Consider the following 241,209-nt stretch of genomic DNA (forward strand, 5'->3'; position numbering starts at 1 on the left):
ACATCTTCTCAAGGTTAGATTGAGATGTGTTTTTGGCTGGAGTCCCTTAGAAGGGATGCCCTGCCCTCTTGTGGCATCAGGAGTTATGTGGTGTTGATTTACAGTGAACCTGTGAGAGCCAGACCTCGATGGGACTACCTTGTTTTTCTGGATCTTGCAAGTTTCCCACTCTGGACAGGTTGCAGTCTTAGCACTTTTCTGTTGCTCATTTTAGTGGAAAATATTTTAGTTTTCCTTCTCTGACAGGTTTTCTCCTTATACTGGTTCCAGCTTTCACAGGTTTTACTGTTTCTTATTCCTGGTGATGTTGACTGTGATCACTGAGTTGGGGGTGTCTGCCAGCTTTGTCCACAATAAAGTCACTATTCTTCCCTTTGAAGTTAATAAGTCTCTTGTGGGGGTACTGTGAGATTATGCAGATACTCTTTCTCACCATTCCTTAAACATCCATCCATAATTCATGGCTGCCACAGTTACTGCTGTGGTGTTTGCCTCCTGGGGGTTTTCTGTTTCCATCATTTCTTGTACATTTTTATCAGTCTAGGCTAATAGATATTTATTTTATTCGCTGGCTTTTAACTCATTACTATCATTTGTTGCTCAAATTGTTCTAGATTTTGCCATTGGGGGCACCTTCAAGTTGGATCCTGCATCCTTCTGATGCACCCCCATCATTTCTGAGAACTTCCTTACTTTCTGGCACTAGAAGACGTTCCAGGTTTATCTTGTACACTCTCCAAAGAGGTTTGCTTTCTTTTACTGGAGAATGGTATTTAAAAACCAAGATCTGGGTGCTAGGTGGGTGAACAGCTGTCCCATTTTGCCCAGGACTAAGGTGTTCCCCAGAGCATGGGGCTGTCAAGTGCCAAAACCAGAACATTTGCTCACCGAGTGTTAGGTGTATTCCTGGCTACTGCGTGGTTGCTTCTGGGCCCTATCAGCAGACAGAGGTAGGAGATACATGTATGTATACTCACATTTGCTCACACACACTTCAGTATTTCTAAATCCGCTGATGGATGAATGGATGGACAGAGAGATAAAATGGATGGACAGAGAGATAGATAATAAAAACTAGTCTTAGTTTATATATATAAAAAAATTTATATATCTACCTAGTATTTATGAAATCTATTATCTCTCTATATACATCTATCTAAGGGAGCCCTGGTGGTACAGTGGTTAAAGCAGTTGGCTGATAACCGAAAGGTCGGCGAATCGAACCCAGTAGTCAATCCATGGAAGAAAAATGTGGCAGTCTGATTCTATAAAGATTACAGCCTTGGAAACCCTATGGGGCAGTTCTTCTCTGTCCTATAGGGTCGCTGTGAGTTGGAATCAACTTTTTGCCAACGGGTTTGACTTTTTATTGTTGTCATTTATCTATCTGTTGTTGCTGTTAGGTGCCATCAAGTTGGTTCCGACTCATAGTGACCTTATGTACAACAGAACAAAACACTGCCCGCGCCTGCACCATCCTCACAATCATTGTTATGCTTAAGCCTATTGTTGCACCCACTGTGTCAATCCATCTCATTGAGGGTCTTCCTCTTTTTCACTGACCCTCTACTTTACCAATCATGATGTCCTTCTCCAGGGACTGATCCTTCCTGATAACATGTCCAAATTATGTGAGACATAGTCTCTCCATCCTTGCTTCTAAGGAGCATTCTGGTTGTACTTCTTCCAAGACAGGTTTGTTCGTTCTTTTGGCAGTCCATAGTATATTCAGTATTCTTTGCCTGCACCACAATTCAAATGCATTAGTTTTTCTTCTGTCTTCCTTATTCGTCATCCACCTTTCACATGGATATGAGGCAATTGCAAACACCATGGCATGGGTCAGGTGCACCTTAGTCTTCAAGGTGACATCTTTGCTTTTCAACACTTTAAAGAAGTCTTCTTCAGCAGATTTCTCCAGTGCAATGCGTCCCTTGATTTCTTGACTGCTCTTTCCATGGGTGTTGATTGTGGATGCAAGTAAAATGAAATCCTTGACAACTTCAATCTTTTCCCTGTTTATCTTGATGTTGAGTATTGGTCCAGCTGTATTTTTGTTTTCTTTATGTTGTGGTGTAATCCATACTGAAGGCTGTGGTCTTTGATCTTCATTAGTAAGTTCTCACTTTCAGCAAGCAAGGTTATGTCTTCTGCATAACCAGGTTGTTAATGGGTCTTCCTCCATCTCTTATGCCACGCTCTTCTTCATATAGCCCAGCTTCTTGGATCATCTGCTCAGCATACAGATTGATTAACCCAGTCCCAGTGCGGTGAAAGGGTACAACCCTGACACACACCTTTCCTGACTTTAAACCATGCAGTATCCCTTTGTTCCATTGGAACAACTGCCTCTTGATCTATGTACAGTTTCCACATGAGCCCAATTAAGTGTTCTGGAATTCCCATTTTTCACAATGTTATCCTTAATTTGTTACGATCCACACGGTCAAATGCCTTTGCATAGTCAGTAAAACACAGATAAACATCTTTCTGGTATTCTCTGCTTTCAGCCAGAATGCATCTGACATCAGCAGTGATACCCTGGTTCCATATCCTCTTCTGAATCCAGCTTGAATTTCTAATCCTGAGTTCATACGGATACCTGTAATTCCAGTCTCCCCTTTTCTTATTTGTAACTCTTTGTTCAACAGTGAGAAACCTGACTCTTGTTATCAACAATACACGTATTTGCTGGGTCCAAGTATATACATAAAGTCATCTCAGAATTGCTAACCCATCCCCTTTGAAAAACAAACTTACTAACTACAGTACAGTAACTGTGTGAAGTTCTTGAGGAGAGCTTTATAATACTGACAATGCAGTGCAGTCAGAGTGCTGTTTCCCCAAGTTTTCTTAGGTTAGTGCTCTTCTTCCCCATCCCCTCGGGGTGGCTGTGTTCTTCCGAATACAGTGTGCACGTTTGTTACTGTTTGTGCTTCATTTTGTGCTCCTGCACACTCTACGGGAGTCAATTATTTATTTTGGGCGGTATGTGAAACACTACTATGGCTCCAACAGTCAGACCTGTGCAAAAAAGGGGTACTTGGGAGGTCACACTCCCCTCATCCCTGCCCCGTCCCCATTTTCCACCCTGGTCCCACACCCCGTGTAGGTAGTCTCATTACCATCTGGCTTATCCTCTCTGTTTCCTTTGCACAAATGAGCAGAAACGTGTTTTCCTGTATCCCCTTTTTCTTCCATGAAGGGAAGCAAACAATAGGTAACTCTATCAGTTTGGGGTGGTATTTTTAATAGCAAAAGACTGGAAACGGTTTAAATGTTCATCAGTTGAGGACTAGTTAGAAACTCAGTGGTATACAGTAGTTATGAGTTCTCTAAGACTTTCTCCTCAGTTCACCTGGGAAGGATCCAACTCCTAGAGACTGATACAATGTCCTTCCCTGGCTGGATCTCCCTGGGTCTTCAATCTGCATGGGACAACCCACTTCACCACTCCCCACACACACCTGCCTACACACTGGCTCCGTGATCTGTAATCCATACTCACATTCACACAATTAACACAATTACTACCTCACAACCACACCTACCTGATATACCTACTGACCCCTGGATCCCTACACATGACAGACAATGCACACATACCTGTTCTCCCCCTCCAACCCACTTATTCATTCAGTGGCACATAGGTGCTAGGCACTGTGCTAGGTACCTGGGCGTATGTGGCCAACAGCTCACAAACGTTTCACACGCACAGACTTTACATGTGCATTTCTCCATGCTCCTTATACACTCACACATTTCACACAGTTTACACGCACATTTCTGCATGCTCCTTACACATAAGTTTCACATACACACCTTACACACATTTCGCATGCTCCTTACACACACATTTCACACACACATACCTCTGTTTCACTCAGATTTCACACACACATTTCCATGTGTTCCTTACACATCTTCCTTGACAGTAAATACACATACCCTTAAGGACACTACTCATTCCCCTCATGTTGTCTGGCTATATTTAGAGTAGTCTTTGCATCTGCTTTCTCCATTTTGTGTTTCTATTTCCCTGTTATCTTAATGGCAGACTTAATGCAAAGGTGGTAGGGCACAAGGCTCGTGAAACAGCACAATTTTGAGGCAGGTTCTGACATATTAAATACTTATATCTTCAAAACATGCCTCCTCTGCTGGTGGTCTCACCCAAAGAAAAGCTCTGTATTTCTCCCAATCCTGGAGAGACAGCATTTGCAGATATGGGTAGGTGAGGTGACCTGGTATGGGAATGGGTGAGAAGGGAGGGGCCTTGGGCTGCTCAAAGACTGGCCCGTAGACCCTCCTAATCAGAAGGAGAGCAAGGGAGAGGGAAGAAGCAAACTGCGTTGCCCTACACATCCTAAGCTCGGCCCCTCCTGAGTTAGGAACAGAGGATGTGGCATCTTTTTGACATGGCTCCGTCATGGTAGAGTGAGTTCTTAGGTCTCAGATTCCTCTTTTTGGTTCTTTCTAACCTCCCTTCTCCTCCCTGGCACCCAGTTCCTTCCCTTTCAAAATGTGCTCTCAGGAAAGGGTGTGAAACTCCTCAGGAGGATCCCAGAGCTAAAGCTTGAACATGAAAGGAGTTCTGCTCTGGAGGGGACATGGAGACAGCAAAGTGTAGTGGAAGGGGCACAAACCCACACAGTCAAGGGGTATGTTCAAGTTTCTTTAAAGACAACTACAGCTAGGAGGCCCAAACCCACACCGTGTGCCTGAGGTAATCACTTTCTGGAGAAGCCAAGGGGAGAGGCCATCCTCACAACTCAGGGCAGACCTTTCTGGCCTCCTCCACCAGAATCTTTGGGTATCATGTAGGTAGCTATGTGGTTGATAGCATTAGCCAAATGGTCTAACTGTACCTGAACTGGGAATAGAAATTTCAAGTAACCCCTATTAAAAGAGCCAGGGACAATGACAAATTCAGGCACTGGGGAGAGAGTATTTCTTAAAGTTTCAGATCATACAACATTAGGCCTCGATTTCACAGCCAACTGGGGGAAGTAGTCATCTTTGAGCACCTGGGAGGCTACATGCAGAAGGGACGGTGCTGAAGAAGGTGCGGAAGCATCCAAAACAAAGAGTGGACAATTTATAAATTTTCAGTCTATCCCTAAAAAGCTTAAAAAATCAGCACATTCTACTAGATGAAAAGAAGATAGAGATTAAATTGGTTGGAGACAGCCAGAAAGTACAAGGTGTTAAAGAGAGATTGGAACTTTATTGAGACTTTCTCCCTGATGAAATCAGAATTAAAAGAACACTAGAAGGTTCAGTTTGGAGAGAAACAGCAACTGTTCAGGCACAAATACAAATACTCCTCTTGGGGGGATCTCTGGATCCTAGATTTCCCCCAGACCCCACCACTCCCAAAGAGGCAGAATTCTGCTGGAAATCCACCTTCACAGAGCTGGGCAAAACCAGGCACTTAGTACATGTGCTGACTGAATGACAGGCCTGTGGGCAGTTAGTGAAGAGGTGAGTCAAGGAGTGAGGAGAAGAGAAAAAGAATTCAAAGAGAAAAGGAATATGAAAAGAAAAATAGATGGAGGAAGAAAAGTGTAAAGGGGAAAAGAAACAAAAGAGCACACTGATAATGTAGCCCCCCAAAAATATAAACATTGTATGAATTCATTAGCCTCATTCCACCCACTTTCCCCAAAGCAAGGGTGACATCAACAGCTGTGACAATGCCCATACACTGCTGCCATTTTTTACTTCCCTTACTGCACTGACAAACACAGATATGTACTAAGGAACATTAAGAAGAGAGGTGGGAGGGCAGACCCCCACAAAGGTGAATGAAGGAGAGAGAAGGCAAGGGTTTTAGGTGGTTTTTTAGAAGAAAAGTCCAAGTTCAAGTTCATCAGTCCAAGTTCAAAAGTCCAAGATTCCAGTTCATCAGCCCCTGGTCACCAGGCTCCGTACCTGTCCCTTACATCAATCCCTTTTCTTTTCTGGTTGACGCTTTAAAAACAGTATGCCAGAAGCTTTGGAGCCTCTGGTTTTCTTGAAGGTTGCAGGCCCTCTGCAAAGCCAAAAGCAGCAGCCGCTGGGCAGCATGCACCAGAGCACTAACAGTTCTGGGAAAAAGGAGCTCCCAAACTGCAGTCTCTGCATGGTCCTAATCTGATAGACAGTTGGCTCACACTGCCTGCTTCTCAGATTGCCTTGGCTTCATTTTCACTCTCCCTCTGGTCCAGAACTTCCTGACCTAGGCCCGTGGTTGAGTCCCCAGGACAGCTGACTCCCTATGCTGAGAGGAGCCCCTCCAGGCAGCTTTAGCCAAGTGCCCTGGGCTTTTACAAACCACTCACCCATCCACATTTCCTCAAAAGGCTGCTGATTCTGTCCAGGCTCTCCCCAACCTGCCCTCCACAGTGGCAGTGCATATCAGCCAGGCAGAAGTCTCCCACAAGAAGTTCCTTCTATGTGCCCTCTCATCTGTGGTATCTCCCAAATCCCTCTCAGACAACATTCACACATATTCACACTCACTGATTTTTGAAGGCCTTGCTTTCCCAGGGCACAGGATGTGGACATCAGCATCTAGTTCAGGTGGGAAACTGAATGTTAAGCCTCATTAACAATGGCACAGAGTAGCTGGACCTGCTTCCGACTCATAAAAACTAAATTCTCCGTGTTTGGTGCATCAGGGAATGGAGAAGAAAAGGAAAAAAGGACATGGTGGTGAAAACTGGGAAGGAAGGATTCTTTCGCCAAGTGTTCCCACAAAAGTAAGTGTGGAAACAATCTCTGAAATTTAGGAGAGGCTGGCTGCCCAGAGAAGTCCCTAATGAAAAGGAGCAAGACCTCTGTTTTCCTCTCTGAAACCCAACGCCTTTGGGATCTGAATTTTCCAAGACATGCAACAGACAAAGACACTGCAAACCAAGTAACCCTCTGAGCCCTTCTAATACTCTCACTTAAGTCACTTCCAGGAAGTAAGTTACCTGAATACACTGAACACTCACATTCCTCTTGGAGCTGCTAACAGGTCCAGCTCCCAGCTGGCTAAGAAGTCTCCATCAGAGAACTGGCTGTGAAGGAGGCAGCTCTTATCCTAACCTGGGAACTCTCCTGCTTATAGGGGTCTGGAAGCCTAAGGCACTGCCTTACCCCTTCAGGAAACAGGGAAGAGATCCTGGAGATAGGCTGAAAACCTAGGTAGAGTTAGACCTAAGAGACTGCCCCCTGTTGAAAGTCAGCCCAAACTTTGGAGGCAGCAGAGGTCTGGGGAGCAAACAGGAGACTGCATGTGGAAGGAAACCAAAATGGACCTGAGGACTCTCTGTAACTCAGGTCTTCACTCTCCTAGCTCGTAAAGAAAAAGGAATTTCAGCCGCTTTTAGCTTATTTCACCCTTATTAATTCAGTACATAGTAGAATGTCACTGCATTCTGTCCCTCCAAGAGAAGGCCTGGAAAAGCAGCTGTAGCCTGACTTATCTCAGTCAGGCCTCCTAGCTGAAGCAACAAAACGAGCACACCATAATTCACAGTTTCCACTCTCCTCCCCTGACCCATGGACTCAATTAACTCCCAAATCTCCAATGCCTAATTCTCACCAGTGTGGCTCAAAGGGTTAATAAACCAGGATTTCTCAGACAGGACACAAGCTCGTTCACCAATAGGAACTTGAGAATGGCTACACAACAATCTAGTGTTTCCTATAGCGATTCTTTGGGGTTTCCCCACACCCTGTCTTGTCACAGTTGAAAGCACCTGGATTCTTCCCTAGCCCAAGGCTACCCAGGAGGCTGGGAAGCTCATGGGTAATGGCCCGCTCAATCTTCTCCAGAAAGCAACCTCCCATGTAGGAGCACTGCTGGGAGAGTAGTTTGAAACTAGAAATGGGGTTGATGCCAAAGAAGTCCTTGTAGGCCTCACGGTTGGGAAGGTCAAATTTGCTGACATTGGTCTTTGCCAGGATGGTCTTGAAGATGTAGAATTTATCAGGATCTTCTACAATGTCCTTAAAGACCAGTTCTCCATCACTGAAGAAGGTCATTTTGTCCTTGTAAGTCTGAAGATAGCGGTCAACCAAGAGGGCATGGATGCGGACTCGAATAGCATGCTGGCGGATGAAGGCAATCTTATTCTCCAACCTGTTCTCAATCACCTGGTTCAGGTCTTCCAGAAGGGAGATCTCTTCCTGTAGAAACAGTTCCCAGTGGGTGTCGGGCTTATAGTCTTGTGGCCAGAACGAGCTAACATAAACCCTTGGGGGCTCTGTGACATTGATGAGAGGGGCCAAGCTCCAAAAGAGAGCACCATAAACCCGCATAAGCATTTGAGTGGCCAGGTTGTCAGCCTTGTTCAGGATGATCCTTATCTGGGATTCACGTCCCTTCAGCTGGCGGAAGAGCATCTCCAGCTCCAGACCCACGTCCAGCTTGGTTGGGTCAAAGACGACAAAGATAAGGTCGGCTCTGTCGATGAACCACTGGCACACATCATTGAAGGGGTAACCTTTAGGAAGCAGGAATGAGAAATCAAACTGAGTAGGCATTCCTTAAAATCCCTTGCACCTCCTTTCAGCACTGAACCATTCCAAGGGCTGAAACAGGTAAAAACACTAGGGATTTTCTGGTTTTCTAAAAACTTTTAAAGAATTAATTGTGTATCTCCTGTTCCTTGCCAACCTTCAACCGAGAACAGCTTGATCCTTGTCAAGCTACGTGGAATCCAAGTCTCCCGGGAAGTGAAATGTTTTTGTCTAAATGGAGATTTTCCTACTTCTAAAATGACCTGGGGCAGTGGCAAAGCTGCTGAAGGAAAGAAGTCAGGGAATTGGAAAAAAGAGAGAGAGAGGATGCTATTGGTGTAACTGTACACCCGCCACTTTTTATGCCTCTGGACCTCATAGGCAGTACTTTATTCTGGTCGTAATGCATTTAGTGTTAAGGTCGGTCCCTTTTTTTTATTTTTATTTTTATTGTGCTTTAAGTGAAAGTTCACAAATCAAGTCAGTCTCTCACACAAAAACCCATATACACCTTGCTGCCACACACTCCCAATTACTCTCCCCCTCATGAGACAGTCTGCTCTCTCCCTCCACTCTCTTTTCCTGTCCATTTCGCCAGCTTCTAACCCCCTCCACCCTCTCATCTCCCCTCCAGGCAGGAGATGCCAACATAGCCTCAAGTGTCCACCTGATCCGAGAAGCTCACTCCTCACCAGCATCCCTCTCCAAACCATTGTCCAGTCCAATCCATGTCTGAAGACTTGGCTTCGGGAATGGTTCCTGTCCTGGGCCAACAGAAGGTCTGGGGGCCATGACCACCGGGGTCCTTCTAGTCTCAGTCAGACCCTTAAGTCTGGTCTTTTTATGAGAATTTGGGGTCTGCATCCCACTGCTCTCCTGCTGCCTCAGGGGTTCTCTGTTGTGTTCCCTGTCAGGGCAGTCATCTGTTGTAGCCAGGCACCATCTAGTTCTTCTGGTCTCAGGATGATGTAGTCTCTGGTTCATGTGGCCCTTTCTGTCTCTTGGGCTCATAATCGCCTTGTGTCCTTGGTGTTCTTCATTCTCCTTTGACCCAGATGGGTTGAGACCAATTGATGCATCTTAGATGGCCGCTTGCTAGCGTTTAAGACCCCAGACACCACTCTTCAAAGTGGGATGCAGAATTTTTCTTAATAGATTTTATTATGCCAATTGACTTAGATGTCCCCTAAAACCATGGTCCCCAGACCCCTGCCCCTTCTACGCTGGCCTTCGAAGCATTTAGTTTATTCAGGAAACTTCTTTGCTTTTGGTTTAGTCCAATTGTGCTGACCTCCCCTGTATTGTGTGCTGTCTTTCCCTTCACCTAAAATAGTTCTTATCTACTATCTAATTAGTGAATGCTCCCTCCCCCCTCCCTCCCCGCCTCGTAACCATAAAAGAATGTTTTCTTCTCAGTTTAAACTATTTCTCAGGTTCTTATAATAGTGGTCTTATACAATATTTGTCCTTTTGCAACTGACTCATTTCACTCAGCATAATGCCTTCCAGGTTCCTCCATGTTATGAAATGTTTCACAAATTCCTCACTGTTCTTTATCATTGCGTAGTATTCCATTGTGTGAATATACCATAATTTATTTATCCATTCATCCATTGATGGGCACCTTGGTTGCTTCCATCTTTTTGCTATTGTAAACAGTGCTGCAGTGAACATGGGTGTGCATATATCTGTTCGTGTAAAGGCTCTTATTTCTCTAGGATATATTCCGAGGAGTGGGATTGCTGGACCGTATGGTAGTTCTATTTCTAGCTTTTTAAGGAAGCGCCAAATCGATTTCCAAAGTGGCTGTACCATTTTACATTCCCACCAGCAGTGTAGAAGTGTTCCAATCTCTCCACAGCCTCTCCAACATTTATTATTTTGTGTTTTTTGGATCAATGCCAGCCTTGTTGGAGTGAGATGAAATCTCATCGTAGTTTTGATCTGCATTTCTCTAATGGCTAATGGTCGTGAACATCTCCTCATGTATCTGTTAGCTACCTGAATGTCTTCTTTAGTGAAGTGTCTATTCATATCTTTTGCCCATTTTTTAATTGGGTTATTTGTCTTTTTGCAGTTGAGTTTTTGCAGTATTATGTAGATTTTAGAGATTCAGGCACTGATCAGAAATGTCATAGCTAAAAACTTTTTCCCAGTCTGTAGGTAGTGTTTTTACTGTTTTGGTGAAGTCTTTGGATGAGCATAGGTGTTTGATTTTTAGGAGCTCCGTTATCTAGTTTTTCTTCTACATTCTTTATAATGTTTTGTATACTGTTTATGCCATGTATTAGGGCTGCTAATGCTGTCCCTATTTTTTCTTCCATGATCTTTATAGTTTTAGATTTTATATTTGGTCCTTGATCCATTTTGAGTTCATTTTTGTGCATGGTGTGAGGTATGGGTCTTGTTTCATTTTTTTGCAGATGGATATCCAGTTATGCCAGCACCATTTGTTAAAAAGACTATCTTTTCCCCATTTAACTGTTTTGGGGCCTTTGTCAAATATCAACTGCTCATATGTGGATGGATTTATGCCTGGATTCTCAATTCTGTTCCATTGGTCCATATATCTGTTGTTGTATCAGTACCAGGCTGTTTTGACTACTGTGGCGGTATAATAGGTTTTAAAATCAGGTAAAGTAAGGCCTCCCACTTTGTTCTTCTTTTTCAGTAATGCCTTATGTATCCGGGGCCTCTTTCCCTTCCATATGAAGTTGGTGATTTGTTTCTCCATCTCATTAAAGAATGTCGGTGGGATTTGGATCGGAATTGCGTTAAATGTATAGATCGCTTTTGGTAGAATAGACATTTTTAGAATGTTAAGTCTTCCTGTCCACAAGCAAGGTATGTTTTTCCACTTATGTAAGTCTCTTTTGGTTTTTTGTAGAAGTGTACTGTAGTTTTCTTTGTATAAGTCTTTTACAGCTCTGGTAAGGTTTATTCCTAAGTATTTTATCTTCTTGGGGGCTACTGTAAATGGCATTGACTTGGTGATTTCCTCTTCAATGTTCTTTTTGTTGGTGTTGAGGAATCCAACTGATTTTTGTATGTTTATCTTGTATCCCAATACTCTGCTGAACTCTTCTATTAGTTTCAGTAGTTTTCTGGAGGATTCCTTAGGGTTTTCTGTGTATAAGATCATGTCATCTGCAAATAGATATACTTTTATTTCTTCCTTGCCAGTCTGGATGCCCTTTATTTATCTAGCTTAATTGCTCTGGCTAGGAAGGTGGGTCCCTTTTGAAGTGCATGAAGCTCAGCAGACCTGAGTTGGAGCCTCATTGTTTAGGTTGCACGTTCTATTAGGTAGATGATGCTTCCTGGATGTGTTTTGTACACTTCTGCCTTTTTTTCCTTTATGTCTTGAGATAAGGCTTCCAAGCATGATTATTGCTTTCCTGTGTGATAGTTAGGGAGCTCTGAGGGATTTGTTTTGGTTTTTCTGTGTCATATTTGGAAAACCAGAGTTTCCCCATGTAACCTAATGGAAAGATGCCTGTAATAAATTCCCTACTTAGCTCTTATTGATATGTTGTCATACTACAGATCGGTGCCGCTCACCTCATTGGTGGCTTGTATTACCTGATCATATTTCTCAAAATTCATAACTCGCATCAAAAATCTGAATTGGTGACTATAAAACAAAATAATACTTGTGAAGAGTGTGCTCTTATATATGAGACTAAATGGGCAGCTCCTGTCCAGAGGTGAGATGAGAAGGCAGAAAGGGACAGGAGTTGGTTGAATGGACACGGGAAATCTGGGGTGGAAAGGGGAGTGTGTGGTCACATTCTAGGGACAGCAGCTAGGGTTACATAACAATACGTGTATAAACTTTTATATGAGAAACTAACTTGAGCTGTAAACTTTCACCTAAAGCACAATAGAAAAGAAAATTAAAATTAAAAAAATCTGAATTGGCTGGGGACATCTAAGTCAATTGGCATAATAAAATCTATTAAAACATTCTGCATCCCACTTCGGAGAGTGGCTGCTGGGGTCTTAAATGCTGGCAAGTGGCCATCTAAGATGCATCAATTGGTCTCAACCCACCTGGAGCAAGGAAGAATGAAGAACACCAAAGACACAAGGTAATTATGAGCCTAAGAGAGAGAAAGGACCACATAAACCAGAGACTACGTCAGCCTGAGACCAGAAGAACTAGATGGTGCCCGGCCACAACCAATGACTGCCCTGACAGGGAACTCAACAGAAAAACCCTGAGGGAGCAGGAGAACAGTGGGGTGCAGACCCCAAATTCTCATGAAAAGACCAGACAATGGTCAGATTGTGACCAGAGGGACCCCAGAGGCCATGGTCCCCAGACCTTCTGTTAGCCCAAGACAGGAACCATTCCCAAAGCTAACTCTTCAGGCAGGGATTGGACTGGAATATGGGATGGAAAATGATACTAGTGAAGAATGAGCTTCTTGGATCAAGTGGACACACGAGAGTATGTTGGCATCTCCTGTCTGGAGGCGGGTAAGAGGGCAGAGGGGGCCAGAAGCTACCCGAATGCACAGGAGGAGAGAGAGTGGAGGGAAGAACTGTGCCATCTCATTGGAGGGAGGGCAATTAGGAGTGTATAGCTAGGTGTATGTAAATTTTTGTATGAGAGACTGACCTGGTTTGTAAACTTTCACTTAAAGCACATTAAAAATTAATTTTTAAAAAAAGGAGGGATTTAAGGGAAAAAAAATTAGGACTTAACATCAAGACCTAGATTGGAACTCAGGTTTTAGCACTGGCTAGCTGTATATTAAAAGTTTCTAAGCATTAGCTTTTTAGCTACAAAATGACAGTAATACCTAAATTGCTATAAAGACAGCTATGTTGCTATAAATGTGGGAAAACATATAACTGCACAGTGCCTGTTGCCTAGTAGGTGCTCAGAATATTTTAATTCTTTTAGTCCCTTGTTGCCTTAGTTTTCTTATTTTCAAAATGAGACTAGGACTACCTACCTTGAAAAGTTTTTTATGATGATCAATCAGTAATGCATAAAATTATCCAGAGTTAATTTACTATTATAATTATTAGTGATAATATTATTACTAATAATAAAACAAGGTCTGGTAATAACCAAAATGGGAGTTAAAACCATAAACTGAGATCCACCATCTGGTCCTGTGTTCCTCCAAGTGCCCCATCAGTACTCATCTGTGCATATAGCCCTGTGTTATGGTAATACCTAAGTGACCTAACATACCATGTCATAGCCTAGAACCCTCACCTGAAGGCAAGCAGGGCTTTGGAAAACATGATAAAGATTTATGTTGAAGGAGGCCTGGTGAAGCAGGGACTAGGGATAGGAGGAGTCCCAGACCTAAATTAGCTAGAGGTTAAGTACGCTTGTATTGGGATAAATCCAGGCCCTTGATCACTCGGGACACAATAAGCCTCCCAAAGACAATTTGGCCCCAGCTTGGACCTTTAGGAGCTATTTCCTGGGAAAACCAGCCCTCCTCTTAGGAAAATACCGATTATCTCCAAATGAAGCCAGTCCTTGGAGAGGTAGGAAGACAACGTCCTCCAAAACCTAAGTGGCACCACAGTGACAAGAAGGAGGTGAGAGCAAAGGATGTACCTCCTGGTCTTGGAGACCACAGTTTCTCTCCCCTTCCTAACTGCCACCCTGTCGAAAATAGACTTCTAAGGCAAAGCTCATGCTATTCAGAAATGAGCGTTGAATTACCTCTTTCTTGCTGCTTGCGGTTCTCAATGATGCCTGGTGTATCCACAAAAGTGACCCGCTCCAGAAGTTTGTGAGGGACCTCGATGCCTATCAGCTTCTCCAGAAAATTCTGACCAAACTTCTCAAGGGGTGAGAAGGACCGGGCGCTGTCAGCAGCCATGACAATGCCCTCAATGGTTTTCAGCTTGGGCCCATGCATGAGGACCGTGAACTCGGAGGTAGTGGGCTCAGCACCTGCACACAAGGAGATAAGCATCAGTTGGGAATACAACACACGGGGAAACAGACCCAGGGGTCCCAGAGTATGTGGATAAGCAAGGTGTTTCAAGGATTGTTTTGCCACAGGAATAGGATTTTGTGTTTGCTAAGGTGCTCGTTTCTTACACGCATTTTCGTTATTCTATTGAAGACTCATTTAAATATTTTAGGTTTTCACAGTACTTTTACATACGACATTTGAATTCCAATAATCACACATGAAAACTTCTCTATTACCTGTATAGAGCTGGTAGCGAGTGTTTTCCAATGCAAGGAGGTAGTTTATCATGGTTGATTTACCGACACTCCATGGTCCAAGGAAGAGCACCATGGGCTTGGAAGTGATTTCCCCATCTGTGGGCAACAGGAATTAGAAATGTAAGTGAACCAACAAGGTTTCTTACTACAGGAGTGGCACTTTTGTTCATAGTGCTCTGTCTGCCCAGACAGTCCACCTGAGCTGTGGAGCAGTCAGTGGTACTTTTCTTGCTTCATAGGTGGATCACCCAGTTAAACAACAGCAGAAGACGTGACTTTGGCCTTGTTCAGACCCTTGGCCTCTCTGCACCAGAAGGAGGAGGAGAGTGAATTCAACAGTCACTGTCTGAGAGCTCACTATGGGTGAAGTGTCCTGGTTTGGATCTAAAGGAGACTAGTTAAAAGGGGAGGGCAGAGCTTCTACATGGAGAAAAATGAAAATTCTGTTCTTTCGATTGATAACAGATAAAGAGGGATGTAAAAGAAGCTGACAGAACCTTGAACAATCGGGACGGCAGGCCCTGCCTATTCCTTGGCCTCTGTAGCTCCCCACCACCCCCTTAGCTGTGGCCACCGAAACTTCCCATGAAATTTCTAAAAATTTCAAACCCACTGCCATCAAGTCAATTCCAAGTCATAGCGACCCTACAGGATTGAGTAGGACTGCTCTATAGAATATCCAAACATGTAAATCTTTATGGAAGCAGGCTGTCACATCTTTCTTCCATGGAGCAGATGCTGGGCTCAGACTGCCCCTTGGAAACCCTATGGGACAGTTCTACTCTGTCGTGTAGGGATGCTATGAGCTGAATCCACTGGACAGCAATGGATGTGGTTTTTTTTGTTTTGTGTTTTTTTTGGGGGGGGGGTTCTGACTACTCAAACCAAAAAAACCAAACCAAGCCCATTGCCATCGATTCAACTCCAACTCATAGTGACCCTGTAGCACGGAGTAGAACTGCCCCATAGGGTTTCCAAGGCTGTAATCTTTACAGAAGCAGACTGCCACATCTTTTTTCCATGGAGTAGATGGTGGGTTCAAACCGCTGACCTTTTGATTAGCAGCCGAGTGCTTAACCACTGTACCACCAGGACTCCTTCTGTCTACCCATTCTGTTTCCAACAGGTGATGATTATGAAGGAGCTTTGATAGAAAATATGACCTCTGCAACAATAAGCTCTTTCTGTGAATGGAACTTGGTTTCTTAGGTAATTCGCATGTCACTTAGCTTCTGAATTGCTCCTTCACCTGCATTTCTCCAGATTGCTGGGACTTTGTCACTCACAGGTTCTTTGTGGTTTTGTCTTTGTCCTTTTCTTGAATACGTAGAATCTCAACAATACTAGCATGCTTAAAATAGTCAACATTAGATAGATTGTAATTAAGAGCTTCAACAGAAAGTATGACTATATAAGGAGCCATGAAGGTACAACAGTTAAATACTCATCTGTTAACCAAAAGGTCAGTGGTTTGAAACTACCAACAGCTCTGTGGGAGAAAGACTTGACAATCTACTTCCATAAAGATTTCAGCCTTGAAAATCCTTTGGGGAAGCTCTATTCTGTCCTACACGTCACTATGAGTCGGAGTTTGGTTTTTTGGGTTTGTGCTTAGTGTCCTTCCAAAGGCCATGTTGGAGAGAATACCCTGCCTGGGCCACTCCAGTTGGGGTCAATAAGAAGAAAGAACAGAGTTCTCCAGGGCGTGGGTGCAAGAGCCTCTTTGACATGGAGCATGGCCACTCTCATGGCTGATTTTCAGCCTCTATTCCCACAGCCTTTCACTGAACTAGCCCACAGGCCCAGCCCTGCAGAGTTCAGCACTGACGTTCTTTAGGCGTCTTTGTCTCTTGAGCCTGGCAGACAGTCCTAAAAACAGTAGGCATGCAATATTTTTCATTTATGTTAACATTTTTATGTTTGAAAATCAGAAATGTAAAGAGATTTACAGTATAAGTCTCCCATCCCTGGCCCAGGCTGTCACACCCCCACTAAGAGGTAATTGCTACAAATTTCTTATGCATTCTTTCAGATATTCTAATGCATATAAGCAATATTGTTGCTAGTTGCCATCAAGTTGATTCAGACTCATGGTGACCCCTGTGTACAAAGTAGAACTGTCCCATAGGGTTTTCAAGGCTATGACCTTTCAAAGGCAGATCACCAGCCCTGTCTTCTAAGGCACCTCTGGGTGGGTTCAAACCACCAACCTTTTGGCTAGTAGTCAAGCACTTAACCATGTGCACCACCCAGTAGCCTATGAGCAATGTCAGTATGTATCATAGTCCCCATCTTATTTATAAAGTATACCTTGCTTTTTGATGTATGGTTTTCTTTCTCTAAAGTGAAAGGTCAGCAAATCAAACCCACCAGCCACTCTGTGGGAGAAAGATGTGGCAATCTGCTTCTATAAAGATTTATGGTCTTAGAAACCCTACTCTGTTCTACAGGGTCTCTATGAGTTGGAATCAAATATACTTGACAGCAGTGGGTTTGGTTTGGTTTTGGTATCCCGTTTCTGGCAAATCTAAAGGCACCTCTTCTGCTTCATCATGGATGTATAGGCATTGGTGTGAGGTTACAAAGTCTCTCAGCTGTTTTCCTTTGTCTTCCACACCATCCTTCTTTCCCAGCTCTAAGACCAAGTGGTTTGGCCCTCCATGAACACTGCAGTCTTAACAGCAGCAGAGGCAAGGGGGCTCCAGGCTGCTCAGGGAATGGTGCTCCCAAGGGAGCATGTAGTTTCCTGGTGCCGCTCTCACTATCTGGACTTGGCTTTTCTCGGTCTCTCAAGTCTCTTGGCAGTGCCTTTGGGCAGCTCCTCTATAACCCTGTCCCCCAGTATCTCATCTGTGGCCTGCTCTATATGCCAGTAATGCCCCCCACTGTAGAGGACTAAAATAGCCACCTGTTGCCATCTAATCGAGTCCGACTCATAGTGACCCTACAGGACAGAGTAGAACTGCCCCAGAGTTTCCAAGAAGCGCCTGGCAGATTTGAACTGCCGACCTTTAGGTTAGCAGCTGTAACACTTAACCACTACGCCGCCAAGGTTTCCAGCTAAAACAGCAGCACCCCGGAAAAGCCTTCCTTGTGGCCTGTTTCTGAGAGCTGGAAGCCCAGAGTTTCCCTCAGCCTCTTGGGCCTGTTTAAGAGACTCTTTATGGAATCTCTGTGGCTATAACAGGATTTTCCTGCCTACCCCTCAGCCTGCCTGTCCCTTCCTGACTGTGCATCTCGCTGTATTCACAGGTGGAAGGGAGGGGCTGGGCATGTGATCACTTCTAGGTAACACATGTGTGCCTACCATTTATAAGACATCATCTTGGTCTCCTAGGACTTAGCTTTATCTTAAACCCAAAGCCCATTCCCATCGAGTTGATTCTGACTCATAGTGACCATACAGGACAGAGTACAACTGCCCCATAGGATTTCCAAAACTGTAATTTTTATGGGAGCAGACTGCCACATCTTTCTCCTGTGGAGCAGCTGGTGAGTTCGAACAGCCAGCCTTTCAGTTAGCTTTAACCACTGTGCCATCAAGGGGTCCTTGAAACAGGGTACTCCCTCAGAGAAGTGGAAAGTTATAGCCCCTAATCCCGCCTGTGTGATCCTGGGCACCCCAGCAGTTCTCCAGGCATCAGGTTCCTCTTCAGTAAAGTAGGAATAATATATACCTTCTAATACTCTAAGGAGTCCTGGTAGCGCAACAGTTAAGCGCTTGGCTGCTAACTGAAAGTTTGGTGTTTTGAAACCACCCAGCGGTTCTGTGGGAGAAAGACCTGGTGATCTGCTCCTGTAAAGATTACAGCCTAGGAAACCCTATGGGGCAGTTCTACTCCGTCACGTGAGGTCACTTTGAGTCAGAATTGATTTGATGACACCCAACGACACCAGTACACATACAGTTTGAATAACATGATCCCATTTTTTAAAAAACAGATATACTTTTATATGCTTATGTATGCCAAGGAAATGTCTGGAAGTATTCAAAAGAAACTATGACAGTGGGGTGTCTTTGTGGATGGAATTAGAGAAGGTAGAGATCAAGAAAGAGGTTTTTATTTTTCAATTTATACTATTCTGTATGGTTGGATTTTTTTTTTCTTGAATATCTAATGCTTTATTATTTTGAAAACCAATTTTTTAAAAAGCCCAGACCCAAGGGAAGCAGAATGAGAGAGAAGGAGGAGGGAGGAATCTAGGCCAATCAGAGGAGTTAAGACATGATGCTGTAAGTGAACAGGGAGCCCTTGTGGGCCTTGAGCTTAATGCATACGGAAATCAGTATCTGAAGTGCTGGTGCATAACTGCTGATATAGGAAATACTACCTATGATTTGTAAATTATGGCGCTCTCTCCATACTGTGAAGAAAGGCCTAGCAGTCTGTTTCTGAAAATCAGCCAATGAAACCCTATGGATCACAGCGGTCCGATCTGCAACAGATCATGGGGATGGCACAGGCACAGGCAGCGTTTTGTTCCATTACGCACAGGGTTGTCATGAGTTGGGGCCAACTTGAATTCAGCTACAAACAACTCCCAGTGAAAGAGATGGTTCACATTCCTGAGTATCTGTTCCTCCTGACTCGTCAGAGGAGCTTAGCTCCATACCTCCTCACAGGCACATGGTGTGGAGTACGTAAACCATGAGGGTGGATGGAGAGACCTTGGCTTCTCAACCTGTTCCTTCAGGTACACCCTCCATCTCTGGGCCCACAAGGCTGTACCTGTGATCTCATGCTGCCGAAGCTCATTGTACTTGTAAGACTGCTCCAGGGGCTTGATGGACGAATGGTAGATCTTTCGAAGCCGCTGCAGCACCACTGGGAGCAGAGTGAAGGGAGAGCATAAGGCAGAACAGACCGCACTCAGCCTTGTGTGTGGGGTCAGCCTGGTAGAAAGGGGCCTTTTGCCACCCAGTGATTATGTGATATATCCTCTCTTTTCCCACCTTACTCATGCTTGCCTTAGGCCTGGAAGGCTGGGAGGCATGACACCCAGTAGGCCGTGTACAGCGACCCTGCACCCTCACCATTACTGCACTCTCAGGTGCTCCTGGGAGGAGTCAGACACCCCAAGTGTCCTTCTGCAAAAAGCACAGCTCTGGGAAGAAGCTGAGGCCCCACTCTGGGACTCCCAGGACAAGACTGGACACCTACAGGGGTGAGGCTGCAGAACAGAGAGGAAGGAACGTGGAGCCAAGGGTCAGGCTAGCTAGACTTCCTTCGCTCAGCACCTTCCAGGTGTGTGTCAGGAGCACATTGTTGACCAGCTCTGAGTTTTTGGGAGCTCATCAATGAGAGGAGAAAACAAGCCCCACTGCAATCCTACGAGGAGGAAGTGAAACACCAGACATGAAAGGACTTTATAAACTACAAAAACCAAACATGATGAAGGGCTTTCTAAATGGCAAAAAAAAAAAAAAAAAAAAAAACACAAATGTGATGAGCAGCCCTCTCCTGCTGCGACAGACAGGCTGCAGTGGTCCCCATGGTGGTAGCACACAGCTCTTTCCTCCTCTCTGCCAGGCCAGAGCCCCCAGCTCCACTGCTCTCCTCTTGTGGTTCCCTCCGCCTCTGAGCTCAGCCCACCCTGCTCTGGCCTTCTCTGGCCATGTGGCTGCTCCAGCCCCAGCCCCATCACCCTCCTCTGTTACCCGAGTAGTCATCAGTTGGCTTGTCCTCATTCAGCATCAGGGTTTTCTCAATGTGGGAGCGGTCCCGCATTGGGACTTCTTCACTCACATCCTCCATCTCTTCTGGGGAGAGAAGCACAGAGGAAGGTCAGGTCAAAGCCACCTAAGGGCCAGCTAGACTCTGAGGCCCTGCAAAGAGGGTGAGGGAGGCCTGGAGCAGGTACTCAATGAAGCCCTGACAAGTGCGATTGAACTGAGTTCTGTAGGACAGCATTTGAAAATCCAAACTCCATGCTCCATGATCCGTTTTACTTATTTGACAAATACGTATTGAATACCTACTGCATGACAAACACCAAGCATCTTTCTGGAAATACAATGGTGCACAGAACAGCTCCCACCCTTGTCATATTTGCAAGAAGCTATGAGGTTACTGAACATTTTGATCAAAGACTACAGAAGAATGCTGATCAAAAGGGGGAAAATGCAGATCAGAATTTCAAATTCTCATTGGAATCCAGACTTTCTAGAGCCACTGAGGCTAGATGAACCCCTGAAACTACTGCCCTGAGATAATCTTTAAACCTTAAACCAAAAATATCCCCTGAAGTCTTCTTTATACCAAACGGTAGTTTAGCTAAAGCAGTAAAGAATGTCTGCCTTGAGCATTACGCTCTTTTAAAGAACTATCTGTATGGGATCAAATTGACAACATCAACTCAAAAGACTAGATAGGAAACGTAGGGAGCAATGAGTTTATGTCAGTGGGGGAGGAACAATTTGGGAAAGGAGGGTGAGAATGGTTGCACCACTTGGAGAATGTTGTACCTGTAAAGTGTACATGTAGAAACTGTTGAATTCATGTATGTTCTGCTGTGTATATTCTCAACAACAAAAAATAAAATAAGTTTTAAAAGGAAGCTATGAGGCACTTAAGAGCGGTGTCTACCCAGCCTTAGCAAGGAGAGCCAGAGAAAACTTCCGTGAGGAAACCAAGCATGAGCTGAGGTCTGCCGAGTAAGAGTTACTTAGATGAAGGAGGCAGGGTCCAGGGACAGCAGAAATGGCTGTGAAAGCCCCTGGGCAGGAGGGGTTAGCAAGAAACAGGAAGGATGCCTGGTGCTGGGCCACAGTGAGGGGGTGAGTGGTGGGAGCCAGAGAGTTCAATGGGAGGGGTCTTGGTGCAGCGGAAGCCAGGGAGGAGCGCTAAGCACACAGCTGACATAACTAAGTTAGCATTGTATCGGGACCCCATTGGGTGGTGGGTGGAGGTTGGGCAGGCAGGGGCTGTCGTGGGGGGGTCTTGTCTAAGTCAACTGTTGCATCTGACCAGCAGATGCCATGACAGTCAGCAGTCTCCTGAGAGGGGACGCTCCCATCCTTGCGCCTCTGACATCACAACTGTTTCCACCCAGGCTGATTGCACTATAGACTTGAGGTGACTGGGGAGTGACAGGCTTAGGACTGCCAGACACAGGGACATTGGTTCCACTAGGGACGGGAAGCAGATAATTAGTGCTCCTCAGGCAGCATGTCAGAGCTTGATTCTTTACCAGGACCAAACCCAAGCCCCCACCCCCAGAACAGGGAGGACAGAGAAGGGGAGGAGTGTAGGCTGCAGGTGCCCCTCCCTGTATGGAGTGTGCAAGTACCCAACAAGCGGTGGTGGTGTGTGTTGTTGAGTCGATTCCGACCCATAGCAACCCCATGTGACAGAGTAGAGGGTTTCCAAGGCTGTTATCTTTACGGAAACAGAATGCCACATCTTTCTCCTGCAGAGCCACTGGTGGGTTCAAACCACTGATCTTTCAGTTAGCAGCTGAGCACTTAACCATTGAGCAACCAGGGCTCCTTCTCAACACGTAAATTAAATTCCTGCAAGGAAGCCTGTCGGGAAGGCATCTTGGAAAGTGGAGGATGGACTCTAATCCCCCTAGTATGAAAGCCCACTTTTTGGTTCAAGTCACCGTACTTGGTTGGTGGATGAGGCTCTGAGGAACCCTGACCCTCCCTGGAACCTGGTCAGTCTCTGGAATGCACCCAGTAGCTCTGGCCTTGACCTTTTCACTCCTCTAGCCCTGAGAGGTGGCTGCCCCTGCACCAGGTGGGCACCGGCAGTCACAGTCAGCCAGTCCTCCCAGCATAATCCTGACCTCTAGGTCCCACTGTGCCAGCCCACCAGTGTGATCACCCGGGGGTCCTCGCCCCATGCCCACGAACTCCCTGCACCTCCCTCTAACAGCCTGCCATAGGGCCTCAAACCCCACTGCTATTCCCCCTTGTCCTTGAGGTTAAGGCACTGATCCATGTTAGAGTGCATCTAGGAGACCTCAGGGTGGACTCCCGAGGGCTCAACTCAGGAGTGACCAGGTGCTGTGGCCCTCCATGGCACAGCCTGGCACTCAGTCCCTCCAAACTGAAGGAAGTGGCTAGCGAGCACCCCAAAGGGACCTCCCTGGGCCAGGTCCCCTGGACAGGGCCTTCACCTAAACACCCACTCTGTCCCTGGCTGTCCCTCTGCCCACGAGACTTCCTGAAAGACTGCTAGGGCTGCTTCTAAGGAACTCCTACCCTTGAGGATCAAGTGTGGGGGTCCCCTACCCTGCTGCCCCTCTTCAGGGTCCTCTGCCTCAGCGTTCTGTGCCTTCATGCCCTTCGGCCTTGTACTCAATTCCTCCGTGCTGGGCTGGGCTCCCTCCTCCCCATGGCTTGAGCTTTCTGCTGCTTCCTGGGACTCCCCGGCTTCTTCCAAGCCAGCAGATCCTGCTTCTTCTGAACTAGCCCCACTGCCACTGTTCTCTTCAGATTCTTCTTTGGATGGTATTCCGTCCTCGTCTCCATCGTCACTGTGGTCACCCTCTTCTTCAGAGGAGGCCTCATCAGGGCCCTGCACAAGCACCTCCTCTGGCGGGCCCACTGGGGGACAGTCCTCCTTGGTCTGCCCTGCCTCAGAGCCCTGTGCTCTCCCAGACTCTGCGCCAGCCTCCTGGCTGGGGCTGGGCTTCCCTTGGTCCTCTGGCTCCTCCTGGTCCTCAGGCCCTGCCCTGGCTTCTGGGTCAGCATCAGCCTTGGACTGCTCTTCCACTGACTCAACCTCTGGGACTCCGCCTAGCACTTCTGGCTCCTCGCCTAGCACTTCTGGCTCCTGATCAGGCTCTGAGCTGCCCTTGCCTCCTTTCTCTGAACTGTGGACTTCCTCGACCTCTCCACTATGAAAGACCCCCGAAGCTTCAGGCTCCACTGTCCCTGCTGCTGCTTTCTGTCCAAGATCATCTTCTAGAGCCGCCTCAGCTTCCTCAGGGACCTCACCACTCCCAACCTGGCCTTCTGCCTCCCCGCTGACTGCTCTCTCCATGGGGAGCCCATTCCCAGCCTCCTCCTCTCCTGGACCCTCTCCTGGACCGAGCTCTGGCTGCTTCTCTTCCAAGGGCCCCTCTTTCCCTTCTGGAGGAAGGGCACTTGCTCCTAGTGGGCCCTCTTCTTCCTCCCCAAGTCCAGCATCATCCCCAGGCAGAGCAGACTCTAAGGCTGAGGCACTGGAAAGGCTGGCTTCTGGGTCAGCACCCGGGCCTGCCGCCATAGGAGAGGCCCCCGGGGAGTTCTTCTCTGGGCTGTCCGCCTCACTGCCATCCGGGAAATGGAGGAGCAGGGTCTTCTCTGGAGGGACCGCATCTGCATAAAGCACCCTCTCCTTCTCCTCTAGACTTGCATCTCCAGCAGAGAACTGATTCTCCAACAAATTGGCAACATCTTCTGTGCCACCCGAGGCAGAGACTTGCAGTTCTGAATGATTAGAACATTATCGGTCAGTTTCACAGGGTTGGCACTCGTGTTGCTTCTCAAAAGCATCTAAATAAATCTAGCTCCCATCTTCTGGAACCATGGTGTAGACCTGCTGAGCAGTGTTACACCCATCCCCTGGGTCTTCTTAACTACCCTCTCTGACAAGCAGTGTTGTTCTCCCCTCATGTGGAAACCACAGATCAGGGAGGGAAAGAACCACCTGCCCACTGTCCATCCCAAGGTGAGTTAGCAACTGGACTGAACCGAGGGCCTGCTCTCCTGCCCTTGACCTTAGACTCTTCTGCTAGCTCCTGGTGACTGCACACAGATGGAAGCTTGGGCGAGTCCTTCAAGCCCTTCCTCAACCGCGCTAATGGGCACATGCAGCCTGGCCTACCAGGAGATATTTCCAAGACATAACAAATGCATGTGCATTTCACCCTCGTCAGTTCCTAGAGTCATTAAGTAGCGAGCTTTTTATACCACTATCAGCAAAGGAGTGAAAACAGGTGTTTGCAGGCGAGATAATCTTAGGTTACATGGCAGAGTATTTAGGGGATTACTTGTGGCTCTCAACCTTATTAAGTCACACATCCAGCCCTGTCCCCTTAAGGACAGGCATTTACTGGCCTCTCTACCTCAGATCACAGTGGATATGGCCCAAAGACGAGAAAGATCCAAAAAGGGCAGGGCCTGGGCTTCCCAGCGGCCTTAGCCAACCCCTCCTGAGGGGATTCCCTTCTAAGGGCTGACAGCTTTACCCAGAGAGCTGAGGGAACAGAAAGAACACAGCAGGAGGAGTAGAGTGGGGCTAGGTCTGTACGGGAGACAACTGCCAGAGGCAAGCTTCATTGACATGGAAAAGGGGGTAGGGAGGGCTCACCCAGGCTAGGATCTGTTTAAGGAGGAGGCCCACCATGGGAGGACAATGCAGGCTTGTCAGATGCAGGGACCACAGGAGTCCCACCTTGAAGTACCTGAGACAGCCACCCAGCTCTCCCTGTTGGCCCCGTTCACCCTGACTGGCAGGGTATCTGCCTGCTTTCCAAGGAAGCAGCATCCCACCTCCACATTCGGTACACACCCCCTCACCACCACCAATCTCTCTCAGGCCACAGGCTGGTACTCCCATCTCAGCCTCCACCAAAAAAAAGCCATTTTTTGGTCCTTATGCCTTGGGGTAATCACCACCCTGTTCCCTGAAATCTGGGGCAGCATCTAGGGATCAGGAATGAATGTTTTCTCATTGGTCCCTACAGAGCCAACCAGCTGTCGAGTTCATGATGACGGGAAGTTTGGGGGCCCTTTTCCTATAAGAGTGGCCCTGATGTAGCACCATTCACAATGACCAACTCAAGTGTCCATCAACAGACGAATGGGTAAACACAATGTGGTACATCCACACAGTGGGATGTTACTCAGCCGTGAAAAGGAATGGAGTTCTGATACACACTACAACATAGATGAACCTTGAAACATTAAGATGAGCAAAATAAGGCGAACCCCAAAGGCTATATATTGTATGATTACATTTATATGAAATGTTCAGAATAGGTAAATCCACAGAGACAAAGCAGATTAGTGACTGCCAGGGGCTGGAGGAAAAGGAAGAGTGAGGAGTAACTGGTTAATGGGTGGAAGGTTTCCTTTGGATTGATAGAAATGTCTTGGAACTAGACAGAGGTGATAGTTGCACAATATCGCAAATGTACTAAATGCCACTGAACTGTACACTTTAAAACGGTCAATGGTTAATTTTGTTCGGTGAATTTTACCTCAATAAAGAGAATATAAAAGTGTAACTCCCCATATTGATACAACACTTTTCCCACGCACATTCACAGTCGTGACCACATTTGAACCTCCTTTATTATTACTGGCAGCCAGATTTTAGAGATGAATAAGCTAAGTTCCAAAGAAGGTCTATGCCTTGCCCAAGATACTTGGCCACTAGATGGCTAGCGGGTAACTGGAACCCAGAACTACCAACTCCTTGTCCAGCCTTTCCATGTCATGATGTACTTGTGTTTAGAGGAGCACAGGGGAACCCCTCACTGCATGCCCATTCATTCCTGGCTCATGCTTCAAACGGTTCCTGGCTCCTGGATTGCAGGAACAGTCTTAATCCTCTGTGTTCCCAGGGCCTGGGATCCTACCTGGCCCACAGGAAGTGCTTAGAAAAGGTCCATGGTTAGGTATGGGTACCTTAGCAAAGGGGGCTGGGTGTTACTCATTAAAATTTTCTCCCATGACCATCTAAATATTTATAAGTCCTGGTTCCTTTACCTGTATCCCTATCCCCTCACCCTCTGGAGAATAAATCTATGGCAAGGACTTGGTTTAATTCTGGGACACTGGGAGTCACCTGAGCAGCAAGGTAAACACAATTCATATCACATAAGATATACACTGTATATGTATACATATATTCAGTATTTACATGTGCTAGACAATGTTAGGAAACCCTGGTGGTATAGTGGTTAAGTGCTACGGCTGCTAACCAAAGGGTCAGCGGTTCGAATCCGCCAGGCGCTCCTTGGAAACTCTATGGGGCAGTTGTACTCTGTCCTATAGGGTCGCTATGACAACTGACTCGACGGCACTGGGTTTGGGTTTAGACGATGTTAAGTATACATAAAACATTATGTTAATCTTACTTGCTTCAGTGAAGCAAGTGTTACTTTTATCCCCACTGTACAAATGAGAAGACTGGGATCAGAGACATAGAGTGACGTACCCAACGTCACATAGCTAATTAAGTGTCTGAGGCTATAGGGACTCCACGGCTGCAAAGAAGGTATTCTGACTCTAGCACTGGTTCGACACCCTAGCTCCTCAAAGTGGGTCCGCATTCCCTGGGGGTTTGTTAGAAATGCAGAGTTTCAGGCCCCAGCCCAGGCCTACTGAATCAGAATCTGCGTCGGAACAAGGTGCCCAGGTACTTCATGCGCACATCAGAGTGCAAAAAGTGCTGTCTACACCACTTCCCTGGTTCTGAGCCAGTGGTTCTCCACTGGCCGCGTGTCAGTCCCACCCCTCCCTCCTCAGAGACTTATTTATTTAATGCGGAGTGCAGGTTCAGCACCAGGATTACAAACCTTCCCAGGTAATTAGACTGGGCAACCAAAGTTGAGGCCACTACTAAATCAAATAATCCTGCCCCCCCCCCCACTACTCATGCACCCACTGAGAGGCTCCTGGGTTGGGAGGGGTCTCCCAGTGCCTGGCATTTACCCTCAAGCCTCCTCCACTGTGTGATCCAGCCCTTTCCACAAGCCCACGCTGCCTCCACTGTTGGTGATGATGATGGTGATACTGAGCCGAAAAGACCCTGGGTCTGACCTCCTGTGGCATTTCTGGTACTCTCGGAAGGCACTCTGTCCCATGGGGTGAGGGCTGCAGAGTCCCAAGAGAGATGAGGACCCCAGGCACTTGTTTTCCATACCCTTCACACTGTTATGTCTTCACTCCTGGGCCCTGGGTAGAGGAATTCAAGTGTGTGCACTCCCACCAGTACACGTGTGTACACATTTACATCTGCACCTTCCTTGGTTTATTAGGTAATGCTGAGCGGCCCCTGACCTCAACAATTTGGAGTGAAAAAGACCAAGGATGATGGCTTCCTGCCCTGTGACCTTCCTTCCCAGATTAAAAATAACCGTAACAGAATCTCTCAATGAAACAATTGGGCCCACTGGCCCCCCAAACACAATCCTCAGGAAGCAGCTGTGCCATGGGGCCGACTTCTCTAGGCAGCAAAGTCAGAAGCTTTAGGAGCCTCTCACTATGCTCAGTTCAGTTCTGTTTAATCAGAGCCAGGTCTTTCCCTCCCTCCCTCCCTCCCTCATCTCCCTAGCATAAGGTGCCATTCTCTGGCTGAAGCCCCCCATGGGTCCCTGGAGGTGAAGGTGGGGGGGTGCAGAGGACCAAGGACACCCTGATGGATGGGTCCCTGACAGGACAAGTCTTGGTCTATCCCAGAACACATGGTACTGCACTGTATGAGCCACTGCCAAGGCAGGTGACCTGGTCCACAAGCTCGGCTTTCTAAGTCAGGGGCTGTGAATAGCAGCCCCCAGCTCGGCAGGATCATGGGAGGGCTGGTGTGCCCACTCATCCTAGGCAGAGCTGGCATAAACCAGTTCCTCTTTCTCCCAACACCACCCTTTGCCATCAGCCTTTATTTGGGGGACAACCTTTCAGTGCTCCCTCCAGGCTCCTGGAATCAGCAGGAGCCCCGACTCAGTTCTTCCTCTCTTCACTGCAAACAAGAATACTCCAACCTTTCTTTCAGCTCCTACCTCATTCCAAAGCACTTCCACATGGACTCGGAGCACGTGAGTTCCCAAGGGCCTTGGTGCATGCAATTGGAGAGATGGCAGCTCTAGCCAGGGAGATCTAAGAGACCTATCCAAGGTCACACACTGAATGGGGATCACACACCAAATGGGGGCCACAGAGCCCGAGCCCACAGCCCTTAGTCTAGAGCTCTTTCCACTGTCCCAGTGGTTTGCAGACTGCGGCCCATGAATGAGGCCCTAAGTTTCCATGGTGATGACTAAGGAGTAAGGGGAAGACAAAGCAGTTGGGGTTTGTAGGCCCTTCAGCTTCCTGCCAGCAGCTTTCCTCTGATCTGCTCAGTCTGTTTCCCTACTTAGTGGGGAGAGGTGCTTGGAAACCATCGCTCCTGTCTCCCCAACCTCTTCCCTAGAAATCTTCCTCAACATCCCAGGAAGGCCCCCTGACAACATCTTTTAACTTTGCTAATCAGGATGTGCCATCACTGAGCTAGATGGCATCTTGGCTCTGTACAGGACTTGAAGCTGTTCAAAGAATTTTCATGCCCATGTTCTTGATCCTCCCAGCAGTCCTCTGAGGCAGGAATAGCAAGGATTGTTAAGCTCACCTGAAATGAGGAAACAGACACAGGAAAATTAAGCTGTTCACTCTCACTGAACAAGTCATGCATCCCAGATGTGGGCTAGAACTCTGGCTGAGAATCACAGGAAGGGCCCCAGTCACGTGGAGATGCTACCGTGACCTGCAGGGCTTTTCGAGCACAGATGCCTGGGCTCGGGTGGTCAGTATGTACTGTGCGTTCCACCACGTGACTCTGATGTCACCACCACGTGAGAAATACTACACTACACCACCATCAGCACAGCATCAGGGACTTCTGTCTTGAAGCTGAAACTGGAGATCACAAGACATTTTGTTGCATTTAACTGTTTGGAGCCCAGCTCTAGGCACTGAATTTATACAGTGTTGTCATAGAATGGAATGGAAACTCAGTTCCAGCCTAGTCAAGTCTCCTCGGCATTCATTCTAAACAAGGATTGGCTAAGGTTATTCCTCCACATCACTTCTCATCCCTTTGAGGGGAAACTATCAAATCCAAAGTCACACATAAGTAAAATATTTTTGACTGTTACTCAGACACAATTATACAAAGGAGGCATCAGTAATAAAGTCCGAAGAGTTCAGGGATGCCGGGCGTGGGCTCCCAACAAGTCCCAAGTCTTTCATCACCTGTTCTGCCGCCCAAACACTTCGAGGTCTCATAAGGCTACAACCCAAGGCATCTGGGAGCACCTCACAGAGTTTTTGTAGCAGAAGCAGGCAGACTGACCTCTAGATTTTACCTCTGGACATTCCTGAGTGGGCCAGTGTGGGTCAGTGGCCTCCTGGCATTACAGTTTCCTTGGTTTTATTCTACACAGTAAATGTCCACCACTCTGGGCCCCTTGTTCACTTACTTCTTGGATGATGTTTTTGGACAAATTTGCAGCCAATGAGGACCTTAGAAAAGAAATGCTGGCCAGGGGCAAGGGCTGGCCGCATCCCCCTAGACCCCTGAGACCCTTTTTCTCACCATTCAGTTGGCCTTCACCTCTCCCTCCCCGCCCCCCACTCCCACAAGGGCAACCAGGATGCCGTGAAAGAGGTCAGGTCACCATTCTTGGAAGACTGCTTTGGCCACCTGGCTGAGCTCCTAAAATCAGGGCTAATCCCACCAGAACAGCTTGTCCCTGGCTGGACTCTAGCCCCAAAATGATTCATGCAAAGGCTAGGATACAATGACAAAGACACTGATCAGAGAAGATCACAGGGTTTGGGGGTCAAAAGGGACCTCCTTTAAGACCAACTAGCTTGATTTCACTGATGAGGCTCCTAAGTGGCTTTCCCAAGGTCGCAAGCCTAGTTAGGCTAGTTGTCAGTGGGCTGGTACAAGAGTTAAGCTCTTTGATTGACTCCCTACCTCACCCCCCCACTCAGGGGCTGGGGGCTCAGCCCACTCCCAGGCCCAAGAAAGAAAATCTCCCCCGGATCTGTGGGGAGGAGCTGCTGATGGTTTAACTCTTGGGCACCAGGCAAAGAGAGAGCCAAACGAAGAGATAAACAAGTCTGACTTCCCCTAGGTCCCAATCAAATAAACACCTTGGGTTAAGGTCATGGCCATCTCAGGCTTGGCAGGTGACATGAGCAATGGGACCAGACCCAACTTACCCCCCAGGCAGGGAAGCTGGAGAAAGTCTACTTGGTTCTTGAGCTTAGGAAGCATATCTGATGGTTTCCCCAGCCTGTACTGGGACAGCAGCTCTGGGCTGTCCCCTGCCATGCTTCCTGAGCCATGGAGGACCCCAGCCCCCCAGTAACCCAGAGCCAGACTGGTCTCTCTGGATCCATGAGGAGATGCCTGGGCTGGAAGTGGGGGAAGCTGGGTTCTGCTAGCTATTGTCTTCCTAACCAGCAACATGACCTTGGGCCAATCCTTAGTTTCCCTTGAACCTCAGCTTATTCATCCATAGAGGAGATAATCATACCTGTTTTGCCAACCCCCTCAAATGTTTGAAACATTAGGTGATGTTTAGAAGCCTTCTACCAATGTCAGGTATAATAATAATAATTTCCTCGAAGAGCAAAGACTCCAGGCCAAATCCCAAATTCACTGACTGGGCCAAAACAGAACCAGCTTTGGACAAGAGCCGAGCTGACTCATCTTTCAATCTGCTCCTCTGGTTCTGGGGGGTCAGTCATGCACCAAGACAGCCTTTCTGCTGAGGGCTCCTTCTCTCTGTTTCCCAGGCAGAAGCAGCTCAGGCTAGGGGCTGCTGACGCCCTGGAGCAGCCCTGGAATCAGGAATGGACCTAAGCCGTCAACACTCATGGGGGCCAAGAACATGTCCTGCCGAGCCCAAAGTCAACTCCTGCGGAGGCTGACTCCCAGCCCAGCCAGCCCCCACTCAATCAGAAACTTCCGAGGCAAAGCACAGCTCCCTGTCTCCCCACTACCTCCCAGATCTCTTCCATCCATCCATGCATCCTGAACCCATGCTTCACCCAAACACAAACACCGAAGGGAACTCTAAACAGACCCATTCACAAGGGGCTGTCTGCCTGAGACTGTGTCAAAGGTCCCATCCAAAAGCAGAAAACAATTAAGGGCTCTTCAGAACACTTTGTAATGGCAGCACAATCAGAGAGAGGCCATCAATGGTACCAGCGTGGCCTCAGCGTTCTTATAAGCACAGCTGCCAAAACAATAAGCCCTTCAGGAACAGCTCAGGTTCTCTGAACCGCAAAGAGCAAAGAGTCTGTCTGGCTCCTGCTTGAGTTGCGCCTTGTTTATCCTGCTCGGCTGAAATCAGAGCTAGTATTTTAGTGCTTTTGAGGAGCTTTGCACACATGGCCACACATAGTCCTTCTCCTCCATCAGCCCATCAGTCTGCAGTTTCCCTGCAGAGGCAGGGAAAAGAAGCCCTGAAACCCGGGATATGGGCAGCTTAAGGCACCAAGCTGCTCCCTCTGCAAACTTGCTCAGGTGTCCTTGGCAGCTCCTGGCTCCCAAGAAAACCAGAGAAGTGTCCATTCCCAAGTCAGCTCAAGGTAGATTCTCCTATGTTAAGGAGAAGGTCAGGCCAAGTTCAAAGGCTGGGGTAGCAAAAGTACACCAACTCTCTACCCTGTGTGCCCTGGCCCATGGACCCTTCCAGTAAAACCACTGTTCAGACAGCAAAAGTTCAGATTCTTCCACCTTCTTTCCCAGAGGGCTTCACCAACTTCAAAACGAGTGGGCTCCACTTCTGGGTCCTTATATTCATGGTCCCAAACTTTATCTTACTATTCATCCTTGTGATTATCTTTGCATTAGGGACTTCTAGAACTGGAAGAAAACTTAGACATTAAGTAGCCCAATTCTTTCATTTCACAGGTGAGGAAACTGAGGTCCAGAGAGGGAAAGGACTTGCTGAAAGTCACCTAGTGAGTGAGGGGCAAAACCAAGACTAACGGCAAGGTTTCCTGACTCCTAGTCTGTGGTCTTCAACCAGGGATTCCCAAACAGATACGATTTCCTTTTCTCCTGTTTATGCTCATGTTCTGCCCTATCCCTGGGCCCTGGTGTTCTAAGATCATGCATCTGCTTCACTATTTGTTCCCAGTGAGAACCATCTGGGGGCTATGTAAGGGGCATCCAGAATAGATTTGACTTCAGGTGAATTCCCCAACCACAACTCTGTATAGAGATTTTGGGAAGGGCTCTGGGCGAGGTTTAAGCTCCCAGATGTCACCTACACCCAGGTCCAGGCCCTACTCTAGCTTTCAAGTCCATGTCCTCCTGGTGTCACGGAAGAGTGCTGGAGGGTCTCCCTGTTTTATTTACCAGGTGAGGACCACTGGTTTCACACACGCATGAGCTGCATGGGGTCATGTCTTAGCTGTCCAAGTTCAGGAAGGCAGAGGCCACAAAAAGACTGGGCCAGAAGGGCCTTCCAGAGTCTGGGTCACTACAGAAAGGGAAGAAGAACCTCCCTTGACATCCCACCTTGCTGTTCCATGAACAGGACAAACTCTCAAAGCCTCCAGAGCAAATCAGTCCACTACCCTTGGAACACCACAGGTGAAGACATCTAGAGCATGAGGTCACCCTATGGTGGACCATTCTAGAAATCTCCAGGCTCCCTGAAAGCAGACTTCCTAGAGCTTCCGGTTTATAGCCCCCAGTGGCCTAAGAGCCCAAACCTCGGATACTTGGAATCAAGCTTCCTGGGAGAGCGGTGGACTCAGTCCCCATTTCCGGCCAGGCTGAGCCTCCCATCTGGCTCCCTTTGGGGACATCCGCACTCTTGGGAGAAATCATTCTAGGTGGTTAAACGCAAGCACAGCCTCCTTCTCAGGATAACCGGGCAGTGGATAGACTGTCAACAGTTCACTTCTCCACATCTAGCCTCGTCCCCTCAAACATTGAAACCACATAAGGCTCTCCCACCCAGGAGCCACTGGGTTATTGCACTCTTTTCCTTTGGCAGCCTCCTCCTGGCCACGCCAAAGGCCAGGGCAGGCCATCTACCTCAGTTCCCATGGGGCTCCCGCAGAGAGGAAGGTTAAAGCCAAGGACGGGAGAGAGGGCAGGCAGAATAACTGCACATCCCACACTTGCTGTCCCCAGGCTGACCCTCAGTGGCCAGCACTGAAGGCCGTGCACAGCCACCTCCAGGTGACATCTGAAGAGTGCCAGCAGCTGGACCCACCCAAACAGTCCCCAGGGTTGGACCAGGGCCCCAATCCCTGCCCAGGTACCCGAGAGTGGCCTCCTGAAGGCTCACACAGCCCACCTGGGATCCCCTCCCCTTCTCTACAGGCCCTGTCTCACCTCGTCCCTCCAGCCCAGTCTACGCTCCCCCCCCCATGATGCTTTTGCCTCCCCCCACCTCAGACCAGCTCCTCCCACCCCAGAGCACACAGTCCACCACCATCCACACTGAGCCACATGACAAGGCATAAACCCTGCTGGTGCTGCTGTAACCTTTTGGTGGGGGGGGTGGGCATGTCCTGGTCCTGTCTTCCCTTCTAGGTTGATGGCATCACCAGGGCAAGAGCTGTGCCCGACACCCCTACATGTCCCCACAGGGCCTGAGCATGAAAGCTCCTACAGTAAAAAGCTCAGTGTGGATTTCCAACCAGTGTCCTTGAGTGCCAATCCCATGGATTCCCCCTCCCTGGCTCCACCTGGCCCTGGCTTACGCTGGCTCACACTTCACATCTCAGCTTTGAGACTTGTCCCCTAGGGGGGCCTCCCCTACCCCTTTAGCACTGAGTAAGGGGCATCTGCTCTGTGACCTGCAGCCCTATGACTCTTGTTATGGACTGAATTGCATCGCCCAAAATACATGTTATAAATCCTAATCCCTATACCAGTGGTTAAGGAGCCCTGGTGGCACAGCAGTTAAGAGCTCAGCTGCTGCATAAACAGAATACAAAGCATAACTAACAATGCACAAACACCAGAAGAGAAACTAGATAACTGGGAGCTCCTAAAAATCAAACATTTATGCTCATCAAAAGAATTCATCAGAAGAGTAAAAAGACAGCCTGCAGACTGGGAAAAAAATTTTGGCTATGACATATCTGATCAGGGTCTAATCTCTAAAATCTATAAGATAAAGCAAAACTTCAACAACAAAAAAACAAATAACCCACTTTAAAATGGGCAAAGGATATGAATAGACACTTCACCAAAGAAGACATTCAGGCGACTAACAGGTACATGAGGAAATGCTCATGATCATTAGCCATCAGAGAAATGCAAATCAAAACTACAATGATACCATCTCACCCCAACAAGGTTAGCATTAATCCAAAAAAACAGAAAAACAGTAAATGTTGGAGAGGTTGTGGAGAGACTGGAACACTTATACACTGCTGGTAGGAATGCAAAATGGTACCACCACTTTGGAAATCTATTTGGCACTTCCTTAAAAACTAGAAATAGAAGTACCATACGATCCAGCAATCCCACTCCTTGGAATATATCCTAGACAAATAAGAGTGGTCACATGAATAGATACATGCACACCCATGTTCATTGCAGCACTGTTCACAACAGCAAAAAGATGGAAACCTATGTGCCCATCAACACACAAATGGATAAATGAATTATGGTATATTCACATAATGGAATACTACGCAACGATAAAGGATAATGATGAACCAGCAAAACATCTCACAACATGGATGAATCTGGAAGGCATTATACTGAGTGAAATTTGTCAGTTGCAAAAGGACAAATATTGTATGAGACCGCTATTATAAGAACTCAAGAAAAAGTTTAAACACAGAAGAAAACATTCTTTGATGGTTACGAGAGTGGGGAGTGAGGGAGAGGGAAATTCACTAACTAAATAGTAGACAAGAATTCTCTTAGGTAAAAGGGAAGGACGATACACAACACAGGGGAAGTCTGCACAACTGGACAAAACCAAAAGCTAAGAAGTTTCCTGAACACAACCAAACACTTCGAGAGTCGGAGTAGCAGGGGCGGGAGTCTGGGGACCATGGTTTCGGGGGACTTCTAGGTCAATTGGCTTAAGAAAGTTTATTAAGAAAATGTTCTGCATCCCACTTTGGTGAGTAGCATCTGGGGTCTTAAAAGCTAGGGAACAGCCATCTAAGATGTACTAATTTGTCCCAATCCACCTGGAGCAAAGAACACCAAAGACACAAGGAAAAATATCAGCCCAAAAGACAAAATGGACCACATAAACCAGAGACTCTATCAGCCCGAGACCAGATGAACTAGATGGTGCCCAGCTACCACCAATGACCACCCTGACAGGGAACACAAAAGAAAGTCCCTGACAAAGCAGGAGAAAAGTGGGCTACAGAACTCAAATCCACGTAAAAAGACCAGACTTAATGGTCTGAGACTAGAGGAACCCCAGAAGACATGGCCCCCAGACTCTCTGTTAACCCAGAACTAAAATTATTCCCGAAGCCGACTCTTCAGACCAAGATTAGACTAGACTATAAAACATAAAATACTACTCATGAAGACTGTGCTTCTTAGTTCAAGTACATACACAAGACTAAATGAGCAGCTCCTGTCCGGAAGCGAGATGAGAAAGCAGGAAGGGATAGGAGCTGGTTGAACGGACAGGAGAAATCCGGGATGGAAAGAGGGATTGTCTGTCACATTACTGGGATAGCAAATAGGGCCACGTAAGAGTAAAAAAAAAAAAAAAAATGAGAAACTAACTTGAGCTGTAAACTTTCACCTAAAACATAATAAAAAATAAATATGAAAGAGCTCAGCTGCTAACTGAAAGGTTGCGTGTTTGAACACAAGAGCTGCTCTGTGGGAGAAGGTGTAGCAGTCTGCTTCCATGAAGATTTACAGCCTTGGAAACCCTATGGGGCAGCTCTACTCTGTCTTATACAGTCACTATGAATTGGAATTGACTGGATGGCAATGGGTTTTATACCTGTGGTTACAAACTCATTTGGGAATGGGTTTTCTTTGCTATGTTAATGAGGCAATATTAGTGTAGGGCGTGTCTTGAGTCAATCTCTTCTGAAATATAAAAGGAGATTAAGAGCGCAGAGATGGGGGAAGATAGATGCCATACCACATGAAGATCACCAAGGAACAAAGGAACAAGGACCCTCCCCAGAGTTGACAGAGAAAGCCTTCCCTTAGACCCAGCACCCTGAATACAGACTTCTAGTCTCCTAAACTGTGAGAAAATTAATTTCTGTTGAAAGCCACCCACTTGTGGTATTTCTGCTATAGCAGCACTAGGAGACTAAGACAGCCTTACTGAACCCCGAGTCCCTCCACAGTGTCTTGTCCACAGTGGGGTCTGTAGTGGCTGGCATGGGGCCAGGCAGATATTCACAAGCACTCATCTGCTGGGTGCACTGAGAGTACAGGACAATAGTGAGCCTCCTGTCCCACATCTAGGCCCCTGAGTGGTGCAAACAGCTTGTACTTGACTACTAACCGAAAGGTTGGCAGTTCAAACCCATCCAGCGGCTCCACAGGAGAAAGACCTGGTGATCTGCTTCCGTAAAGATGACAGCCAAGGGAACCCTATGGAGCTCAGTTCTACTCTGTAACACATGAGTCGTCATGGGTCGGAACTGACTCAACAGCAATGGGTTTGGTTTGGTTTTTGTCCCAAGTCAGAGCTTCTTAAGTCAGGGCTTCTCGAGGTATGGTTCACGGGCCACGTGCAGAGGATCGTATGAGGAGCTCAGGTACCAAAATCAGCCCTGGGCCCCATTCTCAGGCCTTCTGAATCAGACAGCCAGTGTGGTATGTGCACTTGCTCTGCCCACCCTCAATTCTGCCCTTGGCGTTAACCTTCTCCTCTCTGGGGGAGCCCTGTGGGAACTAAGGAGTAGATGGCCTGCCCTTCTTTGGATAGCCTTCCATGAAGCTGCCAAAGGAAAGTAGCCTCAGGAGTCCGCCTTCTCACCAGCTCCCAGGGCATGCTGACACACAATAGTATGTGAGAGCTCTGTCTGTGGGCCTTTCCTGAAGGAGTCAATGCAGCACATCTTCCCAGAGGCTGCAGAGCTGCAGCCCCTGGGAGGCTGTTCCTATCTACAGGTTCTGCCCCGGGGCCCCAACCCAGGCTAGTCCATCTTCAAGGCCATGGGCAGTCAGTGGGGGTTGATACCCACCAGTGCCAGGGCACATCAGCAGGTCTGGGAGACAGCTGCCCTCGCTGCCCTGCCAGGGGCCATGGCTAGGAGGAGAGTGCAAAGAGGAAGGAGTGACTAGCATTAGGAGGCCTTCTGTGGCACTCAGGCAGAGCTGCCAGGTGGGATATAGCAGTGGGGAGGGGTTGGAGAAAGCAGCCCTGGGGACCCCCACTCTTCCCCTCCCTGGTGAGGAGGAGGGAGAGAAGAAGGGAGGAAGTGGATGGAAAAAACAGAGTCAGGCATGTAGTGCATATCTAACTAGCAGTTACAAAAAAAAATCAATTGACCACTGGAAAAAAAGAAAGAATAAAATGTCCTTGATTCTCTTCTTTCTCCAAAACCTTAGTTAAACCTGTTAACTACCTTCAAAATATATCATCAGTATAACCACTTCTTATCCTTCCCCCACCCAGTGGACACCCTGGCACATAAGAGGGGATTGAGATCAAAGGGGAAGCAGGGTCGGACAGTGAAGGATCTTTAGCCCTGTAGGACTTTGATGTCTCCTTTGCATGAGATGAGAGGGTCTGCACAGAGAAGACATGCCATCTGGTCACTCTGGCCACTGTGTCGGCACAGCCTGGGGCTGGGCAGAGACACAGAGATAAGCAAGGACTGAGTGAGGAGGCCTCTGTCTGCTCTGTCCTGCCGCGCTGGCCGCCCTGGTCTTCCTCAAGCACACCAGGCCCCTCTAGCCTCAGTGCTCTTGTCCAGGTGGCTGCACGGCTCTCTGTCCTTCAAGTCTCCACTCAAACGGCACCACTGAACGTGGCAGCATCTCCCAACCAGCACTCTCACCCACCCCCACCCCAGGGTTATTTTTCTCCTTCAAATAAACTGTGTAAAGAGCCTTAGTGGTACAAACGGTTAAGCTCTCAGCTGTTGGCAGTTTGAACCTACTGGTGGCTCCATGGGAAAAAGACCTGGCAATCTGCTCCTGTAAAGATTATGGCCTAGGCACATGAACCAGCGACTACATCATCCTGAGACCAGAAAAACTAGATGGTGCCCGGCTACAACCGATGATTGCCCTGACAGGGAATACAACAGAGAACCCCTGAGGGAGCAGGAGAGCAGTGGGATCAGACTCAAAATTCTAAGACCAGACTGAATGGTCTGACTGAGACTAGAGGGACCCCGGTGGTCATGGCCCCCAGATCTTCTGTTGCTCCAGGACAGGAACCATTCCCGAAGCCAACTCTTCAGACATGGATCGGACCGGACAATGGGTTGGGGAGGGATGCTGGTGAGGAGTGAGCTTCTTGGATCAGGTGGACACATGAGACTATGTTGGCATCTCCTGCCTGGAGGGGAGATGAGAGGGTGGAGGGGGTTAGAAGCTGGCGAAATGGACATGAAAAGAGAGAGTGGAGGGAGAGAGGGGGCTGTCTCATTAGGGGGAGAGTAATTGGGAGTGTGTAGTAAGGTGTTTTGTGTGAGAGACTGACTTGATTTGTAAACTTTCACTTAAAGCACAATAAAAATTATTAAAATATATATATATTATGGCCTAGGGAACCCTATGGGGCAGTTCTACTCCAACACACGGGGTTGCAATAAGTTGGAATCGCCTTGAGGGCACACAACCAACAACAATCAGGCGTAACTTGCTCGGGTTACTGTCTGTCAGGGACTCCACACCCCCAGCACACAGAACTGCCTTTGGGTGGATAGGAAATGATGGCAAAACGTCAGACCTCCCCGCAACACGGTGGCAAATAGTTCCGGAACAGAGGAGAGGACCCATGTTTCAGAACCAGAGAAGTACTGATGAGCTGTGTTTCCTTGGGCCGAGTCACTGTCACTTAACCTCTCAGGCCTATTTCTCATTTGATTAAAGGGTCCTTACCAGCTCAGGAGTCTCTGGGTGGTACAAACCATTACTACACTCAGCTGCTAACTGAAAGGTTGGACGTTCAAGTCCACCCAGAGGCACCTCAGAAGAAAAGTCTGGCCATCAATCAGCCATTGAACACCCCATGGAGCACAGTTCTACTCTGACACACATGGGGTCGCCACGAGTCAGACTCGACAGCAGCTGGTGGTGATGGTAGACAGCTCCTGAGGTTGTCATAATGACTGAACTGAAGAGCCTCCCCTTGAAGACACTACATCTCACTGAGGAGAAGAGGAGCAGGCATGAGGGAAAAACCACGCCTGCTGCAGTGTCTCAGAGCCAAGGAGGGCCCAGGCCCCAGGGCTCCTCCTAGGAGCTCACAAGTGGCAAGGCCATTTTGGATTGGATACTGCAGAAGCCAAGCCATGCATGTGTGGGGAACAGTGTCCATGGTCAGGAGGGTGGGACAGAGCCAGACGGAGGAGCCTGGAACACCAGACTAACGGGTGCACACAGAATCTCTTGGACCAAGTGTCCCTGATCACCAGGTGAACATTTCTGAAAAGCTTGAGGACCCTGGGGCTGGGGAGAACTTGGAGACCTGTCTCCTCCCCCACCTCTCAACCAGGACCTAGAAAACCAAGGAGAGTACAAGAGTAACCATAACCAGCTTAAAAAGCAACCCAGAAGCCCCGGGCTCTGGGCTGCGGACCCCTAATATCAGCAATAAGGAGGCTCGGATAGCCCGCCTTTCTGGACGCCCGGAGACCCCTACTTCTGGCAAGGAGGGGATCATAAAAAAGGCAAAGATGCCGAGGTGACACCAGTCATCAATGCTTGCTGAGGCTTCCCTCAGAATTTCTCTAAGTAGCTTTTGCCAGAGGGATGGGAGGTGCCACCATATCTTGAACATTCTCCCAGGGGCACAGAGCCAGGTGGGGGGCTCATGCAGAAATGGCACTAGCCCGAGGAGACACAGCCAGCCAGTCCCCTGTGTCCTGGTTCCCAGATCACTGTTCTCTCCCTCGCACCACTGTGCAGGAACTAGACCCCTATCCTCAGGATGCCCCCTCCCACTCACTCTGCATCTGAGGCACAGGCTGTCAGCAAGCTGTTGCCCTCCCCCACCAGCAGCCACCATCCTCCAGAGCATCACCACTAGGCTGGGCCCTGCCTCCTGGAACTCCCTGCCCCTGGCCAGCAGTCCACTCATTCATTCAGTGAGCGTGCCCTAGGTGTGTCAGCAAGTTCAAGATTAGTTACTTGGGCAATAGCATGGGCTGGGGGACCAGAGAGAGTACCATCGAAACAGGTGGCACCTCTGCCCAGTAGAAGACTATCACCAAGGGGAGAGACAAGAACTGTACGTTCAGAGCCAGTAAATGCTAAACAAGCTGGGGTCACAGGCAAAGTGAGTTGAACAGTGTCCCCCTAAAATTCACATCCACCTTGTAACCTCAGAATGTTACCAGATTTGGAATAGGGCCTTTACAGATGTAATTAGTTAAGATGAGGTCATACTGGATTAGGGTGGGCCCCAAATCCAATGTCTTGTATCCTTATGAGAAAAGGAGGTGACACACAGGGAGAAAATGACCATGTGAAGACGGAGGCAGAGAATGGAGTGATATGACCATAGCCAGGGAACACTGAGGGTTGCGGACTGCCACCAGAAGCTGGAAGAGGCAAGGAAAGGTCCTTGGGACACTCCTCTAGAACCTTTAGAGGGAGTGTGGCCTTGCCGACACCTTGCCTTCGGACTTCTAGCCTCCTGAACTGTGAGACAGTACATTTCTGTTCTGTTAAGCCACCAAGTTGGTGGTCATTTGTTCAGGCAGCCCTGAGACACTAACACAGTCAGCAGTATCTAAGCCTGGCACTGTGAAATCTCCCTGACCCCATCTCAAACTGGGGTCAGGAAGGCATAAGCAATCAATGCCTTCCTGTAGCTTTCCCCAGCCCCAAGGGCCAGGTCCCTGCCCCTACCCTCCTGGGGTCCACATCTGATACCCAGCGCAAGCCCCCCCCCCCCCCCCCCCGCAAAGCTGCCTCATCTCCTGTCGGCAGCCTGCCTGCCCACCTACACAGCTTCCCCCTCCCCCACTTCCACCTATTTTTAGCCCCTGATCACATTTGCCTTACATGGTTCTCTGTTCATACTAGGAGTGCGGCCAGCCATCTCACTTCCTGGTGTGTAAGCTCTTTGAGGACAGAGAATCCCAAAGATATTAACAGTCCTGAGCAGGGGCAGAAACACTGGGTGGTACCCGGAGTTGCCCACACACAGTGATATCTGAGGAAACCGGGAGAAAATGTCAGGTCACTGTAACTCACAGCAGTGATACCGTGTCTTTTAGCCTCAAAGAGGATCTGATATCCAAAAATGTTTTCACGATCTGATAGCCATTTCCTTTTGTTAGTGACGTAACAACCTTATGCCATAAATAGCGCAAGTGTTGTTACCCCATTTCACAGTGAAGAAATAGGCACAGAGTCCTGATAGAATGAGAGCAAAAAGCAGAACAGAACTCAAATTCTTATAAAGTCCAGACCTAGTGGACTGGTTGAGACTGGAGGACTCCCTGAGACTATCACCCTGAGATACTCTTTAAACCTTGAACCAAAACTATTTCGTGAGGTCATCTTTTAGCTAAATAACAGAATGGCTCATAAAATAAACAGTATTATCTGTGAGAACTGTGCTACTTTTAAAAATCATCTATACAAGACCAAATATGTGGTCAACATTTACTCAAAAGCAAAGATGCCATAGCAAGGGGGCAGGGAAACTAGATTACTGGAAATAGAACAACCAGAATGGAAATGAAAAAGCTGACACACTGAAAAATGTAACCAATGTCACTGAACAAATGGTGTAGAAATTGTTAAATGAGAACCTAAATTTGGTGTGTAAACTTTCACTAAAAAGACAATAAAAATTCTTAATTAAAAAAAAAAAAATAGGCACAGAGATGACAGGGAACTTGGGGGCCAATGTATGACAAAACCAGCCCTGCCCTGTCCCTGAGTCTTGGTATTTAACAATGTTAATGAGTGAATTAATCCACACCCTCCCTAAACTGGCTGCTCTGCCTCCTGAGCAGGGCAGCCTCGAGGACAAGGGTCTTGATGGAGTGGCCACCAGCCTATCAATTCAGAAAGGAAAATGTGGCAGGGGAAGTGGTGGATTCTCTATGGGACTTCTGTGACTGTCACAGCTTGTTTCCAAGCTCATTATGTTGGGAACCTGAGGCCAGGATGGGCTCTGCAGGGCCAGGGTGAGTGCTAGGACCGTTCCCCAATTTGTTCCAGACCTCTCCCCAAGTCCTGGCTTCTCGACCTTCCATGTAAGTGCTAGAGAAATCAGTAATCTGTCTACTACCTGATACTTGGAATAAAGGGTAGAAGAATAAAAAAAAAAGCAAGTAACCAACAGATTGAAGAGTCTTTGGTGGATGAAGGTACAGAACCTATACAGACTGGTACATCAGATGCACATCCAAAACATGTTTTTCGAGAAAAGGCTTCTGTCAGGTCTTTACCTACTGCCATCTAGGGAAAAGTCTATGGGTGACAACTGGGCTGGCTCAGGCCCTAACAGAACGGCCACTTGGAAAAGGACCTGGGCCCAAAGTTTTGGCAGTGACCTGGTGGGGGAGGGAGGGGGCTCCCACACCCCAGGTCTCTCCCCCTGGTTTGGTTCTGGGCTGAGCTTCCAGCAGCAACCTACTTCCTGTGAGTCCAGAACTCCAGGCCAGGCTTTGCCTGCACCAGCTTGAGCCCAAAGTACAGTCCCTGCTCCTAATAGATCCAAAAATATCTGAGTGGGAGGAAGGGAGGGAGGAGGGGAAGAGACTGGCAAAAGGGGAATAGGCTGGTGTATGCTGAGGGCCTAGGGGAAGAGCTATTTGGCTCAGCATTCACATCCCTTCACAACTGGCTCCAACCCAGTGGGGGCCTGATCTCCCCAAGCTGAGCCCCCCATCCTAGCCAGAGCTGGTCTCAGCCCTCTCCCTGCCCATGCACTGCTCTGGGCCTCCCTACCTCCTTGTTCTGATCACCGTATTCAGGTGCTCTTTTGTCCCTATCCGCTTACACAAATCATGTATTTATTCATTAACACTATTAAATGCCTACAAAGAGCCAAGCATTGTGCTGAGCATTGGTGATTCCATGTTGAGTGAAGTAAACCAAGAGACGGCCCCATGCCCAGCTGAAAGCCTGCCTCCTCCATGACGCTGACCTCTAGCCCTCCTCTGACTCCAATCAGAGCACCACGCTGCGGCTGCCAGGAGTGTTAGTTATACTTTTTTCAGTGTGAGTCATCTCCTCAAATAGAAAACCAGTCCTGGGGCAGACATGGCTGCTTCTGCCTGCACAGCATGGCCTTGTGAGGGCCTCACAGAGGCTAGTAAGGGGCACAGCCTGGCCGCAGGGCTGGAAAGCTGGGCCTTCCAGAGATGGACCCCATACCTGCCTCCCCTTCCCTGCCTGTTCCAAACCCCCACTTTCTCGGCCAGCACCCAGTGTCTGATTATCCAGCCCCAGTCTTCCTCCCCCCACCCCACCCCATCCCACCCCACCCCCCATCTAAGTCCTGTAGCTTCCGAGTCTGTATGGCTACCCCTAATTGTGTGTGCACCCTGCATTCCCAACCCCAGTGCATGCTTCCCAGGAAGGCCACATGGGCCATCTCTCCAGGACTTCACACTGAGCCCATCCTCACTCCAGGGCTGGCCACACTGCCCATGCACACTCTGCTCTTAAATACAGACTTGACACAGGGTGGGGGCCAAGGACTCTCAAGATGGTGAAAGAAAAGAACCTTGAGGGTAGGGAGTGTGGCAGAGGAGGAGGGTCTACCCAAGGGGCAGAGGAGGAAAGCCTCTTCCCAACTCTTAACACCCTCGCAGTGAGCCTGGGAGCCATCCTGGCTGGGCCAAGGTCCCACCCAAAATCCCTCTGGGCCCAGTTTGGAGCTGAATGGAGCGAGATCTCAGAATAGACAGGCTGCTGGGACGGCACTGGGGGGGAGCTGCCATCCCACACCCCTGACCCCATGGTGTCCTCAGAATCAGACCTCTGGGCACCCCCACCCACCAGCACAGCCCAGGTGGCCTCACCTCCACACCAGCTAAAGAAGGGCCAGAGGTATGAGGAGAAGAGGCTACTGTAAGGGCCAGGGCCACGAGGTAGAAGGGCTGACCTCCTCATAGCTCAGCCCCCTTGGAGGCAGGAGCTGACTCCAACACCCAAGCTCCCACCTTGATTCTGGGCAGCTCAGGAATGGCTGCTTCAGGAATTCTGGAAGCAAGGATGAGGCAGGGAGAAGTGGCAGGCATGTCCCCAGGTAGAGCAGCACCTGGGACCTTGACTCAGTAAAACCAACTTCGGTGCTAGAGAGGGATGAGGCTGAAATGGATGGGACTGAACATCCCTGATCCTAGAGAAAGACGAGGGCACAGACCAACATAGACCAGGAAAGCAGTCAGTCTCCAGAAACTCGGCCAAATCTGACCCATGCCTTCTACCAAATGATGCCCCCTTACCCCTGATGAGGACACCAGGGCTGGGGGTGAGCAGAGGGGACTGGCACTTCCAGTGTGGCAGTCCTACAGCTATGCCCACCATCACCCAATTCATTCATTCACTCACTCATTCATTCGGGACCAGCTAGAAACACCCCTTCCCCCCTACCCCCGTACTGCAATCTCTTTGCACTCAGAACCAGTGGAGTATTCACAGCTGTGATTTAGGGACTTTGGGTAAGACTTGCCCACCAAAGTTACAGGAAATTTCACATTAGAAATGCATTCCTTGAGCTAAACTCTTCTGAATCCTTTAAAACAAAAAGTGATTTGGGCAAGTGAGAGTCTAAGCTGTTGCATAACTGACCCCTCCTCTGGGATGAGCTTCAGAGCCTTGCCTGACTGCATGTTTTGGTAGCGGCGAGTAGAGGACAGACCAGGGTGCCAGTGTAGGAGTAGGAACAGGTGGGAAAAGGAGCCAAGTGTGGCAGAAGCAGGAGTCTGAAGACAGGCTTCTCCTAACGCCCAAGTTTGCTGAAGTTCACTGAGAATGCAGGCTAGGGTAGGGGCAGGGTCTCTGGAGGGGCCCAAACTCCCATAGCAGACACAAGATAGAACACAACCCATCCATCACCTCTATCCTCTTGCTCATCCCCTCATCCTGAAGTGAGCCCACCAATAGGCCCAGCAGAGATGGAGGCCTCACAACCAGGAAACCCGAGACTGAGTTTCCATCTCCATTCCACAAGGAAGAACGAGAACTGAGGTTGTCATCCAGATAACTCAGGCCACGTGACTCAGCACCAATTTTCACTTAAATAACTAACCCAGATGGAGTCGAAATACAAGACTTAATAGACATCTGATAAACAAACACCTTTGGTGATGGAGCTTGGAGTCAAATTGTGCTCTCTCCTCTCTATAGCCATGGAGTTTTCAATCTTCTCATATGGACTCGAAAGCTGGACAATGAATAAAGATTAAAGAAGAATTGACGCCTTTGGATTATGGTGTTGGCAGAGAATGTTGAATACACCATGGACTGCTAGAAGAACAAACAAATCTGTCTTGGAAGAAGCACAGCCAGAAGGCTCCTTAGAAGCAAGGATGGCAAGACTTCATCTCACAAACTTTGCACATGTTATCATCAGGGACCAGTCCCTGGGAAAGGACATCATGCTTGGTAAAGTAGAGGGTCAGCAAATAAGAGGAAGACCCTCAACGAGATGAACTGACACACAGTGGCTGCAACAATGGGCTCAAACATAGCAACAATTATGAGGATGGTGCAGGACTGGCCAGTGTTTCATTCTGTTTGTACACAGGGTCACTATGAGTCGGAAGCAACTCTATGGCACCTAACAACGACCTGTCTACAGCATTCTGGCTGGGGGACCAGGAGGAGGGCTGGCTCACGAACAGTGATCAACTAAACACTCATTGTGATTAAAGCACTAATTCATTGACTTATCCTCATTGCCTCATTTCTTTCAGGCTCTGCCCAATTTCTCTCCAGCACTGGACACCAGGGCCTGGTCTTGGCCCTACCATTCAATACCATACAACTCTGGACAATTTGCCCTCCCTTTCTACCTCTCAGAGTTCTTGGGAAGGTGACACTGGTTCCTTCCTGCCCATGGTCTTCCACGCTCTCCATAAAAAATCCCCAGTGTAGACCAAAAGCCACTGGACTGGTTTAGTTCCCTGGCTGGCACCAGGACTACTGAGTCTACCTGTAATGTGTGATGTCCAACTGAGGTCTCCTCAACTCCTCTTCTCAAAGCCACAGCTTCTTCTTAGGGCCTACCACACACCTTTTCCACTCTCCTCAAGGTTTCTGATCCTTCAATCTTTCCCTCGCCATAGGATCATTCCCATCAGCCCATAAACACACTCAGTCTTCTCTGGTGTTAAAAAAAAAAAAAAGAAACTCCTTACCCTTGCAACCTTCACTCTACCCCTCCCTTACTATTACTGTCCTTTATCTCTCCCAGAAAAAAAAAAAAATTTTTTTTTTTTTCAGACGACCAACTTAATTTTTAAAAGTCTCTGTGTCTACATAGGTTGCCTCCATGTCCTCACTAAATATCCTTAAGCCCCTCATAAACTGCCTCCCACCTTTCAGTGACCTCCAGCTGTCAAAATCAACACCTCATCCTCCTCAGCATCTCTGTGATATTTAATCCTGCTGACTCTTCCTTCTCTAGAAGACCTCCTTTCCCTTTCTTCCAGGTCACTGTATCTTCTGCAATCTCTTCCCATATTCTTGAAATGTATTATCTTTTTCCTCTTCCTATCCCCAAATCCGATCGTCCCTCAAGGATCAGCCTTGAGCTCTTATTTTCCTCTCTCTGCAACAGCTTCTTCGGTGTCCTCATAGGCTCACCCTCATCTTTACCTAAATGAACCTCATTTCTAGACCCCCAGACCTGACAGCCCTCCTAAACTCCAATCCCACCTTTCTAACCATCCACACAGACCAATGGTACCCCAAATCCATACTGCCCCAAACTGAACTTTTCATATCTATCCTTCTCTCTCATGTTCCTGACGACTTCTTTTTCTGGCAAGATCATTCTTCCAGTGACCCAGACTCAACACGGAAGGGCTCCCCGCCCTGCCCTAGCTCATCAGTTAAGAAGTCAAGGCGATTCTACTCCAGCCTCTCCTCTCCACCACCACTCCCAAGCCTGAGCTCAACTCCTCTGACCTGCCTTTCCAACATGGCTATCTACTCAGTCTACCTTCTTTCTATCCCTTTGGACAAACAAAGCCAGGCTGATTTTTCTGAAGCCCTCATTGGTCACCTACTGCCTACAGAAGAAAGCCCTCCTCCTCAGCCTAGCACTAAGGCCCTTCACATTTTGGCAACAACCCAGCTTTCCAAATACACTCCTCAATACCACACTTCACTCTGCCTACCCTATCGCAAATTGAACAACTGCATCCTTTCCTGGTTTTCACCAAAGCTCCATTCACCCCCAACTCCATGGCTTTGCTCATGCCGTTCCTTCCATCTTTTCATGTCTGAATCTTATTTTTCTTTCGAGGCCCAGTTCAAATGTTCTCTCACCTACAAGACACTTCCTGATTGACTCAGTTAAAAATAATCTCCTTGCTTCCTTTGATCCCACCTGACTTTACCTGTACCTTCCTTAAGACACGTTTATGTGTCTTATTTGTGTACGTACAACCACAAGGTAGTCATGTCTCCCCTACTGGAGTGTAAATATGCCAAAGACAAAGTGCATATCTCAATTACCCTCGTACCGTATCTCAGCCCATCAGACCTGGTCAAAGAGAAGAAACAGCCGTCTTCTTCCCATGTCCTTCCCAGCCCACCACACCAGTGAGCACCAAATGGCCAACGTGATGCAGCTGGACCTCCCTAGGCAGTGACTGGGGGGAATGGAAGAAGCACTGGACTAGGAGTGAGGACATCTGAATTCTAGCTCTGGCCTTGCCATTAACTAGCAGTTTAACCTAAACTGTGATACATGGATGTAGGACAAAATCAGCCTTCCCCAAAGTGCTGTTCCACAGGCTGCAAAGCAAGGTGTCCACTTTTTGCAGGGGGCGGGGGGGAGTGGAGTGAGTAACACCTCCATTAACATATTCTGGACCAGCACTCCACAGGCTCATTTTGCTGCCTGGGGGTTTGCCCAGCAGCACCAAGCTAGGAGTCAGTAAGTGCGCTGGGAGACGGCTTACAGGATGCTGGAAAGGCTGCTGCAGTCTGCTCTGTTCCCAAGGCCCCTGAGTCCCTCTCCACTGTAGATTGTAGCAGTGAGCTGCCCTGTTGATGACACATGAGCATGGCCTCTTTCCAAAAATAACCAGAGGAGGGTGGGTGGGTGAGGAGGGGCTGGGGAAGGGCATGCTTCCTGAGGATGGCCACACACTCCATCCTCATAGAGCACCAGGTCACCCAACTTAGACTGACAACCCCAGCATGCATCCAAGCTCTGGCCACTAGGATGGTGGGGTAGGGGCCAGGGCACATTTGCAAGGGTGCATACTGGACTGGAATGAAAAGCAGTGGAAGGATGAATGAATGGGCACGAAATCCCTTGCCTGTCCCCAACTCTACTGCGAACAGACAATAGGAAGCAATGATGTCCCCATCTCAGCCTTTAGCAACAAATTCCAACAGCTTAATGTTTTCTTGGCACCTCCCACCTGCCCTGCTCTCTGGGGAGTCAGAGCGCCCAAAGCATCCTTCTTTGCTCTGCTCCCTGAGAGTAGCTACCCACTGGGTGGTCTTCACCACTGCCAGCCCCTCACAGCTGACAGGCAGAAGGTGCTCAGGAATTCTGTTAGGCCTGTCTGAGAGGGTGAGGTGAGGGAGGTGGGACCCTTCTGAAAGGACAATCCTCAGTGGGAGGAGAATAGGACTCTCCTGTTGTAACTCTCACTAACTTGCTGTCTGACCTGGAAGAAAGAAGTCTCTTCATGTCCCTGAGTTTCCATCCCTTACCTGAACAACAAGGAGACTAATTCCACCATCTCTAGGGTCCTTTCCCCTTGTTCTCAAGCAGGCCTAATCCCAAGCCAGGTCCCCAAGACAAAATAGGAGTCTTGTAGTTACAAAGGACTAGGGTGGCAGGTCTGGAGGGAAGAGAGCAGGAAAGGGTCTGGTGACTGGGGGCTGAAGCTCCATCTGAATTCTGGGTATCAGCCTGACGACTGATGGCCCCAAGGAGGGTGCTTGGCCTCCCCACAGAGAAATGAGGAGACTGTAGCGTCTATCACCCCAGTCCATAGAGACAAGGGAACAATGCAGGACAGATACAGAGGAAGCGTAGTTTTGCAAGGTCCCCACTCAGGGAAGCAGGAAGGGAGGCTTAGAGAGAAATCAGCCTGCCACCCAGCCAAGGGGAACATGAAATGGCAATTGAAGCAAAGATCCAGCAGTAGGATAAGAAGAAGCGTTCAGGAGCAGACACTACCTTTAAGTAGAGTGGCCTTTACCTGGGGTAGCCCAATTCTAAGAGGAAATCAACCACTAGGAAGAACTGTCATTATGGGGCACTCCTGTGGGTTGGGACCTCCCAGTGGCGGCAGGACGAAGCCATCTTTTGGAGCATACAATCTACAACTAGTCAGCAAATCCATCGCAGGTTAAGAATTCACAGCCAAGTTGTGAGCTGGGATGAGGAGGGAGGGGACCTTTCACGTGTGGGAACATCCTCCCTGGAAGCCAGGCCAGGGGCAGCCACACACCATAAGTCCAGGAATGAAAGAGAGGAGAGCCCCTTGGGATCTTTGTGTGAAGAGTCTGCCTGCCTCCTTTCCCCACAGCAAGATCCTGCAAGCAAAGCCAGTGAAAAATTCAAGATTTCCACTTCCCATTAGGAGGAAAGATAAAGGATGTCCCCAGAAAGACTAAAAATTCCTCGGGCTCTCTCTGTGGAAAGCTAGAGAGGCAGCAGCTGAGCCGGGCCATAGCAGAGGAGGGGACTGTGAACAGGAGAAGGTGGCAGTGGCTTGGCGCTTAGGATCCAATTACGCAGCTGTTTCCATACTTAGCCACCTGACAGCCGCTCGGACTATGCACCACTCCAGCCCTGCAGCCCCATAGAGCCCAAATTAACTCAAGGGCAGACAAGGGCAGGGCCCAGCAACATACTCAGTGGTCTGAGCCCCCCATCTTACATCTCTAAGCCCTACAGGAATGGATTCTGCTCCTGCCTTCTGCCTCGCTCTCTTTGCTGAGATGGTGCCCTTGGAGTCCCCTATTCTTAAGAAGCAGACGCTCCAAGATCTGAGAGATTGGGACTTAAGAGACTCCAGATGAAAACTCAGGGCTGGGCTGGGTGGAAACTGCCAAGTCATGAAAAAAGTGGGGAGTCCTGGGTTCCTTGGGAGACCCCGAAAACACCCCCCAAAGCATCTCCAAAGGGAACCCAGCCCCAGGAGACTTAGAAACAAGAGAGGTGGCAAACTGATATGGTGTCCCCTCCACAGCCTATAAATAACCCCCTTGCTGTAACCCGAGCCAGCTCCTGTGCTACACAAAGTGCTGAGATGTCAAAGGAAAACCCAGGCATGCAAACACCAAGCCCCCTTCCAATGAAGCCCCCAACCCTTGTTGGGGCTCTAATCCCAAATGGGAACCATTGCTCTTCCACACTCTGTGCCCAGTTTGGTCCAGCCCAACCCCCACCTCCATCCCAATCCTAGCCTGTTCCCAGAAGGCTCCCCACTCTGCCTGCCACATTCCCCTGTCCTCAATCACGCAAACCCAGGGTTCCAGCTGGTGCAAGGCCTCCACTGTCTTCCACCAGGTGGGAGGTTCAACTAAACGACCCCCCGGCTCTAGGGCTGGGTTATTCTGTCTGTCTCAGAGGCACCTCCAGGATCTACCACCACATCTCCTCTCTACCACCGACCCCTTTCCTGGCTCAGGCCCCACGTGCCTCTGCATCTTTCAGCTCACTGCCTCCCCTGCTAGCCTCCCAACTGCTCTCCAGTTCTCTCCCAGCACCTAGATCCTTCTCCGCCATCTGGGTCCAAGGGAGAAGAGAACAGTGACAGCTGCGTGAGACCAGCAAGGAATAAATGTTTGCCATTATCAGCCTCCAGGAATAGTGGGCTTCATCCTTCATCTACTGCCCAGCCTGCTCCCCCCGCAGTAAAAAGAAAACCTTAGGGGAAGCTTTGGGGTTCCAGCGTGTGGCCTGTCTGGAGGGCATACCTGCTTGTCCTGAGAGCAAGAGAGACGCCACAAAGCAGCAGAGCAGGACCAGTGCCTTCATGATGACTGCCAAGAGAGCCCAGCTGCTCCTCGCCTCTATTTATACGGCACCGGTGGTGGCAGCGGCAGGCAGCGGTTGGGGGAGAAAGGTCACACAGTCACTAGGGCAACTGGGCAGACGTGATGGGGAAGAACTGTAGACCCTGACAGGCTGCGCGAAGCCTCACTGCTGCTGCTGCTGCTAATGTTGTTGCTGTCCCAGCTGCCAGGGCCTGGATGGCAGGGCCCAGGGTTTGACTCTCTCCAGCAGGGACAGCCCTGGGCTCACAAGACATGGGTCACAGAAGGGGGGGTGACAGAGAAAAAGTGGGGCGGGCCTTGGGGTTAGGTCTAGGGGTTAGGAACTCAAATCTTCTCAGTACTTGTACCACCTTGATATAAAATTTGGGGTTAGTCAACGACCTTAACATGCCTCAGTCTGAATAAAGAAAATTGTAGGGCAAATCAAGACAGTCTATCTGATAGCTACTGACATATGTTTTAAGGAGCGCTGGTGGCACAATGTTTAAGAGCTCGGCTGCTAACCAAAAGGTCGCCAGTTTAAACCCACCAGCAGCTCTGTGGGAGAAAGATGAGGCAGTCTGCTTCTGTAAAGATGACAGCCTTGGAAACCCTATGGGGCAATTCTACCCTGTCCTATACACTCGCTATGAGTCATGATAGACTCGATGGCAATGGGTCTGGTTTTTTGGTTAGAATGTAAGTTTCGAGCCCCTCCCCAAAGGTCAGGAGAGTAAAGCCATATGGCTAGTTCAGGAAAACCTGCAACATCTGACCTTGGAGGGCAAAGCCTAGGGGCTTAACCTTCCCAGGCCCCTGGAAGAGAGAGAATGCTGATCAGAGGGAAAAAGAGGAAGCTAGTAGACGCTTCTGATGTTGTGACACAAGTCAGAGCCTGGAGGGCTAGAGATCCATTTCCAAGGTCGCAAGGGTTCCAGAATATTCAGTCACCTCTGCAAAGTGCTCTTTCATGCAATTTTCCTAAGAGCATGTGATGGTCCCTGAGAGCCAATTCTAAGAAGCCAAGGGAAAGCAGACACTGGCTTGTCTGGCTAAGGGGAGGGTGTTCCTGTCAGGGGAGAAGATAGCAGTTGGCCAATCTGATAAATGCTGACATATGTATAAAACTGTGAAACCCTCACCATAATCAAGATAATAAATTCCTCATCCCCCAAAATTTCCTTGTGTCCCTTTGTAATTCCTTCCTGCTACCCCTTCCCAGGCAACCACTGATCTGCTTTCACTATACATTCGTTTGCATTTCCTAGGTTTGGATATACATGGAATCACACAGAATGTATTCTTTTTTTATCTGCTCCCTTCAGGCAGCAAAATTATTTTGAGATTCATTACTGTTGCACTGTGTAACAAGAGTTCATTCCTTTTTATTACTGAGTAGTGTTCCATTGTATCCATTATAATGATTTATTATCCATTCACCTGTTGATGGACATTTGGGCCATTTCCCAGTTTGGGACATTACAAATAAAACTGCTATTCATTTCTCTACGGTATATACTGAGAGTGGAATGGTTGGGTCACATAGTGAGTATCTGTTTAATTTTTTTCTAAAATGACTGTGCCATTTTACATTCTCATCAACAGCATATGAGAGTTCCAGTTCCTCAAAATTCTCACCAACGTTTGGTATGGTTAATCTTTTTAATGTTAGCCATTTTAATAGGTGTATAGTGGTACCTCACTGTAGTTTTAATTTGCATTTCTCTAGTGATTAATAATGTTGAACATCCTTTCATGTGTTCATTTGCCACCCATATTATCTTCTTTGGTGATGTGTCTGTTCAACTCTTTTGCCCTCTTTTAATGGGTTGTTTGTTTTCTTTCATTGAGTTTTGAGAGTTCTTTATATATTCTGGATACAAGTCCTTTATCAGACATAATGATTTGCAAATATTTTCTCCTAGTCTGTGGCTTGTCCTTTTATTCTCTTAACAGTGACTTTTGAGAGCAAAAGTTCCTAATTTTGACAAATTCTAATTTATCAATTTTTTTTGTGCATTATCCTTTTAGTGCCATATCCAAGAACTTTTTGCTTAACCCAAGGTCACAAAAGCATTCTCCTGTTTTTTTCTAAAAGTATAATTGTTTTAGATTTTATATTTAGGTCTACAACCCATTTTGAGTGAAATCTGTGTATGTTTCAAGATATGGATCGCGGTTTTTTTTGTTTTTACATATGGATATCCAGTTGTTCGAGCATCATTTGTTAAAAAGACTACCTTTTCTATGTGGGCAGCTCCTGTCTGGAGGGGAGCTGAGAAGGCAGAAGGGAACAGACGCTGGCTGAATGAACACGGAAATAGAGAGTGGCGAGGAGTGTGCGGTCTCATCAGGGGGAGAGCAACTAGGAGTATATACCAAGGTGTATATAAACTTTTGTATGAGAGACTGACTTGATTTGTAAACTTTCACTTAAAGCACAATAAAAATTAAAAAAAAAAAAAAAAGACTATCTTTTCTCCACTGAACTGCCTTTGTACCTTTGTTGAAAATCAATTGACCACATACATGTGAATCTATTTCTGGACTTTGGATTTGGTTTTACTGATCTACGTGTCTATCCTTCTGCTAATTACCACACTGTCTTGATTATTGTAGCTTCCTAGTAAGTCTTGAAATCAGGTAGTATGAGTTCTCCAACTCTGTTCTTTTTCAAAATTGTTTTGACAACTCAAGTTCCTTTGCATTTCCATATGAATTTTAGAATCGACCTGTTGATTTATTTTTTTTTTTAAAGTTTTCTTGGAATTTACTTAAGATTACATTGACTTTACAGATCAGTATGGGGAGAACTGACAAGTTACCAATATTGAATCTTCTGATCTATGTGCATGGCTGGAGGGAGGGTCTTATTGTGAGGGGAGCAGAAGGTAGCAGTCGGCCATAACAGAGAAAAGGAACAAGAAGTAAACTAACCATCTACCATGTGCTAGGTGCCTTACCTGTAATGAGAGATGGGAATTATCATCATGATTTCACAATGAGGAAACTGAGGCTCAGAGAGAAGTAATACGCTCAATACCACACAACTAGGAATAGAGTTGTCTGAACCTGAACCCAGATCTACCTAACTCATAATCTATGACCTTTCCCATAAATCCAAGTAAACACCGTGAGAGAAACAGAGGAATTAACATGTCAGGGAAAGAGGGTTGAGGGCTGTGGGGAAGTGTGGAGAACATAGGAAGGACATAAAGGGTCAAAGAAAGCCACAAGATTCCAAACCCAGGCAGGAAGGAAGAGGGTGAACACAGCACTGCTAAAAAGGTTAACTGCATTTGATTTAGAGATCTGATTTCCTTGTTTGGGAAACAAGGGAGGTGAAAAGGAAGAGCAGACTAAATTTTAGATAAACTCTCAGGTCACAAATGCTTAAACAGACATGCTTAGCCCTATGAAATCTCCAGGCTGCTTGCAACTCACATCACCCACCACCACAGCCTTCCCAGCCCAAGAACTTCCCCTTACCCAGTTCAGCCTTTAGACAGAAGCTGCTAGAGTTCTCAGCCTCTGGATCCTCACCCTCATTTTCAGAAGCTGTCAAGCCCCAGCAACACCTGCTCCTCATTGTCTCAGACTGACATTCTGCAATGAACAGATGAACACAGAGGAAACGTTTGCAAGGGAGAACAAGAGGTGGGTATAGCACAATAACAGTGGACTTCTGCCACTCCGGTCGCACTCGCAATGCTCTGGAGCAGGGGTAGCAAACTTCTTTTTAAAGGACCGGGTGGTAAATATCTCAGGCTTTGCAGCGATATGGTCTTTGTCAAATCTCTACTCAACTCTACTGTTGTAATATGACCGTTCTACTGATCCGTGTGTCTATCCAGTAGTAAACAATTAACATGGCTGTGTTCCAGTAATACTTTATTTATAAAAGCATGCAGCAGGCCAAAAGGTTGAAACAATCCAAACGTCCATCAACAGATGAGTGGATAAATAAAATATGGTATACATATACATATATATATATAAAATGAAATATTATTCAGCCATAAAAAGAAGTTTTGATACATGCCTCGACATGAATGACCCTTGAAAACATTATGCTGAGTGAATTAAGTCAGACACAAAAGGACAAATAGTGTATGATCTCACGTGTATGAAATATCCAGAATAGGCAAAACCAGAAACCAAAGTTTATCAGTGGTTACCAGGGGCAGGCAGGACATGGTGGGGGGTATTGCTTAAGGGGTACAGAACTTTTGATAAGAGTGATAAAAAAAATTGGAAATAAATAATGGTGATGGCACAACACGGTAAATGTAACTAGCGTCACTGAATTGTACATGTAAAAATGGTTGAAATGGCAAATGTTTGGTTATATAGTAAAACCTACAAAAGCCAGAACTGTGTAAGGTGGAAACCTGTCAGAGAAGGACAACTCAAATACTTTCCACTAACAGAGAGTGACAGAAAAGTGATAGGACTACACCTGTCAAAAGCAGAAAACTTGCAAGATCTAGAAAAAACAAGGCAGTCCTGTCGCATTCTGACTCTCACAAGTTTCACTGTATATTATCTGACCACAATAAAAGTTAAAAAAAAAAAAGCCACAAGTTGGATTTGGGCTGTAGTTTGCCAATCCCCGTCTAGACTCTAAGGGCCTAGAGGAGTCATTTGGTGAATTATTTTGTAAAGTGGAAAACTCCTTAGTAAAGGATCACCCCAATCAGTGCTTTACAAATCTGGGTTTTCCTATATCCGGCTGCTTCAGGTGGGGATTAAGAGTCTGTGAGGGTGAAAAGTGGAGCAGTGTCTTGGAGGCAAAGGGTTACCCTAGGATGGAAGGTTAGCGGCAGGGGCTTCTGTGGATCTGAGTCTAAGGGTCATATACCCCAGGGGGAAGATGTGAGTGAAGAAGTTTATTAGAAGGGGAAAGAAGTGTATAAATGTATATAGGAAAGTTTTCTCCTAGAGACTGTGAAGTGGTCCCCAAAATCAGTGAGTCAACATCATGGTCACTAATGTTTATTTGGGGACCTGACACCTAAGTTTCAATTGCTAAAGTACCGCCCTGAGAAAGAAATAATGGGCTTGTTCTGTGTGGTTCCTGAGGGCAAAGCCAGGTTTGATGGGCGAGGGCTACACAGATACACGTTAGCTCAACGTAAGGAAGAATGGTCCAGTTTAAGCTACCCAGTAGTGGAACAGGTAGGCTGATAAGTAGTGAGCCCCTGTCCCTGGGTGTTCAGAATGAGACATCATGCAAATGGGTTCACGCCCTTCTCGCCCTGAGAGTCTGGATCCCAGTAGGGAAGACTCTTGGGCAGGTGTCCTCTGGCAGAAGCCCTCTCTGACTCGACCCCACATCATTTCCTCCAGAACTCAGGCTTTCACTGGTTTCTGCAAGAAGTATCTCCCTGGGCCTCTTATGGGCAGCGTCCAGCCCAGCCCACGTCCTTGTCGCAGGCTCAAGTGTGGTGTCCAGTGTCCCTGCACATGTTGGGCCCAAAGAGTGGTGAGGGATTTATCTAGCAAGTGGTATCCTTGAGAAGAGGGCACTTCCGGCAGTGGGGACAAGCCAAGGCAGGGTAAGGACACTTGGGAAGCTGGGGGCTGCAAAAGAAAGGAAGAGCTTTTGCCACCCTCTGTCCCAGCCACTTTAGCAAGAGCTTCAGGGGAGGGCTTTGGGCAGGTCTCCTCATTCTACCTTCTTTATTTCTCCCACTTCCCTTTCAGACAACTGCACCTCTTGAGCTCCTCCTACCAAGGTGCCTCCACCACACCTCAGATGGAGAAAGAGCCTGGGGCAGGGTTCAGAGCCTCAAATCCTGTAACCCTGCTAAGCTAGGCAGCCTCACTGAACCTGTCTCCTCAGTAGTCAAAAGCACTCCCACCTGCCACCTCAACTTTATGCTGAAAGCCAGGAACACACATCATAAGAACCGCATGGAGAATGAAGTCTGCCTCTCCCCTCATCTCAAGCTAACACCCTCCCTGCAACCCTCAGTACCTGCCCAGCCTCACTAACATTCCTCCTCTACAAGGGAACCGAAGATTTAGTCAACTCTCTTTGCAAGCAAAATTTTCAGAACATCCACTTCATCTCCCACAGGAGAGGGAGCAATGTGACAGATAGAAGGCTCAGCAGACTAATCTCTGATTTTTGTGCAGCACCTTCAACCTTCTCAAGTGACATTCCCATTCCTCTTTAATTTAATCCTGAGGCTGTCCACCAGGACAGGCTGCTCTCGGGGGAACCTTTGACTTAGGCCCCCTAATTCAGGAAATTCTGCAGCTGTCACAGAGCTCCTTTTCCAATACCAGGGGTATGGTGGGGAGAGAGCTGCTTTGGGGACCTCATTCCTTCCTACAGCTGCTGGATTTAGGACCAGTCCTGCCCCACAGCCCCCAGTCCTACCCCCTCCTCTCGGACAACATGCCTCCTTGTCAATCAACAGAAGAAACCTGCAACTCAGCACGGTAAGAAAAGAGAGGGCATCCCGACAGAGGAGGAAGGTGCCATGGTCTAACCCCACACACACCCCAGGACTTTTAAGGAGAAAGCGGGCAGAAGAACTCAAGAGAAAGTGAAAAAGACGACAAATGCTACAATGCCGACAGCACAGAGAGGCCACTGGATAGAGAATGGACATTCGGATGGGTTTGGGTGGGGGCAGAGTGAAGCAAGAGCCAACAAGACCCAAGGCTAAGGACATTCTGGCTGGCAGGCTCCAACAGGCTGCTTGAGGATCTGCATGTGTTTTACATACTGGTCTGGAGCCAGTTAGTCAACCACTAAGGAGGCCAAGGTCACAGACAGGCCCCCTCTTCTGCTAGACAGACCTTCAAACATCTAACAGAGCTGGGACAAATGCTCCAATGCTCGGCCAGAGACTGCCCCCAAATCTTGGCACAAGGACCATTTACTTATTATAACCTTCCCTGTTCTAGAAAAGAATTAAGATGGCTCCCAAGGATTCATAAAATATAGCAAGAAAGCATGAACTGGAAGTACAGGTAGAACAAAGGAAGGCACACAAAATGGAACCATTAAGAAGGCTAACACAAAAACAAATGACATATATAAGCCCTCACATGTGTGCAATCGACCAGCTGCCCAATCCAGTGTCCTTAAAATAAGAACAAGCCAACTGCTTGGGAGAAGTGAAATTATTTCTGCTACTGAGACTCGACAAGAATTTCTTCTGAGGATCCTCATAAAGAGGACACAGTGTAATATGATTGTTGAGAACATCCTAAGAGCGAACATAGCACATTTCACATGAGGTTTACCCCTAATAAAAAATCGAGTTCCTTAAAATAGGGCAAGGGAGCGGGGTGGGGGGCGGCGGGGGTTGGGGGGCCAGCCCCACTTGCAAAGAAACAACTACCAAAAAGGGCTGGTAACATGCTTAGGAAATATCACCCTGAAATTGACACTATCATCTTACAACTGTTGGAAGGAGGGTAGATTGGTATAATCTATTTCAAAAAAAACCAAAAAAATCAAACCCACTGCCATTGAGTCAATTCCAACTCACAGAGTAGAACCACCTCATGGGGTTTCCAAGGAGCAGCTGTTGAATTTGAACTGCCAACCTTTTGGTTAGCAGCCGAACACTTAACCACTGTGCCACCAAGGCTCCACAATCTATTTAGAGAATAGTAAATAGGAGCCCTGGTGGCACAAAGGTTAAGTGTTCGGGTGCTAACCAAAAGTTTGGTGGTTCAAACCTACACGGTGGCTCCGCGGGAAAAAGACCTGGCAATGTGCTTCTGAAAAGATTGTTGTTAGGTGCTGTTAAGTCAATTACGACTCACAGCAACCCCATGTGACAGAGCAGAACTGCCCCATAGGGTTTCCTAGGCTGTAATTCTTATGAGAGAACTCCAGGTCTTTCTCCTGCAGAGCTGCTGGGTGGGTTTGAACTGGCAACCTTTCAGTTAGCAGCAGAACCTGCTAACCTTTGTGCCACAGGGCTCCTTTCTATAAAGATTACAGCCTAGAAAATCCTAGGAAGCTCAGTTCTACTCTGTCACATGGGGTTGCTATGAGTCAAAAATCAACTTGAGGGCAAACAACATCTACTAAAATAGGTCCCTGGGTTGGGCAAATGGTTTGCATTTGGCTACTAACCTAAAGGTTGGTGATTCAAACTCACCCAGCAGCGCCATGGAAGAAAGACCTGATGATCTGCTTCTGTTAAAATTTCAGCCAAAAAAACCCGATAAGGCTCAGTTCTACTCTGTAATGCATAGGGTTGCCATGAGTCAAAACTGACTTGACAGCAACAGGTTTTGTTTTGATTTTTCATTTTTTTTTTAAAAATATATTCACAATAGCCACAAGTTGGAAACAACCTAAATGCCTATCACTAGGTGAATGGGTAAATAAACCACGGTATATTCACACAATGGAATGCTACTCAACAGTAAAAATGAATGAACTACTGATACATACAAACACAACAATTAATATCAAAGATAAGATATTGAACAAAAGAAACCAGACAAATAAGAGTATATATACCGTATGATTCCATTTATATGAAGTTCTAAAACATGCGAAACTAATTTACGGTGATTATCAGAATCGCTTATAATAAGGATGATGACGATAAGGATAATCTGACAATACTAAGTGATTGGGAGGATGGAGACCAACTGGAATTCTCATACCCTGCTACAGGAATGCAAAATGGTACAGAATACACACACAAACCCACGGCTGTTGAGTCAATTCTGGCTCACAGCAACCCTATAGGACAAAGTAAAACTGCCCCATAGAGTTTCCAAAGCTGTAATCTTTTCCTGTCACATCTGTCTCCCATGGAGCGCTGGTGGGTTCAAACAGCCAACCTTTTGGTTAGCAGCTGAGCACTTTAATCACTGTGCCACCAGGGCACACACATGTAAATATGTGCATGTGTAAGCAGTAAAATCCTGCACCGATAGCAATTAACTGGCTTCGATACTGTATTACAGTTATGCAACATGTTAACACTGGGGAGGCTGGATGAAAAAGGTGCACAGGACCACCCTGTATACTTCTTTGCAACTCTCTGAGAATCTAATCAATAATTACTGCGACTAAAAATAAATAACCCACTCAAGGGGTAATGACAAGACAGGAGGGAGCATAAGGGGGCTTCATAAGGAGCTAGTTATATGATCAGTTTGTGAAAATTCATGGAGTTAAACACCTAAGATATTTGCCCTTTTTTGAACGTATGTTACACTCTACTTCAGTAAAATGCTGTTTTTAATAGGTTTTGTTGCATGTTACATTGATCCTGTCACTCCTACACCACCTCCTCTTCACAAAAAAATAAAATGAAATCCAGACTTCTTAGCATGCTATCGAAGCTGCCTATGACCACATCCCCACATCTCTTTCTCCTTCCAGGTCAGTGTCCACACTGCCGGCAGAACACACTAGGCTCTTTCTGACCACTAGGCCTGGATCCCATTTTCCCAAATGCCCTAGACCATCGCTGTCCCATGTGGGAACCACAAGCCACACGTGGCTGCTAAGTCCTCAAAATGTGAGTCTGAACATTGTGCTGCAAGTGCAAAATACACTCCGGGTTTCCAAGATTTTGTAGGAGAAATAGAACATGAAATATTTCTTTAGCAACTTTTCATCAAAGTAGCTGGGGTGGCACAACGGTAAAACACTCAGCTGCTAACCAAAGGGTTGGCAGTTGAAACCCACCCAGTCCCTTCGGGAGTAAGACCTGGCAATCTGCTCTTGTAAAGATTACAGCCTGAACTCCATAGACAGGAAGCTGGGGGGTGGGCAGTGAGTTTATATCAATGCAGGAGAAACAATTCAGAAAAGGAGGGGGAGAATTATTACACAACAAAAAGACTGTAATCAATGTTAGTGAATCCTACATCTAGATATTGTTGAATTCGTGTTCTGCTGTGTATGTTCTTAACAATAAAAATAAAATATATTAAAAAAAAAAAAAAAACGCTGCCATCAAATCAATTTCAACTCATTGCAACCCTACGGCCTTGGAAATCCTATGGGGCAGTTCTACTCTGAGGTCGCTAAGAGTAGGAATCAAGTCAAAGGCATCTAACAAGTCAAGGTGCCCATCTACTCTGACAGGGATCACAATAGAGGGTCCCAGACAGAGAAAAATGTAGAATAAAATCCAAACTCACAAAAACAGACCAGGCTTACTGGCCTGACAGAGACTGGAGAAACTCCAAGAATACGGCCCCTGGACACCCTTTTATCTCAGTAATGAAGTCATGCCTGAGGTTCACCCTTCCGCCAAGACAGGCTCATAAAACAAAAGGAGACTAAACGGGCACACCAGCCCAGGGGCAACGACTAGAATGCAGGAGGGGACAGGAAAGCTGGTATAGGGAACTCAAGGCCCAGGAGGGAAAGTGTTGACATGTCGTGGAGTTGTTAACCAACCTCACAATATGTGTACTAATTGTTTAATGCAAAGCTAGTTTGTTCTGTAAACCTTCATTTAAAGTACAGTAATGAAAAAGGAAATAAAAAGTCAAAAGCAACTTTTTCCCACCTCAAAAAGATAATGCTTTGGATACTCTGGGTCAAAAAAAAAAAAAACCTATTAAAATTCATTTCACCCATTTCTTTTTACTATTTTTCACATGGCTTCTAGAACATTCTAAGTTACATGTGTATCTCATTTCGTACTTCGATTGGACACCATAGCCGAGCCCAGTTACCTAACCTCTGGCCAGGAGCAGGTAGCCACCAGGCCTGGGCCTTGAAGGACGCGGCAACTGACTGATCGGACGCTCCGTGAAAAGAAGCTGACGAGCGCCTCACCGTGGGAGAGGTAGTGAGCGGCGCGTTCGCGGCACGTTCGAGGCACGTTCGCGGCACGTTCGCGGCACGTTCACGACGTCTGTGTGAGGGGCGTGCGTGAGAACGCGCGGGAGCACGAGCAAGGAGCGATGAGCGTGCTGGCGTGAGCGCGCCGAGACGGCCTGAAGCGCCAAAGAGCATGCGCACTGAGGGGGGACGAGCGGGTAGAATCCGGGAAGAGGCAGGGCCACGGCTGCACCCCTGACTTCCGCCGCCTGCCGGTGAGAACGCAGACCAAGCGCGTCATCGCAGGGAGGAGGAAGGGGGTCTCCCTGGGTCCGCCCCTAAGCCCTCACCTCTGGCCTATGGAAACTGAGCAGTGCCGGGGGAGGGAGAGGGCCGGGAGGAGGCGGGGCCTCCGCTCTAGCTGGGCCGGGGGTCCTGGGCCCACAGCGCCCTCTGTTGACTCTTGTAAGAGCTGCATGGAGCACTTTTGCCGTGCCGCCTCGCACCTGGCGGAAAAAGGGTCGCCTGTGCTGGCCTTAGGAGCCCTGGTGGTGCAGTGGTTAAACCTCGACTGCTAACTGAAAGGCCTGTGGTTCAAATCCACCAACCACTCTGCAGGAGAAAGACGGGGCAGTCAGCTTTTGTAAAGATTGCAGTTTTGGAAATACTATGGAGCGTTCTACTCTGTTCTGTAGACTTGATATGTGTCACAATCAATTTGACAGCAACAAGTTTGGTTTTGGGGTTTGGTTTTCGGGCTCTGCTGGCCTTGGGAAGGGATATCCTTGCCCAGATCCTGGTTAAGCCCCTCGCCTCAAACGCACGTTTAACTTACGCAAATTAATCTAGGTATACTCAAAAAAGAATTTTACTTAATATAATTACACCTTTTTTTTTTCAATTCTAAAAAAATCAGAAAAAAGTTAAGGGCTCTTGCCTACCTTTCCACTCAGTAAGCTTATACCCAGAGCCATCATGAGGTGGGATGTCAACCCGCTATTCTTCCTCTTTGGCCTCAGTCACCTCGTACCTACAATAGTGTGACCATGCGATTCAAAAATGTCACTCGCTCGAACAGTCGTGCGTTTTCCACACACACAGACACACAAAGCAATTGCCATTGAGTCAATTCCAACTCACGGTGACCCCATGTATTACACAATAGAAATGTTTCATAGGGTTTTCTTAGCTGCCATCTTTACGGAACATCACCAGGCCTTTCTTCTGTGGCACCACTGGGTGGGTTCAAACCTCCAACCTTGATAAGCAGCAGAGTGCAGATCCTTTGCAGAGCTCAGCTAGATAAAGCAGTAGGCTTCAATATTAAAGGAAAAAAAGACTCAGCTGGCTGCATTATAAAGTGGTCTCTGGCCATGGAGACTGAAGAGATTTAAATAGACCACCCCATCCCCAATAAGACTCAGTACCCTTGTGCCATTTATTAACCCCTAGTTTCAGATAAGGAAACTGAGGCTCAGAGATCAAGTGTCTTGCCTGAAGTGAAACCGAGCCCTGACAGGGCAGACTGACTGCAGGAACTGAGCTCTTAAACACCGCACCATGAGGGCATGCTCACTTCCTTTTTATAGATGAGGAGACTTAGGTTCAAGGAGGTTACACAAGTCAAAGTGGCAAAGTCTAGGGATCAACCAGGACCTGAACACCCCGTGTTCCTCCTCTATGTGTTAAGAACCTATGGCTTGGTTGTTCCTTCTCTTCTTGCCTACCACCAAAGAGAAGTTAGGAGTCACTGCCCCCACCCAACACTACTGCCCATCTTTGCAGAATACCCAGTGATCCCAGAGAATCTAATGACCCTGATTTCTCATCCCAACATCACATGTAAACTGGAGGGTCATCACACTCACTCACATCCAGTCCCCTCTAGTGGGCTAGGCAACACGTGGCCCAATTAGGAAACCCTGGTGGTACAGTGGTTAAGAGCTACAGCTGCTAACCAAAAGGTTGGCAGTTTGAATACACCAGGCACTCCCTGGAAACTCTATGGGGCAGTTCTGTCTTATAGGGTCACTATGAGTTGGAATCGACTAGACAGCAATGGGTTTGGGTTTTTTTTTTCTTACTCTAGCCCAGAAGGACCCTGGTGCACAGTGGTTATGCACTCAGCTGCTAACTGAAAGATTGGCAGCTGAACCCACCAACCTTTCTGCCAGAGAAAGATGCAGCAGTCTGCTCCGTAAAGATTATAGCCTTGGAAACTCTATGGGGCAGTTCCACTCTGTCCTGTAGGGTCGCTATGAGCCATAACCCACTCGACAGCAATGGGTTTTTTACTCTAGCCCATGAGTCCCAGGGTGGGGCAAAGGGTTAAGCTCTCAGCTACTAGCTGAAAGGTTGGCAGTTTGAACCCACCCAGAGGCACAGAAGTTTTGACCATCTTTTTTTTTTTTTACTTCTGAAAGATCACAGCCATAGGGTTTTACCCTATGGAGCACACCTCTACTCTGACACACACAAGGTCGCCATGCGTCCAAATCGACTCCACAACAACTGGTTTTTTAACTCTGGCCCACAAAAGCCCTCCGCAGCTCTTCAGGACAGCAGGCACTCAGGAGACACAGAATCTAAAAAACAAAGTACAAACTTTATTTTGTTTCTTTACAAAGGCACAGTGGCCTCTTCATATTTTCCCCCACTTTCTTAACAAAATATAATAGCTTCTCCTTGAACACAAAGACCTCAAAATTATCAAAAAAAAAAAAAAAAAAAGGGAAAAAACCAACAACAAATAAAACAAAAAGAAAGACAAAGACATTTTGGGGTCTGAAGATGGGGAACCTGTAGGGAGGGGAAGGGGCTGGGTAGTGATGGAGAGTGGCTAACCCTAGTGGTGAGAGGGGGCAGGGGATTGGGGAGGAGGGCAGCAGCAAACCCCAAAACCGAGAAGCAACATCAACCCCGGGCCCCCAGAAAGCCCAGACCCAGCCAGACCCCCAACCCATGTAAGTGCTTAAAGGAAAAAGAAGAAAATGAAAGAGAGGAGGGAAGGGGGGATTAAAGACTGCTGGTCACAGGGCTGGCTCTAGGGAGGGAAGAAAGCTTGGGGTTTTGTTTCATTTTCCCTGTTCTTAAAAACGTATAATGAAAAAATGGTTTTTGGCTGAGAGAGGCCAGGCACCTAAGTGTCCGCATCCCCAACCTCCAGGGCCAAGGCCCAGCCCCAGTGTCCCGATGCTCCCCACGTGCTCCAGGCCTTCCGAGCCCCTGTGCCCTTTAGTTGGGTGGCTCCGTTCAAAGGTCGATTTACAGTATTGAAAAAGAGGTCATAAAAGAGACCCAAATGACATCATAATTTTGTAAAAATTTCTCACTCATTCGCCCATGTTTCTCCCTGCTGCTGCCCTGGGCCCCTCCAGCCCCCCAGAAGGGAGAGGAGGGCTGGGGGTGGTCAGGGAAGCTCCCCATCCCCCAATGGCTCTTCCCGGCTCTGGTCCATGGTGTCGCTGTCTGAGGCCTCCGAGTCGGAGGCTGTGTCGGAGGCGTGGGCCTCAGGGCAGCTGCGGGCAGGCTTCACAATGACAGCTCGCCGCTGCTCCTCCTCCTGCTCCAGCTTCTCCTGCGTGCCCTCGATGTGCTGGATCGCCTGGGTGGGGACAGACTGCCGATGAGACCCCCCAACCCGCCTGGTAATATCCGCAAATAAGCGTGGCAAGGCAGCAGGGAAGGCCAGCCAGGGTCCAGGGGAACAGACTTTAGAAAACCCTTCTGCTCAGTTGAAAACCCCTTAGGGAAAGACAACCACCTCAGTGCTGCTTTGAAGTGGTGAGCGGTTTTAACACATTTATATATTTTAAAGTCAGCTTGTTCACTTACTTAAGAGTCTTTGTTATTAATATCATCATTCAATTTGCGGCATTTATGTGCAACTAAAGTTCTGGAGGTTGGAAGGTTGTTTTTTTTCCCCCCCAGATTTTGGCTTCTTTGGTTTATTAATGAATGAATTTATTTCATGTTCTTGAGTCCTCCAAGGGGTCTAGCCCAAGGCCGAGCACAGCACTAGCTTCCGGTTTGACCCCAACGGTTAATTCTGCTTCTCCCTTCTCCGTAGGAGGCTTAACTTACACCCACTGGGGTCTGGGGAGATGGAGGTGAAAGTAAGTTCTGGACCAACTTGAGAGCCAGACACCCAAACTCTGTAAGCCAGGCTCTGAGAGCAAAGGGTCTTCTCGGATGGAGCCATAGGGGCTGCATGAACCCTGGAAACTACAGACCTGAAATAATCTTTAAACCTGAAACCAAAAATATCCCCTGAAGTCTTCTTAAAACCAAACAATAGTTTAGCTTAACTAGTAAAGAATGTCTGCCTTGAGCATTATGCTCTTTTAAGAACTATGTATACAGGATCAAATTAACAACGGCAACTCGAAAGATTAGATAGGAAACTTAGGGAGCAGTGAGTTTATGTTAATGTGGGAGGAACAACTCATAAAAGGAGGGTGAGAAGGGTTGCACAACTCAAAAAATGTAATCAGTATCACTGAATTTACACGTAGAAACTTGAACTGGTGTATGTTTTAGGGTGTATAGTCTCAACAATAACAACAAAGTATTTTTTTTAAAAACGACAATGTATCTGGCATTACAAAAAAAAAAGGGGGTCTTCTCAACAAACCCCACATGAGGTGAAGGAACAGGGTCTTCCAAGCAACCCCAACCCACAGGCCTGGCAGACCCCACCCCTAGCTCTCTCAACGAAGCAGCTGTCCACCTCACAGGTACAGGGATGGGGACTCGGGATGAGCACCCACCCAGGCTCCCAATGCTCCCATCACTCTCAAGCCCCATCTGGCTCCCCTGTGAGCTGCCCCTGCCCTAAGCCCAGGTACCTGTACAATGGTGTCCAGATTTTGCCGGGACGTGGAAACAGAGTTGATGACCGAGGAGGGGCCCATGGTGACGACGTTGATGTGGTGGGAGGGAGGGGGAGGTGGCGCTGGCACAATCACTGTGGGGTGGTGGGTGGGGGCTGGAGGGGGCAGGAGCTGCAAGACAGAGGCCTTCAGTCTCTCTCCCAGGGGTTCTCTTCTGAGTTCCCGCCCCTGCCTGCCTGTTGGTCACTGAGGCCAAGAAACAGCCCTCTGAAACCATCTTCCCCTGCCCACTGCCTTGCTGCTGCCTCCACCCGCCACTCATGGAGGCTTAGAGAAGGGCTTTCAACCATCCAAGATCATGTGGCCCCTTCGATTTGGAGTATCTGCAGGTGGTTCAACATTGATATAGTGCTAGTTCGGAGTTTAGGCTCTAGACTTCAACAGCCAGGGTTCAAATCCCTACTCCAAACTACTTACTAGCTAAAGGCCCTTGGGCTTGTTGATTTAATTGTGCCTCAATTTCCTCATTTGTGAAAGAGGAGTAATAATATCTCAGGCCTCGTGGGCTACTATGAGCATTCAATGTACATAAAACAGCTGGAAACCAGGAACTGCTGGGGAAAGGTCTAGAATATTATAATTCAAGCCTTGTGTCAGCCCAGCTGGACACTCAGAGGCCCAATGTTGAGTCTGAGCACCCCTGCGGCCAGTGGGACCCAGTGCTGCCTACAGCCGACAGGGCCCCTCACAGGTGCTGCCTCACTCACCTGGGTGCGCAGGTGCTGCTGTTCCCGCTCCAGCTTCTCCTGGTGCAGCAGCCGCACCTGCTCCTGTTGCTGCTGCAGCTGCACCTGCTGCGCAATCACCTTGAGCTTTTCCGGGTACATGTGGGCCTCTAGTGAGCGCACCTGGGGGCAGAGCAGCCCGCTCAGGGCAGGGCCCACACCCTGGTGCCTGCACCCCAATGCCAGGGCCTATCTGTAGAGCCCTCCTAACTCCCGAGCAGTCCACAGGTCCCAAACAGACCACCCCAAACTCTATCAGCCACAAAGCAGACCATTCACCCCACCAAAAGCCCTAGCACGGAGCCCACAGTCATGTCTCCTCTTCCTCCACCATGGCCCCATCACCCCATGCTCTCTCTCTACAAGGCTTTGTCCATACTATCCCCTCTGCCTGGAACAACCTCACCCTCCTCCCAATCTCGGCTCGAGTCACCTCCACAAGGAGACTCTCTGGGCCCCCTCTGGAACCAGGTCAAAGCTCCCTAAGGATACCCACACAGGGAGCCACAGTCTTAACCACAGCTGCATTTTTACACTGCTGGGTGTCATCCTGTGACAAGCGTGTCTGCACTCCTCTCCCTGAGACTGAACTCCTAGTTCAACTACTAAAGGTTGGAAACCTGTCTGCGTCCCCCTCACTGGATACCCCACTTCTAGGCCTGGCATAAAGTTGTTGTTGGGTGCCATCTAGTCAATTCTGTCTCAAGGTGAACTCATGTGTAGAACTGCCCCACAGGGTTTTCTAGGCTGTAATCTGTACTGGGGAGGAGCACAGGTGGCACAGTGGTTAAGCACTCAGTTGCTAACAGAAAGGTCACCACCCATCCTAACTCACTGGGAGAAAAATGTGGCAGTCGGCTTCTGTAAAGATTACAGCCTTGGAAACCTATGGGGCAATTCTACTCTATCCTACAGGGTCACTATGAGTTGGAATTGACTCGATGGCAAGGGGTTTGATTTTTTTGGTAATATTTATGGGAGCATATCGCCAGGTCTTTTCTCCTGCAGAGCCGCTGGGTGGGTTCGAACTGCCGCCAACCTTTCAATTCACAGCCAAGTGCTTAACCCAGTGCGCCAACACTGCTGTTTGCATTAAGCAGGTGCTCTCATAAGTAACTGTCCAAGGGAAGGCAGGAAGGGAGAAAAGGCAGGCGGAGGAGCCAGGTGGAACGCCGGCCCTGCCACACACCCATACTGCAAGCCAGCAGGGGATGCCTCCTCACCTGCTCTTCCAGCATCATGCGCACAGAGCGTTCCTTGTCCAGCTGCTGCCGCAGCTCGATCATCTCCCGTCGCAAGTCCTCAGCCTTCTCGTCCTCCCAGATGTCTGGTGAGCCAATGCCCTCATCCTTATCCTCTGCCCGCCGCCGCTTGGGGGATGAGCCGCTCAGCTCCTGTGGACCCCAAGGGCCCAGTAAGTGTGACCTGGCACCCCACCACCTCCAGGGAACTCTGGGAGCTCCATCACACCCTCCAAAGCTTTCAGAATATAGGTGGACCCAGCCCGAAGGAGCCCAACACTGCAAACCCAACAAACTGACCAAGTGCCAGAAAAGGAGGCCAACTGACTTGCTTTCTACACAGTCACCCCCTGTACTGGGTTGAATAAACCAGCTGCCATGGAGTCTATTCCAACACATGGAGACCCCATGGACGTGAAAGTAGAATTCTGCTCCATAGGGTTTGCGATGGCTGATTTTCCAGAAGTAGACTGCCAGGCCTTTCTTCCAAGGCACCTCTGGGTGAACTCAAACTGCCAACCTTTTGGTTGGCAGCTGAGCGCATTAACCATGTGCACCACCCAGGGACTCCACTTCGTTGAACGTGTCTCTCAAAAATGCACCGCTACCCGAAACCTCAAAATGTGACACAATTTGGAAACACGGGTTTTTGCAGATAAAATTAGTTAAGATGAGGTCATACTGGAATAGGCTGGACCCTAATCCAATGACTGGTATTCTTATAAGAGAAGACACAGAGAAACACACACAGGGAATAAGGCTATGTGAAGACAGAGGAAGAGGTTGGAGTAAGGCATCTACAAGCCAAGAAAGGCTGGTCCACAAAAAGCTAGAAGAGGCAAGGAAGGAATCTTCCTTAGGGCCTTGATTTCAGATTTCTAGCCTCCAGAACTGAGAGAATAAATTTCTGTTGGTTTAAGCCCCCTAGCGTGTGTTGTTTTGCCATGGGAGCCATAGGAGACTCAGACACCCCAGTTCCTTCCAGAGCCACTCCATCGCACTTAGCAGCTAGGTAAACTAAGGCCCAAGTAAGCAAATGGGTCCTTGGTGAAAGGTGGGACCTGCGGGAATATCTGAGTCCCAGGCCAGCGCATGGGCCCTGGGCACATCTGTGCTGGGGAGAGCAAAGAGCTGGGCAGGTGATAGGAGAGGCCTTCTCCGGGGCGGTACCTGGATGAAGCGCTTGAGCTGTGTGTTCTGCTGCAGGAGCCTGGTCTTTTCCTGCTCCAGCGAGAATATGTACTCGGCTGTCTGCTGGAGAATGGCCGCCTGGGGGAGGGAGGGGCCGCAAGTCAAGGACTGGGCTGGTAGCTTCTAGACCCGCCGCCTCCAGGAAGCCCTCCAGACCCTCCCTGCCTTGCCCACCTTGCTGAGCTTCTCTCCGTCTGTGTGGGGTATGAGGGTCTTGAGGGACTGGAAGCCAGCGTTGATGCTCTGCATGCGCCGGCGCTCGTTGCTGTTAGCAATCTCCCGCCGGATCCGCCGCTCCTGGTCCCTTTGGGTCTCGGGGGTCAGTGGAATGTTGGCTAGACTGCAGGAGAACAGGGGCACACTGAGGCCAGGAGCCCTCTGGGCCCTGCCCCATCAGACCTGTCTTTTTAATTCAATCCCAGCGAGCCCCAAGTGTCAGCTGCATCCCCTCTCACTGCAGAAGACACCAGGACAGCCTGATGTCTACATCGGCAGGGGACCAGAAGGGTGGTGGAGACGCAGCTCTGGAGGGCCTAAGCAGAATGACTCAGAACCCAGCCCCTCCCTGCTGCCTTCATGGGGAGAAGGCAGCCCTCCAGAACAAGGTGTCAAAGCACCCAGGAGTTTTTAACCACAGAGCCTGAGTCCCAGCCCAGCATTTGTCTAGCAGGCCTAGATAGGGCCTAGAAACCTGCATGGTTAACAAGAAACTCTGATTCTGAAGCTGGTGGGTCCCAGATGATAATCAAGACACCTGGGACACAGCTACCATTTCTGAACATTTTGATTAAAGCACCTATACAAAAATCTTGATCAAAAGGGGGTGAAATGCAGAACAGAATTTCAAATTCTCATAGAATCTAGACTTTCTGGAGCCATTGCGGCTGGATGAACCCCTGGAACTACTGCCCTGAGAAAACCTTTAAGTCTTAAACCAAAAACATTTCCTGAGGTAGTCTTAAAACCAAGTAATTGTTTAGCTTAAGTGGTAAAAAAAAAGTCTGCCTTGAGTATTGTGTTCTTTTAAAAAACTATCTATAGGAAATCAAATTGATAACAGCAACTCAAAAGATTATATTGGAAACTTAGGAGACAGTGAGTTTATATTAATGGGAGAAAATAATTCAGAAAAGGAGAGTGAGAATGGTTGCACAACTTGAAGAATGCAATCAATGTCACTGAATTGTACACAAAGTTAACAGTTGAACTGGTATATATTCTGCTGTGTACACTCTCAACAACAAAAAGTAATAGACACCTGGCACATCTCTGCACACTCCTTGCCCTGCACCTGGACCTCTGAGCTCCTTGCACTGCACTTGAGACACCTCCTCACAAAGGCTCAGGCTTTGCCCCTTCTCATCCTCTTGACTGAGTCTCAAGTCACAAGCCCTTACCCAAGGTCCCAAGCAGGCCCCAATCATCCTGGACTAAGACACCAAACCAAACCCAAAACCAAACCCAGTGCCGTCGAGTCAATTCTGACTCATAGCGACCCTATAGGACAGAGTAGAACTGCCCCCATAGAGTTTCCAAGGACCGCCTGGCAGATTTGAACTGCCAACCCTTTGGTTATCGGCCGTAGCATTTAACCACTACGCCACCAAGAAACACTCACTCCACCAAGGGGCCACCGGGGGACAGTTCTCCCCCACCCCAATCCACCCACCCCAAGAGGCAGACCCACTCTGTGCCTGAGATGCAAGGCTCCCAGCATGCTGTGGGCAATTAAAGGCCACAGGAGCCAAAGCCAGCAGGGTGAGAGAGAAAGCAGCCAGGGGAAGGGGTGAGGCTGCTGGCCAGCCAAGAGGAGCCTGCAGGTCCAATGCCACTGCTCCCAAGAGGTAGGCCTTTGTGTGTGGCCTGGAGAAGACATGCCCTTCTTCCCGGTCCTCCTGTATTCCACCTCCTCCTGGGCCTGATGGCTTCCAGATGCTGGGCTCCCAGAAGAGGCCGCCAGCCCCACCCAAAGCCACAGCCCCAGCCTCTTCCTGAGGGGCCCTCCTGGGGTGACCTGCTCCAGGCCTGGGCCAAGGGAGCCCATACCCCTCCACCTGGGGGAAAATACTCGGGGCAGCCCTGGTTCCCGTGAGGGAGTCTGGGGACAAGGAGGTACCTGGTTCAACTCTCTGGCCGTGCCAAGGCCTCTGTGCCCATCCCCCCAAGCAGAAAGGCATTTGCACTGAACCCAGGAAAGAAACACATCTGCAACAGCTGGACACAGCCAAGGCCTTCCTACCTCATCCGTCCCATCTCCCCGTGGGACCCTGGACTCATCCCTACTTCTTCCTGGGCCCTGGCCTCCTCCACCAACAGATGAGAGGGTGGCTGGCTGGGGTGGGCTCCACACCAGACAAAGCCCCACACTGATGCTGGGGGTGCAGAGACAAGTCAGTCTCCTTTCCCCATCCAAGCCCCAAAACCTGGGGCCCCAGCCCATCCCATGGCCTCTCTGCCCCAAGCTGCTGATCCAGCACTGGGGTCCTGGAATGTCAGAGCTGGAATGGAGGGTCTACCAGCCTCACTTTGTAGTGGGAAGGGAATGGTTTTAGGGTCAGAAAACATCTGGCTCCCCCACTCTGGACCAGGGCACCTCACTTCTCCCAGTTTCCCTGCCCTACCCTGAGGGTGTCACAGGTGGGGGCAAGGATGAAAGGAGAGGATGGGTCAAAGCCAAGGGTCTTTTGGGTCAAGAGGAGGTGGGAGAGATGTCCACAGGAAGCTCTCTCGGGGGGCTGAGTTCTGTGTTTAGGAGCATCCCCTTCCCCCTGAACTCACCCAGCCCCTGGGTCCCTCCCAGAGGCCACAGCTGAACAGAGTACCTCAAAAGGAGGCCCCACCATGTCTATCCTTGGACTGCTCTGAGTGCTGAAACTTCCAGAAGGCCTACCTGGAGGCCCTAGCAACAGGGTAATAAGTAAAAAAAAAAAGAATTCCTGAGCTCTTGTATGTATGTGCTAGGGACTTGTTTTGCTAGAACTTTCTTAGTGAATTGTCACAGTCTTCCTATGAGTCAAATCACCTTATGATTTCTATGTAAGGACCGGGACACAGAGGCTTGGAAAGGGAACAGTTCCAGCAGGTAGCAGAGCTGGGACTTGAACCCTGGCTCCAGAGCCCCACTCTGACCCAGATGGGTCTCAAGCTACAGGGCAGAATGGGCTCTGTACCATGCCACACAACTGGACACTCCAACAGACAGAGCTGGACACCCCAAGAGACAGGTAACCTGTTGTTCTCCTGGTGGGAAAGTCTGGGGGTAAGGAGGTGCCTGGTCCAACTTCCTGGCCATGCCCAGGATCCTGTGCCCATCCCCAGGCAGAAAGGTCTTTGCACTGAACCCAGGAGAGGAACACATCTACAACAGCTGGACACAGGCAATAGTTATGCTTTGTAGGACAAGGTGGGCACAGGTAGGTGCCGTAAATCATGTTAGCTTTTGTTACTCGCCAAATGCTTTTGTCTTTTCTTCTCATCTACATCATCTTCCCGTTGCAAGTGAGGAACCCAGGGTACTAGGGGGAAAAATGACATGCCCAAGGGCAGGCAGCTGGACCCACTGGTACCCCAGAGCTCGAGCTCCTCCCCTGCCCTACCAGCTAATGGCACCCTCCCTTGCAGGCTCACTATCAGAGCTAATTCTTGTTAGCTGCCATCAAGTCGGCCCCTGACTCATGGTGACCCCGTTCACAAAGGAACAAAATGCTGCCCAGTCCAGTGCCATTCCCACAATCAGTTGTGGATTGGACCACTGAAATCCAAAGGGTTTTCACTGGCTGATTTTCTTAATTAGGTCACAGGCCTTTTTTCCTAGTCGCTCTTAGTCCTGAAGCTCCACAGCATCATAGCAAAACACAAGCCTCCATCAAGAGACAGGTGGTGTCTGCACATGAAGTGCATTAGCCAGGAATCAAACCGGGGTCACCTGCATGGAAAATGAGAATTCTACCACCAAACCATTACTGACCCTAGCCAACTCTTAAAACCAAAACCAAGCCCACTGCCATCAGTTGATTCTGACTCATAGCAACCCTATAGGACAGAGTAGAGCTGCCTCACAGCATTTCCAGGGCTTTACAGAAGCAGACTGCTACCACATCTTTCTCCTGCAGAGTGGTTGGTGGGTTCAAACTGACGACCTTTGGGTTAGCAGCCCAACGCTTAACCACTACACCACCAGGGCTCCTTACCCAGCTCTTACTCGAAGACAAACGTGAACCACTGAGGCCGAAAGAAGTGAAGGGACTTGGCCAGGGTGCAGCTACAATGCACCCCTCCTGCGCAGCCCAGCCCCCACTGCCTCTGAGCCCGAGTCCCACAGACTCCAGCCCAAACCAGAGTTCAGGGTGCCTCCCCTCCCCAACAAGCCAGCTCATCCACCCATGAAACCTCACCCCTGGAGCTGACCCTCTTCCCTACCCAGGAGGCCCATTACCTGCAGAGACCGAAGGAGACATGGAACCCCAGGTCTGAAAACCTCAGCCCCATAGGTCCCCGAAGGAAAGTTCCTGTGCCCAGGCAAGGAGCAGGGGCCTCTGTGGACTCCTCCTCCACATCAGAAGCCCCCAGACTCACTTCTCCAATGTTCCATGATACCTCCTCCCATCCTGTCCCCTTTCCCTCCAAACCTATCAACACAGCCTCCTGGCTCCCCCAAGGAACCAACTGCTGTTAACTTAGGCAGATCTTAAATCCAAGAAACAAGCTGCATCGCAAAATCCCAGTTTCTCATGGGGAACTGGAGTCACCACCAGGATCCTTAATTATAACTTGTCTAAATAGGCTGAGGTTAACAGAATGTGGGGTAACTAGAGGTTCTGATTGGTGGAATGCAGATTAAGCAGGGCTCTGGTTGGTGGAGTGCTGGCTAACCAGAGGCTCTGACTGGTGGAGGAATGCAGATCAACAGGGGTTCTGACTGGTGGAATACTATCTAACCAAGAATTCTTACTGGTGGAATACTGACCAACCAGGTCTCCTATTGATGAACGTAAGCTAATGGGAATTTCAAGGTGATACTGCTCTTATGAAGTGGGTTTGCCTATAAATAGCCTGGAAGTTTCTTTCTGGGTTTTGCAGTTAGTCACCAACGCCCCCTCGACAGCTACATCAGATTCCCCAAGGTGAGCAGTGCAGGTGGCTTGTGTCCACTGACACAGCGTCTCTCGCTTCTCTCCCTCCCTGACTGCCTTCTAACAGTCTGACTCCTGCAGGCTGGTCAGGGGCTGCCCCTGGAATAAGACAAGGCACTGGGCAGCCACAACCAAAGAAACAACGTCTGGGTACCAGTCTTCGGTCTCAAGACCAGGGCCGCCACCCCACGACCAGAATTCCCCCCACTCCACAGTCCCCCTTGGGACACTGTTGGTGTCCCAACCAGAGGCACCGGGGGCCCCAGACCAGTAGCTCTCCCTCCTGCCCAGGCCAAGTATCCCCCATGCTTCACACACATCCCTGCCCGGCTCCAGCCTCAAATTGGCAACTGAAAACCAGTTTCTCCTTTCACACTGCTGGAGGTCACTCACATCCCCCCGAGCCACTTCTCATCCACACAGGTAAGGTGGGAAAGTGCACACTGAATTTTTCCGATACCCAACAAGGAGGACAGGAGGGAGTCTAGAGACCTCCTGCCAACGGTGCCAATGCTCTCATCCTCTTTCCAAAACACATACAGAAACAGCCCAAGGCCCTCACCCATCCCCACTGCTTCTCTCCATACACCCCACTCCAGCCGTGGACAGCCTGCTGCCTCTCCCCTTGGCCCACAACACACATGCCCATCAGCTGTTCCGTCTCCCCTCCCTGTGACTTCTCCAGCCCATGAGAGGGGACCCTGTACCAGTTCAAGTTCAAACTCCAGCGATGCCAGTTTCCAGCTGTGGAATGCCAATCCCAATCACTTAGTCTCCTGAAGCCTCAGTTTCCCCATCTGTACATGCTGTAAATATGGCCTCACTTCACAAAGTCATGGGGAAGTTTAAAAGCAATGGAGGCTCACAGGATGCCCTGTCCTTCCAGGGTTTGTACTCAGGTCTCCAGGAGATCCCGTGGATCTCCCTCAGGGGACTGACAACACTCTTTAGCACCCAAGACTGTGAACTGCTGAGGGCAAGGGGCAAGGTCTGGTTTCTGGCCGTATCCTCAGTTCCAGCACAAAAAAGGTGATTTTTTGTAAATACCAGATGAAAGACAAACACACATTTCAAAGCCTTTAACTATTTTCTAACTATGAGAGTTTCCGGGTGGTGCAAACGGTTATACAAGGCTCGAAGTTCAAGTCCACCCAGAGGCACCTTGGAAGAAAGGCCTAGCAATCTACTTCCAAACAATCATCCATAGAAATCGTATGGAGTACAGTTCTACTCTGACACATGTGGTGTCACCATGAGTCAGAATCGACTCAAAGGCAAATGGTAACTCCTTATGGGCTCTTGGTCTCTTTTCCCCCCAGAGAACAGTAGATCTTACAGGGATAGAGGCAACCATGCTCCACTTTTAGGAGGCTGACTGGCATTTTAACAGCTACCAGTGCTCTTCATTCCTGAACAACAATACTGTGGGCCAGGCACGGTGCGTGTGAGCCATTTAGCAGGCATCATGGCATTTAAGCCCCATACACCTGTGTTATGCATTCTATCCTATTATGATGCTACATCTCCCCAGTGAGAGCGCACAGCTTGTCTGCTGCCTAGCAGGGTCTGCCTCCAGAGCCCTCACTCCATTCGCTGAGCTACATCATCGCTTACTAGCAGCTCATCTTTATAGGGCTCAGTTTTAGGGAGGCCAAGAGCAGTTCAGCAACAGGTCCAAACCACAGTGTGCCATTCAGCCCTTCTGGTAAGTGAGGGAGGCAGAAGAGGGAGACGAGAACCGTGTTCATCACTGAGGGATGGAGCAAAGCCCACTACCTGAGACAACCAGAGACAGAAGAGCGAGTCCATTCCAGCCAGATGGTCCTGCCCACTCCACACACTCCATCCTAGAGAGACCTTTTCTGAAAATGAGCAAACGCATGGGCTCCAACCCCACATCCATGCACCAGATGACAACCGTCTCAAAACCAGGCACCTGTGGACCGCTCCATGGCCAACCCTGGAGGGAGGCCCTTAGAAGCAGCCAGGGGCTTGGGGCAGGGACAGGGTGAGGCTAAGGTTCTTGGAGCCCACGGAGAACTCAGCCAGGGCCCAAGCTAAGCAGCCAAGGGGCCCACTGCCCTAACCTTGCCCAGGGTCAGGGCTAGAATGTCTTTCCTAGCTCAACCCCACCTCCCCTCTGCCCAGTCCTCCTCCAAGCAACCAGTGGCTACACACCCTCTGATGAGGCAGCACAACTCCGAGAGCAAGGCTCTGGGGCTAAGGTTCAAGTCCCAGCTCCACCACTTGCTACAACTATTCCCCTTCCAAGCCGCTGTGTCCCCATCCTTACACAGGAATCATTAAGCCAAGTTAACCCATGGGAAGACTGTGGCAATTCACTGAGAAAATTCCAGCAAAGCAAGTCTTTAGCACATATAAAAGCTTAAGGGTTTTTTTTTTCACTTATCCGGTTGCTAGGCCTTCCAGGTGGGTTTTCTGGAAGGTTCGGCACTCATGGCGCCGCCTGACCAACTAATTGGCCCATCCACCCCTGGGTATAGACTCTGAACTAGACAGTAGAGTTCATTGAAGTAGGGGCCATGGGGGAAAGGGTCAATACGTGCGCAATCAACGTTACCCACCAACACCTGGTTCCTGCAGTCTCTGCTGTCCACCAGCCTGGGCTACACAGCGCAGGACTCCTCCTCCCTCAATCCCCGCCCTGCTTGTGCCTGGCGGTGAAGCACGTGGCCTCAGCCCTGGGGAGCCATTTCGTTCCTGTAGCAGTGCGGCAGGAAAGGGGCCACAAGTCCCAAACTTCTGCACGCTGGAAGACCCCTCCACACCCAGGTCGTGCTAAATATGCAGATGCCCGGGCCCTTCTCCTCGGGATTTGAGTTCTGAGTATCTGCATTTTAACAAGTGTCCCAGGTGACTAGGCTACGGGTGGCCCGCGAGTCCACCACAGTTTGGGAGACGGTGGATCTGGGACAAGCCAAAGCCCAACTTGGGGAGTGGCTCCTAGGGAGGACCGCAGGGGTGCGGGGTGTCCACCCACCCGGCTTGGCAACCGGACGCCTCCGGCTTACGGCTGGGGCTAGGAGCGTGCGATCGGAATGTTTGCAACGAAGACACACGTGCGGCGGGAAGCAGCCTGGGTGCCCCCTTCTCCAAAAACACTCCCCGCGCGCTCTCCCTTCCCGGTCCAGCCCGCCGGGGCCGAGCTTTGTGGCGGAAAAGCGTGGCCCGAGGGGAACGCCTACAACTCCCACAATCCCGCACCCGCGGGGCTCAGAGAACTACAGCTCCCGCGAGGACCGCGCGCGGAGGTCCGCCTACTCCAAGAGGGCTGCAGAGTCACGTCCAGGCCTCGCTAGTAAACAGCGCCAGGACGCAGGCGGGCGAGCGAGCGAGCGGCCGCCGATGCGCCCAGGGCCTCGGCGCCCCCCGGCCGGCCAGCTGAGGCCCCCCCCGGTCACGCCCACCCCCGCACCCCCCCCCACGCGAGCACGCCCCCGGACCCCGCTGAAGCCCGGGTCTTTGCAAACACGTACCCTCCACGGCTCCCCGCCCCCCACCCGCGCCCCGGGGCCTCTGCAAGGCTGCGTTGTAGCCGCCAGCGCCGCGGCTTCACAGGCGCCGCGTACCCTCCCCGGCCCTCGGGGAGGGGGGGCCGCTCAGAGAGCGCGAGGAAGGAAGCCGCCGAGGGAGGGGGGAGGAGGAAGAGCGGGGGGGGGGGGGAAGCCACTAGCACCCAGCATGGCCGGGACTGCTGCAGAACCACGTGGGTCTGTTTGCAATTTACAAACGCCGCGACTCGCCCGCCTGCAGTGGACAAAAGTGGCCAGGGCCGGTCCGGGCCCCCGCGTTCCGAGGGAGCAGGGTCCCGGGCGGCTTGAGCCCGGAACGCGGGGCTGCAGCAGCTCCGGCAGATAAGAAAGGCGAGCTGGGCCGGCAGCGCGGGCCATGCGTGCGCACACGCGCGCCGGCCCTGGCGGGCTGGCGGGGGGCTGCAATCGTGGGAAGAGGGTGGGGGAAGGAGTACACACCTACAGAGCCCTCCTATCACTTCTTTCTCTGTTTTCCTGAAATGTTGCAAAGAGGGCACCTTCTGAGTGGGCACCATGAAATACTCCATAGCGATCTGCCCCCCTCCTCTGCACGAGCCAGGTCCCGCGGTCCGCCGGAGAATGCAAGATGGAAATCCGAATCAAAGGGCAGCGCCAGACGGAGGTGCAGGCTCGGCCGGTCCCAGATGCTGGCGGCGGCGGCGGCGGCGGCTGCGGCGCGGGGAGGGAGGCGGGCGGGAGGGGCGGGAGGGAGGTCTCTCCGGCCTGCCTCCCCGGGCGTGTGTATGTGTGTGTGTGTTTGCAGCTGATCAGATGTCTGTTTCAAGGCGGGAAACAGCTGGTGAAAACTCAGCACTCCCCCGGCCTCCTTCCGCGGAGTAAGGAATTGCATGTAAACAAAGGACTATTTGCAGCGCCCCCCGGGCGGCGCGGGGCCGGGGCGAGAGAGGAGTAGGCTCCTAGGGGCCGGCTGCGACCCGGGTCTATCCGCCCACCCTGGACGCTGGGAGCCGGGGCCACGGACCGGCTGAGGGGACCCGGAGTGAATGGAGTGAGCTGCGGCCGAGCTACATGCGCCACTACGGGTGATGAGGTCCATCAGCTGACAGGTTGGCAAGAGTTACCAAAAAAAAAAAAAAAAAAAGCCAGCCTCCGCGAGGGAGCCCAGCCCTCGGCGGCCGGGGGTCCATGGGGGACCTGGCCGGTGCAGGCTCCGTGCGCAAGGCCACCCCGGTGGTGGGGGGGGGTGGGGAAAGCAGAGCGCGCGGCCGGCTGGGTGTGCAGCCGAGACAGGGTAGGCACTGGGTGCGTGCTTGGAGCGTTTTTTAATTTCACGATGGCAACTGCACGGAGCAAAGCTGCTCTGGCTCGTTCCCTCCGAGCCCAGGGCCCCCTGGAAACTTGCTTCACAGCAACCCCTTCCCACATGTAACTCGGGGCTGCTGGCCCGACCTCCTCCCTCCCTCCCTGACTAGCTGCCCACCGCTGACCGCCTAGCCTGAGAATCCCAGAGCCGGGGATGGGAGGGCAAAGGGGGGAGCGCTGGGCGCCTAGAAGGCTAGGGCTGCCCAGCGACACGGGACCCTGGCAGGGAGGGAAGAGTGGAGGTGGGCCAGAACTGCAGCAGCCCGGAGGTCTGATGGATGCTACCGGCTCCCCTCCACGCCCCCTCCCCCCCCCCCCAAGCCCTCCGCTGCGAAGCTGGACAGCAGGAGGCCCGCCCCTGCTGGCCCGGGCCTATTGGAAAGCTGCAGTTTCTCATTCACTGCAAAGCCAGTGGTGGACTTGTTCCTCCGCCAGGGTGCGCTCCCTAGGAGAAGTGACTGCCTGGGGAAGGGGGGCACCGTGGTGGCAAGCTTCCGTCCCCCTCCCCACCTTCCGGCCCCAGGCACATGCCAGGCTCCTGGACGCTCAGGAAGCCCACGCCTGGTTTGGAATATCCCTGCCCACCGGCTTTCCCAAGCCCATGCTCCGTTAAGGATCAGCCCAAATCACACCTCCTAATTGAAATACTCCTACTAACAACAACGATCACTGTTATCACTAGTAAATGTTATTGTTATATTGTCATTTTGAGCACCTCGTAGATGCCAGACAGCTTTGCATACGTGTTCTACAATCCTAAAAGCAACCTCTCCGGTGGAGTTTCTCTTAAGTGCAATGCCAGACCACTGAGCATCAAAGTCCCTGAAGGCTTAATTACAATTGTAGCATCCTTGAGAACCACCCCAGGTCTACCTGGAATCAGAATCTCCTGGATACTGACTCAGGAATCTTTAAGATAAGAGGACAAAAGGACATTTGCCCAAAGCAAAGATGAGAAGGCAGGAAGGGGTAGAAACACTGGTCCAGAGGAAATGCGGCACCCAGGGTGGAAATGGAAAGAGTGCCGACACCTTGTGGGGAATGCAGCCGATGTCATGGAACACTTCATGTACAAACTATCAATGGGAAACTAATTAAATTTCATCTAAAGCACAATAATTTTTTTTAAGGATTTTTTAAGAAATAGTGGTTATGACAAAATTAAAAAATGGGCAAAAGATTTGAACACTTCACTAAAGAAGACATTCAGGTAGCTAACAGATACATGAGGAAATCCTCATGATCATTAGCCATTAGAGAAATGCAGATCAAAACTACAATGAGATTTCCTTTCACTCCAACAAGGCTGCCATTAATCCAAAAAACACATGATAATAAATGTTGGAGAGGCTGTGGAAAGATTGGAACACTTAAACACTTCTGGTGGGAACGTAAAATGGTACAACCACTTTGGAAATCGATTTGGCGCTTCCTTAAAAAGCTAGAAATAGAACTACCATATGATCCAGCAATCCCACTCCTCAGAATATATCCTAGAGAAATAAGAGCCTTTACACAAACAGATATATGCACACCCATGTTGACTGCAGCACTGTTTACAATAGCAAAAAGATGGAAGCAACCAAGGTGCCCATCAACAGATGAATGGATAAATTATGGTATATTCACACAATGGAATACTACACATCGACAAAGAACAATGATGAATCCACGAAACATTTCATACCATGGAGGAATCTGGAAGGCATTATGCTGAGTGAAATGAGTCAGTTGCAAAAGGACAAATATTGTATAAGACCACTACTATAAGAACGCGAGAAATAGTTTAAACAGAGAAGAAAATATTCTTTGATGGTTACGAGAAGAGAAAGGGAGGGTGGGAGAGGAGTATTCATTAATTAGATAGTAGATAAAAATTACTTTAGGTGATGGGAAACACAACACGCAATACAGGCGAGGTCACCACAACCGGACTAAACCAAAAGCAGAGAAGTTTCCGGAATGAACTGAATGCTTCGAAGTCCAGCATAGCAGGGGCAGGGGTTTGGGGACCATGGTTTCAGGGAACATCTAAGTCAAATGGCATAATAAAATCCATTAAGAAAACATTCTGCATCCCACTTCGGAGAGTGGCATCTGGGGTCTTAAACACTAGGAAGCGGCCACCTAAGATGCATCAATTGGTGTCGACCCACCTGGATCAAAGGAGAATGAAGAACACCAAGGACACAAGGTAAACACGAGCCCAAGAGACAGAAAGGGCCACATAAACCAGAGACTACATCTGCCTGAGACCAGAAGAACTAGATGGTGCCCAGCTACAACGGATGACTACCCTGACAGGGAATGCAATAGAGAACCCCTGATGGAGCAGGAGAGCAGTGGGATGCAGACCCCAAATTCTCATAAAAAGACCAGACTTAATAGTCTGACTGAGACTAGAAGGATCCCAGTGGTCATGGCCCCCAGACCTTCTGTTAGCCCAAGACAGGAACCATTCCCAAAGCAAACTCTTCAGACAGGGATTGGACTGGACTATAAAATAGAAAATGGTACTGGTAAGGAGTGAGCTTCTTGGATCAAGTAGACACATGAGACTATGTAGGCAACTCCTGTCTGGAGGGGAGATGAGAAAGCAGAGGGAGACAGAAGCTGGCTGAATGGACACGGAAATAGAGGGTGGAGATAAGGTGTGCTGTCTCATTAGGGGGAGAGCAACTAGGAGTATATAGCAAGGTGTATATAAATTTTTGTATGAGAGACTGACTTCATTTGTAAACTTTCACTTAAAGTACAATAAAATTTTTAAAAATATATATCCTTTCAGGAAAAAAAAAAAGATTTATAGCCTTGGAAACCCTGTGGGGATGTTCTACTGTCCTATAGGGTCGCTATAGGATGGCAACAGGATTCATCCGCCAATGGACGTTTAGGCTATTTCCACCTTCTGGCTATTGTGGATAAATAATATCTTCATGCATTATTTTAAGAAAATCAAAATGAATGCAAAAAATCCACGATGAACAAAATATGCACATTTTAAACAAAGACAGTATCAGTATTACTGATTTTTCCTTTTCCCTCTGGCTGTGATATGGCTCCTCACAGCACTGTTTCTGATCCTGTGTTTACTAAAGACACTTGCTCAGACTGGCCTCACTATTTCTACCAAAGGAGCTTTCTCGCTTTGCTACTCCAAGCCCTGGGGCAGCTCAGATACACAAAGTCCAACACCCCTGGGCTCCCTCAGCCTGCCTGCTCCTGGCCCAATGCCTGAAATACCATCACTACCCCAGCCCCCCCCCCCCACCCCAACTCACTCCCATCACCTGATCCTTTCGTGCATGGATCAATATATGAAGTCCCCAAACTCCAGGACTTCCTGCATTCCCATGAGGCTCTATACATCCTTAAGTCTGACCCCTTCCCAGCTCCCGAAACCCTTCCACCATACCCTCAGGAGCCCTAGGTGGGTTCAGCAAAACCCCTCAGATCCTCATCTCTATTTCCTTCACCTCCATGCTCTAAATCAAGAGTCTGTACACTTTTTCTGCAGAGGTCCAGGTAGTAAGTGTTTTAGGCTTTGCATGCCATGTAATCTCTGTCAAAACAACTCAATTCTGCTGGTGTATCGCAAAAGCAGCCATAGATGACATGTAAATGAATGGGCATCTGTGTTCCAATAAAACTTTATGGGCATAAATTGAATTTCATATAATTTTCATGTGTCACAAAACAGCATTCTTTTTCAACCATTTAAAAATGTAAAAATTCTTAATATTAGTTTTCTATTGCTGCTGTAACAAATTACCACATATTTAATAGCTTAAAACAACACAAATTTATTATAGTTCTGGAGGTCCTAAGTCTTATGGGTCTTATTTGGCTAAAACAGCAACTGGTCGTGGTGGGGGATACACCCTCAACTCTCTTGCAACTCTTAAAAAAAAAATAGTTGCAGTGTAGTCTACTCCAACTCATGGCAATTCCATGTATGTCAGAGTAGAACTGTGCTTCACAAGGCTTTCAATAGCTAATTTTTTGGATGTAGATCACCAGGCCTTTCTTCCTAGGTGCCTCTGGGTGGACTCGAACCTCCAGCCTTTTGGTTAGCAGCCAAACACGTTCACCATTTGCACCCCAGGGACTCCCTTGCAACTCTAACCTGGTTAAATCCAACTCTGCCTGCTCTGCCCCTGCCCCCAAGAACTGAATGTGGCTGGGAAAAGAAAATCCCACAGACTCACTAATGGATCTTATTTTTAAATGCCGACCAAGGTCCTCAGGTGGGCCCTGTGGCTTCTGGTGATCTCACCACATCACCCTGTTCCATTCTGTCCCCCACTCAGAAGACTGTCTTACCCCTTCTCCTCGCTCATCAAACCTCCAATACCTCCTCACTTTTCTCACTCTCAGCTGATGACCATACTTCCTGTTCCTCTGGGGAGACAGAACTTCCACACCTTCCATAAGCTGCCATCCCCATCTGCATCAGTACCTGTAACCTGCCATCGCCCTGGATCTCTGGATGAACGTCCATGCTGTGTCCATGCATGGAGAACTCCGGTGCCAGCCCTTCTTGTCTATTCAAAGGTGTCTCTCCAGCAACTGTCCTCTCTATTGGATTTCCATCACCAGGAAACAAGCTGTCATAATTCCTATTTTAAAACAAAAAGCCTTGACCCTATATCCCCTTCCAGCTACCACTCCTCCCCCTGCTTCCCTTTATAGCAACACTCCCTGGGATGGGTGCTTGTACTCTCTTGCCTCCTCACCTATTCACTCCCTTCAGCCTGGACACCAGAGGTTAAATGTCTACAACAGCCTTCCATCCTCTACACGGCAAAATCAGAGACTCCCCAGCTCCCTCCTTCCCTCACTGCTCCCCCTCTCTAGTCCTACCCCCAAATTCCAGGTAGGAGGAATGAATGAGCATCATCAAAAGGTTTTAGTGATGAATGGATAAACAAGAAATGGTCTATCCATGCAATGGAGTATTATTCAGCCATGAAAAGGAATGAAGTTCTGATACCTGCTACAACATGGGAGAACCTTGAAACATGATGCAGATTCCTCTTTTGTGAAATGTACAGGATAGTCAAATCCATAGGGACAGAAAGGAAGTTGGTGGTTGTCTAGGGCTGGGAGGATTGGAGAGAAATGTTGAGTGACTACTAGTGGGTACAGGGTTTCTCTCTCGGGTGCAAAAATATTCTAAAATTGATTATGGTGATGGTTGCATAGCTCTGAATACACTAAAAACCATTAAACTGTATGCTTTAAACAGGTGAACTGTATCTCAATAAAGCTGTTCTCAAAAAAAAAAAAAAAGGCTTTATGGACCTTAAAGATGGACAGAAGTCCAGGGGGCCAGAAAACAAAGGATCTCCTAGAACAGGGGGTTCCAGGGTTCCTGTCTTCCATCCAAAGTGGGATCTTCCTCACTAGCCTTGAGGTCCTGGCTAGCTCTGAGGATGCCCTCAGCACAGTCCTTCTCAGGACAAACACTGCCCTTGTCCCAGGTTGGCCTCCAACCAAAAGCCAGGAGCTGCTCATTAGAGAAATACGAAATAACAAGAACGAAGATTTAAACTGCTGTCAAAAACTGTCAGCGAGGTGGCTGCCGGTTTTGATTCTGCAGATGACAGCACCTGTGTGGAGGGGAATGGACTGTTTTCATTTATAAAATTTCGTCTTACATGTCTAGAATACTGCTCTTCCATTTAGATAGGTGTGATGTATTGGTTTCCTACTGCTACATAACAAATTGCCACAAATTTAGCAGCTTAAGACAGCACCCTTTATTATCTCACAATTCAGCAGGTGAGAAGTCCAAATGGGCCTGGCATGGCTGGCTTCTATGCTCAGAGTCTCACAGGGGTCTTGCCAGGTATCGGCTGGGGCTGCAACCTCACCTGGGACTCAGGGTCCTCTTCTAAGCCCACTGATTATTAGCAGAATCCAGTTCCCTGCAGTGGTAAGGCTGAGGTCCCTGTTGTCCAGCTGGTTGTGGGCAGGGAATGCTATCAGGTTCTTACCATCTCAGCTTCTTCAGGTGGAATCCTTCTCATGTGTCAAATCTCTGACTTCTGCAACCAGCCAGCAGCAACTCTGTTTTTAGAGGGCTTGTGTCGTTTGGTCATGCCCTCATGGACAGTCTCCCTATCTTCAGGTCAACAGTGCTGTGTAACAGAACCTAATTAGGGGAGTGATAGCATAGTCGCAAGTAAAGGTTGATGGTTTGAACCCACACAGCACTTTATAGAAGAAAGGCCTGGTGATCTGCTTCTGTAAAGATTACAACCAAGAAAATCCCGTGGAACAGTTCTACTCTGTAACACATGGGGTTGTCATGAATTGGAATCAACTTGATGGCAACGCATTTTTGCCCATACTTAACAAGAGGGGATTAAGCAAGGGTGAGGGTTATTGGGGGTCATATGAGAACTCTGCTACCCCAGATGGGGAACATGAGGTTGGTATAGAGAAGGTTAAGAGACTTCTGTAAGTGAGAATCTATGTCCCCAATGCTAATTTGAGGCTTTTTCCCTCTACACAAAAATATCAGGTGCAGGGGGATGGTCTTTGGGGTCCCAGCATGCTCTGGTGCATATGGGGACCAGAATCTGTTTGTGGGGAGAGAGAGACTGGGGAGAGTGGATACCAGCTATAGGAACAGGGATGAGGCCCCATAGAAGCAGAAAGTCCCTGCCTGGGAGAGGATCCTGAATGTTCCCAGGAAGTCATAATGGAGGTCAGGCGCCCCTGTTGGGGTTTGGAGCAGAGCCCAGTATCCCCCAATGCTCTGGCCCTGTTTCCTGTCCAAGTCACAGGAGGACTTCTGGACCAACAAAGCTGGGGTTCCCCCAACCACGAGGGGGCGCCCAGCACACACGATGCATTGTGGACAAGCTAACAGCAAACACATTCCTGAAACCCACCGCAGGGCATTGGGGTGGAGGAGCTGACCATTAGTTGTCCTGTGCCACCAAGGCCCTGCAGATCCAGGAGGCACAGGGCTTGTGTGGAGACCTGAAGACCCTCACACCTGGCTGCTCACCCCCTTCATTCAGCTGGGGTCTGATTCCCTTCGGTCATAAGCAAGCCCTTCCACCTCAGCTTCTCCCTCTTGGAAACAGGCTGGTGGCAGGCCTATTTCAGACGGCTGGAGTCCATCCCAGGCCAGGGCCCTGAACCCTTACTCTGGTCCAGACCCCTATGTTTCCAGGCCCAACAGTGAGTCCACTGCCAGGGGCTTACCCTCCTCCTCCATCCACTCCCCTTGTCTGGATGCTCTTCTTTTTAACATTCAGCTCCTCTATCCCGACACTCAATGGGAAAGTTCTCAGCTCCATCTGTTAGGGACTTTTCCCCAGGGAAAGCATCTCTCCTTACAACATGTCAACAAGGAGGAAGCAGGTACATCTGCTTCAATTAGACACACAAGATTCCCTTTGTAGAAATGCAATTCGTGGCTACCCTGGCTGGGCTATTCTGCTTTAGCCCAGAAATGGCTGTCTAACTGCTTCCTCAATTATCTGTATGGCAACCAGGGCAGTTATAATAATTCCACCAGACCAACAAAGGACCGTGGGTTTAACGGCGTTGAAGACGTGTCTGAAGACCCTTAAAGAATAAGCAGGAATGACCGGACCAGAACCAAGTCACCTGATACCTAACCTGGGCTCTTTCCAGCCAAGAGTGACAGGAGGAGAGCCGAGAGCCTCCAGCCTCTGGTTAATATAAAAGGTGAATAAGTCAGCCAGGAAACCGAGGGGGAGAGGCCGTAGTGGGCAAAGGGTCAGCAGAGTTGCCAGGAAACCAGAAGGGAGAACGAATGGCAGCACAGAAGCCCAGGAGGCAGAGGGAGGTGCTGCTGCTCTCTAGGTGGTCTACACGTTACCCTGGACAGCTGGCTCTCTGACAACGACAAGGTGTGGGGGGGACATGGGGGACAGAAGGTGGGATGGCAAGTCCCACATAAGCAGTTGGACAGGGAAGGGCTCGGCAGTAGCCTGAGCAGGCTGCAGTGGGGGGAGGCAGCCAGGAAAACAGCAGCTAGGCCTCCCTAGGGAGAGGAGCAGGATTCCCCAGCTGGTGCAAATGGTTTGCCCTCAGCTACCAACCAAAAAGGTCAACAGTTTGAACCCATCCAGCTGCACCATGGAAGAAAGACCTACAATCTGCTTCTGGAAGATTACAGCCAAGAAAACCCTATGGAACAGTCCTATTCTGTAACACATGGGGTCTCCATGAGTTGGAATCAACTCAGCATTCAAGTGCTCACTGTGTTCCAGCTGCTGGGTTGGCAGCTTTACCTGCATTCCCTTATTTAATCCTCTCAAGGGTACCAAAAGTCCTATTATTACCCAATTGACTTGCCAAAGATCATCACAGCTCCCATCAAAACCCATTGCTATCGAGTCAATTCCAATTCATAGCCACTCTACAGGACAGAGTAGAATTGCCCCATAGGGTTTCCAAAGCTGTAAATCTTTACAGAAGCAGACTGGTGCCACATCTTTCTCCCATGAGTGGCTGGTGGGCTCAAACCACTGACCTTTTGGATAGCAGCCAAGCATTTTAACCACTGCGCCACCAGGGCTAACTTCAATCACAGCTAGTAGGTGCCAAAGCCTAGATTCCAACCCATTTTCAGGCTAGTATCCATTCCCTGTGCCATTGTCCTGGAGAACAGCTTCCAAACTGGCCTCAGAAGTCACAAGCTCACCTGGGCACTGTCAGCTTAACCCATGGGGCCCCACTGGGTACTGCTGGCCTGGCCAAGACCAGGTAAGGCCAGGTGTGTGAGCAGAACCCTGCTGGGCCCATGAGGGATCTGGTGGCGAAAACACAGCCAGGTTTAAAACAACAAGGTCGAGCACAAGGTGATCTATAAGCCACATCTGTGGTCTGGCTGTCAGTGCCCAGACATTCCCCAGAGGTCAGGGAAGGTTTTCCTTGAGAGCAGCTTCCAGTTTTGGCAGGCATGGAGGAAGAAGGCAAGATAAACACTCCAGAGTGGGGAGCCAGCCAGACGGAGCAAAGGGGCTGATTTCAGGATCCCTTTCTTCCCTCAAGACCCCACACTCACAGTGGCCTCCACCAGCACAGAAGGGGTTACTGTCTGTCTGGTGTAGCACCCTTAGCAGTGTGCGGTGGTGCCGGTAACTTAGAAGCTGAAACATGAGAAGCAGGACCAGAGTGGCAGGCTGCGAGAAGCTGAGCAAGCAGAGGGCAGAGAGGGTTTCCATGGCAGGAACCAGCATCCTACTGCCAGAGGAGCTGCCTGGCTCCCACCCTTGGCCACCTCCCCTCCCGCCGGCTGCCCCTCCTGGTCAGGTCATGGGCTGTGGCATTCACCCAGGTTGGTCCACGGTCATGGCCAGTGTTCAAGCCCTCTGGCCTCCAGGCACCCATCTGGGGGAGGGACAGGCAACCAGCAGGTGATGCCAAGCTCTACCGGAAGCACCGGGTAGGAAGACCAGGCAGAGAGCCTCAGCAAAGCCTGGAGAACTGGGAGTGGGGGAACAGGGCCGTCCCTCAGGGTCCCAACCTCAGAGAATTGGGCTTGACTTTCCTCACCTGGGGCCTCCCACTGCTCCAGGAATGGGGGAAAGAAACAAGCTCCCTGCCCTCCCCTGGGCCTGGGTGCTAACCTGTCTTTGCACAAGGACCCAGGGGAAACAAGATCCAGCCAAAGACAGAGGTGACGGGCACTGTAGCAGCTCACACCCTTTCCTCGTCACCCCTATACCCACCACAGGAATAGTGTCATTACTGAGATCCTCAGTTCACAGATGAGGAAACAGAGGTTCTCAGACATTCAGAAACCTGCCCGATGGCCACACTGCCAGAAAGTAGCAAGTCTTGTCTAGCAGCAGGACTCCTGCACTGACCCACCATGCCCAGTGAAAGGTGGAAGAAGCAAAGGCCAGAGGGGAAATGGGTCTAGTCTACAAGAGGACACAGGTCCAGGTGCCAAATTCAAGATGGCAAGGCATGAAAGGCAGCCCTGGGAACCCGAACGAGGCGGGTCTAGACAAACAGAAGGGGGCAGTGATCTTTGGGACTTGCCACCCTGCAACGGGATCCAGGCTGAAATAGCATCCAGAAGTAGCTGGAGAAAGCCCTTGGGCCTAGATCTGTAGGTGGTCACTCTGCAGCAGTAGAGGCCTCCTGATAACCCAGTGAGGTACGTCCCCTGCGGCCAGAGACAGAATCACCACTGGGCAGGTGACCAGCGCTCACCTTGATGGATCACAGACTGTCCCCAGGGCTTGAGATTTGCATGGCCCTTGTTTGAGAAGAGTCAGCAACCTTTACTGTGGAGAGAATACCGGGCGACACCTTAGAAGGTACCACAGAAAGCCTGATGGCTAGCAGCCAGAGAATCCCAGCTCTACCGCTGACAAGCCCTGTGACCCTAACTCCCCTCTCTATGCCTCAGTTTCCTCATCCGCAGAAGGGGGATAATGCCAGTACTTACAACACAGGGTTGCTGAGGAGTCAGTGTAGTGTTGTCCAAAGCACTTGGATTGAAAACCTACATCCACAAACAGAAAGCTGTATAACATGGCAGTATCTTTCACATTAGCCAAAATTTGGAGACAGCTGAAATTTCCATCAAGAGATGAATGGACAAACAAAATGTGGTCTCTGTACACAATGGAATACGACTCAGCCATAAAAAAAAAAGAAACGAAGTTCTGATGCATGCCACAATATGAATGAACCTTGAAAACCTTATGCTGAGCAAATAAATCAGTTGCAAAAACACAAATACTGTATGAGTTCACTTATAAGAAATAAACAAATATACATGAACAAAACAGTGGGTTTGGGTTCCTATAAATCAGAATCGACTCAACAGCAACGGGTTTTACCAGGCATGGGAATGAGGGAAAGGGGAGGTTTTGCTTAGGGACCACTGGGTTTATGTTAATGGTGGTAGAATAATTTGGAAAAGGATAATGAGAATGGTTGTGCAACTTGAAGACATGTAATCAGTCTTATGAAATTATACATGTAGAAATTGTTGAATTGGCAAAAAAAGAAAGAAAACCTATGTTCACACCAAAGCTTGTACACAAATGTTCACAGCAGCATTATCCCTATTAGTCAAAATGAAGACACAATCCAAATGCCCCAACTGATGAATGGATAAAAAAAAAGTGTGGTATATGCATACAAAGACAAAATACAAATCCATTTCCACTGAGTGGATTCTGACTCATAGCGATCCTATAGGACAGAGTAGAACTGCCCCATAGGGTTTCTAAGGCTCTAAATCTTTTTTTTTATTGTGATTTATGTAAAAGTTTATAGCTCAAGTTAGTTTCTCATACAAAAATTTATACACATATTGTTATGTGACCCTAGTTGCTATCCCTATAATGTGGCAGCACATTCCCCTTCCCACCCCAGATTTCCCATGTCCATTCAACCAGCTCCTATCCCTTTTGCCCTCTCACCTCGCCTCTGGACAGGAGCTGCCCATTTAGTCTCATGTATCTACTTGAACTAAAAAGCACACTCTTCACAAGTTATTTTGTATCTTATAGTCCAGTCTACCTCTGAAGAGTTGGCTTCAGGAATGGTTTCAGTTTTGGGTTAACAAGAGAGTCTGGAAGCCATGTCTTCTAGAGTTCCTCTAGTCTCAGACCATTAAGTCTGATCTTTTTACATGAGTTTGAGTTCGGCACCCCATTTTTCTCCTGCTCTGTCAGGGACTCTCTGTTGTGTTCCCTGTCAGGACGGTCACTGGTGGTAGCCAGGCACCATCTAGTTCTTCTGGTCTCAGGCTGATGGAATCTCTGGTTTATGTGGCCCCTTCTGTCTCTTGGGCTAATATTTTCCTTGTGTCTTTGGTGTTCCTCATTCTCCTTTGCTCCAGGTGGGTTGGGGCCAATTGATGTGTCTTAGATGGCTGCTCACAACCTTTAAGACCCCAGACAACAAGGCTATAAATCTTTACAGGAACAGACTGCCATATCTTCCTCCCATGGAGCGACTGGGGAGCTTGAACTGCCGACCTTTTGGAATGCAATTCTACTCTGCAACACAGAGTCGTCATGAGTCGGAATGGACTCTGCGGCAACGGGTTAGAGGCTGGGGAGAATGAGGAGTGACTGCTAAAGGGTACAATGTTGCCTTTTAGGGTGATGAACATGTTCTGGAAAGAGGCTGTGGTAAAGGTTGCACAACTCTGTGAATATACTAAAAACCACTAAATTGTACTCTTTAAAAGAGTGAATTTTATGGTATGTGAATTATATCTCAGTCTGAAAAAGGCACGGAGTGAGAGCTCAGAAAATGTAGCTGTCATGATATCCTTCAACTTCCAGGAGTCTGTGGTTTAACAGAGAAGACAAACACACTAAAAAACAGTGAACACCCAGAAGACAGACTAGCAGGATGGTCGGGAGGGAATCTAGGAAGACCTGCCACAGAGAGGACTCAGGCCACATTGTGGGACAGGGACCACCACCTGGCATGCTGATGGGTGTAGCCAGAGTTACTGTGAACAACAGTCCCATGTAGGCTCTGGGCATAAGTATGGGACCTTCGCATGACACCACGGGTGTGAGTGGCCAATCTGCAAAGGCCTCTGGAGGAGGTGCGGTTTGAGCCGAGATTTGGACAACTTGGGAGGTTTGGGGGAGGGATGGCCAGGCATCCCAGGAACCTGTGGCAGCTCAGAGGTGTGAGCTCCCAGGGTCGCACATTTGTTCTAATGCTCCACTCGCTCCAAGAATTCTAGGAGGTGCTTAATTTAAGTTCGCAAATAGCTGCAAAGAGCTTGAAACAGGCCTGCCCACCCTCCCGGATTTTCCAGAATTCTCCTGTGGCTTCCAAGAGGCTCTGACTCAGACACCAGGTTTCCTCTTCCTCTTCTGGGAAGTCCCAGGCCCTAGGTTACCCTTCCCCTTTTCCCCCAGGGACCTCAGGCTCCAGGGTTCCAGGAGGTAGAGATATGTGATCAACCAGCTTGACTGCGGTAGCCTCCCTCCCAATGTGAAATAATCAGACATGCTCAGGTGTAGCATGAGAGGGACAGAGCCACCTGGAGCCCCTCCTCCAGCCCCAGATGGGGCTCAGGGTACAGGGAGGTGCCTCCTAGGGGCAGGCCTGAGCCTGCACGCCAGGCAGCAAAGGCCCACAGCTAGGGCAGGGGCTACGTTCTTTGTCCTTCACTCCTTTCCTGTCCTCCCTGCCTCCATTGGCTCGCCATGTAGCCTTCTGTCTTACTTAGTGCTACTGTAACAGAACTACAAGTGGATGGCTTTAACAAACAGAAATTTATATTCTCTCAGTTTAGGAGTCTAAAGTCCAAATTCAGGGCACAGGCTCTAGGGGAAGGCTTTCTCTGTTGGCTCTGGGGGAAGCTGCTTGTCTCTTCTGAGCTTCTGCTCCTGGGCAATCTTCATGTTGACTTGGTATCTCTCTTCCCCCATCTCTGCTTCAATCTCTTTTACAGCTCAAAAGAGAGTGACTCAAGGTCAGGGCTGGTTCTTTCCGGTTCAAACCCCTGCTGAGAATTTGCATTTCTAACAAGTTTCCAGGCTATGCTAACGATGCTAGTTAGGGACCATTCTGAGAACCACGAGTAGAGCAGCAATTCTCAAAATGTATTATACATAAGAATTACCCAGGGAATTTGTAAAATTGTAGATTCTGGCTCAGTATATTTGGGGTGGAAATGCAAATTTTCAGCAGGGGTTCGAACTAGAAGGAACTGGTTGGATGCCCTGCTCAAGACAGGTCCTACACTAATTCTGCCTTATTAACATAACAAAGACAACCCATTCCCAAATGGGATTATAACCACTGACATATAGGTTAGGATTTACAACACATATTTTGGGGGGGCATAATTCAACCCAAAACACCCCCTGATCCTCTTTAAGAAGAAGTCAAATAATACAAAACTCCTTGGAGAAAAAGAAGGCTGTTGGCTGGACCCCACGGGTCCTTTCACCCCCCAGGGCAGATCCCAGAACCTAGATATAGGGAATGGAGCCCTGGTGGCAGGTGGTTGAGAGCTAAGATACAGGGAAGGGGACAAGGATCCTCTCATTCAATCCTTAACAGAATCCCAGGACGCTTCATAGAAGAAATTGAGCTTTTGAGCGCTTCAGTGATTTAACCAGAGACACAACATGCATGGAAGCCCCTGAGAGCACAGTGCCTGGCACAGACACAGTGGCTAGACCCAGAGCAGGGCAGCAGGGAGGTGGGGGTCTGCTGCTTCTGCCTCACCCTGGCATTTGATCTTTGGGGGACCACCTCTTGCCCACTCTGTCTCCATGGCTCTAAGGGTGTCAACTCTGCTCTGGAGCACTCTTGACCCAGACCCGTTCAATCAGACCCTGCTGGGATGAGTTGGGACCCAATCCAGGCAAAGGGAAGCAAGCCTGGAACTCACGCTGGAGCCCAAGGGAAAGGCATGGGGGAGAATGCAGGCCTGGCATCGTGGGGATGCACCCATGGGATGCCTGTTCGGAGGGTAAGGCAGGCACACAGGACACTGGCCCACTGGGAGTTGCCGGTGTCCCTGTGGCTTTTCAGGGACGTAAGCTGTGAAGTAGCTAAACCCAGGTGTAACTGTGGAGCTCACATTCGGTTCCTGTCCCATGCTGTTTCCACAGAGGAAGGCTCTGTGGCTGGGGACGAGGCCGGGAAGGGGCCTTGCCTCTCCCTCAGATACCACCTGACTCAGGACCCTAGAGCAGGGAGGGTGGGGATAGGAGTTGGACCCCTTCATCTCCTCCTTAAGCAGCTCCATTTGCTCCACCTGACCCTCAGATTTGGCATCTGCTCAAGGAATCTCTCCCCTCCTGGAATCCAGCCTTCCAGATGTCAGATCCCAGGCGGCAGTGTTGGTACCACATGGCTCCTCTGAGTGAATCAGCCACATTCCAAAGGTGCAAATGCAGACACCACTCCCTCAAAGCCTGGGGCTCCAGACTTCCTCTCTGGCTGGCCCCCCGCCCCCCACCTCAGTCTTCTCAGTCACACCAGGCTTTGGGCTTCCTTTCAAGAGACATTCTCCTGGAAGTGGAACACACAGAAAGAAAGGCACTGGGGCTGGCAGACACCCTATCCCTGCTCTCTCCTGCCTGCCTACACCAAACACTGACGCCAGCCTCGACCTCTGCCACCACGTAGCTGTTATGAATATATATGGGACCATTCACTCAACACATACTTATTGAGCACCTACCATGTGCTCAACGTGACAAGCCCCTGCCCTCACAGAATGCTCAGTCTAACCAAAGTCACACAAAATAAAGTCCACAGACACAAAATAATTCCAAGTTGTAGTAAGAGCTACGAAAGAAAGAAACAAGGGCAGCAGTGTATCGGCATGGAACTGCCAGAAGTTCAGGCCGGTTTCAGAAGAGGATTTGGAACCAGGGATATCATTGCTAATGTCAGATGGATCCTGGCTGAAAGCAGAGAATACCAGAAGGATGTTTACCTGTGTTTTATTGACTACGCAAAGGCATTCGACTGTGTGGATCATAACAAATTATGGATAATGTTGCAAAGAATGGGAATTCCAGAACACTTAATTGTGCTCATGAGGAACCTTCACATAGATCAAGAAGCAGTTGTTCAGACAGAACAAGGGGATACTGATGGTTTAAAGTCAGGAAAGGTACGCGTCAGGGTTGTATCCTTTCACCATATCTATTCAATCTGTATGCTGAGCAAATAATCCGAGAAGCTGGACTATATGAAGAACAGAGGGCGTCAGGATTGGAAGAAGACTCATTAACAACCTGCGTTATGCAGATGACACAACCTTGCTTGCTGAAAGTGAAGACGACTTACTAATGAAGATCAAACACCACAGCCTTCAGTATGGATTGCACCTCAACATAAAGAAAACAAAAATCCTCACAACTGGACCAATGAGCAACATCGTGATAAACAGAGAAAAGATTGAAGTTGTCAAGGATTTCATTTTACTTGGATCCACAATCAACAGCCATGGAAGCAGCGGTCAAGAAATCAAAAGACACATTGCACTGGGTAAATCTGCTGCAAAGGGCCTCTTTAAAGTGTTGAAGAGCAAAGATGTCACCTTGAAGACTAAGGTGTGCCTGACTGAAGCCATGGTACTTTCAGTCGCATCATATGGATGTGAAAGCTGGACAATGAATAAGGAAGATGGAAGAATTGATGCCTTTGAATTGTGGTGTTGGCGAAGAATACTGAATATACCACCGACTGCCAAAAGAATGAACAAATCTGTCTTAGAAGAAGTACAACCAGAATGCTCCTTAGAAGCAAGGATGGCGAGACTGCATCTTACATACTTTGGACATGTTGTCAGGAGGCATCAGTCTCTGGAGAAGGACATCATGCTTGGCAAAGTACAGGGTCAGCGGAAAAGAGCAAGACCCTCAACGAGGTGGACTGACACAGTGGCTGCAACAATGGGCTCAAGCATAACAACGATTGTGAGGATGGCACAGGACCGGGCAGTGTTTTGTTCTGTTGTGCATAGGGTCACTGAGTCGGAACCGACTCGACGGCACCTAACAACAACAACAACAAAAGGGCTGGGTTAGATGACAAAGGGGCCAGCTGAGGGGGGAAGGCTCTCTCCAGAGGTAACAGGTAAGCTAAGGCCTCAAGGATGAACTGAAATCCCCTCTCTATAGTCACCTCTCAGCAATTATTTCAAGAAAACTGCAGTGATGCCTGTAACTCAGGAGATTCTTGAGTCTTGAGTCCTCTTCCTCGTGCCTTCTGTCAGCATTAAAGCAGGGAAGGCCAGCCTTTTTTTAAACAGCTTTATTTATTTATTTATAATTCATAAACTATACAATTCACCATTTTAAAGTACACAATTCAATGGTTTTCTGTATATTCACAGTGTTGCATAACCACCACCACCACTGTCAATTTTGAACATTTTCATCTTCCCTAAAAGAAACCCCGCATCCATTATTGTGGTCACTCCCCATTTTTCTACCCCAGGGAACCACCATTTATTTTCTGTCTCTTTGGATTTACCTATCCTGGTTATTTCATATAAACGGAATCATACAATATGCAGCCTTCATGACCGGCTTCTATCACTCAGCATGTTTTTAAAGTTTATCCACATTGCAACATGTATCAGTGCTTCATTCCTTTTTATTAATATACATACATGGATACACCACATTTTGTTTACATGGTATATCCAGCTGGTAGGCATTTGAATTATTTCCACTTTTTGGCTATTATGAATGGTGCTTCTGTACAAGTTTTTGTGTGGACAGGTTTTCATCTATCTTGGGTATGTAACACCTAGCAGTAGAATTGCTGGGTCACATGATAACTCCGAGTTTAACGTTTTGAACCACCAGACAGTTTTCCAAAGCAGCTGCAGCAGTTTACATTCCCACCAGCGGTATGATCACGTTTCAATTTCTCCACATCCTCACCAACACTTGTTATTGTCTGACTTTTTTTTTTAATAGCCATCCTAGTGGGTGTGAAGCTGCAGTTTGACATGCAGTTGACTGAGAAAACCACTGATTTTTCTGCAGTGTCTGTCTCGGTAACAGTCTGAGGCCAGATGTAGGTAGAAAGAACTCTCGGGCCTTTGGGCCTCTACAGCCACTATCTGGATCCTCTTATGAGGTCCTTTTTATCTCAGCCTGTATGGGATCCAGCCCTCCTTTGGTGGGGATAACTGTGGATGATGAACTCAGGAGCTGCTAGAGCCTAGCATGACCCAGGAGGATGGACCTGCGTGACCCAAGGCAGAGGGACAACACAGATGACCTCTCCAGGCAATTTGTCTGCCAGGCTGCATCTCCATCACTCCATGCCACCCTACTCCACTCCCTGGGGGGCCCAATGCCTTTAAACCCTATGTCAAGTCCTGCTGTGACCCATTTGCTCCTCACAAGGGTCTAGCCCAAATCCAGGTCAATTCAGCAAATGCTATTCCTCAAGGCCTTCTACAAACAAGGAGCAGTGGGGAACAGAGATGGGGGAGTCCTGGGTGTGCCCCCGGCAGGGGGAGAGTGAAGAAGAGGGACCTCGAACAACTTCCTACATGAGTTCCTATACATCTTTTTGTACCTCCTTCTCCCCATCAAAAGGTAAGCTTGATGAGGACAGAGCTTCATCTGTTCATTCACTGCTATATCCCCAGGTAGAAGAGCCATAAACATTTGTTGAAAGACTGAATGGTGTTATGGATTAAATTGTGCCCTCCCCCCCGCAAAAATGCATTGGAATCCTAACCTTTATACCTATGGATGTAATCCCACTTAGAAATGGGGTTTTCTTTGTTATATTAATGAGGTCCTATCAGTGTAGGGTGTGTCAATACTGAATGATACAAACCAAACCAAAAACCACACCTGTTGCTGTAGAGTGGATTTCGACTCACAGTGACCCTATAGGACAGAACAGAACTGCCCCACAGGGTTTCCAAGGCTGTAATCTTTATAGAAGCAGACTGTCACATCTTTCTCTCATGGAGTGGCTGATGGGTTGGAACCACTGACCTCCTGCTTAGCAGCAGAGCACTTAACCACCGTGCCATCAGGGCTACTTGAGTGATATAAGGAATACCATAACACAGGCAAGCAAGCTGATCCAGGGGAAAGACAGACACTATTGGAAGATGACTAGAGGCAGACAAGTCTAAAAGCCCAGGAACTCCAAGGATTGCCTGCCACTAGAACCTGAAACTCATATTCATAGCACCCCTATAGAACAGAGTAGAACTGCCCCATAGAGTTTCCAAAGAGTGCCTGGTGGATTGAAACTGCTGACCTTTTGGTTAGCAGCTGTAGCACTTAACTATGACACTACCAGGGCTTCCATATAAGTTGGAATCGACTCAAGGGCAACAGGTTTAGTCTTTTTGGTTTTTTAGAACCTGAAATAGACAAGAAAGGACCTCTCCCTACAGCCAGTGCCCTGAATTTGGGCTTCTAGCCTTATTAACTGTGAGAAAATAAATTTCTGTTCTTTAAAACCACCCACTTGTGGTATTTTCTGTTATAGTTTCTTAGTTCACTAAGAAACTAACACAAATGGACAGAGGGTAAAGTAAGAGAACCAAGTGGGGGGTCGGGGGGGGGAGGGCAGTCAAAGAAGAAATCCAGCACAGTCGTTAGAAGCGAGGTCTGGAGTCAAACTGGACTTGGATTCCACCTTTACCACTTCAAAGCTGTGTGCTCTTGGGGGATCATATAACCTCTCGGAGCCTCAATCCCCTCATCCACAAAATGGACATAAAAATCATCCCAGAGGGTAGTTTTGAGGATTACACAAGACAATACAGGTCAAGCAACATTAAGTACCAAGAGCTTTCAGAGACAAAGTCGTGTAATGTCAATCCTCATGACAGCCTTGTGACACAGGGCTGTTACTACTATACTCAATGCCATGGACAAGGAAATCAAAACTCCAAGAGCTCCAGCAGTTTGTCAGGGTCATAAGATGGAAAGGTCAAAACCAGGATTTGAACTTAAGTCACCTGGCTCCAGGCAGAACTTGGCCCAATGCTGTGTGGGCTGCTAACACAGCCAAGGGAAAGCCTACCAGGTCTCTGAACAGGTGACAGGCTGGTCCAGAAAGAACCCGCCCCTTCTGCCAATGTCCCTGGGTAGAGGGTCTGGACCAGCTCACCATGACAGCTCCAGACAAGTGGACAGGGACTGCCGTGAGAAATGGTGCAGAGTCCTGGGGAGGGGCTAGGGGAGGCAGACGCAGAGCGACCCTGAGGCTATAAGCCTGGGGGACTAGAAAAGACACCAAGGGGGAAGAGGGCAGGGGTTCAGGAAGACGAGATGGGACTAATGGTGTTATCAGGGGAAGCAACAACATGTCAGAAGTTTCTGGCAGGGAAACCTGGCCATTCAGAAAATAAAACAACCAGTTGCTGTCGAGTTGTCTCTGACTCATGGCGAGAATTGTACTCTGCAGAGTTTTCAATGGCTGATTTTTTTTTTTAATTTTTATTGTGCTCTAAATGAAAGTTTACCAGTCTCTCACACAAAAATTTATATGCACCTTGCTATATACTCCTAATTGCTCTGTCCCTAATGAGACAGCATACTCCTTCCCTCCACCCTCTGTTTTTGTGCCCATTCAGCCAGCTTCTGACCCCCTCTGCCTTCTCATCTCCCCTCCAGACAGAAGCTGCCCACAGAGTCTCATGTGTCCACTTGATCCAAGAAGCTCACTCCTCACCAGTAACATTTTCTATCCTATTGTCCAGTCCAAACCCTGTCTGAAGAGTTGGCTTTGGGAATGGTTCTTGTCTTGGGCTAACAGAAGGTCTGGGGACCATGACCTCCGGGGTCCTTCTAGTCTCAGTCAGACTATTAAGTCTGGTCTTTTTACGAGAATTTGAGGTCTGCACCCCACTGCTCTCCTGCTCTCTCAGGGGTTGTCTGTTGTGCTCCCTGTCAGGGCACTCATCGGTTTTAGCCGGGCACCATCTAGTTCTTCTGGTCTCAGGATGATGTAGTCTCTGGTTTATGTGGCCCTTTCTGTCTCTTGGGCTCATAATTACCTTGTGTCTTTGGTGTTCTTCATTCTCCTTTGCTCCAGGTGGGTTGAGACCAAATGATGCATCTCAGATGGCCGCTTGCTAACATTTAAGACCCCAGATGTCAATGGCTGATTTTTTGAAAGTAGATCACCAAGCCTTTCTTCCAAGGAGCCTCTGGGTAGACTCAAACTTCCATCCTTTCAGTTAGCAGCAGACATGTTAATTGTTTGCACCACCCAGGGACTCCAGCTACTCAGACCAGCCACGTTAAAAACAGCCCTCATTCCTCTATCAGGGCGTGAGCTTCGTGAAGGACCTGCACAGAACACAACCAGCCAGATTGGCTGGACCACCTAGGATGACGGATGCAGCCAGATTCCCCTCAAATCAGAGCCTATTTGGAAGAGCGCCATCAGGTTATTCAAGGGGAGATATCAGCAAGCGCCTAAAAACGTAGGCCTGGTGCACACAGAAGCAGCTAGGCCAGGTATAATTGTTGGAGGGCTCTTCGCTTTTGCTTCTTCATCTGAGGAAAGGATAAAGCAAAGGAGGGCCAAGGAAAGGACTCATGGAAGACCCAGTTTTGGAGGGCCGCAGGCAGACTAGAGAGCAGTGAAGGCACTAGAGGGACTTAGGAGATAGAATCACCATGGAAAGACTAATTTGGTTGTCAGAGGAGCAGGCAAGGCGGTCATCCTGGAAGTGCTGCTGAAGGGAACAGCACTGAGCAAGGGAAGAAGCTGGCCTGGAACTCAGAAGTGAGTGACTGACTTGGGGCAGTCTACAATTTTGGGAGATTTGGCAGTGGAGGGCTGGAGACAAGGCCATCACTTGAGACTCCGTTTATTTTAAACAGGGGAGAAGCTCAGCTGATTACAGTATTCCAACAGAGACTGGAACGTGTTTAAATTCAGTCATGAAAAACAATTATACACACCAGGATCCTCTCCCCACTGGCTGCTGGAAGGCTCCAGAAGGGGTTCCTCATGGCTGCCTCGCTAGGAGGTCCAGAGGACCACCGGCATCAAGTCACATGGGGAGCTTGTTAGAAATGCAGATTCCTACACAAGCCCATAAAACAAAACAAGACTAAATGGGCAAACCACCCCAGAGGCAAGGATGAGAAGGCAGGAGGGGACAGGAAAGCTGGTAATGGGGAGCCCAAGGTTGATAAGGGGAGAGTGGGGTTGGCAACCAATGTCACAAAACAATATGTGTATTAATTGTTTAATGAGAAACTAGTTTGCTCTGTAAAGCTTCATTAAAGTACATTAAAAAAAAATTTTTTTTTTCAAAAGAAATGCAGATTCCTGGGTGCTGCCCCAGACTTACTGATTCAGCACAAACGGTTTGAGAACCCACCAGGGCTCAAGACTTATCATATAGCCAGAGAGGCAAGGATTTTGGCAGAATAAGGGGCCAGCTCCGTACACAACAAAGCACAGACAGTGAACGGCTGCCACAAGCCCAGGCCCACAGGGCTGACTTAGAGGGAACCAGCTCATCTCTTTCTGGCATTCTATCCACATTGGAGTCAAGACTCATGCGTGGTCTCAGAACTCTCTGTGGCCACCAACAGGGCCCCAGTCCCCAACCCTAAGCACCTGCTATACTCACACCCGCCTGGTCAGTGGCTGAAACTCCAGTTGCCCCCTTTAACTCCAAGGCCAGGGTGTACAGATGGGCCCCAGGCAGCCAGGTGGAGCCATTCACCATGCAGCCCCAGGAACAAAGGCACATGGACCCAGAATTCACATGGGAAGAAGCCACTGTCTGGGATGACACTGTCTACCACCCCCCACCCATACAGTACCTATGGTTCCACCTGCATCAGTCCCACCCTGAGAAGGGACTGACTGATTCATCCCAGACACAAAGGCCAGGGGACAAGGCCTGGGGACAGTGTGACTGAGAAGAAAGAACAGCAGAGTCTTCTGCTCTCTCTGGTCATCATCCCCTCCACTCTCCCTATGCTCCAGGGTGTGTGTTGCAAGGGTGGGGGGGGGGGTCTCCAGATAAGGAATACTTTTCAGCAAGCATCTGACCAAACACAGTATTTCACTTCTGCTGGGGTGGGTGCACTGCCTGAGGGATCTGGCTGAGCGCTCAACAAATGGAAGTTCCTTTTGGTCCTGTAACACCAGTTCCTCAAACTGACTGGTGGCCTGAGGGCTGTGTCTCACTCTGAACCCTCTCGGGGCCACATCTCACATCATATTCTAAAGGCCAAGCCCAGAAGCTGGAGAAGAGGGCTAATGCCATAAGACTTACCACCACCACCCCTGCTGTCATTAGGAACCCACAGGCCTTCGGCACCTTGGGACCAACAGCACAGGCAGGTCCTCACAGGATCGAAAAAACATTCTCCACTCCCACTGCAGAGAAGCAATCAGCACAGCAAACACAGCCCACACTGGCAACCTGAGGCCCTTTCCACCTCATCTGGACAGCAATCACACACTTAGCGAAGGGTGGGGTGAGTTGTGTGTGTGCACTTTCATCTCACCAGGCTCCAAGAGACGTTTGGTGATTTTGCTTGTTCTGCAGTTGCTAGTGGGGAGGCACGACCTGCTTGGCTGACTGCCTTTGTAACTGCTCCCCTGTAACACTCAGCCATACTGGCATCCCCCACCCCCTCCCTCACCATCACCAGCAGCAGCCTCTTTCCTGCTCCCACCCTCCCTCCCCAAAGCCACTAATACACGCTCCAGAGCCTGGAGGGGTGACAAGTGTTTCCCAGACAACAAAAGCATGTTCTGGGAAAACAGATATCCATGAAGGCTCCAGCTCCAGCCTAGTCCTATGCACTGACTTCAGCCTCAGCTTCAGGGCCCACGTTGCTGGGTGTGCACTATGGCTGCATGGTTTTTAGGCCAACAGTCAGCAAAAAGAGCACTGAAGGCCCAACCTTCACTTTAGACACAAGGATGTAGGTCACTGCCTGCCCTCCACCCCCTGTAACTTGGAAGAAAACTGAAGCACAGAGTAGAAGGGCCCATCTTGGTCAAGGTCACCAGCAGTGTGAAGGAGGAACCTGGGTCTTTTCGGTTGGTTGCAGGCAATGAGGTTAGTCTCCTTGGGCTCCAGTGCAGGTTTGGCCACTTCCGAGCTGTGTGACCTTGGGCAAGTTATTTGACCTTCCTGGGCCTGATTTCCTACCAGATAACAGGAGTGCTCACCTGCCCCACCTGCTGGGCTCTCCTGAGGCTTAAAGGAGGCATGCGTAAAGCACTTAGCACATTGCCTGGCACCTGCTCAGAAGCTCAGACCCATGAGCCATTGTTATCATATTGTTGTTGTTAGATGCAGTCCAGTGGATTTCAACTCCTGGCAACCCCATGTGACAGAGGAGAACTGCCTCACAGGATTTTCTTGGCTGTAAACTGAAGAAGATTGCCAGGTATTTCTCCCAAGAAGCCACTGGGTGGGTTCGAACTGTCAATCTTGAGGAGCGCTTAACCGTTGTGCCACCAAGGCTCCTTCTGCATCTTTTTTATTCTCCTCACTCCAGCCCCAACAGCCTCAACTCCCTGCTGCTCCCTACCTTTCCTTAGTTTCCCATATGGTTTGTTCCCTCACGCATTGACTCAAAAGTCACCTTATCAGGGAGAGTCCCCGCCCCCTCAAGCCACCCTCCTTGCTTTACGTTCTCGCCCCATCTGACACACTAGATACCTCTCCCCGCTCTGGAATGTAAGCTCGTGAGAGCAGGGCTTTGGCTCTATTTTCCACCCTCGTGCCCATCGCCTAAGTGAATAAATGATTCCAGTTACGTCTCTGTGGGCGCCGGCCGCGCCCGGAAGCCTGGCTGAGGAGGACTGGACCGCGGCCTCCCGGCAGCCAGGCTTAAAAAGGGGCTGGACGCCCGAGAGCGCAGCGTTCGAGGAAGCCGCGGACCCGGGGCTGGCGCGGGACCCCAGGGACTCGGGGAACTCCGGGGACGATGCCCGGAACACAAAGGAAAGCCCTACCTGAGCCGGGGCCGCGGGCGCCTCCTTCAGGGCGGCTCTGGCGCGCAGCCGCCGAGGTCACATCCGGAGCGCGCCGGCTGGAAAGAGGACCCGCGAGGCACCGGGGGCGGAGCATCCGCGGCCAGGCCACGCCTCCCGGTCGCGGGCCCGCGGGCCGGGTCCGCCTCGCACTTCCGCTCCGCCTGCTCGCCCCAGCCGGCTTATTTATATTCATGAGGCGGGTGAGGGGCGGGGCCCTGGTCTCTAGCAGCGCCCCGCCCCGGACCTGGGATCCCGCTCCGGCGGAGCCTCAGGCCCCAGAGGGGCGCCCCTGGCTTCCGCCTCGGGGAGGGAGTTTCCACTTGGTCACAACTCAAAAATGTGTCGCTCCTACTCCTCCGCCCCCTCGTCCCTGCTCTGGGCGGGGAGGTCTTCCCTCGGGAGGCAGGAGGGGCGGGGTCAGGGGAGGGAGGGCTCTTCCTTCCTGGGGCAGATCCGTAGGGGTGGGAGAGCCAGACCCCTCCCCTTCATATATGTTGGCGCTTGTAGTCATCATTGTTTAAAAGCATAATAATAGTCCTAATTTTTGGGGCCCTTATTTTGTGCCAGGCCTATGTCCTTTATATGCACTACCTCTTTTAACCCTTCCAATAGTCCACCTGAGATTAGTATAATTATCAACGTAAGTGTTGTGTGCTGTGGAGTGGATTGGACTCCTAATAACCCTATAGACACATAAGGTCGCTATGAATCGAAATTAACTCCATGGCAACAGGATCGTCGTAGGTAGAAACCTAGAAATGCCCATGATCACACAGGGCACAGTTGCAGAACCAAGGATTGAACCTAAGCCTGAAATTTCCTCTGGCCTCAGGCTTTTCCCGGAAGCTTGGCCCCGGGAGGAGGGGGGCACGTGCTTGCCCTCCCCACCACCTTTCAGCAAATGGAGGTTACTTACCTAAGGCACTTTTGGCTGGCTGGGCCTGGCTGAAGGGTAGATCTGAATGGCCAGGGTGTGAGGGAGAAGCTGCATACTGGGGGAAACGAAAGCATGAAGGCAGGACCTGCTCCATAATTTTCGGGGCCCAGTGTGAAATGAAACCACAAGGCCTTTCGTTCAACAATTAAGAATTTCAGAATGGTTACAGCAGAGCATTAAACCAAGTGTGGGGCCCTTGTTAACACAAGGCCCTGTGCTACCCCACAGGTCACATGTCCATAAAGCCAGCCCTGATGAAGGAGCCCAGGGGCTCTTCTGAAAGGAGAGCAGCCATCCATCACTAGAAGCCCTGCCTTTGACGTTAACTCCAGTCTGGCATCCAGGGCCCGGCCTGCAGACCTCCAAAAGCTGAGCATTTCAAGCCCTCCAGGACAGGTTTCCTGGGGGAGGGTGTGTCCCAAAGCTGAACCTAGCCAGCTGGGCCCTTGGGACTGTGCCTCCTCCTGGGTACTCTCAGCACTAGGCATGTGCTGGCAGGTGGCACTGGGTCATACATGCCAGGCGAAGCACAGGCCTCAGTTCTGACTTGCACCCCTCCTTTCTCGCTGGAGCAGGGCTTGAGGAGCAGCCAGGGCTGCTTCCCAGAATAAATACTCCACCCAGAGACAGCCCCAGTCCTGCAGGCACAGCAGGCCAGCGCCAACAGGGAGAGACACTCACCAGGCCACCAGTGCAAGGTTAATAAGTCAGCCTGACCTCACCGCCTCCATCATTTCTTCCTTGTGCTTGGGCCTGGCTCACAGTGGGCTACAGGCTTCATTAATAACAATAATCGCTACCATTTATTTCACTCTTCCTTCCCACTGGACCCTGGTGAAAGTTCTTTGTGAGTGCCATCCACTGAGCCTCACGCAGTCTGGGATGAGCACTCTGAGATTTGCCGTTTAACAGATGGGGAAACTGAGGCTCAGAGAGGTTCATGGCTTGGCCAAGGTCAAAGACTGGTGTTTGGGGTCAGCTACCATTCATGTTGGGGACCATTCATCCATCCTGGTTCCTATCATCTATCCTACATCTGCAATGTAGGTCTAAAGGCTCACTTCTTTATGTTGCTCTATATTATTCACTCTGAGCTCCAAGAGTAGATTAAAGGCCCTGGAAGGAGAGGAATCATTCCTATACCTGAGTTTCCTGCTGGATCTAGCATCATGCTTTAATTTAAGAGCATTTATTAAGCGGAGTTCTGCAAATGGTTAATGCACTTAGCTGCTAACTGGAAGGTTGGTGGTTCCAGTTCATCCAGGGACACCTTGAAGGAAAGCCTGGTGATCTAGTTCTGAAAAATCAGCCACTGAAAACCTTGTTGAGCACAGTTCTACTCTGACACATGTGGGGTCACCATGAGTCACCCACTCTACAGCAATGGGTAGTTTACTAAGCACCTATGTTTTGTGTGTACAGTGTGTATGAATGGGTGAGCCGTAACCCCTCAAGATACTGGCAGGTGAGGGGTCCGCACAACATTAGACCAAGGGACCTTCTTAAAGACAGGAATGGGGGACTTGCAATGCCTAGCCTAGCGCACACAGTAGGCCCTCAGTAAATATTGTTGAATAAATGAATAAGAGCTTAATGAGCATCTGTTGACTGAACAGGAACCTAGGAGACACCAAGTATTTATGGATGAAGGATTAGGGGACCAGATTTAGCACCCAACAACTTATCAGAATATTTATTGCCAGGCCCCATGGAGGACACTGGGGGGGGGGGGGGGCGGCGGGAGTTGACAAAACAGAAAATTGTCCTATCTTCTACTCCTAGGGGAGCTTACAGCCTAGTAGGGGAGGTAGTCCATAACACATGGGAAGGGAGCAGATAGTAAAGGTATGCTCATTAAGGACTCTTGTGTTGGAGGCAGGAAGCTCAGAGTGATGGCCTGGGAAGTGGGCATCCTTCCTCACTGTCTTTCTCTAAGACGGAGGGAGCCAAGCCAGGCCTAACTACTAAGGCAGGTGCTGCCTCCCAGAAAAGCACAACCTCAAGAAACTGACTAAGAGCCAGGCCTCTCCAGTGTTCCCAACCCCTCCCCTGACAGTTATCTGATGCTCCAGGGAGGTAGGTGGTTAGAGCACATGCTTTGGAATCAGACCAAAGGCTTAGATGGCAATCTGGTCCATGTTTCCTACTAGCTTGGAAGACCTTAGCCAAGTTACTTCACATTTCTGTGCCTCAGTTTCCTCCTATGTAAAATGGGAATCATAATAGGATCCATCCTCAGGTTGTTATGAATATAATGAAAGAAAAGAGTCGGGTACAGAGAAAGATCTTGACTGACTAAGAATTGGAGGTTTCTGGTCTGCCCCACCACAATCAGAGTTCTTTACTCTTGTTGCATTTACAACCATCTCTGGAGCTCTCTGATAGGCACTAAATTTAGAGGTTTACTGGCCACTAAGGGGGCACCATTTTGGTCCTGGAATTGACAGCCATAGGTAAGGCTTAAGGAGCCCTAGTGGTGCTGTGGCTAAGTGCTCAGCAGCTAACAAAAAGATGGGCAGTTTGAACCTACCAGCCACTCTGAGGGAAAAAGATGTGGCAGTCTGCTTTCATAAGGATTTACAGCCTTGGAATCCCCATGGGGCGGTTCTACTCTATCCTATAGTGTCACTATGAGTCAGAATTAACTTGACAGCAATGGGTCTGGTTTTGTTTTTTTCATAAGGCTTGGCACATAGCAGCGATTGCTAACATGCATTTAATCTTCACAGCACCCTCAGAAAGGAGATGCTATTATTCACCATCCCAGAGTGGGTATCCTGAGGGGGGCGGAAATCAGAGGCCAGCATGTGCTTCCTGGTATCCCTGGGAGTAATGTGCTTGCCCATGAAAAGTGTATGCAGAAGAACAAGTTTTGGGAAAGGCTCCGAGGGTGATGTGTCCTATGGTCAAATCCACTTCATGGCACAGGGTGCCTTTGATTTTGCTGGTCACTTGATCCAGACCCATATCCCCTGATAGACTGTAAGACCCATGAGGGCAAAGAGAACTAGGATTGTTCACCATTTATCCCTCCTCTTGCACAGGGCCTGGCATCCTGCAAGCACTCAACAAGCATTTTTACAACCACATCTGTCAGCTTGTCGTGCTGTGGGGGCTTGCCTGTTGCTGTGATGCTGGAAGCTATGCCACCAGGATTTCAAATACTAGCAGGGTCACCCATGGTGTACAGGTTTCAGCAGAGCTTCCAGACTAAGACAGACAAGGAAGAAGGAGCTGACAATCTGTTTTTTTTTTTTTTAATTGGCTAGTGAAAACCTTATGAATAGCAGTGGAACATTGTCCAGTATAGTACCAGAAGATGACCCCCTCCGGTTGGAAGGCACTCAAAATATGACTGTGGAGGAGCTGCCTCCTTAAAGTAGTTGACCTTAATCACGTGAATGGAATCAAGCTTTCAGGACCTTCATTTGCTGATGTGGCACGACTCAAAATGAGTAGAAATAGCTGCAAACAAATAATAGGAACGTGGAATTACGAAATATGAATCTAGGAAAATTGAAAGTTGTCAAAAATGAAATGGAATGCTTGAAGATCACTAATCCTAGGAATTAGTGAGCTGAAATGGACTGGTGTTGGCCATTTTGAATCAGACAATCATATGGTCTACTATGCCAGGAATGACAAATTAAAGAGGAATGGTGTCACATTAAACGTCAAAAAGAACATTTCAGTATCTATCCTGAAATGCAATGCTGTCAGTGATAGGATAATAGCCATACGCCTACACCACCAAAAACCCACACAAGGAAGACCAATTAATAACAGTATTATTCAAATTTACACACCAACCACTAATGTCAGGGTGAAGAAATTAAAGATTTTTACCAACTTCTGCAGTCTCAAATTGATGAAATATGCAGTCAAGATGCATTGATAATTACTGGTGATTGAATTCAAAAGTTGGAAACAAAGAAAAAGAATCAGTAGCTGGAAAATATGGCCTTGGTGATAGAAATGTTGCTGGAGATCACATGATAGAATTTTGCAAGACCAACAACTTCCTCATTGCAAATACCTTTTTTCAACAACATAAATAGTGACTATACATGTGGACCTTACCAGATGGAATACAAAGGAATCAAACTGACTACATCTATGGAAAGTGACTGTGGAGAAGCTCAAGGTCATCAGTCAGAATAAGGCCAGGGACCAACTGCAGAACAGACCACCAATTGCTCATATGCAAGTCGAAGTTGAAGAAAATTAAAACAAGTCCACGAGAGCCAAAGTACAACCTTGAGTATATCCCACCTGAATTTAGAGACCATCTCAAGAATAGATTTGACACATTGAACACTAATGACCAAAGACCAGACCAGCTGTGGAATGACATCAAGGACATCATACATGAAGAAAGCAAAAGACCATCAAAAAGACAAGAAAGAAAGAAAAGACCAAAATGGATGTCAGAAAGACTCTGAAACTTTCTCTTCAACATAGAGTAGCTAAAGCAAATGGAAGAAATGTAGAAATGATCAGGAAAAAGAGTTGAACAGAAGATTTAAAGGGATGGATCACAAAGATAAAGTACTATAATAAAATGTGCAAACACCTGGAGTTATAAAGACAATAGAGAAGAACACACTCGACATTTCTCAAGCTGAAAGAACTGAAGAAAAAATTAAAACCTCAAGTTGCAATATTGAAGGAAGGAGCCTATGGGTGAAATATTGAACGATGCAGGAAGCATCAAAAGAAGATGGAAGACAATTGGTCTCAACTCACCTGGAGCAAAGAAGAATGAAGAACACCAAAGACACGAGGTAATTACGAGCCCAAGAGACAGAAAGGGCCACATAAACCAGAGAGTACACCAGCCTGAGACCAGAAGTAGGTGGTGCCTGGCTACACTGATGGCTGCCCTGACAGGGAACACAACAGAGAACCCCTGAGAGAACAGGAGAGCAGTGGAAAGCAGATCTCAAATTCTCGTAAAAAGACCAGACTTAATAGTCTGACTGAGACTAGAAGGACCCCAGAGGCCATGGTCCCCAGACCTTCTGTTAGCCCAAGACAGGAACCATTCCCAAAGCCAACTCTTGAGACAGGGATAGGGCTGGATTAAGGGATAGAAAAGGATACTGGTGAAGAGTGAGCTTCCTGGACCAAGCAGACACATGAGACTATGTGGGCAGCTTCTGTCTGGAGGGGAGATGAGAAGGCAGAGGGGCTCAGAAGCTGGCCGAATGAACATGAAAATAGTGGAGGGAAGGAATGTGCTCTCACTAGGGGGAGAGCAACTAGAAGTATATAGCAAGGTGTATATAAATTTGTGTATGAGAGACTGACTTGATTTGTAAACTTTTGCTTAAAGCACAGTAAAAATTTTAAAAAAAAGAATATGGAAGAAATACACAGTCATTGTATCAAAAAAATTGGTCAATGTTCAATCATAATTAAGAACTGATGGTACTGAAAGAAGAAGTCCAAGCATTGGTGAAAAACAAGGCTCTAGGAATTGACTACACACCATTTCAGGGGACATCATCAGGGAACTGCCAAAAAGTCAAGCTGGATTCAAAACAGATCGTGGAATGAGAGATATCATTGCTGATGTCAGATGGATCGTGGTTGAAAGCAGAGAATACCAGAAAGGTGTTTACCTATGTTTTATTGACAATGCAAAGGCATTCAACTGTGTGGATCATAACAAATTATGGATAACATTTCGAAGACTGGGAATTCTGGAACACCTAATTGTGCTCATGCAGAACCTGTACATAGACCAAGAGGCTGTTGTTCAAAGGGATACTTCATGGTTTAAAGTCAGAAAAGGTGTGCATCAGGGTTGTATCCTTTCACCATACTTATGCAATCTGTATATTGAGCAAATAATCCAAGAAACTGGATTATATAAAGAAGCACAAGGCATCAGGATTAGAGGAAGACTCATCAGCCTGACATGCAGTTGACACAACCTCGCTTTCTGAAAGCGAAGAGGACTTGAAGTACTTCCTGATGAAATAAAAGACTACAGCCTCCAGTATGGATTACTTCTCAGCATAAAGAAAACAAAAATCCTCACAATAAGCAACATCGAGATAAAGGAAATAAATATTAAAGTTATCAGGATTTCACTTTACTTGGACCCACAATCAACATCTACGGAAATAGCAGTCAAGCAATCAAAGGGCATATTACACTGGACAAATCTGCTGCAAAAGACCTCTTTAAAGTGTTAAAAAGCAAAGATGTCACTTTGAGGACTTAGGTGCATCTGACCCAAGCCATGGTATTTTCATTTGCCTCATATGCACGTGAAAGCTGGACAATGAATAAGGAAGACAGGAGAATTAATGCCTTTGAATTACGGCATTGGCGAAGAATATTAAGTATACCATGGACCGCCAGAAGAATGAACACATCTGTTTTGGAACAAGTACAGCCAGAACGCTTCTTAGAAGGGAGGATGGCGATACCAGTCCCTGGAGAAGGGCATCATGCTTGGTAAAGTAGAGGGTCAGCGAAAAAGAGGAAGACCCTTACCGGGATAGATTGACAGAATGGCTTCAACAATGGGCTCAAACATAGCAACCATTGTGAGGATGTGGCAGGACCAGGCAGCGTTGTTTCGCTCTGTTGTACATGGGGCGGTTATGGGTCGGAACCGACTTGTTGCCACCTGACAACAACAACGTGTGCCTTTTTTGATAACACCTGGATTCCCTAGGGCTGGAGCCCTGCCTCCTCGCGCGATCAGACGTGGTAACGCCGCCTGCAGCAGGGAGGAACCCCAGCAGCGATTCCCGACACCGGAAGGGGGCGCTCTGCGGCCCTCCGACCTCCGCCTTTCCCAACGCCTGGCTATTCCCAGCCCGTTGAGTCGGCCTTTAACACCCCCCTCATGGAAGGCGCTAGGTCCCATCTGCCAGCTAAAATTTAACCCGACCACACTCCACATTATCCACACTAAGGAAACCAGGATGGGGTTGGGGCAGGAGGAGGCAAATCACTCCCAAATAACCCAGTTCAGGGCCTTGGCTTGGGCAAACCGGATTCCTAAATCTCTTTCATGTGTTACCAATAGGTCATGCAACAGGTCATGAGCACCTACTGTGCGCCCATTCAGTCAACATGTAACGAGCACCTATGTTATATGCCCATTCGTTGAACATGTAATGAGCACCTAATCTGTGTCCATTCACACAACAGTCACGAGCACCTAGTATGTGCCAAGCGCAGTGCCATCAGGACCGACAGGCTTCCGGCTCTGGCGGGGACGCGGCATCAAATACGCTGACGAAGGCAGGATCAGAGCCAGCCGGAGTCAGACACCTCTTACAGGGGATGCTGATTGTAAAACGCCTTGGGCTCCTCAAGGCCAACTGCGAGGCCGCGGGGTTAGCCAACTGCAGCAGGGTTGTTTTTGAATCTCCATATACAAGACTGCAGAGCAGCAAGAAGATAACTGGGCGGGGGCTCCGGACGGGCCCAAACAAAACACACTTCAGAACGTGGGTTTGTGGTTCCGCATCGAGGGGTGAAAAACAGCTTAACCGGATTCAGGGTTTCCTCACTTGCCTGTATCCACTCATTTCACGCTTACTAGCCGCGGGGACCGCGCTGGCGCTGAGGGTCCGTGCAGGATCGAGACCCCCGCGGCATTCAGGCTGGGGGATGCAGGATATCCCAACTGCTGGGGCCGAGATAGGGGCGGAACGGAAGCCTTGGATTGGTCAGGGCCAGGCCTTGTCCTTATTCCATCCTTAGGGAACCTGAGGCCGTGGGCAAGGAAGGGACCACCCCAGCGTCAGACGTCGACGGAGAGGCTGAGGAGGGCCTCGATCCTGGTTTGCACCGCCCGGAATCCGGAGCCGGGGCCTCTGCCCGCCGGGCACTGCCCGCGCGTTCCTGGAACTGGGCTGGGCGGAGAAATCAGGGCCTGCCGAGAGGCATTCCCACCGCCTTCTACGCCGCCCGGGGCCGCGGGGGGCCCGGCCAAGGTGACCCCGCCCCCTCGGCCGCGGTGACCTTCTCCATCTTCTCGGTCTGTGGGGATTTTCCTCCCGGCATGCGCGTCCGCCCCCCTATCCTGGGCTTCCCTGAGGGCGGGACAGCCCCCCCGCGCCACCCCCAGGCCACCTCTGGGCCGTGTCCTAGCGTTGCCCTCGGGCTGGGGGCGGGGCCGCGGGGAGGCAAGGAAGAGGCCGAGAATGATGCCCAGCTCCGCGCCCCCTCCCTTTGGGGCCGGTTCCCAGAGGCCTCGCCGCCATCCTCTGCGCCCCTCCCCCGGCCCCGTGCCGGCTCCCGGCTACCCCCTCCCCCGACGCTCACGCCCCGCCTGGCAGCTGGCGTCCAGGACCTGGGGCCGCGGCGGCTAGAGGGGTTTGCTAGAAGGGAGGGAGCGAGCGAGCGCCGGCGGGAGGGAGGGAGGGAGAAAGGCCGCCCCCCGCGCCCCTCCTCCTTCCCTCCTCCGGTGCCTCCGGTCCCTCCTTCGCCACCTCCCTCCTCCCCGTTCCCTCCCTCCTAAGACATCGCCGCACTGCCCGGCCGCCGCGGCCACCTTCCCTGCCGGAGCTGCAGATGTGGCGGAGCGGCCGGGCGCCGGGCTGACGTGCCAGGGGAGCCCGCGCCCCCTAAACCTCGCGACCCGGCCCCCGCCCGCCCCGGCCCCCTCCCCGGCTGTGCCCCTGTCGCCCCCGACAGCCGGAGCCCGGAGACGCCCCCGCCGCCGAGGTAAGAAGCCCCTGGGCGTCGCGCTGTGGGGATCGGAACCGGGCAGGGGGGCTCGCGGGGGCGGGCAGGGGGGCTCGCGGGGGCGGGCCGGAGGGTCGGCTGTCGCCGCCCGCGCCGCGCCCCGGGCCATTGTGAGTCCTCGCCGAGGCCCCGCGCTCGCTTGCTGCTCACTCTTCTCGCTGGCTCACGCGCTCCCTCCCTCGCCGGCTCCTCGGCCCCGGCCCTTCGGCTCTTCGCCTTTCTCCACCCTTCTTTCCTCCCTCCGCCCGGAGGCCGGGCGGGAGCTGCGGCCGGACCCGGAGCGGGCGCAAACTTCGGCGGGGAAGTTGGGGGGCCGCGGCGGGGGCGCGCTTTGGGTTGCGGGGGCGCCCAGCTCGCCGGAGGGTACCGGATCCTGGGCACGAAGTTGTCCAGAGCCGCCGCGCAGCTGCCCCTCCCCATGGTTGTCCCCACTGCGGCGCTGGGGCTGTTTGGAGGAAAAGCTTTGAAAGGTGCCTCCTCCCTAGTCCCGGAAAGTCTCTCCTCTGCTGCCCCTGGGAAGCCCCTGCGCTTCCTTGGGCCTGGGACGGGGGTGCCCATGGGGGCCGGGCCAGGGGGCGCTGCGGTCAGGACTCCTGGCCAGCACTTGTTCTTGCCTTAATGGCTGGGTGGGAGAAGGCGAGGGGCCTGTCTGGAAGAGTGAGAAGGACAGCGGTATACTGACCCACCTTGGGGAAGGTCTGGAGGTGGCCAGGGAGGGGGCTAGGCAGGTGCACCCCGAAGGAAGGCGATGCCTGCTGTGCCCTGTTTCCCCGCCGCCCCCTGGGTTGCGGCTGGAATCCAGGCTGGCACCTGGAGGCATTGGCATACTGCCCTGCCCAACCGGGTACTCATGCCACAGCAGGGCAGCCTGCCGCCTGTCCAGAAGAGCCCGCCCCGCTGGCCAGCGGGTCACCGGGCAGTGATGGTTGCAGGGAGCTGCCGGCCCTTCCCTGGGGCCTGAGAACCGGGAAGGGATGCCGGGAGGAGCCCTGGGCCCCCAGCCATCACGGCCAGGATCTTGGCTCTGGAGAGAGCCCTTGACACGGAGGGTGCAGCCAGGCCAGCGGGACTTGGCCAAGGCCTGGGCTCCCGTAGTACTTGGGCTGGGCCAGGGTCAGGGTCTGAGCCTTGGTCCCTGGAGGCTGCACCCTGGGTAGTAGGGTCCCACATGCCTTGTCCTGGCATTCTGGAGGGAGGTGGGGTTTAGGAGGCAGCTAGGGAAGACAGTCTAGGAGATGAGAGACACGCAGGGAGGGCCTTCTTCACCCCTAGGCTCAGTCTGCCCACCCCGCCCACCCCTCCTCTGGGTGCCGCGGTGCCACAGCTGTTCCAGCCCAGCCCCCACATCCTTCCCTGGTGACCTCGGAGGAGCCTTTCCCCCTCAGCCCTCCTCCTTCCCTTCTCCCTCTGGGCCCAGGCTGGGCCTCCCAGCTGCCCCAGCCCTGCTCTGAGGGAGGGGCTGCACCTGGGGGGGGGGTCCCTTCTTGGGCACCCCTACTGAGCTGCAGCCCATTTCAGATACCTCCCCAGCTTCGCCTGGTGGGTGCTTTTAGCCAGACAAGTTGGAAGTGGTGCCGGGGGTTGGGGCAGTGTTGGGGGGGTAGGGACCCCTTGGAAACAGCCCCGTTTTCCTTAGCCCCTTCCCCTCCCCCTCCTTTCCAGAGCTGCCATTAGTGCTGACCCCCTTGACCCCCCCTTGCCTGCCGGCCCTTCCCAGTCTGTGACCTTTGACCTTCGGTGTTAAATCCCTCCAGCTGGGCTCTTCGTCCTCTGAGTGACCCTGGCCCAGGCCCCCTGGGGGACCTCTTCCTGCTCCTGGCTCACTACACAGGACACCTGCCAGTCCCTCCCTCATTGATGGGGAGGGAGTGCCCCAGAAAGCCAGTGAGTCACCCTACTTCCAGGCACCACTACTTTTGGGGGCAGTGGATCTGGGGGATTTGCTGGAGCCAAACAACAGTCTGGAGGGTGAGTAGGAAAAGCCCCTGGCTTGGGAGTCTGATGTCCTGGCTTAGAATGGCTGGACCACCAACACCCAGGGGTCCTTGGGCCAAAATCCTCCTCTTTCTGGGCCTTAGCTTCCTCACCTGTAAAGCCAAAGGTGAGCTTCCTGAGGTCCAGAGTATGAGAAGACTGGGGGGCTGGAGGGATGAGCGGGGGAAGTTCAACAGAAAGCCAACTCTCAATTATCGGTGGACGGAGCCAGTAGGAATAAATGGATGCCACTGATGATCCAAAAACCTCATTTTAAACAGTTGCGGGAACGGTGTCCCCCCAAAGCTTTTGTTGGGTCTAAAAAACCCAGCTGCAAAGGGGTAGCCACAGTAATTTTGATTTCATCCTCTGCTTAGGCTTCCCCCCCTCCCCAAACCCCGCCATGGGCACGCAGTGCAGGGCCAATCGAAATCGGCCACAGGATACAAAGGTCACCAGGGCCCCTTCTCTGGATCTAGAGGGAAGCCTAGACTCTCTTCTTCCAACCGTGCTCTGGCCCCCCTCTCCACCCTCCTCCCCAGCTCGCCCTTGGCTGGGGAGGTAGGAGTGGCTTCTTGCCACCTAATCCTCTGAGGGTCTGAGCTGCTGATAGAAGGAAGAATGTGTCTTCCCCGTCAATTTTCCCATGTGCACTTCCATCCACCGCGACTCACATGGAATCCGAATTTTCCACTTGGGCGAGGGGGAGGAGGTCGGTGCTGGGCAGAGTTTGGGGCAATCCAAACTCTGGGTGAGGGAGGGGAGGAGACAGCTGCAGCTGGGGGAACCAGATGTTGGAGCAGGCTGTAGTTGAGCTCTTTGGGAGATATTTGGGGTGGGGCCTGGGCGGGCACTGGCATCCCTGCCTGTGGGGCGAGAGGGGAGGTGTGCCAAGGAGGAGACGGCAGCTCCGGCCCTTTCCTCCAGCTCCAAGGCCTCTGTATCCCAGGTGAGGCCCAGGAGGCCCCTCACTCAAGTGGGAAATTCAGATTTCAGGGGCAGGAACTCTAGGAGGGTAGAGCCCTTGAGCTGGGTGGAATGCAGGTCCTGCCTTTTCCAAGGCTGCACAGAAAAGTCTCCCTGGCCCTTCTCCTCTATTCAGGATTATTATTCCCATTTTATTTTTCACAACAGATAACTGAGGCCAGAGGGGTGACCACTGGATGGTACTGGGTGGTCCTGCCTTAACCCAGATCAGTACCTTTCTCAGAGGTGGTGAGCATTCTCGGCTGGCAGGGCAGTAGGCTGAGCAATAAAGAGCCGTCCCCTGGCTGATGATGGGGCTCTGGGGCCATTCAGAACCGTCTGGATCTCCTTTGCGGTCTGCTCTCCCCCTCACTCCTGGGGCTGTGAAAAGGCCATGTGGCTGGGTGTCCACCTCCCTGAGAACACAAGACATAGGGATCACGATACCCATCCCTGCCTTAGCCTGCTGCCAGGCCTGGCTGTGGGGACCACAAGCCTGGCAGAGCCCTTGAGAGCCATCTGCTGCAGTGGCTCCTGTGATGGCTGCCTCAGCATCACCGTGGTGAATTCTGATTCGGGTGTGGATGGAGGGGGAGGGCTCGGCATTTTCACCAGCACCTCTAGTGCTAGCTGACCAGCCAGGATCGGGGGTCACTGCTTTGATCCTGGGGACAGGGAAGGACTTTTAGGGGGCTTATGCAAGTGCCCAGCTTGGAGTAGACTCAGGTTTCTCTCCCGACTCCAACTTACTACTCTGAACCCCTGCTGTCTATCCAACTTACGACAATGGCAGTAGGTGGGATTGGGGTACTGAGGTGGGCCAGGGGATGGGGAAGTATGGGGAGTCACCTCCTAATCCCTTGAAAAAAATCAAGTCACACAGTGTCTTCCAGTGGCCCAGCCAACGATGAGGCATTCACCTCTGTCACCTGGGATCGCCATAATGACCTTGTCAGGTAGATCCATATATTCCTATTTGACAAATGAGGAAACTGAGGCTCAGGATGGAAAAGGGCAAATGGGGATCTGGGTCTGGGCTCCTGGGCCTGCTGTGGCTGGAGGGCCTGGTGGCCAGTCTCCCAGGCTGGGATGAGAAGGGAACCCAGCTGTCAACCCCACTGTGTGCACTGGTGTGCACTGGCCCCGAGACTCAATCCCTCCCTGGAACTGCTGGCCCATCCCCCACAGCCTCAGACCTCTCGCCGGGGGAGGGGAAACCTGTAGGGTGTTGAGGTCTGGTGGGCCCTGGCCCTAGCACTCCTTCCCATTCCCCTCTCGAGCCTGGGTGGCATAAAGGGCCCCTTCTCCCTGCACTCCTGGCTGAGCTCTCCCTCCTAAGCTCCCCAGGCTGGGCAGGCATGGAGGTCCTGGCTCAGGGACATCCTAGGGTACGGAGCTCTGGTTTTCCCCTGTCCCCCTCCCCCCACAAATGGGATGGAGGGTTCTGGGTGACCAAATTAGACAAGGCCTGGGGGTCAGGGAGGTGGTATGTGAGGTCCGTTGGGGGAGGGGACTTCCTCTGATCCAGATGACCCTGCTGGGGGTGGGCAGAAGGGGCTGAGAATCTTCTGGTGCCATGAGGGTGGGGGCTGGTGGCTTGGGCTTCCTCATGCTCTTCGTATCTGCTGCCTGGGAGGCTAGGTAGGATGTACCACAGGGAGGGGCCAGCGTGTGAGTTTGTGACATGTGTGCACTCACACTCCTGCTGCCTTGGCAGATGGTTGCCCTTGGAGGGGACTTAGCACTGGCCCCCTCCACCAGTCATGGCCAAGGATGGGTGAGAGACCGGCAGAGGCCTCAGGAAACTGCCAGCCAACTGAGTCAGCCCACACTGGGAGCCTCCAGGAAAACACCCTGTGTCCAGCAAGGGTCTCTACCACTTGCAAATGCACTCCAGGCTAGCATCCCCAGTTGGACCCTGGGAGTAAGGAGGCCTCTGGCGGCTCGGGGGGGGAAACAGACTCTGGGAGCATGGTCTGAGTTCACTCAGGGTCAGAGGGGGACCAGAGCCTAGGGCTGTCCAGTTCTGCCCCCTGAGATGCCAGCTGAGCCTGGGATTGCTGCCCCTCCAGCTCCATTCCTGCCCCCATCACTGCAAAGGTATGAAGTGTGGGCAGATGTGTCCAGAGGAAGCCTTCTTCCCTCCCCTCCACCACCTACCTGGGTCTGACTGGCAAGTCCCAGCCTGCCTGAGCCAGGTGCTCCCCTGGGCAACCCCCTTCCATCCAGACCCCGACCCCATCCCCACACCTTCAGGCTGAGTGCCCTCACAGCTGTGATGTCCCTCCCACCCTGTTCTCCCTGTTCTGGAGTGCATCTCCATTGCTGCTGGCTGTCTACCTGCCAGTCCTGCCCTTATCCAGGACACAACCCCCCCCCCGCCCCGCCTAGGACACCTAGTGGTTACTCTGCTTGGTCCTGTGGACCCTGGGCCCCAAGGGCCTGGAGCAGACCTGGACCTGCCTGACAGGGCCCGATCCAGTGGGCGTTTCCCTCTGGAAGGAAAAGAACATTAGGTAGGTTTGGATGCTACCCCCATTTCTGGTGGGTTTTGCTGCCCAGAGTGGAGACGAATATGGGGTAGAGTCCAGAGTTCATGCTGGTGCCCTGCTGGGCTTGGTTTGCCCCAGCTGTTTTGGGGGTCCATGCCAGGGCTGGGTAGGGACTAGCAGGAGAAGCCGAGGAACTGGGACCTTCTGGTCACCCTACAGACCAGGGCGTGGCAGGCTGCCCCTCCCTTCTCCAGGTCTGTTGCTGGGTCCCTTGCTCTGGAGTAGGAGAAAGAGGCATCTGTGTAGGGACCAGCCTAGCTCTCACCTTGACCTTGGGCAAGTCATTTTCTCTTTGGGTCTCAAGCCCCTCCATACCTCAATTCCTCATCTGGGTGGTGGGCACAACATGTGGATTCATGCATTCATTTGTTCATTGAGTACAAGCTGTTTGGGAAAAGAAAAAGGCAAGTGTCACTATGTTAGATTAGAAGAGTGGTTAGTATGTTTGGCTCCTGTTCTATCCTAGGCCAACCCTCCTTTCCTGGGTGGGGAAACTGAGGCCCAGAGGCTTGCCCCACGTAGAGTCGGGACAAGACATCCCTGTGTCCAAAGACATCCCTGCCTTCTGTAGCCCCCCATTCCTGGTAAGAGGTTCCAAATGCCAGGTGCAGGGGGAGAGGTCAAAGAGCCAGGGCATATGCCACCCTGTGTGCAGGGCCAGACATCCAAGGCGAGCTCAAGAGCTGGTGCTGTCAGTAGCATTAGTGAGGACTTGGACCAGGGGCAAGTGTGGCAGGCAGCACAGGGTCTGCTGGGCTAGGGGCCCTGCCCTCAGCAGTGTGGACTGAGGCAGAGCCTATGCCCAGTGGGGGCTCCCAGGCACCTGGAAGAACAGGTGGCTACAGCTGCAAGAGGCTGAGGCCTGGAAAGGGTGAATCAGGGAAGGTTTACTGGAGGAGGGGCAGGAAGGGAGGAACAGCTGGAGGAGGAGAATGTGGAGTGTGGAGAGTTGTGGTGCAGGATCTGGCATCTGGAAGGTGAGCATCAAGCTTGCAGAAAACAAGCACCTTGAGAAGAGAGGTGCTGAAGGGGACAGCCTGGGGGCAGGAAGCTCTGGACTGAAAAGGAAGATGCCACTCTCTTCTATGTGGAGCACTCAATAGCTACCCAGTGCCGTCCAGGTTCTGGCCCAGCCTCCCTGTTGAGTTTCTTCCCCACCCTCTCTCATCCTTTACTGAAGGGCACACAGGTTCTTTGTGGGTCAGGTGGGGCCACACCTCCAGGCCTCTGTAGACCTTGGGGTCTGGTAAACCCAGTTGCCCTCAAGTTGATTCTGACTCATGGTGACCCGTGTGTATCAGAATAGAACTGTGCTCCACAGGGTTTTCAGTGGCTGATTTTTCAGAACTAGATCCCCAGCCCTTTCTTGCGAGGTGCTTCTGGGTGGAGTCAAACCTCCAACCTTTCAGTTAGCAACCGAGCATGTTAACTGTTTGCACAGCCCAGGGTTGGAGTCTGGTAGATGAGGTGAATATCCCAGTTGGACCACTTATGAGCTCTGTGACCTTGGCAGGCATCTCAACTGCTGAGCCTCAGTTTCTCCATCTGGAAAATGGGGATGATAGTACCTAACTCATGGTTGTTGAGAGGATGGATTTTTATCGCCTCATATCCATGTGTCTAACGTGGACCTGCCCCCTAATACTCAGCAAAAACAGCCCACTTCCTAACACTGTTTCTTTGCCTGAGTTTCCCCCACTGTGGTCCAGGCCCCTCAAGGGCTAGGGTCTGTCCCATTCACCCATGGGCCCCAGAGCCATGAGGAAGGCCTGCTGTTAGAATGAATAAATGAGCGATTGGATCTGGAAGCAGGGAAGGAAAGGCCAAAGTCCAGACAGAGCCTGCCTTCCCCCTTCCCCTGCCCCCAGCTGGCAGGTGCTGTTCACACTGGGCCTGGTGCCTGTGCCCAGGTCAGTGGCATGCACCCCCAGGACATGGGAGGCTGCATTTGGTGAGCTGGCTTCATACCAACGGCCCCCTCCAATAAGCTGAGAACTCCTTTGTCCTGGGCCCTGGTGCTGGAACAAGGGGTTTCCTGCTGTGCCTGTCCTGTGTGCCATGTGCCGGTGCACAGGTGTGACATGTATGCATATGCCTGTAGGTCTGGGGGGCCATAGGTGCCTGTCCTGTGGGGCATGGGCCAATGCCTTTGCTGGCTGAGTGCCCAGACCCGCCTGCCCACCTATGAGTGGCATTGCTGCCTGGCAGGGCTCCAGCTGTCTCCACTCGGCCTTGCTGGATATGTGTCCCCATCTGGCTCCCCTGGTGCCTGCTCCTCCCAGGGATTTGGGTGGCCTGGGCCCAGCCCTTCCCTCCCCTCCCAGCTCGGGTGGGCAGGCACAGGGGCTGCTTGGCGGGCTCTCCTCTGGCTGAGGCCCAGGTGCAGGCAGTGCTCACGGCCCCACCAACCCCTCCACCCCCCCGCCCCCACAAGCTGGGCAGACAGGAAAATACCAGACATAGTTGTGCAAAGGTGGCTGCAGGCAGGCAGGCAGCAGGGGGTGGGAGCCACAACGGGGGCCAGAGCCACCAGGCCAAGGCGGGGCCTTGTGCCAGGGTGACCCTGCAGCTGGATGGGCACGCATGCATGTGTGAGTGGCTCCCTGAACCTGGGTCGCCCTGCTGACCTCAGGGAAGGAAGTAGAGTCAAGGGAACACTGAGAAGGTGGGGCTGGTGAGGGGCTGAGGAGTCAGCCCGCCTGGCTTCCGGTTTCCAGCTTCAGCTGTGCCTCCAACTATCTGGGTGACCCTGGCAGGCCCAAGTTACTGTGTGGGGGGCACCCCCAACCCGGGGCCAGAGACAGCAGACCTCAGGGCTACCTGCTGGCTCTTCTGCGCCAGGAGCCAGGCCAAGGCTCACTCTATGGGACGCTCCAAGTCCCTACACCTGCTGGTGAGCTGGGACCATAATTTTGGTGCCTGAGTTACCAATGAGGAAACCCAGGCTCAGAGAAAGCCACAGGGCCCTGCCTGAGGCCCCACAGCCAGGGGTGACCCAGGGCTGGTACCAGGTAGCCTAGCTCTGGGTACCACACTAGACACCCAGGAGCTGGTTCCTCCAGAGTTGCTTACGGGGCTTCCCGAGGTCAACACAAAGCAGAAGGGGCCAGCCCCAGGGACACTTCTACTCCTTCCAGGTGGGATCTGCTTTCCCAGGGGGTCTGGCACCCCAAGGCTGGCTGAGTGCCCATCCTGGGATGGGGAGGAGTAGGTCTGCTGAACGTGAGGTTCCTGGGGAAGGTGAACCCCCGCACTGTCCCAGGAAGTGCTGCCTGCCCTGGCCTCTCTCCTGGGACCCCAGGCCCCAGCCTCGGACAAACCCCCTCTCTGCAGCCTGCTCTTTCCAGGGCCTCTGGTGCTCTTTTTTTTTTTTTTTTTTAATGGAGCTGGGCTCTAGAAGGTGGGCTGGGTCAGCTGTGGTCACTTCACAGGATAGCAATGTGGCCTGAGGCTCTCTGAGGGCCACAAGCTTGTCTGAGGTCTCACAATGGGTAGGCAGGGTAGGGGGAGTCCCGGTCTCCCGGTTCAGAGCAAGACTAGAAGGTCTGTGGGTCCAGAGAGGAGGGCCAGCCCCCTGCTCAGCTGCCCTCACTGCTCTGGACCTGGTCAGACCTGGGAACTCAGCCGTGGTAGCACTTCATTCAGCAAGCTTTCTTAAGCACCTACTGTGTATCTGGCAGGAAACCCTGGTAGTGTAGTGGTTTAGTGCTATGGTTGCTAACCATAATGGTCAGCGGTTCATATCCACCAGGTGCGTCTTGGAAACTCTATGGGGCAGTTCTAGTCTGTCCTATAGGGTCGCTATGAGTCAGAATCGACTCATGGGCAACGGGTTTGGTTTTTCTTGGTTTGGTGTATCCGGCACTGTTCGAGGTGCTGAATACTATATACTGCTGGAAATTTAAGTCATGAGTGGATGTGCAGAATTTCACTGATGTTCCCAAAAATCCGGTAGGGGGTTCTATTACTATTGTCATCAATCCCAGTTTGGAGATGAGGATGATGAGACTCAGAGTGGGAGTTAACTTGCCCCAGGTTACATGGGCAGTAGGCAGCACAACCAGGCTTGGACCTGGAGGTCTGAGCCACCCTGGAGCCCTGCTCCACTGCCTTGTCAGGAAGCCAGGCTCTGAGAGGATGAGGCCTGCCTGGGGGCCCCCACAGGCCTTACCCCAGCCCCCTTGTCTCCGCTGCTGGGTGCTGAGGAGGGCGGAGCTTTGGCCCAAGCAGGGAGCGGCAGCCTGTTCCCAGGAATGCATGACTGCTGGGTCATTTGTTTTGGCAGCATATCTGCCCTCAGCTTTCCAAGCAGCCCCCCAGCCCAGCTGGTCCTTTCAGCGCCCACCCACTGTCTGATGCTGTCCCTCCTAGGCTCTGCACTAGCCCCCAAAAGCCCCTTTGCCTGCCCCTCCTCATGCCTATGGGCACAGGAGCCGCTTCTGGGCTCAAAATCTGGCTTTGCCACAGACAAACCATGTGACCTTGGACAAGTCCCTTAATTCCCCTAAGCCTCAGTTTTTGAAGCTGTAAAATGAGGAAAAAACAGCACCTGCCTCAGTGAAGGGGGCTTGACAGGTGTTGGTGCATTGTTTGTTGACACCCATGACTCCCAGTCTTGCCCCTGCCACCCACTTGTGCACCCTGGGGTGGTCACCTCTCCTCTGGCCTTCAGTGTCCCCATCTGTAAAACCAGTCACCAGGACACACATGGAGAGGCCAGAGCTGAGGGGTCTAGGGGAGGCCATGGATTCCTGTCCCTTTCTGCCTGATATCAGGAAGACCACATGGGCTTTTGAGAGTCGTGTCTTGGGCCCCTGCCCCCAGATCCTAGGCTGGACACAGACCACAGCTGAGCAAAGGGGCAGTTTCAGGTCTGCCCTGGGAATAAGGGGTGTCCTTCATGGTGCTCTCAGCCCCACGCTGATGCATCCCAGGTCACTCACCTCAACCAGGCTGCAGTGGGGTGGGCAGGGGTGGAGCCCCCAGCTCCCAGAGGGCCCTGTCTTATCTCTGCTTCCTCCAAGGAGACCCTAATGGCTCTCAGAATGGGTGTGCCCCCAGCCAGCTGCATCCCCACCGTACATACACGCACCCACCCCTCCAGGCTCGATGCCAGCCCAGCTGCCCTTCCCCAAACAAGAAAGGAGGAGGGGCTTTAGCCAGAAGCCAGCCGCTATGAGGGGCTTTAGCCAGAAGCCAGCTGCTATGAGTCGCAACCCACTCAACTGCAGCGTGTTTTCGGGTTTTGGGCTGCGATTAGCCGTGTGACCCCGAGCCTTGGTTCTCCCATTTGTAGGACAGGGAAAATGACATCATCTATTCACCACAAGGGTGTTAGAGGGTTCGCTGAATCCACCCCCTAAAGTGCCTGGCACGTGGGAGGTATTCGCTGGGTGATGATCAACCCCCTCCTTTTCAGAGCTAAGAGCCTGCCTCTCCGGGCCTCAGTTTCCCCGCATCCTGGACCAGCGCCCTCCAGTCGGGAGTTGGGGTGGGGAGTGGGCTGGGGCAGGGCCCGGGCCGGGGGCGGGGCGGAGTCCGCCGGGGGCGCTGCAGCCCCGGGCGCTGCAGCCTGGGACAGTCTGCCGGGGCGGCACAATAGCAGCCTTTGTCTCGGTTCTGCCAGCGAGGGGGCGGGCGTGCGGGAGCGGAGGACGGGCCCAAAGAAGACATCCCAGCCCACCCGCCGGGTGACCCCCCCGCTCGGGGGTGAGGGAGGGCCGGGCGCTGCCCCTTGTCCCCGTCGCCCTGGTGGTCCCGCGGTCGACCCCGCGCGCTTCCTCCCTCGCCGCCGCCGCTGCCACCACTTCCTCCCGCGCCCTCCGCTCTAATTAGTTCCTTTTGCAGCTAGAGAAGCTGTGCCGAGCGGGTGGTCACCTCGGTGCGGGCCCCCGCGGGTGGCACGTTGCGTTCAGCGCCTTCTGCCCGTCTCCTGGCCAGGCACTGCGGACAGATGGGGTCCTTCGTTTCGGATCTCACAGCCACCCCGCCCATTTAACCAGCGGGGAAACTGAGGCACGCAGCAAGGCTCAGAGGAGGCCAGCCCTGGGGGATGCGAACATCATTGGTTAAGAACCTTATCTGCTGCCCGGAGCCTGTAGTTCACCCGTCACCCGGGCTGGGAGGCCCATCGCACCTGAGCATGGCTTGCCTCCTCCTAAATCTGGATGCCAAGTGTCTACCCCACTGGTTGTTCTGGGCGGTATAGGAGGTGATCTGCTGGCTGATCTCCGGAGGTCTCGACGACGGCACCCTGCCCTGTCTCTGTGGCCTCCAGAAGGCTGGCCAAGGCTTTTAGGAGAGAGTGGACCTGGCTCTCACCCACCCCCCTCCACCCAGCCTGGGAACAAAGAGCGGGAACCCGGAGCCCAGAACTGGCTGCTGCCAGCAGGGGTGGGGGTGGAAGGGGACACTTTGACGTTGGCTAAGGTTAAAGCAGAAATGGGGTCACAGGAGATCTTTTCCCCCCAGGGTGGGACCAGCCTGGGATGGGTGTGCTGGGAGCTCTGTGCTTTTGGGTAGGCTCCTTCCTCCTTTCCCAGGAGGGAGAAGGTGGGGGGGCCTCCGGCTGGGCTTCCACTGGAATGAACCCTTGCCTCCGTAGGCAGAACCCAGTGGCAGGAAGTGGGGGTGGGGTCCCTGGGGATTGAGAGCTAGGGGGCTGGAGTACCTCCTGCTGCCTTGGGCCCTGTGCCTGGGCCCACCCTGGGAGACAGGCTCCTCCTGGGGCCCTCTCCAGCTCTAGGTCGAGGCAGTATCCCCGGCAGGTCTAAAGAACAAGGGCCCCTGGACTCCTCCCGGAGGGAGGCCAGTGGGTCAGTGCCAAGGGATGGCTACAGGCAGCCTCACAAGTGTCATCGGGACAGTCTGAATTCCCAGTTCCCAAACCATCCAGATATCATGGTCCCCTCGCCTGGAAGGTTGGGTCTGGGTGGGGCGGGGTGGAGGCTGTCGGGAGGCCTGTGGCCCTGGGCCAGCAGAGGGACCAGGCCACCATCCCTTCCTGGCTCCTGAATTCTTAATCAGCATAAATATTTACTTCCTTCCTCCCCTTGCAGGCTCCCAGCACAGAGGAGCTTCAGGGAGGTGGGCCGGGGCCAATGTCTAAAAATAAACAGGTGGAGGGACAGGCAGACACAGACAGACATAACTGGGGGGGAAGGGGGTGTCAGGCAGAGGGCAGCTCCCTACCCAGTCAGAGGAAGGGGGTCCAGGTCCATCCCTTACCTGCTGGCCTGGGCCTGGGGCTCCAGAAGGAGAGGGTGGGTGGCAGTCTGGTCCCAGCCCCTCCTTGCATTGCTGGAGGGTCTGGGAAGGGGGCAAATCCAAACAGATACAACAGGCTGAGTGACTCACCAGCTCCAACCTGAAGAAGCTTATAGGGGGGACAAGCAGTCATGGGCCTGGGTTCACAGCCAAGTGGATCCACCCATGCTGTGGACAGTGCAGCCTGGGAACCTGGGCAATCTCCTGTGTGCGGCCCCTGTCTGCTGGTGGGATTTTGGGGTGTGTCACCAGAGCAAAGGGCCCCAAGTGAGGGAGGGGGCCATCTTCTTGCATGCCACGTGGTGGGCCATGCTTAGCTCCAGGAGGGTCTTGGCTGAAGCTTGTCTGGGGGAAGACTTGAGCAGGGCTGGGGACCAGGACGGGAGCAGACCCACTAAAGTTGCTGTAGGGACTTAGCCAGGAGAAGAGATGTGACGGACGCAGGACTGCCCTCCGCTGTTCTCCCTGGGAGAGCCCGGGGTGGCTCGTGCGTACCTGGCAACACCAAGCAGACACATGAGTGAAATGTAAGAATCATTTTACTAACCACCAGAGCTGGTTTACCTCTGCCCCTGCCACCCTAGCCAGGCCATAGAACCCAGCTGCCTCCTGATGGTGGCCCAGGGCCCTCTGGCTGCCCATGCCTGTGGGTACCTCTCCTCCACACCTCACCTGGGAGGTGGGCCCACCTGCCTGGGCCCCATAGGATCCCCCAGGGCCAGCTGGTGAAAGCCCTTCCTGCCCTGGCTTTGCTTGGCTTACCTGGGACTACCTCTCTGCTTCAGTTCCTCAGGAACAGTCACATCTGCCTGCCTGGAACAGATGAGTGTCTACCCTACTTGATGCACAGCAGGTGCTCAGCAGTCAGTAGTTGAGGAATAATAGCAAAGCCTGGCCACCTTGGAGAACACACTTTGTTCCTCCTCCTAACTCTGGGTTATCTGGCTCAAATGGGGCATGGTTTCTCAGTCAGAAATGACTGCTGGGCTTGTCTGGCCAGTGCCTGGGAGAAGAGCTGCCTTGAACTTGCCACTTCCTAGCTTTGTGACTGAGGCAGTTTCTCTATAACTCATTTTCATGGCAAAATGGAAACCCTGAGCTCAGAAAAGACTTGTGGGAAGTGAACAAGGAGCCGCTGAGGGAGCGGTTGGCTCTGTCCGTATCACCTGCGGGCCAGGGCCTCTCAAAGGGTCTCCCTGCCTGGGGGATGGGCTCACATTGCCTCACATCCTCTCCCTGCCTGGCTCCTGTGAGCTCCAGTGGGTGCATCCAGAGGAGCCTGGGGTCACAGTGTCACAGTGCAGCTCCTGTCTTCCCTCCAGGTTCCTGCCTCAAGACCAGTCTGGGAGCCCTACTCTCCTGGCTGCCTGTGACCCCAGCCCCACATCACCATGCACTCCTTGGACGAGCCGCTCGACCTGAAGCTGAGCATCACCAAGCTCAGGGCGGCGAGAGAGAAGCGGGAGAGGACAATGGGTGTGGTCCGGCAACACACTTTGCACAGGGAGCTCGGCCTGGTGGACAGCAGCCCCACCCCAGGTTCCCCGGGCTCCCCACCCTCAGGTACTGCACCCGGGGCAGAGCAGGGGCGATGGAGACAATCTCCAAGGTGTATCCACCAAGACAGAACCACAGCCCCTCACCACTTCTGGCCTGCACACATTTTCCTATTGATCCTCCCACCGGTTTCTGATTGGAGATGATGGTATCCGGGAGGAGGGAGCTGACTTGCCAACTTCAAGCGCTCTGCAGCTTGCTCAATAGAGGTGGGATTCAAATCCAGGCCCCTGGCAGAATTTGGAGGGGTTGGTGAAGCACGTAAGGAGCCCTGGTGGCACAGTGGTTAAGTGCTCGGCTGCTAACTGAAAGGTCGTTGGTTTGAACCCATCAGCCTCTCCATGGGAAAAAGATGAGGTAGCCTGCTTTAGTAAAGATTATAGAAACCCTGTGGTGCAGTTCTACTCTGTTTTATAGGGTCACTATGAGTCGGAATTGACTGTATGGCAATGGCTTTCTAGTGGGGAGGGGATCCAGAAGAAGCAGGAACAGAAGATCCCGTGACTACAGTGTCTGGGCTGCAAGGCTGTGTGGCTAGGCATCCCGGTAGGTAGGAGGGGGCCTTAGTCCAGAGAGCATGTCCTAGGAGCTGCTTGGGGATCAGGCCCAGTGTGGTGGTCACCCCGTCTGCTCTGTCTCCCTGTGGACCCTGAAAACCAGATTTACCACATGTCAGAGCTGGAAGGCCCTTGGAAGCAGCCTGCCCAAGCCTCCCATTTTGCAGAAAGGAACACTGAGGCAGGAAGCCGACTGGGAAGGGATGAAGGGGAGCAGGGGCACTGGGGTTGAGGTCCCAAGATGTTCCTCGAACTGTGTGCCTGACCATCTGCGTCAGCAAAACGGGCTCTTCTCACTTCCTGTGCCACCCACTGGCCACGCTCACACAGGGGTGTAGGCCGAAGATGTGCTGGGTGGTGTGTTGTCATATTTGTTGGCAATACAGGCTCTCCTCAGACACCTGGAAGCTCAGGTGGTCTGGGGTGATGTGGCAAGTGTCAGCATCCAGGGTCACCATGGGCTTCTAGCTCCAGCACCCCCAGCATTGTGCCTCTCCTTTAGGCTTCCTGCTGAACCCCAAGTTGCCTGAGAAGCTGGAGGGACGCTTTTCAGCAGCCCCTCTGGTAGACCTCTGTTTGTCCCCGCCGTCTGGGCTGGACTCCCCCAGCGACAGCAACTCGCAGTCTCCTGAGTGCCAGGGCAACGGGGACCTGCCTATGGTGCCCAGCGCCCCGGTAAGGCGGGGGTGAGGGTCTGGAGAGGGAGGGAGACAGGTGGCGGGCCTGCCAAGCAGCTGGCACTGAGCAGCTTGTCCCAAATTCTCTTGCCCCAGGACTTCCAGCCACTTCGCTACCTGGACAGCGTGCCCAGCTCCTTCCAGTTCTTCCTGCCCCTGGGCTCCGGGACTGCCCTGCACCTGCCTGCATCCTCCTTCCTCAACCCCCCCAAGGACAAATGCCTCTCACCCGAGCTGCCCCTTCCCAAGCAGCTGGTGTGTCGCTGGGCCAAGGTAAGTGGGGCCAGGATGAGGGGTGTGTGAGGCTGGGTGGGCAGCACCATGTGGGGCTCAAACCCTCCCTGCCACACAGTGTAACCAGCTCTTTGAGCTCCTGCAAGACCTGGTGGACCACGTCAATGACTACCATGTCAAGCCGGAGAAGGACGCCGGGTACTGCTGTCACTGGGAGGGGTGTGCCCGCCACGGCCGGGGCTTCAACGCCAGGTGAGGGAGGCTGGCGCTGGGTCCCAGGGAGGGGGACCGGGCTTGGGCGTCCAGGGAATTGACACCCCTCCCTCCTGCACCCCACCTGGAGCAGGTACAAGATGCTGATCCACATTCGCACGCACACCAATGAGAAGCCGCATCGCTGCCCCACCTGCAACAAGAGCTTCTCCCGCCTGGAGAACCTGAAGATCCACAACCGGTCACACACAGGTAAGGGGCACTGCTGGGGCGTGGGCCAAGTGGGGGGACTGGTGGAGGACCCGGCCGTGGGCATTGGGGAGGCAGGCATCCAAGGGGCTGGGGCACTCAGAGGGATTAGAGACGCATCTGTTTGCCTGAATGCCATCTGCTTGGGGAAGCCCTTCTTGTGGGTCAGACCCCAACTACACTTTCAGAGCCCAGCCTTGCTTTCCTTTGTGGCGCTCAGCCCTGTTATTTTGCACAATCCTGTGACTTATGCTTTCCCTCCTAGACTGTGTGCTTCCCGACAGCACAGACTGTGTCTGCTTTGACCCTTGCTGTGCTCCCTGCACACAGTAGGGCCACCGATGGCCAAGAGAAACAGAACTCCAGCCACATCTATACTTTACAATTTCCCAATTGCCACGTGAAAAGAAGTAAAAAGAAAAAAGGTGGAATTAATTGTAATAAGATGTTTCATTGAACCCAACATATCCAAAACACTATTGTCTCAGTATTAAAAATGAGAAGTCCCTTGGTGGTACAAATGGTTATGTGTTCAGCTGCTAGCCGAAAGACTGGCGCCTTGGAAGAATGGCCTGGTGAACTGCTTCTGAAAGATCGCAGTCACTGAAAACCCTCTGGAGCCCAGTTCTACTCTGACACACATGGGGTTGCCAAGAGTCTAACTGACTTGATCACGACTGGTTATGAAAAACAAAGTCTCTGAAACGTAGTGTATACTTTACACGCATGACACAGCTCCATCCAGATCAGCCACATCTGTAGGGCTCGCTCAATGGCCACATGCGGCTTGAGGCTCCTGTTGGGTTATCACAGTAGCAAACACTCAGTGGGTCTTGAGCCAATCTGTCAAGTCAGGGCCTAGTAAAAGGGCGGCCAGCATCCTGGCGGTGTAAATTGTATCATCTCCACGTTCACCGTTCCATGTGTCAAAGTAGTTCCCGTTATCAGAGGTCATGGCAGAGTGGGGTGGACAGGGCTGTCTTCCCAGTGGCTATGTCTGGCTGCCCCCACCTGGGGCTGGGTCTCAAACTCTCAGGGGGATGTGGGGCTAGGGAGCCACGGGAGGGAAAGAGACCCTTCATGCCCATGGGTGCCCCACAGGTGAGAAGCCCTACGTCTGCCCCTATGAGGGCTGCAACAAGCGCTACTCCAACTCAAGCGACCGCTTCAAGCACACGCGCACCCACTATGTGGACAAGCCCTACTACTGCAAGATGCCTGGCTGCCACAAGCGCTACACGGACCCCAGCTCTCTGCGCAAGCACATCAAGGCCCACGGCCACTTTGTGTCCCATGAGCAGCAAGAGCTCCTGCCACTGCTCCCGCCCCCCAAACCCCCACTACCCGGCCCTGATGGCAGCCCCTACATCAGTGGGGCTCAAATCATCATCCCCAACCCCTCTGCCCTCTTCGGAGGACCTGGCCTGCCTGGCCTGCCTCTGCCCCTGGCCCCTGGTCCCCTTGACCTCAGCGCACTGGCTTGCGGCAATGGTGGGGGTAGTGGGGGCGCGGCGGGCATGAGTCCTGGGCTGCCAGGCCCTGTTCTACCACTCAACCTGACCAAGAACCCGCTGCTGCCCTCGCTATTTGGTGCAGGTGGACTGGGCCTGCCCATGGTCTCCCTCCTCGCTGGCTCCGCTGGCGGCAAAGCTGCGGGGGAAAAGGGGCCGGCCAGGGCCCTGGGCTTGGAGGGCCAAAAGACACCACTTGAAAGGACTGAGGGTGGCCGCTCCCGGCCCAGCCCCAACGGACTGCCTCTGCTGCCAGGTGCTGTTCTGGACCTGTCCACCGGAGTCAGCTCTGCAGCCAGCAGCCCAGAGGCACTGGCTCCCGGCTGGGTGGTCATCCCACCGGGCTCCGTGCTGCTCAAGCCGGCTGTGGTGAACTGAGCCACCTAGCTCCCAGCCCCGACGAACGGAAACTCTTCTGTGAAATAGCAATAATGTCCTCCTGCCCACGGGGCCTGGCCAGCTGAGCTCCTGGACAGACCAGTCCCAGACTCGATGGGCTGCAGGATGGTGCTAGGTCACTGCCAGCTCCCAAGGGAGGCATTGGACCTGCTGTCCAGAGAGCTGGGCTCTTAGGTGCTGAGGTGGTGCTCACCTCTGGCCCTCCTGCCCCACACAGCTTCCATAGCATCCCCCCACCCCCTGGTTCTCCACGTCACTCAGTCCCACTGCATTCCCACACCGGTGCCAGCCCCATCTGGTCCACCTATCAGCCACAAGGAGGGCATGGACAGAAGAGGCACCTGCCCCCACCCCAAGACAGTTGTGACAAGGAGCCCAGGGAAGCAGAGGCCCTGCCCGCTCCTGCCTAGCTTCAGACAACCCTGCTCTCTGGGCTCTGTGAACCCCTTTTCCTCCGACCCATGCTCCAGAGGGAGGCAAAACAGACGCAGGCCCTGGCAAAGCCACAGAGACGCTACCATGTTCCTGCTCACACCCCCCGCCCCGCCCCACCCCTGACAAGGTGCTTCCCCAGCCCTCGAGGAGGCCCGCTCTGCCTACTGCTCCATGCCACTCCCCATTCCGGACACAGCAGGCACTGCCAAGGGACAGATGACAATACTCCCCACTTAACCCCCTCATCTCTGAGCCTCCCACTCTGCCGGTCATGGAGCCCTGGGAGTGTGGGAAGTGGTCTGGGGCGTCTTGGGAGGGGAAGGTAGAGGTGCTGGCTGGGTGGAAGTGGGCCAGGGCAGAAGTCCAGACCTTGGGCCAGCCCCTGCTCAGGGAACAGGTGGGGCCAGGTTGTCTCCCTCATTCCCAGCCTGGCAGGGCCCGGCTTCTTGGTTCCCAGAGACCCCTGGGGCCTGGCCTGTGGAGGCTTGTAGTGTGTCTGTCCCACACTGGCCACCAGGTCACCCTATGGGTGGGAGGCTGGGGAAACCCCAGGCTGGGACACAGGTCCTTTCTGGATGCCAAGTCACGACCAGCATGCAGGGAGGGTGGGAGCCATCTGGGGGCTGGAGACTGAGCCCCTGATCTTGCAGGGGTGGCCACAGGGGCCCAGCCCTCCGCTGGGAAGGGGGGCTGGGGGAAGGAACCTGGACATAGGGCAGTTGTTTCCTGTGCTTCACTGTCCTAGAGGCAGCCCCCTTGGTCCCAGCTCCCCAGGTCTATGCTGACTCGAGGGTGCCCAGGTCTGATTCAGCTGAGGGTATGGGACAGTCCTGTACCTGATAGCCCCTGCTGGACCCAGGCAGCTGGGCCCCAACCATCTCTGAGGGACATGGCTTGGGCTTCCTCCAACCTGGGATTCTTACTGACCCCCTCCTGAGGTGGAGCAGTGGCCTGGCAGCTGTCAGCTCTGGCTTCTAGCTGGCTGTCCCTAGGCTATGGGGTGCCAGAACCCCCTGCTGCTGCTCGGAGGCACTCTGCCAGCCCAGTCCCTTCCTGGACTGCCCTTCTGTCCCAGAGGGGTCACCCTGATCGCCCCGCCGCTAATGTGGGCCTAAGACCCCAGCCCCGCCACTGTTGGCTCTGCCCCTCCAAGGGGCTGGGAGACTCAGGAGGGAGCTGGTCTCCCTTCTCCAGGCCCCCCACTGTGCCCAGGGCCCCAGGCTGGGAGTGCTGGCTGGGGAGGGACAGGCACCAGAGGTCAGGTTAGGAAGCATGTGATTGGTGATAGACCAGGCTGTACGCCAGGTGTACTTCTTGTCAGTCCACTGTTGCACATTCCAGGATATCAGTATTTTAACAGATTCTAAGTGCCTTTCTATCGTAGCTTATGTTTTTCCTCCTCTCGGCTCAGTTGCTGTTAGCATAGAGTTTTTAAAAAAAGATAAGCTAATGACCATAACAATATATTCCTCCATGTGAGAGGAAGTTTATAAAGAATAAAAGTGAGCTGCAGAGGTAGTGTCTGTGCCTTGGATGCGCCACCACCCATACACTGCACTATCCAGAGTGTGTTTGGGGTTGTCAGTCAGGCCATCCCAGGCCTGACTTTGGGAAGTAGCTTGGTTTCCCCGCCTCACAGGCTGCTCAGGGCCATGCTTCCCCAGCTGCACTCCTGAGACGCTCCGGCGCTCCCATGGCTAGCAGGAGGGGCAACCTTGCCTCTGGAATTGGGCGGGCACACATGAGGCCACAGAAACATTTATTACCGAGCTATAAATTAGAGGGGTAGGGAGTGCAACAGTCACGTTCTGGGTGCCTGCTCTTTCTCTCTGTCCTCCTGGGCCTGGATTTTGAGTTCCTCATCAAGGCGCTCCTTCGCACGGACCACCTGGGAAGGGTCACGCAGTGAGGCGGGGCTGTGCGCATATGGGGACTCTCCCCTCTGCCCGCACAGGATGGTCTTTTCCCTTCACAGGTTCAACTCCAGAGGCTAGTTCCACCCCCCCACCCCCAGAGCAGCGCGCAGCGCAGGTCTCCCGTCTGAAGGTGAGCTTGAGGGAAATACAAATGCCCTTTTCTCAGCTTCCTGGGTGTGGTTGGCATGGCGGACAGCATCGCCTTCACAGGAAGAAAGAGCCTAGCACGAACTCCAGCACACCATCAGCTAATGGTCCCATTCCTTCAGAGTCCTGGTTGCAGGGCGGGCCACCATCCAGAACTACCAGGGCCAATGCAGACACTGCCCGATCAGTGTGCGGGCTGAGGCCATCAAGGGAGTGGTCATTTGAAGGGGGGCTGGGTTTGGCGCACCAGGGATGGAAGGGCCTGGCACACCTTCCCACCCACCAAGCTCTGAGTTGCCAGCTCCCCCTGCTGGAAACGAGGGACCCCAGCAGGAGAGGTATGGTGACTCACCCTCCGCATGGAATCAAAGGTCACTCCACTCACCTTGGATTGCAGGTAGAAGGAACCACCTACAGACTTGTCATTCACCTTAAACAGATGTTCATAGTTCTACAGAGAAGAGGAAGAAGAGATGGATTACAGAGACAGCTGTGGAAGCTACTTGATGGAGAAGGCAGGCTTAAAGGGCTGGACCCCTCCACTCCGTGTCATCCCACGCAACACAGGGGCTGCTGCCTAACTGCCTTAGGCCTAAAAATTAACAAGTGACAGAGTGACAATAGCTGCCTCCAGAGGCTCCCTTCACTCCCCGCCCCCCTTCTGGCATGTCTGGGAGCCAGTCGCCTAACCTTCTGGATCTCTTCTGGGCTCAGCTTGGAGACGTTGAGAATCTGCTGGGCCTCCTGCAGGCTGAGGCCTGAGAGGTTGGAGGCAGCAGCAGATCGGTGGCTGGTGCGTCCCCGAGCATCAGCTGCTGCCCTGCTGGCTGCGTAGACACAGGGGTGAGTGTTCAGCCCTTGGTGGCCCTGGGGCCCAGAGCACCCCCAGGGCCCTCCTTGTGTGTGGCTCACCCCTGCCAGGTGGCATGGGAGGAGACACCTGGGGAGAGAGGTAGCCAGAAGGTATCTCTTCTCTAGGAGTGCTTTTTTCTTTTGGGGCGGGGGGGTGGTGGTGAAGTGAGGTCAGACATACCCTCTGGGGGATAAGGGCAGGGTCTGGCCATCAAACCTGCATCTGGTCCCCAACCTAGACCAGAGCTGACCCTGTCCCTGTTGGCTCTTCCTTTCCTTGGCTGGGGGCACAGCAAATTGGGCACCTTTAGGATGCTCTGGGGACCAGAGAGAGCTGGGAGCTGTGGGCAGAAGAAGGCAGCAGTAACGCTGCCAGGATGGCTGCTCCCCCTTACCCACGCCACCACCACCATAGCAGGCTGCCTCGGGGACCATTTCACCCCAATGACCCAAGCATCAGGAGCTGGTAAACTTTTTCTTAAAGGGTCAGAGAATAATATTTTAGACCCTGAGGGGCAAACCATCTTGGTTACAATTACTCAACTTTGATACAAAAGCAGCCTGATGATACATAAACAGATGGGCAAGGCTGTGTTCCAATAAAACTTTATTTACAAAACAGCCATTTGGGTGGGCCAGAGTTTGCCAACACCTGCTCTTGCTGTTGTTTGTTACTGTTGAGTTGATTTTGACTCATGGCGACCCCATATGTGCAGACTAGAACTGCTCCATAGGGTTTCCAAAGCTGTAATCTTTTGGAAGCAGATTCCTAGGCCTGTCTTCCGAGCACCTCTGTGTGGGGTTGAACTGCCAAATCTTTTGGCTAGTAGTCAAGTGGTGAACTGTTTGTGCCACCCATGGACTCCTATCCCTGCCCTGGGTGCTCATTTTGACTGGGTAGGACAAGGAAAAAAAGCCTCTTCCTTAGGCAGGAATTTCCAAAGCCAGCATCTCCCCTTAGAGTAGGAAAGCACCCCAGAGCCCCCGTCACGGAGGGACCCCTCTGCATTCCAAGCCTGCCCAGCCTCAGGAGCCCACTGCTACAAAAACAAGGGGAAGTCAGGGCCTGAGCTTACCTGCAAACTCCTGCCTCAGGGCCCGGGCAAAGGCCCTACCCACCACCTGTACACCCATCACGATGATCTGGGCCAGGTACTTGGCCTGTAGGCAAAGCAGGCCTCTGGTTAGCAGGCTGCATTCTTGGCCCCCCTTGCAAGGAGGGACCCTGGAGGTGGCTGCTGAGTGGGAATTATGCATGAGCAGTAGACACAGACACTTCCCTCCCCAGAACCCTGGTAATTCCGCTTTGTGGGCCTCAGGATGCTCAATCTGACATGCATGCCAAGGGGGGAGTCCCGACAGAATCCCCACAGGCGGCCAAGTAACCCTCATGGCCTTCAGGAGAGAGCAGTGGGCAGACCCGTCCCAGATCTACCACGAACCCACTCTGCAAACCCAGGCAAACTTACACTTCCTGTGTCTCTGAGATCATCTGGCCCAACCTTCATTTTACAGATGGGAAACTAAGATGTGTTCAGATTCTTTACTTTTGTGAGTTATAGAGACTGCACTATAAAAACTGCAACTGCTCCATACAGTTTTCTTGGCTATAATCTTTACAGAAGCACACCAGGCTGTTTCTCCCACAGTGCTGCTGGGTAGGTCTGAACCAACAACTTCTGGGTTACCAGCCAAGCACAAACCGCTTGGCCACCCAGGGACCTTCAAGTCCTATGGCCTTGAGTCCATTCCATTCAATACAATGGTTACTAAGGGTCTGCTCAGCAAAAATACTGTCTGCCTTCAAGGATCTGAAAGCCTTTAGGTATTTACACAAAAACACAAAGGACCGAATGATTAGGTACCAAAAAAAACCTCACCAGTTGCCACTGATTCCAACTCGTGACAACTCCATGTGTGTCAGAATAGAACTGTGCTCCACTGACCTTTCAGTGGCTGTCACCTTTCAGAAACAGATCACCAGGACTTTCTTCTGAGGCACCTCTAGGTGGACAGAGTAAGGCCAGCTCATTTGTTCATTCATTCAAACACTTGTTGAGCATCTCTCATGCACTCTACCCAGCACTCGGAATACAACGATACACAGAACACGGCCCCTGCCCTGAGTTCACAGCCTTCAGACCTGCCTGGCAGTGAGATCTTCAACCACGGCACAGTGGAGTGGTTTTATACCTCTAAAACCAAGGAAGCATGGAGGGGAGTCTCATTAAGAAGTGACCAGAAGCTTAAAAAGTCAAGAGGGAAAGAAAAATCAGAATGAGATAAGGTTCCGCGTGAAGATGGTGTTTCTACTGGGTTGGATTTGGAGGGCAGGTGGAATCATAATGGGAATGTTAGGGCATTCTGGGCAGAGGGACTAAGGTGAGCCAGACTGGAGGGGGAAGAAAGTATGAAGGCTGTCCTGGGAGCAGCCAGAGCTGGGCAGGCTGAGCTTAGGGAGCTGGGAAAGAAGTAGTGAGAAAGGGACTAGGAAGATGGCTGAGATGGAAAACCATGCTGCCCACATAGTGGAACAGACCACACACGGCATATACGAGAGCAATCACAAGTATGTGGAACAGTGCACACGTGGTGCACATTCCCCCGTCAGTGACCAGAGCTCACGTGAGAAAGCCAAGTGGCTTATCCTGTCTTCTTTGTATTTTTCTGCCTACTGGTCAGCTGACAGTGACCGAGCGCCTGTGTGCCAAACATGTCCCACTTACCATACCATTAACCCTGACAACCCAGGACACTGAGGCACAGAGGGGCTAAGTGATCAGCCAAAGTCACTCGCCCAGTGCATGGGGCAGCGGAGCTGGAACCCAAAGCTGCACTGTGAGCTATGGTGTCCACAGGCTGCCCGCCTTGCCCAGGATCCCAGAGGATGGAAGGAGGGAGCCAGAGCAGCCTAACAAGTACCAAGACCCCAGGCAGCCCAGGAGGCAGAGAGGGGCTCGCCAGGTTCTGATGGAACATGGCTGCCCCAGACTCCAGAACTGGCCTAGTTTAGCCTCCAAGGAACTGGCCCTTCCCTAACAGGAAGGCTGTGATTATGGGCCATTAGGGAGAATTAATAAATGAAAGTGGGTTTGCATTTCACAAGCAGGTGGAGCTTTGTTAGGCCTTGCATTTCACACCTGAAAGCAAAGCCCAGTTGAGGCTCCCTCCTGTGATCAAAGCCAAGGGCAGGACTGCCTCAAGCTGGTCTGCAGGCATAGTAAAATGATGGACTGCACTTGCTGACAGGTAGCCTCACCTGGCTTCTTGCTCAACACCACTGGCGGGGGTAGGGGTGGGGGCAGGAAGCCCTGAGATGGACTACTTGTCCCGGCTTGGCGACAGGGAAGCTTGATTGGGGAGCAGATGACTCCAAAGGGTCCCCTGAGCCTGGAGCACCTTCCACGGCTAACTCAGCTCTCCCCTGGCTTTCAGACCACACCTCCCTTAACAGCCTTCCCTCCCTGTGCAACCTCATCACACTGCTCTGCAGTCATCTGCTCCCTTTCTCCCCAGGGCAGTGATGTGCCTAAGTAATGAGTGTAGGAGCTTGGCTGCTACCAGAGACCACCACCCCTTGCAGGCTTCAAACCAAAGTGGCATGGGTGGCCCTGCTGTTCCAGCTGCCCAGAGCTGCACAGCCACAGGGAAGGCTGGGCTGGCCTCCCATTTCAGCATGGGAGCTGCCTGGACAAGAGGCGCCTGCCAGGGGAGATTCTGGGACCAGTGCCAATGTGTAAATCCCGGCTGTGGGACTCTGGACAAGTTCTCTAACTCCCTGAGTCTTGGTTTTCTCACCTGAAAAATGTGGCCAGCCATTAGGCTGTTGTTATAGGACTAAAAGAGATAATGCTTATAAGGTACCTGGCACATAGCCTAATGATACAGGAAGTGCTTCATAAATGTTGTCATGTCTTCTTTTTCACAAAACTTCACAGTGGCGAGGTGCTAAGGAGTTCCAGAGTATCTTCCGACATACCAGCTCATTGGATAGAGACCCCAACTCCTCAGCGGTGAAGACTGCAGAAAGCCGTAGATATTCCCCAAGAACCATGGAAGAGGAGCAAGAACACTGTTCTGCTTGTGAGCAGCCATCTAAGACACAACTCCCTGTCTCTATTTGCCAGAAGCAAGATGGTGAGAACGTAACCAAAAGTGCAGAAAAGAAACAACTCTACATGAGCCACAACCTCATCTACTCTGAGACCAAAAGAACCAGATGGTGCCCGGTTACCACCACTGACTGTTCTGGCTGGGGTCACAACAGTTGGCCCCAGATAGAATGGGACAAAAATACGGAGCAGAACTCAAATTCTTACTAAAAAATAAAAATAAAGCCAGACAAACTGGAACAGTAGAGAACACAGATCTCCCTGAAACTATCACCCTGAGACTCTCTTTAAACCTAGAACCGAGCCTAACCTGGGATCTCCTTTTAGTGAAATTGCAGAGTGGCACATAAAATAAAGGATATTATCTGTAAGGTCAGTGCCCTGCTTAAAAACCATCAGTATGAGACCAAAGGTCAACAATTACTCAAAAGCAAAGACGAGAAGAGGGCAGGGAAACTAGAGCACTGGAAACAGAACCAGAACACACAAAAAAAATGCTGACACATTGTGATAAATGTAACTAACGTCACTGAACAATTGGTGTGGCAACTGTCAAATGGGAACCTAACTTGCTGTGTAAACTTTCACTAAAAACTTATTAAAATATTGTTTAAAAAAAAAAAAAAAGAAATAATGCTTTGGTATCTAATCCCAGCTGTGCTTCTTGCTAACCATGTGGCCCGGGGCAAATTACTCAACCTCTCTGAACCTCAGTTTTCTCATCAGCAGAATGGGACAATGAAACTGTATCACTAAGTACAAAGAGGAAGAAATTGAAGATTTTTATCAACTTCTGCAGTCTGAAATTGGCTAAACATGCAAACAAGATGCATTAATAATTACTGGTGATTGGAATGCAAAAGTTGGAAAAAAAGAAAGAACAGTAGTTGGAAAATATGGCCTTGGTGATAGATATGATACCAGAGATTGCATAACAGAATTTTTCAAGACCAACGACAACTTCTTCATTGCAAACACCTTTTTGCAACAACATAAATGGTGACAATACACATGGACTTCACTGGAGGAAATACACAGGAATCAAATGACTACATCTGCGGAAAGAGACAACGGAGAAGCTCCATATCATAAGTCAGAACAAGACCAGAGGCCGGCTGCGGAACAATCAACTGCTCATATGCAAGTTCAAGCTGAAGCTGAAGAAAATTAGAACAAGTCCACGAGAGCCGAAATATGACCTTGAGTATAGCCCACGTGAATTTAGAGACCATCTCAAGAATTTAGAGATGCACTAAACACTAATGACCAAAGACCAGAGGAGCTGTGGAATGATATCAAGGACATGATACACAAAGAAAGCAAGAGGTCAATAAAAAGACAGGAAAGAAAGAAAAGACCAAAATGGATGTCAGGAGAGACTCTGAAAGCTGCCCTTGAATGCTGAGTAGCTAAAGCAAATGGAAAAAATGATGAAGTGAAAACTGAATAGAAGATTTCAAAGGGTGGCACCAGAAAACAAAGTATTATAATGACATGTGCAAAGGCCTGGAGTTAGAAAACCAAAAGGGAAGAACACGCTAGTACTGAAGAAAAAATTCAAGCCTTGGGTTGCAATACTGAAGGATCCTATGGGCAAAATGGAAACCCTGGCGGCATAGTGGTTAAGAGCTATGGCTGCTAACCAAAAGGTCAGCAGTTTGAATCCGCCAGGTGCTCCTTGGGAACCCTATGGGGCAGATCTACTCTGTCCTTTAGGGTCACTGAGTCGGAATCGACTCAATGGCAATGGGTTATGAGCAAAATATTGAACGAAGCAGGAAGTATCAAATGCAGATGGAAGGAATATTACACAATCACTGTACTAAAAAGAATGTGTCGACATCAACCATTTCAGGAAGTAGCCTATGATCACGACCTGATGGTACTGAAGGAAGAAGTCCAAGCTGCACTGAAGGCATTAGCAGAAAACACGGTTCCAGGAATTTTTGGAATACCAATTGAGATGTTTCAACAAACTGGAAGTGTTCACTCACTTATGGCAAGAATTTTGGAAGACAGCTACCTGGTCAACCAACTGGAAGAGCTTCATATTTATACCTATTCCAAAGAAACGTGATCCAACAGAATATGGAAACTGTTGAACAGTATCATTAATATCACACACAAGTAAAATTTTGCTGAAAGTCATTCAAAAGTGCTTATAGCAGTACATTGAGAGAGAGCTGCCAGAAATTCAAGCCAGATTCAGAAGAGGACATGGAACTAGGGATACCACTGCTGATGTCAGATGGATCCTGGCTGAAAGCGGAGAATACCCGAAAGATGTTTACCTGGTGTTTTATTAACTATGCAAAGGCATTCGACTGTGTGGATCATAACAAATTATGGACAACACTGCGAAGAATGGGAATTCCAGAACACTTAATTGGGCTCATGAGAAGCCTGTACATAGACCAAGAGACAGTCATTTTAAGAGAACAAGGGAATACTGCATGGTTGAAAGTCAGGGAAGGTGTGCGTCAGGGTTGTATCATTTCACCATACTTATTCAATCTGTATGCTGAGCAAATAATCTGAGAAGCTGGACTATATGAAGAACATCACACCAGGATTGGAGAAAGACTTATTAACAACCTGCATTATGCAGATGACACAACCTTGAAGCACTTACTGATGATGATCAAAGATCAAAGCCTTCAGTATGGACTGCACCCCCACATGAAGAAAACAAAAATCCTCACAACTGGACCAATAAGCATCATGATAAATGGAGAAAAGACTAAAGTTGTCAAGGATTTCATTTTACTTGGATCCACAATCAATGCCCATGGAAGCAGCAGTCGAGAAATTAAACAACACATTGCACTGGGCAAATCTAAAAGGCTGCAAAAGACCTCTTTAAAGTGTTAAAAAGCAAAGGTAACCCTTTAAGGACTAAGGTGTGCCTTACCAAAGCCACAGTGTTTTCAATTGCTTCATATGCATATGAAAGCTGGACAACGAATAAGGAAGACTGAAAAATTGACACCTTTGAATTATGGTGCTGGTGAAGAATACTGAATATACCACAAACGGCCAGAAGAACAAGTCAGTCTTGGAATAAGTATAGCCAGAATGCTCCTCAGAAGCAAGGATGGCGAGGTTTTGTCTCACATACTTTGGGTATGTTATCAGGAGGGACCAGTCCCTGGAGAAGGAAATCATTCTTGGTAAAGCAGAGGGTTACTGAAAAAGAGGAAGACTCTCAAGGAGATTGACATACTGGTTGTAGCAATAGGCTCAAGCATAACAAGGATCGTGAGGATGGTGGAAGACCAGGCAGTGTTTCATTCTGTTGTACATAGAGTTGTTCTGAGTCAGAACTGACTCAACAGCAGCTAACAACAAAGATGATGACACAGGAGGGCTACAAGACCCTCATGGAGCAATGCCCGTAAAACAGGTGACAGACAGGCAGTGCCAGACCAAGAGCAGGAGCACAACAATATCGTTGCTTCCAGACAAGACTCTGCTTGGTATTAATGGTCTGGAGACCAGACAGTGAAGCTAGCCTCTCATCCACTTATTCAGGACCCAGAGGCACACAGAATGCCAGGTCAGGCCTGTGCTTAGAGCTGTGGATTCCACACTGAGCAGAGCTCTGGCCGCCACAGCTAAGTCCCTGGGTGGTGCAAATGTAATAGAAGCTGTATACTTCTATTTACATATACGTAAATGTAAACACATGAAATGTACTGAAAAGGCAAGGCTGTGGCTCCTAACCAAAAAGTTGGAGATTCAGGTCCACCCAGAGGTGCCCTGGAAGAAAGGCCTGGCAAGCTACATCCAAAAAAGCAGCCACTGAAAACACACTGACACGCATGGGTAACTGTGAACTGGAATCGACTCAACACCAACTGGTTTGCTCTGTAAAAACTACATAAGAAAATATATTATGAAATCCTCAATCCAGAGCCTGGCACCTGTAGGCTGTCGGTGTCAGCTATTAGTATTACCCTATTATTGTTCATTAAGGAGTGGCCTATAATTAAAGCAGTGGTTCCCCAAAACGGCTGGGTCTGAATCACTCGGGGATGTACTACTATCTAGAAATATACATATTCGTATTAACATTTATCGGACCTCCAGGGATAAGGCTCAAAAACCTGTATTTTAAAGGTTCCCCCCGGGAACCGGGCGCAGCCAGTGTGGCCCAGGTCGGTGGACGGCTGTAGGCGCCAATGGTGTGGTAGAAACGCTCCACTGTCGGTGCCGCTGGGCCTGGTTCGAGTCTCCGTCCTGCCACGTTTTGGGGAAATTCTCGGAGCCCTTTTCGTCAGCTTGGGAACGAAGGTCATAATACAGACGGCGCTCACTCTGCAGAGCTAAGGCGCTCAAGGAGCGAGCAGGTGCTATGGACCACATCTATCCCCTACCTTTGGGTGCCTGCGGCTGTTCGACAGGGGCTGGCACACGCGGTGCACGCAGGCGACCACCTCTACTGGGTATTTTCCGGCGAGCCAAGCCCGCCCTGCCTTCAAGCCAGGCACTTACCCCTCGCCTGGCCCCTCCAGCTCGCGGCCGGCCCGGGAACGTTCGCAAAAGCCGCCCGAAGTCTCGCTTCCCGGGGCGGCCCACGGGGCGGACGTCCCCCACAGCCCGGCCCGGGGCCCACTGCCAGCCGCCCCAGCCCTGAAGCGGCTTCCCTCCCACGGGCAGTACCCGGTTTCACGCCTCACCATCGCGGCCGCTCTGCCTCTGGGGCAGAATCCGCCTTCTGTGTCCCCAGCCGCCCGGGTTCTAGGGCGGCCAGGAGGTCAGAGGTCACGGGAGGTTGGGAGAACGCGTGCGCAAAGCCACGCCGGGCATGCGCGCCGCGTCCGCCCTCCAACAGGCAGTACACAGGCAGTGACGTAACACGATGGGGGCGGAGCCTGCCTCAGACCCGACTCAGGGGACTACCGAGAGCGGGCGATGGGGCTTCCCCAGGACCCCGTTTGCTAGAAGCAGCGAAATGCATGGGTCAAATGTGGGGCAACTTCCTCCTTTGATTTTGCCAAAATATTTTTTTTTTTATTTGAGGTTAAAACATTATATAAAATAAACATACAACTCCCCACCAACATAATAGCGCACCCGTTGCCTGTGGAATGGACTCCGACCCATACCAGAGCAGACCTGCCCCCATAGGGTTCCCAAGGCTGTCGTCTCTACGGAAGCAGACTGCCACATCTTTCTCCCGAGTATCCACTATGGGTTCAAACTGGTGACGTTCTGGTTAGCAGCTGAGCGCTTAACCACTGCACCACTAGGGCTTCTTTAAATGTCTTTTTACAAATCTGTCTCCTGCTGATTGTTTCTCTGGAGAACCCTGGGTGGAATGAATGAATGAACTCCCCAGCAGCATGCAGCTGAAAGGCCTTAGGGGCAAGGTGCAAGGTGAAGTGTGGGACTGGGCAGCCCAGGGCCAAACTTCTCTGACAATACTCCCCTCATCCCCTTCTCAGCCAGCACAGAGTAAGCAGCACAGACGTGGTCAGCTTAGAAAACTTTAATTGCTGAGAACATATGCCTTGTGCAGGCCCATCCTTGTGGGGCTCATACCCCTTTAACTGGGCCATCAGCTCTGGGGTGCCCACTTCTCCTGGCTTCAAGCCTGGAGAGCAGGAGCAGTTGGTCCCAGGCCCCTGAGGCTGGTGCTGCACCAAATGGCCTGGTGAAGGGCCGGCCCCTGAGGCTCTTGACCAGAACTGGGGCAGCAGGCAAGACAGGTCGGCCTGTAGGAGCTGAAGGTGCTGAACAAAGCCAACCCAGGCTGCGACTAGCCCACATCGGCATGGGAGGCGGGGCCCAGGGCCTGCTCAGGGACATGCTTATTGACCCCCATGTCCCCCTTGGCTCCACATGCTAGCAGGCAGCTGAGGAGAAGCAGCTGGTCCCAGAGAAAGCAGAGGTGTGGACAATCCCCACAAGTGGCTGGGGAGCTAAGAGGCCATGGAAGGGCCAAAGGCCCGAAGGAAGCCAGGCTTCTGGGGATGAGGTGCGCTGGGGCCATAGAGGCACCTTCCAGTCTGAGGATGAGACATGAGGTCTGCACAGGCCTCAGGTGGTCTAGGATGAGCAGCGGCAGGTGAGGCCAGACCAGAGGTGAATGGTGCGTAGGCTAGTCCTAGGGGGATAAACAAAGACGTGGGAGGGAAGTGGAACACACTGCAGGGGCGGGGGAGCATGGTGATGCTGGAGGAGCTGAAGCACTCCGCAGGCATGGGGAGGGAGAGTGGTGATGCTGGAGGAGATGGAGCACCCTACAGGGGTGGGGAGGAGGATGATGATGCTGGAGGTGGAGAACCTTGCAGGGGTGGGGAGGAAGGGTGGTGATGCTGGAGGAGGTGGAGCATCCTATAGGGATGGGGAAGAGGGTGGTGATGTTGGAGGAGGTGGAGCACCCTGCAGGGGTGGGGAGGGAGGCAGGGGTGGGGAGGGAGGGTGGTGATATTGGAGGAGGTGAAGCACCCCACAAGGGTGGGGAGGACGATGATGATGTTGGAGGAAGTGGAGCACCCTGCAGGAGTGGGGAGGGAGGATGGTGATGCTGGAGGAGACGAAGGACCCTGCAGGGGTGGTGAGGAAGGTGGTGATGCTGGAGGAGGTGGGGCACCCTGCAGGGGTGGGGAGGCACAGTGGTGCTGGGGCCCATCCGTCTACTCACCCACTCGTCCTCACCCACACCCTCAAAGGAGTCCTGGGGGAGCGGGTCCTCCCAGTTCCCTAGCTTCGCCACCATGGCGTTCAGCAGCTGAGAGTGTAGACAAGAGAAATGTTAGAAAGGGAACAGACCTCTGACCCCAAGAATGTCAGACCCCACAGTTTACGTGCAACAACGTCGTGAAGTTAGAACGCTAACAAAGCTGGTGGGTTTTCATGGAAAAGGGCACAGAGACAAAGATGGGGGGTCACAGACACAGAGACACAGGCACGAAGCGCCAGAAACACAGGTGCAGGGAGGCTGTCTCCATTCATTGCCTGCAAACTCTCAGATGTGCACCAGGGTCCCCAATGCACTTGGGTTCAAACTTCTGGCTTGCTCGGTTAAGGCTGGACAAGGCAGGACACTCACAGCCCTTACCTGGCCTCAGGGCCCCGTGCTGTGTGGGCAGCAGCAGGTCAGCACTCAGGGCTCTGGGAGGTGTCTAGACCAAACTTTGCGGGGTGAGGGGGGCGCGGGTAGAGAACTGGATACTGCCCACTCCCTACTGGTGGCCCTCTCCCACACCTACCTCTTCCTTCTTTTGCTGATCTGACTTCTCTTCTAGGTAGAGTGCTGAGGAGGGGGCCCGCCGGGCAGGGGCCTCACGGGGAGCCTGGCTCACTGGGGCAGGGTAAGGGCAGGCATCAGAGAGCACCCTGGATAGGGGGTACTTGCCTAAACCTTAGGAGCCAGCTGTAGGGGATTTCATGGCAGAGACCCAAGAGGTAGCACTGGCAGTGACTGGACCCATCGTTCACAAGGCCTGCACTGGGCATCAGGATGTATGTGTGTAGCAGGTGGGGACTTGTGACAGAAACAAAGACCATGGGCCCTGCCCTCCAGGGACTCAAACACTAAGTCTGGAACACCCACCAACTCCCACCATCCTTGGGAGTCCAGAAGTTTCTGTGTGCCAGCAGAGACAGAGATTGGACTTGGGCCTTCTGCCCTTTCCTCCATCCCCACCAACTCCCCTGCTTCTTTCCACCCAGACCCGGTCCCTCATCCCACCTGGGGTCATGCCGGGAGGCTGCAGGCAGAGGAGCCGGGGCTGTCCATTAGCACCTCCCAGCCAGGCCTCAGCACTGAGCACCGGCTCCCAGCTCATGGCTGTGTCTGGGAACACGTCATCCTGGAAAAACTCTTTCTGCAGGAAGGAAGGAAGGGGTCGTCCTGAGGTACTGCCCAGGGGTACTGCCCAGGGACTGGGGTGCGTGGTGATGCCTGGGACCCTCCCTACAGTCTAGGGGTTCCAGAATCTCAGCTGAATGAGGAGGCAGGTGTCCCCAAAGAGCAATGAGTGGAGAAGTCTGGGGATGGGGCCAGGCCCAAAGCCCCAACAGGTGCTGAGGAGGGAGGCTGAGTATCGGAGCCCTTGGTCCCCAACCTTACCCTGACTCGGGGCAGCCGAAAGGCTACAGGCTCCAGGGAGGTCTGGCGGAGCCTCAGGCATCGGGCAAACTCCACTTCCCGCACGTTACACTCTGTCTTGGGCAGGAGGATGAAGCCCTAAGGAAACCAGGGAAGTCAGAGCCAGAGCTGGATCTGGGGCTTCTGGCTGGGCACACAGGGACCCCAGAGGACCAGTCTTCTTCTCCTAGGACCACCAGGACCACACCTGTCCCTAGTTAGCGGTGTGCTGGTAACTGTGAAACCACGGGTCTCTGGAGGAAAAAAGCCTTGATTTGTAGCCTTTGTCTATTTCCATGGTGTAAATATTCCCACCATGGCTAATTTCAAGCTAACATGTAGCAATGGAAAGAGATCTGCAGTACACAATCGTGTGCTGTATCCACCACATAGATATAACCCAGTGCCATTGAGTCGATTCCGACTCATATCGACCCTATAGGACAGAGTAGAACTGCCCCATAGAGTTTCCAAGGATTCGAACTGCTGACCCTTTGGTGAGCAGCCGTAGCACTTAACCACTACACCATCAGGGTTTCCAATAGATATGATAGATGCAAATAACTTCAAGAGCACAGATAATACTAAAACCTGGTACAATTATCAGGAAGTGTCCAGTTTTGAGTATTCACTACCTTTGCTTTTAACATAATGTATTCAATTTTAAGCTTATATAGGGAGACCCTGAGCAATGCAAATGTCAATATGCTCAACTGCTAAGTGACTAGTAGGAGGTTAAGTCTGCCTAGAGGTGCCTCCGAAGACAGGCCTGGCAACCTACTCCCAAAAAATCAGCTGTTGAAAACTCTAGAGAACACAGTTCTACTCTGATACACATGGAGTTGCCATGAGTCAGATTCGACTCAATGGCAAATGGTTCAGTTTATATAATTTTTAATAATAATAGAGTTTAACAACCAGCCTGCAAAGTTCCTGGAAATGTCACCAGCTGTTGGGGACTGGCTCCAGCCCACCCCCAGCCCTAACCTTAGCAGGGTCCTTCTAGTTCCAGGCAGGCCGAGGTTAATGACCCACTGACCTCACAGATGCCTGTACTTCCCACATGGCCACCAGAGGGCGTGAGAGCCCTGAGTCCCATCCAGGAATCCTATCGTGAGGATCCATCTTTGGTGGCTAGACTAGGCCCCCAGGGTTGGGGGCTGGGTGAGGGGCTCACCTTGTGGAGGTCTGGCGATGTGAAGCTGTTACACTCCAGGAAGAAAGGGGCCTCAGGGAGCAGCTCATACAGGAACACCCGGGTGTCGCCCTGGAGGGGGAGGTAAGAGTGGGGTGGCCAGTTAAACCTCACCGACCCCCCCACCTTCCTCCCACCTCCTCTCACCTGCCCACCACCCCACCTGGCTCACCCCAGCCCACCTTGCCCGTGAGGAGCACTAGGCCCGTGTCTGGGTCATAGCTGGGCAACAGTGTTGAGGGGGCCACATCCAGGCCTAGCACGGCCAAGGGGCCCCCAGCCAGGGCCTCAGAGGCATACAGCAACAGCTGGCGCTCACTGCGCCTGCAAGGGGGGCAGGAGCAAGTCCTTAGAGCGGGAGGGGCCTGGGACAGGGCAAAGACTCCAAGGGCCCTATTGTTGTCTGGAGGAAGCCTGAGGGCCAGTGGATGCTGGGAGAGGCCCCCGCCCACCCTCTGCCTAGTCTGGCCCTCAGAAATCCCTTCCTGGCCAGCTGCCCTGCCTCTGGCCCCTCCTCCTGGCTGCTGCCCCCTGCCCCTCCTCAGCACTGGTCTCGGTCCCATGGCTGCTGTGGCATCCGCAGTCTAGTCTTCAAGGCCTCGCCTGGCCTTCCAGGACTTCCCTCCCCACTTTCTGCCTTTTGCTCTCTGCTCCAGCCAGGTTGGCTCAGCATCCTGGTCCTTGAATGGCCTCTTCTGAGGTCTCTGGTGACCACCCCTTCGTGACCCAGGTCAGATGACATCTCTTTCAGAAGGCCCTCTTTGATCCCTCCTCAGATGAGCCAAATGCCTCTCAGGTCACTCCAGTCTTCCTGGTTCTGTATTCCCTGCACATCACCTGGCTCCCTGCCAGGCTGGGCTCTCAACCCTCTGGGTCCCCAGATGACTCCCCCTCCTCACCTCCCTCCCACCCATCCATCATCTATCCACCCAACCACCCATCCTCCATCTATCCATCTTCCATCCATTCATTCATCCACCCACCCACTCATCATCCATCCATCCATCCACCCATCCAAATAAAGGAGGTGCGTGTGTTTGGAGAAGGGGGACACAGGTGGTTGCCAAAACCAGGAAACAGGAATGGTGGTCCCTTAGCCCTCACCTGTCAAAGCCAGATACCAGCAGACAGTGGCCATCACATACCCAGACAATGCGGGCTCCACGGGCCCCCTCAGGCCCTGGACCTTCCTGTTGGGGTACAGCATGTGAGGCCCAAGTTGGGTCTCGGGGCTGCCCCCAGTCCTCACTTGCTCACCTGCAGGGGCTCAGGGTGACTCCGGGGCTCATAGACCCGGACATGCCCATCCTTGCAGACAGTGGCCAGCTGCTGCCCATCTGGACTCCAGGCAAGGCCAAAGATCTGGGGGTGGGTGGGGCCATGAGAGGTGGCTTCTTGCCTTGTGGCTAGGCCCCCCACCTCGAGGCTGCCCCACCTGGTCCCGGTGGCCCCGTAGCCTCAGCCGCTCAGCTCCAGCCTTTAGGTCCCAGATGCAAACAGTGAGGTCGTAGGAAGAAGAGGCCAGGACATCAACCGCCAGTGGGTGGAAGCGCAGGGAGTATATTTTCTCCGTGTGGCCTGGGAGTAGGCAAGGGGTGACACTGAGCCCCTTGGGAGCCTCTGCCTGCACCCCGCCCTCCCTGGTCCCACCTGACCTGTGAGTATGGCCTCGGGCGTGGTGAGCACTTCTTCCAGGCCCTCTGCAGGCACCCGCCACAGTCGAATCCTGGCATCCTCCCCAGCTGCAGAGGCCAGTGGCTCAGCATTGCTGTGGTCGAAACCCCTAGCTGTCCCCTGTCCCTATTCAGGGCCCAGGACCCTCCCACATGGCCTGATGCCCACCTTCTTACCTACAGCGAGGCGATGCAGGTCAAAGGGGTCCCAGGCAAGGTCGGTCACGGCTGCCCCATTCTGCAGCGTGGGCAGCGCAGTGTCAGGCAGGCGGCCAGGCTTCCGCAGCTGTGGGAGGTGCCCCCCCATGGCCTGTCAGTACCAGGCAGGAGCACCCATTCCCCTGGGCCTGCAGCGGAAGCAGCATGTCTGGGCTCCCCTGCAGCCGACGTCCCCACCACTGAGTTGCCCAAGCTCTCTGCCTCAGCTACCTCATGCTCTGAGCCCCAGGTGCCAACTGTGAGGCCCTGGAAATGGGGACAGGGCAGCATGGAATGGTGAGAAGAGCTCAGGCATGGAACGCTGAGGGCCTGGGTCTGACTCCCAGCTCTACCACTTACACAGCTATGTGACCTTGGGCAAGTCACTAAGCTTTTCTGTGCCTCAACACCTTCATCTGTAAAACAGGGATCAGTGTGGCACCCACTGCATGGGGAGGCTGAGCGGGTACCTGGCACATGATGGGCACTTGGCAAAAATGAGCCAGTGTGAGTCTCAATGCCCTGGGTGACTTGGCTGCCACCTGCAGGCCCTCACCTCGAGCACAGCCACCTGCCCACTACTGCTGAGCAGGGGCACCGCCACACGCAGCCGGTTGGCACAAAAGCCGTCACTCTCGCCAGGTGTGGTGAGGTTGAGCCCCTTGAGGTTGGTGATGTGGCTGTCTCGGTGCAAGACGGTGCCATAGGCGTGGCGGAACTTGGAGCTAGGACCTGGTGGGCGGCAGGGACATGGCCATGCATGAGGATGCCCGTGCCCACCTGCCTGCCTGCTCCTGTAGGAAGAGCCCAGGCTGAGTCCTGCTGCTCTCACTGTGTGGAGATGCCCCGGTGTATACCTGGCCTGCCCTCTGCTGACCATCTGAACACAGTGCACACAGGAGTAGGACCCACTGGGGTAGACCCTTGCCCCTCTGTGGCCCCATGGTATCTTGGTGGAACCTCAGAGTTCCACGGGACACAGCTTAGAAACCACTGGGTTAGACCATCTTGCTTTGTAGGTAAGACCTACCATCCTCACTTTATCCTCTTCAGGAACGATTCCTCACTCTACTTGTCAGGCAGGGTTGGGGAAGGCAGGGGTGGGAGAGGGGGGTGTGGGAGGCAAGGGTGCAAGAGGTGGGGGTGGATGCAGGGGCAGGGGAGGTGGGGGTGGGAGTGGGGAAGGCGAAGGTGGAGGAGCCAAGGGTAGGGGAGCTAGGGGTAGGGTAGGCAGAGGTGGGGGAGACGGCTAGGGGAGGTGAGGGTAGGGGAGGCGGAGGTGGGGGAGGCAGGGGTGGAAAAGGCAGGGGAGGGGGACATGGGGTTGGGGAGGAGGGGGTGGTAGAGAAGAGGGTGGGGGAGGCAGGTTGGGGGAGCTGGAGGTGGAGGAGGCAGGGGTGGAGGAGGTAGGGGTGTGAGAGGCGGAGATGGGGGAGGCGGGGGAGCAAGGGAGGCAGGGGTGGGGGAAGTGGGGAGGACAGGATGGGGAAGTGGGGGTAGGGGAGGCAGAGGTGGGGGAGTTAAAGGTGGGGGAGGTGGGGGTGGGTCTGGGTACAGAGAAAGGGGAGGACTGTTTGGGTGTGGGTAGAGGAGGGTCTCATGGAAGCATCTGTCCAGTGCACTTACCCAGCAGGCTCTGCAGTGACCTCTGGCTGAAGCTGGTGCCGATGCCGCTGGTGCTGGAGCTTGAGGGCCCCAGGCTGGAGGGTGTGGAGGGTGAGGTCAGTGAGCTGGGTGGTGAGGTGAAGCCATCCTGGGAAGCAGCACAGGGTCAGCGAGGCATCTAGGCATCTGGGGTAGCCACTCTGGGCCTTGCCCAGACTGTGGGCCCCTCGGCCAGGCATGACCCGCTGTAGGGCATGGAACAGGGGAAGGAAGGGAGCTGGGGGCACAACCTAGATGCTGATAGGAGGCAGCAGTGCGAAAACACAGGCAGTGGGCTGAGCTAAGACTGGGGGGCTGCAAGGGGCAGCTGCTGGCTCCAGCTCTGTGGGAGGCCAGCCAAGATCTTCCAAATTTCAAGAGAAGCCAGAAATCCAGATTTTTATTCAAAAACTCCTGCTTTGTAAATGTTTGCTCAATTAAATAACACTAGTTTAAGTCCTTTCCTTAATGACGTGTATTCTCTGTGTATCGGATGTGACAACCACAAAGTTAAAGGCCATTGGGTGGGCGTTGGCCTGGGCACCCTCAGGGGTGTCAGTGGTGGGGAGGACCCCTCTAACATCCAGACCAGGGTCCCCATGCTCCTGGGGGAGTGACATGGCAGGGTTGGCCCGGCACTTACACTGGGGTCTGTGTCTTCTATCAGGGTCTCCGTGGGCTGGGCGGGTACAGGGGGCTGCTCCGTGGGGGGCAACAGGGTAGACATAAAGCTGGTGTGGGGTCGGTGGGCTGGGTTGAGGCTGACCCTCTGCACCTGTGGGAAGAGGATGGCCATCAGGTGTCATGGTCAGCTTAGGGGCCAGGGCACTGGGGGGCATGGGACACCCTGTCTGTTAGGAAGCCTTTGGAGGCAGCTGCCTGTGGGAGTGGTGAGCAGGCTGGGTCCTACCTGCTGGTTGCTCCCAGCCCACCAGGCCTGGGGCTCAGAGGCAGGCACACAGCCTGTGGTGTCTGGGAACAGGTCCTCATGGAACTCCACAGTCTGGTCGACAGAAGACAGGCAAGTGGTCAATGAGGCCCCAGGCCCCCCAGGCCTCCCAACCCCCGCTCAGGCCCCCCTCACCTTGCGGGGTACATGGTAGCTGATGGGTACGATGGCCGTGTCGCTCAGCTGCAGGACACGGAGCACCTCGCAGCTGAGGACGGCCAGTGCCCGCCGGGGCACAAGCGCTGCTCCTCGCAGGGTGTTCTCCAGGATGCACTGGTTTACTGGGGCGGGGGGAGGGGCACCACAGGAGGGCAGTTGGCGGCAGGAGAGAAGAGAGAGGGAGGGGGCAGGAAGAGGGCAGGGGCTTACCTGGGCTCAGTGCCGGCTGCAGTGTGGTCACTTCGTAGCAGAACAGCTGACTCTCACCCTGGAACAAGCTTGTCCTGAGTTCTACCCATGGACCACACCCAGTGGCCTGGAATGCGCCCAGGTCTAGCACGAGCTCTGCACGCTGCCCTCAAGGACCCAAGCCCAGAAACGGCAGACTTTACTGAGCCCTCACTATGCGCCGTCATAGGTGAGTCCTTTATAGATTTGACCTCGCTGTCCCAGAACTATACGTTTAGCATTTATTAAGTACTCACTGTGTACTATGCCCAGCTCTATTCTCTGCCTTGTCTTCATGAAGCTAAGGGATTTCTGGTCAACCCAACCACGGGGATGAAAATGATGCAGACACTCAACCCCCTGCCTGCAGGAGGTAGGCACCTCTCCACCCCTCTTCTCTGAGGTGGTCAGCCTCTCTACTCCCCAATTCCCGGCTGTCTGGCTGGCTGGAAGGCTGGGGCTGGACTCCGGGCCCTGGGGTAGGGTGGGGGCTCCAGCTTTTCACTCACCTTTCCTGCCAGGATGAGGAGCCCAGAGTCTGGGTCCAGCAGGGGCATCAGGGACCTGGGAGAGACAGGCTGGTCAGCAGATGGATGTTGAAGGTGCCTGTGAGGCAGGGGTCTCGGGAGGCCCTAGAGCCTACAACCCCAGATCCGGGCTCAAGGCAGGTGCCATGGTGAGCAGAAGCCATGTAGCTCCCAGAGCAGCACCCAGCCTGGTCCCTCAGGGCCCTCACCTCCTCCCCTGAGCCCCAACATGCCAAATACATCCCCCTCCCAGCCCTTCTTTCCCAGCCCCCTTCTGGGCCTCCTGACTGTGCTGGGCCCTGGGCACAGGGTCTTCAGTCCCCCTGAGGCTCCTCTCCTCCAGGAAGATCCCACATACATTCTGTCCCTGGGGTCACCTCAGCCTACCCAGACAGGGGAGGTGCATGCTAGAACCTGGGATGTCCCCCTCCGCCGCCGAGGGCTGCCTGTCGTTGGGGGGACCTGGGACCACGCATTCACCCACTGAGGTCTGGAACATCTGCTCAGCCAGCCCCTCAGGACTTGCTGACATGTTAGGGGCTCAGGTCCCCCCACTCCCCAACTTTGAACCTGAGCCCACCTGAGTCCAGTGCCCCAGGAGGGAGGGCTTCTTCAGTTGTGGTGCTTCCCCACCTGGCCCAGTCTGCAGGGGACAGGATTCTCCTGCCCCTTCTCTGTCCCCAGATGGGGGTCTTGGCGAGAGTGGGTGGCTGCTGGGGATGTGAGGGGATGGGACAGGCTGAAGCTCCCAGAGCCCCTGCTAGTCTCAGCCCGGGCCAACTGCCTGGCGTGATCCCTTGGCAGACCCTGGCCCATGAGCACGGCCCCCTGGTCCATGAGAGCCCTCCCACAGGTGCCTTTTCGTGATTGTTTTTTGCTCCTGGTCTTGGTTTCACATCCCTGAAACCCACAGGCCTGGACCCACTCCCCACCCCTCTACCCTGACATACTTTCTCAGAAAGAACCCTGTCCCTGCTATGGTTCCAGCGGTCAGAGGTCACCCAGCTGTGGCAGCTGTCTCTCTCCACCCAGGCAACAAAGGGCCAACCCCTCCCCCCAAACCCCCTCCCGGGCCACCTGCCCACAGCCTGCCCACTGCCCCCAACCCCACCAGGAGCTGGGTGGGGACCCCATGTCTACACAACTTCCTGGAGTGCCCTGGGCAAGCCACCTGTGAGTTACACAGGCCTGTAATTACCTCAGGCCTGCAGGATAAGCTGGGCTGACACTGCCCTCCCTGACCTGGTCTACCCACTGCCCACTGTGGGGGCAGGGGACAAAGTAGGTGTATGACCTGGGGTGACCCCACACCAAGGCTGGCTGCTGCCCTTCAGCAGCCTCAATGGGGCTTTCACTCATTCATTCATTCATGTGTGATCATTCATTCCCTTGACAAGCTGGTCTGGGCCAGGCCCTTCACTTGGCCAGCAGGTGTGACCAGAGATGAGTGAAAGACAGCCACCCCTGTCCTCCAGCAGCTCACAGCTAGTATAATGGGCAGACAAGGACCGCACAAATCCACAGATAAACATGCCCACCACATGAAGGAAAAGAATGGTCTGCAGGGCATACAGAAAGGGGCCCTGACCGTGGCTGGGTCATGGCGGAGAAGGGGGGCCTCCCTATGATCCAAAGGTTAAGTAGGACTCAACCACATCAAGGGAAGAAAGTCCCAGACAGAGCGAGTGGCATGTGCAAAGGCCTTGTGGCAGGTGGGTGCACGGCTCCTTGGAGGAAAGGGAGAAGACAACATGGCTGGCCGACCTGGACAGTGAGGGTGGGGGGCTGAGGCTCAGGATGGGATGGGCAGGGGCCAGGCCACACAGGGCCTGGTGCATTGGGAGAGGGGTTCTGCGTCCACAGTATGAACAAAAAGCTGATGATGGATTTTTAAGTGGAAAAGGATAGGACTGGATTGGCACTGAGCAGAGACCAATCTGGCTACTATGTGGAAATGGTTGGGCAGGGGGTGGGAGGAGTGGGAGCAAGAGCCAACATGAGGCTTAGGGCAGAGGTTGAGAAGTAAGTGGGCTGAGGGGGCTCCTGTCACCCCTCCTGACCTTGGTGAGACCTGGGAGCAGGCCTCTGTGTCCCATCTTGACACCAAGGGCTCATCTGTGCTCTAAACCAGCATCTGGAAGGGAGTGACCTGGGCTCCCCTGCCCCCACCAGCCCATTGACTCAGGCCCTGGGTGCCAGTCCACTGACTCAGGTGTTGGGTGCGTGGGGGCAGGAAGTCACGGAGGATAGTGCCGGCTCCTCCAACAGGTCAGGCCAGTCTTCCTGGCCCTGGTCAGAGTTATCTGGGCAGCTCTGCCAGGCAGGAGCATCCTGCTCACCATGGCACAGGCCAGTAAATCAGGTCACAGCACCCAGCCCCAAGGGCTGGCCAGCAGCTGCCACGGGCCTGACCCCTAGGCCTCATAAAGAGAGCCAGTTGGGCCTGGATTCAGAATGTAGGGTGGGAGGTGCTGTGTACCACACAGGCAGCACACCTGCTACCACGGCACAGGGAGAGGGTAGCATCTGGGCCTGCCACCAAGGAGGGCTCTGATCCAGGGGTCTAGCCCCAGACCAAAATCACAGAAGGTCCAAAGCTCAGATATGCCCCCACCCCTTGGGCCACATCCTAGAAGATGCAAGACATTGGTGGTACCAAGAGGATCATGTGGGGGATAGGGGCTTTATTGTTGTTAATTGGTGTCATTTCCAACTTAATGGCAACTGCATGTGTGCAGAATAGAACTACTCCATAGGGTTTTCAAGGCTGTGAACTTTTGGAAGCAGATTGCCAGGCCTTTTTTCTGAAGTGCCTCTGGGTGGGTTTGAACCACCAATCTTTCATCTAGTAGCTGATGACTTAACCCTTTGTACCACCCAAGGAATCCGAGTGGAGGGAGTTAGCCCTGATAATTCCCACCAGCTCTCCCAATGCTTCTGCAAACAGTGTGCTTGCTATGAAAAGCCGCTTCAAGAATCCTCCCTGGCCCCACCTCCAGCCCATGCCTCTCCCTCAGGCCCACCAACCTAGACATCCCAGCATTGCCACTGGTCCAAGGCGGTCCAGGTCCCTTGGGTCTGTCCCTGCCACCCAGGCAAGCCCTGCCCCACACTCCCTCCCTCAAGGAGGTTCCAAGTAACCAGGTTCTAAGGTGGGCAGTATCTGGAAACCACACAGCAAAGGCTGGAGAAACTGGGCAGGGGGTCTCTTGGGAGGCTGCCCTTGAACCTCTCAGTGGGTGGGAGCATGGTGTGAGAAAATTCAGGACGCAGGATGAGGGCATGGGGTGCGAGCTGGGCTCCAGAGAAGGCCTCTTTATTAGCGACAACTGGCCATGGAGGTGGGAGGCTGCCAAGGCCCAGTCAGGAATGCCTGTTCCTTGGGGAAATTTGGTCTGGTGGTCCTCAGAGGCCCCCATATCTGTGCACCCTTTCGAAAGTCTCAGGGGACACATGGCCCAAGAACAGAGGCATAGAGATGATGTGACCAAAAGCCAACAGCAACTCAGCCCCAGCCAAGTGTTCCTGTTCAAAACAATCTGGGAACCCACATTTTAAAGTGAAACCGCCTAATTTTTAAATGTCGGCAACTGCTTCAAAAAAATTTAAAACTCCCACGTAGGCCAAATGAAACACCTCAGGAGCAGCTGGCTTGCCAGCCTTGCCCTACATCCACTGGTACTGAGACATAGATGGATTGCAGGCCTGTGGGCTGTGGACCCCCACCTGTCCTGGAAGGGGCCCTGAAAGGGGGGAGGACCCTGACCAAGCTAAGGAGCTAAGAGGGAAAGTCTAGAAGGTGACTGTCCATCTGAAGAGTGGCTGGCACCCTGACCAGCCCCTGACAACAACTGGACACAGAGGCCAATCTGCCTTCCGCAAGAGAATCCTCCAGAGACGACCTAATCCCAGCTGGTGTGGTCCAGCCTCCAGGTCCCCCCAGATTAGAGATGGTCCTGCCTGGGCTGCAAGTCAGGAGCTGGGGTTGGCCCTCAGAGGCATGACTCTGGACACAAGCATGAAGAGGGAAGAGGGCAGGACATTTTCCTGGAACCCTCCAAAGCAGGAGATTTTTCTAGACTGGTCCAGCCCCAGCATTTGCTCCTCCTGCCCAGCCAAGGGCCACTATCAGCTGCAGCCCAGGCCCCACCCATTGAGGGTAAGGCCCCAAACCCCCTACCTCTCGCCCCAGCCCCACTGGCATGTGCTGGACTTGAAGCTGCCAGTAACTTGGGCAGGCGGTGGGTCACTTCCCCTTTCTGAGTCTCAGTCCCTTTATGGGAAACACAGGGACAGGAGGCTCAAGGCCTTATATTCTGCACTAGAGGGCTCTCAGTGGGGCTTTGTGTGGCCTACATAGGTTTTTTGTTTTTCCTTAATTGGAATTAGTTACCAACAATAACACATTGAAAGATTTCCGTTAAAAATCCAGATTTCCAGTTCCTTTGGAGAAATCCTCGGCTCTAGCAGCCCAGGCATGTTCTCAGGTATGGCGGCTGGTCATGGGCCCCCATCCTCTGTAGCGCTTCACAGTGCCTGGGGTCCCTTCTGGAGTTTGTGTGGGTTCCTTACTGCAGCTGTGGTTATGACTCTATCTTGCTCAATATCTTCTTGCAAAAAACAGGGATTTGCCCAAGGTCACGCAACAAACCACTGGCAAGCCAGGCTGGGTACCAGGGACTCCTGATTCCCTGGTGAGCGTTTAAATCCCGAGGCCAGCCACGTCCCTCCCTGTCTGCCAGCCCACCTGATCCGAAGGTGGCCGGGGCGAGGACCTGGCCGGTCGCGGACAAATGACCGCTACTGCGCCGGGGAAAGCAGGCCTCGTTGGCCCCGCCCCATCCCCAGGAGCGGCCCCGCCCCCGGCTCTTAAGGCGCAGCCCGCCTCCCCAAACCGACTTCGAGCCCGAGCCCGGGGCGGGGAGACGCGGACTGGGCTGCCTCGGGAACCCGGGATCCACAACAGATCCGGCCCTGTCCGCACCGCCCGGCTCCCTCCGCCACCACCCCACGGTGAGTGTTTGGGGGGTCGGGGCTGCGTGCCGGGGGCACCCCGTGCACCCGTGCGTACCCCTGCACACACGGGTGGACCACACAACCCCCGAACGCACGACCACCTGGGCCGGACGGGCGCACCCCCAGGACCCCCTCCCCAGCCCTGGGCGCCGACAGCCCGGCCCTGCACTGCCTGTTGCGGCTGGGGCGCAAGCGCGCGCGCGGGAGAGTGGACACAGCTCACCGGCCGGCGCGGCTGCGAGCAGACAAAATAAACACCCCCTCTCGCGCTTCCTCCGCCCACGGCTGGGCCCTCCGGCATGACCAGTTTTATGAATCAAACCCCTGAGGGGTGGCCAAGCCAGAGTCTTGGGTTCCTTTTCCCTCCTGCGGTCAGGCAGGCTGGTTCTGGGCTTGGGGCCTCCATGCCCCCAGTACACAGTCCGCGGGGGCCTGAAGGTCCTCACTCAGCCAGAGTGGGGGCCACAGGGAGGTCACGCTGGGGGCTGCAGCAGCCCTGTTAGGTGCAGACCTGAGGTGGGGGGAGTGGCTGGCAGGTATCTGATGCCCACCCCCAGGCTGGGGACAGACCTTGGCTGGCTGGGCCCTGAGTGCTCCAGGTATTAGAGTGCCTCTGTCAGGGAAGGAAGGGGCTTTGCTGGGGGCTACAAAACCAATGGACCAGAGCCAGCCTAGTTCCTTGTGTCCCTGGGCTGGCTGCCCTGAGGCCTGCTGAGGTCCCCACCATCAGTGGCAAGCCAGCTGATTTGTGCCAAACATTCTGCCTCACCCCTGCTCATTAATGATTACCACACTACCAAACTAGGGTGGCTGGCTGCTTCTCCTGCTGGGGCCCTGCAGGGTAGGGAAAAGGGAGACCCTGAGGGTCTAGGTAGATCCCTGCTTACCTTTGCACTGTGGCCTGGATGCAGAGGCCTCTCTCAAGGCCTAGAATCTCCGGGGTAGGGGAACTGACTAAATCTCAGCAGTCCCTTCCCACTAGGGCTGTCTGGGTTTGGGATGACTTGGGGTGTGGGAGTGCTGGGCTGGTGCGCTCTGAGCAGGCCCATTAGAGCCAGAGGAGCAAGCGGCTGTGGTCCAGTGTGAGCTGGCTGTTGGCAAGGCCCCAGGGAGCTGGGGTGGGCGGCAGGGGGATGGGAGCATAGTCCCTCGGTTCACTGTCTTCTCTCTGGGGGACTCGCCCCTGGAGCTTCTGTAAACAGAGTGTCACTGGCAGGAAGAGGGCTCTGGTAATAAGCAGCCCAGCTGGATTCCCTCCAGACCAGTATCTGCCTCTCCAGGGCCCAGGGAAGGAGGATGAGCGTGCACGTGCCCAGCTGGGGGCCTGTCCCCACTTCCCCTGGCCTGGGATCTGCGGCTCCAGAGGGTCAGGGTGGACAGGCCGACGGGGACAGGTGGGGGGCCAGTGTCCCAGGACCTTTGCCCGAGGCACTGCTCTCTCTAGACTCTGGACACGGGGAAAGGGCACTCAGTACCTGGAGTCCCTCAGACATTGCCCAGAACCTCAGTCTCCCCAGGGAGATGCCCTGGGCAGGAGACCAGTCCCCAGGTTCTGGCTGCCTTCATTGACACCCTACCTACAGCACCAGGGGAATTGGGACAAGTCCCAGATAAAGAGTTAAGTCCTTCTGGGGGCTTAGAAGTGGACGCCACCCCACCCCTAGCCAGTCACTGAGCACAGGCAAGTGGGCCCCAGCTGCCTGAGGGGGCAGCACCCACCCGCAGGGCCACCAGTGTGCCCCCCTTGGTGACCAGAGACCTGTTGAGCCTCTGCTCACAGAGGCATCCTCCATCCTTGACCAATGGCAGGCCCTGAGCACAAAGGAGGAGAGGTGAGGCCACCTAACTAGGTTGGCGACCCCTCCTGGAGCCCCCCAGCTCTCCTTTGAGTCCCCTCCCTGGGCTGGGGAGCCCGAGGCTCAGTGCTGCCAAGAAAACCAGCTCCCTTCACTGCTCTGGAATTTGCGTGAGTTCTTGGAGCAGGGGGGAGGGTGTGTGTGTGTGTGTGTGTGTGTTTGGTGTGGGTGTGTGTGTGTGTGTTTGGTGTGGGTGTGTCTGAGCGAGGGTGACTGGAACAGGCCTGTGTTTGGGGGCGGGGGTGCTCGGGAAGTCCGTGTGCACGGGGAGGGGCCAGGGCCACAGCCTCCTTTCCTTCTATTGGTTTCCACGTTCCAGAGACAGCCGGCTTGCTTTCCCCAAAGCCAGCTGCGCTGACCGGCTGTCTGTCCAGGCCCACAGGCCTCCTCCGCTTTTTCTCATTCCTGCCTCTCTGGGTGTAAGGCTGGAGGCAGCTCCCTCAGTCTACCTCAGTTCGGGGAGGCGGCGCAGGCAAGGGGCCAGTTCTCCTCCAAGGTTGGGGCAGCCCCCCCTAGACGGCTCCTGGAAATGAAGTAAGCCTCTGACATTCCTAGGAGGCTGCCGGAGAGATTTAATTAAGGGAGAGGAGGAAGCTGGCTCCCATGGGGAAGGCCATGACAGGAGCCTGGAGGGGCAGCAGTGGGAGCCCAAAGTGAGGTGTGGCACTGGGGGCTCAGTGACCAAGCCCTCTGCTCTGCCTCCCCCCAAATCAAGTCCACTGCCCAGATTGCAGGAAGGGCCACATCTGCCACAGGGTGCCCAGGAGCCCTAAGGGGTTGGCAGGGACTCTGGACATTGTCAGACCAAGAAGGACAAGATGCCCTCTGGGGCCATTTCCTTCTCTGACCCCTTCTAGGCCACAGCTGGCTTAGGGCTGGTGTCCTCCCTTGGTGGCTAAGTCCTTCCTCTGGCAAGTTCAAGGTTAACTGCAGGGTTAGGGCCCTAAAAAGTGGGGGCGGAAGATGCTGACACCCAGCTCCATGGCATCATACCAGCACGTGCCGACATCACCTGGACTGGCCCATTTCTAGCTGGGCCGCAGCAGGTGTCCTCTTGCAAACAGGCAGTGCCTCTCCTTATACTGAGATGACACGTCCTGCCGCCCAAGGGCTAGTATGAGCCTGAAATTGGCCTTAGTCACTAATCTCCCTGCCCTGGGCTAACAGGTCTGGCAACTGCCAAGTCACCCTCAGTGCTACTGAAGCACTGGCTTAGGGCTGGCCAGCCTCCTGCCACAGAGGAGTGGGTGGAAGGGGTGCTGCCAGCCACCCAACACCTGTGTCTGGGATCTAGCGTTGGATCATGCCCTCTGCAGCCCTTTGGTACTGTGTGCCAAGCCCTGGCTGGACAGAAGGTTCACTGGAGGCCTTCTCAGGACATAACTCTGTCTGGGCCTTATCTCTGACAAAAAAACCAAATCAGTTGTTGAGTTTATCCCAACTCACAGCGATCCCATGTAAGTAGGACTGTGCTCCATGGGGTTTTCAATGGCTGGTTTTTTGGAAGTAGATTGCCAGGCTTTTCTTCCAAGGTGCCTCTGGGTAACTTGAACCTTCAGCCTTTTGTTTAGTAGTCAAGCGCTTAACTGTTTGTGCCACCCAGGAACTGGGCCTCATCCCCAGACACTCTTATTGCATTGGTCTGGAGTGGGACCCAGGGCAGTAAGGGTGATTGTGATGTGCAGCTGGGTTGACAAGCCTCTAGAGTTACAGGTGGGAGACGGAAGATCTGGGTGGGAAGTAAGCTTGGATAAGGTCTCAGGGAGAGAGCGTTATCTGTAGAAGGAATAGAGCTGGCCTGGGGGCAGGGATGTGGATGGTGGAAGATGAGAGATTGAGACCAGAAGGACCCCAGTGTCATCACTAGCCAGGGCTATGGGACCTCTTGTGCAGGGCCCAAGGGAGAGAGAGCAAGGAACGAGCTCAGACAAACCTGAGCCTAGTCCACTCGCCTCTTTAGTGAAAGCCTAGGACAGAGTCCCCAGTCTCTTGCCCTGGGGGGCCAGGGTGGCCTTGCCCCAGGGATGGGGAGATGGGCAGACCCACTCCAGGGCCTGAATCTCCTTGGACACGTCAGCGAAACCGGAGCCAGCTGTCCTGGCTGCCGGCAGTCGTCCCGCCTGCCTTGGGGGGGGGGTTGGCAGACTCCAGGGCTGGGCTCCTGCCAGGCCTGGCCTGGCTGGTGGGGCCGCGCCTGGGCGAGCCAGCCCTGGAGCTAGAGGGCCCAAAGTATTGGGTCAGACCCGCAGTGTAGTCCCTGCTCTCACTTGCAGCAAGCCCAGGAGCAGTGCTGTACTGGCCTCTGTCTGTCTGTCCTAGTCTGTATGCATGTGGCTGTGATGCACCAGCCCTGAAGTCACCCAACCCTCTGAGCCCACCCCAGGGCGTGTGTGAGGGGATGCCCATGGGTATGTCCTGTACTTGGGATGGTGGGTGGGGGCACTCTGGGTCCCCTCAGAGCTGAGATGACAAATGTCCTCAGTCTTTCTTACTCATTCAGGCCCTCCCTTGCACCCCCACTGGCCCTGAGGTCATATGCTGAAAGAGGGGCTGGCCAAGGTCAGCTCATCCCCTACATCCCCACTTCCCATAATGGAGGCTTTGACCCTGGGGCACGGGCCTCCTGCCTGTGCGGAAACTGGCATGGCAGGTGGCCTTGTGACTGGGTGGATGGCAGCCCCTGTGGCCAGTGTTACCAGGTAGAAGGTGCCCTGGGTATAAACTGATCAGGTGCCAGGATCAGCCTCCCCATTTTGGGAACTGAGGTTCGGCGACGTTAAGTCCTCGCCAAGGTCACGTGGCCAGGCAGCTGTGGGAACACAGGGAGCTGAGCCCCCAAACCCCATCCCAGCTACTATCCCGAGGTTAATGGCACAGCCAGCCACAGGGCCCAGGCCTCTGCCACCTCCTCTTCCCACCACCCTGAGCTGGTAGGCACATGGGGGCCTCCGAGGTCAAGTCCAGCAGCAGGAGGGGACCCTAGCCCCTCACTGTTGTCCTCCCTTCTTCCCCACTGCCCCCTGTCACTCCCCAGGGCTGCCCCTAGGAGAACAGTCTCCATACCCTTTGCAGAGGGAAAGCTGCTCCCTCCCACCTTGGGTCAGCAGATCTGATACCAAAGCCCAGGCCCTGCTCCACCAGAGCCAGCGCCAGAGCCGCTGTAATCCCAGGTCAGCACAGGCAGCTGTGACAAGCCTCTCCCCCACCCCACACACACCACAGGCATGCACAGAGACCAGCAGTATTCTCTCCCAGAACTTGCTAAAAGAACAACTTGTTAAAAACCACCAGAAATACAAAGGACAGCACTCCTGCTCAGATCTCCAGAAGTACAGAGGATGGGGCAGTGTAAGCCCATTGGATAGTGGGGAAACTGAGGCTAGGAGTTAGAAAGGGAACCACCCCAGGGAACTACAAAGGCCCAAGCTCAAACCCCCGCCTACTGGCACCTGTCTGTCCTCCCATGTCAGTCCCAGGTCTCTCTGGGCTGCCTGTGGGGGCTCTCCATTTTCCAAGGCCCCAGCACTGCCTGCCAGCCTCCCCATGGTGGGCACAGGTGGAGAGGGGGTACAGGCAAAGGGGCTCACTCCTGCATCTGAGGGGGACCAGGTTAGCTGCTGCCTAGGGCCCCTGTAACTCTTGGTTATAGCCTAATCCCCCCCCTCCCCCTGCCTCTGGTGGCACAATCCTTAGCTTGTTATCTGTCAGCCAGGTACCTCCCTGTGACAGGTCCCCAGTGTCGTTTCATCCATCCTTCCCTCCACCTTTAATATTGCTGATGAAAGGGACCACAGCTGCCCCCTCTGGGTAGAGTGGGGAGCGTCCCCAGGGCCTGCCCCCGAGGGCTAGCTGCTGGCAGAGAGCTGGGTGGTCTATTTGTCCTTGCCCAGCAGCCATAGGTGTCCACTCTTAGAGTCGAAGAAACTAAGGCCTCGAGAGTGAAGCCACTGCCCGAGGCCTCTTAGCGTGGCTGCCTCTGAGGCAGGCCTGCCTGACTTGAGCTGAGCTCTTAACCATGACCTTATATGAGGCCCAAGGGGGAGCTGAAGCCGCGGGGGTGGCCAGCCCCGGCCACACGCAGGGTCCCCTCCCACCCCAAAGCCTGCCTGCTCCCTCCCTGACCTCGGCCTGGCCCAGCCAGGAGGGCTGACTCGAGGAGGCAGCCGCACCCCCCATGTGGCCGTAGGGTGGGGCAGGGGTCCTCGCAGCCAACATCTGGAGGCCAGGCCACGCTGCTGTCTTCTGAGTCAGGGAGGGAGGGAGCGATCACATGCTGGGGTGGCGATGGCCAGGGGCGTGGCCCACAGGGGCTGAGGTCACCAGACATGGGGAGCCCCCAGGGATAGGCAGGCCCAGGCCACACCAGGCCGCGGGATTCTGACACTTGCTTCATCAGTTGTTACTTGCCGTTGAGTTGATTCTGACTCACAGTGACCCCGTGTGACAGAGTAGAACTGCCCCACAAAATTTTCTTAGCTGTAATCTTTACAGGAACAGATTGCCAGGTCTTTCTCCTCAGAGCTACTGGTGGGTTCGAACTGCTAACCTTTTAGTTAGCAGCTGAGTGCTTAATGTCGTGCTACCAGGGCTCCTTTGCTTCATCAGAGGCTCCCCAAAGATGAGCTGTGGGCCTCTGGGACCAGTGGGAGCAAACACAGCCAAGGTGTCTGGCCCAGGGAGCTGGGGAGTACAGTGGAGATGGACGCTGGGAGCAGGGACCCTGGCCTGGGGTCTGTGCTGAGCTGGCCTCTGAGCACCAGCAGAGGCTGATGCTACAGCTAGCCAGGGCCTGGATGGGCCTAAGCTGGGTCATGACGCCACTTCTCTTGACCTAGGACTGGCCCAGGACTGTGGTAGCCTCACCAGGGACTGTCTTATCTGTGGAGTAACCCCCTGGCTCTTTGTCCTCCCACTCCAGAAGCATGTGTGCCTGGGGAGGGGCTGAATATGCCCCTCCCCCAGTCAGTGGGACAGAGCCTAGCTGGGTGGGGGCAGTGTTACCTGCTGTCAGGCGGCCAGTGTGGGGGAGGGGACATTCTGTACTTCAGCACAAAAGGTCCTTGTGTAAGTACAGGAGCTTGGGGGAGGAGATGCCGCCTGCTGGGCAGCAGCCTCCCTGGCCAGGCTGGCGCCCACAGGGAGCCCACAGGGTGAGGCCACAGCTGGGCATGGTCCCATCCCCCATTCACCCCAGGAGCCTGAGGGATAGGGGGCTCCTGTTGCAGCCCAGTCCCTTCTCTGTGGCTGGGGCCCCTGTGGGTGGGGGAGGCCTGCCTGGGCTGGGTCTGCAAATACCGCTGCATCTGAAGGGCCGGGTGCACCTGGAAGTGGTTAGGCCAGGGCTCTGGCTCAGGTTTCCTGGCCTGGGAGCTGCACCTATGGCCCCTCCAGAAGCCATGCTCTCTCCAGCCACCCTGGGCTATAAGAACAGCTTCTCCCTGGACTGGCTGTTGGGGGGCTACATGGGGCGACTGGAAAACACTGGGTGCAGCTGAGCACGTGGGAGGGACTGTGTGAGGGGAGGGCTGCTGCTCCCATGCCTCAGTGCCCACCATGGAGTGGACCCCAAAAACGTTCAAGGGATGAACAGGTCCAGAGGCTTCTCCAGGCCTGGCCCTGACCACTGGGACTGTCAGCGTCCCTGACCTGAGCTCTGGGTCAGCCCAGGGGGGCTGGGACCTCTAGTTCCACCACCAGCACCTCAAAGACAAGGGGGGTCTGCAGACAAGGGTTTCCTGCTCCCACTCCAACCCATGACAGGGAAGGTCCCGCCCGTGGTTCTGAGCCTCCCCCAGGAACGTTCTAGCCAAATCCTGATGGCTGCAGCACTGTCCACGACAGGTCTAACTCCACAAGTGGAAAAACACAGATCCCATAGTTTCCATGTGAAGTCTCGGGCTACGGTCTCCTCACTTGGCAGAGGGGGGCAGTGGCGGCAGGCCGGCCAGCTTCTCTGCTTACGCACTCAGACTGCCTGCCTACCCACTTGTCCGCCTGCCACTGCACGGAGGGGCGGCCTCCTCCGGCCCCCAGGATGCTCACTCCTCCCTGGCCACCTCGACAGAGCTCTTTGGGGCTGGGGAGGCACAGATACTGGTATTCTTGGGTCACGTGTTCTTGGTGGGACCAGCCAGGATAATTAAGGAGAAAGAAGGACATTATCTGTGGTCACTGGGTCTTAGTGGGTGCCAGGACCTGTGCTAACCTTTGCACACATCCCCACCAGACACTCTGATGGCCGCAGGAAGCAGTAGCTAACGCCATAAAGGGTTATGTTACTGCTTAAAGTCACATAGTGAGAGGGAGTGAAGGGACAAGAAATGGGCTGGGGCACTGGGGACCCATCTCCTAACCACCATTTGATTCTGGATTTGGGGGTGGTGGGGGAGTGGTGATGTGGCTGGTGATCCCCTTCTGGGTAGATCAGGGGATGGGTGCCTTTTCCAGTCTCATGGGGGCTGGCCTGGCTGCCCTCTGGGCCCTGGACTCAGCCTTCCCTGTCTGTCTCCTCTCTGCTCCCAGGGACCAGAAAATGTACCCCAGGACCCCCCGACCCTTGCTGCTGCTACCCCTGCTGCTGCTCCTGGTGCTGGGGCCCAGGGTGTGGAGCTGCCCACCCGGCTGCCAGTGCAGCCAGCCGCGGACCGTCTTCTGTGCCGCCCGCAAAGGCCCCACAGTGCCCAGCAACCTGCCACCTGACACGGCCGGCCTGTACATCTTTGAGAATGGCATCACCACACTTGATGCAGACAGCTTTGCCAGCCTGCCCAACCTGCAGCTGCTGGACTTGTCACAGAACCGGATTGCCAGCCTGCCTGGTGGGGTATTCCAGCCTCTTGCCAACCTGAGCAATCTGGACCTCAGTGCCAACCAGCTCCGCGAGATCACCAATGAGACCTTCCGTGGCCTTCGGTGCCTCGAGCGCCTCTACCTGGGCAAGAATCGCATCCACCACATCGAACCAGGGGCCTTTGATGCGCTGGACCACCTCCTGGAGCTCAAGCTGCAGGACAACGAACTGTGGGCGCTGCCTCCACTGCACCTGCCACGCCTGCTGTTGCTCGACCTCAGCCACAACAGCCTGCCAGAGCTGGAGCCTGGTGCCCTGGACACTGCCAACCTGGAGGCGCTGCGGTTGGCTGGCCTGGGGCTGCAGCAGCTGGACGAGGGGCTCCTGGGCCCCTTGAGCAACCTGCACGACCTGGATGTGTCTGATAACCAGCTGGAGCAAGTGCCACCCGCCATCCGTGTCCTGCGGGGCCTGACACGCCTGCGGCTGGCTGGCAACCCCCGCATCGCCCAGCTGCGGCCCGAGGACCTGGCCGGCCTGGCAGCCCTGCAGGAGCTGGACCTCAGCAACCTGAGCCTCCAGGCCCTGCCCCCCGACCTCCCCAGCCTCTTTCCCCGCCTGCGGCTCCTGGCTGCCGCCCGCAACCCCTTCAACTGCGTGTGCCCCCTGAGCTGGTTCAGCCAGTGGGTGCGTGAGAGCCGAGTCATGCTGGCCAGCCCTGAGGAGACGCGCTGTCACTTCCCACCCAAGAATGCCGGCCAGCTCCTCCTGCAGCTCGACTACGCCGACTTTGGCTGCCCGGTCACCACCACCACCACCACAGCGCCCACCACCAGGCCCACCATAGGGGAGCCAACACCATCCCCATCCAGTGCAGCACCCACCTGGCTCAGTCCCACGGAGCTGGTCACCCAGGCACCCAGCCAGGTGCCCACCCCCCTGCCCACCATGCGGCCTGCCCCCCATCCCCAGGACTGCCCCGCGTCCACCTGCTTCAACGGCGGTACCTGCCACCTGGGGGCACGGAGCCACCTGGAGTGCCTATGCCCTGAGGGCTTCACAGGCCTATACTGCGAGAACTGGGTGAGTCTGGGGACACAGCCTAGCCCTGCACCGGCCACCCCGATGCCACCGCCACAGCCCCTGCCCCTTGGCGTGGAGCCTGTGAGCCCCACTTCCCTGCGGGTGGGGCTCCAGCGCTACCTACACAGCACAGTGCAGCTCAGGAGCCTCCGCCTCACCTACCGCAACCTCTCAGGCCTGGACAAGCGGCCAGTCACGCTGCGGCTGCCCGCCTGGCTTGCTGAGTACACAGTTACCCAGCTGCAGCCCAATGCCACCTACTCCATCTGCGTGAGGGCCCTGGGGGCCGGGCGGGGGTCTGAGGAGGAGGAGGCCTGTGGGGAGGCCCGCACGCCCCCAGCCATCCGCTCCAACCACGCGCCTGTCACCCAGGCCCGTGAGGGCAACCTGCCTCTGCTCATCGCGCCCACCCTGGCCGCCGTGCTCCTGGCCGTGCTGGCCGCAGTGGGAATAGCCTACTGCATGCGGCGGGGGCGGGCAGTGGCGGCTCAGGGCAAGGGGCAAGTGCGGCCGGGGGCTGGGCCCCTGGAGCTGGAGGGGGTGAAGGCCCCCCTGGAGCCAAGCCCCAAGGTGACCGAAGGTGGTGGAGAGACCCCAGCTGGCGGGCCCGAGTGTGAGGTGCCACTCATGGGCTACCTGGGGCCCAGCCTCCAGGGGCCCCTTCCCCCTAAGCCCTACGTCTAAACCTGGAATTGATGGGACCTGCCAGCGCCTCCCTGCTGCCAGACCACCCAGAAGTCCTCAGTTCCACAGACAGGACCAGCCCTGGCACCATTCTAAACCTCAGTTTTCTCATCTATGAGACCGTGATGACCTCTACGGTCCCCTCTGAGCCTGAGCACCCTGTCCCAAGGATGGCCTGTCCCATCCTCTACATGTGCAATCCCCCGGGGCCACGCTGGGCATGAGCTGGGCCTCCCTGTGTGCTGGTAACACAGGTCGGGGCCGCAAGGCCTCCCCAACCCCGGAGACTCTGGGGGCCAGTGAAGGAGGCCCCCAGAGAGAGCAGAGGGAGAGCAGGGTTGGGACAGGCCCTCGTGGGCCCAGCCTCGGCTCCAGGAGCGAAGGAACAAAAGAAACTGGAAAGAAAGACACTTTAGGAATATGTTTTGCTTTTGTTGTTTTGTTTTTTTAAATATATTTATAAGAGATCCTTTCCCATTTACTCTGGGAAAGTGTTTTTCAAACTCAGAGACAAGGACTTGGGTTTTTCTAAGACAAATGACTACATGAAGGCCTTTTATAAATAAAGAATAAAATGGAACAAGAGTGTTTCTTGGGCATAGCCCCATGGTGCCTGAGCTGGGTGGCAGGAGGGCTGGGACCCACCCAGGTCTGGAAGGTGGTGGAGAGGGAAGCAGGGGGCTGGGATCCATCTCACCAGTGGGCACCAGGTCCTGGACAGCAACCCCTGGGCTTGGGAAGGCTGCTGCTGAGAGGCACATCCAGCAGGACGCCCTTCCAGGCTTCCTGCCCTGGCTCTGTGCATCCCAGTGAGGCCCAGCCCAAGCAGGTACAGGGGATGGGAACAGGGCAGCCTCCAACTGGGGGAGAGGATGGTTAGGGAAGCCATACCTTACCCAGCTGTCCTCTATAGCAGGAGCCAGGGCTGGACCTGCTCTGGGGGTGTGAGTGTGTGAGGTTGGGGAGCTTCTGGCAGATGGGGGTGCTAAGGGGGTCCCGCAGGGCAGTTCGTACCCTCCTCAGAGGCAGATCTGACGAGCGGTTCATGACCACCTTCCTCCTTCGAGAAGGTGCCTCAAGCTGTCTTCTTCCAGGGCCCACTTGGGTGGTCCTGGGAACAGATGGCTTCTAGAACCTTCCTGCAGGGCCCCAGGCAATATACACAGCCTCAGCTACTCCATGCAGTCCCACTGCCCCTCCAAGTGGGCTCAGGCTGGGAGATCCTGCTCCCTGCCTCCTATCCCCAGCTGCAGAGTGGAGGTCGGGTTCAGGGGAGGGGCCGAGCCCGGGACTGGTGGGGCCAGGCAGCTCGGGGACAGGATCAAAGGTCTCATTGCAGATGGTGCCAGCCTGGTGGCCCTGTGCTGACCCTTCACCCCCCACACTGAGATGTGCCCAGGCTTTCCAGAAACCCTAGAAGTGGGAGTGTTTTCCAGGAAGGCCACAGGCTGAGGTGGGGGCAGAGCCAAGCCAGGGATGGGGTGCCAGAGCTTGGGGACAGTGACAGACATACAATGCCTTCTCTTATTATCTCAGACCGGGGGAGGGCTCAAGAAGGGGGCCCTGGGGCCTCAAAGAGGCCCAGCAAAGGCTGGCGTGAGCATCCTGGAGGCCCCAGGCCCTTCCAGGGGTCACACCCTGGCCCCAGCCTCAGCCTGGCTGGGAGTGATGGCCTGGCCCAGCATGGGGCACAGGCTCTGTGGGTGCAGGTATTGATGTCAGCAAGAGCCTGCCGGGCCACTCCAGCTCTGGATTCAATTAGCAGCTCTGAGGGCTCTGGCCCTTGGCCAAGGAGGCGGGTGTGGGTCATGGTGGGCAGTAGGTGGTGACAGAGGGCCTGGGTGGGACCCCTTCCTCCTGAGGCGGCAGTGGCAGTCCAGGTGGATTTCCCGGAGGCCTGGGTCCTATTAGGGGAGCAGCTCAGCGGGCTGCCCCCCCACGGCGGTTGTCAAAGGGCCCTTTGTGGGCCTGCGGCTGCGAAGTACATGTTTTCACTGCATGACCACACCTGGTCTCGTGGAATGGCACAGAGTGGGTGGGGTGACGGGACCGCAAGAGAGAGGGCTAGACACCACACCAGCCCTCACCACACCAGCCCTCCCAGAAAAGGTATTTGGGGTGTCTCATCAGATCAGGGGCTGAATGGAGGGCCAAGCCAGGATGATCCCAACACCTAGGGGCCACGGACAGGTCAAACATGGGACAACAGTGGCCTTGGGCTCTGGGTCCCATGGGTGGCACACTTGCTCATTTCACCCGACGGCCCCCCCTTACAGAGAGAAGTGACAGTTTGGGGAGAAAATATGGGACCTTACTACAGAGGTGAGGACAGGACCACAACCCAAGTGGGGATGCCAGGCCTGGGCAGGAGAGTTTGGGCCTCAGGGAGAGGGGCACGGGGCAGCTACAAGCAGCGGGATCTGCAGACCTTCTGGTGGGGCAGGGAGGGCAGCAGGCCCCAGGAGCACCTTGGCACACAAGCAGCATCTTGGGTCTGGGGTCTGGCCAAAAGTATACACCCCAGGGCTAAGCAGAGGCTCGACCCCAGCTTCTAGCCTGCCAGGGGCTGGAGACCAGGTGACCTAACAAAGACCTGCCTTCTCTGGGCCTCAGCTGTGTCTTCAGTAAAATGCAGACAAAACTCTCCACCTGCCTGTGTCCTGGGGAGAGGAGAGGGCAACGGAGGAGCTGCTGTCTGTTGGACAGCTCACTGTGTTCCTCATCCTTTAAGCCCACACTCGCTCTCAAACTCACACAGAACTCACACACATTCACTCACTCATACTCCCAAAACACACTCATTCACATTCACTTGTTCTCATGCTCACTCACACTCACCCCCGACTCCCATGTATTTACACTGACACACACCACCTCAGACTCCCACATTCATTTTCACTCAATCACTCACAACACATACACTCACACCCTCTGCACGCTCACGCAATTCACCCTAACACCAACACTCATTCACATACACTTATACCCTCTCACACAGTAACACATTCACACCCTGACACACAATACACTCATTCTCACACTCATACTTCACTAACTCACACTTACTTTCACACACTCTTAGACTCACACACTCCGAATAAATGCCCAGCATCACAGGCATCGTTTCTGTGACACTTGGCCCAGAGAATAAGCTCTGCCCACCCCTCTGGTCCCTGCGTCCAGCACTGGGCCTGGCGCACAAAGTGGGGACTGGCCACCAGGGCCTGCTTCCCAGAGCAGGAGCCTGTGCCCTGGGTGGGCCCTGGCACCCAGCCCGCTCCTCACTGCAGCCCGTCTCCTTGTGGGAAGTGAAAGGGGTCTGCAGAAGGGGGCCCTTAAGAGAGTGGTGGACACGGAGTCTCCCATGAGAGAGGGTGGGGAGAGAACTAGGCACATCCTGACCCCGGCCCCCTCTAGCTCTTACACGTGCACAGACTGTTCTGCCTAAACCAAAATGGAAAATATGTAAAAAGGAAATGAAACTGGGGGAGGTGCGCAGAGGACACAGAGGCATCCCCCCAGTGGCTGTGCCCGCCCAATTCACTTCTCTCCTGCAGTCCACATGCCCTAGTGTCCCTGACACTACAGGGGTTAGGGAGGGGCTCCGGCCTCAGGGACCCTGGGGAGTGGAGGCAGGTGATGTGGCACCACTCAGACCAGCCTGGATGTGGGCACGCACCCTTGGTACCACTAGCTTAGTGGAGGGTGGGAGGGCCCCAGCTCCTCCCCCAGGGGCCAGGCTGGCTGGGCTGGGGGAACAACACTGGCCTGGCTGACCATCTGGGAGTGATTTGAGAAATTTCAGGCCTTGTTGGTCCTGTGGGGCTATTCTTAACTGCTGAAATTACAGGGTCAGCCTTGGCTAGTGGCACCTTGGGGTCTGCACAGCATTAACCCCTGCAGAGGCCACACTGGGCTAGGCTGGTTTGAATGGGGGAGGGGGGAGCACAAATGGGCCAGGGCAGAGCCCAAGTGCAGGAATCGGTGGGTGAGGAGCCCTGACTGCAGTGCTGGGTGCTTTTCTAGGCTAGCCACTCTCCCTGGCTCGCCTGCGGGGGGGGGGGGGGGGGGCGGGGAGTGGTGGGCACTGTGGCGAGGAGCTGTCTGGGCCCAGGACGGCTTGGGGCCAAGATGTGGTACAGATTCAGGGCACAGAGATAGGGTGCACTTGGAGCCAGAGGCCCAGGACCGACTCCTCCAGGGCAGGAGTGAGTGCTGAAATGCTCCACTCTGAACGAATCCCCACAGCCACACAGGCCTGGCAGAGCAAGCACAGAACAACCCTGCTAGGCCTCAGGTTACTCATCTGTAAAATGAGCCTCCCTAGCTTCCCAGCCCTCCCAGGGTCGTGTGAGACAGGAAGGAAGGGGAGTTACCCTGATCGCTGTCTCGCCTCTGGGGGGCTCTCAGCCTGGTTCCCCCAGCAGGAGCAATGATGGGCACACAGGGAAGGGCTCTTCTGTGGTGTCCACCAAGACCCTACAGCCCTGGCCGCCCCCAGACATACTGCCTTTGCTGCGCCTGGAGGATGGACAGGTCATTATGCCCTCCATGACTCAGTTGTGAAATGGAAGGGGGAGGGGCTGGGCCAGCAAGCTGCCCAGGCTCTTTCCTGGCCCTAACATTCCCAGATCCCAAGTGCGCAGCCTGGGAAAGCCCCGTGCCGGCCCTTCCCTGAGTCATGGCTAAGGTGCGCTGTTGTGTCAGAGCGAACAGGGACCAAGTCCTGCTCCCACCCCGCTCCCCAGCCTCGGCAAGTCCCTGAACCTCCCCAAGGCTCGGTTTCCTTGGCTGTGGCTGAGCAGACTGAATAGGACGGGTCACTGGGGCCTGGTCCTCTGCAAGTGCTGGCCATGGGCCTGCTACTGTCTGGATCCTGAGATGGCTGGGCTGGCTGGGGCCAGCCTACTCAGAGGCCCACGTAGAGATGGGCCAGTATGCCTGGGTCCACACTGGGATGGATTAGTGCTCCCAGGCCCAAGAAGGGATGTACTCCAAAGTGCACATGGGGATGAAATAATGTTTCAGGCCCACAAGTTAGTGGGACGAGTTAGTGCTCCCCAGCCCACATGGGGATGAATCAGTGTTCCAGGTTCGTATGGGGACACGCTCCCCAGCCCAGACAGGGACGAGTCAGTGCTCCCAGGCCCACACAGGGATAAGTCAGTGCTCCGGTTCCACATGGGAACATGCTCCCAGGCCCACATGGGGACAGGCCAGTGCTCTGGGTCCATATGGGGATGTGCTCCCTAGCCCACATGGGAACGGGTCAGCGCTCCCAGTCCCACAAGGGGATGGGGTCAGTGCTCCCAGGACCATACGGGGGTAAGTCATTGCTCTGGATCCATATGCGGACACGGTCCCCAGCACACATGGGGATGGGTCAGTGCTCCCAGGCCCACACAGGGACAAGTCAATGCTCCAGGTTCATATGGGGATGCACACTCCAGCCCACACGGGGATGTCAATGCTCCCAGGCCCACATGGGGATAGGTCAGCGCTCCGGGTCCATATGGGGATGTGTCCTCCAGCCCACATGGGGACGGGTCAGAGCTCTGGGTCCATATGGGAATGCACTCTCCAGCTCACATGGGGATGGGCTGGTGCTCCCAGGTCCACATGGGTATGGGTCGATGCTCTGGGTCCATATGGGGACATGCTTCTCACCCCACACAAGGATAGGATATACTCCCAGGTCCTCACCAAGCATGTCCACAAACCCTCATCCACATACTTCCTGGGAGGGAGAGACAAGAATGATGTATGCTGGGCCACACCTCCCAGGCTGGTGGCTGGTTGCTGCCTCACCTGGGACAAATCAGGGACGGACATGGGGCGGTGCTGTGAATAACTCATAAATACTGGAAGAGCCTAGGGCCTTCCCCATCTGCCACTCGTTGGACCCTCCACACGTGCCCCATGACCCCCCCATCTCAACCCCGGCCTCTCCAGATGCCCAGCCCCACCAACACTCTACAACAATTCAAGTACCCCCCAAGCCTCCTGCACCATGTCTGCCAGGCCGCAGTTCCCTCCCCAAATGCCAACATGTACCACGAGTCAGCCTCGGTGGCCCAGCATGAGTCCCCAGGATGTGAAACCTACCCCCTAGACCACATGGGGCCATGCAGCTGTGGTTGGCTGGGCACACCTGCCCACAAGAGCTGCCTCACTACCCCTGCTCATTGGGCGCCAGACCAGGGTGCCAGGTCCTGTTCAGGAACGCCCTGAACATCCCAAGACTGAGCCCTCGGCGACAACCTGGCTAAGTCCATCAAGCCTGGACTCAGGGACACCATCTGGGCCCTCCCAGCCCAGCCCCGCCCCAGCACCCGAGGGCTCCTACCCAGGTGAGGTGTCCAGGGTCAGGGAAGCCAGGGCGCTGGAGAGAAGCCGGGTGTCCCAGAGCTTCACTTCATGTTCCCGCATCTGCAGAGGGGGACAAAGGGGTGCAGAGATGGGCTCAGAGAGGGACTTGGGGGCTAACTCTCTCCCAGCCGAAACCCCTGGGGAGCCCAGGGTCAGAGGTACAGAGCCTGGCATGGAGCGCTCACCCCACAGCAAGGCCTGGAGGGTGTATGTTGGAAGGCAAGTTTGAGTTATCATGTCCCTTTAAGAGCTCCAAGGTGACAAGTGATGAGGGGAGGTTCTCTCCATGAACTCCCGTCCCTCTGGGGCTGCCACAGTTCCCAGGGTCAGGCTGAGCTACTGCAGATGGAATGTGCCCATTTTCAGCATCTGTCGGCCCCCTGGGGCTCTGAGACCCAGCTGTGTGGCTGGGGCCGTATATGGACAGTCCTGGAACAGGCCGCCTGCCCCTGGCCCCTGCCACTGGGGCTGGAGCCCACTCAGGGCTGTACATGCCCCTTGCCTTCATTGTGCCACTCACTTAGGGGAGCCCTACCTGGTTGGCCCCCGTGGACACAAAGTGCTCCTGGGTGCCTGTCCACACCAGCTGGCTGGTCCTGCAATTCTCATGGGCCTGTGTGCTCTGTGGGAGGCAAGAAATGGCACTGAGCCACTGGGGTCCCCACTGGGAATGAGCGCCTGCCAGGGCAGACCCTAGATGGCGAAGTTCTGCCACCCACCTGCCTGGGGCAGAGCAGGTGGGTCTTCCCCTAAGAAGCCCTAGGGGCCAGGCTGAGTGAGGACATATAGATAGCAGGATGAGCCCCAGCCTGCACCACAGGGAGGGCACCTGGTGGCAGAGGACAGTCTCGCCTGCTGCGCTATCAGCTCAGTTTCCCTCCTCCTTAGTGTCCATCAGCACTGCCTGGCTCAGCCCAGGCCCCTGCTCCCACAGCTATGGGTGCTCAAGGCGGCAGCACTCTCTGGTCTCTGCAGGTGCCCTGGAGGAAGCCCTCAGGTGAAGGGCACCATGCTGGCATCTGGTCTTAGTCCTGGCATCCAAGAGCTGCACAGCCCCAGAGAGCCCCAGCCACTCTGAACCTCGTATTTCTTGCTTGTGCACAGGCAGGGCTGCTGCATATTAGCTGAATCCATGCAGAAGAAACAGGCCTGTTGCAAAGCACCATGCAAATCAAGGGATTCTGAGTCTTACTGCCGCCTCTTGATGCTGCCTGCCAGGGCTGGCGAGGGGCCTGTGCCAAGCCTTGGGGCGCAGTCCCCAGAGAGGGCCGAGTATGCCCCTCTTGGCCTCCGGCGCCGCTGGGGTTGCCAGCAGGAAGGCTTCCTGGAAACGGGTCCCAGAGAGGGAAGGAGCATTCACCCTGTGGGTGAGGGCGGGCAGCCAGGTCTCCCTGGGCCCAGGCTGGGGAGCCGAGGGGGGCCAGAGGAAATGCAAACAGCCCCCTCCCAGTCACCCTGGCCCCTGGAGCCTGAGATGAGGGACCCTGTTACCAAAAATAGCTCACCCCGAACCGTGGCCAGCTTCCTCCAAGCTTCCCACGGTCTCCTTGGGAATGAATTAGGGAGGGAAGGCCTGTGAGGAGCTGGCCCAGGGCCCCTGCCCCTGCCTCCACAGTGGCCAGCCCCAGCGTGGGAGACCATTGGAAAAAGCTCTGTATCATTCAAGGGGCTTTTCTCACTCTTCCCTTCCCACCCAGCCTCAGCCAGCACAGGAAGTAGGGGCTGGAGCCTGAGAACCAGGGACCCACACATCTCGTTCCATGCAAGAGGGGCTGGGAGTCAGGGCAAGGGTCAGGACACTGGCCAGCCCCACCCCATGCCTGAGTTGCTCAGAAGTGTCATTTGGCCCCTTGCTCTCTGTCAGTGTGCAAACACTCCCTCTAGTAAGCAGTACACCAGATGAGTTAAGACAAGTCCACATATCCTTCATCCAACAAATATGGGATACTCTCACCAGCCAGCACTGTGCTAGAAGCCAGACACCTCTCAGATGGAGGGGTCGCATAATGGGCTTCAGAACTTGGTGAAGAAGGGTGCTTGGGCATCTATTGTTTCAAAATAGCAATGTTTGAGCGGCACACTGTACTGGGTGCTGGGGATACGGTGAACAAAACAGGAAAGGTTCCTAAACTCACTGAAGATACAAGTCACAGAGGCAGATGGGAAATAAACAGAAAGAACTCCATCATTAGGCATGGGAGGGTATACAGTAGAAGTTAAGAGTGCAAACTCTGCAAAGGTGTAAGGGCTGACACACACGTGGAGTGCTCCCAACTCTACCTGCACATTTCAAAGCTACATTTTTTTAAAGCTAAGGACAGGATATAACTGAAGGAGGTAGATGGAAAGGGTCAGGAGGAGCCTCTCTGAAAGGTAATGTTTGCACTAAAACAGAAAGGGCCAGTAGGTCTAAGCGCAGGTGTGAGCAGGGCAGAGGGTCAGTGTGTGCAGAATCAGGGACTGGAGGGACACAGAGGCCAGGTGGGGAGTGAGGCAAAGGAGGCCGTATCAGAGCCTGCAGCCCAGGGCTTCCATTCCGCATTTTTTGTGCAGAGGCACAGGTGAGGGATGGAACCTACCTTGGCCTGTTATCTCCCACCTTGTATCTCCCACCTTCCTATTTCACACATGGGGATATCAGAGACCTAGAGAGAGGAGGAGGCTACCTGCTTAAAGTCATCCAGCAAGACAGTTGGCAGCCTGGAGCCCTGGAGGCACAATGGTTAAGTGCTCAGCTGCTAACCAAAAAAGGTCGGTGGTTTGAACCTACCGGTGGTTCCCAGGGGAAAAAAAAATCTGGCTATCTGCTCCCTGTGAAGATTCCAATTACAGCCTAGAAAACGCTATGGGGCAGTTCTGCTCTGTCACGTGGGGTTGCTATGAGTTGGAATCAACTTTACTGCGCACAACAATATATGTATCTCATGCTTCAATAATAAAATGAGACAGCTGGAGGCCTCCTGAGCCTCCTGGCTGTTAACATTCTCAATTTGCACATGAAGAACTAGAAGCTCAGAGAGGTGACAACTTACACAAAGGCAGGTGGGGAGGAGGCAGCAAAGACAGATGAGGAGGAGTCCAAGGTGTCTCTTACGCATTCACACCTCCTGCATGCTCACGCACACACACACCCACCCCCCACCTCAGGCATGTGCGCACACACCCGACATCAGGCACGCGCGCACACACACACACCCCCTACCTCAGGCACCCTCCTGTTGTCAGCGGACGCTCCAGGGAGAGCTCATGCTGGGGGCAAAAGCCAGACAGGGCCCAGGATGGGAGGTGTACACTGGGCAGCTCAGGGCAGTGTGGGTGGGCGGGGCCTGGTCCTGGCTACATAGCTCTCACCCACCTTCTCACCTTCCAGAACCTAAGGGCAGGGACCACATGGCAAGGCTGAGACAAGGTAGAGCCTCAGGCTGTGGGCCGATGCTCCCCACTGTACGCACAACTTGGTTTGCCCAGAGGGCCACAGGAACCCCTCAGGCAGGGGAGGAATGCCACCGCCCCCCTCCCTTCCTCTGTCACCAGATCCCTGGAATGGTTTTCAGTATCAAAAATGGAAAGTTCTTCATCTCTGACCACAGGCCCTCAGAGCCTCATTTTCAAGGCTGCCACTGGACCCAGGCATCTCAAGGCCCCGCCCTGCCACAGAGGTTGGGGGGTGGTGGCTGCAGGGAACTCCCGAGTCCAAAGGCCCGGCCCCAGGGTCTCCCTCTCTAGGGGGGACATAGGTCCTGCTGGGGGGATACCTCTGTCCCAACAGTAGCAGAGGGCGATCTGCCTGTTGATGAGCCTCACAAAAGCTTTGCCAGCCCCTCATTCTTCCTGACACCTGGGCCTGAGAGAACAGGAGGACGTGGCAGAGCCGCCCAGCCAGGGCAGCGGGAAGAGGCGCATACCCAGCATTCCAGCACTCCAGCCCTGCTCAGTCCCCATGGCAACGCTTCCTGTGGGGCAGGGCAGCTGCATGGGCTCCTTCTTTGGGGACCTTCTCCAAAATGATAAGACCCCCCACCACCTACTCCCCTCTCAGCCAGGCCCTGTTCCTGCACGGGCGCTCTGGCCGAGGCCTGGCCTGACTTCTCCAGGAGTAGATGGGAGGTAGCTGGCCCCCCTCAAGCTGGGAGGGCTCATTCCAGGCTCGGTCCTGCCCTCTGAAGAGAGGCCCTGAGGATGGGCTGCTTCCTCCTTATACACTCAGGACTTCTGTCGGCCGTGAATGTGCATAAATGTAAGTTTACAAAAAGTAGGGGGTGAACAGCAGAGACCCAGCCAAATTTTCCCCTTCTAGGTTTCTTAGGCTCAGGTAGCCAGACGCAGGGCCCCAAAGGCGGCAGTGGAGGGAGGCCTCTTTGACTCCTCCCCAGCCTGTCTCAGGTTTCCTACGGGAGAGGTGAGGCTCAGGATCCCGTAAAAAAAAACCATGGTCCTGAGGGAAGGGCAGAGGACAGAGATCAGCGCCCCCAGCCCTGAGCACCCTCCCTGGAGTCTGTGCCAGCTCCAAAGGCCCCCACCAGCTGGGAAGGAGGGTCTTATAAGCAGGGGCTCCCACAGGGCTCCCCTGAGCTAGCCCCTCTCACACTGACCCTGGCCGCCAGCAGCAGTTTTCCTAATAGAAGCCAGGTGTAGGCCAGATGCCCTGGGCAGAAGTGGGGGCAGGGCACGCGGAGGGCGGCTTTCCAGGCTCCACAGCCCCTGCACCCCTTGGCTCAGCACAGGCACCATCCCAGCAGCTGGGAGTGGGGGTGCAGAGCCACCCCGACGCTTCGGAGCCCCTTGGACAGTTGCCACTATTTTCCTCCTCAGTGGCATCTGTCACTGGCGCTCTTTCTGGAGGAGTAAGGGTGGAAGGAGGAGGAGGGGGGCGGGAGAGAGAAGGAGTAACATGGCCTGGGGAGATGGGGGCAATGCCCAGTTGGGGCAGTAATGGGGGTGCCCGCAGTCACTCGGGGAACCTGGGTGGAAGAGGGCAATTGAGAAAGTTGGCAGGGGTGGCGTCTCTATCTCCCTCCTTCAGATTGAACCCAGGACCCCTCTTCTGCTCAAAATCTTGGAGGTTAGCCAAAGAAAGCTCCTGAGTTCTGGCTCCTGCTCACATCCACATCATTGTGATATGCAAACAGCTACCACCCCACCAGCTATAGAAGCAGAAGGGGCCAAAGCTCAGCTGACCCTCCAGGAACTGTTCCGAGGGTGTGGCTAAAACCATGTCTGCCCTGCTCCTCCCACCTGTCAGGTGGGCCTGCCAGAAATGGCGCTGACTAGATTTTCTAGGCCAAACAGTTGTGATTTGCTACATAAACAGGATTTTGTGTGCATGTGTGTATGTGGGGTAAAGGGATACAGGGGGCTCCCAGGCTGGGTTTAGCTGGCTGTTCATACGCCACCAGAGTGGGGAACAAGTCCGAGAATTGCAAAAGGGGCATGTGTGACGGCCCTGGCCCTTCCCGGGGGAGCCCCTCCCACCAGAGCTAGCAGCAAGACCCTAAACTTTACCCTTCTTGGGGAAAAAGCCTCCAGAGCTCCTAGAAAGATCTTTCTAAAAATGGAAATCTACTCATTCAACTTCCTGCGTAGAAGTCTCTTAAATTAAAACGGTAAATTTTATGTTACATTTTACCACATTAACAAAGAAGAATCTCAAAACAGCTAGAGGAACAAGCCCTTCACCATGGCTAGTCTTTACCCCCTCCACGTTCCTCCCTAGCACACTCCAGCCACATGTCCCCACCTCAGCCATCTGAGCGTGCCCCTTTGTACTATCCAGGCTCAGCTCCAAGGCCAGCTCCTCAGCGAAGCACTTAGTCACCCCATTCAGAGCGACCAGTTGCCACAGAGTTGACTCCAACTCATAGCGACCTTATGTGAGTCAGAGTAGAACTATGCCCTATACGGTTTGAAATGGCTGATTTTTCAGAAGCAGATGACCAGGTCTTTCATCAGAAGTGTCTCTGAGTGGACTGGAAAGACTAACCTTTTGGTTAGCAGCCGAGTACGTTAACCATTTGCACCACGCGTGGACTCCCCATCCAGAGCAGCCCCCTAGCAGTTGCTCTGGGGCATGGCCTATGTCTCTGTCTCATTCATCACAGAATAGTCAACGCCTGGCACTGAGCTGCTGCCCCAGACACCTTTGTCCAGTGGATGCATGATTCTCTGGAGGCTCAATGCCTGAGGCATGACACATGCTTTCCTGCTGGGAACTCAACAGCCACCCGCAAGCATGATGTGCACACACCCCGACACCATCTTGAGATCAGTAGGCCCCACCCAGCATAGCACAGAGGCCCTGCACCACAGAGATGGAGTAGGGGGTGCCAGGGGCAGCGGGCAGAGGCCCTGAGTCATGATGTGTCCTTCTGGTCCCCCATGGCTGGCCTCTACCAACCATGCCAGGGAGGAGGGTGAGAGGCGAGGGTATTCAGGGTGAAGGAAGTTGGAATCTGAAATTAGCTTCCCAAAGCCACAGGACTCCTCCACTGGTAGCCTGTGGGCAGCCTGGTCGTGCCCCACCCTGTGATCAGGGCCTGGCCCTTCCTGGACCCAGAGCCTGTTTCCCAGAAACAGCTTCCAACAGCGGGAGCCTGACTCCCAGGTGTCCCCCATGCGCCCACCTGGGCCTCACTACAGGGGGCTGGGGGTGGGGCAGCATGTGTCTGAGAGGGAACAGGTCTGCAGGTGCCGAGCCTGCTGCATCTCCATCTGCCGAACCCTCTGGTCCTCAGCCTGCACGTGCCCACACAAAACTTGCCTGTGAGGACTTGGCCTTTGCTCTGGGGTCGAAGACCCGCAGCTGCTTGTCCTGGAAAAGAGCACAGGAAGGACAGAGTAGGCTTAGTGCGGTCAGCGTGACTGGGAAGCCAGCTCATTCTCCAGCACACAGGGTTGGCCTCACACACCAGGGGACCCCTCCCACCCTGGATTCACCTCACCGCAAGGGGCAAGTCCCATTTCCTGCCCCAGTCAACCAGAAAAGAGAACTCAGTGACAACAGGCATGTTTTCTGAGAAGGGACTCTGCCAGGCACACTACGAGTGTAACCTTGCTGTGTCTTCCCAATGACCTCAGAAGGGGGTGCTGGACCTACAACCACAGACAGAGAAATGGAGGCCCGGAACTAAGGTCACTTGTGTGTCCAGCTCTGTGCTAGGCCTGGCCAGGAGGCGTTCACATGACAATGTCATTTTGGTATACAAGGACCTTTAAGTCTAATCAGGGAAGACAAGCTTACACATCCTACCCATGTGCTCAACACACATTGGTTGGCACAGATTAACTAAGGGTGGGGATGGGAACATTTAAGAAAGAAAGAAGTCTGTTCTAAAATGAAATGCCCACAGCTTGTATGAAAAAAACAAAACCTGTTATTATCAAGTTGATTTCGACTCATGGCAACCCCATGTGTTACAGAGTAGAACTGCTCCATAAGGTTTTCTTGGCCATAATCTTTATGGAAGCAAATCACCAGGCCTTTCTTCTGTGGAGCCACGGGTGGGTCTAAAGTGCCAATCTTTAGATTAGTAGTCGAGCGCAAACCATTTGCAGCAGCCAAGATCCTTGGTTACCTTGTATAGGATCTTATTCATGTGACATCGTGTGTGTGTGTATGGTGTACGTGTGAGTATTCTGGTGTGGGTATACGTGTGGTGTATGTGTACATATATATACATGCATAAAGAACTGCAGCACAGGCTATCACTACCAAACGTTCTGATCAGGTCACAACAGACGGATCCTGGTAGAAGGAGGGAAAATGTGGAACAGAACTTCAAATTCTCAGAAAGAATCCAGATTTACTGGACCTATTGAAACTGGAGACATCCTGAGTCTACTGCCCTGAGATACTCTCTTAACCTTGAACTCAAATTATTCCCTAGAGTCGCCTTTTAACTAAACAGTAGGTTAGCTCAAAAAATAGTGCATATTACCCTTGTGTGTTACACTGTTTTAAAAAATCATCCATGAGACCAAACAGACAACAGTTACTCTAAAGCACAGATGAGGAGGCTGCGGGGCAATGAGACTAAGTTAATGGGAGTGAAACAACTAAAACAGAAATAATGAGAATGTTGACACAATGTGAAGAATGTAACCAAACGCCATTGAAATATATAGAAATTGCTGAACGGGAACCTGTTTTGCTATGTATACTTTCACCAAAGACACAATAAAATAAATAAAACAATTGGGACAGAGGGCAGAATCTGTGTTTGCTGACTGTTCACAGGCTCAGCCACAATAAACTGTTAAGCATGCTAAAAATAAACAACCCTATTTCTGTGACCATGTTCCTGTAGGTTTTGCAAGTTTGCTGAGCAAGGAGAAAGTATGAGCCAGCACAGACCAGCCTGTTGATACTGGTTACCAGGAGGAAGTATGTGTGGGAAGTAATTAGCTTTTCCTTCATACATCTTAGCACAGGTCCATTTTGTTTCCATACGCATGTGTTCCTTTCATAGCTTGAGAAACAATGAACCTACAATGAACAACTAAGTTTTGAAGTTAAAAACACAATACCACTTACATTAGCACCAAAGAAACAATACACTTAGGCATTATTGTTGTTGGGTGCCATCCAGTTGATTCCAGCTCATGAGACAAAGCAGAACTGCCCCACAGGGTTTTCTTGGCTGTTACAGATGCAGAACTCCAGGTCTTTTCACCTGCAGAGTGGAGCCACTGGGTGGGTTTGAAGCACCACCCTTTCAGTTATAATAATAGTCGCGCTCTTAACCGTTTATGCCACCAGGGCTCCCTATATATTCTCAGGTATAACTAACAAAACATTTAGGCAATCATAAGAAAATCACAAAACTCTGATGAAAGAAAAGCAAAGATGATCTAAATACTGTATTTTTACACAAATACTGCACCTTCTACGTTTGTTTGCCAACTGTGCCCTCCCCCCTTGAGGTATTTTCATAAGTGCCATTATGCCAGTGTTGCTGCAAAAAAATTCGCATAGCGCACTTACAAAAACACCTCAGGAGGAGAGGACGCAGATGGTAAACAAAAGTAGAAGGCATGCATTAAATTGAGTAAAAATACAGTAACTGGAGAAACAGTCATGTTCATGGAAAAGACGACTCAATATTGTTAGGAATGCAGTTCTTCCCAACTTGATCCACAGATTCAATGCAATTCCAATCAAAATCCCAGCAAGCTATTTTGTGGATGTTGGCCAACTAATTATAAAGCATGCAGTAAAGGATTATTATCGTTGTGTGTTGTTGACTTGATTTTGACTCACAGTGACCCTACAACGACACAGTAGAAATGCTCCATAGGGTTTCCAAGGCTATACTTTTTATGGAAGCAGATTTCCGAATCTTTTCCCCTCAGGAGCCGCTGAGGGGGTTCACACTTCCAACCTTTTGTTTAGCAGCCAAGCTCTTAAATATTGCCCTACCAGGGCTCCTTAGTAAAGGTTTAACCTTGACCAAAGAGAGGTCTGGCCTTTGTCCTCAGGTCCTAGGAGGTAACTTGTCAGCCCTTGGAATGTCCTGCCTAATCAGAGTATCTTTGTTTACCTGGGAACCTTGGGCCATGCCAGATAGTCTATGCTAACAGTGTGATTTATGGTGGGGACCTTGATCAGTATCAGCTCAACCACTGGAGGGGCTGGAGACTACGGTCAGTCACGTAGGCAGTCAGCTACGTTTATGTGACTGGACCCCAATAAAAAACTGGACACAAGGGCTCAGGTGAGCCTCTCTGGATGGCAATACTCTGCCCGTGTTGTCACACGTTGCTGGGAGAAATAGGTGTAATTTGCATGACTCCACTGAAAGATGACAACTGGAAGCCCATGGTTGGAAATTTCCCATACCCGACCCTATGCGCCTCTTCCCCTTGTTGATTTTAATCTACATCTTATTACTGAAACTGGAACCATGAGTACAACACTCTTCTGAGTTCTTTGAGTCCTTCTAGTGAATTACCAAACCAAGAGTGATCTTGGGGACCTCCGAACTTGCAGCTGGCATCAAAAGTGAGGGTGGTATTGGGGACTCTTGGACTTGGCATAAAGTTTATATGAAAGGCAAAAGATCCAGATAACCAAAACAACATTGAACAAGAGCAAAATAGAGGCTCGACACCACCTGACTTCAAGACTTATGGAAAAGCTGCAGAAACCAAGGTAGTGTGGTACCAGGGAAAGGACAAACAGATCAATGGAGCAGAATGGACAGCCCAGAAACAGACCCACATAAACAGAGCAACTCATCTCTGACAAAAGAGCAAAGGCAATTCAATGGAGAAGGGTGGTCTTGTCAACAAGTGGTGTGGGAACAACTGAGCATCCACATGTTAAAAAAAAAAAAAAAAGAATCTAGACAAAGACCTACGCCTTTCACAAAAGTTAACTTAAAATGGATAATACAAAAAAAAAAAAAAAACATGGATTATACATCTAAACATAAAATGCAAAACTGTAAAACTTCTAGAAGATAACAGGAGAAAATCCAGTAGAACTCGGGTTTGGTGATGAATTTTTAGATACGATACTAAATGTACAATCCATGAAAGAAAAAATTTGATAATTTGGACTTCATTAAAACTGAAAACTTCCGCTCTGCAAAAGACACTGTTAAGAGAATGAAAAAACAAACCACAGACTGGGAGAAAATACGTGAAAAACACATATCTGATAAAGGACTTGTATCCAAAATATACAAAGAACTCTTTTTTTTTTAATTTAATGCAGTTTTTATTAGTGCAATTATTTTTGCTCTACGTGAATTGACTAATCCAATTTTTCAATGGCAATAACTAAGAAACACATAATTCAATTAATAACAAAATATACAAAGAACTCTTAAAACTCAACAATAAGAAACCAAACAACTCAATTTAAAAAAGGGCAAAATATCTGAATGGACAACTCACCAAAGAAGATATAAAAAAAGATATTAAAAAAAAAAAAGAAGATATACAGGTGACAAATAAGCACATGTAAAGATGTTCAGAATCATACTTCATCAGGAAATTGTGAGCGAAACAATGAGAAACCACCACATATTTATTGTTGTTGTTAGCTACCAATATCCCCTACACAACTGTTTCTGTTGTTGTTGTTAGATACCAACATCCCCCTACTCAAGTGTCGTTATTAACTGCCATCAAGCAGATTTTCAACTCATAGAGACCCCATGTGACAGGGTAGAACTGCCATGTGTGTTTTCTTGGTTGTATTGTTAAGTTCCAACTCATAGCAGCCCTCTGCACAACGGAACGAAATACTGCCCAGTCGTGCGCCATCTTTACAATCGTTGTTATGCTTGAGCTCATTGTTGCAGCCACTGTGTCACTCCACCTTGTTGAGGGTCTTCCTCCTTTCCGTGACCCTGTACTTTGCCAAGCACGATGTCCTTCTCCAGGGAGAGCCCTCCTGACAACATGTCCAAAGTATGTAAGACACAGTCTTGCCTTCCTTGATTCTAAGGAGCATTCTGGTTGTATTTCCTCCGAGACAGATCTGTTCATTCTTTTGGCAGTCAGTCCGTGGTATACTCAATATTCTCTGTCAACACCACAATTCAAAGGCATCAATTCTTCTTTGGTCTTCCCTTTTCATTGTCCAGCTTTCACATGCATAGGATGTGATTGAAAATACCATTGCTTGCGTCAGGTGCACCTTAGTCTTCAAGGTGACATCTTTGCTCTTCAACACTTTAAAGAGGTCCTTTGCAGCAGGTTTACCCAATACAACGTGTCCTTTGATTTCCTGACTCCTGCTTCCATGGCTGTTGATTGTGGATCCAAGTAAAACGAAATCCTCGACAACTTCAATCTTTTCTCCATTTATCATGATGTTGCTTATTGGTCCACCACCTTTGTTTTCTTTATGTGGAGGTGCAATCCATACTGAAGGCTGTGGTTGTTGATCTTCATTAGTAAGTGCTTCAAGTCCTCTTCACTTTCAGCAAGCAAGGCTGTGTCATTTCTATAATGCAGGTTGTTAATGAGTCTTCTTCCAATCCTGATGCCCTATTCTTCTTCATATAGTGCAGCTTCTTGGATTATTTGATCAGCATACAGATCGAATAGGTATGGTGAAAGGATACAACTCCAACGCACACCTTTCCTCACTTTAAACCAACCGGTAGCCCCTCATTCAGTCCGAACAGCGGCCTCCTGATCTATGTAAAGGTTCCTCGTGAGCACAATTAAGTGTTCTGGAATTCCCATTCTTCGCAATGTTATCCATAATTTGTTATGATCCACACAGTTAAATGCCTTTGCATAGTCAATAAAACACAGGTAAACATTTTTCTGGTATTCTCTACTTTCACCCAGGATCCATGTGATATCAGCAATGATATCCCTGGTTCCACGTCCTCTTCTGAATCCGGCCTGAATTTCTGGCAGTTCCCTGTCGACATACTGCTACAGCCATTTTTGAAAGTTGGTCAGCAAAATTTTGCCAGAGTGTGACATTAATGATATTATTCTATAATTTCCACATTCGGTTGGATCACCTTTCTTGGGAATAGGCATAAATATGGATCTCTTCCAGTCAGTTGACCAGGAAGCTGTCTTCCATATTTCTTGGCATAGACGAGTGAGCACCTCCAGTGCTGCATCTGTTTCTTGAAACATCTCAATTGATATTCCATGAATTCCTGGAGCCTTGTTTTTCGCAAATGCCTTCAGAGCCGCTTAGACTTCTTCCTTTAGTATCATTGGTTCCTGATCATATGCTACCTCTTGAAATGGTTGAACATCGACTAATTCTTTTTGCTATAATGACTGTGTATTACTTCCATCTTCTTTGGATGCTTCCTGCATCGTTTAATATTTTCCCCAAAGAATCCTTCACTATTGCAACTCAAGACTTGAAGTTTTTCTTCAGTTCTTTCAGCTTGAGAACCGCTGAGCATGTTCTTCCCTTTTGGTTTTCTATCTCCAGCTCTTTGCACATGTCATTATAATACTCCTCTTTGTCTTTTCGAGCCACCCATTGAAATCTTCTGATCAACTCTTTTACTTCATCAATTCTTCCTTCTGCTTTAGCTGCTCAATGTTCGTGAGCAAGTTTTAGAGTCTCTTCTGACTTTCATCTTGGTCTTTTCTTTCTTTCCTGTCTTTTCAATGACCTCTTTTCTTCATGGATGATGTCCTTGATGTTGTTCCACAGCTCATCTCATCTTTGGTCACTGGTGTTCAATGCATCAAATCTATTCCTGAGATGGTCTCTAAATTCAGGTGGGATATACTCAAGGTCATATTTTGGCTCTCGTGGACTTGCTCTGATTTTCTTCAGTTTCAGCTTTAACTTGCATATGAGCAATTGATGGTCTGTTCCACAGTCGGCCCCTGGTCTTGTTCTGACTGATGATACCTGAGCTTTTCCATCGTCTCTTTCCAGAGATGTAGTCATTTTGATTTCGTGTGTTCCACCTGGTGAGGTCCATGTGTATAGCCACTGTTTACATTGGTGAAAGAAGGTATTTGCAATGAAGAAGTCGATAGTCTTGCAAAATTCTATCATTTGATCTGCGGCATTGTTTCTATCACCAATGGTATATTTTCCAACTACTGATCCTTCTTTGTTTCCAACTTTCACAATCCAATCACCAGAAATTATCAATGCAACCTGACTGCATGTTCGATCCATTTCAGACTACAGCAACTGATAAAAATCCTCTATTCTTCATCTTTGGCCTTTGTGGTTGGTGTTTGGTGTGTAAATTTGAATAACAGTTGTATAAACTGGTCTTTCTTGTAAGCGTATGGATATTATCCTATAAAAAAAAATTTTTTTTTTTTTTTTTTACACAGCACTGTCCTTCAGGACAGATCTTGAAGTGTTCTTTTTCATGATGAACGCAACACCATTCCTCTTCAAGTTGTCATTCCCAGCATAGTAGACTATATGATTGTCCGATTCAACATGGCCAATACCAGTCCATTTCAGCTCACTAATGCCTAAGATGTTGATGTTCATGCGTTCCATTTAATTTTTGACGATTTCCAATTTTCCTAGATTCATACTTCATACATTCCACGTTCTGATGTTTACAGCTGTTCTTATTTTGAGTCATGCCACATTAGCAAATGAAGGTCCCAAAAGCTTTACTCCACCCATGTCATTAAAGTCAATTCTACTTTGAGGAGGCAGCTCATCTTCCAGCACTATATCAGACAATGTTCCGCTGCTATTCATAAGGGTTTCACTGGCTAATGCTTTTCAGAAGTAGACTGCCGGGTCCTTCTTCCTAGTCTGTATTAGTCTGGAAGCTCAGCTGAAGCCTGTCCCCCATGAGCGACCCTACTGGTATCTGAATACCAGTGGCATAACTTTCAGCATCACAGCAACACACAAGCCGCCACAGTACAACAAACTGAGAACAAATCTATAAAGCTGACAATACCAAATGCTGAGGAGGATGTGGTGCAACAAGAGCTCTCAATCATTGCTGGTGGGAAGGTAAAATGGTACAACCACTTTGGAAGACAGTCTGGCAGTTTCTCACATAGCTAAACATGATCCATCAATTTTACTCCTAGGTATTCTCACATGTGAGTTGAAAACTTATGTCCACACAAAAACCTGCACATAAACGTTTACAGCAGCTTGTCTTAGGTAACTGGTGCTGCTAAAACAGAAATACCACAAATGGGTGGCTTTAACAAACAAAAAATTATTTTCTCACAGTTTAGGATGCTAGAAGTTCGAATTCAGGGTGCCAACTATAGGGGAAGGCTTTCTCTCTCTGTCAGCTCTGAAAGAAGGTCCTCCTCTCTTCGAGTTTCTGCTCCTGGGCGATCTTCATGTGACTTGGCATGTGTCTTCCACCATCTGTCTTTCCCTTGCTTGCTTGTTTAATCTCTTTCATAACTCAAAAGAGATTGACTTAAGACACACCCTACACTGATCCTGTCTCACTGACGTAACAAATAACAAAGACAACTTATCCCCAAACGGGATTATAACCACAGGCATAGAAGTTAGGATTTACAATACATATTTTTTGGAGATACAATTCAATCCATAACACAACTCTATTCATAACTCTCAAAAATCAGAAGCAACCAAGATACCCTTCAATTAGTAAATGGACAAACTGTAGTACAGCCACACAACAGAATATTATGCAATAATAAAAAAAAAACTACCACTCGTCTGTCAGTTTGTCATACCCTGGTAGATTGTATGTTCCTGTAATGATGGAAGCTTTGTTACCAATATTTCAAATACCAAAAGGGTCACCCACGGTGGACAGGTTTCAGAAGAGCTTCTAGGCTAAGACTATGAAGAAGGACCTGGCAATCTACTTCTAAAAAAATTGGCCAGTGAAACCTTATGAAAAGCAGTGAAACACTGTCTGATACAGCGTCGGAAAATGAGCCCCTCAGGTTGGAAGGCACTCAAAATACTACGGGGGAAGAGCTGCCTCCTCAAAGAAAAGTCAGCCTTAATGACCTGGATGGAGTCAAGCTTTCGAGGCTTTCATTTGCTGATGTGGCAAGACTCAAAATGAGAAGAAACACCTGCAAACATTCATTAATAATTGGAACACAGAACGCACCAAGTATGAATCTAGAAGTTCAGAAGTTATCAAAAATGAAATGGAACATTATAAAGACTGATACTCTAGGCATTAATAAGCTGAAATGGACTGGTATTCGCCATTTTGAATCAGACAAGTAGTAGTCTACTATACCAGGAATGTCAAATTGAAGAGGAATGGTGTCACATTGGAAACCCTGGTGGCATAGTGGTTAAGAGTTACGGCTGCTAACCAAAAGGCTGGCAGTTCAAATTCACCAGGTGCTCCTTGGAAACTCTATAGGGCGGCTGTACTCTGTCCTATAGGGTCGCTATGAGTCAGAACGGACTCAGTGGCAACAGGTTCAGTTCAGTGTTACATTCATCGTCAAAAAGAACATTTCAAGATATACCCTTACAACTTTGATAGTGATAGGATAATATCCATATACCTATAAGACAGACCAATTAATACAACTACTATTCAAATTTATGTAGCAACCACTAATGCCAAAGATGAAGAAATTGAAGATTTTTACCAACTTCTGTGGTGTGAAGTTGATCCAACATGTAATCAGCCCTGGTGACAGAAATGACTTCAGAGATTGCATGACAGAATTTTCCAAGACCAACAACTTATTCACTGAAAATATCATCTTTTGTCAACAAAATACATGGAGACTATACACATGGAACTCATCAGATGGAGTACAAAGGAATCCACTTCCACATCAATGGAAAGAGATGATGATGAAGCTCAATATCATTAGTCAGAACAAGGCCAGGGGAAAACTGCAGAACAGACTATCAATTGCTCATATGCAAGCTCAAGCTGAAGTTGAAGAAAATTAAAACAAGCCCACAAGAGCCAAAGTATGACCTTGAGTATATCCCACCTGAATAGAGAGACCGCCTAAACAATAGATTTGATGTACTGAACACTAATGACCAAAGGCCGGACGAGCTGTGGAATGATATCAAGTATATGATACATGAAGATAGCAAAAGGTCATAAAAAAAAAAAACAGGAAAGAAAAAGACCAAAATGGATGTCAGAAGAGGCTCTGAAACTTGTTCTTGAAGGTAGAGTAGCTAAAGCAAATGGAGGAAATGATCACAAAAAAGAGCTGAACAGAAGATTTCAAAGGGTTGCTCAAGAAGACAAAGTATTATAAAAAATATGCAAAGACCTGGAGTTAGAAAACCAAAAGGGAAGAATAAGGTCAGCATTTCTCAAGCTGAAAGAACGGAAGAAAAAATTCAGGCCTTGAGTTGCAACACTGAAGCATTCTACAGGCAAAATACTGCATGATGTAGGAAGCATCAAAAGAAGGTGAAAGGAATACACAGTTACTACACCAAAAAGAATTGGTTGATGTTCAGCCGTTTCAGGAGGCAGGATATGCTCAAGAACCAATGGTATTGACAGAAGAGGTCTAAGCTGCACTGAAGGCACTGATGAAAAACAAGGCTCCAGGAATTGATGGAATGCCAACTGAGATGTTTCAAAAAACTGGTGCAAATAACCGAATTAAAAAATTGGCAAAAGATACGATCAGGCACTTCACTAAAGAAGACATTCAGGTAACTAATACATACATGAGGAAATGCTCATGATCATTAGCCATTAGAGAAATGTAAATCAAAACTACAATGAGATTTCATTTCATTCCAACAAGGCTGGCATAAAGCCAAAAAACACAAAACAATAAATGTTGGAGAGGCTGCGGAGAGACTGGAACACTTATACACTGCTGGTGGGAATGTAAAATGGTACAACCACTTTGGAAATCGATTTGGCACTTCTTTAAAAAGTTAGAAATAGAACTGCCAAACAATCCAGCAATCCCAACCTTGGAATATATCCGAGAGAGATAAGAGCCTTTACATGAACAGATATATGCACACCCATGTTCATCGCAGCACTGTTTACAATAGCAAGAAGATGGAAGCAACCAAAGTGCCCATCAACAGATGAATGGATCAATAAATTATGGTATATTCACACAATGGAATACTCCGCATCGGTGAAGAACAGCGATTAATCTGTGAAACATTTCATACCATGGAGGAACCTGGAAGGCATTATGCTGAGTGAAATGATTCAGTTGCAAAAAGACAAATATTGTATAAGACCGCTATTATAAGAACTCGAGAAATAGTTTACACAGAGACGAATATATTCTTTGATGGTTACGAGAGGGGGGAGGGAGGAAGGGAGGGAGAGGGGTACTCAGTAATTAGATAGTAGATAGGAACTACTTTATGTGATGGAAAAGACAACACACAATACAGGAGAGGTCAGCACAACTGGACTAAACCAAAAGCAAAGAAGTTTCCTGAATAAACTGAATGCTTCCAAGGCCAGCACAGCGGGGTGGGTTTTGGGGACCATGGTTCCAGGGGACATCTAAGTCAACTGGCAAAATAAAATTTATTAAGAAAACATTCTGCATCCCACTTTGGAGAGTGGCATCTGGTGTCTTAAACACTAGCAAGCAGCCATCTAAGATGCATCAATTGGTCTCAACCCACCTGGATCAATGGAGAATGAAGAACACCAAGGACACAAGGTAATTACGAGCCCAAGAGACAGAAAAGGCCACATAAAGCAAAGACTACATTAGCCTGAGACCAGAAGAGCTAGATGGTGCCTGGCTGCAACCAATGACTGCCCTGACAGGGAACACATCAGAGAACCCCTGAGGGAGCAGGAGAGCAGTGGGATGCAGACCCAAATTCTTGTAAAAAGACCAGACTTAACAGTCTGACTGAGACTAGAAAGACCCCAGTGGTCATGGCCCCCAGACCTTCTGTCGGCCCAGAACAGGAACCATTCCCTAAGCCAACTCTTCAGACAGGGATTGGACTGGATAATAGGTTGGAGAGGGATGCTGGTGAGGAGTGAGCTTTTTGCATCAGGTGGACACTTGAGACTATGTTGACATCCCTTCCCTAGAGGGGAGATGAGAGGGTAGAGGGGGTTAGAAGCTGGCGAAATGGACACGAAAAGAGAGAGTGGAGGGAGGGAACGGACAGTCTCATTGTGGGGAGAGCAATTGGGAGTATGTGGCAAGGTGTATGTAAGTTTTTGTGTGTCTGACTTGATTTGTAAACTTTCACTTAAAGCACAATAAAAATTTTTTTTAAAAAAAAAAGGATGCAACACTGGAGGTGCTCATTCATCTATGCCAAGAAATCTGGAAGACAGTTACTTGACCAACTGACTGGCAGTCATTCATACTTGTGCCCATTCCAAAGAAAGGTGGTCCAACAGAATATGGAAATTATCAAACACTATCATTAATATTAATATGGAAACCCTGGTAGCATAGTAGTTAAGTGCTACTGCTGCTAAACAGCTCAGCAGTTCAAATTCACCAGGTGCTCCTTGGAAACCCTGTGGGGCAGTTCTACTCTGTCCTGTAGGGTCGCTATGAGTCATAATTGACTCGATAGCAGTGGGTTTTATCATTAATATCACATATAAGTAAAATTTTATTGAAGATAATTCAAAAGAAGTTGTACCAGCACATCAACAGGGAACTGCCAGAAATTCAAGCCAGATTCAGAAGAGGATGTGGAGCAAGGGATATCATTGTTGATGTCGGATGGATCTTGGCTCAAGTAGAGAATACCAGAAAGATGTTTACTTATGTTTTATTAGCTGCAAAGGTATCAGACTGTGTGTATCATAACAAATTATGGATAACACTGTGAACGGGGAATTCCAGAACACATAATCGTGCTGTGCGGAACCTGTACATAGACCAAGAGGCAGACGTTTGAACAGAACAAGAGGATATTGGGTGGTTTAAAATCAGAAAAGGTGTGCACCAGGGTTGTAGCCTTTCACCACACTTATTCAATCTGTATTCTGAGCAAATCCGAGAAGCTGGACTACATGAAGAAGAGTGTGGTATCAGGACTGGTGGAATACTCATCAACAACGTGTAATAAGCAAATGACACAATCTTGCTTGCTAAAAGCGAAGAGGACTTGAAGCACTTACTGATAAAGATCAAAGACTACAGCCTTCAGTATGGAATACACCTCAACATAAAGAAAACAAAAGTCCTCACAACTGGACCAATAAGCTATATGATGATAAATAGAGAAAATATTGAAGTTGTTCAGGACTCCATTTTACTTGGCTCCACAATCAACACTCACAACAGCGGCAGTCAAGAAATCAAAGGACGTGTTGCATTGGACAAATATGCTTCAAAAGGCCTGTTTAAAGTGTTAAAAAGCAAAGACGTCACTCTGAGGACTTAGGTGCACCTGACCCAAGCCATGGTGTTTTCAATTGCCTCATATGCATGCGAATGCTATACAATAAATAAGGACCAAGGACAAATTGATGCCTTTGAATTATGGTGCTAGTAAAGCATATTGAATATACCCACTGACTGCCAGAAGAACAAACAAATCTGTCTTGGAAGAAGTACAGCCAGAACGCTCCTTGAAGCGAGAACGGCAAGACTACATCTCACGTACTCTGGACATGTTATCAGGAGCGACCAGTCCCTGGAGAAGGACATCATGCTTGATAAAGTAGAGGGTCAGTAAAAAAAAGGAAGACCTTCAATGAGATGGTCACACAGTGGCTGCAACAGTGGGCTCAAACATACCAATGACTGTGACGATGTCATCGGACTGGGCAGTGTTTCATTCTGTTGTACACAGGGTCGCAATGAATTGGAACTGACTCACTAGCACATAACAAGAAAAAGAAATTAGCTATCAAGCCACAAGAGATACGGAGGGATCTTACTATAATCGCTATTTGAAAAGAAGCCAGCGTGTAAAAGCTATATACTGTATGAAAACAATTATATGACAGTCTAGAAAAGGCAAAACTATAGAGATAGATCATTGGATGTGAGCAAGGAGTTGGGGAGGGAAAGAAATGAACAGGTGGAGTACAGGCCATTTTCAGGGCACTGAAACTATTCTGTAGTGATAGTTTACATGATACTGTAACAGGAGATAGATGACCTTATGCATTTGTCAAAACTCGCCAAACTCTGTAACACAGAATGAACCCTTGTAAAAACCATGGACTTTAGTTAATAATAATATATTACTACACGCTCATCACGGGAAAACAGGCAGGTACTGCTTAATGGGCATTGAGTTTCCATTAAAGGTGATAAAAAAAAATCTAGAAACGGATAGTGGTGACATTTGCACAACATAGTCAACGTGATTAAAGTCACCAAATTGTACACACAAAAAAACAAAAAACAACTGGTTCATTAACTTTAACAAAAGTACTCAGGAATGCAAGATGCTAATAAGAGTGGAAACTGTGCAGGGGTGGCAGGTATATGGAAATTCTGTACTTATGGGCAATTTTTCTATAAACCTAAAGCTTCCCTAAAAAATGTTGCTGTTACTAGGTGCAGTGGAGTCTGACTCATAGCGACTCCATGTGACAGAGCAGAACTGCCCCAAAGGGTTTCCTAGGCTGTAATCTTTAAGTGACCCGTTTGCCAGGTGTTTCTCTCCCGGAGCCACTGGGTGGCTTTGAACCACCAACCTTTTGGTTAGTAGCTGAGTGAGTAACCATTTGTGTCAGTGTATTAATTAAACCAAATCAAACAAACTACAAAGAGGGAAACGTCTGGGCACCTGCTTTGTGCCTGGCCCTGTCCACATGCTCACTCGGGATAAGGAACACGTGAACAGTTTCTGCAGCTGCTGAGCTTACACAAATGGGGTCATACACGAGGCTGGGGGTGATTCAGACCTGAGCTGAACCTCGAAGAACCAGCAGAGCTGGCACTGGGAAGTCAAGGTACTCAGGGAGGAGGGGTGGCAGGGGCACAGGTAAGTGTGGGACTTGCCGGCAGTGCCACGAAGGAGACAGAGAACAGTGTGAGGAGAGTGACAGGGGGTATTGGAGGGGGCCCCAAGCCGGTGGGCCTCAGAGCTCCAAAGTCTCTCCAGCAGCTGTTCCAGTGGCATTTAATGGAGCATCTGCTGTGTGCCAGGCAGGTACCAGGCACCATCCTGGGTTAGCTCTATTTTTTTTTTTTTAATTTTTCTATTTTAGATGAAGGTTTATACAGTAACTAGTTTCTCATTAAACAGTACACATACTGTTCTATGACATTAGTTAACAAGCCCACGCCATGTCAACACTCTCCCTTCTCAACCTTGGGTTCTTTATTACCAGCTTTCCTGTTCCCTCCTGCCTTCTAGTCCTTGACCCTGGGCTGGTGTGCCCCTTTAGTCTCATTCTGTTTTATGGGCCTGTCTAATCTATGGCTGAAAGATGAAATCTCAGAAGTGACTTCATTGCTGAGCTGAGAGGGTGTCTTGGGGGAATACTCCCAGGGTTTCTCTAGTCTCTGTCAGGCCAGCAAGTCTAGTCTTTCTTTTTGAGTTAGACTTTTGTTCTACATTTTTCTGTACCTCTGGCCAGGACCCTCTACTGTGATCCTTGTCAGACCAGTCAGTGGTGGTAGCCAGGCAACATCTAATTGTTCTGGACTCAGTCTGGTGGAGGCCCTGGTAGATGTGGTCCATTAGTCCTCTGGACTAATCTTTCCGTTAAATCTTTAGTTTTCTTCATTTTTCCTTGTCCCCGAAGGGATAAGACCAGTGGAGTATCCTAGAAGGCCAATCACAGGCTTTTAGGACCCCAGGCACTACTCATCAAAGTAGAATGTAGAACATTTTCTTTGTAAAATATGTTATGCCAATTGAGCTAGATGTTCCCAGAGACCATGGTCCCCACAGCCCTCGGTCCAGCAATTCCATCCTTCAGGAAGTTTGGATGTGTCTATGGAGCTTCCATGGCCTTGCCTTGTACAAGTTGTGCTGGCTTCCCCAGTATTCTGTACTGTCTTAACCTTCACCGAAGTTACCAATTATCTATTGTCTACTTAGTGTTTTTCCATTTCCACCCCTCCCCTCCCTCATAACCATTAAAAGAGTGTTTCTTTTTGTGTGTAAACTTTTTCATAAGTTTTTACAGTGGAGGTCTCATACAATATTTGTCCTTTTGTAATTGACTTATTTCACTCAACATAATGCCCTCCAGGTTCATCCACGTTTTGAGATGCTTCATAGATTCATCGTTGTTTTTTATCATTGCGTAATACTTCACTGTGTGTATGTACCACAGTTTGTTTACCCATTCATCTGTTGATGGGCTTCTAGGTTGTTTCCATCTTTTTGCTATTGTGAACAATGCTGCAATGAACATGGGTGTGCATACGTCTTTTTGTGTGACCACTCTTATTTCTCTAGAATATATTACGAGGAGTGGAGTTGCTGGATCATATGGTATTTCTATTTATAACTTTCTAAGGAAGCACCATATCGTTTTCCAAAATGGTTGCATGATTTTGCATTCCCACTAGCAGTGTGTAACAGTGCCGATCTACCCACAGCCTCTCCAACATTTGTTATTTCGTTTTTTTGATTCGTGCGAATAATGCCGGGATGAGCTCGTATCTCACTGTGGTTTTGATTTGCATTTCTCTAATGGCTAGTGTTCGCAAGGATTTCCTCATGTGTCTGTTGGCTGCTTGAATGACTTCTTTGGTGAAGTGTCTATTCATTTCTTCTGCCCATTTTTTAATTGGATTATTTGTCCTTTTGTTGTAGATGCGTTGGATTTTCTTTCAGATTTTAGAGATTAAACCTTTGATTTATAATAGCCAAAATTTTTTTCCCAGTCTGTAGGTCTCTTTCTATTCTTTTGATAAAGTCTTTTGATGAGCACAAGTGTAATTTTTAGAAGATCCCAGTTATCTAGCTTATGTTCTGGAGTTTGTGTGTTGTTGATTGTGGTTTGTATCCTGTTAATGCTGTGTATTAGGGCCTCTAGCGTTGATTCTATTTTTTCCTCTATGCACTTCATAGTTTTGGCTTTATATTTAGGTCTTTGATCCATTCTGAATTAGTCTTTATATATGGTTTGAGGTATGGGTCCTATTTTGTTTTTTTGCAGATGGACAACCAGTTTTACCAGCAACATTTGTTAAAAAGGCTGTCTTTTCCCCGTTAGATGGTCTTTGGGCCCTTGTAAAAGATCGGGTGACCATAGGTGGATAGATTTACATCTGGGTCCTAAATTCTGTTCCATTGGTCAATGTATCTGTCGCCGTACCAGTACCAGGGTGTTCTGACCACCATAGCTGGATACCAGGTTCTGAGGTCAGATATTTTGAGTGTTCCTACTTTATTCTTCTTCTTCAATAGTGCTTTACTTATGTGGGGCTTCTTTCTTTTCCACATAAACTTAATGATAAATTTTTCCAACTCTTTGAAGAATCTTGTTGGATAAGCCATTGGCTAAACTGATCAAAAAAAAAAAAAACAGGAGAGGAAGCAAATAACCTGAATAAGAAATGAGATGGGTGATATTACAACAGACTCAACCGAAACTAAAAGAATCATATCAGATTACTATAAAAAATTGTACTCTAACAATTTCAAAACCTAGAAGAAATGGATGAATTCCTAGAAACACACTACCTACCTAAACTAACACAAACAGAGGTAGAACAACTAAATAGACCCATAACAAAAGAAGAGATTGAAAAGGTAATCGAAACACTCCCAACAGAAAAAAGCCCTGGCCTGGGCAGCTTCACTGCAGAGTTCTACCAAGCTTTCAGAGAAGAGTTAACACCACTACTACTAAAGGTATTTCAAAGCTTAGAAAAGGGTGGAATACTTCCAAACTCAACCTATGAAGCCGGCATATCCCTGATACCAAAACCAGGTAAAGATACCACGTAAAAAAAAAGAAAATTACAGACCTATATCTCTCATGAACTTAGATTCAAAAATCCTCAACAAAATTCTACCCAGTAGAATTCAACAACATATCAAAAAAATAATTCACCATGATCAACTGGGATTCATACTAGGTATGCAGGGATGGTTCAACATTAGAAAAACAATTAATGTAATCCAACATGTAAACAAAAGACAAGAATCACATGATTTTCTCAATTGATGCAGCAAAGGCATTTGAAAAAGTTCTAAACCCATTCATGATAAAAGCTCTCAACAAAATATGAACAGAAGGGAAATTCCTCAGCATAATAAAGGGCATTTATACAAAGCCAACAGTCAACATCACCCTGAATGGAGAGAGCCTGAAACATTCCCGTTGAGATCGGGAACCAGACAAGGATGCCCTTTATCACCACTCTAATTCAACATTGTGCTGGAGGTCCTGGCCAGGGCAATTAGGCTAGATAAAGAAATAAAGGGCATCCAGATTGGTAAGGAAGAAGTAAAAGTATGTCTATTTGCAGATGACATGATTTTATACACAGAAAACCCTAAAGAATCTTCAAAAAAACTACTGAAACTAATAGAAGAGTTCTGTAGAGAATTGGGATACAAGATAAACATACAAAAATCAGTTGGATTCCTCTACGCCAACAAAAAGAACCTTGAAGAGGAAATCACCAAATCAATACTAGTTACAACAGTCCCCAGGAAGATAAAATACTTAGGAATAAATCTTCAGGAATATAAAAGATCTATACAAAGAAAACTACAACACACTACTTAAAGAAACAAAAAGAGATCTACGTAAGTGAAAAACACACCTTGCTCATGGATAGGAGGGCTTAACATTGTCAAAATGTCTATTCTACCAAAAGCCATCTATAGATACAATGCAATTCAGATCCAAATTCCAATGACACTTTTTAATGAGATAGAGAAACAAATCACCAACTTCATATGGAAGAGAAAGAGGCCCCAGATAAGTAAAGCATTTCTGAAAAAAAAGAACAAAGTGGGAGGTCTCACTCTACCTGATTTTAGAACCTAATATATATACTGCCACAGTAGTCAAAGCAGCCTGGTACTGGTACAACAACAGATATATGGACCAACGAAACAGAATTGAGAATCCAGACATAAATCCATCCACATATGAGCAATTGATATTTGACAAAGGTCCAAAGTCAGTTAAATCGGGAAAAGACAGTCTTTTTAACAAATGGTGCTGGCATACCTGGATATCCATCTGCAAAAAAATGAAACAAGGCCCACAGCTCACACCATGCACAAAAACAAATTCAAAATGCAACAAAGACCTAAATATAAAATCTAAAACGATAAAGATCATGGGAGAAAAAATACGGACAACATTAGGAGCCCTAATACATGGCATGAAGAGTATACAAAACATTACTAACAATGCAGAATAGAAACTATATAAGTGGGAGCTCCTAAAAATCAAACTCCTATGCTCATCCAAAGACTTCACCAAAAAAGTAAGATTATCTACAGATTGGGAAAACATCTTTAGCTATGACATTTCTGATCAGCACCTGATCTCTAAAGTCTACATGATACTGCAAAAACTCAACTACAAAAAGACAAATAACCCAGTTAAAAAATGGGCAAAAGATACGAACAGGCACTTCATTAAAGAAGACATTCAGGTAGCTAACACATACATGAGGAAGTGCTGACAAGCATTAGCCATTAGAGAAATGCAAATCAAAACTACAATGAGATTCCATCTCACTCCAACAAGGCTGGCATTAATCCAAAAAACACAAAATAATAAATGTTGGCGAGGTTGTAGAGAGACTGGAACACTTAAAATGGTACAACCACTTTGGAAATAGATTTGGTGCTTCCTTAAAAAGCCAGAAATAGAACTACCATTCAATCCAGCAATCTCACTCCTTGGAACATATCCTAGAGAAAGAAGAGCCTTTACACGAACAGATATATGCACACTCATGTTCACTGCAGCACTGTTTACAACAGCAAAAAGATGGAAGCAACCAAGGTGCCCATCAACAGATGAATGGATAAATAAATTATGGTATACTCACACAATGGAATATTACACATCAATGAAGACCAATGATGAATCCATGAAACATTTCATAACATGGAGGAAGCTGGAAGGCATTATGCTGACTGAAATCAGTTTCAAAAAGACAAATATTTTATAAGACCACTATTATAAAAACTTGAGAAATATTTTAAACAAAGAAGACTATATTCTTTGATGGTTACGAGAAGGGGGACAAATGGAGGGAGGGGGAGGAGTTTTCACTAATTAGATAGTAGATAAGAACTATTTTAGGTGAAGGGAAAGACAACACACAATACAGGTGAGGTCAGCACAACTGGACTAAACCAAAAGCAAAGAAGTCTCCTGAATAAACTGAATGCTTCAAAGGCCAGCGTAGCAGGGGCAGAGGTTTAACAACCATGGTTTCAGGGGACATCTAAGTCAACTGGCATAATAAAATCTATTAAGGTAACATTCTGCATCCTACTTTGGATAGTGGCATCTGGGGTCTTAATCGCTAGCAAGCGGCCACCTAAGATGCATCAGTGGGTCTCAACCCACCTGGAGCAAAGGAGAATGAAGAACACCAAAGACACAAGGTAATTATGAGCCCAGGAGACAGAAAGGGCCACATAAACCAGAGACTACATCAGCCTGAGACCAGAAGAACTAGATGGTGCCCAGCTACAACGGATGACTACCCTGACAGGGAATGCTTAGAGAACCCCTGACGGAGCAGGAGAGCAGTGGGATGCAGACCCCAAATTCTCGTAGAAAGATCAGACTTAATGGTCTGACTGAGACTAGAAGGACCCCAGTGGTCATGGTCCCCAGACCTTCTGTTAGACCAAGACAGGAACCATTCCCACAGCCAACTCTTCAGACAGGGATTGGACTGGACAATGGGATAGAAAATGAAACTGGTGAAGAGTGATCTTCTTAGATCAAGTCGACACATGAGACTATGTTGGCATCTCCTGTCTGGAGGGGAGATGGAAGGGCGGAGGGGGTGGGAAGCTGGCCAAATGGACACAAAGAGAGTGGAGGGAAGGAGTGTGCTGTCTCATCAGGGGGAGAGTAATTAGGAGTATATAGGAGCAAGGTGTTTATAAACTTTTGTACGAGAGACTGACTTGATTTGTAAACTTTCACTTAAATCATGTTAAAATTAAAAAAAAAATTTCATTGGTATTTAGATCGGGACTGCATTGTATTTATCAATTGCTTTGGGTAGAATTGTCATTTTCACAATGTTGAGTCTACCTATGCATGAGCATGGTGTGTTTTTCCATTTAAGTAGAATCTTTTGGTTTCTTGCAATAGTGTTCTGTAGTTTTTTTTTTTGTATAAGTCCTTTATATCCCTGGTTAGATGTATTCCTAAGGATTTTATTTTTTTAGTGGCTATTATACACGGTATTGTTTTCATGATTTCCGTTTCATCGTTCTCTTTATTGGTGCATAGGAATCCAAATGATTTTTATGTGTTTATCTTATATCCTGCTGCTCTGCTGAATCTATTAATTCCAGTGGTTTTCATGTGAAGTCTTTTGGGTTTTCTATGTATAATATCATATCAGCAAATAGGGACAGTTTAACTTCTTGCCAATTTGGATGCCCTTTATTTCTGTTTCTTGCCTTATTGCTCTAGGTAGGACTTTCCAGCACAATGTTAAATAGGAATGGTGATAAAGGGCATCCTTGTCTTGTTCCTGTTATGAAGGGGAATGTTTTCAGCCTCTCCTCATTAAGAATGATGTTGGCTGTTGGTTTTGCATAGATGCCCTTTATTATGTTGAGATATTTCCCTTATATACCTATTTTATTGAGAGTTTTTATCAGGACTGGGTGTTGGACCTTGTCAAATGCGTTTTCCGCATCGCTAGGATGATCATGTGATTTTCCTTCCTTTTATTTATGTGGTGGATTACATTGATTGGTTTTCAAATGCTGAACCATCCTTGCATACCTGGTGTCATAGGCTGAATTATGTCCCTCCCAAAATGTGTGTATCAACTTGGTTAGGTCCTGATTCCCAGTATTGTGTGGTTATCCTCCATATTGTGATGGTAATTTGACGTTGAGAGAATTAGGGTGGGATTATAACACCACCTTTACTAAGGTCCCCTCCCTGATTCAAGGTAAAGGGGGTTTCCCTGGGGTGTGGCTCAAGGGATAAGAGGAAAGTGAAGCAAGCAGAGAGTTGGGGACCTTATACCACCAAGAAAGCCGCACCTTTGGACCTGGGGTCCCTGTGCCTGAGGAGCTCCTCAACCATAAGGACAAGGAACTTCATCCAGTGCCAAGAGAAAGAGAAAGCCTTCCCCTGGAGCGGACACCCTGAGTTTGGACTTGTTACCTACTAGACTGTGAGAAAATAAGTATCTCTTTGTTAAAGCACTCACTTGTGCTATTTCTGTTATAGCAGTACTAGATGACTAAGACACCTGGTATGAATTCTACTTGGTCATGGTATATTATTTTTTTGATATGATGCTGAATTCTATTGGCTAGAATTTTGTCGAGAATTTTTGCATTTATGTTCATGTGAGATACTGGTCTGTAATTTTCTTTTTTTTTGTGGTGTCTCTGCCTGGTTTTGGTATGAGAGTTATGTGGCTTCATAGAATCAATTTGGAAGTATCGCTTCCTTTTCTATGTTCTGAAACAGTTTGAGTAGTACTGGCGTAAGCTCTTCTCTGAATGTTCTGAAACAGTTTGAGTAGTACTGGTGTAAGCTCTTCTCTGAATGTTTGGTACAGTTCTCCCCTGAAGCCCTCTGGGCCAGAGCTTTTTGTTGGGTTTTTTTTTTAATTACCTTTTCAATCTCTTAAGGGTCTGTTCAGATTCTCAACATCGTTTTGTGTTAATCTGGATCAGTAATGTGTTTCTAGAAATATGTGTATTTCCTCTAGGTTTTCAAATTTTTTGGAGTATAGTTTTTTATACTACTACTCTTATTACGATCTTTTTTATTTTAGTTGAGTCTGTTGTAATGTCCCCCATTTTATTTCATATTTGGGTTATTTGCGTCCTCTCGTGTTTTTCTTTTGTCAGTTTAACCAGCGGTTTGTTGATTTTGTTGATCCCTTCAAAGCACCAACTTCTGGTTTTGTTGAGTCTTTCTATTGTTTTTCTATTCTCTATGTCATTTATTTCAGCTCTGATCTTTATTGTTTCCTTTCTTCTGGTGGCTATGGGATTCGTTTGCTATTCTCTATTTGTTCAAGTTGTGTAGCTAATGTTTGATTTTGTCCCTTCTTTTTTGATGTGTGCATCTATTGCTATAAATTGACTTCTGAACACTGCCTTTGCTGTGTCCCAAAGGTTTTGGTATGATGTGTTTTTATTCTCATTTGATTCTAAGAATTTTTTTTATTCCATCTCTGATTTCTTCTATTAATAAAAAAAAAAAATTACCCAGTGGTTTTTAAGCAGGGTGTTATTCAGTTTCCATGTAATTGACTTTTTTCCTTGCTCTTTCTGTTAATTTCTACTTCCGATGGCATTGTGGTCAGAGAAGACACTTTGTATTATCTCAATGTTTTGGATTTTGTTGAAGGTTGCTCTGTGGCCTAAGATGTGGTCTATTCTGGAGAACGTTCCCTGTGTATTGGAAAACAATGTTTACTTTGCAACTTTTGGGTGGAGTGTTCTATATATGTCTATGAGGTCAAGTTGGCTCTTTGTGCTCTTTAGCTCTCCTGTATCTTTTCTGAGTTTCTTTCCAGATGTTCTGTCCTTTTTTGAGAATGGTATGTTGAAGTCTCCTACTATGATTGTGAAACTGTCAATTTCTCTTTTCAGTGCTGTTAAGAGTTTGTTTTATGTATTTTGAAGCCCCGTTACGGGGTGTGTAAATGTTTATTATGGTTAAGTTTTCATGATGGATTGTTCCTTTAATTATTATACAGTGTCCCTATTTGTCTTTTATGGTGGATTTCATTATAAAGTCTATTTTATGAGATTAGTATTGCCACTCCTACTCTTTTTTGGTAGTTATTTGCTTGATATATTTTTTCTATCCTTCGATTTTTAGTAAATATATATCTGGTTCTAAAGTGTGTCTCTTGTAGACAGCATATTGTTTTTTAAATCAATTCTGTCACTATCTCTTTATAAAGGGTGCATTTAGGCCATTTACATTCAGTGTAATTACTGATGGGTACAAGTTTATTGCTGTCATTTTATAGTGCTTTTTTTTGTGGCGCTGACAGTTTGTTCCTCGTTCTCTTCTGTGCTGAATTCCTTTTTTTTGTGGATTTCTTTTCCGTTTCTTTTTCTAGATTTTCTTTATATAGAAGCTTTATGATTTTCCTCTTTATTTTGATGAGTAGGTTTGTTAAGTTTCTTTGTGGTTACCCTTAAACTTACCTTATCTTTCTAGGTTTGAACCAGTGTATTTTTATTTGGTATTGCCTTGCCTTCCAAAAATATGGAATGCTTCATGAATTTGCACGTCATCTTTGTACAGGGGCCATGCTAATCTGCTCTGTATCGTTCCAATTTTACTATACGTGCTGACAAAGCAAGCACCTGGGTTAGCTCTTAACATTGCTCCACAGCCCAAGGTTCAGTTAGACAGAGAGATATCAGACAGAGAGACAAACAGACAACAGAGAACGACAGGAACAGGGAGAGAGAAACAGACACAGGACAGACAGAGGGACAGAGACATAGGACAGCAAAAGACAGTAAGAGACAGACAAGGACAGAGAGAGAGGAAAAAAAGACAGAGACAGGACAGCAAGAGACAAAGAGAAGACAATGAGAGAAGAGACATACAGACAGACGGGAACAGAGAGAGACAGAGGCCAGTGGGCAACATGCAGGCTGGCCCACACTGCAGCCACTCTGGGAGACAGGGATCATGGTCCAAACCCCCAGGACGTGGCAGAAGTCTGGGACAGAGGGAGGGGCTCTGGATGAGACTGTGTCTCTGTTGGTAGCTAGGCAACCACTTCCTACCCCTCTATTCTTTGAGAAGCAGGGCCAGAGAAAAGCAGTGTGGCCAGATGGCCTCTCACCCAGGACTTCCTGCAAACATGTGGGGGACATGCTGAATGTGAGTATAAACAGCGTCCACATGCAGTACCTGGCTGGAGGACCTATGCAGAATGTGAGTTCAGCTGCAGTGCCCAGGTTGTGCGGAAGGCTGGCGCACCCTCTAGTGGCCACCTACTGCAACCTGGGCCTGGGGAGCCCGGGCAAAGAATGGGGGTGGGTCCACACCAAGAGGGGCAAAATAAGTCAGACTAGGCCACGATGTTTCCCTGAGACCGGGAAGCCCCCACAAGTGGATGGTGTACAGAGGGAGGGGAAGCTCTAGAGGAAGAACCCCACTGCCTCTCCCCAGCCAGTTGGCCCTGGGAAACCCTCTCCCCAGGGAAACTCAGACTAAAGCAGGGCCAACCACTGGCAGAGAGACTCAGGAGCCCTTGTGCTGAGTGGTTGGGGTCCAGCCACCAGATCCACCACATGACCAGGAGACACTCATAAAGTCGAAGGGTGACCCTCAGCCCCTGTAAACCTATGGGCACCTCCACCTGGTCTGCAGTCACATGAGATGCTCCCATCTCTGTACAGTTATCCAAGAACTGCCATGTTTGATCCGTCGACCTGGATCCCAAAGAATCCCCTTTACAGCAAAAGAGGTGCCATAGTGGACACATGGCCATGGACCCCACTGGTCCTAGCAAATGCTGAGGGGGCCAACTTAGAAAGGAAGCAATAAGGATGAGACACCACCAGCATGCCTCATACGGACTCCATCTGGAGCATCATATGCCGCTGTGTCTCCACAAGTGGAACCCGAGTCCAGGAGCCTATGTGTGGGGGTGTCTCCACTGAACATCACCTCCAGCAACCCACTCAGGACATTTGTGCCTCTCGGCCCCCCAGCTGCAGGGTCTTTGGGTCCAAAGGGAAGATCTTTCACTGGAAAACAGGGGCAGTTCCACGGCCTTTACACTGTGGCCACCACCTCCCCACTTCTGTCTCCTGGTGGCAAGAGACCAGCAGGCAGGCAAGACGCCGCCGGCTGGAGGTAGCACGCTGTGCCCCTCAACAGCACGAGCTTGGCAGGACAGGTCTTCCGATGGCACAGGTTCCCCTGTAGATCATACTCCCTGACAGGACAGCCCCCAGAGGTACTCCTTCAGTGCCCCAGTGACCTCAACTGCAATCCCAGGTACCACCTGCCCACTCACCTTGCATGCTGTGCCCAGGAGAGCACCATCCCGGCTCCACGCAGCACTCTGCACCAGGTCCCCGTGGGCGGCCAGTTCTGTGGAGAAGTGGCCAAAGTCAGGAAGGGTCCAGGATCCCCCACTCTGTCCCAGACAATGAAGGCTCAGGGAGGGAGTGCAGGTGAGCCTGGCCTGGGGCAATGACAACAGCTCCAAGTGTCTCTTCTGGCCAGGGGTAGTGAGGGAGGAGCCATCAGGCCTGTTCTACCTGCTCCAAGGGGAGGGGTTTCCTCCTCCAACCCTACCCACACCAGGCCATGCTTCCACACAAAAGCCTTCCCAGGCTTCCTACTCCTTTGCCTGGCTCTCACTTCCCACCTAGGCTTATTCCCAGTGACCCCCTGGCACTCTCTTCAGACTGAGTAGCACAAGCCCACGGACTTGCCATACTCACTCCCACTCTGGGCCTCTGCTCCTGTCCTCTCTGTAGTGCGGAGTTTTAAAACACATCCACACATTTTTTCACACTCTTCCCCTCAAAACGTGGAGCCTAACCTCTCTCCTCTTGAGCTTGACTTGATGATTTGTCCCTAACAAAGAAATCTAGCAGAAGTGATGGTATATGACTCCCAAAGCTAAATGTCATAAAAGATATTGTGGCTTCCTCCTTGCTCCCTCTCTGTTGGATTATTCCCTCCGGGAGAAGCAGCCTCAATACTGTCAGGGCACTCAAGCAGCTGGTGGAGAGGCCCACCCAGGGAGGAACTGATGCCTCCAGCCAACAGTCTGCACTGTGTGAGGGGGTCATCTTGGAAGCAGATCCCCCAGCCCCAGGCAAGCCTCTGGATGACTGCAGCCCTGGACCACATGTTTTTTTTTTTTAAATAAATTTATTTCATTTTTTAAAATTGTTCTTAAAACATACACTGCAGAACTTAAACCAATTCAACAATTTCTACATGTACAAATCAGTGACATTGATTACATTCTTCAAAAGGTACCATTCTCACGCTCCTTTTCTGAACTGTTTCTGCCCCACTGATATAAACTCACTGATCCCTAAGTTTCCTATGTAATCTTGTGAGTTACTGTTGTAAATTAGGCCCCATACACATAGTTTTTAAAGATGTTCAAGGCAGACATTCTTCACCAACTAAACTAAACTATTCCTTGTTTTAAAGAATACTTCAGGGGATATTTTTTGTTTAAGGTTTAAAAATTACATCAATGACAGATTGGAGGGGAGATGGGAGGGTAGAGGGGGTTAGAAACTGGCAAAACGGTCACAAAAGGAATGACTGGAAAGAGGGAGCGGGCTGACTCATTACAGGGAGGGTAAGTGGGAGTATGTACTAAGGTGTATATAAGTTTATATATGAGAGACTGACCTGATTTGTAAACTTTCACTTAAAGCACAATAAAAATTATTTTAAAAAAAATTACGTCAATGCACTAGCTTTGGGGGTTCGTCAAGCCAAAAGAGCTCCAGAAAATCTGGATTCCATGAAAATTTCAAATTCTCTTCTGTATTTCCCTCCTTTTGATCAGGAGTCTTCTACAGATTCTTTTATCAAAATGTTGATTAATGGTATCCCAACAAATTTGAAAACCTAAAGGAAATGGACAAATTTCTAGAAATACACTATCTACCTGAACTAACACAAACAGAGGTAGAACAACTAAATAAACCCATAACAAAAGAAGAGATTGAAGAGGTAATTAAAAAACTCCCAAGAACAAAAAAAAAAAGCCCTGGGCCTGACAGCCTCACTGGAGAATTCAAGCAAACTTTCAGAGAAGAGTTAACATCCATATTACAAAAGGTATTTTAGAACATAGAAAAGAATGGAATACTCCCAAACTCATTCTATGAAGCCAGCATAACCCTGATATCAAAACCAGATAAACACAGCACAAAAAAAGAAAACCACAGATCAATATCCCTCATGAACTTAGATCCAAAATCCTCAACAAAATTCTAGCTAACAGAATTCAATAACATATCAAAAAAATAATTCAACCATGACCAAGTGCGATTCATACCAGCTATGCAGGGATGGTTCAACATTAGAAAAACAATCAATGTAATCCATCACATTAATAAAACAGAAGACAAGAACCACATGATCTTATCAATTGACAAAGAAAAGGCATTTGACAAAGTCCAACAGCCATTCATGATAAAAAATCTCACCAAAATAGGAATACAAGAGAAATTCTTCAACATAATAAAAGGCATTTATACAAAGCCAACATCATCCCAAATGCAGAGCGTCTGAAAGCATTCCCGTTCAGAACAGACAAGGATGTCCTTTATCACCACTCTTATTCAACATTGTGCTCAAGGTCCTAGCCAGAGCAATAAGGTAACAACAAGAAACAAGGGTATCCAAATTGGTAAGGAAGAAGTAAAAGTATCCCTTTTTGTAAATGATATGATCTCATACACCGAAAACCCAAAAGTATACACAAGAAAACCACTGGAACTAATAGAAGATTTCAGCAAAGTATCAATTCTGACTCAGAGCGACCCTACAGGACAGAGTAGAACTGCCGATAGGGTTTCCACGGAGCACCTGGTGGATTCGAACTGCCGACCTTTTGGTTAGCAGCCAGAGATCTTAACCACTATGTCACCAGGGTTTCCTCATTAGCCATTAGAGAAATGCAAATCAAAATTACAATGAGATACCGTCTCACCCCAACAAGGCTAGCATTAATACAAAATAATAAATGTTGGTGAGGTTGTGGAGAGACTGTAACACTTATAAACTCCTGGTGGGAATGTAAAATGGTACAACCACTTTGGAAATTGATATGGCACTTCCTGAAACAGCTGGAAATAGAAGTACCATACAATCCAGCAATCCCGCGTCTTGGAACATACCCTAGAGAAATAAGAGATGTCACACGAATATATACATGTACATCCATGTTCACTGCAGCGAAGTTCACAACTGCAAAAAGATGGAAACAACCTTGGCGCCCATCAACAGATGAATGCATAAACAAACTATGGTATATACACACAATGGAATACTACACAACAATAAAGAACAACGATGAATCTGCGAAACATCTCAAAACATGGATGAATCTGTAAGGTGTTATCCTGAGTGGAATGAGTCAGTGGCAAAAAGACAAATATTCTATGAGACTACTATTGTAAGAACTCAAAAAAGGTTAAGAAGGCAGAGCCAAGATGGTGGACCAGTCAGACACTTCTGGTGATCCCTCTTACGACAAAGACCCAAAAAAACAAGTGAAACGATTATATTATGACATGTGAGGAACCCTGAACATCAAAGGCAAAATTAGAAAATGACCGAACAGCAGGGGGAGAAAGAGTTCAGAGGAGGAGAGGAGTTGCCGGACCTGAATCGCCAGGAACCTTCACAGGCACTATTCCCTGGAAAGACTGCAGCGGGGCTACTGGTAGCATTCCGGACACGATTTTCTCAGCGAGAGACAGCCAGCCGCACAGCCTACTCAAACCTCCAGAACGAGAGAAGAATGGCGCTCTCGGCAAAATCTAAGTACTTGTGTTGATTTCACCGTGCCTCCAGCTCCTAAGCCAACTTCAGTGGCTGTAGATTTCCCTAGACCTGAGATAGGCCCTGATGGGTGCCTTGAGCCATTCTCTTGGCCTTGGAAAAGGAATAAATTCACAGTTCGGGGGAAAGATAATCTGCCAGCTCCAGTAAGATGGGGAGCTCTGGACAGTAGCAGCTCCTGTCCAGGCATAAATGGTCCATGGACTTTGAATACCTTTCCCCCTGCATGGACTTGTGTACCCCTATTTCAGGAAAATAGGCCCTTGTTGGCGGATTGCAACAGTTTTGGCTACGCGGTAGAGGGTGGGTGTTTGATGTTTCACACCGCTTTGCCTATTAAACAGGGTCCTCATCTACCCACATCATGGGCCTAAGGGCTGGTGGCTCCACCCATATCACCTAGCCATTCACGACAGGGGTCCAAGGATAACTGGCACCTCCCAGTCCTTACAACCAAAAGCATTGGCTACCCATGGTCCATCTGCAGAACCCACCCACCTGTGTGCTCTAAGGAACAAAGATGCGCTTTTCACATAGACACTCGAGGGACAGTTGACAGCCCCCTGCCTTGTTCAGAGCATGATCCCCTGCTGCAACCAGATACCTGTACCTATACCAATCACCCCTGCCCCTCTAAGACTGTAGGACAGAGCCTGTATCACAAACTTGATGACCAACTACCTGGATACCTGAGCTGAATCCATACAAAAAAAGTGAATGGACTCGTAGCCATCTGGTGACACGACATTAGTTTCAAAGGCGAAAATCATCAAGCTACCTCACTTAAGTAGCCTACTTGGGCATAGCAAAACAAAACAAAGCAAGAAGACAGGTAACAGCAAGCAAACATAAAATAAACTAATATGATACCTCACAGATTGCTTGGAGACAACGCTCAATATCAAATCACATGAAGAATCAGACCACGATTACTTCAACAAGCTCTCAAAACAAAGAATCAAAGAATCTTATGGATGCAGGTGCCTTCCTGGAATTACCAGATGCAGAATACAAAAGATTAATATACAGAACTGTTCGAGACATTTGGAAGGAGATCAGGCAAAATGCAGAACAAGCCAAGGAAGACACAGATAAAGCAGCTGAAGAAATTAAAAAGGTTATTCAAGAATATAATGAAAAATTCAATAAGCTGCGAGAATCCACAGAGAGACAGCAATCAGAAATACAGGAGATTAACAATAAAATCACAGAATTAGACAACTCAGTAGAAAGTGAGATGAACAGAATGGAAGAACAAGGCAGAATTTGTGAGACTGAAGATAAAACACTTGGCACCAATACAGTTGAAGAAAAATCAGGTAAAAGAATTAAAAAAAAAAAATGAAGAAACCCTAAGAATCATGTGGAAGTCTATCAAGAGAAATAACCTACAAGTGACCGGAATACCAGAACATGGAGGGATAACAGAAAATACAGAGAGAATTGTTGAAGATTTGTTGGCAGAAAACTTCCCTGATATGGTGAAAGATGAGAAGGTATCTATTCAAGATGCTCATCGAACTCCATGTAAGGTAGATCTCAAAAGACAGTCACCAAGTCACATTATAATCAAACTTGCCAAATCAAAGATAAACAGAGAATTTTAAGAATGGCTAGCGATAAGCGAAAAGTCACCTACCAAGGAAGTTAATAAGAATAAGCTCAGACTACTTGGCAGAAACCACACAGGCAAGAAGGCAATGGGATGACTTACATAAAGCATTGAAGGAAAAATATTACCAGCCCAGAATCATATGTCCAGAAAAACTCTCTCTCAAATATGAGAGCAAAATTAGTACATTTCCAGATAAAAAGAAGTTTAGGGAACTCGTAAAAACCCAACCCAAACTACAAAAAATACTAAAGGGAGTTCTCTGGTTAGAAAATCAATAATATCAGATATCAACCCAAGACTAGAACACAGGACAGAGCAACCAGATGTCAACCCAGATAGGGAACTCACAAATATAAAGATGAAAAAATGCTCAAAACAGGAAACAGCGACATCATTATGTAAAAGAAGACAACATTAAAACCATAAAGAGGGACTAAGAAATGCAGTCATAGATCTTTCATATGAAGGAAGATAAGGTGATGTAAAGAAATAAAAGTTAAGTTTAAACTTAGAAAAAAAGGGGTAAATATTAAGGTAACCACAAAGAAGATTAATAATCCTACTCATCAAAATAAAATACAAGAAAAAACTATAGACTCAGCAGAAACAAAATCACAAAGAACAAACAGGAGGAATAGAAAATATATAAACTACTCAGCACAAAAAACTGGGAAAAAGAAACTATCAACAACACACACAAAAAAAAGACATCAAATGACAGCACTAAACTTATAACCATCCATAATTACGCTGAACGTAAACAGACTAAAGGCACCAATAAAGGGACAGAGAGTGGCAGAATGGATAAGAAAACACAATCTCTCTATACGCTGCCTACAAAAGACACACCTTAGACTTAGAGACGCTAACAAACTAAAACTCAAAAGAATGGAAAAAAATACATCAAGCAAACAACAATCAAAAAAGAGCAGGAGTGGCAATATTAATTTCTGACAAAACAGACCTTAAAGTTAAATCCACCACAAAGGATAAGGAAGGACACTATATAACGATTAAAGGGACAATACACCAGGAGAATATAAACATATTAAATATTTACACACCCAATGAAAGGGCTGCAAGATACATAAAACAAACTCTAACAGCATTGAAAAGTTAGACAGACAGCTCCACAATAACAGTAGGAGACGTCAACACACCACTTTCGGTGAAGGACAGAACATCCAGAAAGAAGCTCAATAAAGACATGGAAGATCTAAACGCCACAGTCAACCAAGCTGACCTCATAGACATGTACAGAACACTACATCCAACAGCAGCCAAGTATACTTTCTTTTCTAGCACACATAGAACATTCTATACGATAGACCGCATATTAGGTCATAAAGCAAGCCTTAGCAGAATCCAACACTGAAATATTACAAGGCATCTTCTCAGACCATAAGGCCATAAAAGTAGAAATAAAAAACGGAAAAAGCAGGGAAAAGAAATCAAACACTTGGAAACTGAACAATACCCTGCTCAAAAATGACTGGGTTATAGAAGACATTATGGATGGAATAAAGGAATTCATAGAATCCAATGAGAATGAAAACAATTCTTATCAGAACCTTTGGGATACAGCTAAAGCGATGCTCAGAGGTCAATTTATATCAATAAATGCACACATCCAAAAAAAAGAAAGGGCCAAAATCAAAGAATTATCCCTACAATTTGAACAAATAGAGAGCAACAAAAGAAACCCTTAGGCACCAGAAGAAAGCAAATAACAAAACTTAGAGCACAATTAAATGAAAGAGAACAAAAAAAAATTAAGAGTTAACAAGATCAAAAGCTGGTTTTTTGAAAAAACTAACAAAATTGATAAACCACTGGCCAAACTGACAAAAGAAAAACAGGAAATGAAGCCAATAACCCAAATAAGAAATGGGATAGGTGATATCACAATAGGCCCAACTGAAATTAACACAATCATATCAATCTACTATGAAAAAGTGTACTCTAACAAATTTGAAAACCTAGAAGAAATGGATGAATTTCTAGAAACACACTACCTACCTAAACTAACACAAACAGAGGTAGAACAAATAAATAAACCCATACCAAAGGAAGAGATTGAAACGAGAATTAAAAAACTCTCAACAGAAAAAAGCCTGGCCCAGAGGGCTTCACTGGAGAGCTCCACCAAACTTCCAAAGAGTTAACACCACTATCACTAAAGGTATTTCAGAGCACAGAAAAGGATGCAAACTCCCAAACTCATTCTATGAAGCCAGCATGTCCCTGATATCAAAACCAGGTAAAGACATTACAAAAAAAGGAAATTACAGACCTATATCCCTCATGAAATTAGATGCAAAAATCCTCAAGAAAATTCTAGCCAATAGAATTCAAAAAATATCAAAAACATATCAAAACAATAATTCACCATAACCCAGTGGGATTCATACCAGGTATGCAGGGATGGTTCAACATTAGAAAAACAATTAATGTAATCCATTATAAAAATAAAACAAAAGACAAGAACCACATGATCTTATCAATTGATGCAGAAAAGGCATTTGACAAAGTTCAACACCCATTCATGATAAAAACTCTCTGCAAAATAAGAACAGAGAGACAATTCCTCAACATAATGAAAGGCATTTATACAAAGCCAAGAGCCAAAATCATCCTAAATGGAGAGGGTCTGAAAGCATTCCCCTTGAGAATGGGAACCAGACAAAGATGCCCTTTATCACCACTCTTACGCAACATTGTGCTGGAGGTTCCAGCCAGAGCAATTAGGCTAGATAAAGAAATAAAGGGCATCCTGATTGGTAAGGAAGAAGTAAAAGTATCTCTATTTATAGATGCTATGATCTTATACACAAAAAACCCTACAGACTGCTCAAGAAAACTACTGAAACTAATACGAGATTTCAGCAGAGTATCAGAATACAAGATAAACACACAAAAATCACTTGGATTCCTCTACACCAACAAAAAGAACATCAAAGAAGAAATCAACAAATTGATACCATTTACAGTGGTCCCCAAGAAGATAAAATACCAGAGACGTAAAAGACCTATACAAAGAAAACTACAAGACACTACGGAAAGAAACCAAGAGAGACCTACATAAGTAGAAAAACATACCTTGCTCACGGATAGGAAGACTTAACGTTGTCAAAAGGTCTGTTCTACCAAAGACAATCTATAGATACAATGCAATTCTGATCCAAATTCCAATGACATTTTTTCACGTGACGGAGAAACAAATCACCAACTTCATATGGAAGGGAAAAAGCCCCTGGCTAAGTAAAGCATTACTGAAAAAGAAAAACAAAGCAGGAGGCCTCACCCCACCTGATTTTAGAGCCTATTATACAGCCACAGTAGTTAAAACAGCTTGGTACTGGTACAACCATAGATATATAGACCAATGGAGCAGAATTGAGAATCCACCTATGAGCAGCTGATATCTGACAAAGGCCCAACGTCAGTTAAATGGGAAAAAAAACAGTCTTTTTAACAAATGGTCCTGGCGTAACTGGATATCCATCTGCAAAAACATGCAACGAGGCCCATACCTCACACCATGCACAAAAACGAACCCATAATGGATCACAGACCTAAATATAAAATCTAAAACGATAAAGATCATGGAAGGAAAAACAGGGACAATGCTACCCACCAGGAGCCCTAAAACATGGCATAAACAGTATACAAAACATTACTAAAAATGCAGAAACACAAGAAGAGAAACAAGATAGCTGGAAGCTCCTGAAAATCAAACATCTATGCTCATCCAAAGACTTCACCAAAAGAGTGAAAGGACTACCTACAGACTGGGACAAAGTTTTTAGTTATGACATTTCTGATCAGCATCTGATCTCTAAAGTCTATATGATACTGCAAAAACTCAACAACAAAAAGACAAATAACCCAATTAAAAAATGGGCAAAAGACACGAACAGGCACTTCACTAAAGAAGACATTCAGGTAGCTAACACATACATGAGAAAATGCTCACCGTCATTAGTCATTAGAGAAATGCAAATCAAAACTACAATGAGATTTCATCTCACTCCAAGGCTGGCATTAATCCAAAAAACACAAAATAATAAATGTTGGAGAGGCTGTGGAGAGACTAGAACACTTATACACTGCTGGTTGGAATGTAAAATGGTACAAGCACTTTGGAAATTGATTTGGAGCTTCCTTAAAAAGCTAGAAATAGAACTACCATACGATCTAGCAATCCCATTCCTTGGAATATATCCTAGGGAAATAAGAGCCTTTACAGGAACAGATACATGCACACTCATGTTCATTGCACCACTGTTCACGATAGCAAAAAGACAGAAGCAACCAAGGTGCCCATCAATAGATGAATGGATATATTATGGTAAATTCACACAATGGAATACTACACATCGATGAAGAACAATGATGAATCCATGAAACATTTCGTAATATGGAGGAATCTGGAAGGCATTATGCTGAGTGAAATTAGTTGCAAGACAAATATTGTGTAAGACCACTATTATAAGAACTCAGTTTAAACAGAGAAGAAAATATTCTTTGATTGTTATGAGATTGGGGAGGGAGGCAGGGAGAGAGGTATTCACTAATTAGATAGTAGACAAGAACCATTTTAGGTGAAGGGAAAGGCAACACACAATACAGGAGAGGTCAGCACAACTGGGCTAAACCAAAGCAAAGCAGTGTCCTGAATAAACTGAACACTTCCAAGGCCAGTGTAACAGGGGCGGGGGTTTGGGGACCATGGTTTCAGGGGACATCTAGGTCAACTGGCATAATAAAATCTATTAAGAACACATTCTGTGTCTCACTTTGGAGAGTGGCGTCTGGGGTCTTAAATGCTAGCAAACAGCTATCTAAGATCCATCAATTGGTCTCAACCCACCTGGAGCAAAGGAGAATGAAGAACATCAAAAACACAAGGTAATTATGAGCCCAAGGGACAGAAAGGGCCACATAAATCAGAGACTACATCAGCCTTAGACCAGAAGAACTAGATGGTGCCCAGCTACAACCAATGACTGCCCTGACAGGGAAAACAACAGTGAACCCCTGAGGAAGCTGGAGAGCAGTGGGATGCAGACCTCAAATTCTCATAAGAAGACCAGATTAATGGTCTGACTGAGACTAGAAGGATCCCGGAGGTCACGGTCCCCAGATCTTCTGTTAGCCCAAGACAGGAACCATTCCCAAAGCCAACTCTTCAGACAGGGATTGGACTGGACTGTAGAATAGAAAATGATACTAGTTAGGAATGAAGTTCTTGGATCAAGTAGACACACTAGAGTATGTGGACAGCTCCTGTCTGGAGGGGAGATGAGAAGGCAGAGGGGTACAGAAGCTGGCTGACTGGACACGAAAATAAGAGGGTGGAAAGGAGTGTGCTGTCTCATTAGGGGGAGAGCAACTAGGAGTATGTAGCAAGGTGTATATAAATTTTTGTATGAGAGACTGACTTGATTTGTAAACTTTCACTTAAAGCACAATAGAAATTAAAAAAAAAAAAAAAAGCACTGATTGATCAATACCAATAGGGGATATAGTTAAAGCAATGGGTATGAAGTACATACAAATGCTAGCTACTGAGTTTGAGTGCTGAGAAGAATAAAGTCATTTCCTTCTTGCTATACCTTTGTGGGGAAACCCTGGTGGCATAGCGGTTAAGTGCTCTGGCTGCTAACCAGTTTGAATCCACCAGGTGCTCTTTGGAAACTCTACAGGGCAGTTCTACCCCATCCTATGGGGTCACTATGAGTTGGAATCAACCTGATGGTAATGGATTTTCTTTGTTAGTGTTATACCTTTATGTATTATCAAAGTCCTTTAACAAACATGTTTAATTTTTATAATAAAAAATTGGAAAAGATTAAAACAGGAAGCATCATAAAGAGAGTTTATTAGGATGAATAAGGGTCCATTCATATGTTGGAATACATGCAGTTAATAAAACATCTGTTGCATGAGAAAAAAAAGAAAAGGTTTAAACACAGAAGAAAACATTCTTTGATGGTTTTGAGGGTGGGGAGGGAGGGAGAGAGGAATTTACTAACTAGACAGTAGACAGGAATTATCTTATGTGAAGGAAAGAACAACACACAATACAGGGGAAATCAGCACAACTGGGCTAAACCAAAAGCTACGAAGTTTCCTGAATATAACCAAACACTTTGAGGGACAGAGTAGCAGGGACAGGGGTCTGGGGACCATGGTTTCAGGAAACCACAGTTTCAGGTGACTTCTAGGCATAATAAAGTTTATTAAGAAAATGTTCTGCATCCCACTTTGGGATCTAAGATGCATCAATTGGTCCCAACCCACCTGGTGCAAAGGAGAGTGAAGAACACCACAGACACATGGAAAATATTAGCCCAAGAGACAAAATGACCACATAAACCAGAGACTCCATCAGCCTGAGAGAAGAAGAACTAGATGGTCCCAGCTACCTCCAATGACCACTCTGACAGGAAACACAACAGCGAGTCCCTGACAGAGCAGGAGAAAAGTGGGGTGTAGAACTCAAATTCCAGTAAAAGGACCAGACCTAATAGTCTGTCTGAGACTAGACGAGCCCCAGAAGACATGGCTGCCAGACTCTCTATTCAGCCAGAACTGAAATCATTCCCGAAGTCAACTCTTAAGACAAAGATTAGACTGGAATATAAGACATAAAATTATACTTGTGAAGAGTGTGCTTCTTAGTTCAAGTGGATACGCGAGACTATGTGGGCAGCTCTTGTTCAGAGGCGGGATGAGAAGGCAGAAATGGATAGGAGGTAGTTGAATGGACAAGGGAAACGGGGTAGAAAGGTGGAGAGTGCTGTCACATTACAGGGATTGCAACTAGGGTCACATAACACTGTGTATAAATTTTTGCATGAAAAATTAACTTGAGCTATAAACTTTCATCTAATGCACAATTAAAAAAAAAAAAAAATGTTCAATAATGGTAGCTGGGCACCATCCAGCTCTGGTCTTATGGCAAAGGAGGTAGTTGTTCATGGAAGCAATTAGCCACATATTCCATTTCCTCCTCCTGTTCCTGACTCTCCTCCCTTGTTCCCTCTCGCGGAAGCCAGCTGCCATGTTGTGAGGGCACTCAAGCAGCCCATGGAGAGGCCCACGTGGGAAGGAACTGAAGCCTCCAGCCAACAGCCAGAACTGTATGAGGCAGCCATCTTGGAAGCAGATTCTCTAGCTCCAGTAAAGCCTTCTGATGACTGTAGCCCTGGCCAACATCTTAACTGCACCCTCATGAGAAAACCTGAGCCGAACCACCCACTTAAGCTGTTCCCCAATTCCTGACCCACAGAAACTGAGATAAAAAATGTGTAGAGTTGTTTTACATCTCTAAATTTTGGGGTAATTTGATATACAGCAATAGATGACTACTACACCAAAATTGAAGACCCTGGGTGGTGAAAACCATTGATGTGCACAGCAGACTGAAAGACCGGAGTTTCAAACCCACCCAGTACCTCTGTGGGTGAAAGATCTGGTGATCTGCTTCCACAAAGATTACAGCCTAGAAAACCCTATGGGGCGCTTCTACTCTGTCACCTGGAGTCGCCGTGAGTTGGAATTGACTCAATGGCACTCAACAACAACGCTGTTGGGAAAAGGAGGGGAGGGGAAGCGCGTGTGTATATGTTAGCACAGTGGGGGGTGGGAGTGCTGTAAGGGAGCAAAACCCTCACCTCCCAAGGTAGGAAGTCAAGAGTTTGCTTTCAAAACTGAAAATACTTTCAACAAATCACAGTATCAGGAAGTTATTCAGAGATGGTTAGGACTGAGTTACATCCTCCCCCAAAAGATAGACTGAAATCCTAGCCTCTGGTACCTGTATATTTGGAAATAGGGCCTTTGAAGATGTTATTTAACTAGTTAAAAAAAAAAAAACAAAAAAAAAAACCAGTTGCTATCAAGTTGATTCCAACTTTATAACTCACGGAGATCTCATATGTGTCAGAGTAGAACTGTGCTCCATAGGGTTGTCACTGGCTAATTTTTTTGGAAATAGATCACAGGACTTTCTTTTGAAGCACCTCTGGGTGGACTTGAACCACCAACCTTTCAGTTAGCAGTTGAGTGTGTTAACCATTTGCACCCAGTGGCTCCTTAGGTAAGTTAACATGAGGCCTGAAACTACTGCCCCTAAAAATTAATTGCCCTTAGATGATCTTTAAACCTTAAACCAAAAATATATCCTGAAGTCTTCTTAAAACCAAACAATAGTTTAGCTTAAATAGTAAAAAAGGTCTGCCTTGAGCATTATGCTCTTTTAAAAACTACCTATGTGAAATCAAAACCCCAAGAGTATGGCCCCCGGACACTTTTTTTTACCTCAGTAATGAAGTCACGCCTGAGGTTAACCCTTCAGCCAAAGATTAGACAGGCCCATGAAACAAAAAGAGACAAAATGGGCACACCAGCCCTGAGGCAAGGATGAGAAGGCAGGAGGGGATAGGAAAGCTGGTAATGGGGAACCCAAGGTCAAGAGGGGTGAGAGTTGACCTGTGGGGTTTGCAACCAATGTCACAAAACGATATGTGTATTACATCGTTTAATGAGAAACTAGTTTGTTCTATAAACTTTCATCTAAAGTACAATAAAAATAAAATGAAAAAGAACTATCTATATAAAATCCAACGGGCAACGGCAATTAGAAAGATTAGATAGGAAACATAGGGAGCAGTGAGTTTATGTTCACGGAGGAGGAAAAACTCAGAGGACTAGGGTGAGAATGGTTATATAACTCAAAGAATGTAACCAATGTTACTGAAGTACATGCAAAAACTGTTGAATTGGTATATGTTTTGCTGTGTATATTCTCATCAACAACAAAATAAATAAAACTGTAAAAATAAAAAAAGCTAACTGAGGTTCCTTTGATTAGGGAAGGTGCTAATCCAATATGAGTGGTGTCCTTACAAAAGGAGGAGATAAGACAGAGAAACAGAAGGAAAGCAGCCATGTGAAGATAGAGGCAGCAGCTGGAATCATGTGTTTACAAGCCAAGGAACACAAGGGTTGCCAGGCACCACCAGCAGCTAAAAAAGGCAAGGAAGGATCTTCCCTTAGAGTATGGCCCTGCTGACACCTTGATTTGAGACTTTAGCCTCCAGAACTGAGACAGTAGATGTCTATGGTTTTGAGACAACCAGTTTATGGCACTTTGTTATAGCAGCCACAGGAAACTAATACAGAGATGTTGAGACCAGCAGCAGAAGGAACGGCTGAGATACTTTGGTACAAATTTTAAAATTCACATTCCTCAAAACACAAACAATTAAAGTGCTGTCCAGATGGGGATGCATGTGCCCCTGGAGGGGGAGGTCGGTGCTTATACCTGTGAGAGGCTGCTGCCTGGCCACGTCCCAGACCTTCACAGCCGTGCCAGCTGCACTCACAAGGACACCGTCGGCAGTGGGGTGGAACTGCAGCACCTCCACCTGGAGGGCCTCGGGGCCCAGCACCAGTCCAGGGACTGTGGGCGATGCCTGGCCTGGGGCTGGCAGCCGCCACAGCTTCACCTGCAGGAAAGACCAAGTATGTGTGCCCTGGGCTGAGGGCCTAGCTGTCCTGTGCTGGAACTGGGCTCTGCAGGACAGCAGCCCCCACCTAAGTGGGCAGAGAGCCAAAGGGCCCCAAAACAGGGAAGGGAGGACGACTCCAAGGTCACAGAGAATGTAGACGCCAGTAGGGAGGTCACGGAGAGCAAGGGTGCTGGGGGCTCCGCTCAGTCACCTCCAACCCTGCTTCCCTTCCCAGCTCAGCAGCCATCACACCCACAGCTACCAGCAAGCACGTAGGAGCTGGTATGGGAGGAGAAACTTAGAAATTCTGGCTGCTCCCCCCAAAATACAAAAACCAAACCTGCAGCTGTCAAGATGATTCCAACTCATGGTGACCCCATATGTTATAGAGTAGAACTGCTCCATAGGGTTTTCTTGGTTGTAATCCTTATGCAAGCAGACTGCCAGGCCTTTCTTCCATGGCACTGCTGGTTGGGTTTGAAGCACCAACCTTTAGGTTAGTAGTGGAGTGCAAACCATTTGTGGTACCCAGGGACCTCTGGCTGCCCCAGCTAGCCCTACGAGCTGACAGATAGGCCCTGGGCCCTGTGGGAGGGGAGAGGGCTGAACTGGGAGAAAGCCCTCTGGAGGCTCAGAAGGCCCCAGGCCGGGAGTGGGGTAGGGTGAAGTGATGAGCAGCTCTCCCCATTGGCTCCACTCACCATCCTGTCTGCTGAGCCTGTGGCCAGGAGGAAGTCATCAAAGGGAGAGAAATCCAAGTCTGTAACCAGGTCTGTAAGAGAGAAGTGGCTGACACAAGGTCAAGGAGACCATGCTGGAATGTTCTGTCTCTAAACCCAGTGTGATTTCTCCCCAGGCTGGGAACCACAGGCTGGGACTGCTGCCCACACACAGGCAGGCTGTACATCTACAGGCCAGGACACCTCTGGACGCCAAACAGGCAAACGCCACAGGCCCCTTCTTGAGACACCTGTCTCCAGGAGCCCTGCTGAGCCAGAGTGGCCAAGGGCCTGGCCTCAGGAAGTTGGCAGGAGAGGTGTTTGCCACAGTACCCAGTTCTGGTGTTCACCACCATTCAGGGCCCCAAACAGGCTCACTAGACATATCCACAGCATTAAAAGAAAATTCCCTCCCAGACCCCTGCCCGCAATTAAACTTAACTCTTAATCCTTCCCAGAAACCAAAAAGTCATGATAAAGACAGTTCTGGGAAAAGTTTAGTTAGACAAGCCATAACCAGTCTGTAGAATGCAGACTTACAAACTTAATAGACCAGTCGAAGCCACCTCCTGCCAATAAAGTGAATGACAACCAATCACTTTAAACTTCCCTTTGGAAACACTCCCCTAGTGGTCTGTACTGCATGTGAGCTGAACAAAACTGTAACGAGAGGAGCTCATCTCTTCCAAGGGGTGCTCCCTGTTTGCAAACAGCTTTTTTTGCTCAGTAAAACCTTTAAGCTCTAATTGACTTACTGAACAACAGATTTTTTTCTTCCAACAGTAGGGTGAACGAATTTGGGAATGAACTCAAGCATTGGCCCGTCTTCCAAGAGATTCAAGCGGGACAGATACCATCCCAGCACACGGAAACACACTTCTATACAAGATGCGAACACAAGCTTGTACACACAGGGCCCAGTGAGAGGTGCAGGCTCCAAGGTGTCGATCCCAAGGTCAGGGATCAGGGAGGGATTCACAGTAGGGGCACGGTGGACCCAGTAGGAATGGAACAGGACAAGACAACGGAAGCAAATAGAGTGGCCATTTAACCCTCCTCCCATAGAAACCGCCCAACCTCTCCAAAGCCAGAGCGACTGACCCCCGGAAGGGCACCTGCCCTGAGCCTCACCAGCTAGCTGTTCTTCCTCTCTCTTGTTAAATGCACTTTATTTTTTAGAGCAGTTTTATGTTTACAGGAAAACTGTGCAGAAAATACAGAGAGTTTTCACACCTTGTTATGGACTGAATTGTGTCCCCCCGCAAAAAGATAATGTTAAAATCCTAACTCCTGTTGGAAACAGGAGCTTTGAAGCTGTTATCAGTTAAGTTAACTGGAGCTCATACTGGAGGAGGGCATACCCAAATCCCATCTGAGTGGTGTCCTTATAAAAGAGGTATACAGACACAGGCAGAAAAAAGACTGTCATGGCTGCAAGAACTGAGACAATTATCTTCTAAAGCTTTCAGAGAGAGCGTAGCCCTGCTGACACCTTGGATTCAGACTTCTAGTCTCCAGAATTGAGAGAGACAACACATTTCTGTCCTTTCGCCACCTGCTCTATGGTGATTTGTTACAGCGGCTCTAGGAAACTAATGCACTGCCTCTGCCCCTGAGTTTCTCCTATTACCATCTTGCACTGGTGTGGTACTTAAGTTACAGCTGTTGAGCCAATACTGATACATTCTTATTAACTGAAGTCCCCAGTTTTTTTTCTTTTAACTGTGCTTTAAGTGAAAGTTTACAAATAAAGTCTGTCCTTCATACAAAAACGTATACACACTTTGCTATGTACTCCTAGCTGCCCTCCCCGAGACAACACACTACTCCTCTCCACCCTATATTTCCCCTGACCATTCAACCAGCTCCTGTTCCCCTCTACCTTCTCATCTCACCTCCAGACTGGAGCTGCCCACATAGTCTCATGTGTCTATTTGAGCCAAGAAGCTCACTCCTCACTAGTATCATTTCCTGTCTTATAGTCCAGTACAATCCCTGTCTGAACAGTTGGCTTCGGGAATGGTTCCTGTCTTGGGCTAACAAGAGGGTGCAGAGACCATGACCTCAGGGGTCCCTCTAGTCTCAGTCAGACCATTAAGTCTGGTCTTTTTACGAGAATTTGAGATCTGCATCCCATGGTTCTCCTGCTCCATCAGGGATTCTCTGTAGTGTTCCCTGCCAAGACACTCATCAGTGGTAGCCAGGCACCATCTAGTTCTGGTCTCAGGCTTATGTAGTCTCTGGTTTACGTGGCCCTTTCTGTTTCTTGGGCTCATATTTTCTTTGTTTCTTTGGTGTTCTTCATTCTCCTTTGCTCCAGGTGGGTTGAGACCAATAGATGCATCTTAGATTGCTGCTTGCTAACGTTTATAGACCCCAGATGCCTCTCACCAAAGTGGAATGCAGAACGTTTTAAAACATTTTGTTATGCCAATTGACCCAGATGTTCCCTGAAACCGTGGTCTAAAGTCCCCAGTTTTATTATGATTCACTCTTCGTGTTGTACAATTCACTGTTTATGCCGTAGGATACTATAGGTTTTGATATGCAAATAAATGAGATCACACAGGTAACATACTTAGCATAGTGCCTGGCACACGGCAAGCTCTCGATATATCTTCACCATCACCATCAACCACCGTTGCCATCACTGGGCCCCTGGATACCTACTCTGAGTATACCCAGCTTAAGGACCAAGGATCAACCCCTGCCCTCACCCCAAGGTCTCCCACCAGGGCGGCCAGGACATCAGACCAGAGGCCCTGGGCCTGCAGCTGCCGCAGAGAAAGAGGAGGCCAGTGGGACTGGTGCTGCTTCAGCCTGAGCACAGCAAACTGTTCCCTCTCACTGGCTGGCTGCAGGTGGACAGCTGGGCACCCCCCGCAGCACCTGCAGCAGACAAAAGCTCTCTGTGTGAGGACCCCATCTTGGGCCCTGCAGCACAGCACAGCCCCGCCCCCTCATCGGTAGACCCTGAGCAGACTGGCTGGAGAGGAAGTCTGGTGGCAAAGGGTGCCCTGCTGGGTCCCAAGAGGGGACACAAGGCTAAGGGCCACCCAAGGCTGAGTCCATAGCAGTGATGGGCGCCTGGGGCCAGAGAAGCTTTTAAAGCTGATCAGTGCCCAGAGCTCTCTTTCAGCTTGATGACCTGCAGCAGGCCACTCTCCAGCTCTGCCTGGGCCAGAATACTAAACCGGGACCCTGACTTCTGAGCCTGAGACCAACACTGTCTACCAGAAAGCACAGCAAGGGCGACAGGAAGGATCTGGCAGTCAAGTGCTATGGGGCCAGGTGAGTCTGATTCCCTGGCCCCAGGGAGCAAGGGGAGATGTCCAGGCTTCCACACCCACTCACCTGAATGGCAGCCCAGGTGCATCACATGTCTCTTGTCCTCTCCCTGGCCATCCAGAGGCACGATGCCCAGCACACCTGTTAAACAAGCATAGGGCTCTGGCTTTTGGCCTAATGGAGACCACCTACCTCCAGGGCCAGCAGACATCAGAGCCAAGCTTCAAAGATCCCAGGGCTCCTAGGGGAGATGAACCCTCCTCATACCTCCAGCAACCTAAGACCATATTCCTGTGGACACAGTGATTGGCCCCCAGCGAGTTCCCTGCCCCAGGCAAGAACCTTCCATGAGCTGTGATGTATCGAAGATGCTGGGAAAAAAATCTGTCTCTTCGCTGCATTGTGAATCACAAGAGGTCAGCCAGTAACTTTTCCTAGTATGTGCAGACAGTTTATCTGAGAAAATAGCCAGCACCCAAGGATGACAGCAGAGCTGAGAGAAAGAGAGAGAGAGGCTGGGCCCTAGGACTGTGCGTTAGCCCCTGGATCCAGCTCTACCTAAAGTTCCTGGACATCTCAGTTACCTGAGCCAAAAAGGTACCTGTTTTTTTCCTTAAGCCAGCATGAGGTCTCAGTTATCCCTTGCAACCAAAAGAGTTCTAACTAATACACCGGAGCTTTTCAAATCTTTGTGTTCCTATGTACCCAGCCACCACCAGGCCTAGCCCACTTCAGGGCCAGTCTTTCAGAGCAGAGGATTGGGCAGGAGAGGAAGACATCTGGAAATAAGGTGACACAAAGCCCTGCCCTCCTCAGACATGGAGGAGTCAGTCTCCCTCCCCAGCCTCATGGCCATGCTCCTGCAGACCACAGCCAATGTCATTTATACAAATCACACAGTCATACCCTAATGAGAGTGAATCTGATTATCCTGCGTGTTGCAGAGTTTATAGAGTCAAAGGCTCTGCCTGGCTACTTATCTCTGAGCACCACCGGGTTCCTTCAAGCCCCCCACCTGCAATAAACCTGTCCTCCTCCCACTTCATCTAAGATGACAACATCCACATCTCCACACCAGTATCCAAGCCCCCCTACCTGGGCAGTCAGAGTTAAACGCAATCAAGGTGCAGCTTGACTTGATATGGTTCCCGCAGGAGGGGGTGGTTGCTGCTCGAATGCCATTGATCCAGGCCTGCAAATGGAAAAAAGTGGTGGTGATGGCCAGGGCTACACCACGCCTCAGGTGGGGAGTGAGTAATCAACTGATGAACTCCACCTTAAATGTGCACCTTTAGAGATGCTTTCCTTTGGCTCAAACCCTGTCCCTGCTCTCCCTTGGAGAATGCAAAACATCCTTGAAATGACAACCTGCATCATTGTTCTTGTTGTAGCTAGCTGCTGTAGAGTCAATCTCAGACTCAAGATGACCCCATATGTTACAAAGTAGAAGTGCTCCATAAGGTTTTCTTGGCTGTAATCATTAAGGAAGCAGTTCACCAGGCCTTTCTTCCATGGAGCTGTTAGGTGGGTTCAAACTGCAAGCCTTTAGGTTAGCAGCCAATGACAAATTGCTTACACCGCCAGATTTTCTTACCTACATCATTAACAGGATGAGGTTATTAGATCAGTTCCCTAATAAGTAGGAGGAGAATGTCAGAAGGATACTCAGGCTCAGTGTGTGTATGGCTTGTTTCTGTTCAAAAGGCAGGAAAAAAGCAAAAAAAGTGAGCATCTAAAAGAAAAAACAGACTCAACTTCTTCAATCATATTGCTGAAGGACACAAAGGTCCAGGAGTAACCTCCAAGCACCAGGGGGAAAACACCCAAGGTCAGATAAGAGACCATTAAGGCCTGGCCTCCTTAGGAGAACATGCCTTTCCATGAACACTCCCATACCTGGGAAAGCAGAGAAGCACTTATTCCGAAATGAAGATCAACAAGGTTCACTTATTTTCTCTCTTGGTGTCAAAGGACCATCCAATGCTCCTAAATGCCGCCTGACAGTACACCATAGTTCCCAGTCCACCCACAGTGTCACCAAGACCATTGCAACTACCTGAAGATCCTACTTCACAGTTCACTTGCACAGGTAGAACATTCCCATCTTGCATTATTCCCTCCTGATTGGTTTTTACTGTACAAAGACAATGACAGAAAGTACCTTTGCAAAGAACAACTCAGCTTTTACCTCACCTATAAAAAAAAATTTTTTTTTTTCTTATTTAACAAACTGTGAAGCTCTGCCTGTCATCCACATGTCCATACCTGTCTGTCTGCCAGGCTGGACTGTGGCCACCTGGTAGCAAACCCCAGGGCCCTCCAGGGCCCCTAAGCAGTACTTGTAACACTTGGAGTGACTGATTTTATGCACATCCTAGCACCTCGCTTACTCTCTTCCGACCTTTCGATGGCTCCCCATTGTACTTAGAACGAAAAGCGACTTCTTCCCCTGGCCCTTGGCTCTACGGGCCGGCTCTGGCCTCAACTATCCCATCTTCCTCTGCTACTGAGCTCCAGCACCCTGGTCTACTTTCAGTTCCTCCACCAGGCCCCATGGTCTTTGCACAAGTTGCTTCCTCTGCCCCACAATTTCACATTGCTGGCTCCTTCTCCCCCTTCCAGCCTCAGCTTAAATGTGAGGTGGTGGCCCACTCTGACCCCCCTGTTGTGATGAACCCCCACCTCACCCTCCCCCACCCCACCCCTCCTTTGTGCTCTTCCTGCACTAATTTTTATTTTATTTTATTGTTGTTGAGAATATATACAGCAAAACATACACCAATTCAAACACCTCTACATATACAGTCCAGCAACACTGATTACATTCTTCGAGTTGAGCAACCTTTCACCACCTCCTTTTCTGAGCTGTTCCTTCCCCATTAGCAAAAACTCAATACCCTCTAAAGTTTCAACACATTTATTAAAACTTGCAGCGGGCTTAAATGCCTGTTTGCTTCTTGGTTATCTCCTCCCCACCCCAGAATGTAGGTCTGGTTTGTTCAGCCTGTGGCTCCAGCAACTGTTATTGTTAGGTACCATCACCCCAATTTTTGACTCAGAGTAACACCATGTGACAGAGAAAAAAATGCCCTATGGGGTTTTCTAGGCTGAAATCTTTATGGGAGCAAATCGCCAGGTTTTTCTTCTGCAGAGCCACTGGGTGGACTGCAACCATCAACTTTTTGGTTAGCTGCCCAGTGCTCAACCATTGAGCCACCATGGCTCCGTATGGCTCTTTTGCAGAGAAAATAGTGCCTTGAAAATGAAAATGTGGCCTCAGCCTCAGACTGCTCAGCCGTTCTTTTGGCTTGTGATGGTCACTAGATGTCAGCTCAGAGACCCGGTTGCCAGAGGACACTCCCAGGCCCTGCGAAGGACCCAGGGCGCTGCAGACCAGGGCCGGCACCATCTCTGAAGCACACTCTCAGCAGGCCACCGACCTTTCGGGGTTCGAGGTGTCCCCCCAACTACCTCAGCTCTGCCCTGCTTCTGGGCTCCACCTGCTCAGCTATCCCCAGGCCCCACCCAGCCCCCCCTCGAGCAGCGCAGGAACCCGCACACCCAGAGCATGGGAAGAGCTTGCCACAACCTCGAGAGAAGGAAGCGCCGGCGGAAACCCGAAGGAGGGGCGCGCCTCTTATCTAGGAGCTTCCCGTCTCCTGCCGACACGCTCGGGTAACCCAGGCCGGAGCAGAGACGGGCATCTCAACACATCCTATCCCTGGGCAAAGGGACCCCAGGCAGCGAGGCGGAGGAGCTGGCGCCTAGAACCGCGGCTCCCCCGGGAGGCCAACCGGAAGCAGGGAAGCGGGGAGCCTTGCAGGCCTCAGGCCCGGCCGGGAAAGCTGCGCCACCTCGGGGTCCCGGGGCGAGGCGGAACGGCGGGGCGGGTCGGCCACCGGGACCCCTGAGCAGCCGGCGCGTCACGGAGACGCCAGACTCTGCCCCTGGGGGCGCCGTCCCGGGCCGCAGGGGGCGCCCGGAAGACGGGGGACTCCTGGGGCTCGGGAGCCCGGGGTCCCCGAACCGGGCCTAGGAAGGGACAGGGGGCCGGCCTGAATGCGGGTCGAGAAAGCCGGCCCGAGGTCCGGACTCACCTCACGGCGGGGCGGCCGGGCCTCTGTGTGCCGGAACTTGGACACCTTGAAGCGATGCATGGCGGCAGCAGCAGCGGGCGAGGCGGGTACCCAGTCAGTAGCTCTCAGGTGCACAACCAGCAGTAGCGACTCCGGCCGCCTCCGGCCCCACCCGCGGTCCGCTTCGCCGCCACGCCCCACCGTGCCCCCGACCAATCGCAGCCTCGCCGGCCTCCAGGCCACTCCCCTGGGCCCTCTTCCGCGCGGGCGCCGCTGGCTTTGCCTACTGGCCAATCACCGCCCAGCCGCCCCGCGAGGCCACGCCCCAACCAAGGCACGGGAGGGGCAGTCACGTGCGCGCGGCTGTCCGCCCACGGCCTGGTGGTGCGTGGGGACTGGGCTTGACGCTGGGAGTTTTGTGTTCTTTGTCCTCTTTGGTACTGGCAGGCGCAGGGAGGACAGAAATGAGATCCATTTCTGAGCCTGGAAGCAGTTGGGGGTGTTTCAGTCCCCGCCGCAAGAATGGGCAAGGGGAACAAGATTGCCTAGGTCTTTGGATGCAAATGCCTGTTAGTGGGGCGTACTCAAAACCTACCCCTTGTCTTAAATGCTAACAAGCAGCCATCTAAAATGCATCAATTGGTCTCAACCCACCTGGAACAAAGGAGAATTACTTTGTGAAAGACAAGGTAATTATGAGCCCAAGAGACAGAAAAAAAAGGGGACACATAAATCAGAACTACATCAGTCTGAGACCAGAAGAACCAGATGGTGCCCAGCTACAACTGATGACTGTCCTGACAATCTCTGATGGAGCAGGACAACAGTGGGATGCAGACCTCAAATTCTAGTTAAAAAAAAAAAGTAAAAAGACCAGACTTAATGGTCTAACTGAGACTAGAAGGACTCTGGAGGTCATGGTCCCCAGACCTTCTGTTAGCCCAAGACTGGAATCATTCCCAAAGCCAACTCTTCAGGCAGGGATTGGACTGGACTATAAGATGGAAAATGAAACCAGTGAGGAGTGAGCTTCTTGGCTCAAGTAGACACATGAGACTGTGTGGGCAGCTCCTGTCTGGAGGGGAGATGAGAAGGCAGGGGGGGGACAGAAGCTGGCTGAATGGACATGGGAATATAGGATGGATAAAAAGAGTGTGCTGTCTCATTAGGGGGAAGAACAACTAGGAGTATATAGCGAGGTGTATATATACATTTTTGTATGAGAGACTGACCTGACTTGTAACCTTTCACTTAAAGCACAATTAAAAAAAAAAAAAAAAAACTTCCCCATCCTCCCTACACCCCATCCACCCTCCTTAGGCCAGGTGGGTTGGATGTGGCAGTGGGGGTGTCCTCAGCATTCCATTATTAAGGCATTTCTTGGTTGGCCCCCACAGGCCTTGGGAGTGGTGGGTGAGGCAGGACTCCCCGTACGAACTAAGTGAGGTGATTTGTAGATAGGGTGAAAGATAAGTGCAAAGGAGAATCCCTTAAATAGCAAATGTGCCCAACAGGTGCTGCCTGGTCAGTTCCGCCCGAAATGAGGAGAAAGAGAGATGGAGTTCGTTCCACCTGGGGCTATTCATTCCACAAACATTTCGCTTTGAAAATTGACTCCATAATTCCAGAATGTGCTTTCTGCTTGGACAGACAGAAAACCTGCTCAGGCATAGCTAGGAAAAGAACTTTGATCTAAGGAATGGGAAGGACTGGTTGGCAATGGCCAGCTACTGTGAAAATTCCTTTACCACCACCTAATGGGGAGGACACCCTCACTGAGGTGGGCTGCCCAAAGGTTGAATCTGAAAGCATGGCCTCCAGACGGGCCCAATGGATCCCAAAATGCAAGTTCTTTCTTTAGTTCTCACAGGTTAATTACCAAGCCCACTGCCCTTGAGTCAGTTCCGACTGATAGCGACCCTATAGGACAGAGTAGAACTGCCCCATAGTTTTCCAAAGCTGTAAATATTTAAGGAAGCAGAGTGCCCATCTTTCTCCCAAGGAACACCTGGTGGGCTGGAACTGCCCACCTACAGGTTAATTACAGGGACTAAAAGACTACTGAAGCAGTGGTGATTCAATGGTAGAATTCTCATCTCCCATATGGGAGACCCATGTTCAATTCACAACCAATGCAGTTCATGTGCAGCCACCACCTGTCTGTCATTGGAGGCTTGTGTGTTGCTGTGATGCTTAATGAGTTTCAACAGAGCTTCCACACTAAGACAAACTAGGAAGGCTTGGTGATCTACTTCGGAAAATCAGCCAATGCAAACACCAGGATGACAATGGAACTTTGATAGATCACGGGTATGGTGCATGACCAGAGAGCATTTTCCTCCATTGTGCATGGGGTTGCAGTGAGTTGGATCCAACTCAAAGGCAGCTAACCACAACAATAACAACAAAAAGACTTAAGTATGGGAATCTTACTAAATAAGATAAAGGCAACTAGATTTGATCTTCGTAAACTAAAAATAGGATGTCAGTAGCATTCAGTGAGGACTGGAATTTATAGTTCTAAGCCACTTGGCTGCCAAATGTGCAGAGCTCCTAGGACACACACTCGTTAGACTCTGGAATTCCAGCAGTTTTGGGGAAGGGCACCACCCGCACTGTCATAAGTTGGTTGTGGTGTTAGTTACTGCAAATATTGCTTTTTAAATTAGTAATTAATTTACAAATAGTGTAGTACCATCATTTAATCACTGTTGTTTGGTTAATCCCATAGGGTGCAGGAATCCATGTTTGCATCAACAATATCTGACTTATAACTATTAAGGAGAACTGCAGGCATTATGCATGTGGTTCAAATATGATCAGATGTACCCTCATTACAAAAGTACATGCAAACATCCCCAAATTTGCTTGGTTTCACTGCATTGTAATACGTGAGTTGTTTTGCTTTATGTCAGAGGAATCTAAGAGGTTGTGGCCAGAAAGTAAGAAAATCATTGCCATTGACCCCCTGAGTTAACAAATGGACATGCCATGGGCTAACAAAACAAAAACCAAACCTGCTGCTCTCAAGTTGATTGGGACTCATGGCAATTCCATGTGTTACCAAATAGAACTACTTCATGGAGTTTTCATAGCTGTAATCTTTACAGAAGCAGATTGCCAGGCCTTCTGCAGCACCACTGAGTGGGTTCCAACTGCCTGCCTTTGGGTTAGCAGCCAATTGCAAACTGCTTGCACCATCCAGGTGAATACCTTTATTCAGTTCACACGGTGTTTTCAAAATTGGTAAATTTCATAAAAGGTTGGATTTTGACCACTCTTGAAAAACAGGAAGATCGAGCAACCCTGGGTTACATAGCAAGAATGGGCTGGAGCTGAGTAGCACCTGCTGCCTTTAAAGCCCCACCAGTCTGTCATCTTATACCTGGCCATACCACTCACATGTTTTACCTTCCTGGGCCTGGCACCTGAATGTGTGATCCCTGACCTAAAAAGAAGGAAAAGTCCTCTCCCAGGAGCTGGCTGTGCTGGGTCATGTAACTGTGTTTCTATAAACAGGGAGCTGGTGGAGGCAGAGCTGAAGAATATCAATGCTTTCCCAACCCTGCAGTGACCAGCCAGAGCTCCACAGCAGGGGGCAGGGAAGGGGCAGAGATTGATCAAGGCCCAGAGAGTTACTGTCTTTCTGAGTGTTCTCAGATCCACTCTGGCTGAAGGGTGGTTCTTTCTAGTAGAGAGTTCAGAGCGCTCGGGCTACTGCAAACTTGAGCAGAATCAAACACTTTATGAGTTGCAAAGTTAGACTGGAGGGCCTCCAAGAGTCCTCCCAGTCCCCTAAACCTATGAATTACCAGCTTTCTTTAATTATTTTTGTTGTTGTTGTTGAGAATATACACAGCAGAACATACACCAATTCACTTTCTACATGTCCAATTCAGCAACATTGATTACATTCCAGCTTTGTTTCTTTATACTCTTAGTCATGCAAACAATATCACTGTTATCTATAACCACAAAGGAAGCCACCTCTCTACCCTAAAAGGCTGTCTGTCAAAAGGCAGGGCAAATCCCAGCAAACAAGGATGCCTGGAATGATGATTTAAATTTCACAGGTTCTGTTTTCAAGAATAATTAATAACAAACAAGAATTTGAGAGTCTATTGTAGTGACAGCCTCATTCTAAAAAACTCAAGACCCTTCATTCAACTGAAGGAAGGAAAATCAGCAAAAAGAAAAGGGACGGGATGGAAGAGGAGGAGAAAAAACAGACACACAAAAGCAAAGAAACAAACAAAAAAATGTACAAAAGGCTTAAAGAGTTTATGATGCATCCCAACTTTAAACTCATGCCAAAGAAGAGAAGTTTCCGACACAATGTCCCTTACTTAACCTTCTGTGAAGTCAGTGGTTTCAACAAAACAGAATTTCTGTAAGAAAGGAATGGATGAGGCTGGCTTCAAGCCAACAACAAATTCTAGTTATCTGCCCCTGAACTGATTGCTTATTAAAATACACACTGAAAACATGTTTATATGTAAACCCTGCCTTGTTCCATTTCAGGGGCGGGTGCAGAAAGGCACTCGTAGTTGTCTCAGCACAGGAAATGAACAATTATGCAATAAGACACATTTCAGTCATTGAGCAAAACACCACTCCCCAATGGGATAATTCACCCAGCACTTTTTTTTTCAAATGGAGGTAGACTCGTGTTCTTGGGAGTCTGAAGCTGTACTACATTTAGTAATTTTGCTTTAACTTTTTTTGTTTTCACAATCACATTCAAAAATGTTTTACTAGTTATAAATCCCAACTTTAACATTTGTGACGGTCATTCACAACCAAAGCGCACTGTTACGGATTGAATTGTGTCCCCTACAAGCGTATATCAACTTGGCTAGGCCATGATTCCCAGTATTGTGTGATTGTCCACCATTTTGTGATCTGATGTTATTTTCCTACGTATTGTAAATCCTACCCTGTACGATGTTAATGAGGTAGGATTAGAGACAGTTATGTTAATGAGGGAAGACTTGATCTATAGGATTCAGCTGTATCTTGAAACAATCACCTTTGAGATATAAAAGAGAGGAGAGGGACCACCTACCACCAAGAAAGAAAGGCCGGTTGTGGAGTATGTCCTTTGGACCTGGGGTCCCTGCGCTAGGAAGCTCCTAGACCAGGGATCGATGACAAAGACCTTCTCCCAGAGCTAACAGAGAGAGAAAGCTTTCTGCTGGAGCTGGTGTGCTGAATTCAGACTTCAGGATTTCTAGCCTCCTAAACTGTGAGAGAATGAACTTCTATTTGTTAAAGCCATCCACTTGTGATATTTCTGTTATAGCAGCACTAGATAACTAAGACAAGACACTTTCATAGAATGAGATTTATGTTCCCTAATTTTTAATGTGGTGTTTTTCACACTGTAGTCTACTGGTCACCACAAGACCCACAGCCTTATCCTCTGTATCTATGATCATTTTTTTTTTCTCCTTTAAAAGAATGCCTTTCATTTCTCAAGTCTGCAAAACATTGCTTAAATTGATGCCTAGTTTGGGCAGAAGAATATTTAACTCCAAGAGAAGCTACCTATGGTTTCCTGAATGGCCTTTTAGAAAGTCATTAGAACAGTGGTCCCACGGAAGAATGTCCAGGTGGTGGAGGCAAAGAAGCAGCTTGTCTCCTTCCACAGGGAATGGCACCTACTGCAGATGTAACATCCAGGAACATCTGGATCACTCATTCCATACCCCCTTAGGATTGTCCCAAAATCTTTCGGGGAGGAAGGAGACATCTTGAGCTAGCTTTTATCACCTCCGAACTCCTCAGCCTACCTGGAAGAGCTCCTAACTGAAATAGCTCCCATGGGGATGGTAGCAGCCATTGGGAAGCCATAGAGTTGGCCAGGTCCAATGGTAAATATCTGGGGAAATCACGGAGTAGACCTTCTTGTCTCCTTTGCCTTCAGCAAGGCACCCTGGAAGACCATCCTTAAACCCTCTACTAGCTCTCACAAATCTTGCCAGCTCAGGAGATCTGAAAAGGGCCCAGTGAAATTGTTGTTGTGTTGTTATCTGCAGTGGAGTTGGCCCTGACATACGGTGACCCCATGTACAATGGGATCCAACTGTTGTGACCCACAGGGTTTTCATCTGCGGATTTTGGAAGTAGATCACAAGGCCACTCCTCCTAGTCTGTCTTAGTCTGGAAACTCCACTGAAAGCCGTTTGGCATCATAGCAACACCCAGACTTCCATTGACAGATGGGTAGTGGCTGCACATGAGGTGTATTGGCTGGTAAATGAACCTGGGTCTCCTGCATGGAAGGTGAGAATTCTACCACTGAACTATAAAAAAAAAAAAAAAAAAATTTTTTTTTTCTTTTTTTGCTTAGGAACCTTGTACGCCTTTTGCAAGTCACACATTTGTTTCTCCTTAAAGTAGTTGGGCTCTAGACTAGAGAGCACGGGGCACATTCTGCATGGGAGTGTGGGTAGGTGTGGCCTTTGTGCTCATCTTGGTCTCTGGCAATGAGCCTGGGATGGATCCACTGTGTCCTGTCACAGAGGAAGTCCTTGGAAGACAGAGAAACAATTTGTACTTGGGGGTGGTAATACTTTCTCTGCCTCCCTTTTGTTGTGAGAAGCAAACAAAATGAAGCATGAGAACATACTCTGTAAACTGTCATGGGCTAGACTAATGGCAGCTATTAATCATAATAGTATGACAGGCCACATGGCTTAAAGGAAAGGGCTCTGGTTTTATTGTCAAAATACCTGGGCTTGGATCTTGTTCACCCACTGGCTAGCTGTGTGACCTTGGACAAGTCTTTTCATCTTTCAAAGCTTTTTTTTTTTTTTTTTTGGAGGAAGGGATGTAGAAATGGGAATAAACTTTGCCCTACCTACCTCACAAGGCTTCAGTCATAAGAAAAATGTGAGAAAGTTCTTTGTACGCTGTGAATGAATTGTTATTAGATGGCATAGTTACAATTTTCAGCTCTCTCCATAGGCATGCGTTATGGGTTAAATTGGCATTTCCCAAAAAGGTAGGTTCAAGTCCTTGCCCCTAGTACCTGTGAACGGGGCTTTATGTGGAAACAGCATCTTTGTAGATGTAATTAGTTAACATGGGGTCACACTGAAGTAGGGTGGGCTCTAATCTAATGACTGGTATCCTTATAAGAAGAGGAGGTAAAGACAGAGGGAAGACAGCTACATGAAGATGGAGGTGGAGATTGGAGTGATGCTGCCACAAGCTACGGAATGCCTGGGATCACCAACAGCTAAAAAAAAAAAAGCTATACTTCCCATTGCATTTGAAAATTGTGTTTATGTGGATGTTAACTTGAGGAGACATCCAAAGCTTTCATCAAATTCTTGAAAGGCTCTGAGATTCAAAGAAGGTTAAAACCACTTTTCCCATAGAGGAAGAACATCTTGGAGGCCTGATGGGCCTAATTTAAAATTCAGGGGATAGAGAAGAGAGTTTGGGCTAGGGAATGGAGAGGACTGAGGTGAACAAGGGATATTTTAGAGAAGCAAGGAAGAGGAGGAAACCTTAGTGGCATAGTGGTTAAGTGCTATGGCTGCTGACCAAAAGGTCAGCAGTTTGAATTCACTCAGGCACTCCTTAGAAACTCTACGGGGCAGTTCTGCTCTGTTCTATAGGGTCTATATGAGTCAGAATTGACTCGATGGCAATGGGTTTGGTTTTTTGGTTAAGGAAGAAGATGTCATGGAGTGGGAGGTGAGGGAAACAGTTCATTTAATACATTCAACAAATATTTCAATGTCTCCAGCACAGTGGCTGAGAGTCTGGGCTCTGGAGCCAGACTGCCTGGGTATGAATCCAACCTCTGCTACTTACCAACTGTGTGTCCTTGGGCAACTTATTTCACCTCCCTCTGCCTCAGTTTTCTCTTCTATAAAATGGGGACAGAACAGTAACTCTTTCAAAGGATCCCCTGGAGGGTAAATGCACAATCCATGTAAGGGCTTCATACAGTACTTGGCACTCAGTAAGGCTCTGTGATAAGCACTTAGAGTACCAAGAAGAACAAGTTGAACGCCACTACCGGCCCACAAGGAATCCAAAGCCTAGGGAAGGCAGAACAGGAAGGGGGAGCTGGTTGTGAAGTACAACTTGCAGGAATAAAAGCTGAGAACAAGATCTAAAGGGAATTTCATCTACCACCTCAGATCAAGTCCCTCCTAGAGGAAGGCTCATCAATGTAAAAATTGTGTTGGCTTTGTAACTTCCTCTTTTTTTTGTATTTTAATTTGTTCCCCAATCTATTTCTCCATGGGGATTAGCAGTAAAAATTCTCCACACTGAAAGGTGTAAAAGCACAGATCATCTTAAACCCATCCTGGGCCCTCGGTTCAAGAACTCAAGGTTCCCTTCCTATTGCTGGGGATGGTGATAAAGGGAGTGTGAAAATTCAAACTCTTTTGCAAGGTTTACAGCGCATCTTCTAACCAGGCCAGGTGTACCTGTCTAACTTTATCTCCAACACTAAGTTTAGGGCTTAAAGAAGTAGAGCAAACACTTCAACATCTCTAAACTTTTGCTTACGAAGTTCTTGCCCCTCGGGCTATTGTTCCACTCCACCCATACCTGACGCCTTTCTAATCAAAGCCCAGCAGGAACATTACCACCTCTCAGAGCTTTCTCTGATACCCCTTCTCCGGTCCCTCAAACAGGATGAACCCCTCACCTGTGTTCCTGTGACACTTTTTATAGTTATGACAGCCTTTCTCTCTAGATACTGTCATTGTCTGCTCCTCCAAAACAGGGATACTATTTCATTTATCATTGTATCCCCAACACCCTGGAACGCGCATGACATATAGTAGGTGCTCACAACGTTGCCTATATTCGCTTTTTGGACAGTTTGGCTCTCATTCCGTGGCTAGCAAGTTCACCACAGGTTTAGAGAAACTTAACACGCTAAGGAGAGCGTTGAGCGATCAAAGTCTTGCTAATGTTGTAATCAGCCTGAGAGAAAGTGAGGTTGAGGCCTGGCTTTGGGAATTAGGGACAGGAACTGGGTTTTGTCAAACTCGCGGGGAAAAGGGATAAATAACATCCCCGCATGACACAGAGCCAGGACAAAAGAAACCGCGCACTGCATGCTAGGATTGGCACGTGACGCCGCACTGCATGCCGGGACTTGTAGTCCCGCCCCGTCTGGCACCTCAAAC

General features: G+C 50.2%; 6 protein-coding genes and 1 non-coding gene across 20 annotated transcripts; 2 read left to right on the forward strand and 5 right to left on the reverse strand.

Annotated features, from left to right (window-relative positions):
* Positions 1 to 5,562: 5,562 nt before the first annotated feature.
* SRL (sarcalumenin) lies at positions 5,563 to 105,236 on the reverse strand. Of its 4 annotated transcripts, XM_049903009.1 has the most exons (7): positions 62,522 to 62,655; positions 55,222 to 55,338; positions 20,364 to 20,465; positions 19,435 to 19,530; positions 14,684 to 14,800; positions 14,189 to 14,422; positions 5,563 to 8,477 (listed from the first exon to the last, which is right to left on the reverse strand). In XM_049903009.1, the coding sequence occupies exons 2-7, from the start codon at positions 55,319 to 55,321 to the stop codon at positions 7,666 to 7,668; spliced, it is 1,461 nt and encodes a 486-aa protein (XP_049758966.1). In that variant the 5' UTR covers positions 55,322 to 55,338; positions 62,522 to 62,655; the 3' UTR covers positions 5,563 to 7,665. The 4 variants fall into 4 exon arrangements, with proteins under 4 accessions (XP_049758966.1, XP_049758964.1, XP_049758968.1 ...); XM_049903007.1 differs by lacking the exons at positions 55,222 to 55,338; positions 62,522 to 62,655 and adding an exon at positions 105,021 to 105,236; XM_049903011.1 differs by lacking the exon at positions 55,222 to 55,338.
* TFAP4 (transcription factor AP-4) lies at positions 65,123 to 119,799 on the reverse strand. Of its 4 annotated transcripts, XM_049903023.1 has the most exons (8): positions 118,486 to 119,799; positions 117,872 to 118,052; positions 70,730 to 70,895; positions 70,535 to 70,633; positions 69,347 to 69,517; positions 68,106 to 68,246; positions 67,354 to 67,509; positions 65,123 to 66,110 (listed from the first exon to the last, which is right to left on the reverse strand). In XM_049903023.1, the coding sequence occupies exons 3-8, from the start codon at positions 70,802 to 70,804 to the stop codon at positions 65,916 to 65,918; spliced, it is 837 nt and encodes a 278-aa protein (XP_049758980.1). In that variant the 5' UTR covers positions 70,805 to 70,895; positions 117,872 to 118,052; positions 118,486 to 119,799; the 3' UTR covers positions 65,123 to 65,915. The 4 variants fall into 4 exon arrangements, with proteins under 4 accessions (XP_049758980.1, XP_049758979.1, XP_049758978.1 ...); XM_049903022.1 differs by lacking the exons at positions 117,872 to 118,052; positions 118,486 to 119,799 and adding an exon at positions 85,024 to 85,395; XM_049903021.1 differs by lacking the exons at positions 117,872 to 118,052; positions 118,486 to 119,799 and adding an exon at positions 79,680 to 79,930.
* GLIS2 (GLIS family zinc finger 2) lies at positions 114,493 to 134,936 on the forward strand. The gene is made up of 7 exons (XM_049903012.1): positions 114,493 to 114,675; positions 128,777 to 129,017; positions 130,071 to 130,243; positions 130,342 to 130,518; positions 130,598 to 130,731; positions 130,826 to 130,944; positions 132,043 to 134,936. The coding sequence occupies exons 2-7, from the start codon at positions 128,846 to 128,848 to the stop codon at positions 132,828 to 132,830; spliced, it is 1,563 nt and encodes a 520-aa protein (XP_049758969.1). The 5' UTR covers positions 114,493 to 114,675; positions 128,777 to 128,845; the 3' UTR covers positions 132,831 to 134,936.
* PAM16 (presequence translocase associated motor 16) lies at positions 119,999 to 145,125 on the reverse strand. Of its 3 annotated transcripts, XR_007519556.1 has the most exons (7): positions 144,993 to 145,125; positions 137,278 to 137,362; positions 136,040 to 136,176; positions 135,735 to 135,800; positions 126,325 to 127,949; positions 126,066 to 126,233; positions 119,999 to 120,572 (listed from the first exon to the last, which is right to left on the reverse strand). XR_007519556.1 is itself a non-coding variant. In XM_049903032.1 (5 exons), exons 1-5 carry the CDS (start codon positions 144,993 to 144,995, stop codon positions 135,088 to 135,090), a joined length of 378 nt encoding a protein of 125 aa, XP_049758989.1. In that variant the 5' UTR covers positions 144,996 to 145,105; the 3' UTR covers positions 135,029 to 135,087. The 3 variants fall into 3 exon arrangements, 2 of the variants coding, with proteins under 2 accessions (XP_049758989.1, XP_049758990.1); XM_049903032.1 differs by lacking the exons at positions 119,999 to 120,572; positions 126,066 to 126,233; positions 126,325 to 127,949 and adding an exon at positions 135,029 to 135,174 and having other exon boundaries at positions 144,993 to 145,105; XM_049903033.1 differs by lacking the exons at positions 119,999 to 120,572; positions 126,066 to 126,233; positions 126,325 to 127,949 and adding an exon at positions 135,234 to 135,504 and having other exon boundaries at positions 144,993 to 145,111.
* Positions 145,126 to 145,789: 664 nt separating this feature from the next.
* Positions 145,790 to 232,232, reverse strand: CORO7 (coronin 7). 6 transcript variants are annotated; one of them, XM_049902979.1, is made up of 28 exons: positions 232,067 to 232,231; positions 229,065 to 229,161; positions 228,036 to 228,110; positions 224,664 to 224,734; positions 223,776 to 223,959; positions 209,294 to 209,370; positions 183,540 to 183,590; positions 177,318 to 177,404; positions 176,760 to 176,842; positions 154,967 to 155,021; positions 154,440 to 154,497; positions 154,206 to 154,351; positions 154,032 to 154,124; positions 153,765 to 153,896; positions 153,104 to 153,230; positions 152,034 to 152,209; positions 151,457 to 151,565; positions 151,262 to 151,348; positions 151,042 to 151,184; positions 150,864 to 150,968; positions 150,711 to 150,796; positions 149,789 to 149,930; positions 149,589 to 149,678; positions 148,394 to 148,510; positions 148,013 to 148,148; positions 147,531 to 147,622; positions 146,963 to 147,049; positions 145,790 to 146,422 (listed from the first exon to the last, which is right to left on the reverse strand). In XM_049902979.1, exons 1-28 carry the CDS (start codon positions 232,124 to 232,126, stop codon positions 146,417 to 146,419), a joined length of 2,772 nt encoding a protein of 923 aa, XP_049758936.1. In that variant the 5' UTR covers positions 232,127 to 232,231; the 3' UTR covers positions 145,790 to 146,416. The 6 variants fall into 6 exon arrangements, with proteins under 6 accessions (XP_049758936.1, XP_049758937.1, XP_049758939.1 ...); XM_049902980.1 differs by lacking the exon at positions 183,540 to 183,590; XM_049902982.1 differs by lacking the exon at positions 177,318 to 177,404.
* Positions 159,895 to 170,989, forward strand: VASN (vasorin). The gene is made up of 2 exons (XM_049902993.1): positions 159,895 to 159,997; positions 168,379 to 170,989. Exon 2 carries the CDS (start codon positions 168,389 to 168,391, stop codon positions 170,411 to 170,413), a length of 2,025 nt encoding a protein of 674 aa, XP_049758950.1. The 5' UTR covers positions 159,895 to 159,997; positions 168,379 to 168,388; the 3' UTR covers positions 170,414 to 170,989.
* On the reverse strand, positions 207,514 to 207,620 carry LOC126087596 (U6 spliceosomal RNA). The gene has a single exon (XR_007519779.1). It is a non-coding gene; the product is annotated as a U6 spliceosomal RNA (small nuclear RNA).
* Positions 232,233 to 241,209: the final 8,977 nt, after the last annotated feature.

Source organism: Elephas maximus, chromosome 12 (genome assembly GCF_024166365.1).
Source record: "Elephas maximus indicus isolate mEleMax1 chromosome 12, mEleMax1 primary haplotype, whole genome shotgun sequence".
In the NCBI taxonomy this organism is placed as follows: Eukaryota; Metazoa; Chordata; class Mammalia; order Proboscidea; family Elephantidae; genus Elephas; species Elephas maximus.

What these genes read in the sequence shown, in the direction of transcription:
- TFAP4 (XM_049903021.1), bottom strand. Translation starts at nt 79,768, where the DNA reads ATGGAGTATTTCATGGTGCCCACTCAGAAGGTGCCCTCTTTGCAACAT. An exon ending in ACGGAGAGAAGCTCAGCAAG is followed by an intron (nt 70,634 to 70,729) that starts GTGGGCAAGGCA and finishes TCCCTCCCCCAG; the next exon opens with GCGGCCATTCTCCAGCAGAC. An exon ending in ATCTGGACACCATTGTACAG is followed by an intron (nt 66,111 to 67,353) that starts GTACCTGGGCTT and finishes GTCCCCACCCAG; the next exon opens with GCGATCCAGCACATCGAGGG.
- SRL (XM_049903007.1), bottom strand. Translation starts at nt 105,234, where the DNA reads ATGAATATAAATAAGCCGGCTGGGGCGAGCAGGCGGAGCGGAAGTGCG. An exon ending in CGCCCGCGGCCCCGGCTCAG is followed by an intron (nt 20,466 to 105,020) that starts GTAGGGCTTTCC and finishes TTCTCTCCCCAG; the next exon opens with AAGAGATGGAGGATGTGAGT. An exon ending in GCCAACTGATGACTACTCGG is followed by an intron (nt 19,531 to 20,363) that starts GTAACAGAGGAG and finishes CTCTGCTCCCAG; the next exon opens with TGGTGCTGCAGCGGCTTCGA.
- GLIS2 (XM_049903012.1), top strand. Translation starts at nt 128,846, where the DNA reads ATGCACTCCTTGGACGAGCCGCTCGACCTGAAGCTGAGCATCACCAAG. An exon ending in CCCGGGCTCCCCACCCTCAG is followed by an intron (nt 129,018 to 130,070) that starts GTACTGCACCCG and finishes CCTCTCCTTTAG; the next exon opens with GCTTCCTGCTGAACCCCAAG. An exon ending in TGGTGTGTCGCTGGGCCAAG is followed by an intron (nt 130,519 to 130,597) that starts GTAAGTGGGGCC and finishes CCTGCCACACAG; the next exon opens with TGTAACCAGCTCTTTGAGCT.
- PAM16 (XM_049903032.1), bottom strand. An exon ending in CCTGAGGCAGGAGTTTGCAG is followed by an intron (nt 136,177 to 137,277) that starts GTAAGCTCAGGC and finishes GTGTCTACGCAG; the next exon opens with CCAGCAGGGCAGCAGCTGAT. An exon ending in GCCCAGAAGAGATCCAGAAG is followed by an intron (nt 135,801 to 136,039) that starts GTTAGGCGACTG and finishes TCTTCTCTGTAG; the next exon opens with AACTATGAACATCTGTTTAA.
- VASN (XM_049902993.1), top strand. Translation starts at nt 168,389, where the DNA reads ATGTACCCCAGGACCCCCCGACCCTTGCTGCTGCTACCCCTGCTGCTG.
- CORO7 (XM_049902979.1), bottom strand. Translation starts at nt 232,126, where the DNA reads ATGCATCGCTTCAAGGTGTCCAAGTTCCGGCACACAGAGGCCCGGCCG. An exon ending in ACCCTGGACACCTCACCTGG is followed by an intron (nt 155,022 to 176,759) that starts GTAGGAGCCCTC and finishes TGTCTCTCCCAG; the next exon opens with GTCCCTGATGCCCCTGCTGG. An exon ending in CCTGCATCGCCTCGCTGTAG is followed by an intron (nt 151,349 to 151,456) that starts GTAAGAAGGTGG and finishes TGGCCTCTGCAG; the next exon opens with CTGGGGAGGATGCCAGGATT.